Consider the following 221,650-nt stretch of genomic DNA (forward strand, 5'->3'; position numbering starts at 1 on the left):
AGAACTCTTCTAAAAAGTGCACAATTCGGCCATATTTTCAGCCTTATAGCCTACACTATAAAGGTACTAAAAAGCTTTGATAATGTGGCAGTTGAGTCCAATAAGTCCAGGGATATTCAAAGATAATCCGTCACAGTTTTATTGTAAAGCAATTATTGAATTTATCTGTATTGGAAAATAAACAGTGTCGATTGTATTGAGGTCAACTGCCACATTATCAAAGTTTATTAGTAGAAAAATGCTATACAAAGTAGAGAAAACGTAGACACTGTAACTAAAAAAATAAAACCGGATTTTTTAACATTTAGACTCCAAATATAAATAGCTGCTAAGTGCATCAGATAATATAAACACAATATTAAAATGTTGTGTGTTATTTTTTAAAAGATATTTACACCAAAAAATTTAGTCGCATAACATTTTTGGAAATAGGATAGACAACTCCTGAATGACTATCCCATCAAATTTGCTGATATAAAAATAAACTTAGGTATTTTCCCGGGATACCCTCATTAAAGTCTGTTTCTTCATTTCAATCAGACATGGAATGTAAACAAATCCAGGAACTACTTAACAGTACAAGGACTTCAAACAACTTTTTTATTGTCCTGCAGGACAGGTACACATGTTAGGTCATACTTGTAGTTAATAAACCAACATGTAAAACAATTAATGATTTTCCAACGTTTGAATGCAATGAATTAGTTGGAAAATGATTTCCCCTGATTAGTCAGTCTCTACCTGTTTTGTTAGTCATGTGACTAGTGGTCAGATAAGTGACCACGCTAGAATAATTGTCATTCAGCAGTGGGCATTACATGTGTGCTGTAGGACAGACATTATTTTTTAAACTTTGCGAATGGACGACCGTGATACTGAGAGAAGACCCGAAAATTCCGGAGACGGTCAATTACAGGGAACTGGGCGGTTAGAATCTGCTATACAACAGGTTTTGGATAAATTGCAGACTCAGCAAAATGAACTTGTTCATTTACGGACTGAAGTGAAAGACAGTAATAATTCAGTGAAAACGGAAGTTAACGAGTTGAAAGCGAAAGAACTTTTTTTGGAAGCGTGAAGGAAATAAGGTGCAGTACAATTTTAATTTTCCGATATTGAGCAGGATTGTACACAAGTTGCATGGGCAATTTCTAACAATAAGTTAACTTATGCTGAAGAACTTATCAAAGAGTGTTGCGATAAACTGAAAAAGAGGAATAAACTGATTCGTATAGCTGACATCTCGGAAGGAGGTTGGGATACTGTTAAGTTATATGAAGCGAACCCAATCGCAAGTGACAGCGAAGATGGGTCTCGAATGAATAAAGCGGAAAATCGAGAAAGAATTTCCGAAAGAGAAAACAGGCGGCGTCAAAGAAGTAAGCTAAGGTTAAACGTTCTCCAGTTACACCTGGCGGGCCTCTTGCTATTAGCGATCAGTGCACTCCATTACAATCATGGGGAGGTTCGGCATTACCGACAGGAAACAATCAATTTTCGTGGCTTCAACGCTGTCACGTTAAGTAACATGAATATTTAACGATGCGCCATTCTTGGCGTCACGTCAACGTAACGCGCTCTTTTGTTGTATGTTATGACGTCCTGGACGTCACTTGTTGTTCTTCCGGTCTATGAAGTAAACAGTCAACGCAAAACAGACAACACTTTTGTCTTCATTTAATGTCTCCACGACATTTTGGTGCCGTGACAAAAAACATTAGCAATGGCAACTAAACTACGATCAATCCAGAAGGGGCACAAGGGTGCAGTTACACGACTTTTGTCAAAATTCGAGATGATTCAGCAAGAAGCAGCAGGTTTGGAAGAGTTGCAGACGATAGAAGATTCTCTGAGACAGAAACAGCAGACGATCACCGAGATCCATGAGAAAATAATAGATGTCATTCCAGAAGATGACGGGGAACAAATCGAGACGGAGATACTGGACCATAATGAGTACATCTATAATTTACAGACAAAGATACAGAAAGTAGCAAGTTTCAAAAAGGTAACATTTTCTAATTTGAATGTTAATTCTCAGGCTTTCCGTGTGTCTGTTTACGGCGAATAATCACAAACTAACCATGAGAATGCTATCCACGATAATTCTTCCCTAAGAGAACCTAACTTTAACCACACCCACAGCTCTGTATACCATAGACTACCGAAGCTAGATTTACCGCGGTTCGATGGCAACATTCTTGACTGGCAGTCATTCTGGGACTCGTACGAGTCGGCTATTCACACGAACCCTTCACTTAATGGTGTACAGAAATTCAACTATCTGAAGTCGTCTCTGAGAGAGGAGAAGCTGGACAAACAATTGCAGATTTTGCGTTAACTAATGCTAACTATGACAAGGCAGTGTTGTTATTACACGAAAGGTATGGACAGAAAGACAGAATCATACAGACCTATATGAAAGCTTTGCTTGAAGTTCCCGCTCCCGTGAATACCGTTACCAGTCTGAGAAAGTTCTACGATACTACAGAAACATACATACGGGGACTTGATTCACTTAACCAGTGTGAGAGCAAATATGGATCTCTTCTCACTCCCATCATCCTTCAGAAATTACCACCGGAAGTCAGAACAAACATTACACGTGCGCACGGAACATTATCTTGGTGTTTGAATGAATTAATGAAGTGTCTCATAAATGAAATTAATATTATGGACGCCGGAAGTGCATTGAATACCGGGCAAGAATTCATTCTTACAGCAATCTTCCTGACGAAATCGGACACGCGAAAGACGGAGAGAAGAAATATTCATAGACCAACCAGACCAAGTGTGAAACCTAAAAGCGTTCAAGTACCAACCTGTGTGTATTGTAAGGGAGAGCACTCAAGTACAAACTGTGTGAAAATTAAAGATCGTGAACAGAGACTCAATATTGTAAAAGAAAAGCAGTTATGTTTTAACTGTCTACGCACTCACAAGGTTAGCGAGTGTAGATCTAAATTCAATTGCATGATATGTTCGCGCCGACACCATACTAGCATATGTGAGGAAGAATCAAGAAAAAGATCTACAGATGAACCCCCTAAAACACATGACGCGAAGGAAACCCAGTCATCCGTGCTTCACTTAGCCCATAATTTCGCACTAGGACCCGTTTTACTGAAGACAGCCGTTTCCATGGTTACATCATCTTGCACATCCACAACCGCGAACATCCTGTTTGATGAAGGTTCCCAGAGTTCGTGTCTAGCACAGAAACTGCAGCTACAGCCAACCGGCAGTGAAACGCTATGCTTATCAGGGTTTGGAGACACAGAGAGACGCATACGACACCTAGATACAGCCACCGTCTATTTACAAACTCCAGAATTTAACATCCCAATCAAAGTGCTGATAGTACCTGAAATTTCCGTGCCGCTAAAAACTTACCAGAAACACGCTGGTCATCTTCCGTACCTGAAAGGACTCAAACTTGCTCATCCCATGTCAGAAGAAGATAACTTCGAGATCGAGATATTAGTGGGCGCTGACCATTACTGGGACATAGTGCAAGATACTGTCGTTAGAGGAGACGGGCCTACAGCTATACAATCGGGAATCGGCTATCTTCTGTCCGGGCCTTTGAGTACCGAAAATCAGATACAGCCATCCCCATTCCCCCTGTCTATGTTGAACGTTATGACTATGCACGTGCAGGAAGAAGTCAATCTAGAGAGATTTTGGGAAGTAGAATCATTAGGTGTAGAACAGAAGTCGGTACACCAAGGCTACGAAGAATATATCAAACAGTACCAGAACACAGGCATTTCGTATGAGAATGGAAAGTACATTGCAAAATTACCCTGGAAAGAAAATCATCCAATATTGCCCAGTAATGAGCTGATAAGCCGACGAAGAACTGTTAGTGTAGTAAACCGCCTTAGAAAAGAACCAGAACTATTTCAGAAGTATAGAGAGATTTTAAGTGAACAGGTGAAGAGAGGCTTCATAGAAAATATAACAGATGTTAAATCAAGCGAGAATACCAAACTTCATTATATTCCCCACCATCCCGTAAAGAAAGACTCGGCGACCACACCCATACGTATTGTATACGACTGCAGCTGCAAGTCAACACGAGATTCCCCACCTTAAATGAGTGCTTGATGAATACCCCACCCATCCTTAACGACCTAACAGCTATATTACTACGCTTCCGATACCACGAATTTGCTGTATCCACAGATATCGAGAAGGCGTTTTTGAACATTGGTCTACATCCAGACGACCGTGACGTCACTAGGTAATTTTGGTTATCAGATCCGAACAACCCAGACAGTCCACTACAGATATATCGCTTCAAGTCAGTGCTCTTTGGAGCTACGTGCTCGCCGTTTATATTAAACGCTACCATAACAGAACACCTTGCCTTACACAGATGCGACGATACAGAACGTATTCAACAAGGATTATACGTCGATAACATACTTACCAGCGTACCAGACGAGTCTACACTGCTAGATTTCTATACCAACAGCAGACAACTGTTCCAGAAAGCATCCTTTAATTTGAGATCATGGAGCTCAAACAACCCAGCTCTGCGTGAGAAAATCAAATCCGATGGTGTGAGCGATAAGGACAGAAATACAAAGGTACTGGGCATGCGCTGGGATTCTTCAACAGACGAACTATCATTTCCACAAAGACTGAAGGCAGCGTCGAATATCTCTCTTCTGACGAAACGTGTGATCCATCAAGAATCCATTTATGATCCACTTGGATTACTTAGCCCGATCACCGTGACAGGCAAGATGTTGATACAGTTGCTATTGAAACGTAAATTTGAGTGGGACGAACCGTTGCCAGATGACATCATTACAGAGTGGTGTAAGAGCAGAGAAGATGTTGCGAAAGCTACCGAAACCAAGTTTAGCAGACAATACTTCCAAGACACAACATTATTATTTTTAGATGATGGATTTGGATGTAATAATACATATGAAACATGTTACAATAATGCTGTTTCAGTCAAGAATGATTTAATTTTGTTGGTTTTGTACCGAAAGCTGAAAAACACAGTGGAATCCTGTTCAAAATCTTGAATTTTTAGGAGCAAATTTAAATTCTAGGGATTTTTGTATATCAATACTTTATAAGAGAATAGAAAAGGCATTTTATACTCTTTCAGATATTGAGAAAGACTTAAGGATACACAGGAGAGTGTTGGTTAAGAAAGTAGCCAGTTTTGTAGGACAGATTATTTTTGTACGCCCGTTTGAAAAACGGGACGTATTATGGGAACGCCCCTGGCGGGCGGATTGGCTGGCGGGCGGGCGGCGTCCACAGACCTTGTCCGGAGCATATCTTCTACATGCATGGAGGGATTTTGATGAAACTTGGCACAGTTGTTCACCATCATGAGACGGAGTGTCATGCGCAAGAACCAGGTCCCTAGGTCTAAGGTCAAGGTCACACTTAGAGGTCAAATGTCAAATTCAAGAATGACTTTGTCCGGAGCATATCTTCTTCATGCATGGAGGGATTTTGATGAAAGTTGGCACAATTGTTCATCATCATAAGACAGAGTGTCTTGTGGAAAAACCAGGTCCCTAGGTTTAAGGTCAAGGTCACACTTAGAGGCCAAAGGATACAAGAATGAATAATTCAAGAATGACTTTGTCCGGAGCATATCTTCTTCATGCAGGTAAGGATTTTGATTTGGCACAGTTGTTCACCATAATGAGAGGGAGTGTCATGCGCAAGAACCAGGTCCCTAGGTCTAAGGTCAAGGTCACACTTAGAGGTCAAAGGATACAAGAATGAAAACTTTGTCCGGAGCATATCTTCTTATGCATGAAAGGACTTTGATGTAGCTTGGCACAATTGTTCACCATCATGAGACGGAGTGTCATGCGCAAGAACCAGGTCCCTAGGGGTAAGGTCAAGGTCACACTTAGAGGTCAAGGATACAAGAATGAAAACTTTGTCCGGAGCATTTCTTCTTCATGCATTGAGGGATTTTGATACAACTTGGCACAAATGTTCACAAGCATGAGACGGAATGTCATTCGCAAGAACCAGGTCCCTAGGTCTAAGGTCAAGGTCACACTTAGAGGCCAAAGGTGAGATACAAGAATGACTTTGTCCGGAGCATTTCTACTTCATGCATGGAGGGATTTTGATGTAACTTGACACAATTGTACACCATCATGACACAGAGTGTCATGCACTGGTCCCTTCTTTTGAATTACTTCCCTTTGCTGTTACTATAAATAGCTTATATTGTAACTTTTTCATTACAAGTCTTAGGGAAAAATCGAGACCACTTTTCTGTAGTACAACATGCATGTTACATCCAATTCTGAGGTGTATTTTGAGCTATCTCTACCTGGTAAGGATTTTTTGTGTGGACTTGTATTTTTTTTTTCTCTTTAAAGATTAACTTCCCTTAGTTGTTACTATAAATAACTTACATTGTAACTTTTTTATAATTGACCGTAGGGAAAAACCAAGACCACTTTTCTGTGGTACAACATTGATGTTACTTTCAAATTTTGAGCGTATTTTAAGGTATCTCTACCTGGTAAGGATTTTTTTTGTGGACTTAGAAAAATAAAAGGATTACAATAATTTCTAAAAAAACAACATTGTAAACAACTAGAAAATCAAAATTCCATTTGCAAATACAGGTGCTAGTGTAAAGAAATTTGCTGTGACGGGCGTATATTGTGACATTCTGGCACTCTTGTTATGTCTATTGTACTGGAAAGTTTGTGTCAGTTTATGACCAGATATTTAAGCATTGACATTTGCTTAGCAAATACTTGGCATTCTTATATCAAGCTGTCATCTGAAAGCATGGAACAATTATTCTTTTGGAAATCAAACTTGTCTGAAATAAATTATAGATTTTTGGGTAAAAGTCCAGTTTGTTCCAAGATTGTATATAGCTATGCTAGTAATGTAGCATATTCTGGTTATGAGATGAACACTGTTAATGGCATTGCCCATGGAATGTGGGTATACATAGAAGCCAAAAAATCCTCAACGTGGAGGGAATTAGTGGCAGTATATAGAGTTTTGTAATCCTTGAAAGATACATTAGCTTCTAATAAGGTGAAATGGTTTACAGATAATCAAGGTGTGAGTAGTATTATTGAAAAAGGGTCTATGAAAAATGATTTGCAAGATATAGCATTTAAGATTCATTCTTTTTGTGTTAAAAATTCTATCATTTTAAACATAGAATGGATTCCAAGGGAAAAGAATGAAAAGGCAGATTACTTGTCTAAGATAGTAGAAAGTGATGATTGGGGGTTGTCTCTCTTTATCATTAGTTTGATCATTGAATGATGGGGTACATTGGACGTAGATTGGTTCGCATCACCTCACAACGCAAAATTACCTGTTTTTTATAGCAGATTTTGGAATTCATTTTGCACAGGGGTAGACGCATTCAGTATAAATTGGAAAGGCAAATTTGGGTTATTTGTTCTGCCAGTAAATTTTATTTCTAGGGTTTTCTGTAAAATGTCACATGATAAATCAAGTGGAATTTTAGTAGTACCATTATGGAAATCAGCACCTTACTGGCCTCTTATTTGGACAGGTTGTTTTTTTTGTTAGTAATATTGTTGACTGGATGTATTTACCAAGTCAGAAAGAATATTATGTTTTAGGTATAAACAGTTCATGAATATTTGGCCAGGAAGATTTGCATTTTAAAATGCTGGCTTTGAAAGTTGTTTAGAAGTTGTATTTGTATTAGACTAATGTCAGATTTACTGATAGTAAATGAAAGATTAAACTTTGTTATGTATATAGTCTAGATATAGCGTGGCTGTCGTTATAATTGCTGACGAATGTTGCATGATGCTCGTCATGGCTGACAAGCCATTAGAATATGTGAGATTTAGAGAAATTGCTTAATAATAATTAATAATAACTGTGCTATAACATAAAAAGTCTTGATATGGCATGGCTGCCATTAAAATTGCTGACAAAGATTGCATGATGCTTGTCTTGGCTGATAAGTCAATATAATATATAAGATTAGAGATTGGTTTAAAAATCATGCTTTTTATTTCATTGATTGTTATATTAATTAGTTTTTTTTTTACATATGTTTTTTCAATGCTTCTCAGATGAGATTGATGAACTGCCTCAAGTGTTGTCCGAGAAGGTGCCCTTGATCCCGGAACTACTGGCTTCAGCCCGAGCGAACTCTACCACAAAATCTTAAATAAACGATTTTCAGAGATGGAGACTTTGGGCGTCAAGTAATTCCGTAGGAGAATAGGACATCTTGCCGGCAAAAACTTTTGTGTTTTCATTATATTTGTGTTCTATTGTGCAAAGTCCAGTTTTAAAAGCATTTTATAGTGCTAAATATATACATGAATTGTATGGTTTAAAGTCACCAACAGATTAAACTTTGGTGAAAAATGTGCTAGAAGCAGCAAAGAGGAAATTGCCCAATTCTACTGTGAACAAGGCGGTCTGAAAGACAGCTAAATCCCCCGCCAATGCTACGGATAGTGAAAGGGTAAACCTTTGACCTTTATCTGTGACCTTGACCTTGAACTGACATGGCTGACTCATGAATTCTGCACAACGTCTTGATGAGGTGATCATTTGACCCAAGTTTCATGAAAAGGGGTTTAGGAGATACAGAACTCAAACCTTTGACCTTGAGTTGTGACCTTGACCTTGAGTTGACATGGCTGACTCATGAGTTCTTGATGCGGTGATCATTTGACCAAAGTTTGATGAAAATCCTTCAAGGGGTTTAGAAGATACAGAGTGTACACAAAATGGAAGGCTCAAACCTTTGACCTTCAGTTGTGAACTTGACCTTGAGCTAGTATGGCTGACTCATAAGTTCTGCACATTGCCTTGATGAGGTGATCTTTTGACCCAAGTTTGATGAAAATCCTTCAAGGGGTTTAGGAGATATAGAGCGGACACAAAATGGAAGGCTCAAACCTTTCACCCCAAGTTGTGACCTTGACCTTGAGCCAGCATGACTGACTCATGGGTTCTGCACATCTTCTTGATGAGGTGATCATTTGACCCAAGTTTTATACAATTCCTTCAAGAAGTTTAGGAGATATAGAGCGGACACAAAATGGAAGGCTCAAACCTTTGACCTTGAATTGTGACCTTGACCTTGAGCTGACAAGGCTGACTCATGGGTTTTGCACATCGTCTTGATGAGGTGATCATTTGACCCAAGTTTCATAAAAATCCTTCAAGGGGTTTAGAAGATGGAGCGGACACGAAAGTGTTACGGACAGACGGATGGAAGGACTGAATGACGGACGGAAGGACGGACGGAGACCATTCCTATAACCCCCCACCACTTGTGGCGGGGGATTAAAAAAGAACCAGTAACTATTAAGATGCTGCATGATATGTATAAACGTTTATTTCAGTTTGGTAATCTTAAGAATCAGAGACCTATTATAGCATGTCTAATAGCATATGCAGGATTTTTTAAGAAGTTCAGAGTTATTAAGTATTAAAAAGTCTGACAATGTGATTGACAGTTCACATCTAAGTATTTTCATAGAATCTAGCAAAACTGATCATTATAGAGATGGGGCTTGGGTTGTAATAGCCAGGACAGGTACTGAATTATGTCCAGTTGTTAATTTAGAAAAATATTTGTCATGGATTAACATTCCTGGAGATACTGACCATTTTATTTTTTGCAGAGTTGTATTTAAGGACAATTTTTATCATTTAAGAAACTTTGATTCACATATATCTTATACAACATTGAGGGAATTGTTTATGGAAGCCTTTTCACCACATGTTGAGGATATTTCAAAGAATGGTCCTCACTCCTTACGTTCTACCGCCAATAATGGAGTTAAAGATAGAAAGACATGGTAGATGGAGAAGTGAAAATGCCAAAGATGGTTACATTAAGGACTCTATTAATGAAAGGCTTCTTGTATCAAAATCCTTGGGTCTTTAATTTATTTTAGTATGACAGACATTTTGATGTCCAGTGGTCTGGTTTAAATGTACAAATTCCGAGATTATCCCGTTCTTTATATTCAGCAGTGTCCAAACGCTTGCTCGCAATTTATTAATTAATAAATGATATTAAGTGAATATGGTTTTAATATTTACTAGTAGAGATGGGTAGGTTAGGGGAAATGAATTTTCCAACGATTGAATGCAATGAATTAGTTGGAAAATAATTTCCCCTGATTGGTCAGTCTCTACTTGTTTTGTTAGTCATGTGACTAGTGGTCAGATAGGTGACCACGCTAGAATAATTGTCATTCAGCGGTGGGCATTACATGTGTGCTGTAGGACAGACATTATTTTTTAATTTGTTCATTTTTACCAGATCATTTAGGATAGTTATCATTATTATGAGCATTAATACTTGTGATTGAGTACACAATATTATATTTCAATGTAGAAGTAAAATGTTTGTTCGGATAGTATTGAATGAAATATTTTGTCAGGATGTTTGATGAGGATATCGATGATATGTATGATATGATATGTAATAATTGTGCACACTGCAGTGTCCAAACGCTTGCTCGCAATTTATTAATTAATAAATGATATTAAGTGAATATGGTTTTAGTATTTACTAGTAGAGATGGGTAGGTTAGGGGAAATTAGCTCATCCAAGAAATGAAGACTATTAACTTCACAATATATTACATCTCTTCATTATATCTTATCATCTACATTCTACATAGTTTTGTATGGAATTACCTCCCTTTATCTCATATAAGCTTTCTTATATTGAAATTTAATCAGTCAGTATTTTTACAATACTTTTCAGAAAAATAAATATATATTTTTTTAATCCGTGGTAATATGAAAAGCATATATTATATTACAGAATACCATAAAATTTTTATCACACATGAATGCAAGGTATACACAAAAAATAATGTTGAGCCTTGTTGCCAATGACAATGTTGAAAAATATTAAAGCTCAGATGGCATAACAGTGAGATAAAAGCTATTTCAAGTTAATAATTCCCTTATTAACTTATGACTACAATAATTTAAAGTATGTTGTTATTCCCATTTCAGTCCAACATATCTAAAGAAGTAAATACTACAACTGGCCACAAAATTGTGGGACACAATTCCCTCCAACCAAAACGTAAACAATGTAGGGAAAATGTTCACATAAATGGCAAAAATGAATTATAGCCTCGTTTCGGAGCATTCTTCCGAAAAAAACGAAGATACACGACGAGTTCGAAAGCAGCCGGAAAAACATACTTTCGGTTTGAAATAGGCAAAAAGTTTTTGTTTATTTGTTGGTTATTCTTGAACATATCCACGACTATTTGGTCAGATCCAATACAGTGGGTCATATTTTCAGTATATATGAAGTCTCAGATACAAACTCTGGTTTTCATATAATACTCGTTCAGGCTTTAGTAGTGGACCTTTAAATAAGATTATTGGCTAAGATTGATGGAAAAATAAAATGTGCAAAGAGATTTATAGATCTGCTATTTACTAAAAGACAAATTGAACGTTCATTACTAGTTATTACACCAGGAAGGTAATCAACTTTTTAAATACGTTTTGACTAACAGAGGAAATTTCTAATGCGCCATACATTTAACATATAAAATAATATTTTATCATACATTCGTTGATTTTGATACTAATATTTCTTACCACAAGAATGTGAAAAGCCTAGTTCATTTTCTGAATCTGGTGACAAAAGTCAGCATAATCAGCAGCTGCTAATCGTATTTCATATCACCTATTTTAAGCATAGGCCCCCTCTTTTTACCATTCATTCCATTCTGTATAAGATGTAAATCTCAATTCCGAGTCAGTTTAGCCAGCGGTAAAACTAATGTACCCCAAGTTTTAAATATACAACAGAATAACACTCGGTTACAGTTGAAAATCGACTTGAAGTAAAAGACAGGTTTCAGACTCCGACCAAATGAAATCACCCGCGCATGATTATTCTACTATAGATAACACAAAAAGAACAACTTGATTATCATGCCGTTTGATTGAAAAAAAATGCATTACATTTCTTACCTGCTCTGTAATATAATCTACTTTTAAAATTCACTTATTTCTTTTTTCATTTCAATAACACAGTTAAGATTTAGTTAATTTCCTCTCCAAAATGAAATGCGCAGTTTATATGAAACACTTAAAGAGTTATTTTGTCGAACAGAACATTGGATATGATACGGGACGAGAGCATTGATAAAGCCCAGATAGCACAAGTTTATGCACAAGTGTAGCGTGAATAGACAAGTCGCTATCTACATGTATCTGGCTCATTCAAATAGTACCTCTAGTAATTATACATGTTGTTCACATGATAAATGGATATACTGATGGACAAACTACGAACAAAGAAGTGGAAACTCTATAGGTCGCCCAAAGAAGAGGCACAGAACATATCCAAACAATAAAATAGAGAGGAGACTGTTCACGAAAGGTCATGAATGACTCGTGGAATACACCTCACTTCCTTTGCACCGACTTAAGCGGAATTGTATCATAGGTAAAATGAATGTATCCTACTACATGATCCTGGATTCCGTACCAGTACAAACCTGTTCTCCGCAAGTAACTGGTCAACTTCCCCTCATGAATTAGAAGTGGAGGACGAATGATTTCAGACGCAATGATTTTTTTTATCAAATCACGGAAAACATGCGCCTCACCCGGGGATCAAACGACCCCGCAATCCGTAGATCTGCGCTCTCCCTTCTGAGCTAAGCGGGTGGGCTTAAACAACATTGAGTCAAAGCTAAATGAGACTTTTACAGCCACCAACCGACATCTAAAACCTGCTGTTGTGATAGTTAATAAAATCTATAAGAGGATTCTTTGGAAGCATAGAACACGACCAATTAAAATGATAGAAGACTCGGGTTTACTAAGTCTGCTCATGAGAGGTAATGAAATGTGCAATACAACACATGCCTCTAGCACCGGTTTAAGCGGCATTCTGTTAGTAAAAATGAATGTTTTCCAGCTTGATTGAACTTGAGTTATTATTATTATAAATGACGTTGACTTAAACGAGTCCCCATATATGATTCTGAGTTGTTTGCATAGTTCTGATATAGTTACAATATATGCCTACATATAATCATGCGCACATTTCGTTATCTACAAAAATGAGAAGTCCCCTATTATAACCTAGATCACACCCGAGTCCTTTATCACGTTTTCTAGGCATTTACATAGAGCATTTTATTTCAAGGGAAATAATTGTGGTCTGACTGTATTATTTTGAAAATCACATTTGAGATTTTTTTATGTGCGCACCGGTAAAGTTTTTGCGGAGGGCGAAAGTTGCTGGAATTTCGTCTTCTTCTAAAAACAAGGTAAGTTGACAGTCTTTGTTGAAATATATATCTGATAGCTGACACATAGGAAATGTTTTGGTTTATATTCATCGTACAGAATTTTTGAAAATGAAGAGAAACAGGGGGAATTATGTAAATTTCTTCTTATATGCAAATGAGCTGAAAATGTATTGAAATGACTGATCAGAAATGTATGCCTTTCCAGTAAGTTTTTTCCCTACCGTTGACGATAGTTATTAAAAAGTATAGATATCAACCTCTTTGCTGATATAAGTACCTAAAAGTTTGCAGATTGCATTTAATTAGCTCCCTTTAACATGAAAAATTCTTTAGTGTAATGATTATTTGTATATTTTACTTTCAGTGTCTGATACATGTAGTTGCAGCTTGTCTTTGGAAGCTGTTGAAATAACAAGAAAGAGGCTACATTGACATAGTGGTATATTTTGTTATAATATATGAAGTTTATGATGGCATTCATGATATCATTAAAGTGTACCATACCTTGATTTTTCTGACAGTCATGTGTTATTACATTTGAACTGGGACTATTTTTTAATCAGGTTCATGATACTGTTTTTAATATATACAATAGTTGCAGGTTTTGTTTTTTTAAATATATACAATAATTGCAGCTTTATAAATTAGAACACTTCAGGTTCATGTTTATAAATAATTATAATTTTAAACATAAAATGAGTTATGATATATTTTATGAATTTTATTATATTTAGATTAATAAATGTAAAATGTCTATATTAAATGTACAGGTCATCTTTTGTACAAAAATTAAGGAAAAATAATCTTTATATAATTTTCATTTTCAGTTTTGGTAGAGAGAAGTTTGAGTATGTACGGTCGTTTGACCGGCCTTACCATGTGGTAGTCCCAGAAAATGTTACCATTATGAATAAATGCAGGGGTGGGGGGGGGTGTATTATGCTTTTGTAATTATTAAACAAAGGTCTCAAAGCAATTATATTCTGTATGACTACATACTTGCTTCTGAAATAATTGTACAAGTCAGCTTTAAGACTAACATTCCTGACAAGATGTGAACCTTCTGGACTTTGTCAGCCTGGCATAAACATTTCTTTCCTGTAGCTTTGTGTATCCCTCAATTTACTAAAAGACATTTGCGAATTAATCCGATGCCGAATCCGAATCTGACTTCGGGTATACTTTAGGGACTTTCTCAAAACATTTAGTGGTTCAAATGATAAAAATGGTTGTTGGCTAACATTTTAACGTTGAACTGTTTTTATCGATTGACTACATACTTTTATGCTCCCCGAAGGGCGAGCATATAGTTGTCGCTTTGTCCGTCCTTCCGTCTGTTCGTCACACTTTTGTCCGGTGTATAACTTGAAAAGTATCAATGGTATTTGATTGAAACTTCACATAATCATAGAGGTCATTGCGAAAAAGTGCAGTGCAGTGTCAAAGTATCATAACTTTACCTTACCTAGTTTTTGAATTATCTCCCTTTATTATACAAAATGGTGCATTCTGGGCGACCTTAGATACTTTTTTGGTACTGAAAAAAAGACAGCTTTTGTGAAAAAAATCAACCAAAATAACAATTATAGTCCATGTGTTATGACTTGTCAAACTTATTCTTGGTAAGTATCCCGGAATGGAATTTCTAAGCCCGATTTCTGAGGATTTTTATAGGGAGGGGTTAACAAGGGCTATTAGCGTAGAAATGGTAAAGAGCGTTATAGGAGCTCATAGAAACATTGTCAGATTTTTATTGTGCAAGCGTAGCAAGCGAGAAAAAAATGCAAAGGGGAAACCGGGGTAAGTCGGAACACGGGGTAAGTAGGAACAAGGGCGATAACTTTAATATGTTAATAATGTACACGATATTTGATGAGGTATAAGACTGGCGTAACCAATACCTGCTATCTCCAAAAGTTTCAATGGCGGGAGGTCAAAACAAAAGGCGGAGTGAGAAAAGTTTAATTTTCGACTCCGTAAGTAAATTTTCGCATTTTGTACATGTTTTGTTTCACACATCATGAGTATAGTCTAAACATTGTTTATCGTTATGCATGATTTAAAAGTCCCTTTTCTGGGCTAACATCTGAAACACTACAATTTGAACCATTGTCATCGGCGCGTTTTCACAAGACAATGACAGAAGGTAACAGGTGGTTGGAGTAAATTGGAACAGCGTGGTCGGGGCAAGTTGGAACACTGTTCCGACTAACCTCATCCAGGCCTATTGGTCATTTGGGTGTCTAAAGAAAGCGTTATTTCTCTTTTCTGTCTGCAAAAATAATTTGAATGCAAATGCAAATTAGTCTACGATAATGCCAGCATTCAGTGTAAAATTAATTGCATTGACTTACGTTGGTATACTGCTGTAGGCGAAACATCAGATTGTATCTATACGCTATTTTAGCTCACCAGAACACGAAGTGCTCAAGATGAGCTATTGTGACCGGTCATTGTCTGGCGTCCGTCGGCGTCCGTCGTCCGTCAATATTTGCCTTGTGAACACTCTAGAGGCCACAGTTGTGACTCAATATTTATGAAACTTGGTTAGAATATTTGTCTTGATGATCTCTAGGTCAACTTTGAAACTGGGTCATATGGGGTCAAAAACTAGGTCAGTAGGCAAGATCAACGGAAAATCTTGTTAACAATCTAGAGTCCACGGTTTAAGTTTGAAACTCATGAGAACTGGTCAGAATGTTTGTCTTGATGATCTCTAGGTCAAGTTCGAATCTAGGTCATGTGGGATCAAAACCTAGGTCACCCGTTCAATTTGTTCCAATTTACTCCTGTCCGTGTTCCAACTTGCCCCAACGACGGGGCAAGTTGGAACATCATACCTTGTTACTTTGGACTAGTCTATTTTGATAAATACTCATTCAATATACAAAGTGAGTAAATATTCTTGAAGAAATTGCAGTGCATTGCTAAAATATTTATAACTGATTTGCCGAATGTGTTAGAAATACACAGAACGGTTCGATGAGTATTTTTGTCCCGACTTGCCCCGGTCTCCCCTATTATATTTTTTTTTACCCAAAGCAAAAGATAAATTACGTATGCGAGCGTAGCGAGCGAGGAAAATGCATATTTTATATTTTCAACACAGAACAAAAGATAAATTACATATGCGCGCGTAGCGAGAGATAAAAATGCATATTCTATATCTTTCACCCAGAACAAAATATAATTACATATGCGATCGTAGCATGCGAGAAAAAATGCATATATATTATTTTTTCACCCAGAACAAGAGACAAATTACGTATGCGAGCGTAGCGAGAGAGAAAAAATGCATATTTTGCGCTTTTTTCACCCGAAACAAAGTCGAATTACCTATGCTCCGGCGATTTTAGGGTGGGAGTGTGTGTGTGTGTGTGGTGACGATTAACTTAAAGAAACTAAAACGTGTAAAGTTCGACGTATTTCGACGACTTCTTAGAAACATGGTGGACAAAATTCAGAAAAACATGGTAGCAATCTGTTTAATGTCTTCAGTATGACCTGCAGACAGTAAAAGTTTGCATTTATTCGGACGACAACTTGGTAAGTATGGTAGTCAGTTTAGCACAAGGAATCGGTAAAACCGAATGATGCTACCCGATGCATGTGCTTAAGGGAGATAATTCAAAAAGTAGGTAAGGTAGAGTTATGGTTATTTGACACTGCCCTTCTTGTCAATGGCCGCTATCATTTTGTGGAGTTTCAATAAAATACCATTAACAATTTTTAAGTAATGCTCCGGACAAGCCTTGTTTTTTTTAAATAAAGGGAGATAATTCAAAAACTAGGTGTAGTAGAGTTATGGTTCTTTGACACTCCACTTTCCGTCAATAGCCTCTATCATTTCGTGAAGGTTCAATGAAATGCCATTAATACATTTCAAGTAAGGCTCTGGACAAGCCTTATTTTGTATAATAAAGGGAGATAATTCAAAAACGAGGTAAGATAGAGTTATGATTCTTTGACACTACACTTGGCCTCAATGGCCTCTATGATTATGTGAAGTTTCAATCAAATGCCGTTGATACTTTTCAAGTTATACACCGGACAAAAGTGTGACGGACAGACGGAAGGACGGACAAAACGACAACTATATGCTCGCCCTTCGGGGAGCATAAAAGTATGTAGTCAATCGATAAAAACAGTTCAACGTTAAAATGTTAGCCAACAACCATTTTTATCATTTGAACCACTAAATGTTTTGAGAAAGTCCCTAAAGTATACCCGAAGTCAGATTCGGATTCGGCATCAGATTAATTCGCAAATGTCTAAATACATATTTCCATTAACGATAATATATATAGATATGTTTTAGTAATAAAAGTTTGATAGCTTTATAATGTAAACACTGTAAAAATAGAATGAAAATGTACTTTGATAACAAACATTGAAATATAAATTTATCAGTATATTGTATCAGTCAGTAAAAAACATGAAGTATATTAATTTTGTATCTTTCTATTAAGAAAATGAAAACAATTATATTCAAATGCTTTGACACTGATTTTATGTTGATTACCTAGAAAGTGTGTGAATTAATGTTTTACAATATTTCAGAACTTGAAGACAATGGTGAGTGCAGAAGTGACATAATGATAAATGTAAACATATATTAATAAGGTAAACTATTGTGATATAAAGACATGGCCAGTGCTGCACATCACAAAGGCAACATTTAAAGTTAAATTTGCCACTTATGAGTTCTGTAAAGCTGATTTTTCAATATATATGAAATGATTAGGATTAATATTTTTACTGTGACCTTTTCCCACATGATTTTGTCAAGACTGACAATTTGTTCATTGGAATAAAATGGTTAAAGGCGGCATTATATCACATAACATATGGCTGCATAGTTGCCAGTTGCCTAACATTAAATGTCAAATTGTAAACAAGGAAATTCTAAATTTGGAGAATCTTTTGTTGTTTTTCTTCATTTAGCTCAGTTGAAAGAGATGAAGTTTGAAGCAATTTATACAGTACAACCTCTCCAGAGTAGCTCTCTCTGAAGCAAAAACCTCTCTATAACAACAGCTTCAGAATTTCCCTAAGCTGAAATATAACAATAAAATTTACCTCTTCAGAACAACAACCTCAACATAACTAAAATATTTGTATATCCCACAGAGTGTTGCTCTACAGAGATTGCACTGTACTTATTATATCTATTGTTTTCAAATGCTTTAATAAAAACAACACTTACAACAAGGGGAAAAGTGAACATCTATTATTCATAAGGTGAAGTTTTGGCAGTTCTCAATTATTACATCACATACTAATCAGAGGTGGTAGATTGTTGTTGGGGCTTTTAGGTGAGATCATAGGTGAACATCATCAGATTTATCTGTTTATTGTTTTTCACTATTTTACTGAATATGTACATTGAATATTATAAAATTTGGCAGTTTATCATTATTACATCACATACTAATCAGAGGTGGTAGATTGTTGTTGGGGCTTTTAGGTGAGATCATAGGTGAACATCATCAGATTTATCTGTTTATTGTTTTTCACTATTTTACTGAATATGTACATTGAATATTATAAAATATGCAATCTTTTCAGACAGTCCTACTATATATAACTTGTCTTCTAATGAATCTAAGTATATGTAAAATTTAAATAAAGCAACAAGCCAAGTAGCAACACAATCTTGCTGCTTAAGACAGGTGATTCCTTAGACAAGTTGAAATTAGACAAAATGTCAATTTGTAGAGTTACCTGACTTGCTGTTTGATAATATATTTCTAAGAATATCTGCAAATGTTAAAAATGATGTTATAATTATTTTACAAACTGCTATGTTTTATTCTCTTTATGTAATAAAGTTTTACCTTTGTATTTACAGAAGTGCTACAAGTGTGTTGTCCTGTGAAATGGACCACCCCAACTGTGCTGCATGATGTATATTTCCTACATTAGAAGTAAATATCTAAAGATAAAATACTTTAGTGAAAGATGACCATTGCATATCTTTAAGTATCCAAAATATACTGACTGGAGCACAGATCTTGCAATTTTGACACCAGCCGTCCCTGAGCGGTGCCCCGCTGTGTTCCCATTTTTTTCTTTTTGTCCTACTTGTCTGATTTTGTTTTTGTATGTCATGTGCGTACGTGCATGTGCGCGCGTGTGTGTGTCTGTGTGTGTTTTTCTTCCTTTTAGGTGTTCACCCTTGCTTTTGTCTACTTCCCTCTACACCCCTTTTATAACTAAAATGTACTTGTTGATGTATTTTAGAAGCAAACCATCTGCTACATTTTCCAGTACAGTTTCCACTTTGCAATATATAGCTGTAGTTGTGTTTTCAGTGATATGTGCTTCCAGGAAATCTACCATTTTAATTAACGTGCAAAGAGTACCCTTGGCGTTCCCTGAAACAACTGACCACCTGTTTGGTAATAATAATAATAATAACTTTATTTTCTGAAGGTTACATACTAAGTGTACACATACAAATATTATACAACCTATTTCCAGTATGGCCTTCAATTAAATTTCATATACATTCACACATTTACACAACCATACAGTCAATTTATAATTATACATTTATACAAAAATACACATATCAGAATAACTTAAATTTTCCTCGACAAACACGTCTCAAATAATAGGTATTAAATATACATAATTTAACAATAACTATGTTTTAAAAGAATTACCATGCGTCACAAAGCTTAATTCACGATAATTAAGATGTGCAGAAAGGAAAGTCTGTCCCATAAAATAATATACATGTTTAAGATTTGGATAATAAGATAATACAATTATTATTATTATTATTATTATTATTATTATTATTATCGGAAACAAATACAGTAACATTAACTGAACAAACAATCTTGTTATTACAAGTAATAAATTACTAAAAACTATTGTAACAAGAGAATTTTTTTAAAGCACGCTTGGTAGTCATATTATTATGAAGTTTTATGTGGAAGTGAATTCCATATGTGTGCATCTTTGTAGCTAAAAGTTGTCTTTAGGTAGTTCGTTTTAACAATAGAATGATCCACGCAGACTGTAACAATAGAATGATCCACGCAGACTGTAATGATCATTATGAACAAAATGTAGTAAATCTGAAATGTATATAGGACAATCTGTTTTACATTTGTACACTAGTAATGAAATATGGTATTTGCACCTGTTCTCAAAAGATAGAAGTTTTGAATTTCTTAATACATCATCATAGTCGATAGACTTTGATTTTGCAATTATTTTTATAGCACGTCTTCGCGAATTCTATCAGTGTCCGATTTATGACAAAGTCCCCAGACATTGCAACAATATTCCATGGTTGACATAATGTATGCATTGTAAAACTATAGTTTCATCTCGTCTGTTAAGAAAAATGCAATTCCTCTAAGTAGAGCAATTTTTAAGTTTAGTTTATTGGCCACGGTACTAACATGGGATTGCCAAGACAGAGTTTCATCGATGTATACACCTAGAACTTTCTGACACTTAACGTTTTCAATGACGGAACCATTTAAATTTAACTCGAGGTTTTTAGTATGTTTTATTTTGACTCTAGTGTTTAATACCATACATTTTGTTTTCGAAGGATGAAGTGACATGTTATTTATTTTACACCAATTATGGACACTATTGAGGCTATACTGAAGTTCAGACTGAATTTTTGTAAAACTATGGGCGGATTTATGCAAGGTGAAGTCATCGGCATATAGATCAATATTGGTAGTATTTGAAATCAACGCCATGTCACCGTTATATATCAGAAAAAAGAGGTCCTAGTATGGATCCTTGTGGGACACCGGATTGTACTGTCATTCTTTTGGAAGTATGGAAATAGGTCTATAGTTTCCTGGGTCTTGTTTGTTACCTGACTTATATTTAGGAATAACGCTTGCTCCTTTTAATTTCTCAGGGAAAGTACCACTGTATATACTATTATTAATGATAGATGCAATTGCAGAAGTAATATGATCTCCACAATATCTCAACAATCTTAGTCCGATGCCGTCAAGACCAGTCAATTTCGTTAAGTCAAGTTTGTCAATGATATTTTTTTACATCTAATGGAGTAATGTATTCAATATCAAAATGTACATGGCGCAATTTCGCATCTAAATATTTTTGAAGTTTTGTGAAATTTGTATCAACTAAAGAATTTTTTTTAATTATATGGGATACATTTACGAAATGGTAGTTGAGGGCATTTAATATTTCCAACTCACCAGTTACGACATTATCGCCAATTATGAGTTTATTTGGAATATTAAGTTGTTGATTTTCCTTGTCATTATTGGTAATGTTCTTTAAATTTTTCCACAGATGTTTCGTGGATTTATTATCATTTACAGCGTTGTTATAAAAAGATTTCTTACTTTTCCGTATCATAGAAGATAGCTTATTTTTAGTTTTCTTTAAATTTTCAAAGTCTTTATGCTTAAAATAGTAGTCTCTCAGATAAATTGTTTGTCAATATCGTCTGTAAACCAAGATGGTTGACTAACCTGTTTAATTCTTTTCTGTTTGACCTATGTATGTTTAGTTAGAACAGTGTTGACAATATTATTAAACATATCTAGCGCCAGATTTGGGTTAGGTACAGTTTCGATACCACTAAGATGTGTATCTCAAAAGGTCTACATAAAAGGTTTTTTTCATGACTATTCAAATTGTTTTTAATTATTTTCCTTTTAGTAGATCTTGTAAAAGAGACAGGTAAATTATTGCTTATAGCGTAGTCATATACAGCGATATCAGATACGAGATCGCTTCTTGAGGTGTATATGTGATCTATAATAGAAGTACCTGTTTTATGTATTCTTGTAGGTGTTTCAATTATTTCTGAAAGACCGTATTTTCAAGGAATATCTCCCATCGTTTGTTTTTGAATTTATCACTTTTTACATGTGGGAAATAATTTATATTTAAATCACCCAGAACATGTATTTTATATTTAAACAATTTAATATCAATCGGAAATGTAACGTAGGACACCTATATCAATCAGTGACAGTTTTCTTTTCGCTTACAAATCGTTTTCCTTAAAGTACTTTAGTCATGCTGATTTTTTATATTTTATTTACATTGTATAAATATAGAGATACGCTTAAACTGGAAAGAAATTATTAACCATGTACTACTAAAGGTGTCTTTTTTATAATGTTTTGCACAAAATATTCACACATTAAGTTTTGCAAATTCTGTCAGATAAACATTCTACAACACTTAAAAAAATTCGACTTGTACATTAAACGAGATATTCCAACCTTTCATATAAACACAATTAATAACAAAATAGATAATCAAACCTTGCATTTATCTGTACACCATTTGTTTGACGAATCTTAAAAGGAATACGAAATAACTGTAGGGTAAACTACGGTGTTTCTTTTAAACGGGCGTATAAAAACAGACGGATATATTTCCTATCCTATCTATGTTTAAGTAATTGTGTGGTAGGATCTTGGGTCATTTAAAGAAAGCGTGAAGGGTACTCGTTACATATTAATGTCCATCTAATTTGAACAAACTGGACAAACCGCGAAATTCCGATCTTTCTAAATTATATTTATTTATTTATTATGCCCCCCTTCGAAGAAGGAGGGGTATATTGTTTTGCAGATGTCGGTCGGTCGGAATGTAGACCAATCCGTTTCCGGATGATAACTCAAGAACGCTTGGGCCTAGGATCATGAAAGTTGATAGGTAGGTTGGTCAACACCAGCAAATGACCCTATTGATTTTTAGGTCTGTATGTCAAAGGTCAAGGTCACAGTGACCCTGAATAGTAAAACGGTTTCCGGATTATAACTCAAGAACACTTGGATCTAGGATCATGAAAGTTGGTAGGTAGGTTGCTCATGACCAGCAGATGACCCCTATTAATTTTGAGGTCAGTATGTTAAAGGTCAAGGTCACAGTGACCCAGAACAGTGAAACGGTTTCCGGATGATAACTCAAAAACGCTTAGGCCTAGGGTCATGAAAGTTGATATGAAGGTTGGACATGACCAGCAAATGATCCCTATTGATTTTGAGGTCAGTTTGTCAAAGGTCAAGGTCACAGTGACCAGGAACAGTAAAATGGTTTCCAGGCAATAACTCAAGAACGCTTGAGCCTAGTGTCAGGAAAATTAATAGTTAGGTTGGCAATGACCAGCAGATGACTCTTCTTGATTTTGAAGTCATTAGGTCAAAGGTCAAGGTCACATTGGCCAGGAACAGTTAAACAGTTTCTGATCTTCTTGTCCAAAACCATAGGGCCTAGGGCTTTGATATATGGTATGTAGCAAAATCTAGTGGTCCTCTACCAAAATTGTTCAGATTATTTCCCTGGGGTCAAATGTGGCCCCACCCCGGGGTTCACATGGTTTATATAGACTTATATAGGAAAAAACTTTGAAAAACCTCTCGTCAAAAACCACAGGGCCTAGGGCTTTGATATTTTGTATATGACATCATCTAGTGGTCCTCTACTAAGATTGTTCAAATTATTCCCCTAGGTTTAAAAATGGCTCCGCCCTGGGGGTCACATTGTTTACATAGACTTATGAAAAACTTCAAAAATCTACTTGTCCAAACCACAAAGACTATGGCTTTGATATTTTGTAATGTAGCACCATTTAGTGGTTCTCTACCAAGTTTGTTCAAATTATCCCTCTAGGGTCAAATATGGCCCCGCCCCAGGGGTCATATGGTTCATATAGAATAACATAGGGAAAAACTTAGAATCTTCATGTCCATAACTTACATCATTCAAATTTGGACCACATGTATAGTTTTGAGTGGCAAGATGAACCTTGACATGAGTTGACCTTGATCTTGACCTAGTGACCTACTTTCACATTTCTGTAGCTACAGCCTTCAAATTTGGACCACATGCAAAGGTTTGTGTACCGAAAAAAAACTTTGACCTTGTTATTGACCTAGTGACCTACTTTCACATTTTTGAAGGTACAGGCTTCAAATTTAGACAACATGCAGTTTTTTGTTCCGAAATAAAAATTGACCTTGATTTTGACCTAGTTACCTTCTTTCACATTTCTGAAGGTACAGGCTTCATATTTGAACCACAAGCAAGCATAGTTAAGTGTACTGAAATGAACTTTGATCTTGAGATTGACCTAGTGACCTACTTTCACATTTCTGAAGGTACAGGCTTCAAATTTGGACAACTTGCATAGTTTTGTGTTCCGAAATCAAATTTGACCTTGATTTTGACCTAGTGACCTACTTTCACATTTCTCAAGCTACAGCCTTCAAATTTGAACCACATGCATTGTTTTGTGTACCGAAATGAACTTTGATCTTGAGATTGACCTAGTGACCTACTTTCACATTTCTAAAGCTACAGGCTTCAAATGTGGACCCCGTGCATATTTTTATGTTCTGAATTGAAATTTGACATTGAATTTTATCTATTACCTACTTTCACATTTCTCAAGCTGCAGCCTCCAAATTTGAAGCACATGCATAGTTTTGTCTACCGAAATGAACTTTGACCTTGAAATTGATCTAGTGGCCTGTTTCACATTTCTCAAGCCACAGCTTTCAAATTTGGACCACATACACATTGTTTTGTACCGAAATGAAATTTGACCTTGATTTTGACCTTGAGCTAATCTTGAAATTTGGAACATTTAAAAATGACTCAGATGATGGCGCCAAGATCACACTGTAATCTCTTGTTAGGTTAAATGGTTTTTGATGGAAGAGGAAGATCATAGGTGCACCACCATGCATTATTTCATTACAAGCGGGTACCTGGGTCGAACCACCGACCTTTCGTAAGCCAGCTGGATGGAGTCCTTATGTGAAGAATTCAGCGCACCGAATGAGGCTCAAACCAACATCGATGAGGGGCAAGTGAGTCAAGACAGCGACCGGTACCACTCGGCCATGGAGACCCCTTGCTAAATTGAATTAAATTATCTATGCAGGCAGTATATATTCTTTAAAATCCATTCAGTTAAGTAAAGCAGTATATATGCAAATGGACATTTGTATTATCCTTTCTACACGATAGAATCACAACACTGTATCTAATATAGGAGATGCAAACATGTTGTTTTTTTTCTTCCAGCACCTTTGTATATGTATTAATATGAAATATATAATTAACTTAAATTGTTTGGAAAGTACAAGCAAAGAGATTTATAATTTTCAAAAGCTGATCGTCAGCTGCAAATTGTATTTAATGTCACTGATAATATACCTTAAGAATAGACGCTTTCCTCCGTTCCGTTTATGTAAATCTCAATACTGAGACATAACAGCCAGCGATGTATCCCACTTTTGAATTAAATAGAATTAAGTTCTTTGTGTTATCCCGCGATTATAATTGAAGAATTATATGAAACATAAGACTGTTTTCAAACTCTGATCATATCTATTAGTAATCTCGCGCGCACGATTATCATACCTATGGAAACCCGAGAGAAATAGAAAATAGCTGGAATTTGCCAAAAGAAACACAATCATTTGCACCATAGCCACAATATAACAATTTAAGATTTTCATCCTCTGTAACAAACGAGAGAATCTATTTTTAAATGTATGCTAGAATTATGTCTTTCAAAATATTTTAGAATTATTTTAATCCAGTTAAAAAGGTCGTAAGCGTTATGCGTACAGCTAACAATCATTACTTTGGTTCTAAACTGGCCGTTCAGAATTGTATTCAGATGTTCTATACACCATTAAGTCCTGATTCACCGAGTAATTGTTTTACATACTATAAGGGGTTATAAAAGGAAAACGTCTTTGAAACGGATGCACAGATTTTAGTTATATATACAGTCTAAACTCGGTATCTTGAAATTCTAGGGACCATGCATTCTATTTCGAGATGACCGATATTCGAGTTATGAGGAGGGACGACGTATACACGATACACGTATAAGTCCCATTATCAAAAGCGCGAATCTTTCTTGTATTGGACTTTTAAGTTCTTTATAACACCTTATGGTTGCGTGACGCAAGTTGAATTCGGAGCAAGAAACACTAGCTTTATTGATTTCAATCCATTAATCTTTGGATACACGGGACAGTTGTCCACAACTAACAAGATTTATCGCAAGCTTCGACACAATACGAAATTTCAAAAGATTTAATAAAAATGAAACCTGTTTCCTTTATGCCATGTACTAGTATACTCTATGTATACAATTCCGCACAGTTTCTGTTTTTCAAAGTAATCAATTTTTCGAAGAATAAAAATGATACTAACCTCAAATGTTAATGAGTCAAGTTTCCTATTTGTACCACATTTCTCACCTGGTGGTTTGACAGCATTTCGATCTGACAGTTTGAACGAATGATGCTTTCCACAAGACGTTATTTTTTTACTGAATAGTTTCATCGCGATTACGTTTAATTAAAGCCCTGCTCCCGTCCTACCTTTGAACCTTGAATTGTCACTGAAAAAGCATGAAAATCCTGACTATGAACAGTGACGCATGTCAAAATAGAGTTTATTTTATATAAAATTCTATATGAAATACTTGTGGTTTTGCGTGCTGAAGTGTGGCACGTGGCCGTTAACTATTACCTTTTGTAATAATGGGTTGCATACACACCAAAGAATTTGAATAGCAGCGGAGCAGGTCTTTAATCCTTATTAGAGGTCCACTAATAATACCCGAACGGGTGTTATATGAAAACCAGAGATTGTAGCTTAGACTTCATGAACAGGCTCAATCAAACCGAGACTGCAATATTTCGTTTTTGTCGTGTTGATCGACCTGTGAAGTTTCCACTTTTCTCTATTTCATATTTACCGAAATTATGACCCACTGCAACGGATCTGACCAAATAGTCATGAAAAAAAATAAGAATAACCAACAAATTAAAAAAACCCAAACTTTTGCCTATTGCAAACCCAAAGAATGTTTTCCGACTGCATACGAACCTTTCGCGCATCTTCGGATTTTTTCGTAAAAGTGCTCCGAAACGAGGCTATAATTTATAAATAGATGCAAAAAATATATTATATACTATACCCCCTTCCCGAATAAATGTTTTTCACAACTTCACCTGCCAACTTTTTCAGTCAATCTCTTTTCAGCATAGTTTTAAGAATATGGAGGAATAACTATCTTACATTGTAGAAACAAAATGTGATAGTCTGCCAATATATCAGAAAAATAGGCCTAGAAATTGCCTCTGATGGCATTTTTTGTTAATGCCCGACAGCCATGTTATTTATAAACTTTATGAAAAATAGAAAAACTTCAGGGGGGCTGTCGCCCTCTAAAGTTCGTAGTAAGGTCACAGCACAAGGTCAAAGGTTAATAAGTGCATTTTTGTTATTAACGTCAGATTTTCGCCATTTGTGCTTCCTTTTAAAGGCGTACGCTAGAATTCCCTGTATATGAGATGGGCGAAAATTTTCCCAATAACAGAATTTCTTTAAACTTTGGATATTGAAGGACAATCATTTAAGAAACAAAAAAATGCAATAAAAGTCATAGGTCACCGGATTCGAAAAAGAGTTATCTGCCCTTGAAAACGTCATTTTTGGGGGGAAATGCCGTTTTCAAGGGCAGATAACTCTTTTTCGATACCGGTGACCTCTGATTTTTATTGCATTTTTTTGTTTCTTAGATGATTGTCCTTCAATATCCAAAGTTTAAAGAAATTCTGTTATTGGGAAAATTTTCGCACCAAATTCTAGCATACGTCCTTAATGTAAACTTGTACTTTTTTGGTGATAATTATGAATTTGAGAAGTAAAACAAATCGCGTCGTGTAGATTTATTAAATCTGAGACTGGCAAAATTAAAAAAAAACTGAAGTTATTTCTATAGAATGAGCTAAATTTTTCGTACGCTCTGATATTTTGTTCATTTACGGAAGCTATCTTTCTCATGTTTCTAGAACTACCGATTTCAGGCAAACAATTACAGAAAGGCTGGTTGTTGTCTTTATGAACAGTACCGGGAGAAAAATATATGGCGTGTATTTTATAAAGACTTATACTGTCAAACTTCATCTGCTTGAACTCGGATTATTCGCTCACTAATCTTGACTCGAACTCATCGTCAGGCATAATATCTATATAATGTATAATTATTTTATGTTGACTCGTACTACTTATATCTCGAACAAAGTGTGTTTGTCCCGTCGTGTTCTAGCGAATATAGGCTGTCAATAAAATCTCTATTCCAGTGGTTTACGCATGTGCTGTAGTAATTTCAGGAATATTTGGGCATTTGGAAATACATGTACTATCTATGTACAAAAAATCAAGCGACATCAAAATTTAAATGTAGATATTAGAAAACTGCAAATGTTATGTGTTTTTTGTTGTTGTTTTTTTTTTCAATCCATTAGCATTGAAAATGATACTCTTCATATCATAGAATCAGCTAATTTAAAAACAGTTTCTTTGCGCATTAACATTAGGCTATTATAAGAACCGGTATAACATTAGGCTATTTAAAGAAATGATAACCGCTCTTCAAGTGTTTTCAACATATACAATTTTGTAACTAATTCAGTAATTGTTTATGATGGTTCTATGGCTGTCATAACTTCAAAAAGGCTAAATAGCTGTGAATTGTATAGTATATCGAATTTTATTAGCATGATCTTTAAGACTGTGAATATAGAAGTAACGCATATTTGTTTTCCTGTTACAACACCTTCAGCATCTGAGTGATTGGCTGGTGACAAAACCGGGTAGAACGAACGTGTAAAAATATGTACAGTGTCAATGAAAGTCAGTGCGGAATGCCAAAATAAACTAAAAGACTTCTTACCCATATACAAAAAATGAATAAACCCCATTATAGTCCAACTTCACAAGCTATAGACGTTTTAGCCTGAAATATTCAATCGGAAGTATTTGTTAATTTTAAATTCATCGTTTTGAAATTCAAATCAATCTATTATTCATGCTCTCCTCGTCCTGCAGGAAGTTAGTTAACCACCATATTTTATCATTTTCGTATTCCAGACATGTAACGGTGGTCAGTTAACCTAATCAGTGTATCTGGATTCTCCAAAAGTACTAGCCTTTTCCCCGCAAGTAACTACCATTTTCTCCATTTGATTCAAAAGTGGAGGATGAAATTAATCCTGACAATATCTAGTCTCTAATCATGATGGAGAACAAACACCTCTCCCGGGATCAAACTCACGACCTCGCAATCCTTTGATCTGTGCTCTTCTTATTGAGCTAAAAGTCTTGGTTTTATACATGACAGTAAAGTGACTTTAACTGTTGATATGAGAATTTTTATATAATAATTGCATGTAATACATTTTCCTTCGTAGTGTTCTTCCTCAAAGCATACAATATTTTCCCTTTTGCACACATTCTCATAAAGTGTACAATATATTAAAGTATTATTTTTATACTCAGTGCAAAGCTTAAGTTCAAAATTTATTGCTGCCTAAAAAAATGCACTTGCAGTGTTATCTAATAATCCTATAATGAACAACTTTTTAAACTCCAAACCTGGTTTTTGTTTTTTTCACATTTTGACAGATTTCAATGAAAATTGGACACATTGTTTAATGACAAGTTCTATTAAATAAACATTACATTGACAATTTGGTGCTGATCTCTATGCGGCAAGTACTGCCATCTACCGTATTAAACAATTTTGCGGTCAATATTTCAATCTCCAATAAATTATGAATATCATCTCGTCCTTAGATAGGATACTATTCTGCAAGTGTGCATTAAAAGAATATCAAATTTGTATTGAGAAATATGTGCGAGGTATGCTGTTGAGACTTTGCGCTACATATGCGGTGCAATATTATTCCGCGAAAACACGAGGGCATATTTCACGGCGTCGGCGTGAGCTTTCTTGATTAAAGTTTTTAGAAAACCCGTGTTTTTCTTTGTTTTTATTGCTTATATCTTATTATATCCCATTATACCCAAGGTCAATGTCACCAAGGTGTTATACTTAGTATACTAAGATTTTTCGGCAACCTTTGTTTTTCTGTCATATCTTTGTTACTATTTCTTATGTCTTACTGTAAGTTCACACAAACATTGTCCGATATACAAACAAAGTATGTGCAGAGGCCAGGCTCATTATACCCAAGGTCAAAGACACCAAGTTGTCATACTAATTATTTTCAGATTAAACTTCCTCGTTTTCTTCGTTTAAAGACATATCTTTGGTACTTTATAAGATAATGACTTGAAATTAAAAATATAATCATCATCTGCATATTTGATTACAATTCGCATAATTCTAATTGTATTTTGATAGAATTATGCCCCTTTCATGTTTTTTTATGTTTGTTTGTTGTTTTTTTTTTGTGTGTGTATGTTTTTTTTCTTTTGCAATCTTGGATATAACTTTAATACAATATAAGATAATGACTCGGTGTATCTTCCTTTTAAAGTAGAGGTCACTTATTGAGATATAAAGTCATTTTACTGGCAAGGCGCCGAATAGTGGAGCGCGCTGTCTTACGGACAGCTCTTGTTGCTTATAAAATCATAAATATTTTGCTTGTTTGGCTGAGAAAATTTGATAATTATTGAGTTAAATGTACTTCTTGATTCCACGTCAACCATTAATGTGGTGTCAATAATGACGTCAAAAACCTGATATGAAATTAACATGTTCATATTTAAATATTGACGGATGTTTCATTTCAGTTAAACACATTTGTACATTCAGTATACATTGTATAATAATTTGAATTTTATCAAATTCATATGATCAAAGTGCACAGCTGTAAATTGGATTTACTAATTATGTGACTTTTAATTTAAGGGTTACCTTATTGTCACCCTTACGATTAAATTAATTTAATTCAGGCTATGGCTGTTGTTATGTTTCATTATAATAAAATAATCGTTAAACATTTTGAAAAATTTCATTCAAATCTGTCAAAATTTGACAGAGATAAAAGGAAAAAACATGTGTGGAGTTAGAAAAGGTGGTGAACATGTTATTAATATACTGAGTATATTATTAATATACGCACCATTTTGCTATCTTTAATACGGTAGAAGTACGTTCCCTAAAGTTCAGATTTGACCTTTGATATGTCTGTGACCTTGAAATGACATTAAAATAAACCTTCGATACGAGAGTACCAAATATATTTCTGCAGTTGATACATATATAAAGATTAGAAAACATGTCAAGTATACGCATGTCACTTTTTCCAGATATATATTATTCTATATAATATAATATACTATAACATATATTATATATAATTTTCTATATTATTTTCAGTTTTATTAATAAAATACTCAAGGGCGTTGAGACACAATATTTAAACCAATTTAGGTGGTTATATGGAATAAAACAAGTACACAGCGGCATTTGCGGCATAATTTATTTGTAAATGCACTCATTTGACCTTTGACCCCATTATTCTGTAACGAGGAACCCTAGAAGGCAACAGCCCCTTTTGAATTTCATGTTTGGTTCTAAGGACCAGTTATATACTTATATCCGAGCATTAACAAAAAATGCCATCAGAAGTCACATTTTCCTAAGATATTGGCAGACTATGATTGAAATTTACCTAGTAAATACACTGATTTGTGTACATATTGCCACATTAATTCAGTAAAATTTTAGACATACAACACATTGGCTTAGCCTAATATAATTATGTCACTGTCAATGTGAAACTAAAATCTTGTATATCTCATATTTTTCATGCCAATCATGTATAATTACCATTATGAAAATACAGAGAATACAGTTATTTTGTGGCGCATCTTTAAAGACCCACCATTACCTAGTGATCTACTTTTTTCACTCACAGAAACTTCACGAAAATCATTCTTGAAATACAGGTAATATACAGTTATACTACAAGTTTTCAGGTTGACAATTTAGGCCATTCCTGAATAAATGTGTTTTGACAACTTCATCTGCAAACTTATTCAGGAATCTCTTGTCAGCATAGTTTCAAAAACATAGATGAATAACTATCTTTCACTGTAGAAACAAAATGTGATTGAAATTTCACTAAATACACTGATTTCTGTACATATTGCTACAGTTATTCAATAAAATGTTAAATCATTACACACATTTTCTTGGCCTAATATATGTCACTGTCAGTTTGACCCTAGATACTTGTTATTTCTCATTTTCTTCATGCAAAGCATGTATAATTACCATCATTGAAACACAAAAGAATACAGTTATTTCGTGGTAACTCTTTAAACGGATATTCGTTTGAATCAATTTTAAAATTGTGTGATCCAAAAAAATTTCCGACCGATAACGGAATTTAAGTGATAAACACAAAAGTAGGACAAAATGACCACCTGTGTCAAAAATCATTCGTTTGTCAGCACATATGTTGACTTAAGTGAATACTGTACAGTTATCGTAATGATTAGTAGTATTTTTCAAAATGTATAGTCTTTTTAAGATTTATGATTTATTTTTGTCTTTATTTGGTACCTTTAAAAATCCCAACTGTTCAAACTAATTAAGTCATTAGTTTAAATTAAAGTCAATTTTCTGAACGTCTCAAAAACAAAAGACCGCTGACTAAAGAAATCTAATTTAATAAATCTGTATTTATGCAAGCTCCGTAGCATTAGCTCCATATAACCAAAGTATATATCTTACACTCACTTTATGAGCTCTGTTTGATGGCTAGTACATTAAAAACCAACACATATCTTTGAATGAAATATGTCATTTAATATCTAAATGACGAAATTGAAAACACAGTAAACAATAAATCGGTTCTGTTACAGCATCATAATTATGTAATATGTGACAGGCGACTAGTTTTATCAAGAGAAGACAAACAGTTAATATGCATCATCAAAGGTTGGGATCTAACCTTTATGCAATATACTGCAAATACATAATAAATGGATTTCATTTATTAAGTTATGGGGTTAATGATAGTAACTTAAAAAATGAAATCCATTTTTGTTCAAAATAGAGATATCTGACAAAATAATTGATGGTAGAGTGTGTTTACCGTCAATGTAAGGTAGCTATAAAATTTCAATGATATGGTTATGTACTGTTTAGAAAATACAAAATAGAGTATCTAGTTTATGACCATGGCTGAATAAGGTAACATGGAAATATACTAAATATATTGCACTGCATGCCCTTGAAATTGTGTACTGTTTCATCCCAGTCAGTATTGCCACTTAAATCATGTGAAATGCATGTATAAATACCAGGGGCCGTATTCATAAAGCATCTTAAGTATAAGTTTTGACTTTTTTTTACTTAAGTGTGTGGTGATTTCAACTTAAGTCTAAGTAAAAAATTAAGTTCTAGTCATAAAACAGCTAAAACTTAAGATACGTAAAAAATGACTTAAGTCAGAAAATAAAATAGCGTGGTGAGTACGATTAAAGTGTTGTTTTTAGATAAAAGCACTTTAAACATAATTGTGCATGTTGTATCTGTCTGAAATTAATGTGTTTTTTTTAATGTTTTCGTCCACAATATAAAACAAGAATTACTTATTAAGTTATTTTATGAATAACAAATACACTTAAGTAAAATACATTTCTAACCTAAGTAATACTTAAGTAAATAATCAATTTCTTATACTTATACTTAAGATGCTTTATGAATTCGGCCCCTGGTGCCCTAGTTTTTGACCTCACACAACCCAGATTCGAACTTTTCCTAGAGGTCAGAAATGCAAAGATTCTGACCAATTTTCATGAGTTTTAAACTTTAAAATGGTCTCTCGAGTGTTAACAAGATTTTCGATTGATCTTGCTTAGTGACTTAGTTTATGACCCCAAATTAACCAAGTTTTAAAACTGGTCTAAATATCATCCATTTGAACATTCCGGTCGAGTCTCATGAAGATGGGTTTATAAATGTGGCCTCTAGCGTAAAAACAAGTTTTTCCCTTGTTTCATGAAGAAAGGGTCAAAGATGTGGTCTCAAGAATGTAAACATTATTCTCCTTTGATTTGACCCGGTGACCTAGTTTTAGACCCAAAATGACCCAGCTTCGCTCTTACCTCGGAATCATCAAGATAAACATTCTGATATCTTTCATGAAGATATGATCATAAATGTAGCTTGTAGAGTGTTAACAAGCTTTTCCTTTGATGTAATCGGTTGACCTAATTCTTAACCCCACATAACCCAGAATCTAAACTGACTTACAGGTCATCAAAACATAGATTCTGACCAATTCTCACGGGCTTCAAACATAAAATGTGGTATCTAAGAGTATTAACATGCTTTTCGTTTGATCTGGCCTTGCGACCTAGTTTTTAATTCCACGTGACCAAGCTTCAAGTGTTTCCTAAAGGTCATCAAGGCAAACACTCTGACTAATTCTCATGAGTTTTAAACTTAAACTGTACACTCTAGTTGTTAAGAAATTGTCTGATGACCTTGCCTACTAGTTTTTAATCCTACATGACCCATTTTCAAACTTATCCTAGAGATCATCAAGACAAATATTCTAGCAAAGTTTCATGAAGATTGAGTTACAAATTTAGAGTGTTAATAAGGCAACTGTTGACGGTTGACGCATGACGGACGACGCCGGATGTCTGACAATGACCGACCACAGTAGCTCAACTTGAGCACATAGAGCTCAGGTGAGCTCAAAAAAAAAAATACATATCTAGTTTATAAAATGCCGTATTGTTGTGTCTTTACCGACACTGATAATTCAGAAACGAGGTAAACGTTATGCACATGTAGGTGGAACAGACTTTAGAAGAACTTTAACACTATTATATTTAGGCTGCATTGTCTACAGAAATGCATAAAACATGTATACGAAATCTAGCTAAGATCTGAAACTGGGGCATCTAGGTGTAAGAATTAGGTACCTTGAGAACACTCAAGAGGTTAGAGACCATCAATTGTTTTCCCATAGACTAACATTATAGCATTATGGCGTTAACGGCCTTCCATAAATCGAAATATGTATATCTAATTACACATTTTTCAAGAATTATCTTAGTTCTACCAGAATATCTGACGAAAGAACATATGGATAGTGATACTTCATTTTAGTAATTTACGCGTGAATGAGATGATCCCCTGTTTACATCGTTGGCATGGTGGGAGAAATTCGTTTGATAAACCTTTATTTAAATACACATAAAATGTAGTAAACTTAAATTAAATACTATAAATGCAGTAAAAATGTCTTTTCTTTTTAACACTCACTTCTTGGGTTTATTTATATGACTGAACGAACAAAACGCCCATACGTACCCTATTCCTAGGTATACACTTACCTCTTTTTTTTGAATTGGTGGTCCCTGATCACGAGACCTTGTTTCTTTTAACTAATCGCATGAAACCTTTGCAGAATATTTGTTGTGTAATTAGCTAAGTCAAATAAAGGTTTGTGGTCAAATACGAGGGGCGTTCAAGATGTATTTTACTCCGTATGTAGTTCCGTAACCGCTTATAATTTTAGATGCGGTTTTCGACACATTATAGAGCAATTTATTGGCGACACAAAGCTATATAAAAATCGGTAGATTCAAAGTAAAACTTAAAAAAATCTTTTTAATTCACCAAATTTTCTCAGTAGTCTGTATATTCTGATATTTTGAAAAATCGGGTTTTAATCAAATTCTAAATTATAGAACAAGAAATGACTCGAATAGGCAGAATTACCTTAAGGTCAAATGTGCCCGTCCACATCATACTGTAATGACACTTTGGCGGAATAATATTGCTAAGTATTTCAGGTTTGTTGTGACATGATTAGAAGCCGTATAAAATTATGTTCAAACTTGTCTTGTTTTCACCAGGACGCAAAATGATCTATTTCGTATTGTTTGAGGCGCAATTAATACTTTAACCTTATTATGGAAAAGGTTGATCAAACAAAGGGCTTAGGATCCAATAGCGCTCTTATAACTCTCATAAAAGTGCTACATAAAACACTTTGATAATTATAAAAACTTCAATTCATTTATGGAGACACTGTATGGCAATTTGAATTTCTTTCTTTTTTCAATAGTTAGTACACTTAGCGTAATTACAATATAAATGCTATATTCCTATATTAACCCAGGAGGTTAATTTTTCTTTCTTTATCAATAAAATGAGTCAAAGTAAATTGAATTTGTTAAAAAATTGTATTTTGTTAAAACATAAAACTGATGAGATTATCTGATGTACAATTTTCCCCTGGCTATCTAGCCTTAATGATTCGTGTACCAATAACTTTAAAATAATTTAGATTATCAGGGACCTGGTTAATCACTTGTCAATACGTGTCAATAAACTTTTAACACACAAGTTATTTATGATGATCAGCTTAATCTTCTATAGGCTCGAACAACTACATTTTTTTTGTATACCTGACTGGCCTTTTTTGTTAAAGTTTCTGGCTCATGATGACATGGTTGTCCTATCTTAGGGATGTAAAGCCTATGTGTTCCTAATTAAAGTTACAACTCATAAACTAGTATTTGCCCTGACTACATGAACAATGATATCAACAATATATCGACATTGCTCAGGTTTTTGAGGCTCATTCAGAGATACTTTTTGTCAGCATCATTCAAAATGGGTTAAAAGACTTATTTATCGTCAATGTAAAATGAATACAAAACAGTGATATTATAACCTAATTGTGCTCCCAGCTTTGATGGTGGAGGAAAACCTATGGTGCCCCTCCGTGCATTATTTCATTACGAGCGGGTACTTAGAACCAACGACCTTCCGTAAGGCAGCTGGATGGCTACCTAACTTGAAGAATTCCATATCCCGAGTGAGGCTCGAGCCCAGTTGAGGTGCATGCGAATTGAAGTCAGCGACCTTAACTACTGGGCCACGCCCCAATCCCCTCATTTCGTACCCAGGTTGAAAAAAATTAACTGTTACTACATATAGGTTTCGTTTAACAGTAAATGAGTACCCACTGTATACACGTTGGCTTTACATTGTATAAATGCGTAAAGCTACTAAAATTGGGATTTTTTTAAATACTGACTTTTACTGCATGATGTTTAATAATGAATGTAACTCTACACACACAATTCACAGAGGGAATATCACATGATCAAAATTATCTCTAAACCAAAGTTACATTTTGAAGAACATGAATAAATTTCCTGTCATGATAAGATATGAAATTTAAACATAGCCTATCTTATGACTAATGAAAATTGTTAAATTATCATGTAGTTGGCAATAATGATAGATACTATGTAATTACAAACACTAAGGAAAATAATAGGTATCAGTTTCTTGAAGTGTTCCAGATAATCAAAAGATTATTGTGATTGAAATCTATGTAGTTTTAGGATACAAGTAAGTTAGAATATGATGGGCTATATTTTAAATTTAAAGCAAAAAATTCTTCAATAGTATCCCATATTATTCATATTTTTATTTCGGTTTAGAGATTATTTTGTTCATGTGATTCCCCGCAGTGAATTAATCTATGGTAATGTTAAATAAATTTCATGATAAGTTTCTACATAGTAGATATCTAACGTTAAAATATTTTTGTCAACGAGGCTTTTGAATACCTTAAACTACCGTATACTGTTTAGATATTTAAAACACATATCAAGTTTGTGACAATCGCTGAATTCGGCGACATGGAAATGTTCCAAAATACGTTGCATGTTAAAACTGTCCTGCATGACATTCATATTGTACGCTGGTTATATCCCAATCAGTCATGTGAAAAACATGATATTTACTACAGGTACAATTTTAAACTGGATAGATACTGTTAAAGCGAAACCACTGAGCACGTAATAGTTTACATATGTATAAATAAAATCTGTAAAAAGATCCTTAGGGCAAAGAATGCAACCAAAGAGAATAATAGCAGACTCGTGCAACACCTCTCACGCCCCCCTATCACCGGCTTAAGCGGAACTCTATTACACATATATTGAATGGACTTCATGACCCCAAAGGACCAGAAAATATAACAACACTGAAAAGAATTATCACTTTCATGAAAATCGGTCAATCAGTTTACTAAAGGTTACAAAAGGCTATACATTAGGGCAAACGTGATAAAGGTTACTTCTCATTTTGTAGATAACGAATTGTGAGCATAATTATATGTAGGCATATACTGAAACTATGAAACAACTCAAAATCTGGGGACTCGTTTAACTAAAAGCCGTCAATAAACCTTATTAATAACAACTCAACTTCCATCAAGATGGCGAACATTCATTTTTACAATAACAGAATGCCGCTAAAACCGGTGCTGGGGGCTTAATGAGTTTTGCATATTTTATTACCTCTCATGAGCAGACTTAGTAAAACCGAATTTTCTATCATTTTGCTTGGTTGTGTTCTGTGCTTTCAAAGAATATTCTTTTATATTTTATTAACTATCGCAGTCTTTAAATGCCGGTTGGCGGCTGTAAAAGTCTCTTCATTCTTGGACTCAATGTTGTTTAAGCCCGCCCGCTTAGCTCGGTAGGAAAAGTGCAGATCTACGGATCGCGATGTTTGGAGTTTGATTCCCGGGTGAGGCGCATGTTTTCCTTGATAAAAGACATTGTGTCTGAAACCATTCGTCCTCCACCTTTGGTTCATGCGGGGAATTTGGCCAGTTACTTGCGGAGAACAGGTTGGTACAGAATCCAGGAACACTGGTTATGTTAACTGCCTGCCGGTAAATACCTATAATACTGTTGAAAAACGGCGTTAAACCAAAAACAGTGTTGCTCCTTTTGGACCATGGAGTAGGCAACATTCATTTTACCTATGATAGAATTCCGCTTAAGTCGGTGCAAAGGAAGTGAGGTGTATTCCACGAGTCATTCATTACCTTTCATGAACAGTCTCCCCTCTATTCTTTTGTTTGAATATGTTCTGTGCCTCTTCTTAGAGTTTCTACTTTTTTGTTCGTAGTTTGTCCATCAGTATATCCACTTATCACGTGAACAGCATGTATAATTACTAAAGGTACTACTAGTATTTGGATGAGCCAGATAGATAGCGACCTGTCTATTCACCCTACACTTGTGCATAAACTTTGTACCATGCTATCTAGGTTTTATCAATGCTCCCTTCCCGTATCATATCCAATGTCCTGTTCGACAAAAGAACTCTTAAAGTGTTTCATATCCTTTCCGCAGCCTTAACGTACTAAAACGTATTAGCGTCTGATGGCCCTTTCACGGCTCCGTAGAAACAACATTTATTACACGAAACTTATTTTGAAAATATTTCTTAAATGTCTAGGTCTGCAGCTCTCAAATACGGTTATATCTTACATCTGAGGCATATACTGACACCCTCAGACAACATCAAAAATGACATTTTGAGCGATTTGATGAAGTTCCAAAATTATCAATGTACCCTTGGTCCGTTACGGACCCCTGTGGGATTTGTGTTTATCCGGAGCTCAAATACTTTTTCATAGATTAAAAGCTGACATGCTGTACTAAAGCCCAGGTAATTTCAATTCGTAATAAAGTGCTGAAAATTGGCTCCCCAATAGCAAAAAAAAAAAAAAAAAGTCCACGCGTATACATTCAGACGGGGTGACCCCTGCGCGTGACTATCTACGAATCAAAATGCGGCTTTCGTTTTCAAGATTAGCATTTCTGCTTTCATTTTATTTACTTCCGGAAACAGCTGAAGGTCGAGTGACGTCATTTTCTGTGTTGTCAAAAACATTCATATTCCTGGCGAGGTTGCATAAATATGTGCTAGCCGTCCTAAGGATATAAACTGCGCATTTCATTTTGGAGAGGAAATTAACTAAATCTTAACTGTGTTATTGAAGAGAAAAAGAAAAAAAGTGAATGTTAAACATATATTATATTACAGAGCAGGTAAGAAATTTAATGCAATTTTTCAAACAATTGGCAAATTAGTTTTGTTAATCAGTAGGGTCATATTTTATGCTGATAATCCATTTATTCTCTATGGTAGGATAATCAAGCGCGGGCGATTTGATTTGATCGGAGTCTGAAACATGTCTTTTACTTCAAGTCGATTTTCAATTGTAACTGAGTGTTTTTCTATTGAATTTTTAAAACTTGGGGTACACTTGTTTTACCGCTGGCTAAATTGACTCGGAATTGAGATTTACATTTTATACAGTATGGAATGAATGGTAAAAAAGAGGGGGCCTATGCTTGAAATAGGTGATATGAAATGCGATTGGCAGCTGCTGATTATGCTGACTTTTGTCACCAGGTTCAGAAAATGAACTAGGCTTTTCACATTCTTGTGGAAAGAAATATTAGTATCAAAATCAACGAATGTATGATAAAATATTATTTTATATGTTAAATGTGTGGCGCATTAGAAATTTCTTCTGTTAGTCAAAACGTATTTAAAAAGGTGACTGCATTCCTGGTGTAATAACTAGCAATGAACGTTTAATTTGTCTTTTAGTAAATAGCAGATCTATAAATCTTTTTGCACGTTTTAGTTTTCCATTAATCTTAGCCAATAATCTTATTTAAAGGTCCACTACTAAAGCCTGAACGAGTATTATATGAAAGTCAGAGTTTGTAGCTGAGACTTCATATTTATTGAAAATATGACCCACTGTATTGGATCTGACCAAATAGTCGAGGATATGTTCAAGAATTTCTTTCGAATAACCAACAAACAAAACCTTTTTGCCTATTTCAAACCGAAAGTATGTTTTCCGGCTGCTTACGAACCCGTCGCGCATCTTCGGTTTTTTTCCGGAAGAATGCTCCGAAACGAGGCTACAATTTATAATATATCCAACGATAACGTGATGTTTACAAACATAGCATAGGGAATTCAACATTTAAAGCCCTGGGGTGGCTAACTCGAAACTTACGATATCGTTGAATTTACGAGGTTATTTACGACATTGTTAAGGTAACACTAAGGTAATTTCAATAACTCAAAGCATATCTTTAATATCAACCTCGTATGTTGAGCCTGACTTACGATACCGTTTATGTAAAAAAGTGCATAAAAATGAAACGGGAATCTTTCACAGTTGTAATTGTTCTATCTTTAAGGAAAATTATATAACAACTTGCAATTATTTCCTGTATTTTTGTGTTGATTTAGTTTAACTGAAGCAATTAGAAAATAGGCTACTTATTAAATCTTGATGGTTTGAAATGAATGACGTCTGTAAGTAAATATCTAATTGTTGTGACACTAGCATAACATCATATCCTTAGGACGGCCGGTGTAATGAAGTATTTCGACCCCCATAGAATAACGACCCCCGGTCATTATTCTATTGAAAATGTGACTCCTTTCCTGTAAAATATTGACTCCCCTTATAAAAAACTGACTCCCTTTGAAAACTCTATAGAATAACGACCCCCCGGTCATTATTCTATAGAAAAAACTGACCCCTCCAAGTAAAATACTGACTCCCTAAAGATGACTCCCTTCGAATCTCATAGAACAACGACCCCGGTTATTATTCTATAAAAAAGTGACTCCTTCCATGTAAAATACTCACTCCCGAAATTACTACATTCGAACTCTCGTACAATATCGATTCCCGGACATTATTCTATTTAAAAAAGTTACTCTTTCCGTGTAAAACACCGGCTCCTAAAAAGACTTTCGACGATAATATCTATTAAAAAGTGATCCCCACCAAACCTAACGGACAATTTTACTAGATCTACAACTCTAATACCCTCCATTGCCAATAGTTAACATTTTGATTGTACTACTACTACTGGTGCTGCTATTTCTATTGCTATTACTACATGTACTTCTTCTTCTTCTACTACTACTACTACTACTACTACTACTACAACTGCTACTATAGATACTACTATACCTGCTTTCACTATTACGTCTTGTACATCTACCTCTTCTTCTCCTGCTGCTGTTTTTGCTGTCACTTATTCCTCTGCTGCTGCTGCTGCTGCAACTGCCACTACCACTGCCACTACTACTACTACTACTAATACTTCTACTTTCTATTGTTGCCGCTACCGTACTTTACTGCCACTGCTAAGTATTGCAACTTCTACTTAAACCGAAGTTTGCAGGTATTATTGACACTTGTGTTTTGTGAACGTATTGTGAATTGTTATTTTCCTGAAAAAAAATGTATACACCAGGATACAGCGTCTAGAAATAGAATCCCTTTTCCCGTTGCGGAATGCTCTGATTTCTGTGTCAAGTGATGGTATCTGGGGCTAATGGTCAAACGGAAGGACGGACGGACGGACGGACAAGGGCAAATCTATATGCCCCCACCCCCGAGTGGGGGCATAAAATGCAGCAATTAGGCCTTAGATACATGGGTTATCACTAAATTTGACCAAATGACCGGGGGTCGTTTTTTTATGGGAGTCAATATTCTTCGTGAGGTTCAGTTGACTTCACGTTGGGGAGTCATAGTACTATGATCTGGAGGTCATAATACTATGACCGGGGGGTCACTTTTTCTATAGAAAAAAAATACTTCATTACACCGGCACATTTTTTTAACAATTTCGCCAGGCATACGTACAGAAAATGACGTCAGATGACCTTTAGTTTTTTTCCGGAAGTAAATAAAATGAAAGTACACAGGCTAAAATCACATTTGCATTGGTTTATAATCAGGGTTCACGCGCAAGCGTTACCCCGTCTAAATGTATGCACGTGGATTTTTGTTTTGCTAATGGGAAGTAAATTTTCAGCAGGTTTTTGACGATTTGATAATACCTGGGCTTTAGCACGACATGTCAGCTTATCATCTACGAAAAAAACATTTGCACTCAAACAAAAATCCCACAGGGGTCCGTAACGGATCAAGGGTATATGGAGATTTGGTACTTTGTGAAATCGATCAAAAGGTCATTTTTGCTGTTGCTAAAAGTGTCAGTATATATCTATACGCAAAGGATGTCAGATATTTCCGTAGCTGCAAACTAGACATTTCAGAAATATTTTTAAAATGAATTTCGTGTACAATAAATGTTGATTCTACGGATGCGTGAAAGGGACATCAGACGCTAATACGTTTTATTACGTTACGGCCGCGGAAAGGATATAATTATAGTTGATATAATTATTTATCGCCTTTTTCAGACATCTCAAAAACATGCGCGTAGCGTAGCATGCTCGGTTACTCAGCTGAGTATCATTTAAGATCCAAAAATAAAAAGGGTAAAAACTCCATAGAAACAATAAAATACTGAACAGGAGTGGGTATGGAGGTAGGGACAATGTCATAGCATATGAGTATGCTGTTGTCTTGGTCCTTGACTTTGTTATAATTCTTTGTGACGACAGACTGCTATTGCTCTTTTATCAAAATTTCTATCAAAATTCTAAATTTTGATTTTTCTTGCTCCACTTGCACTTGTTATTGTAAATACTTATTTAAATCTAAATATATTTAAAATTCTAAATACACATATGATTTCAGATGAATATATAGCTGCTATTGACATAAGAACAATTTGCTGAATGGCAATTGTCCAGCACTAGTAAAATTTAGAAAGATAAACAACAACTATGAATTCCCAAGTATTCTAACATGGCTCGATTTGATTTCCAGTCAACCGAAGAAGGAAATGTTGTGATTTATTGTCTAATTTACCACGGTTCAGATGCTTAAGTATTTAACCGCTCGGGCTAACGCATTCGTGGTTCAATTCCTACGCATCTGAACACCGTGGTAAATTAGAGATAAACCACTCGAAGGCCTTGATTATTTGTTAATTATTTCCTATTTCGCTACGCTCAAACAAAAAGAAATTATCTATTCCATAATCAAAGAGAATTAACGGGAGCAAAAAGAACAAATTCATAAATTAACATTTAGGCGTTGTTATCCGCATTGCCATAGTATAACACTCGACATCAGTCATGCCAATTTAGTACCAATTCATTAATTTCTACCTTATTAATATACTTTCTGGGTTATTATGCTAAGAGGCACCTACTCATCCCTACTTTACCCAGTCGTGGGAAAAGGGGAGTATAGAGAAACAAAGTTTCAACTTAAGTCACCTTCTTCTTATGCCCTGACACCCATTTCCCAAAATTTATTGCCGGAAAAATACATCAATCAAAATTATTAAACGCATGAAATAATTATATATCCTACACCTAAATACCTTTGAAATTAGGTAATACCACGATTTCTTAAACCTAGGATACAGATATGTAATAAATGCTCATAATCAGCATTTACGGTAAATTCTCTTTTAAATATTGCAGTTAAAGAATAATGTTGTAAGCATTACATTGATTTCTAGACCAAGGTTATTTTAGCCATCTGTTGCATGTTTACAAGTTGCATGTTGCATTTTGATATAACAATCGTCCTTGCAATGAACATTGATTTTCAAAAAAAACATATCTCTACGTCCTGGGAAATCAAGTAATTAATAATACAGAGACAAAAGTCTTGTGACAGATGTTTAGGCTGAAATATCAAATCGAAGTTCACGAAACGATAATAAAGGAAATGTGTAGACGACATTAGTAATTAAATATTTGTACTTGAAGAATGAAATAAGAATCTATTGAAATAGCTTCATCATTTTTTTCCCTCTTTTGAAATTGTGCATAAGTCAAAGCTTGTCCTAAGCAGTCTAATCAGTTCCTAGGCAGTTTATATGCAAGGTGATTTGCATATATTCCGTTGTAACACGTATGCATACATGTGCACTTCATTTAAGAATTAAATGCTATTTTCTGGGACGTCTTGAATATTCATGAATCGCCCTAGCAATTCTATTGATTGATTGGCAATAAGCCTTCCAGTGTTGTCCACGCCCATATAAACGCACAAAAATACCATTTAATTTTACGACAGCTTGCTACAGAAATAACTAATTTGCTTTCCAGGAGTATCAGAAAATAAACTGTCAAGATATCGAGCTTTTAGTCACAGTAAAAAAGACGCGCCCAAGTTCAACTGTAATTCGCCTTCCGACAAAAATACAGTTCCTGGTTTTTATTTAAAATATGTTTAACTCCAGTGATAATTTATACAGTCGTATCATTCAGTTGTGATCTTGACGTCAGAAAAATTAGTTAAAGCTATAATTAAATGTTCTTTTTGAATGTTTTGGCGTCAAATTTTTAGAGAATGTTTGGGACGAGACCATTTTGTTCATGTTTATGATAAAGGACGTCAGATTACGCGTGCAATCTTGTGGAAAGGGCCGTCATTGATATTATTACTGCAATGTTTAACGCTTTTGTCTTTCCATAGTAAAATGTATAGTGAATGCAAATTTTGTATAAAACAAATAAGTTTGGAAAAAGAGCTCATGTTGCTTAATTTGTGAATAACAAATTTCGTTCTGAATAAATAAACAGCCTAGTTCAAGTCCTTCCAAATTGCCAGCCCCATCCCTCTCACCGACCCCGATTTGTAACGTTCATCAACTTATATAGACCTTTCTTTACATTCCGAGCCGTTTGTGAATATTTTGTTCAGAACTGAGGAAGCATAGTTTAAAGTCAACAGAAGCCACCCTGTTTTCTCTAGGTTTGCTCTAAAGTTTCCACGGTGGGGGGAGGGGGGGGGGGGCTCCCCGGACCCAGCCGGAAGAGGGGATTCCTTTCCCCCACGCTTCCCTTGAGTAACATCTAAACTGATCGCGCTACGCCCCTGAAGCATCCGGACCAGTGGGCCTATAAGCCAACAGTGAATGAAATTCGTATGAAATTAATGGCTGACAATAGGCACCCTTATGTGTTTTCTAGTAAAAGAAGTTAAGTGCCACATTTTTGATCAGGAAAAGTTAATTGGTTCTTACGTAATTGTACTAAAACAGTTTGTAACTTATCAATAATACATTGAATATACACAATAGCGACAAAATTATGCACAATATGTATATATTCATGGCCGTAGCGAGAGACTAAATTTTACCGGGGCAATTGAGTATGCGCGTTTGTTCGTGGTTGTTAGGTTTTGAATGGTAAAGGCAAAGCCCCGACAGGTGTTAGTTAAGGAGGTTGTGTCCCACCCTCCCCCTGTGGAGGGTTTGTGTGGGGGGGGGGGGGATCCCCCAAGAAAAAATGGGATATATGAAATGAAAAACACACTGGTGCGCTGTTTTTATTTAAAAGAGAAAAATTACCATTTCCACTCCCTGATCTACCCCGGGTACTAATATTAATTTATGGTTCGTTTGTAACGTGTCTCTCTTGCGGTGCAACAAAGGACTTACTTTTTGAGAGGTGTATGTATAATATTTTTCTTGATGGAGCTCCTGGTTTATCTAATAAAAGTAAAATTAAATGTAAAAATGTTCAAACTTTTTTTCCTACAATCAAAGTTCCGTCTAATGTTGCTGTCATGCTGAAATGGACATTTAATTTAGTTTTCTATGAAAACAGTTAATGACAAGGATGTTGCTAAAAAGACTGGATATCAGTATAACTCCGACCACACAGATAAGAGCATAATGCGTTTTAATTCATTGTTTGCGACGTACTTCATTAGGTTGAAAAGAACATTCAATTACATATTAGTTTAATGAATGATTACAGCATAACTGAAGTTTCATCAATTGATCATGACGCGGCACCTATTTTTTTTTGTCTACATATGACGCTTCAGCAGCAACTTCGCGCTTAATATTCTTCAAAATAAGTGAAAAAACACACTGTTGTCCATCAATGATATTTTGATAAAAATGAAATACATATAATCTATAATGATAAATCATTAAGTTGCAAATGATTTTGTTTTTGGCACCAACAAATTCATCGGTTTATTTTGAATCTTAACCATACTTTGAAATCAGATTAGACTTGGAAAAAATTTGGAATTTATATTGAAGATAAAATAATCAGAAAACGTTGACATGTAATTTTTTTCTGATGAAGGAACCTCGCAATTCCAAGGTTCCATAAATTATTGCTCCGGTTATAAGTGGCAAAGTACGAATTGACGATGGAAGTGGTGCGAATTTCAGTTATTTTGCGGCGCGTCTTAAACGGACATTCGTTTGAATTTATTACAAAATCACGTGATCCAGAAGAATTTCCGATCTGTTACGGAAAAATGATAAACACGAAAGTAGGACAAAATGACCACCCATGTCAATTTAAGGAAATACAAAAAAAATCATCCATTTCTCTGCAACAGGTTTTGACTTGAATGGAATATTGCACGGCTATCGTAATTTTTAGATATATATTTCAAAATTTGTAGTCTTTATTTAAGATTTATGCTTTTTTATTTGTCTTTATTTGGTACCTTTAAGTTATATTTTATCCATGCTTATGCATAAACAAAGGAAGAAAAAAACAACAACAGCATTTATAAATCTTCTATCTCCTATCTCAATTCCATCAAGTAGAAAGGATAAAAAATGTAATCATGTACATTTATTGCTCTACTATAATTCAAATACTTTAAAGATATAAATATGTACTTCCTGCATAGATAAATAGCTTTTATTTAGTGAGATCGAAATTGTCACTGTTTGTCAAAATTTTGCCAAACCAGGTTGCAGGCCTCAAACGCGTTTAAACCCTAAGTTTCTTTTTTTGAAGTTACTGACTGTTTCAAGTTTGGTATTATCTATGTATATTGTCTGGTATGATGGTTGTGTTACTTTTCTTATTTCCCACCCCCTCTCCATTTTACTGCAAGCGGGTTAAAGGTATATTGGTTGAAAAATGTGAACAATTCCTCCACAAAGTTAATTTTTAACAAAAAAATAGTAAGTTATGTAAATGAAGAATACTATGCATTAGGTTAAAAATAGTACGCATTGTATATACACGTATGTATAAACACTGCATAAAAGTGCACTATCATTAAAAAAACCTGTCTGAATATTTTAACATTCAACTGTTACTACATGTCATTTGATTATGAATGTAAATCTAGTTATATATTCAAACTTATTATGTATATTAAGCAAAGTTTGAGGATTTCCTACATTAGAAGTAAATATCGAAAGATAAAATACTTTAGTGAAAGATGACCATTGCATATCTTTAAGTATCCAAAATATACTAACTGGAGCTCCTAATTTGCAATTTTGACGCCAGCCGTCCCTGAGCGGTGCCCCGTTGTGTTCCCTTTTTTCTTTTTGTCCTACTTGTCTGATTTTGTTTTTGTATGTCATGTGCGTGCGTGCATATTAGCGCGTGTGTGTCTGTGTGTTTTTCTTCCTTTCAGGTGTTCACCCTTGCTTTTGTCTACTTCCCTCTACACCCCTTTTATAACTAAAATGTACTTGTTGATGTATTTTAGAAGCAAACCATCTGCTACATTTTCCAGTACAGTTTCCATATTGCAATATATAGCTGTAGTTGTGTTTTCAGTGATATGTGCTTCCAGGAAATCTACCTTTTTAATTAACGTGCAAAGAGTACCCTTGGCATTCCCTGAAACAACTGACCACCTGTCCAAATAAACAATTTAATATCAATCGGAAATGTAACGTAGGACATCTGTATCAATCGATGACAGTTTTTTTCGCTTACAAATCGCTTTTCTTAAAGTGCTTTAGTCATGCTGATTTTTTTTATATTTATTTACATTGTATGAATATAGAGATACGCTGAAGCCGGAAAGAAATTAACCATGTATTACTAAAGGTGTCTTTTTATGATATTTTGCACAAAATATTCGCACATTAAGTTTTGCAAATTTTGTCAGACAAACATTCTACTACACTTAAAAAATTCGACTTGTATATTAAAACGAGGAAGATATTCAAATCTTTCGTATGAACACAATTGATAACAAAATAGATAATCAAACCTTGCATTTATCTGTACACCATTTGTTTGACGAATCTTAAAAGGAATACGGAATAACTGTAGGGTAAACTACGGTGGCACAGAGGTGACATATGTGTTTTTTCATTCTTTATAGACCTTAGACCTAGGGACCTGGTTTTTGTGCATGACACTCCGTTTCATGATGATAAACATTGAACCAAGTTACATAAAAATTCCTTCATGCTTGAAGAAGATATTCTCCAGACAAAGTTTGTGGACGCCCCCCGCCTGCCGGGGACCTTCCCATAATACGTGCTGTTTTTTGTGTTGTTTTTTTTCAAACGGGCGTATAAAATCAGACGGATATATTTCCTATCCTATCTATGTTTAAGTAATTGTGTGGGAGGATCTCGGGTCATTTAAAGAAAGCGTGAAGGGTATTCGTTACATATTAATGTCCACCTAATTTGAACAAACTGGACAAACCGCGAAATTCCGATCTTTCTAAATTATATTTATTTATTTATTTTGTTAGGTTTAACGTCGAACCGACACAATCATAGGTCATCAGCTTTTGATGGAAGAGGAAGATCCTAGGTGCACCTCCATGCATTATTTCATTAACAAGCGGGCTCCTGGGTAGAACCACCGACCTTTCGTAAGCCAGCTGGATGGATTCCTTATGTGAAGAATTCAGCGCACCGAATGAGGCTCGAACCAATATCGATGAGGGGTAAGTTAGTGAAGACAGCGAACACTACCACTCGGCCATGGAGACCCCCTTGCTAAAGTAGTATATATGCAAATGGACATTTGTATTATCCTTTCTACACGATAGAATCACAATTCTGTATTTAATATAGGAGATGCAAACATGTTTTTTTTTTCTTCCAGCACCTTTGTATATGTATTAATATGAAATAAATATGAACTAACTGAAATTGTTTGAAAAGTACATGCAAAGAGATTTATAATTTTCAAAAGCTGATCGTCAGCTGCAAATTTATTTAATGTCACTCATATTATACTTTAAAAATAGACGCTTTGCTCCGTTCCGTATATGTAAATCTCAATACTGAGACATAACAGCCATCGATGTGTCCCACTTTTGAATTAATAATAGAATTAAGGTCTTTGTGTTATCCCGCAATTATAATTGAAAAATTACATGAAATATAAGACTGTTTTCAAACTCTGATCAAATCTATTAGTAATCTCGCGCGCACGATTATCATACCTATGGAACCCCGAGAGAAATAGAAAATAGATGGAATTTGCCAAAAGAAACACAATTATTTGCACCATAGCCACAATATAACAATTTAAGATTTTCATCCTCTGTAACAAATGGGAGAATTTATTTTTAAATTTGTGCTAGAATTATGTCTTTCAAAATATTTTAGAATTATTTTGATCCAGTTAAAAAGGTCGTAAGCGTTATGCATACAGCTCACAATTATAACCTTGGTTCAAAACTGGCCGTCAGAATTGTATTCAGATGTTCTATACACCAAGTTGTTCGGGTAAAATCCTGATTCACCGAGTAATTGTTTTACATACTATAAGGGGTTATAAAAGGAAAACTTCTTTGAAATATATATACAGTCGAAACTTGGTATCTCGAAATTCTCGGAACCATGCACTCTATTTCGATATGACCGATATTCGAGTTATGAGGAGGGACTTACACGACATTGATACACGTATTAGTCCCATTATCAAAAGCGCGAATCTTTCTTGTAATGGACTTTTAAGTTCCTTATAACACCTTATGGTTGCGTGACGCAAGTTGAATTCGGAGGAAGAAACACTAGCTTTATTGATTTCAATCCATTAATCTTTGGATACACGGGACAGTTGTCCACAACTAACAATATTGAACTCTAGCTTCGACACAGTACGAAATAAAAGATTTAATAAGAATAAAACCTGTTTCCTTTATGCCGTGTACTAGTATACTCTGCGCTGCCGCCGCTTTATGCGTATACAATTCCGTACAGTTTGTGTTTATCAAAGTAATCAGTTTTTCGAAGAATAAAAATGATACTAACCTCAAATGTTTTTGAGTCAAGTTTCCTTTCTGTACCCCGTTCCTCTCCCGGTGGTTTGACAGCATTTCGACAGTTTGAACGAATGATGCTTTCCACAAGAAGTTATTTTTTACTGAACAGTCTCATCGCGATTACGTTTAATTAATCCTTATGAGAGGTCCACTAATAACGCCCGAACGAGTATTATATGAAAACCAGAGATTGTCGTATAGACTTCATGAACAGGCTCAATCAAGCCGAGCCTGCAACATTTTCGTTTTTGTCGTGTTGAGCGACCTGTGAAGTTTCCACTTTTCTCTATTTCATATTTACCGAAATTATGACCCACTGCATCGGATCTGACCAAATAGTCATGAAAATGTTCAAGAATAACCAACAAATTAAAAAAAATAATCTTATGCCTATTGCAAACCGAAAGAATGTTTTCCGACTGCATACGAACCCTTCGCGCATCTTCGGGATTTTTCGTAAAAATGCTCCGAAACGAGGCTATAATTTATCAATAAATGCAAAATATATTATATACCCACTTCCCGAATAAATGTTTTTCACAACTTCACCTGCTAACTTATTCAGTCAATCTCTTTTCAGCATAGTTTTAAGAATATAGAGGAATAACTATTTTACATTGTAGAAACAAAATGTGATTGAAATTTACCTAAATACACTGATTTATGTACATATTGCCACATTGATTCAGTAAAATTGCAAGGCATACATTGGCTTGACCTAATATAATTATGTCACTGTCAGTGTGAAACTAAAATCTTGTATATCTCATATCTTTCATGCAAATCATGTATAATTATCATCATGAAAACACAAAGAATACAGTTTTTTTTGTGGCGCATCTTTAAACGGATATTCGTTTTAATCAATTTTAAAATTGTGTGATTCCGAAAAATTTCCGACCGATAACGGAATTTAAGTGATAAACACAAAAGTAGGACAAATGACCACCCATGTCAAAAATCATTCGTTTGTCGGCACATGTGTTGACTTCAAGTGAATACTACAGCTAACGTAATGATTAGTAGTATATTTCAAAATGTATGGTCTTTTTTGAGATTTATGATTTATTTTTGTCTTTATTTGGTACCTTTAAAAATCCCAACTGTTCAAACTAATTAAGTCATTAGTTTAAATTAAAGGCAATTTTGTGAACGTCTCAAAAACAAATTATGCTGATTAAAAAAATCTAATGTTTACAGCAACGAAGTTCTTGATAATTTGCGCGTAATATTTTATAACGTCCTGTACTTACATAAATATATTCACTTTCCAATAAATCTGTATTTAAGCAAGCTCCGTAGCATTAGCTCCATATAACCAAAGTATATTATCTTATACTCACTTTATGAGCTCTGTTTGGTGGTGTAGTACATTAAAAACCAACATATATCTTTGTTTGAAATCTGTCATTTAATATCTAAATGACGAATTTGAAAACACAATAACCAGTAAATCGGTTCTGTTACAGCATAATAATTATGTAATATGTAATAGGCGACTAGTTGTATCAAGAGAAGACAAACATTAACAGTTAATATGCATCATCAAAGGTTGTGATCTAACCTTTATGCAATATACTGCAAATACATAATAAATGGATTTCATTTACTAAGTTATGGGGTTATTGCTAGTAACTTAATAAATGAAATCCATTTTAGTTCAAAATAGAGATACCTGACAAAATAATTGATGGTAGAGTGTGTTTACCGTCCATGTAAGGTAGCTATAAAATTTCAATGATATGGTTATGTACTGTTTAGACAACACAAAATATAGAGTATTTAGTTTATGACCATGGCTGAATGAGGTAACATGGAAATATACTAAATATTGCACTGCATGCCCTTGAAATTGTGCACTGGTTTTATCCCAGTCAGTATTGCCACTTAAATCATGTGAAATGCATGTATAAATACCAGGGGTATTATTTGAATGTGCTGGATAGATCCGCATTCATAGATAGCCATGTATTGCGAACGTGATAGTTTAAACGTACATGTGTAAAACTTTATCAGTTTAATGAAAATCGGTCGATAGTTGATAAAAAAATACTCGTGTGCTGTTAACGTGAGGACTCTCCACTTTGTAGTTAGAATGAAAAGTGCGTATGCAAATATGTAGTCATATATTGTAATATGTAGTCATATGTTGTAAAGTACGGAAAAATATCAAAATCGTATCTGGGGATTCATTTAAGTCAAAGTTATCTATAGATCGGATTAAATAAATCTTTTCAATATGTTTCAGCATCATGTCATGCGGCAATATATCTTAGACAAAGTTTTAAACTGTTAATACTGCAGGTGGCAAATCCTTTTTTAGATCTACATAGAGATAAATGTTTCCATAAATGGGAGATTAAAAGATTATGTTTACCTTCGATGTCAGATAATGATATGCTTATATTCTGTTTTGATAACAAAAGAATTATTGTGACCATTGCTGTTTAATACAGAAACATGGCATGACAACAAAAATACTTTGAATGTAAAACCTAGCGAGCACGTCTTCTTTGGGCGACCTTTGAGTTTTCCACATTTTAATACGCCCGTCTCTGAAAGAGCGGGGCGTATTATGTGAACACCCATTGCGGGGGGCGGTCGGCTTCCAAAAGCATGTCCGCTCTCTAAATCAAACAGTTTTCATCCGATCTTCACCAAACTTGGTGACAATGTTTGTGGGCATAATATCTCGGCCAAGTTCGATAACCATCAAAGTCGCCTCAGGTCCTCTTGGGTTATGACCCTTGAATTACTCGAAATCTGCCAATTTAGCCTTGTCCGCCCTCATAGTCAAACAGTTTGACATCTGATCTTCACCAAACCTGGTGACAATGTTTGTGGGCCAAGTTTGATATTCGGCCAAAATCGTCCCAGGCACTCTTGGATTATATCCTTGGAATTACTCGAAAAACTGCGAATTTAGCCTTTTTCGCTCTCTAAGTTGAACAGTTTTCACCCAACCTTCAGCAAACTGGCTGACAATGTTTAAGGACACAATATCCGGCCAATTTCGATAACCAGTCAAATCACCCAAGGTACTTTTGGATTATGGCCTTTAAATTAGGTCAATTAAATTAGGTTCTATGAAGGGCGTATTTTCTGACAGTCAGCCACTCTTGTTACAATTTTGCTCTGGTTTCATCTCGTGTCAATAAAGTTACTCACTTGTATCATAGATAGCTTTGTGCGGCCAGTCTTTTCGCCAACACTCAAAAATAGACTTTGTACCATGCTATCTAGGTTTTTATCAATGTTCAGGTCTTATCACATATTCAATAATACACATAGCAGGTGAAAACTTGCTCGACATTAACAATTTTCAGGTGTGTCATATAAATGCGCATTTCTTTGAATAGGAAATGAAACAAATCTTAGGTGTGTTAGTGAGACTAGAAAAAGAAATAGTGAATGTTAAATGCGGATTATGTTATAAGGTAGGTAAGAAATCTTATGCAAGTTTTCAAACAAACGGTAAATTAATTTTGTTAATCAGTAGGACCATAAATTTATAATTATCAAACGTTACGATAAAGTCAAATAGCCCCTTTTTTCAATTGATAATCCAGCTATTTCTCTTTTGGGGTTCCCTATATAGAAGAATAATCGTGCGCACTGGATTTAATTTGATCGAGGTTATATTCAACTGTAACAGACTGTTATTCTATTCTATAAGCCCGCTTGCGGTGAGCTCGACTTAGTCTTCACTTTAAACGGATCAGTGTATGTGCTTGCATCAATGCGTCCGTGCGTCCGTTCGATTTTGTCCGGACCATAACTTTGACATGCAAGAACCAACTTTTTTTATATTTGACATGAATGTCTACCTCAATGAGAAGGAGTGTTATGCGTAAATCCATTGTTCCTATCTCAAAGGTCAAGGTCACAGTTCGAGGTCAAAGGTCACATTGAAGCTTTTCCGGAATCTTTCTTCTTCATGCATGGTGAGATTTTTGATGCAACTTGGCATGAATGTTCTCCTTTATAAGACGGAGTGCCATGCGCAAGTACCAGGTCCCTAGGTCTAACAGCTAACACTTGAAGGTTGGCGGGATCCACACTCTGCTCGTGGGCATACTTATTTAAACATTGTTATGCACAATAAAGTGATTTATATTGGCCAATAATACACCTGATTGTTCAAAACAGCATTAACTAATCTTTTAAATATTCTGCTTTTTGGAAATAGGAAAGCAATGCAGACGTACATGATTTCATCTTTAAGTCAGCGTCATTTGTCCAAAATCATGACACTAAGAAAATATCTAGCCCGCCAAAAGGCGCTAATGTATTTTTTTTAAACATTTTTCCAAAAGCTCAAGGCAGTGATCCACGATACTTTGCATATTGCACAATTCTTTCAGGTTCGTTTCCTTGGGTCAAACACATATTTCAGTACTTTGAATTATAGAGATATGTTGAGTACAAACTTAAAACCACATCTTTAACGTTCACCTGTTATGTTTGAAGCTCAATATCATAACCTGAGGCCATAACTGGCTGTTCCGAATGGTATTCAGATGTTCTAAACCAGGTTTGTTTAAACAAAGTCCTGGGTTACTGCATAGGGTATTGTTTTACGTAGGAGTTATATAAAAATAGAAAACTTCTTCTTTAAAACAGATGCACTGTTAACATTTATGATAATTTACAACTCGTAACTTGTATTTTTTTCTCTTTCATAAAGTAAATAGACGTTGATATATACAATTTCTTTGGATGTGATGAGACAGATAGGGTTCTTTGGCTACGATTTAATGACATTTACTGAGTTAAAGCCTTTGTAGTTTCTACGTTTTCCATATATCTATCAATTTGCCGAGAGATGTGAAAATATTTGTAATGATGATTCAGGTCCGTAGCAAGAGCTTTAAAATAGAGAGATTCGTCTCTTGAAGCGATTGATTTTTATGTTTCCCTACACTGTATTGTTTTTGCCCTGTCCGCCCTGTCCGTCCGTACGTACGTCACACTTAATTTCCGATCAATAACTGGAGAACCATTTGACATAGAACCTTCAAACTTCATAGGGTGGCAGGGCTTATGGGGTAGACGACCTCTATTGTTTTTGGGATTACTCAGATAAAGGTAAAGGTCGAAGGGGTCTAAATATGGAAAACAATTTCCGATCGATAACTTGAGAGCGACTTTACCAAGAATGTTGAAAATTCATAAGATGATTGGTCATGCAAAGTAGATGATTTTTGGGTCACTCTGATAAAGGTCAAGGTCACAAGGGTCTTAACAAGAAATACCATTTCTGATCAATTACTTGAGAACCACTTGACCTAGAATATTGAATGTTTATAGTATGATTGATTATGCAGAGTAGATGAACCCTAATGGAAAACAATATTCGATCAATAACTTGAGAACCACTTGACCCAGAATGTTGAAACCTCATAGGATGATTGGACATGCATAGAAATCCATTTCCGGTCGGTAACTTGAGAACAACTTGAATTAGAATGTTGAAACTTCAAAGGGCGATAGGACTTACGAAGTGGATCAATCCTTTTTTTCATTTATTTATTTTTTTTTTGTTGGGGGGTGGGGGTGGGGGGCACTATATCAAAGGTCAAGGTCGCAGAGGACAGAAAATAAAATTCCATTTCCAGTTAATAACTTGAGAATCATTTAACTAGAACCTTCAAATTTCTTCGGGTGATAGGACTTACGAGTAGATGACTCCTATTGTTTTTGGGGTTACTCTATTAAAGGTCAAGGTCACAGAGGCTGAAAATACTTTCCAATCAATAACTTGAACATCTCTTGACCAAGAATAGTGAAACTTAATAGAATGATTGGATATGCAGAGCAGATGACCCCTACTGATTTTGGGTTTGGCGTCACTTGATCAAACTTTAAGATCACAGGGGCCTGAAAATGGAAAGCTGTTTCCAATTCATAACTTGAGAACTACTAGGCCCTAAATTGAAACCTAGTGGAATGATTGGACATGCAAAGTTGATGGTCCCTATTGCAGCCAACCATCAGGGTCTCTTTGACTTTTGCTTCTGTCCACTATTAACGTTTTGCCAAAACGACTATGCATGGGGGAGACATGCGCTTTTCTACAAAAGCATCTTCTAGATAAAATTTTCTTTTTTTAGGTAGTGGGGTGGGATGGGTGGAGAATTCCTCCATACACTTTCCTGCATTTCAGTGAAATTATTGTGCAAATTTGAAGAGAAATTTATGTGATCATTACTTAATTGATTTAAGTCATAAAATTTTGGTATAGAAATTCGATGATCTTGAAGTCTACATTAATGCTCAAACAGGGCAATCACTTTACCGTTAATTATTTATAATGCATTGCAAATATCAGCCATTTAAGATACTACATTTTGCAATTGAAATTTAAAATTAACATCTTGTAGTCTTTTTGAATTAAAGAAGAAGCACTGAAAATATATTGAATCGATTTTCCTTTCTGGTCGTAAAATGATAACAGATCTATTCAGTATTAAATGAGTTCATATTTTCTATAGAATATAGACTTTTAGAATAACAGTATTTTCCATTCTTACAAAATGGGAAATCAAAAGTAGTAATTATATATTTAGCTGGACAATTTAATAAAAATAAACGGAATTATAATTAGATTCAGCGTCCATACATTCAAGTGATGTTAAATTTGTTTAATCATTTTATAGGTATAACGCCAGCTTGGGTGATTTTTCAACTTCAGTGGTGAACAGGTGTGCGTTCCACGGTGCATCATTTCATCATGGGCGAGCACCTGGGTTAAAATTAGTTTTTACTAATTTATTTTAGCTCTATTGTGATGAAAGCTAAAAGCTTATTGGAACCACTCTCGAGACGGCTTTCTAAAAACGAAAAGAAAAACAGTACTGCTGTCATATAAGAAGTGATTGTAGTGATCCCAGTTTGGCTCGAACCCACGACCCCATAATTGAGCGGTCGATACCTTATCAGCTTTATATAGCTTATCAGCTAGACCACTGCTCCCCTAGCACCAGGGTTGAACCACTGACCTTCCATCCGTAAGTCAGCTTGATATCTTCCAAATGTGAAAATTCTACGTCCTAAAGGAGACTTGAACTAACCTTGGTGAGGAGCATGTAATCCTTAGGCAAAAACGGCATGAATTTCTTTACTTTCTTTCAAACCTCACCACCGAATATAGGATTTAATTTTCAAAATATCAAAATTTTCCAACCATAAACCCTCCTCACCCTACTGAAATTTCTGCCAGTGCGCATCCTTTTCTGGCCGGCCAAGTTCGTTATAGCTTATTAATGTATAGGTTTATACATGGTTGGACAGCTTTTCAATCATTTTGCTTACTGTTTATGAATGTGGTCAAAATGAGAAGGTATTATTTTGTTAAACTGCCTTTTATCTAAAGTTAAATTACTTCACTGTGCTTTTTAAAAAAACAAACATGTATACTGAAAATAGATGTTTTGTTAACTCTGTAGGTCTTACTATAGTAAAGGAACCAGCGCTGGAGCCATCTGGTCTAGTTGTGTAATGGCGGACTGATTTTTGAACAGTATTTTTTCACTTGGCACGGCCTCAAAGGTCTAAATTAAAACTAGTTTCTGTTTATATTTCATCGTTGATGTAGTTTTGACATTATTTGTAGAGGAGGTTGCATTTGGTGAAGTGAAACTTCAGTTTTAGTATGAGCAGTACTTCTAGGTCACAATAGTTTGATTTTGATGTGATTTTACAGTTAGCAAATTTGACAAGAGAAATCTCTCTTAGAAGAAACATAACCGGTACTTTTCTCTTCATTTCATATCATTCTTATAATACTTTAAAATGAGGTAAGGATTTGTTTGAAATAAGTCTAGCTAGTTAGAATGTCGGTTGTATATAGAATATATAGGGAATAATATCTACTGGAAATTCTGACTCCAAGATAAATCCAAGCGTCCCTCCAAATCCTCCAGTCGGCCCCTTAAAAAACTATGGACCTGCGATTTATATTAGGAGTCAATAATTAAATCTACCTATAATTTGATATAGTGCCTAAAAAGAAAGTACTATATTCGTAAGATGAAATTGCAAATATTCTATTGAAACAAAGAAATGCTGCAAATGATCAAGGACTTCGGACACTATCATATGCTTCTAGCCTACATTTTGAAGGCAAAATTCCCATTATGTATTTAAACAATACGCAAATCGTTTCGAGTCAATGATAAACCAATGTGTTGGTTAACTTATTACAGCAGAAACTGGTTTGTATCTGTTCCTATCAAGAAGTTGTTCTTATTTTATCTAGGCCAGGGTGTATTTTCTTGAAAAAATAAAATGTTTAATTTCCGTAAAAGTGTAATGTCATCACTTTACGGAAGTTTTAAATATATGAATTCCAGTCAAATAAAGTGACAAAATCATTTTCTTTAAGGAAAAAATAACATTTTAAGATTAAAATCCTATAAATAAATAAAAAAATGGAACGATATTTTTGCAAACAACCTTTACTTGATTTATCTATACACTGTTCGTAATGTAAAGTTATTGATGCATTACATGTGTGAATAGGTATACATGTATAAGTGACCGGTCAGTTTTATTATAGTGGTTCGGGTAGTTATTTAAGTACATGTACATGTTTGTATAGTTCTGTTATAAGTGATGGCAGATAGTTGTGTGCTGCATAACATTAATGCTAAGAAAAGGAAGTCATCTTATCAAAGCCGTAGGGTTGGTTCTTGTTTGGGATAAGTACCACAGATAACGTTTGAGCCGCACCATGAGAAAACCAATAGATGGCATATATAAATACGGCTAGACGCGAAAACGAACTAAAAGGTCCAACCGAGTTTCAGGTGGAATTTTTATGGAGCGACCTGGATACATTTTATTACATGTTTAAGCCAAATGAGCCGTGCCATGAGAAAACCAACATAGTGCAATTGCGACCAGCACGGATCCAGACCAGCCTACCCATCTGCGCAGACTAGTAAGGATCCATGCTGTTCGCTAACGGTTGGTCTAATTCCGATAGGCTTTGAAAGCGAACAGCATGGATCCTGACCAGACTGCGCAGATGCGCAGGCTAGTCTGGAACCATGCTGGTCGCAAAGCCACTATGTTGGTTTTCTCATGGCACGGCTCATTTGACTTAAACATGTAATAAAAATGTATCCAGGTCGCTGCATAAAAAACCCACCTGAAACTCGGTTGGACCTTTCAGTTCGTTTTCGCGTCTATCCGTATTTATATATGCCATCTGCGTGGAAAGCGACATGACACATCACTTTCGTGGCGTCACGCAGAAGATTACCTGCTGTGTTGCAAGTATGTTAAAGCACATATTTGTCAATCTACTGAAACAAACAACCAGGATAAGCCAATGAAAATTAAACCCAAAGAATAATAATGAATTCACAGTATTTGCTTCTTTCACTACTTTACACGTATACCATGCCAATGTGTACCCTTTCAAACATTTGTATAGTATATGAGTTACAAACAGATGTAGAAATATGTGACTATCAATTTATTAAAAATGAATATAAAAAGTATTGGTAACTTTACATTTGGGAACACCCTGTAGTTATATTTTTTGTTTAAATGTAAAGTTCCACCCCTTGCATCAACACAATAGTCACAGAAAATGTGTATAACTAATATCTACATATGCTGGCCAAATATGGTTTTGATGCACGGGTGGGATCAATGTTGTATAAAGCAAAACACTTTTTATATCTATATAACAGGGTACGTAATTCTATTTAGAACAAAAATCATTGTTCTATGAAACAAATATTGAAAAATTGACTTTAAGAAATAATCTCAAATATGTATTTTGATGGCATATGTAATTAAATACTTATTTTTCACTCTTGGAGTAGGCAAATTCATATAGAAAGTGTCCGAAGTCCTTTCGAGTTGTTTTCATAATTAAATCCCTTGTATGACTTTTTTCAGGTATTAAAAGTGTCGTGTGTGTGATACGTACAATATAAAGAGTAACTTGTTGATTTCCATGGAAACTAACCGGCTTACTCTGGTGAACAATGTCGAACCCCAATAAGATAAAAAGTAAGCCGTACAGGAACTGGGTGAGAGGTACCCTTGGTTTGTTCTATCTACAAGAAGGCCTCTGTCCGTTCACTGACCGTGTTGTTAAAGCGGAACATGCGAGAATTGTTCAAAATCTTACGCCATGCACGAATTGTGTTATAGAAGACATTCTCCCAGCACATGCCAGTGGTAATTTTTGTATTCAAAAGAATAAAGCAAGGTGTAACTGTAGAAAAAGAACAAACAGGAACTGTCCAACATGCAGCAAAATCTATGACCAAATAGTACAACAACACCGTTTTAAGGAGCCGCACTGGGTGACTGATTGTTCTACATGGTATAGTGATCATTGGCAGTTTGCAAAATGTTTCTTGACAACCTCAACAAAAGGATCAAACAATAATGCTGCCGAAACGGATGCTTCTGGATTACTCAGCATTATCATAAATGGCGAGTTCTTCCAGTCAGAACTTCAATGCATTATTGATCCGCAAAATGATATTTTTAGTCAGGTAGGAACACATTATATATTATCAAATATTTCACGTCAGTTGCATAATCAAACACACTTAAAATTGATTAATTTTCTTTTTCCACTTTTCAATGAAAGTTGTTTTTTTAAACGAAAAACCGCAGTATTTTGTCGTCGTAGTGTAGGGGGAACAATAAGTTATTATTTGAGAACAGTATTGTTGCAACTGTCAAAAGTGGTTAACAAATCCATCAAATGCTTTCCTTTCGTATGACCCAGTAGACATGTATAACATAATGATACTATATTTTTCTTAATAATCATTTTAAAAGACACTTAAAGAAAGTTTTATGAAGTAAATAAGATACTACTTTCTCAACATAATTTATCAATACCAAAAGGCATTTTCATTATGTATTGACAAAAGTATCAGTCAATACATTTAATCCCAGTTATTTTGACAGGTTCTCTTTCAATGAAAAAGATTAAATTTAGTACTTACACCTTTCAGTGAATCATACTTCCATTACAAGATTCAATTCAGAACACCTTTAAATGAATCATACATACATGTAAAGGACATTACACGAGTGTCTTTTCATGTTCCCTGTTTGATATTTCTCTTTGTTTTTAGTAAAGGAGTTGAATAAAATAATAAATTGCGAGGTTCTGCCAATTCTATTCTACGAGTCTGATTAATTCAATGTAGATAATCACAATTGTAATATGTTTTCATCAAATGATAGCTTTTCATGTCGAAAACTAAATAAAAGCTTTATTACACTAGACCTAAGTGTATTATCACTTTTATATAATGGCTTTATTCTACCCCAGCGAAGTCAAACATGTGATAATAAACATTTCATTAAAGACTGACTGAACTACAGCTTGTAACTGGCTGATGAATTTTCGGTGCAATTATCATACTAAGACTGACTTTAGTTACTTTCTCAGCCGTATTCAAACTACATATCTAACATTTTTATGCCCCTTTCGAAGAAGGAGGTGTATATTGTTTTGCAGATGTCGGTCGGTCGGTCGGTCTTTTGGTCGGTCGGTCTGTATGTAGACCAATCCCTTACCTGATGATAACACAAGAGCGCTTTGGCCTAGGATCATGAAAGTTTATAGGAAGCTTGGTCATCACCAGCAGATGACCCCTATTGGCATTGAGATCAGTCTGTCAAAGGTCAAGGTCACAGTGACCCGGAACAGTTAAACATTTTCCGAATGATAATTCAAGAACGCTTTGGTCTATGATCATGAAAGTTGATAGGGAGGTTGATCATGACCATGATTGTGAGGCCAGTAGATATAAGATCAAAGTCACAGTGACCTGGAACAGTTAAACCGTTTCTGGATTATAACTCAAGAATGTTTTGGCTTAGGATCATGAAAGTTCATAGGGAGGCTGGTGATGACCCGCGAATAATCCATATTGATTAAAAGATCAGTAAGTCAAAGGTCAAGTTAACAGTGACTAGGCACAGTAAAACGGTTTCCGGACGATAACTCAAGAACGCTTGGGCATAGGATCAGGAAAGTTGATAAACAGGTTGTTCATGATAAGCAGATGACTCCTATTGATTTTGAGGTCAGTAGGTCAAAGTTCAAGGACACATTGGCCTGGAATATATAAACGGTTTCCGGACAATAACTCAAGAACGCTTGGGCCAAGGATCATGAAAGTTGATAGAGAGCTAAACTTGACCAGCAGATGACCCATATTGATTCTGAGGTCAAAGGTCAAGGTTACAGTGACCCGGAACACTTAAACGGTTTCCAGAAGTTTACTTGAGAACACTTGGACCTGGGATCACGAAACTTCATAGGGAAATTGGCCAAGGACACATTGAACTAGAACAGTAGAACTTTTGTTTACAGTGAGAAAATAATTTCTGTTTCTTGTGCAATTACTGAATGCACCAAGGGGGCATTTCGTGTTCAAACAGCTCTTGTTTTCAGTGACTGTCAGTTAGATATTCTACAATAAATAACAGTTGTGGCACAGAGAACGTGCTGACGTCAGATAGCCACATGACGTCCGCATATCTTGTGATAAAAAACAGGACATTTACTATCCTTTTACAGGTACGAAATATGCGAAACGAATTTTTTCACAACTCTACACTAGACTTGAAAGATCATGAAGTGACACGCTATCTACAGTCTATGATAGCAGTATTAGAAGACAAGAAAACACTAAGCAGTGATCTAGCAGCTCAAGCAGCAGTAAAAAAGTTAAAAGAGGTTCGTTGAAAAAATTCAAAGTGCATTTTTAAATACATCTAACAAACATTCTGTCAAGCTAACGTTGTTATCGTTTATTTATTTTTATTGAAAAACAAAACAAAATAAAACAAAACAAAACAAATTCATCCCGAATATTTCAAACATCTTTTAATTCTTGTTTGTGTTTAATTACTAAAACCAGTGAATAGTTCACTCAAAACCATTAGGTAGAGTCATATTTGTCAATCGTAAACTACTAAGATATGATATCATCGCACCTCGCTTAATGTTTGAAAATAATCATATTTCATAAACAAGATTTAGCTTAGCAAAAGGTTCTAGCCCATACGCAACATTCTGTCTTTAAGAATGTTTGTTTTAGCCTCATGTTACACAATCATGTTTAAGGATAACATGGTGTAATAGGCCTCAATTTCCCCAAACAACTTGATAATGTAAGCTTTAAAAATGTCAAACGGTAGAAGTAATGTGCATATTGACAAGTTATGTAGTGACAGAAGTTTTCAAAAATTTCCTTTAGATTACCTCCCCTGATAATTTTTTTTTTCATGAGTTATCTCCCCTGAAAACTAGAAAAAATGATTTTCTCCTTTTCCCTACGGGGAATTTTAGATTTCTTTTTGATATTTGTATCAGAATCATATAATGCAGCTTTCTACCGCAAAATTTTCTCGAAACTCAAGTTCAGATTCTTATAATCAAAGAAATTATATATTTCCCATAGGCATCAATGTTGACTTCAATACCGATTACCTCCCCAAAAAATGATAAAATTCGAAAAATCTCTCGGTGAAAATTTTTTAATTTTGAATGTCTTTAAAGTGACCAAATTTCATTTAAATATTATCATCCAGTTACAAGATATGAAATATGGCTATTACACCATGTTATCCTTAATATGGTAGTGATAAAAAATTTGTTTGGTTACTTTATGTGCATTCTTAATAAGTTTGAAAAGTATATTGACGGTGCCTACAAATTGATACAGCGCCCTTCGCAAATGAACCTGATTTCTTACAAATTGGACTTCTACTATCGACCGCAAAATTGCACCTTTACTTAAGACCTTTGTTATTCCCATCCTGGATGTTGTCGTCACGTGATTAACAAATGAGCATTTACGAAACGCATGAAAATATCTAGACAAATTGCAAATAGTGTGTGTGAGTGTGTGTGTGTGTGCGTGCGCGCGTGTGTGTGTACGTGGAGGTGTGGGGGGGGGGGGCGGGCGGGGTGTTTTAGGACTGAGTCTGTCGGTCGGTCTCTCGGTCCGTTGGTTTTCATGGTTTCCGGACAATAACTCATGACAGGCTTGAGAGATTCAATTACATTTTGGTACACAGGTGTGATATAAGATAAGATAAGATAAGATAAGATAAGATAAGTTTTATTTTAAGTCGGCAAGACAGAGAAACAATACAACATAAGCGACAGGCGCTTTTTAACCGACTATATATAACAAAGATAAGCAGTTAAAACATATAGTAAGCAAGCTGTAAAATAAGAGATAGGATTATACAAAATAACATATAGCAGTACAACATGAAGATTAAACCTGTGAGAGACCTGCTGCTCTTGACCAAAAGCCTAAGAACTACCTAAGATAAACAAGAAGTAAAAAACTGAGAGGCAAAACTGGCGCAAAAAGCTGAAAAAAAAAATATGCTAAACGAGAATATCACCTCAGATCAGATCTGAAATGAACTGAGCAGCAGCTCCTTCACAGTAGCACATAAAACATAGCATGAAAATAAGATGTAATAGTAACAATAGCACATAGAGAACATAAAAAGCATGCACATTATTACATAAAAATAATATAAAGACAGGTGTGCAATTAAAGCAACCAACAAAGAAACTAGCTAAAGCAGCTAAACATGGAGAACAAGGCATAGATATAAGTCGACTACACAAGGAAACAAGGTATACAAAAAGTAGCTAAAGCATGCAAAGCAAGACAAGTATTGACAACACAATGCAAAAAGCACAGCAAGTAACTAAAGCAACTAAGCACGGATAAGAAAGCATAAAACTATGTCAACTACACAAAAGAAGCAAAGTACACATACTACATTGTAGCAAACTATGAGGGACAAGGCATACAACAAAAACAGCTAAACAAAACAAAAACTATCTGGTTGGGTATAATGAAAAGAGATGCCGTCCGGTCCTGCGGAACAAACTACTAAGTATGTTTACACATTGAACATTTGCAGTCTTGACCATTCCAGTGTGAAATTAAGCTTTTAAATTGATTAAAACTAGATGTTTTCCTAAAATTTTCTGGGAGCGAGTTCCACAGAACCGGAGCGGCATATCTGAAGCTTTGTTTACCATACCTAGTTGTTGTTACCCGGGGAACTTCTAGTAGGTTGGAATACCTAAAATTGTAACCAGCATCATGAGCATGAATTAAATCATTTAGAACAGATGGAGCGATGTTGTTGAGAATTTTAAATGTTTCTATGGCCGTTGATCTAGTTCTTCTGATATATAAGCTAGGAAGGTTTGCTTTACTAAGTAGCTGTTCATATGTACTTAAATAATCTTCATAAACAAAACGAAGAGCTCTTTCTTGTATTTTTTCAATCTTATTTGTACTTTTACTGGAACAAAAATGCCATGTCAGAGGACAGAAGCTGAAGTTAGATAAAATAAAGGAATGAAAAATAGTTAACCTACTTAGTTTACATAGATTTCTGCCTATTCTTTTCAAAATGTTTAGTTGTTGTGCTGCCTTACTGCAAATAGTACTAATATGATTTTCGAAATTGAGAGAAAAATCTAAGTTTACTCCTAATAGTTTGACTACATCATCACATTCAATATTGGCATTTTTAATACTGAGCTTAGGCTTCCTAGAGTGTGTTTTATTTCCAATAGCTATAGCTTGAAACTTATCGGGGTTAGCCTGCATACAATTAATAGAGAACCAGTTTATAAGAACATTGCTTTCATTTTGAAGGACTGTAATTAAAGAGTCGAAATTTGATGAACTAAAAGAAAGGGTGTTGTCATCTGCATAATTATATAAAGATCCTTGTTCAATAAAATAAAATATATCATTTAAAAAGATATTAAAAAGTAGAGGTCCAAGGATCGAGCCCTGAGGCACCCCTTTAACTATCTCAGCCCAGCCACTAGTAGTATTTCCTATTTTGATCTGTTGTTTTCTATTTGAGAGGTAAGATGTTAATAAGTTAACAGAGTTTTCAGACAAGCCATATGATTTAAGTTTACATAGTAAAATATTATGGGGGAGACAGTCAAAGGCCTTAGAGAGGTCCATAAGAACAGCAGCTACAAACTTATTAGAATCTAATGCAGATTTCCAGTCTTCAACTAGTTTTAGAAGGGTGGTCTGACAGCCATGGCCTTTTCTAAAAGCACACAAAAATTTGTTAAATATTGGTTCAAAATACTCTGATAATTGCTCAGCCAAAACTTTTTCGAATATTTTTGAAGGTGCAGGTAAAATGCTGACAGGCCTGTAGTTGGATTTTAGAAGGGGATCATTTTTCTTAAAGATTGGAGTAACTTGAGCTTGCTTTAGTCGGTCTGGGAAAACACCACTGTCAATAGAGCTATTTATAAAATTTGTATAAAATGGAACCAGTGATTGTGAGCCTAGTTTTAGTAATTTTATTGAAATTTTGTCAACACCTGTGGCTTTCTTTGCATTAAAATTTCGTATAATTTTAGAGACTGTAGACTGACTTACATAATTAAAATTGAAAGAGTTTGATGTAATATTTTGACCCAAAATTTTGATTATACTTGGATGACTAGCCTCATCGAAGCTGACATCTTTACCAATATCTTTGGCAACATTTGCATAAAAATTGTTAAAAATTTCTGAAACATCTGTATTGTCTGATACTATTTTGTCATCTTCATTTAATATTATTTTGGTCTGGTTACTTTTGTTTTTATTTGACATATAGGGTTTGATCGTTGTCCAAAAATCTTTATTCTTGCAGCCACCTATGCATCTTTCCTGAAAAAAATTATTAATTGAAATACGTTTAAGTTTATTTACGTAATTTCTTCTCTTCCTATATTCCTCCCATGTTTTAGCATTTTTATTTTTCAAAAACTTTGTGTGAAACATTTTCTTATTGTAAATTGCTTTTCTTAATTTTCTGTTCATATAAGGCAGTTGTACAGGCTTTTTGTAGACTTGTTTAAGAGGTGCATGTTTATCAATAATATTTATTACATCTTTCTCAAAGTCATTATAAGCAGTATCTATGTCAGTTTCATCCATGTTCCTACGGTCAGTAATCATACTTAATTCATTATTAAAAAATTCCATATCAAAATTTTTAAAACTTCTAAAATTGACTTTTTGTTTCTCATTTCCTGGTACACTACTATTTATCACAGTACTGATCATATTGTGACAGTCACTAATACCGGTTGAAAAATTCAAAGTTCTGAAACAAAGGTTCTTATGGTTGGTTAAAAATACATCTAAAAGAGAGGGGGTACAATCTTTTTTAAAACAGGTCGGGGTTTTAATAATATTTGATAAATTAAAAATTTCCATAATGTCCAGGAGTGGTCTACTTTTGGATTCAGACAAAAGGTCATAGTTCAGATCCCCTAGCACAGCATAATAATCATAAAGACTAACACATCTATCAAAAGTTTTACAAAAATTTTCATCAAATAAATTATTTTGCATACAAGGAGGTCTGTAAACACAGAAAAAACACCATTTACATTTGTTCAAATTTACCTCATATATAATGTTTTCAAGATGTTCAGATTCAATATCTTTCCGTCTGCGTGATGGAATGTCAGTACGTATAAAAGACACTAACCCTCCTCCATGAATGTTCCTGTCTCTTCTGTCTAATTTAAATCCTGGTACGTCAAAAATGGCATCACGGTAAGTACTGTCCAATTTTGTTTCTGAGATAAATAAAAGATCAACAAGTTTATCAATCAGAATTTCGTAAATTTCATCAAATTTGGATTTAAGACTGTTAATGTTCAGATGGGCCACTATAAATTTTTTGGGGTGCATCTTACGAAGTTCAACAAGTTCCTTGAAAGCAGAGCCACATGCAGAGTCAGATGATGTGTTGATATCGACTTCCGTCATATCGTCACTGAAGAAAGAGTCTGTAAAGTGAAAGTTTTCACACTGGCTGCAGGTCCAGGGATCAGAACTGTTACCGAGATTAATATATTCCATTGGTGTAACATTTGCACATTTGATGTGAATCCATTTGTAACACGCCTCGCACTCTAGAGCTCTGTGACTGCTAGCTACTGGTCTGTTACATACACCACATGGGTATTTTGTGGGTCCAGGGTTTAGTGCGATATCTCCAGCAATGACTAGTAGATACAATTTATAGCACTGGCTAAGTTTAATAGGCAGAGATGGTACACGTCGAGTATGTTTTAGGTGGTAAAATATTATGCTGTGTAAGTTTATAATGCTCGAGATTGGAGCTATTTTGAAATACGCTACATCATTCAGGCTGGTATCATGAAGAACTGCACTTCCTGAACAGTTACACTTATGACTGTTAACATTTAATTGAACTTTATGAATTAAGTTTGTGCAGCAGTTTAGACAACTGCAAAATATAAGTATTAACACGACAAAGTTTATGGGCGCTGCCATGTTTGTTTACACTCCAAATAGCTGAGGCGCTGTAGATGGATGAACAAGCGCCTACTGACACTGACTCAGGTGTCGTAGAGAAAGATTCCTGTAAATTCCTGTAAATATCGAGTCCAGGATCACTCCGTGGATGGATAAAGTTTATAAAAGCGTTGTTAAGATACTCTGATATAAAAACGAGAGTTTAAAATCATTTAAAAGCCAACAATTTCAAATTTTCTGGTGCGCTTTTCAAAGTTGATGTTTTTCCTAGCGCATTTGAACAAATAATAATAAAGTACAGGTCACGTTCGACTTTGAATACACTTTCCAACTTTAAATTTGCTAATTTCATGGGAACGGACAATAACTCATACAAGATTCAACATTTTTGTTTTTTATACACGGGTGAAACATCATTAAATACAGGTCAAGTTATGCTATGACATTGGCTACAAATCACCAGTTTTTTTGTGCCCCCTATCCAACTAAAAGTTTGCCAAACGCATGGTTTCCGGACAATAACTCATGAAAGACTTGGCAGATTTTAATAATTTTGATACACACGCGTAACATCATAAAATACAGGTCAAGTTCGACTTTGCCTTTAAACCATCATCTTTTTTACCCTATTCCAGCTTAAAATTTGCAAAACACATGATTTCCAGTATCATGGAAGGGTTGACAGATTTAAATAATTTAACACAGGTGCAATCTTCAAATAAATTCAATGTTCATGTTCTACAAATTCTTCTACGACAAGGTTGAGACCTAAACCTTAAACAATATTCCCTTTTTCAATTTTACAGATTCTCAACGACGAGTTAGTCATAACCACAACTGAAGAAGCCAAAGCAATTCAGACTGCATTAGATGCTATCAGAGTGGCTGAAGAACAGGCTGAAGAGAGTATAAGAAAACAAGAAGAAGAGAGTCGTATATCTTTACAGCAGCAAACATTGGAATCTACTACAGAAATAAATGCTGCAAAGGAAGGGGCACTTGAACAGATGGCATCTACAGTTTCCAGAGACTTCAAGCAAAGCTATGAACCGGAAATGAAAAAAGTTAAACTAAGAGTCGAAGACCATGAAAGTGTATGTGTTAACGTTTTATGATGACCTACTATAAAATATGAATTTTTATCATCTGTATAATTAATCTTAACATTTAATTGTCCATAAGTTATTTGGTATGATGTACCAATATTCTTCGAACAAGTTTAATCCTCATTATTTGTCAGAAAAGGTATCGCATACATATAAACAGTAAAGGAAGTGTTTGAATTAGTTAAAATTAATATAATAAAAATTATAATTTTCAGAGATTAAGAGCAGTTGAAGCAGGACCAGAAAATTTACAAAGAAAAAAACTTGAACTGGAACAACTAAAATTTGCTGAAGTAAAGCACCAGACGAGGATTGAATACCTGAAACAAAGACAAGGTAGCTTTACATTGTAATAAACAAAATCGTGTGTAACATATTTTGTGTTCATGTTGTTGAAATGGGGATGTATTGCCTATTTTAGGGGCAACTAAAAGAATCAACATTTGAACGACCACTTGATGGGTCTTCAACAAACTTGGTCTGAGGCATCATTAGCTCAAGGGTGAGCTTTTATGGTCAGTAATTGTCCGGTTTCCGTCGTCCGTCTTTCGTCAACACCTCCCAGCCTAAATCACCGGTCCAATTTTGATGAAACTTTACAGGAATGTTCCTTTCATTATCTTCAATGAAGCTTAGTCAAAGAAATGAATTCCATACAAAAGTCTGGTTGCCATGGCAACCGAAAGGAAAAACTTTTAAAATCTTCTTGTCCAAAACCACAGTAGCTAGGGTCAAATATGGCCCCGCACTGGGGCATGTCACATGGTCAACATAGATTAATCAGGGAACAACTTTGAAAATCGTCTTGCCTAACAACACAGGGTCAAGGGCTTTGATATTTGATATGTAACATCATCTAGTAGTCCTCTGCCAAGATTGTTCAAGTTAACCCCTAGGGTGAAATATGGCCCCGCCCCGGGGATCACATGGTTTATATTGACTTTTATAGGGAAAAAAATGAAAATCTTCTTGTCAAAAACCACAGGGCATAGGGCTTAGATATTAGGTATGTGACATCATCTAGTGGTCCACTACCAAGATTGTTCAAATTATGCTTCCAGGGTAAAAAGAGGTCCAGCCCCGACATGTACAAACAACAAAATTTTAAAGACCCACCACGACTTGAACTTACTATAGTAACCTACTTTTTCACCAAAAAAAAACTTCATGAAAATCATTCTTAAAATACAGGTAATATACAGCTATACCTCAAGTATTCGGGTTGACAATCTAGGCCTTTCCTGATTAAATGTGTGTTTGACAACTTCATCTGCCAAGTTATTCAATCTCTTTCAACATAGTTTCAAAAATTTAGGTGAATAGCTATCTTACACTGTGGAAAGAAAATGTGATTGAAATTTAACTAAATACACTGATTTCTGTACATATTGCTACAGTGATTCAATAAAATGTTAAGACATTACGCACATATTCTTGGCATAATATATGTCAATGTCAGTTTGAAACTAGATACTTGTGATTTCTCTTTTTCTCCATGCAAAGCATGTATAATTACTATCATGGAAATACAAAAGAATACAGTTATTTTGTGTTGCCTCTTTAAAATTCTTCTTGTCTAAAACCACTAGACATAGGCCTTTGATATTTTGGTGGTCCTCTACTAAGTTTGTTCAAACTATGCCCCTGAGATGAAGAGAGGCCTCGCCTAGGGGTACCAAGTTTTACATAGACTTATACAGGAAAGAACTTTAATAAAATATTCTGATACTCCTATTCCAAGATTGTTCAAATTATTACCCTAGGGTAAAGCCCCGAGGGTCCCAATTTTATATGCACATATATATAAAAAAAACTTTAAAAATCTTCTTTTCTCAAACCACATAATCTGGGCCTTTGATTTTTGGCATGAAGCATTGCCTTGTGGTTCTCTACCAAAATTTATCATATTAAATTCCTGGTGTGAAAAGAGGTCCCACCCCGAGGGAGCAAACTTTTACTTAGACTTATATGGGAAAATTTTAAAAATATTTTCTTGTTTGAAACCACAAGACCTAGACCTTTGACATTTGGTATGTAGCATTGCTTTGTGGTCCTTTATTAAGGTTGTTTAAATTATGTCCCGGGGTGGAAAAGAGGCCTCGCCCCGGGGGTACTAAGTTTCACATAGACTTATATAGGAAAAAACTTGAAAAAATCTTTTATTCTGTAACTCCAAGGCCTAGGATTTTGATATTTGGTATGTTGCATTGCCTAGTGATCCTTTACAAAATTTATTCAAATTATGCCCCTGAGGTGAAAAGAGATCCTTACCCGGAGGCCCCAAGTTTTACATAGACTAGACTAGAAAAAATCTAAGAATCTTCTTGTCTGAAAGTTTAAGGCTTCTGACTTTGATATTTGGAATGAAGCATTGCCTTGTGATTCTCTACATCATAAGTTATTCAGATTAAGCCCCTAGGGTGAAAAGATACCGCGCCCAAGGGGGTCACTTGTTTATGAGTAATATAGAAAAAATGATATAATTTTCTGATTATAAATTCCTAGATAGTTTAATTATAATTACCAGATGACCCCAAGCAATTAGGGATCTTTTGACTGTGACCTTGACCTACTGATCTATTTTCTTGTTTTTACAGTCTTGAAATTTGAATGACATGTACAGTTTTGCACACCGATCAAGGTCACTGACTTTCGGTGACCTTGAATATGACCTACTCACCTACTTTCTTGTTTTTTAAGATACAACCTTGAAATTTGGATGACATGTAAAGTTTAGTACACCAAATTTAAAATTGACTTTCAGTTCCCATGAATGTGACCTACAGATCTACATTCTTGCTTTTTAAGATACAACCTTAAAATTTGGATGACATGTACAGTTTTGCAGATTGATCTTTAAACTGAATTTCAGTGACCATGTATCTGATCTTCTGACCTGCTTTCTTTTAATTCTAAATACAGCCTTGAAATTTTAATGACATGTACAGTTTTGCAGGCTGATTTTAAAACTAAATTCCAGTGACCGTGAATTCGACCGTATGGCCTTCTTTCCTGGTTTTAAAGTGACAGCGTTGAAATTTGGATGTCATGTACAGTTTTACGTAACTAACGATTTTAAAACTGACTTTCAGTAACCATAAATGTAACCTACTGATCTACTTTCTTAATATTTAGCATCAGTTTGACCTTTGAAACATATAGCTCATATTACTTAGGTGAAAGATCTAGGGTCATCATAATCCTTTTGTTATAACTTGTCCTCTTGTCGAGCTTTAAATAGAAAAAAGTCAGTCTTGGTCGTCTGTAGCATCATTATAAAGATCCCACCCATGTTTATTCGAACGTAAATCTTGGTCTCTTTAAGGGGCCGCTAGATTTAAAAATAGAAAAAAAACTTTAAACAACTTCTTATCACGAACTGCACAATTGATCGTTATAAAACTTTGCCTGTAGTACCGTGGTAAGGTTCTCTCATATTGTTGTGCACCAGAAAGCCCCTATCCACCCCCACCCACCCCCACCCCCCTCCCAACGAAATTTTTTGGTGGTACTAAGAACTGTCCTTATTTGTGCCTCTGTCCTTCCGTCGACTCATTACAATTTGTGTCGTTCATATTTCAAAAATTATTTGACCAGAGTCATCAAACCCCGCAGGATTTGTTATTCAGCATGGAAATCAGTGAAACATGTGTTTTGATTTGGATTTACACAGTCAGACCAGAAATATGTCCATTTTCATTTTCAAAGATACGAATATGAAGGGCCTAACATTGAGTCATAAAACCATGTACAGTGACCGGAGTTGGGAACACTTGTGTCCTATGGACACACATCTAGTTTCAAATTAGATACTTGGTCTCTTCCAGGGGTCATAAGATCTAGAAATAGAAAAAACAAACTTTTAAGCGACTTCTTGTCATGAACCGCTTAATGTATCTCCTCACACGTGGTCTGTGACGTCATTATAATGTCCTCTCCCTCAACTTTGTGCGAATAGGTGCGAAAGGACCACTAGAGTTTCAGGTAGAAAAGACAATATTTAAATGATTTCTTCTCATGAAGTGCCAAATAGATCTTCTTCAGCTTTGGTCTGTTGCATCAATATAAGGTTCTCTCCAAAATTTATTCATATGGTATCACATGACCCGTTTACGGCTCACAAAAGCAAAATTTGTACAGAAGGACTTCCTCCCATGCACTGCTTGACGGATCTTAAACAAACTCGGTATGTAGCATGATTATAAGATCCTCTCCAAGTTGTTTAAACAGGGGATTGTCTCCTTTAGGGCCAATAAAGCTTAAAAAACATTTAAATGACTTCTCATGAACCGCTTGATGGATCTTGGTTTGTAGTTTATTGTAAGGTGTTCTTTAAAATTTGTTCCAATGTGGATCTTGATCCCTTTTTAAGGGCAGCTTGAGCTAAACATAGGCAAAAGCTTAAAATACCGTCTTCTCATAAACCGCTTGATGGATCAAACTTGGACTGTAGTGCCGCTATAAGGGCCTTTCGATGTTCAAATAGTAACACATGGGCCCTGTTTATGTAAAATAAAGTCGTAAGCATTAATGATTAAGTGTCAGTGTGTCATACATATGTTCATGGTCAAGCAGTCATGGTTAGGTGAGCGACTTAGGGCCACTGTTACCTTTTTTTTCTATTTATTTTCTATTAATTTTGATTTGCAGTACTGTTTTTCTTTCTCAAATGCAATACACCCTCAAATACAATTTTTCAGAAAACGCTCCTGTTAAATTAACTCTTTTGTTGCGAGCTTCGTTTTCTGCTGAAAATTCTTTATGCCCCCACGTTTGTGTAGGATGGAGGGATATAACGTTGCTGTTGCCCATATGTCCGTACGTACGTCCTGCGTTCATGTACGCCCAATTCCCCCATACTATTAGTCTGATTTGCTTCATAGATTTCAATTTAAATTATTTAAATGACAATAAACGAAGGAACATTTTTCTGTGGCTATTTTTACCACGGAAGTGGCCCTTTGATAATTTTGCTATATGGAAAATCTTGGGTGTTCAGCTTTTCAAATACTTTGATAGGATATGCTTCAATTTTCACAGACAAACAAGCTTGATGTGAACATGAATATCTGTAATGTTTTATTTCCTGTGGTTTTTGTTTTCGAATATGACCCTTTCTTACTTTAACAAAAAAAGCCATAGCGAAGAAATTTGGCGTGTTCAACTTTTTTCAAAAGTTGCTCAGATGCGCAACTTTTTAACCGGATATCGTTCAAGTGAAGATGGTCTGTACTGAAAACTTTGCCAGAGGATGGCGCAGTTTGCGGGACATCCGTGCTCTATTGACACAATTTTTCTTTTGAAAGTGTACGCTGTTGATTTGTATAAATAATGTATTATAGAACGACCTCCACGTGCGCACGTGGCAATGGTCATGCTCCAAATATCATTTCAAGTACCACAAATCAATATCCGACTTGAAAAAAAATCAAAATATTTGAACACAAGTTGCAGGAATGAAATTATTGCCATAGATAAGTGTTTTGTATGCACTGATAAAATTCAACAGATGAAAAAGAAATGATCGCTCGTTGCTTTAGTTGGCTAGAAACTGTTGGAATAAGCAGACCTTGAAACATTATTTTACTGCGACTTTCTCCGAGAGCACTTGAGCATGAAAACAATATTTGGTGTAAATTTAGATAAAAGTTTTCAAGCTCTCAATTAAGATATTTTCTATAAATACATAGGATCACGCTACATTTCGATTTTGTAGATATAAACTTTTATGTAGAATTGAACAATTTTATTAATAAACATTAATATCATTATATTTGATACTGTTTTTATTGATTTATGAGTTGACGCAAAGAATACAATTTTAATGGTACCCGCACGCTTAGCTCAATAGGGAGAGTGCAGATCTACGGATCTCGAAATCGTGAGTTCTAGCTCTGGGCGAGGCGTGTTCTCCGTGACGGTGTGATAAAAGACATTGCGTCTGAAATCACCTCTGATTCATGTTTGGAATTAGCATGTACTTGCGGAGAACAGGTTTGTACTAGTACTGAATACTGGAATATTGGTTAGGTTAGCTGTATGCTGTTACATAACTAAAATACTGTTGAAAACGGCGTTAAACCCAAAACAAACAAAACAAACCATTTTGTTGTCCGTAAGTATTGACCTGGCACTCATGAATATTCCGTATATTTCCGTAAATTAATTTTCGGTGTCCGAACATAAATAGCGATATCACTAAATATTACATATATCGTTCTTAATTGATAAACTGTGACATGTGCAGGTAGTTGCACGGACAAAGCGTTTACCTGTCAATACCACAAAATCAGGATTGTGGGTTCGAGTCCTACGCCTTTTCTTAAAGAAACGTGGGAGATAGGCGGGTGGTGATGAGGCGATGTTCAGACTACGAAAATGTACATTACAACCCCACCCTCTACCCCAACCCTAAAAAAATTCATTTAATTTATTGCCCTTGTAGTATCCTGTCACCACCTCCAAACAAAAACGCGCACGGTCATGCACATGCGCGTGGACACTGCTTCCCCTCTTACCTCACACCAAAACTTTCTTTAAGTATCGCTTTTTCTTTAAATTTTCTGTTATAACGCTTTGGGCATATATGGGACCGCTTGATTATTTTCGCAGTTTCTATAGAACTTGATAACACCTTTCATTTTGATGATGTTAAAATGTAAAGCAGTCGTAAACAGTCGCAGGCCAAGACCAAGTGCTTGATCATGGGTAATGTATTCTGACATAGGGTGTTTGTTTAATGTAGGTGGGAAAGTATAGGAACTCTTTCATCTACACTGCCGCCATTCACTGTCTGTTTTGTTTCCTATATAGATTCTACAAGTGTCATATTTGAGGAATTAGTACAAGTCATCTGTGCAAAACCTTAATTTTAACATTGTTTTGTTGGTGACTCATTTATTCTGTACGCATTGGTTTTGAACACTCATTTCTGACCAACATTTGTTAATACACCAGTAAAATATGTAGTATATGAATATGTATAAAACCTTCAAACGCAAGTTTGGTACTAACCTTTGATTCAGAATTGAAAAATACAACATTTTCAGGTCTGCAAAAACACCTGATGGATGAATATCAACAACATTATGTAAAGACATGGATTTCTCCACTGATGACGCAACAAAATGACGTCAATATTAGCGACGTATATGTATCGCCTAGAATGGTGATCGAAGAAATAGAGGATCGTAACGTCGGAAACCTCACAGAAGCTGGAATAGACAGAGGAACAAAAAACAAGCATATAGAAAGATATCGCGACTTATTTTACACAGATGATAAAAACAATAGGAAAATTTTTATCGTAGGAGACGTAGGCACGGGAAAAAGCTCCTTTTGTAAAATGATGTTGCAAAACTGGTGCCGCTCCATTGCAAAAAGAGGAAACACTAGCAAATCTGACGTCATGGACAACGGCGGCGTGATGCAAGTAGAAGAATATAATACGTGCGATATGAATCAATTTGATTTCTTATTTTATATACCTTTACGTGAAATGCAGGAGGATTTTTATGACACTGTCGATATGATAAAAGCCCGATGGAACGAATATAGGACACTGGTTGACGACATATTTACAGACGAATCGGATCGTATTCTCATTCTGTTAGACGGTTTAGACGAGTGGACACCACCTAGATCAAACAGGCAGTCGCTACACGGGATACCGACATCTCGTTTTGCACGTGATTCAACAATACTTACAACATCTCGGCCATCATCTCGCGGTATCTTAAATCTGAAATCATCAGAATACAATTTGAAAGTAACTCTCTTAGGTTTAAAAGAAAGCTCTGTCAAACGTATGATAAAAAATTTCATGAAGTTGTTGAATAAAACGTCAGCTGTCGCAACCTTTTATGAAACACTTTCGAATTTACCATTCAGATATATACACAATGCTCCGATGTTGCTGCAACAGATAATCTGGCTGTATTGCAGTAATTATGAAATAGGTAAATCTAGAACTTCTGTTTACTTACACATTGTTAATGCTGTGCTTGGATGGGAACGTGAAAGACATGAGGATAACCCTAAGCTGCAAAGTGACAATTTCGGAAAACTTCCACTACCAAAATCGTTTGATGATTTTGCCAGACTTCAAGATAATCGAGAGCTGCTTCTTCTTATAGGTAAAATTGCTTATCACACGTATATACAAAAAGCGGAAAGTGTCTCATCACTTGTGTTTGGTCGGAACAAGCTTAAACAGTTGGGTGTATCAGCTGATGAAATTTCTGCAATTTTGCGGACTGGTATTCTAACTGAAGTCAACTGTTCCGACCCAACATTTGAGAAGTCACAACTTTCGTTTACTCACACTTCTAACGTGGAGTTTTTTGCTACTTTATTTACTTGTTGCTGTTACCTATCCGAAATTTCAGTTGCCCATTCTTCGGTTACTCCCCTTACTATACTCGAAGGTATCATAGCAGTCACACCAAAAACGTCTATTGCCGAAATATTGCGATTAGAAAATGTACTTATCATGATGTGTGGACTAGTTCCTGGTCTTACAGAACATGTTTGTGAATGCATTTATAAGTTGACACCAAGCGGCGAGAATATGGATAAGAAAAATTTCCTTCATGTAGTAAAGCAGATACAGGGTTTGGCTTTTGCTTGTTTATCAGAACATAATTCCGTTGATCAAGAAACCATCGTTAAGTTTAAACTGCGTCACTTTGATATGTGCTCTGACATTGATGAGATATGGTTAAAAATGTGTTTTAGTTGTTTAGAAACTGCTAGTATCGAAACGTGTAGTGTTCGTTATCTTAAATTATTACACGAACAAAGTTCATTGTTATCATCATTCTTGTCAAAAGCAATATCGTTACAAACTCTTAAAATACATGAAACGGAATGTACTAAAGAGGAATGCGATGGTCATATCATTGATTTGACGAATCAGAGAAATTTACAGAGAATAGAATTATGGAACACTGAAATGTCAGTTTCAGGTATAAATCTTAGTTCGCTTCAGTCCTGTGAAATGTTCGAGTGTGTGTTGTCACATGAGCAGTTTTCGTTGTTATCCTCATGCCTGTCACATGCTGTATCACTACGGACACTTGATATAGCGTTCATCGATTGTAATATAGAAGAATGTGAGGGTCATGCTATAGATCTTAAAAATCATAGAGAACTGGAAAAACTAGCTTTACCCCACAGTAAAATACTGGTTTCTGATATAAATCATTCTTGCCTCCAAGTCTGTGAAATCTCAGACTGTAAGTTGTCACACGAGAAATCATCGTTGCTATCATCATGTCTGTCAAAAGCAGTATCATTACAGACTCTTGAAATAGGTTTCATCGAATGTACTAAAGATGATTGTGAGGGTCATATCATTGATTTGACTAATCTTCAAGAACTACAGAAGTTAATGTTATTAGATATTAAGATATATGTTTTGAGTATAAATCCTACTATGTTGAAGTCATGTATCATTTGTCACGCTTCTTATAATGTATCACATGAGCACTGCGCATCATTGTGCTCATCCCTTACACACGCAAATTCTTTATATCATCTTAGATTACAGGGCATCAAATGTATTGAAAATGCATGTAGCGGTCATTATATTGATCTCACGAATCACTCACGGCTAGAGCAATTATCTCTTTTAGACTGTAACACGATCTTTATCACCGGTTTTAATTCTACCTGTTTCAAGTCGTGTGAAATCCGTTACTTTAATCTATCACACGAGCACTGCGCGTTATTATGCACATCACTTTCACACGCTGAATCTTTACATAATCTTGAATTAGACGAGATCAAATGCATTGAGGGTGCTTGCGAAGGTCATTGTCTTGATCTTATGAGTCACAAACGGCTTTGGAATTTATCTATATCAGACTGTAAGACGATATCTATTATCGGTATAAATCCTACCCGTCTCGAGCAGTGTAACATCAGTAACTGTAATCTGTCATACAAGCAATGTGCGTCATTATGCACATCCCTGTCACACGCAAAATCTTTATATTGTCTTGAATTAAAAGCATTCAGAAGCACTGAAGATACATGTGAAGGTCATTATCTTGATCTTACTAATCACAAAAAGCTGAACCACTTGTCTATGTCATACTGTAATACGATATCTATCACAAGTATAAACCCTGCATGTCTCAGGACGTGTGACATCAGTAACTGTAATCTGTCACACGAACAATGCGCGTCATTATGCTCATCACTATCACTGGCAGAATCTTTAGATGATCTCAAATTAGATACGATCAGATGCATTGAGAAAGCTTGTGACGGTCATTATCTTGATCTTACGGATAACAAAAGGCTAAAGCAATTATCTGTAATACACTGTAACACGATATCTGTCACAGGTATTAATCCTACTTGTCTAGAGTCGTGTCACATCAGTAACTGTAATCTGTCACACGAGCAATGCGCGTCATTATGCTCATCACTATCACAAGCAGAATCTTTGTGTGATATAATATTAAGTGAGGTCCAATGCATTGAGGATAGATGTACGGGTCATGATATTAATCTTACAAATCACAAACTGCTAAAAGATTTATCTGTATCAAACTGTAACACGATATCTATCACAAGTATAAACCCTGCTTGTCTCGAGTCGTGTGACATCAGTAACTGTAATCTGTCACACGAGCAATACGCGTCATTATGCTCATCCCTATCAGAAGCAAAGTCTTTAGATGATCTCAAATTAGATACGATCAGATGCATTGAGAAAGCTTGTGACGGTCATTATCTTGATCTTACGGATAACAAAAGGCTAAAGCAATTATCTGTAATAAACTGTAACACGATATCTGACACAGGTATTAATCCTACTTGTCTAGAGTCGTGTCACATCAGTAACTGTAATCTATCACACGAGCAATGCGCATCATTATGCTCATCCCTATCACAGGCAGAATCTTTATGTGAAGTAATATTAAGTGAGGTCCAATGCATTGAGGATAGATGTCCGGGTCATGATATTGATCTTGCAAATCACAAACAGCTAAAAGATATATCTATATCAAACTGTAACACGATATTTATCAACAATCCTACCTAGTGCGGGTGGTATTACATCAGTAAATGTTACCTATTGCAGTAATTGTGCGCGCCATTATGCCCATCACTAGAACAAGCAGAGTCTTTACCAGATAATACATTTAGTCAAAAGCATTGAAGATAGATGTGCAGGTCAACTCATATTATTTACTAGTCTGAATTTTGAAAATTCTACGCGGTATTGTTGTCACGTGATGTTTTTTTTCTTGTTTTGTTTTGTTTTGTTTATGTCCACCTTTTCTCAAAAGTTATAAGAGCTAGAGCTTTGAAGCTTTGCACAAATGTTGATCATCATAAGGCTAAGTAGTAGGCCAAGAACCTTAGCTCTGATATGCATTTTGTCAAAATTATGGCCCTTTTGTGCTTAAAAAATTTGAATTCAGTGTTTAACTAAGAAGTTTATGTTCGTCTTTTTCTCAAAATCTAGAAGAGCTACAGCTTTATAACTTTGAATAAATGTTATATCGAATCATCTAGAATGAAGATGTTACTTATGTCCGGGATCGTGTTTACTACGTGATTACATTATAATTACATCGCGCTATTGTTATTTACGTGATTACATTCTGATTACATTGCGCTATTGTTATTTACGTGATTACATTCTGATTACATCGAGCTATTGTTATTTACCTGATTACATTCTGATTACATTGCGCTATTGTTATTTACGTGATTACATTCTGATTACATTGCGCTATTGTTATTTACGTGATTACATTCTGATTACGTCGCGCTATTGTTATTTACGTGATTATATTCTGATTACATCGCGCTATTGTTATTTACGTAATTACATTCTGATTACAACGCGCTATTGTTATTGTCAATATACTAAAACTTACAAATAAGATTTTTGTAATAATTCAGTTGCGATTTTAAATGGTTCATTTAAATTGCTATATTGTGATTGCCATTCTAAGGCCAGTACATGTTCACAAAATTATTTATCCCTTTTTTCACGAAATAAACACTTTTTATAACTTATTTATAAAGAATGATAATAATTATCTAGTAAAATAAATTTAGAGAAATAAAAGCAGAATGTTACTCTTACTGCGTTTGCCCATACCATGCAACGCCTTAACAATCCCAATTTATTTTTTGGGGGTTTACCGTTGCACCGACATACTCATAGATGGTGACATCTTAGCTTTGTTGGTGGAGGAAGACCCTAGGTGCCTCTCCGTGTATTATTTCATCACGAGTGGGCACCTGAGTAGAACCATCAACCTTCCGTAAGCCAGCTTGATGGCTTCCTCACATGAAGAATTCAATGTCCCGAATGAGTTTCGAACCCACAAGGATGTGGAGCAAATGATTTGACGTCATCGACCTTAACAACTCGGCCACAGAGGTCCCATCAACATTTCCAAATAAAAAATTTCATTATAAATACTGAAAAATATTGATAGTCATATAATTCATGTTTTCGTTGCATTTATTTTTTATTGCAGTAAAACAATTTTTTTATATTTTCACTGTAATGATTTTTTTTTCTATATTTTCTTTAGTATTCTTTGGCAGTGACTTTGGTAGATTTACCAGTTGAAGTGAAAAGAAAGTACAGTATACGGATAGTGAAGCAAATTATTTCAAGTCAAAATATAGAATTTACAGTGAACGCAGCCCGACTATGGTATGTTCTAACCGGTATTTGTACGGGTACATGACGTTAACCTTCCGCGAAGGGACCTTACTCGAACCAACAAAATGTCGAAATTTTCGGGAACTGCGTCCTGTACGCAACTCGTACAACTACGCTTTTTTGTTTAATGTCTTTGCCGATGCTGTTAAGGTAACGTTTTCCGTTTATTTCTAAAATAAGACTAAATTTCGGCTGTACGGAAAATGTAATATAATAAACAGAAAATTCAAGTTTTTGCATAAATAGAGTATGCTTTTATTTTCATACCACTCGATGAAAATAAAATCGATATTTATGCAAACAACTTGAATATCCTCGATTTATTTATCAATCATCCATTTTAAGGTATAATGTAAAACTATCCTATTCGACACGGAGTCCTTGGTTAAATATAGTTTTGATGCTCTTTCTTTTACCTCTGTTATTGTTAGACGAATGTGCTTCAATCTTAGGATATTTTTTCCTCATTATCAATCACATCATATAGCACAACGGTATTAACTCTCGCACAAATATTTCATGAATTATCGCGCTTTTTACTTAGACGTAATTTTTTCTCCTTTTTTTCTTTCACTTCTCTCAATCTCAAAATTAAGGTATTGAACCCCTAATAGTAATGTTTAAAAAATGGCATTTACTTGGTATATTCTTAAAGTTGACCATGTGTTGCAAATTTTAAACAACTTTTACCGTTTCGTTTTTTGTAAATTTTGTATAATTTATGGTATTACCTCGAGCTCAAGTAGAGGCGAAATTCAATGTGATGGCCACTATCAAAAACGTTTGCAAGAATTTATTACAGCATTAATTTTGATAAAAGAAACATCAAACTATTGTTAAAAAATTATAAAACACAAAATAAAACTGTAAATATCATTTTTTTACTAGGGTGCCTCAAGTAAACAGATTTAATGAGACAGAATTCTATTCCCAACATTAAAAAATTAAGGTCGAATCCTGCGGGTCTGTTTTGAATTTTGCCCACTTCATTAAAAAATAGCCTTGGGGCAGAAGTAAAACCTACCTGCATTTCTTCCACAATATGTAATCTAAAGAATAAAGGCAAAATAGAGAACATTTACCGCATATAACTCAGTATTTTTAAAGATGTCTAACACTACCCCTCCTGATTCAGAGGTAAATTCACTTTGAACAGCAAGAAATCGCTTATAAAATGAAAATTTTCCACTTATGTACAAAACATCCATAATAAGTCTTCAAAGATGTAAAAACTTTCTAGAAAAAAGGAAAATACTGAAAAAACAAATTTGGTCCCAGTGGGGCTTGAACCTACGCCCCCCTGAAAATTGCTGTCAAGTAGGTTTATGGTAGGAATTGAATATTCTTCAAAAAGGAGGTATTCTATTTCGGGTCCAATACCTTAAATTATCTTGTATTTTTGTGTGTCATTACGTAGTTATACATTTTCTACACTGTAATAGATCTACCATACAGTATTAATTGTATGACAATGCAAGTATTTGAACAGATATATATGTGAAATTGTGACGTTTTTGGGAGGGCTGTTGCTCAAACTTGAAGCCCGACCCGTTTGCACTATATATATGTATTGTTACCATTCATGTTATTGTAATAGTTGCAATAAATATATTATTAAACTTTACTTAGACGTTTTTGTAAAAATAAAACTGGTGCACTTCCACTCTGTCTCAGTTATTACTCTATGGATTTGATTTAGAATTTAAATAGTTGGTCCACATCATTTCCACATTATCATTCACATCACATGACAAGACGCCATATGACCTATACTTGTGTAGACTCGACGTTAAGCCCAACAAAAGAAAAGAAAAAGAAAACAAACAAAAAATCATATGACACAAGGTCCATACGTCTTGCACCATTTTTTCACGAACCATCTCCGTTTTTTATATAAAATTTTAGGTCTAAGTATTGGTGCACTTTCAATCCATCTCTGTTATAAGCAAATGGATTTATTTTTAAACTTAAAATATGTTTTCCACATCATCAACTACATCATATGACGCATATTTGATAATATAAAGTCAAATGAGATGCTGTATATTAAACATGGCCTTTAAATTGAGGCCTTGTGGATATACAGTACCTAATTTGTGCATCCAAAAGCTTTCTTTCAGCAGCCTGTTCATTTTATCATCACACTGCCAATAGGCATAAAACTAAAATCAGAAATTCTATGGCCAACACTATAGAAATGAAACGCTAAAAGCGTTTATGTCAAATCTATGGCTATTCATACGGCGAGAAGCTTGCTGGGTAGTTTCACCAATATACTGTACATGACAATTTCTACATACTACATGCAACATTATGAGTGGTATACACACATGTACAGGGTGAATAAGGTATCTGTTTGTAAAGTTAGGTACATGTAAACACAAGTATACATGAGGAGAAGGGTACAGCTCAAAACACGAGTCAGGTATATGATTGTACGTGGAAATCAATGTTAGCAGGGCACATGTGTGAGTGAGTAGTGTATACATATGCGATAGGTAGTTGAGTATATGTAAATACACTATTAGTCAGGTATACGTTTTGTCACGATAAGCATGGTACATGAATGTACATGGTGAGTAGAATCCACTTATACACATGATGAATAGGGTACATGGTGAGTAGGATACATATTTGTACATGGTGAGTAGTGTACAAGAATGTACATTGTGACTAAGGTAGACGCGTGTACATGGTGAGTACAATACACGTGTGTTCATGGTGATTAGGGAACATACTGTGTACATGGTGAACGGTACACGTGTGTACGTGGTGATTACGATGCACAGGTGTTCGTGGTGGGTAGGGAACACGTATTTTCATGTTGAGTAGGGAACACGTGCCTACATGGTGAGCACGGTGAACGCATCTACATAGTAAATACGGTACACGTGTGTACATGGTGAGTACGGTTCACGTGTGTACATGATGTGTAGGGAATATAAGTGTACATTGGTGAGGTACTGTGACACTTCCCTACCTAGTTTGTCTATAACCACAACACTGCCGTCTGTATCCGTAACTAACAGTCTTGTTTTGTCTTGACTGGAGGTCATATGTAGCGGGTTAGTAAACATTTTATTGCCTTCTTCATCAGTTTCAATGATGGATAGAAGGTTGCCAGACATGTCGTATTTCCTGATGTGCCCTGACATTTCATCGTCTTCTCCTCCTCCTCATAAAATAAAAAGGTCAAGGTCAAAGCAGGATATGTAATTGCACGGTGCGCCAACTAAAAACCTTTTTGCCATTGCCATGGTTTTGTCCATATAATGTACAAACTGAACTGTCTCTATCCTGCGTAATGTAACAGCTAACCTACCATTTTTGATCTGGCATATCCCTACTGGGTCTACATCTAGATTTATACTATCTTTTTTACAAATCGGTTTCAAATTCTATATCAATAACCTTATCTGGAACTGCGTGTTAAGGTATTTTAACCCTAGCCAGTCCATCCATGTTATCCAGAGGTGTTTCAATAAGTTTTTCAATAGAAGTACTAAGACCTTCAATTCTGAATTCTTCTTTTGATTCCAGCTGCACTGCGAAAATAACACACTTTTTTTTTTCGAGCGCATATTCAATGTCTCACTTTCTCCATCAGTTACTCTCAAATCCTCGTTTATATCGTTTAAGTGTTTATCCAGCTCATTAACAGTGTCATTCATCTTCACAATTATATTCCTGCATGTTTCGTTCACTTCTTCTATTGACTGATTTTCTAGTTAATCTAATTTCACTTCTAATCGTCTTTGTATTGTTTTATTTCTGTCATCACATCCTTTTCAACATCGAATGTCTTCTTGATTTCTCTTTGGATGAACTCTCTTGTGCCTAAATATTTTTCTTTCTTCCTCGAACAAAGTCATTGGGTTTCTTGTTATGTCTAATACATTTTTTTTCATATTTAAAAAATATAGTCAATGTCATTGCAGCCTCTGCAAAAGACAAAGTAGATGATTCATCTGGCTTATGGAAAGTGATCGCTTGTGCCAAACCAATGTGGACTTTCTTTCAGTGTAATTATCAAAAGCTTGAAACACGGCATTTGATCAATTTTGCATCGATGTGTAAAACCAAATATATTTATTACATAAATGTATAACTGGTATCATGTATTCTTATGTTTCTAACCCCATATACCTAGAAACTTTAAATTATCATTTTTTTCTGCCTGGTATTTTATGGTATGTAGATGGAAGCTGCTAACAATCGTGATGATAAACTCCAATGCTTGAGTACATCAGACAATTCTAACATTAACATTTCTGTTTCGATATCTATTATATAAGTAGAAATGGTAGGGTGCCATCATATAGGCAAACTGTCCATAATGAGATTGCTAGATTTTTTCAAAGGGCTAAATTTCCGAAATTAATTTTCTTAAACAGGAGCACTTTCAGTTTGAAGGTATACACTCTCTTTACCCTCTCTTCCGGCTATTTTAATTGGGTAATACACACGTTCGGATGCACTAAGGTGCAGAAAGGAGCCACATATAATTACCTATGCAAATTAACAAAGAAACAGTTACCGGGGACAAAATAAAGGTTGATTTAAAAAGAATCAACCTGTGATCCTCATCGGTGCAAAGTTTGCAACACATGATGTCATGTTTATTGCAATACATGGTATAGTTTTCTTTGGGATATTTCTCGCAAACTTCCATCGGTAAATATCAATACGTCTAACGAAGCTGTGAATGTCCACATTACACATATAATCGAATAATGTTTGCAGTACTTTCATTAAAAATATTTAAGCAATTCCTGAAGATTTAGAATAAACCTTTTTTCATTGCACACAGCAGTTATTAATATTGTCATCTATCAGTATGTCAACTGATAAAATAAGGAATGTATTTTCCACTCAAAGCAAATGCATGCGTGACATATCCAAGTACAGTGTATTTATTCAATGATAACATTTGATATAGGATTCGAAACTAAGGGTTAACTTATAATAATTTATTACGTCTGCTGCAGACAGCAATTTCTCCCAATAAAACTATTCTATCACAAATACATTTGTATAAAGATACGTCAGTTTCGCACGAAGAAAAGTTCTTTTCTTATCGACATGTTCAGACTAAAGAAGTGTTAACAGGTATTGAGAGGAACAAAACAAGTATAAACATAAATCTAAACTGGGTTCAGACACTTCAATGCAAAATATATCTGTCGTTTATATCGAGTCAAGTAATCATTCATGCTGGTCAAATATATAGTAGAGTGAATTTGACGTACTAAATAAGGTTTCGAATACACAAACCGTTTTATTTCCAGAGTATGCAATGCGGGTTGGGACATGCTTATTTCCATTTGTTGAATGTTATCTGCCACTTGCTAATTGCCAATAACCAAATACTAATACATGTATTTGCCTATTGATACGTATACGGATGTTTTTCAATGTTTTAGATTGTGAGCTTAGTAATCTCAGGAATCAGGGAATCACTCAAAATTTGAAACTATCAACACACAAATAATTAATTATGTTGAGCTAAATCTCCTTTACACTGGAACTACTATACTTGACTGGCCATTAGAAGGACTTTGTATCGTATGACTGTATTACATATGTCTTTAAGACTTTAAGCTTGTTTTTTCCAAAGCTGACTTATATACATGTATTACAGATAGATTCACCTTCCTTCGATGTTACCTCGTCCGTCACTTGATAGCGAATCATTAATCTAATGTTTGAATGAATCACCTGCTTATTTGTTTATAAGTTCATTTATACTTGCCACTAGTAACCCATATGCCATTGGGCGACTACTCCAGAAGACTTTTAGTAATGCTAATTAAAACATAGTGCAAAATACAGAAGATGTTCCAACTTAAAACGCTTTTTAGTGTAAAGCACCCGTATAAGGGACTCATCCCAATGTTAATACCTTCAGTTGGAGGAACTGGGGTTTGAACACACGGCCCCTGGTTTCGTTGTCAGAAAATGTTACCATTGGATCACTCTAATGTATCAACTGCCGAATGTCTATTTAGGGGCAGCCAGAGCAAAAAGTAGAAAAAGACAATTTAAACAACCATTTCTCGTAAATCGATTGAAGTATCTTGTCATAATATGACTATATCATCATTGGATTGACCTCCATGTTCTTCAGACGATTTCCTTCGTGATGGTAAGGGATTCAACTTCGGTACAAGTGTACTTAAAACTTAAGAGGCCATGTACTTTTCAGGCGACTTCCTTCTCGATGGTAGAGGATTCTGTCCGCGTATAAACGTAACCTTTAGATTGAGGAAATTGGCAACGTGTACTCTATTCAGCATGTATCGAGAAACATTGTATTATGTAAGTATACAGCCCTGTAAATAGAAAATGCGACAAATTGTTGCAATATTTGAAATGTATATAAAAGTGTGTACCTATGTGCTTGTGACAGGAACATCTTTTTAATTAAACAATATTTGTTTCTTTGCATTTGTATAAAATTTTAGAGCGAAAGGAAGTCATTTTTGTAAATGGCAGTTACTACGCAAAAACATTTAATAGATGTTTAGGAGAGTTACTGCCCTTTGGTTGTTCGCATGTATGACATATTTTTTTGTGCTTTGTGAAATAAGTATGCCTATAATTGTGTTCATTTCCTGGATGGTTTATCACACGGACTTTTGTGGAGAATTTGCATAAGCATTTTAAAAGTATACAAGTATTTACGAAGCAATATTATTGCTCGACTCATTTCTGTAAAAATTTTAAAAAAGTGTTATGATTGTGTTTTTTATACATTTATTATTACTATTAAAATGGAGGCTCGGGCCGGCCTCGAAATTACCAGAGTTTTTTTCCGAATGTAAGGGGAACATCAAAGCAGACGACTCAGTTACATATATATCATTATATCATCAGAATTCGGCTCTGTCATAGGAACTAGTCTTACAAGAGGTGTTAAATACAAATATCGAAAATGGATCAGAATATTTAAAAATCACCGACTGTGTCCCATTATTGCCCTTTGGCCAAAGGTTTGGCCGCTTTACAGTCAGAGTATTACGGACAATATTAGAATTATGGTGCAATGAAACGGCATATCTCTATGCTAAATGCACGTCAAAATAAGGTAACAGTAGAACGGGAAATACGACAAAAGCAGTAAACTGTGGATATTGTGGGAGTAGTGGTCTGTACACATATCTGTCATGCGTCGATTAAGAACATGACTATATCTTACGCTTAATCATACTATTGAGCGTCTATCGTATTCGGAATTATCCCATGCTGACGACATGTGGTCTTCTTGATTTGATCTCTCTAGCCTTAAACTACAACGACGATCTGTATAATTATCCGGAGTTAACTAAAAATAAACGAAACAGACCGAAGCTTTCTAATCCTGCGGATACCTTTTACCTAGCTTTCTGTGAGAGCAACTGCAAACTCGTTAGCAGGCTGAGAGCCAGATTTTGCAATATATCATAGATTCTTGGCCAGGCAGAAAAATATAACCAAATCCGGTTTGATTTAATCTGATCATAAAAGGCAATGAAATGTGCAACACACCACAATCATTTTACTTTGGCTTAAGCGGAATTCTTTTATCAACAAACATTGAATGGATCCATGATCCCATTTAACATTACCGAGTCCAAGTATATGCAGACACACTGCACTTGAAGAGTGCTTTTGTGATAGTTAACCAAAATAACAATATAACATTATCAGAAAGTGACTCCTTTTGGGACAGTGTTAAATATGGTGTCTTCAAAATATTCAAAATTGCAATGTCAAAGGCATCAGTTTTAGCATTCTACATCCCAGTTGCAAAGAAATGATCAAATTACAGATAGATGCAAGTTCTCGTGGCATGAGTTACACGTGTTTGCAAGACGGTAAGCCCATTACCTTTGCATCCCATACCTAAACCACCAAAGAAAGATACTGTGCTCAAAGTAGCCATACTTCTGGGCCTAAGGCGCTTTAAGCTATACTGTAAAGCAAGACATACAAAGGCTCATTTAAGTCTGTAAACCAAGTACATGTATCTCTGTGTCAGATACAATGTCCCGTAACTTTGGTAGAGACACATACCCGAAATTATAAGACGGCCCATACATACATGTTTATAGGTTGTCAACAGTTATCTTGCCTCCTACAAGATCCTTGCATTTCTATTGGTCAACAGACGTCACGTGGAGACAGGATATATTCCATATCCTGCTAGTATATTTCAGATATGAATTTTTATTAAAAACAAAATGGCTGCCGCATCGCTAGCGTAATTAAATCAAGTCAGATTATAAGCTCCAGCTATAGATATCGTTTCCAAGATAAAAAAATTAAGTTATATCATCGTAAAGCAAAGGAATTAACACATTTGTAAGACAATAGTTTGCTGTAGGATCATTTAATCCACCTGCAAGATAAATAATTAACAGGAAACGGGACGAAAGCCGAAGTTTAAAGACATTTCTGACATCGTGTAATCTGATGATTTTTCGAAAGGATGGAACATAAATGTTTTTCAAAACCAGTTCACAACCTGTATAAATAAGCCTCTATGTTTTGTGATTCCGTCAAAATACAGTTCATTTTACATTTCATGGCTGGTGTTAATCAGCTCATTCAACTATAATCAAAGCATGATGGCCTGAGAATTAAGATTGCAGGATTCCAGTCTGCACTGTAACTGTAAGTAGCTTTATTAATATAAAGATTATGTCAATTACAGCGAGGATGTAAAAGGTAGTATGGATTTCCTCTACAGCGTATATAACGTATCCTGTCAACAACAAGCGGTGTAACTAATATTAACCGGTGAATGAAGAAATAATATTATATATTACCCGAGGTCAGGCTAGCTACACAGTGATACAGTCATGTTAAAGTGCTGACACAAACTATTACTGAGACATGCCTGAATCATGACAAGAGCGTCCAAGTTTAATTGCAGAGTTCTGGAACTCTCAACAGCAAATGGCATTATATCCTGTGGCCAAACATTGGTGCGTACTGAAATGACCAACGCCATTCCTGTAGGTCATATTGGCGTAACTAAAACGCTGAACAGAGCCAGATATATGTTCTGGTCAGGCATAGTCAAACATGTCAATGACATGTTAGCATTACCTCTATGTCTATGTCTATGTCACATAGAGCATCGAATGTAAAGGAACCAATGCATCCCCACATCTTACTCAAAATACCTTGGAAGCATATTGCCGCTTACCTATTCATGCTTGACGGTTGTGAATATCTTATTACAGCTTAAATGGCGCAGTTAACTCCACAACCACCGTTACCTTAACAGAACATGTGAAAAAAATCCATTCGGCGCCATTAGACTTCCGCCCAGTATTCTCCATCAAGAACCTTCCGATGGTATTGTTAAAATCTTCATATTAGATCTCAAGAAGCAAGTACCTAATCAAATAATGTTTCAAGGCTTTTTCTTTATAATTTTTGAAAAAAGGAAGATGTAGCATTATCACACATGATGAACCCTTACTGACCTCTTTATATAAAGATTTACCGCTTCATGTTAGGGTTTTGCACAATAAATTTGCATCTCGTTCTGAACTATTGTTGTGTTTTTATCATCTTTAAAGTTTACAGAAATCTACCAAGAACACAATATAGCAGGGAGTGTTGATACTGTACAGCATTTCATGATCTTATTGCACTTATTAACAGAATAAAACATCTGCCCGAACAATATTAGAATTCTATCGGTAAGCACTATTAAAAACACTAGATTACTTGTATAAGCCAGAGTACCTTCTATTATATTATGTTGCTATAAAAAAAAAACAACATTCCGACATAGGTTTGAACTTGTCCTGATCCGTAACTGTAGTTGACTGAAAAAAGAAATGATAATGACAATTACGTCACGAGTTGGACTAGGTCTTAGTAATTGGCTGTTTTGCACAACATTTTCGGAAATTTATAATTACATAAAGTATAGGGGTGACCATTACGTTTTAAATCATTTTAAAAAAGCAGTATTTCTTTTATGAAAGAGGTTTGGGTTAAAAAAAACGATTTTAGTGATGTAGAATAAAAGTCACCAACTAAACAATTTTTTTTCAACAAAGCGGAAGAGAATTACAAATTGTATCCCCAAATTCTAATAAAAATAAAAATAAAATTATCACATGTGAAAAAAATCGTCGAGGAACGTCACAAGATATTTTTAATGTGAAACTGTTCAACTCGAATGTGACATTGCATACATTATAAGCAATTTCTCTAAAACTTTTCGAAATGATTATAAATGACAGGAGTTTTTTTTTCTCTGTTTGTCAATAATATCACTATCCAGATTGTACATGCAAAATTAATACATTTATTTTTGAAACAAACTTATATATGCAGATATTTTTAAATGAAACAAAATTTTCAGCAAGAAAGCCCTCAATTAAAAGACAGCGTCAATTCTTAAAGCGATACTCAAATGACATTTTTAAAACTAAGCACAACGATAACATTAATAACCGAGTATGCATTATTCATGCTCACTTTCTTTAAAGTTCAACAAGTAAATTCCATGAATTTATATCCCCCGCCGAATAAATTGTTTCGTGAAAGAAGGGTCTGTATTTTGAAATATATTTATTTTCCAGATACTCACAAGTTATGTACAGAAGCACCATGCTAAGGTTTGCTGGTTCCATCAATAGATTACTTTGTTCTGAGGATTTTTTTTATTTTAGAACAAAGTGCAATATCTGAAAGATACGCATGCACCATCGCCATTTGTGTAAAGTTCCGCGAAGATCCATCAATAGGTTACTTAGGTACATCAAAAATCCCTTTTATTGATCAAATCAAAGAAAAACTCTGCTTTTACTTGGGCAAGAATGATGATACTACATGTGACCAAAGGCCGTGGGCTAATTAGTCATTATGTGAGGTTTAGTGTTTCTAACTAAAATCCCTTTTTGATTTATTAGCATTTTTACTTTTTTTTTATAAAATCAAGGGGAAAACTCTGCTTTACTTGGTTAAAGGAAATAATGAAATATGTGAGCAATGGTTATGTGCTTATCAATAAGTATGTGAGTTGGTATTGTTGAAATACTTCTTGAATTACATGTATAAGCATTTTCATTTTTTTTCCCAAACAAATCAAACCGGCAAAACGCTGCTTTTACTCCCGAGCGGACAGCGTCAAAACAATATCTCTCCGCCTTCGACGGGAGATGAAAGGTATTTCATGTATTTTTCGATAAACACAAGATTAGATTAAAATGTGATTTTTTTTTGTAAGACTATGCATTTTCACGGATTCAAAATCTATCTTTTATTATATGTATTTCAGTGAACAATATATTAGAGTACAATATCCCTGGAATTTTCAGTTAAAATGCCTAATATATTTTTCACTGGTAAGAAACTAAAAAATGTTAAAACTTAGCCAAAAAAAAAATGAAATAAAATATATAATTGTTTACACGTAAGTTCCAAACATCATTCACTCGTGAACACCATATCTTTCACTTGCCACTTGTGAAACTACTGCATCTAGTGTTTACTCGTGAAAGATGTTTCAATCTTACGCTGATGCAAACAAATATCCCTATATCTTTTTTAGTTTTCGTGTTTTTTTTTGTTGTTGTTTTTTTTCTTTCTCTCTCTCTTTTTTTTTCGTATGAGAGGGTTCACCGTTATCCTGTGGTTATATGAAATGGTTTGTTTAAATAAAAATAAAACACTATAAATGAGTCTATAAATTCAATAAGATTATCCTTTGGAAGCAAACAATGCAACCAAGCAAAATATTAGTAGACTCGGTTTGACTGGGTCTGTTTGTGAGAGGTACTGAAATATGCAACTGTTACACCTCACACGCCCCATAGCACCGGTTTAAGCGGACTTCTATTACTGTTATTATAAAGTCATTGATCATAAAACATCATGAAATCTGATATCTACATCGCTTTGTTATCACGTAATTTTATACAAGTATATGAAAATGATTACGATAATGATATTGATAATATAGTTCCTGTTTTGATGATTTTGTAGCAAGAATGAATTCTACAACTAACATTCGTAGCCCGCTAGTATTACTTGTGATAAAGTTATCTTTGGAATCAATATTTTTCAAAATCATGATATGATAAAACTTTAAAAAGTGCTCGAAGTGTCTGAAGTGTTTCCTGAAGCGCAAACACATCTTCCGTGTCTACACTGCTAAATTTCTATAATGAGCTTTTGGACAATATTATCAATTGTTTAAAGGGGTGTTTGTTAAAAAGATACTGACTGAATATCGAACATTGCAGATGTACACTGGTCTCAAAGGCTGAATCAATTGTGTCCAGCATGACACGGTTTAATATTTTGCTCCGTCTATTTAGTAAACCACGTTCTGTTTAATCATATGTTGGAGGATAGAACCTCGTTTTGACGCGTTGATCTATCTTAGAACATTGATCTTTTTTTCAAGCTATCGCAAATTGAATTAATCAAATTTACGTTATAGTAGAACTATGGCAAACACATTTTCCTTGTATATTTCATTCTCCTGTCACGTTTTACGTCCATATTTAGAAAACAAATAAAATGAACTAATTTTAAAAGTGAACACATAAACATTTGACACCCTGTCAATATTGTATTAACGCGCCTCGCGACATTTTGGCCATGATTGCTATCAAACAATTTAACTTCCTTATGCGATCCTTCACAAAAAGTGCATAAAGAGGTTAAGATGAAAATACTTGCCAGTAATTGCAAAAGATGAGAAAAATTTCTCGTTTTTCAGTCAAGTAAACGAAAACAACAATAAAATAGTGTGACTGTGAATCACACAAGATATTGTTACACTGTTTTTTCTTTGACAACCGGGGCTTTCATTGATAAAAAGAAATGTATGTCGTCACTTCAAAGGAGACGGCATTGTCATAGCTTGCGTAAGACGTAAGACGTAAAAACAAGCGTACCGCGGATATGATGAGTATCAAACCGGAAAAATACGTTACACACAAGATGTATATATATATATATACAGAAATATAAGATAGTACGGATATAGAATGTTATTTGAGAATGATATTGAATTGTAGAATTGTCACGTGTTGGTATTATATTACCAACTGCAGTACTCAGCTTGGTAAAAAAATCAACAGGAACATTCTACTGAACTACACATTTGTTTAGTTATCCTAAATAAATTCTAGCATAAAATTGCTGTTATTGTCACTTTTCGGGGGTGTTTTATTAGGAAAGAAAACGTGTGTTAACAGAGAGAATCTCGCGCTCACGGGCTGTTATAACACCTTTTAAAATAAGCGCAATTATGCGGCAAATTACGGCCCTAAAACGGATAATTCAAAAGGAAATGACGTTAACGTGAAAAAAATCAACGTATATATCATGGAATTTAATGACGATCGGGGATAATATACTCATTCACCTCGTTAGCGCACGCTCTTTTCGTGTTATAACGCTATTCAGGAATCGTTGGCTCGAGTACCAACCAATCCCGAGAGATTCTGAAGATGTTATAACACGAAAAAAAACTGCGCTATCCCTACATAATAACACGATTAGAAAGAGATAAATTCATTTTTCACTTGAAAGCACACAATACTTAGCAGACAATATTTAAATTATAAACAAACTAGGATGTGGTAATAACACTGTCTCTCATGACTAATTGACTTCCTACTAAGAAACTAACCTAGATTTATGCGGTCTGTTCGTTTCATCGGCAATTGTTATAAAACCGGATATTGTGAAGAAAAAGGTATATTTACAAATTGCATCAGAGTGTCTTAAAAGGAAGAGCTCTATTTATTTTCAAAATAACATAATTTAACCCTCGGACAATAATGTTTATAAAACATTGATATTAACACACTTATATATAAGGAACAAATACAGAAACACAGTGAGGCACCGCCTTGGAACGGTCAGTGGTAAAACTACCACTGGGGAGTTTAAAGCGGTTTATGCTGCACCTAACCTCACTCTTACCCCACCATGTTCCAAGGTCACCAGACAGTGTAAATAAAAGTTATCCCCACCAGGTTAAACCCTTACATACGCACAGGCAACAGAAGGCATGTAATGTAAAACACAAAAATGCTCTTATATATATAAATGGGTCGTTCCATGAGAAAACCTGTATTAGTGACAAAAATTTCAAAATTGAGATAACAAAGAATTCATGAAGAACATTCTTTTATCTTTTAAATCTGAAAATTTGAAGTGATTATCTTCACTATCTTAAGAGCTACAATGTTTTTAAGTTAGTCACCGATCGAGGGTATTTTGAGACGTGACGTTAAGAACGTCATGAAAACAGTATGACGCCGTTGTGCATGGCATGTATTTTTCAAGTTATTAATGAAACAAATTATGCGTAACACTTACTTAACATCATACATTTGAATATTTAGGAACAGTTTAAAGCGATTTTTACTGAAAAATAACTTAACCGTATATTTTTGGTTTCATAGCGGGTCTTTTATCTATACACCTCTATATTTTCATGACGCATGGGTGCTTTGAAATTTCCGTTGCCATGACAACAGAAACAACATTTATATTAAAAATATGGTAGAATTTGATTTGTCTTAGGTGACAGAATTACAATATATTAGTTTCTAGTTTCTGGAGCAACATAAGAAAAAAACAGCGATTTTCCAGTATTTTAAACTACTAATTATGCAATAATTATATTATGTCACTAATACAGGTTTTCTCATGGAACGGTCCATATATAGTTTCAAAAAATAAATTGAGGAGGATCTAACGAGGTCATGAACCCTGAAGAAATAGAGAATGTAAACAATATCCACGTGGTTAATTTTTTATCAACAAACCTGATAAGCAGAAGGTTTCATATATCAATCGAATTAACACCTAGAGCGTATTGTTAACCTTGCAAAAATTTAATTTTTAAACTGTATAGAATATCATAATCATTTCTGCAGTTATATTTTTATGTTATTTTTGAAATAAAGTTTTAAGTCAAGATGTAGAGCACTAAATTGCATATATACAGTGATAAATTAGCTTATCTATAGCTTATCATTTTCAAGATCTAATATCACGTCAGCACTAACTTGCTAATTTGTGTGCATTGTTCTACATCCAATAAAATCTAGAAAGTAGATCCATCGGAAGCACCGAGAACAAGGCAAACAATGAAAATTGCAGACTCGGTTTAATTGAGTCTGTTGATGAGCAGTAATGGAAAATGCAACACGGTTCACGCCCCCTAACACAGGCTTAAGCAATATTCAATCTACCAATCTAAATGAGTTGAAATCAATGATCCCGAAGGACCAGAAAATATAACAACACTGAGACGAAGTCGGGGGGACTTTTACGGCCGCCACACAGCACTTAACACCCGCTGTGGTGAAGTAAATAAAATCTGGAAAGTAGATCCCTCGGAGGCACCGAGAACAAGACAAGCAGTGAAAATAGCAAACTCGGTTTGATTGAGTCTGGTCATGAGCAGCAACTGAAAATGCAACACTGTCCACGCCCCCTAGCACCGGCTTCTTAAAATCTAAATGAGTTTAAATCAATGATCCCGAAGGACCAGGAAATATAACAACACTGAAACGAAGTTTGGTCTACTTTTAACGGCCGCGCAAGTAAGCATGCACAGTATCTATGAATTTAAATGATTATCTTTGTAATATATGTAGTACAAATATGACAAACAAAATATATCAATGCTGAAATATAGTAAGAGAACGCATCTCTTGCAGCACATTTTTCAACATTTTCAAAGGGAGGCCCAAAAAACCCAATCCGCTGGGACATGGGAACCCCCTCCCTCATCTATCCCACATTCCCTGACCCCACACGGTCCTGACCGCAATTTAGCTAAATATAATAATAATATCATGATAAGAATCTACCGTTTTATTAATGATGTTGTTGTATTTGGCAGACATAACGATATTATATTTTGTCAGCGGTTCGCGCATTTTTGCCGATTTTCTTCCTTCTTCCGTGCCAGTTCTGAAGAGTTACCGAAATTGTAACTTTTATCAATCTAGGACATGTTTATTTACCTTTGCAGTGTAAATTGGTCAACTGGATGAGTGTGTATATGGGTTCATGAAGTGAAAATATAATTTATTGAATAATATGCTATTATTTACCTTTACAACGTAAGTAATTAACATATCTATCAACATTTTCAACAGTAAACACTTTTTTTCCGACTGTAAACTGTCTTTTATACCCCAGTCACACGCGCGAAAAGCTACGTTTAGCCACGGATAGAAACGTAGTAATCCGTATCGATCCGTACCTGTGCCGTACCTTAAAGTAGTAATCCGTATCAATCCGTCTTAACACTTGGTCGAAACGTATTCAAGCCGTACTCTAAACTTGCACGTTTCTCCAACTTTTGAAAGTTTGAGCGATCCGTGGCCATTTGAGCGTGACTTAGTCCAACTTGGTCGAAACTTATTTATCCGTAGTTCAACGTATTAAGCGTAGTTATCCGTACTGATACGTACCTTGTCGTAGTTTGACATGATGTAAAAGATAATCGTAATGAAAACGCTGGCTACACGTGTCCTATTTATATGAAACTTAGCGACCCGTTACTAAACCTTAATGCGAACGTAGTCATGCGTATTGAAATCTTCAAACGACATCTCCTCATTAATTGCCGGGTCGAATTTGAAATTATTTTACATAAATGATCCTTAGATATATACAATCCTCTTTCACGATTGTTAAAATTATCCCTATTTGTCAACAAACATGGCCGCCAGGGGGCGTGCTCACTTTTCCCTATATGTATATATATACTAGCCTATGTGTATATATTGAAAACTTTCAAAAAATCTTCTTGAATGAAACTGCTGTCCCAATTCTAAAATAATTTTATACAAATTGACCTTATATGACCCTCTACTTATATTCTTGCATAAAAACTACTTTTTTTACTGGATCCGCCCATGTATTAACGGGAGAAAAATCGTGTGCAAACAAGGCAATTCACGTGCTGTTAAAACCCGATTTTTATTTTTGAAATGCTTTCCCAGGGACGTATATGTAATTCTGCGCAGATTGACATCTGGTATCTGCGTCTTTTTTCTTTCATAAAAACCTCTTCTTGAAGCATTAAAGATGCAATCTAAACCATAGAATGTTTTACTGTATCAGTAACTAACGCCAAATGCGCTGCTCCCAACATTATTCGTACTCGTTTCTTCCCTTGTTTACACCCCTTTTAGAATTCTGCGTCAATTTAGATTTTGTAAACAACCGTGAATGTTAAAGAATCGCGTGTTTACCTGTGCGATTCTTTGTTTTTAGGTATCATATTTATGATTTTGGTGGGTATCTGTCAGGATGTTTTAATGTAATTTCTCGAAGAATTTATATACTGGTACTGATGATAAACCCGGACAGATGATAAAGCCGAACACCTTGGAAATATTCGTATGCAATCGGTTATTTATAAAATTGAACACACCATCTAATAGTTTCCACTTACAACACCAACTGGTGTAAACAAAACAAAATTGGTAAATATTCTGTATAAATAAATGACTTAAATAAATTTGTATAAAAAAAATTTATTCAAAATTACTGGGGAAGGGGGTATTTTTTTGCGCATGCTCACTGTCGAAACATGAAGGCCTGACATTTGTTAACTTTTCATTACATGATCAGGAATGACTGTTGCAGCTTTTTGGGGAAAGTTTCAATATAATAATACCAAGAAAATTTTGTAAATGACAAAGGGTTCGAATTTATCATCAGTCAACGTTCATAAAGTCCCCTTTTTACATACCCCTTTCAGGCCCTCACTTCGTGTGAGTTTGCTTATTAAATATAAATTTGAATTATATAAAGTTTTCAGCAAAGGTTAAGCTTTATTTTGATACCGACCATTGATTTCAATTTGCAGAAATAAAAAAGTTACAGGTAAAAAACCTCATTTTCTGTTCGGGTTTATCATCAGCACCAGTAAACAGCTTGGAAACTTGACACTACGTTCGTACTCATCCGTACTCCAACTGCGTGTCCGTACTCAATATAACTCGAATGTAAAGTTATTATTCTTGAAATTGTGATCGAGTCCATCAAATTGTGAAATGATATGAACAATTATTGGTACTTTTATGTTTGTAATAATGAGAGATAAAAAAATCGCTTAAAAACCTTCAGGATGTGCTTTTGATAGTGTTGTTTATTTCCGGGCCCTGGATACGGATATTTAAAACATGTTTACCGTTTCCAAGAACAACTGGAATGGTAAATAAAAAATGTACTGGAATCGTCAAGTCATCACATATGAAAACAATACATAAATCGTCGTGAAATATATTTTTATGCAAGAATAGCGACAATACACGTTTGTTTTGTGTATTAACGTATGCAGAAGCCCTTGGGATATGTTTGTGACCTCGACCTTCGGTCTCGGTCACAAACAATCCCGCGGGCTTCTGCAGACGTTAATACACAAAAAACCGTGTATTATCCCTACATTGTTCACAAGTAATTATTCAGATTCATCAAAAACCATGACCACCAAAGGGCGGGATCGTCGACCCTTTACGAAGCTACATTTATTTCAAAATAATTTCTCAGATATTTTTAAGTACTTCTGTGACGTTTTAACTAAAATGGATTGAGTCGTAAAATGAGTAAATTTATACGGTGACAAATTATAGGCCCTATTTGTCGAAATTTTGAAATTTTACCAACATGTTTTTTTTTCCGATCGTATGCTAAATTTCAGAAAAGTACTTTCAGTAATTTGAGACACATACAAACTAAAAATTTGCGGTTCAGCTGTTTTTGTTCATAAATATAATAGAATTTAGGTTCAGGGATAACCCTGTAAAAAAAACTCTTGTCCATCTCTGACCTCGATTTTGTTCAAAAACCTTGATCTGATAGATGCCGCTGCATAAGATAGGCTACTCAATCATGTAGTAATGTTCAGTCAATGCTCTAGTATTATTGATAATAATTTTGTCGAGAAAATCGCAAATCTATGTAGATCTTGATCTGAATTCTAAATAAATTTTCTGAACCCTTTTCTGTTTTCATTTTCTTTTTTAACAGACGGACAATAAAAATATCGTCAGTAACTATAATCACTCGAAGAATGAATGTTAACATTTACCACATGCCGTTACATTCTATTGTTTTCTTTCCATGGCGGCGGTACCGTTCGAGAGTGCTAAGACGCTGATCAAAGGTCCCGTGTTCAATTATTGACTAGATCTACTCCCCTTTCGGTGTGTCGCTGCCTGAGCAAGGTGTTTTATTGTGGTTGCCTTAGTTAAAAATGGGTACCAGCAAGTTGCTTAGGGTAAGGTATTATTAGTTTCAACCACTGGCACCAGACCAGGAAGAAAACGCCACTGTTCATAGTCACACTATCCCTATTGATATATACTATAACAACCACAATGCTGTTCAATGGGCAATTTACGGAAGTCAACGACAACTTACGGAAATTACCGATATGTCGTCTAGATAGTGTCACTGCGCATGCGGAAGAGACTTAAATGTCGTCACAACTGTGACGTCATGGTTGCACGATAATGTCATGACGACCTCCATGACGACAGTGTTTACACCAATCCGACATTGCACAAAACTGCCTAGACGAAAAAAAAAATCAGAATGTCAATGTTTGTTTGCGCACTGAGAGCAGCACTCCGTAACTATTGTGTAAATGTAAGTAGAAATCTAGTTTTGTATTCTTGGAGCATTTGCTGGATTAAAATGTTTGTTATGTTGCCACTAAAGGAAAGTAAACAAAGGGAGAAATGAGTACGAACATTGTTGGGGGCAGTGCATAAACTTGGAGTTGGTACTGTAACTGTCAACTGATATAACAAAACATTCTATGGATTAGATTGCATCTTTTATGATTCAAAAAGAGGTTAATCTGCGGAAAAATACATAGGCCTACTGTACTGTACAAAATTAAAAATCAAGTGAATTGTCAATTGCTTTGCACATGATTTTTCTCCCGTTAACGTTAATACATGAGCGAATCTAGTTCTGGCTACCATAACTTAACTGACGCTATTTTTATTTTCTGATGGTCGCGTCCATAACAGCATATAAACATCTCTGAGTTGAATATTTTTGGCTAGAGCGAATCCAGTCATACAACTTAAAAGTAGTTTTATGTAAGAATATAGATATATTTGCTTTTCAAATATAGTATAGTCACCTGAATCAGTGGGGCACCAGAATCGGTGTATTTTGTAGTCATGCTCCTTGTTTGAACAGGGAGTCGTATGACATAAGCCATTTTCACAATAAAGTGCACAAGCATGTTGCACTCAAGGAGTAAAAATAAACTTTTGAAAATGACCATAATTGTTTTTTTTTTACAGTTTAGCATAATGACCACTGTAACAGAATTTAAAATGTTTTGTTGTAGATCTACCTCTTCAACTTTTTAAGATATGGCACTGTTTATAACATAGGGTTTGCTGAAAAAAGTAGCACTATTCTGCTATGTTATATGTAAAAAAAAATTATTCCTATTGATATTTAAGCAACTTCTTGTCAAAATTGCATAGGACTGGTTGAAATGAAAAAGAAATAACACCAGTTATAGTTGTTTATAAATACAGTTTTACTAAAATATTAACAAAAACTTTAAAAATTAGAAAGAACTGTTAAATTACACACTAATATTTAGAAACTTTTCCCCATTAAAGTGGAAAAGCTTTAAGTACTAAACTTTTATTTTCCTTTACCTGAATGACTTACACAACAAAAACTCAAACCCTTTGCATTTTTAGAGAAAAATATGGTCTCCAATACCGTGACAAAGAAATAACATCATTTATATATGTCATGGACACTACACATTTTTAATTAGACATGATTGCATTGTGGTCACTATCTCTATGAAATTATGTTTATGATTGAATCCAAAACCCTTAATTGTGTACCACAGAGATGTTGCTTTCATGCAAAAAGACATATTCTATCAAATTTGTTTATAAACAAAATAAAATACTTTTCAATAAAACATAACACTAAATTTAAATGTTTGTGTCAGAATGGCACTAAAATGCCTGAAATTGATCCATTATTTACTTAGAATACAGAGTAATGCTTAACAAGTAATAAAGTTGGACTTTATATGTTTTTAAATTACATGTAACCTTGATGGTGGTTACAGTGCCTTTGTTACTGATGTCACGAACACTACAAGTTTTTTTGTACACAATGTCTTCTAATGTATTTTGGGGCATTTCTTTCTAAAATAATAATAATTAATAATAAAATTACATTAATTCTGTCATAGAAAAATATCTAATCAAAATGCAATGACATAACTTTTCTATTAAATCTAGGACAGAATTTGAAAAATCATACAACATCTCTGTCAACAACTTAATCTGGAAGAAACTGTTTTTTTTTTTGTTTTGTTTTTTGTCAGATGAAGACTTAATCTACCCTTGTGATGGAACTTTGTTATGTGAAAGTGTAACAGTTTAAAAAGTGTAGGACATTTTTTAATTTCCGAATTGATATGATATACATTCTACTATCAAGGAGCTACTACAGGGTAAATCTTGTGATGGATATCACAAAATTGATCCATTTTACCATATTTAGCTATTTTTTCATATACAATATATTAAGTTGGTGTTTGTATAATGCAATGATTATGTAGAGTGCAATTCTGTTCAAAGTATACCTTAGTTTAAAATCTGAGTTACTTTTTTTAGAGTTTGTGGTTGAATCCATTGTAAAGTACATTTATTTTTCTCAGTATCATTGGGTTTAGAACTGATGTGTATCATAGACTAATGTACGAACATGACTGCTTAGGAAATATAGAAAGTGGCTTTGCACAAAATATGCCCTTCAGTCAAGCTAACAAAGTCAAATAAAAAATGTAAAGTAATTATATATTCAAGGCAGTTACGTGGTATTTCATGAAACAAATATATTGATATATTTCAAATATTTGAGTCAGGAACAATTGTCAGTATGATTTTAAAAATGATCCTATATTATATTTACATTTATCCTTCGTAATTTAAAGAAATTCACAACTGATGTTTGATTTGTATCACAGCTGATACCTGGGTGTGAGTCCTGGTCTGGTTTCAAATTTTTTTCTTACAAAGAAGCACTGACTTTATATATACTCAAAGTAATGTCTTGCAATGTTGTTTCTCTTGCTGTAAGGGAATTCAAAGACAAAAAATTAAGATTCTAAAAAGACTAAAATGCTGTTTCACACCTGAAGAGTGAATATTATGTACAAATGTATTTCTTTTGGTGACTTAGTCTGTCAAGCATAAGAATAGTACATTTGTATTCAGAGACTCCAGACTTGAATCTCAGTCTAGCCGGGTATTTTCTTGACATCTGTTGCCAATGTTTGGTTGTAGCAATTATAATTGCTCCCAGAGAAGTCACCTGATATTTTTCATACCCTAAGAAGTTTGAGGATTAAGTTCGCTTTAGTAGGGTAAAATATTAAGTGGTAAAGCTCTTGATCATCAAACATAATACTTGCATATCTTTACAGAATTCAAAGTTCATACACAAAGGCAAAAGCATAGCCAGTGCTAAATCTATGTACATGTCAGCTCTGTTACCTACTTACATGTAACTAAGATAGGTTTTCCTAAAACAAATCTGAAGTGTCAAAGGGTAAAAATGTGCAGCCGGATTGGAGCTTGAATCAAAGACATTATGATATTATTACGATGAGCCACAGACTAATAAACCAGTCAGACTGTCCACTTACACAAACTGTAAAATATTCATCTGCTATATTTAAGGTTGTCCTACCAACTGGAAAAAGACCAAAATTAAAATCTAAAAGCACAATAAACAACCATCGCCAGTATTCGGTGTGAAATGGCATTTGTTGAGCAAAACAAAATTCTAGCAAAAACAAAACTTCCAGGTCACCTAAACAACATCTAAAGTATTTATAACATACTTCCAATTACTGCAATACCAGCAATCTCAATCTTATATAGGGAGCTAGAGGTTCAGTTACTGACTTAATGTGGTGCACCATCTTCGTACTTCAAAATGACCAATTTGTAGTGTCCGTGACACTAGCAATATTTCTTCCTGAGATAAAATGAAAGCAATTCCCATTTCTCAAAGAAATTTCAGGTGAAAATCATTATATTTGGAGCTTAGCATTTGAACATTAATGCCTTTTCACCATATTTTTAATTTCAGGTGGATCTTTACAGTGTGATTATTTTTCAGTAAGATGTTTGTTATATGCTCAAAGCATTAATAGATCTTTATAATAGTGTATGAAGTGAAAAGTCACTGCCAGATTAAAACAATGATGAATAAGGTAAAACAACATTTAGAAAAGAATATTATAAAACCAGACCAACGACCTGAAAAATATAACAAAATAATTTTACTTTGTCACGGACACTACAGCGTCACGGAAACTACATTTTGCATTTGATCCAGCTTTACAAACAATTAAGCGGTTAAGATTAAAGCGATACTATTCTGACTGTATGTCTGGGACAAATTACTCTACTGAGTTACAAAAGCAGCTTATTATGAAACTCCACATTCTTAAGTTATGGGTATGCCAAAATCGTGTCACGGACACTACAGCTTTTCGGTGGTCTTGTATAACCAAGTAGAAAATTTAGAAAATTAAAAAAGACCTGGGTTTTTTATGGGTTTTTTTCTTTCATTTAGAATATATTTCAATGAATTTAAAAACTATAATCAAGGATGGATAATTCTATGCAGATACTTTCTATTTAATGCGCATGCGTGAAAATGGTGGTCAGAAAAATTTGAATTGTGAAAAAAAAAGAGAAAAAATGGATTAAGTGTTATTATTATGGACTTTAAAAGTGAAATTTAATGAAATTTGGATTATACAATTAATGGGCTTTAAATGGGCAAGAAGTCTGAGAAAAAGGGTGCAGGACGCTCAAGATCTAAAAAGAGAACTGTTTCACAGATATCACCAAATCAAGTGAGCGAAACTCACGAGGTAAAAAGATTTGCTATGTGTGACGTTTCACCTAATACAAAAATGTCCCAGCAGTCGTATGTACAGCAAATTATGAACGCAAATAATCCTTTGAATACACAAAACCCACCAATTATGAACAGTAGTCCCCAAAACATGAACAATGGATATACAATGAATAACAGCCCAGGAATGAACAATAATTTACAAAACCCAAATCAGTGTTACCAGGAGCCTTCGCATTATACGTTTCCTATATCTGCACAACAACCAATACACAATGTCCCTTTACCCCCAAGCTATAATCAAATGATCATGGATAAGCTTGAATCAATGGATCAACGGTTAAGAAAATTGGACAATATTGAAACTAGAGTTACTAGAATTGACGAAAAGGTCGGGTCTTTGGATAGACGAATATCAAGCTTGGAGTCGGATTTAAATGAACAGCGACGTAAGTTGAATGACATTGAAGCAAGTCGCAATTACGATACAAACTTTTGCGAGGATCTTAAACAGAAACAAAACCAAATTGAAAAAACAATTAGGGAAAGTAAGTTACAAAATGATCGTGTGTGCAAAAACTATGAAACCCTAAAAAATGAAAATCAGCGTTTGAATGAGGAAGTTGTTGATCTGCAAGCCCGGTCTATGAGAGACAATATGCTCTTTTTTGGATTTCCTGAGGAAAATGACAATGAAGCACGGAAAGCAGAAAACTGTACAAGTAAATTAATGGATTTTTTCAAAACCAACCTAGAAATAGACATGGCACATGAAAGAATAAAGATCGATCGTGCGCATCGTCTCGGAAAACACACCTCGGGCAAAAACAGACCAATAGTGGCTAAGTTCAACTTTTACCAAGACAAATTACTTGTAAAACAATTAGTGTATGACAAAATGAAAAACACAAGCTTTAGGGTCAGTGATCAATTTCCCAAGGCCATTCAGGAGCGACGCCGACAGCTGGTTCCCGAATTAATCCAGGCGAGACGTGACGGCTTGGACGCGTTCATTTCGTATGATCGTATTGTTATTAAAGGTAGGCGATCAACAACGGGCGCGAGTGGTGGAAATGACGCAGGGAACTCCGAAAGCTAGGAACAGAGCGAACATTCGATATCATTTCTCCAGTGGAATGTGCAGGGCCTGTGTAATAAATTAAACGATGAAGAGTTCATAAATTATTTATCGAAATATGACATCATAATTCTCACTGAAACTTGGAACTCCAATATTACTAATATAAATATAAATGGATATACTACCTTTAACTGTCCGAGGCCGAAAACCAATAAAAAAGCTAAACGCTTTAGCGGTGGAGTTGTTATCTATGTAAAGGAGTCATTAAACTGTAACATTGACCTAGTGAAAATTAATCGTAACGGTATCGTATGGGTCAGATTAAAGTGCATCCAAGCAAACGAAGAGAAAAATATCTATATTTGCGCGTGCTACATTCCGCCCGAGGATTCACCTGTTTATAGAAATAATCAGTCTTGTTTATTTGAATACGACTTTTTCGAAAATTTGAGTGATGATATTTTACGGTACAGTGCGTTGGGAGAAGTGTATTTGTGCGGCGATTTAAACAGTCGTACGGGAGAAGCATTAGATTTTATAGAAGACATTAATCTTGGCAGATATGTAGATGTACCAAGTTTTTATTCTCCCCCAAAACAGCGAAAATCTAAAGATAAAGTTATAAACTCTTTTGGTCATAAGCTAATCAACTTGTGCAAAGAGCATGATTTAATAATTACTAACGGGCGGCTAGAAAAGGGGGACTATACATACCACTGTGTTAATAGAAATAGGAACGGAGCAAGTGTTGTGGACTATTTAATTACGAAATACGATAATTTTGAATACGTATCGGACATGTCGGTTTTAAGCTTAACGGAGTATTCTGATCATTGCCCTATTACCTTCAATATTGTTTGTCAAAATGATGTATATAAGTCATTGAATCATAGTTCAATGACATACAATAAACTGTTATGGGATTCAAATAGATCACATGATTTGTTAAATGTGCTCGAATCTAAACGACAGATATTTATTGACATAACTAATGACATAGTTAGTAATCAAGGAGATTTAGATTCGAAAATATCAACATTTTCAGAAGTCATGTATGAATGTTCATTTGCTGTATTTGGTAAAACTGTGACAGCTAGACAAAGTATAAAAAAGCGCAAAAGCCCATGGTTTAATGAGGCGTGTAGAAATGCAAAAGCTAAATTTTTCACTGAAAAACGAAAATTTAATCTGAATCCAAGTATAGAGAATAAAATGAGTTTTCTACAGAGCAGGAAACATTTTTGCAATGTCAAACGTAAAGTTAAATATAAATATTTTGATAAAGAAAAACAGAATTTTTCTGAATTAAGCCGTAAAGCACCTAAACAGTTTTGGAAAAAAGTTAACAAGTATAGAAACGCTAAAAGTTCAAACAGTATTCCTGTTAATGAAACGCAGTTTTCGGCATATTTTGCTGATATTTTAAATAAGCCAGCGCAAAATGGTACAATACTGAATGACTTTACTCATAATGATGTTGAGCATATTACAGTAGATAGTTTAGATAAGCCTTTTGATGCAGCTGAAATTGATAAGTGCATTTCCTCGCTGTCTAGAAATAAGGCACCAGGCATTGATTTGGTTGTCTCGGATTTTTTCATTGATGCCAAACCTTTTATCACACCATTTCTAGTTCAAATTTTCAATAAAATATATAGTGATGGGGTGTATCCTTTAAGCTGGACAAAGGGAATCATTGTCCCCATTCACAAAAAGGGGGAAAAGAACGATCCTAATAATTACAGAGGAATCTCACTTATCAATACCATAGCTAAGCTATTTTCTTTATGTTTGCGTAATAGATTAGATACATGGTGTGAAAATATGACAGTTTTTAACGATATGCAATTTGGATTTCGTACTAATAGAAGTACGGTTGACTGTGTGTTTATATTGCATAGTTTAATTCAAAAAATGTTGTCAGAGAATAAATCTCTTTATTGTGCCTTTATCGACTATGAAAAGGCTTTCGATACAATAGTTCGAGATGCATTGTGGTATAAATTATTTGATACTGGTGTTAGTAGCAAAATGGTGAATATGTTAAAAGCCATATATGAAAGAGTTTCAGCTTGTGTTAAGATACATGCAAAATTGTCTGATTTTTTCGATGTCTCACTTGGTTTAAAACAAGGGGAACCACTCTCGCCCATACTTTTTATATTGTTCGTAAATGATGTTACTACCAATCTCGATTTTAATTCACTGACAGAAACTGACTTAAATTATTTAAATATCTATATGTTATTATTTGCGGACGACATGGTCGTGTTTACCACTAGTGCGCAAAGCCTCCAGGCACAGTTAGATAGCTTATATATGTATTCCATTAAATGGGGATTAAAGATAAATGTTAATAAAACAAAAATTTGTGTTTTTAGAAAAAGAAAAACAGCCATTGATCATAACTGGTACATTGATAACGAGAAATTAGAAATTGTTGAAACATTTTGTTACCTTGGAGTTAATTTTAAATACAATGGGTCAATGCTAGAGGCAATGAAATCCTTAGCAGAACAGGCATTAAAGGCGGTAAATAGCTTATATTCTATTTTCTCCAGAATAAAATTTGACGTTAAAACTAAACTTTTACTTTTTGACAGAATGGTTGAGCCGATTTTATTATACTGTGCAGAAATTTTTGGCATTTATAACACAGATGTTCTAGATAGAATTCAAGTGAAGTTCTGTAAAAAGATTCTTGGAGTTAAAGCATCTACCCCAAATATGGCCGTTTTAGGAGAACTTGGAAGATACCCTATATCTGTTTTATGTAAAGAGAGAGTATTAAATTATTGGATGAAAATAAGGAATGATACAGGATCGCTTATGTATAAGATTTTTCAACTTCAGTACGAAGAATTATATAATGAAAGATGTACTTTTTGGGCAAAAAATGTTAAATTTCTTATTGATGGTCTCGGATACGGCTACTTGTGGCATAACTTTCAAGAGAACATCACTTTTGATATATTGAAATGCAGACTAAGAGATCAGTTTAAACAAGAGTGGAGTGGTATTGTTCATAGTATGACAAAACTAGATTATTATGTAAAATTTAAAACTGAATTTAAATATGAAAAGTATCTTGATTTTATTGATAATGATTATTTGAGAAAACTATTCACTTGTTTCAGATTATCAGCTCATTCTCTAGCTATAGAAACTGGGAGATACGTAGGAACCGATAGAATAAATAGGGTGTGTCGAAATTGCAATTACAATGTTGTTGAGTCGGAATATCACTTCTTAATGACTTGTCAAAAATATTCTAATATCCGTACCAAATTTTTGCCACGCATTTCGTGGCCAAATGTCAATGTATTTAACTGTCTGATGGGTTCAAATAAAAAGAAAACTATTTTGAATATTTGTAAATACCTTAAAGAAGCATATAGTATCAGAAATGCAGAGGTGTAATTATGTACTTAAGAATTATGATAACTGTTTATAGGTAATATTACCTGTTTCTGTTCATGCTGCCGCTATATGTACATGCTATTATATACTTACTATCAACATATTCATAACATGTCATGTATGATTACATATCTACTGTATCAGTATTTTCTTTTTTCTGTTCATTAGCCAAAGGCAAGTTCTTGTCGATGTTTGCTAATAAAATGTTGTTGTTGTTGTTATTAAATGTATAACTTATGTACATGGTAAAAGTGGAAAACGCATAATGAACCACATGCTTCACTACACATGTTGCTGTTCCAACAATTGTCATCTGATTTTCATAAAACAAGTGGCAAAATAATTTTAAATGAATTATTATTTAAAGTATACTATGCAAAGCTTTCAGCAGCTCCTTACTTACTCAAAATACAATGTTGAAAACATATAAATTTTCAAGTGCAACAACATAACGAGTCGATGAATATACTCTATTTTTGGATCCATTATTTGGTCGTGTAAAATTATAACTGATATCTAGGCATGTAATATACCGTTCTATTTGCAAGAACGTGTAACATCATTGTATTATCAAAAAGCATAATTTCTTGATATATTTCATATAATATTATAATTGATTATAACATGCAAAAACTAAAAATGTAATTACGTGCACTTTATTGTGAAAATGGCGACAATAAGTTTTTGCATTGGTTGTGTAAACTTATTAACTACATCACAGCTGTCAAACTTTGCAAAATGTGATTTTAAATAAATTTAAAGTAATAAGGATTTAAAATACCCATGAGTACATTTTCATGAATTTCTTATTACTTTTTACCACTGTGACAAAATCTCCTCCACTTTCCAAACTTTTTAACAAATTGAAACAATGTTTTGTAGGATATATTTTTAAGATCTGCCGATATTATAAATATATAGTAAAATAATATGCGTTACCCAGAATTAGGGTTGTCATCGATAAAAAGGATATCGATTTATCAACGATATCTTTTGGTCGATCAATTATCGATTCCCATTTTTAAAAATCGGTATTTTACAGAAAAAAAATCTGTCCAGATAAACACTCTAAAATAACTTTTCTGCCTGCAAAGATGTGGCCTAAGTAACAGAAGTTGTCATGTCTAAACTTGTACTGTTACAGTAACAGTCTTTATTAATTTTTATTTATTTCATTTATTTCATACGTACAAAATACAACACAATCAAACAGTAAATATGAAAATATTTGGGGTGGTACACAAACTTTAACATTTATTCTAAGTCGAAAAGGGGCCATAATTCAGTCAAAATGCTTGATAGAGTTGCCTCCTCCTTTTTACAGACTGGGGTCATGATGGTAAACAAGTATGCAAAATATGAAAGCAATATCTCAATGAATTTGAAAATATTTGTGGTGGTACACAAACTTTAACATTTATTCTAAGTCGAAAAGGGGCCATAATTCAGTCAAAATGCTTGATAGAGTTGCCTCCTCCTTTTCCAGACTGGGGTCGTGATGGTAAACAAGTATGCAAAATATGAAAGCAATATCTCAATGGACTTTGAAAATACTTGGGGTGGTACGCAAACTTTAACATTTAGTCTAAGTCGAAAAGGGGCCATAATTCTGTCAAAATGCTTGACAGAGTTGCCTCCTCCTTTTTACAGACTGGGGTCATGATGGTAAATAAGTATGCAAAATATGAAAGCAATATCTCAATGGACTTTGAAAATATTTGGGGTGGTATGCAAACCTTAACATTTGTGCGACGCTCACGCCGGGGCAAGTAGAATAGCTCCCCTATTCTTCAAATAGTCGAGCTAATAACATTAACTTATAACAAAAAGGTATACAGCATGCACATGAACAAACAGGTTGTTCTTACTTATAGAAACAAAGTGAATTTCGACAGCTTTATGCATAGAAATAAAATTCCTGTCCCCTAGCCTATGCACGTAATTTGGCTACAGAACCGGTTCCAGATGAATAAGTTCGCTGTCTAGGGAACCAATTCCGGTACTCTAGCCACTGCCTTTAACATTTTAATTGGTAATTAAGCGTTATTACATTTTGAAATTGCTCAATTATCTATAGATTAAAGCTTAATTATAATAATGACGGCATTCTTAATTCAGGCATATCATTGAATGGGGTCGAAATGTCCAAGGAGTTGGGGTTGAAACGTCTTGGGGTCGAATTAATGTCTTGGGGTCGAAATGTCTTGCTAGCATTGCCGTAGATACCTTGTATAATGCGCAGTTTTCTTACCCCCGGGACCACCCACGAATCGTGGGTGCGCAGATTATTCACAGGTATAGACGATTTTCCACTTCAAAACAAGTTTAGGTAGCAGGGTACACTTTCGAATTTTGGCCCCCGTCAATATTTGTTATAAAGAGAACATCGTGATTTTGGATGTCTGTAAATTAAGGTGAGAGATAATGATTATTAATTCTTTAGAAAATTTATACAGCCGATACATGTAAAATTCTGATGTCAGTCGGAAAACTAACTGCTGGTAGCTTTGTATGATCAATGAGACTCCATTTCGCGGAAAAATTCAATTCACGGAAGGGTTCTGTGCTTGTTGATTGATACTCAGGAACATTTTCGTTATTTTCCGAAAAAACGAGCTGGATGGGCCCCCATTCCGTTTATGTCCTGACGTTCAGTAAGGACTATTAAATTAAGAAATGCAATAAAATTGGACAGTGTTCTTGCAGCGGGATCATTGTAGACTGTTCAAAAGGTGCAAAATTGATGATTCTGGTACGCTATTTTTCATGGATGATGTAAACCTTTCGCTTTGATAACTTTCTTTATCCTTGTATGAGAATCCTGATCTTGCCATTAATTAAAAGCACAAAACATACACGCAATTTATAAAATAGCCACCCAAATTTTGCTCATAGGGGAAGTGCAATATTGCGACTCGCTACATGTAAGACCGTCCGTGCCCAAAATTTTCGCATTTAAGTGTACCTTGCTACCTTAAGGAAAATCTGCCAAAATTAAATTTTGAAAGAACTCTTAAATTTGTGCGGTTTCAAATAGTTTAGAACCTCTTCTTCGATATTTTAAACTTTCTGGGCACTTAAAACGCTACCTGACGGCACAGCAGCTCAAAAATGTTACGGTGAGGACACATAAAAGCATAAAAGTCAATATACACGCATACGATTTTTTTGGATTCTAGCTCCAGTAACAAGGTTCTGGTACAGTAAAAACATCATTTTTATCGTTATTAACCCACACAGCGCATATCTGGCCCACCAGCTATGCAGTTCGTCAATCAGGGGGATGGTCGAACGGTGGGGACCCCATGAAGTAAGAAAATAAGGGGTGGAGACATTTTATTTTCGCAAAATGGTGCAGAATTGCCCTTATATCATTCCTAATGACAAAATACGTTAAATCATGTCAGAAAATCGTAAAAACGGATTTATTGTACGTTCTTTGTCTCGTAGCGACGATTTGTAAATTTTGGCTAAATTTGTGCATTAGGGGTGGGCAAGTTTAGAGTCTCTCATACAGACTTCTTTTCATGCTATTGAAAACATTTTTATTTGGTTGGGTTGGCGAAAGACATATAAAAGTTCAGAACAAGTAAAACCCTCTTTTGTTCATTAACTGAAAAATCTTAAGGAAAATCTGCCAAAATTAAATTTTGAAAGAACTCTTAAATTTGTGCGGTTTCAAATAGTTTAGAACCTCTTCTTCGATATTCTAAACTTTCTGGGCACTTAAAACGCTACCTGACGGCACAGCAGCTCAAAAATGTTACGGTGAGGACACATAAAAGCATAAAAGTCAATATACACGCATACGATTTTTTTGGATTCTATCTCCAGTAACAAGGTTCTGGTACAGTAAAAACATCATTTTTATCGTTATTAACCCACAAAGCGCATATCTGGCCCACCAGCTATGCAGTTCGTCAATCAGGGGGATGGTCGGACGGTGGGGACCCCATGAAGTAAGAAAATAAGGGGTGGAGACATTTTATTTTCGCAAAATGGTGCAGAATTGCCCTTATATCATTCCTAATGACAAAATACGTTAAATCATGTCAGAAAATCGTAAAAACGGATTTATTGTACGTTCTTTGTCTCGTAGCGACGATTTGTAAATTTTGGCTAAATTTGTGCATTAGGGGTGGGCAAGTTTAGAGTCTCTCATACAGACTTCTTTTCATGCTATTGAAAACATGTTTATTTGGTTGAATTGGCGAAAGACATATAAAAGTTCAGAACAAGTAAAACCCTCTTTTGTTCATTAACTGAAAAATCTTAAGGTAGCAGGGTACACTTTCGAATTTTGGCCCCCGTCAATATTTGTTATAAAGAGAACATCGTGATTTTGGATGTCTGTAAATTAAGGTGAGAGATAATGATTATTAATTCTTTAGAAAATTTATACAGCCGATACATGTAAAATTCTGATGTCAGTCGGAAAACTAACTGCTGGTAGCTTTGTATGATCAATGAGACTCCATTTCGCGGAAAAATTCAATTCACGGAAGGGTTCTGTGCTTGTTGATTGATACTCAGGAACATTTTCGTTATTTTCCGAAAAAACGAGCTGGATGGGCCCCCATTCCGTTTATGTCCTGACGTTCAGTAAGGACTATTAAATTAAGAAATGCAATAAAATTGGACAGTGTTCTTGCAGCGGGATCAATGTAGACTGTTCAAAAGGTGCAAAATTGATGATTCTGGTACGCTATTTTTCATGGATGATGTAAACCTTTCGCTTTGATAACTTTCTTTATTCTTGTATGAGAATCCTGATCTTGCCATTAATTAAAAGCACAAAACATGCGCGCAATTTATATAATAGCCACCCAAATTTTGCTCATAGGGGAAGTGCAATATTGCGACTCGCTACATGTAAGACCGTCCGTGCCCAAAATTTTCGCATCTAAGTGTACCTTGCTACCTTTATTTCCGATGGTGGCCATTTTGGTAAAGGGAAACTACTCTCCGCGCTAACTGTCACCGCTAAAATCTAAGATTGCCGTTACATTCCGTAAAAGACCGAACGGTTTAATTTTCTTTCAAGCAAAATTTATTTCATATAAATTTAAAAGTATTTTGATTAAAGAAATATTAATAAATCACAAAATTTATGATACTAATTAAAGATCGAGTATTATCTTTAACCGAGATCAAACTGTGAACAACAAAATTGACAGAGGTGACACGCTAATTGCCGGTAATTACTGGCTATTTGATCGTAACAAAAAGACTATCACACCTTTTGTTATCGGTTTGAATTGAGAAGCTCATGTCATTTTGAAAGATACCATTCCGAAATATTGAATCAAGATTTCAAGATTTATTCATATACACTCAGTACATTTTACATGTAACACATGAGGTACAAACAAATATACATACATTGCGAGGCACATACAATCAGCTACTAGTTATTTCTTCAAAATAGTTAATTTAAAAAAGATAAAACAACAATTCTAACATGCTTGCCTCCGTTTCCTAAAGAAAAATGTATCCAAGTCATGTGATTTTGTCTCAGAATAGACCGACCTTAAAAGTGATAAATCAATACTAGTAATAAAGTTCATATTGCATTACTATAATGGTATTGTACTCTGTTATTATTCCGTTAGAAAATAGCATATGATATATCGAATATCGATCATTTTGTACCGATACAAATATCGTATCGATCATTTTGACCGATACGCACCCCTAAATTATCAGTATCGTCGATATGCCTTAGACCCAATCTATGACAGCTTAACCCAGAATTAGCATACAGTATTCCCAAAATTTCATCTACTTACATATTTTTGTTGTAAAAAGTACTGTTTTACCTCCATTTGTTTTACATCTGAATGTAAATAAATCTTGTTTTTCGGCCAGAAATGGAAAGATTGCAGTTAGATTGTTGTATAGATCTCATTTGTATTCACTCAATTTGGAGAATGTAACCATAAAGGATGTTACCATCATCCACCTCTTAAATGGCGGCTATAGACTGCATGGTGGTTTTCACTGCCAGTTCTATGGTTAACCTTACTTGTTACAAATATTACAAATACCAGTAAATATATTTATTTTCATGATAAGACGTATTGCTTTAATGATAACTTTAACATACTTCTTCATTTTAACGGCATTTAGACATACTGCTTATAGGGGTCATGCTCTGATTTGAAATTGAAAGCTGGTTTAAAATGACTTGGATCTCTTTAGGGTGCATAAGTAAATAATGTATCAAAATAAGTTCATTTTGATATATTTAATCCAAGTTTAGACAAATGCATAGGATATGAAACCTGATCCCCACCAATACTGACTGATAACTCTAGGATAGTAGTAGATCTACTTAAATTTTTAAGTTTGTAATCATGAATAGAATACGTTAATTACATACACAGTACCTAAGATATATAAGACTGGCATTCACAGCATTTTAAATATCAAAATTTATACTGTCGATGAAATAGAAGTCTAACTATGAGTTTGAAAGAAGCAAATGCCTGTCTTTTTTAGACTCGATAATTAATGCATACATGTCTTGGGCGTTAGATTTATAGACGGTAATATTTATTATTATTTATTTTTTTTGTTGTTCAGATCTGTAGAGCTATGTCACCATTGGTTAAAGTTTTTGATAAAGTCAAATATCACTGTTAGGCCTACTATCAAAACTTTTGACTTGAATCTTAAAATTATAATTATTTACTATCAAAGTCTACACCAGGAGAAACCATCCCCGTAACTGATTGAATTTTGACAGAGTTATGCCCTTTTTTTAACTTAGAATTTTTTGGTTTAAGTTTTTTTAAAGTTTTTACTGGCAAAGCTCTAATTTAGAGTCAATCACTGAAAAAAAAGTCGACGTGCTGTGTTACGGACAGCTCTTGTGCACATGACAATCTCTTTCTAAGATTTCGATGCCTTTGGAATGGTGTGTATATTAAAATTTTTATTACGAGTTAGAGATCTAAAAAAAGAAATAAACCGTTAAACGTGTTAATATAAAATAGAGCTGAACCAGTTAATAGTGGACTTATCGCTCTTGTATTTGGCCAGTGCTGATGTTATATATATAATTAGAATATAATCTTGTAATTCTTATTAGAATGACCACATAAAATATTAGATTGAATCTCTGTGAATATGTACATATTATGTAAATGTGGATGAGACTCCAGTAAACTAATAAACCAATATACAGTGCTTTAGGGTATAGCGGATATAGCTAACTAATTTTTCCTGTAATCCAATTTAAAGAAATGATTTTTTTTTCTGTACATCGGACAGAAAACAGCTATATTTTTCAAAACATTCAGCTTTTAACAGAAATTCATGTGTTTTTTTTTCTCTCCATTGTTTACTTATGCGCTGATTTAGGGTGTATAGGATAACTCTGGTCATTTTTCCCATTATTAGTTTAAAATACACATCTAAACAAACTTCCAAATATGTTTTTACTATATATCAGAATAATAATGTATTTCCTTTTCAGAAACATTCAGCTTTTTAAATTTCTATCAAATACTTACTGATTTAGTCAGTAGAGGATAGCTTCAATTTTCATTTGGTGACCAATGAAAAATAACACAAAAAGCAAACATTTAAAATGTATGCCAGAATGTCTGTCTGCATGTCAGTAAAAGAATAATATGAAAATTTATACAATAATTCAAGTCTAAATATAAAATTAATCAACTTATCCTCTATACCCTAAAATCCGCTATAGCCTATACCCTAAAGTTCTGTACCTTCTTTAAATAATACTTGACAATTTTACGGACATTTGTCTAGATTTGTCAACAACACTTTTTTTTCCAGCCACCTAAAGGTGACCCATTTATTCTCCCCGTGAATAGGTGAAGTAGGGGTCGGGGAATCATCCCCTACAGCACCTTACAATTATATATACATATAATACAGTTATATATGCTCATTATGCAAATAATATGTATATTTTAATCATTGATCATATATTCTAATCATTGGTCGTTGTATGGTTCACGGATATGAAAGTTTGAAAGATAATCCCATATCATATGCATGGAGAGAATTAAAATTCCATTAATTGTAGTAATGTAGTTTGGTGGCTGAAGTAATGAAGAATAGAAGCCAAAAAAAAAAAAGAAAGAAAGAGAAGAAGCAATCTGTGTCTGTGTGGTCACCTGTTTACACTGATGATTAATAGTAAAATTTTGTAATGTCTTATGATAATTGTCATGGTCTGGTTATGTTTGAGGCAAGTTATCCTGTATATAACCACATGCCTGCAAGATTGGCTTCAAATATTTCTCAAAGGTGTCTAGTCTGATAGTTTTTTTGGCAATATGATCATATGCAGTAAATGACTATCTTATCCTATTTTTAAATGCTTTAATAGACAGAGGTATGCCTAATCTTTTTGAAGAGAAGATATAATATTTTGTTTCTAGAATTAGGATTAAAGTTCCAATATTTTATCGTTTACCAATATTAAATATATATAATTCTTCCGAAAGGTTCAACTGGATATCTTTAGAGTGGAGCATTGATTTTATTTGTTCAAGGAATTTTTTTTTTTTAAATATAAAATTAATCAACTTATCCTCTATACCCTAAAATCCGCTATAGCCTATACCCTAAAGTACTGTACCTTCTTTAAATAATACTTGACAATTTTACGGACATTTGTTTAGATTTGTCAACAACACTTTTGACTGTGTTTACGCTACAATAAATTACTTTTCAGAGAATTTATCCAAACGACGTCGACGACGACGACGACGTTATCGGACTCGAAAGTTTAGATGAGGGCGGCGTTATGAAGATAGGTATGACAATATTACTCATATACTAGTACAGTTTTTTCTCGCAGCATTTTAAGAACAAGATATAACTTAAGTTGCTGCCTCGTATTTATATTAAGTGTCATAACTGCATTTTACATGACCAATGTAGCTTGTCATTAAATATGGCCAATCTGATTTTGGTCCTCGTATTTATATTAAGTGTCATAACTGCATTTTACATGACCAACGTAGCTTGTCATTAAATATAGCCAATCTGATTTTGGTCCTCGTATTTATATTAAGTGTCATAACTGCATTTTACATGACCAGCGTAGCTTGTCATTAAATATAGCCAATCTGATTTCGGTCCTCGTATTTATATTAAGTGTCATAACTGCATTTTACATGACCCACGTAGCTTTTCATTAAATATGACCAATCTGATTTTGGTCCTCTGATCACATTAACACTTATGTTCACTAATGAGTTTTGGAAACATACTAATATTTACTTGTTAATGCAAATCCTTGATAAATTTAATATAATAGTGCTTATATTTATACTTTTGATAAATAAAATTCTACTTTGTGTAGGCAAAGAGGATAGGAAAATCAAATTTAAAAATACTTCAAGCGAATATCTTACATGTATTAAAACTCAGTGAACACATATTTGAGCCGTACCATGGGAAAATCAACATAGTGGGTTTGCGACCAGCATGGATCCTGACCAGACTGCGCGGATACGCAGGCTGGGCTGGATCCATGCTGGTCGCAAAACCACTATGCTGGTTTTCTCATGGTACGGCTCATTTTTATATTAAGTGTAAATGATTAGTTCTTTAAGTTTTGAACAAATCAATTAGCTAACAAAAACCTGATTAACACCTTAAAAAGACTTTTCTATTCAGGATACCTGCATAGACTTATTATGCTTGCCTAAAGAATGATTATGAATATATAAATATATGATGGAAAATATGCAAATTGCATTTGTCAAATAGTTTCATAGATACTTATACATTTAACTGAAATGAGAAATTAATAAAATCTATAAAACTGCAAGTTTGTAAACTGATTATTACTAGAGAGCAATGCTTTGAATCAGTTTTAAGGCCGCAAGTTCGATCCCCAGGTGAGATGAATTTTCTCAGTGACGATTTGACAGAAGGTTATTTGTCTGAAGTTTGTTCGAAATTGTCTGTCCTGGCATTATTTGTTCACCTCTGGACCATGTGGGAAAGTTGCCATTTACTTGCGAAGAACATAACTGAAGAAACGACAAAACCGTAAATTCTTCCCTCTTTAACTTTATTGTTTGAAACTCGTTGCTTATCTTTTAATTTCATTCTTATAGGTTTGACACGACCTGTATGCCTTAAAGTTTAAACACCAACTGGTTGTCTTTTTACAATTCTGTTTTCTGTTCTACCTGAAGGCTTTTGGTACACTATTTCTTTTCTGTCTCTATAACACTTTTCGCTCTAATTTTCTGCTATTCTTTCTTTCTATCTGCAACTCTTCTCTGTTTTTCCTCTTTCTGTCTGTGAAGGCCGTCTAACCTACACGTATGGCTGTACATCACAAGCTTTCTTACCCGGACGTTACTCGGGAGCGCAGTGCACCACCATGGCTCTTGCTTCAGTAATACTGAACGAGTCAACTTCGAGATTCACGCCGACGTCTGTCAATAAAATTCTACTTGAAGGAAACCGTCTTCATGCTAAGCTTAGGTAGGGACGAAAAATGGAACTTTTTTGTCATGGTCAATATATAAAAGCTTTAAAGCGTCGTTACATGGTTATTGAACTTATGCAGTTACCGGAAATGGACCATTTTCTTTGAAAAAGAAACTCTCTTTTCATATTAAATTGAATATAGAGATACAATTTTCATTTCTCTCTAACTGTACGTGGGCCTACCTTTCTATCTACCTGTCCTGTCCGCTGGTCTCGTATGTTTGTCTGTCTGTCTGCTTTCCTGTCTGACTATTTGTCTGTCTGTTTGTATTTTTATATACAAGAAGTATTACATTATTTCATATTTCCCTGTCACTATACACATGCTAATATTTATTTCAGAGATGATCTTAAACTAAGCCACGAGAAAGACAGAAGGATAGCTATAGAAGATATCCCCTACAAATACTTTATTTACCTTGGCGAGGTATTTGAGACCCTAACCACCATCAGACTACTAGAGCAAAGCCAGTATGTTTTCACCACGAAGAAAGAAGGCTTCGAGGAGTTTTCCACGATCAAGGTTGGTTAATAACTTGATATGCATGTAACTCAAAAAACGATAACGAGATTTTCACTGAAAGTTTGACTCTTGGTGGTGTTATAAGCTACTGAAAAAAAACAACGTTATTAAAGTGAACGTGGAGCTATTTGTCTTGAATACAAAGTAACATTGTTATAGAACTGTTATTGTTTTGCAACCCCAGTGACTTTATGTGTAGAGCTGTTCTTGTGTCGTGATCTCGGTGGCTAGTTTAGGTAGAACTATTTCTCCTCAGTGATTTGTCTAGGTAAAACATTTTTATGTCGCGGCCCCGATGACGTGTCTGGCTAGAACTGTTCTTGTGTTGGGACATGTCTGGGTAGAACTATTCTTGTGTCTCGGCCGCGGTGACTTGTCTGGATAGAAAATCTCTTGTGCCGCGACCCCGGCGACTTGTCCGGGTTGAACTGTTACTGTGTCGCGACTCCCGTGACTTGTCAGGGTAAAAAGGTTATTATGTCGCGGCCTCGATGACCTGTCCTGAAGAGAAGTCGTTTTATCATGATCCCGGTGACTTGTCTTGTGTTGAGGCCGTGGTACTTTGTCTTAAGTGTGTCGCGGCCCCGCTGTTGTTATCCCAAATTTCAGCCATAACTAAAATATTTCATTGACTGATTAATCTTTTCTATCTATCTATGTCTCTTTTATCAAATCATTACCAATGGTATTATACACACATTCTAAAAAAAAAAATGTCTGAAGGTAGTAATAAAATAATTTGATTAATTTTGAATTTATCGTCAAAAACGATTGTGGCTGGGTAATTTTCTTTCGTAATTTTTGGCCATTTCTGACAACATTTTAGTCACTTTGACCTTTTCTTTTTTTAAAAAAGAATTCAGGATATCTTTGTTAGCATGAAATCAATATTACATACAAAGATTTTGTCAAATTTCTAAAAACCTTTTCGATTTTGTAATTTTGCCTTAATTTTTATGGAAGGGAATCTCCGCCAGGACATACATGCTGCTAAATGACATTGCTATGTTATTTACTTACATATGCGTTCTGCAACATTGCAACTGCATTTTAGGGAATTTCCGCCAGAACATGCATGCTGCTAAATGACAAATGCATGTTGCCTTGTGTTATTCGTTTTAAACTAAATGCAACATCCATGCATCTTCGTGTTACCTTCCATCCGTTAGTGGCACATACCTTGCATCTTTCGTCACTGCATATAAAACGCATATTCTTGTGTGTAAATGGCAAATGCATCCATTGTGTGGCATATTAAAATGTTTATGTGAACAAGTTCTAAGTGTTTTGTACGTTTTACTTTCTGAAATTGATTAAATCGTTCCTCCATTATATAAAACTAACACATGCATGTTAACATTTAGTTGTTGCCCGTTGTTTTTTGTTTTTGATATATAGGTCCCTGCTGTAGACCTTTTCTATGTAGGTCCCTACTTTAAATTCATGGATTCTTAATATTGCAATGATTGAAATTTATGCAAGGCGAAAACAGTGCTAAGTAAGCACTAAGCAGCACGAAGTTAATCAAATGCGACTTTAACATTTGTAATATGAAATTCGTAGAAAGCTGGGAACCAGAATTTCCGGCAGTTTCCGTAAAATCAGTAAACCATGAACGGTGTTTTAGTAAAAAAGTACTCATAATTTCCAGCTGTCCAGGCCTAACTAAACTAAAGGAACCAGCGTGGGAGCCATCTGGTCTAGTCGCGTAATGGCTGCCAGGTATTTGAACACTAATTTTTCACTTGGCATGGCGACAGAGGTCTAAATTGAGGCTAGTTTTTGTTTAAATTTCATTGTGGATGTATTTTTGACATTTTGGTAGGAAAAATGGGAGAGCAGGTTGTATTTGGTGAAGTCAAGCTCAATTTTAGTATGAGTAGTACTTCCAGGTCACAGCAGTGTGATTTTGATGTCAGTTTACAGTAAGTAAATGTGACCAGAGAAATCTCTCTTAGAAGATACATGACCCCTACTTTTCTCTTCATTTTGTATCAGTTTTATCATAACTCTTTAAAATGAGGTAAGGATTTGTTCTCTGAAATGGGTCTAGCTATGTTTGGTAGCTCTTTGAAAAAGGTCAGTTTTATATAGAATATATAAGGAAAACTATTTAGGCTATTGTGACCTCCAGGGACGTAATTTCTACCGAAAACAACACAAGTATACACGGGTAAGTTTAGACTCTCTCACCGTTTAAACCCACGGAAACTACCGAACACGTGAATTTGCTGTCGAGAGTGGTCTCCCGTGTATACTAATTTGCGCTAAAATTTTTGCTTTTTGTTGGTTCCCTGTAATGTTGTAATGCACTACCGTGCTTAAATTTTTGTTATACTGCAAGTTTAAATATTTATTAAAGCCATGTGTTTTAGTATATTATTTTTGCCGGGAAACTGTAACATAAACAAGAACCAAGTGGTTGCAAACATCACTAATGTTAAATCCAAAAAGCAGTAACAATCAAGTTATGAAAATTTCGGAATATTCACAAGTCACAATTAACGTTGTTAATAGCTCGTTACATTCAGTTGCAACAACTTCAAATACGCGTAAGAAAACATAGAATACAGTTGTTAGTAATAGCACGAGTATACTAGTACATTTCAATATTGCAGTAAGCAAACAAAAAGGTTGAACGCACTTGTCAATTACATGCAAGAATAACCGATATTCATGAAAGGACTGTTTTCTTAGCATTAAGAAGCATTAAAGATGAATTTCTTGTAAGGCAAATGTAAGAAACTAAAATGCAGTTGCAATGTTGCAGAACGCATATGTAAGTAAATAACATAGCAATGTCATTTAGCAGCATGCATGTCCTGGCGGAGATTCCCTTCCATAAATTTCTAATGGCAAAATTACACGTTAGTCATCAAATTGACATTCATATTAAAGATATTTAGAAAAATAATGTACTATGTATCTGAAATTTACAGATTAATTCCGCAATTGGCGAAAAAACAACTGTTACGGACTAAGTGGATCAATTTAAAGAAATCACACTTACGTACATGAACCCTATATTTTGTAGGAATACTTGAGGCGATGGCAACGGAGCAAATCTACAAGAACAGGCTTTCTCATAACCTTGGGGGATTTCTCATATTCAGTCATTCTAAAAATGAACGGCCGCGTTGCTCTGTTCGACTCCCACGGCCACTTGACCCTGAACGGAGAGCTAATAGAACAGAAAGCTGGAGTGTTACAATTCCCATCCCTGGAGTACCTGGAGCAGTTTCTGGTAGGCATGTATGGGTTCGAGACCCCCGCTGTAATAGCACCAGTATATGTATATCTCATTAAGCTGACCAGACGAGAGAAGCCGGCCAGAAATGTGAAGCAGCCCGAACCTAAACCATACCAGCCATATTTCCCGACCGAGTCAGACGAAAAAGTATTCAGTTCACACACTAAAAAGGACGATGAAATTACCGACGACTGTTCGCCATATATTGGCATGATGGGTGGAATGTTTTGAACGGTAACTTACTTTCAAAATTACATTTTCAGTTACAGATTTCATTTTTCTCTTTTTATCTAATGGAGTTGGAAATGATGACTTTAAAGTTCGTTTTTGGCACGTCAAAAAAGTACGTTTTATTTGCTCGTGGCCATTTCGTACATTTTAGGTCAAAATTTTGTTAGACATGCCACAATTTCATAACATCATACATTATCAGATAACGGGTTTTAACAATCGAAAAAAAAAAACAATAACACATTTTCTATTCAAGCAATATTCTTTATGTGTTTTGAAATGAACGAGACTGAAAATAGAGTTTTCATCACTTCTTTTTTAGTTTCACAGACCGTCGATGATGCAGTCCGTGGCCGGGCATGACAAGGAGAATAAGTGGCCACGTGATACCGTTTGGGTAGGACAGAGACATGCCCATTTGCTGTCCAGCTGGTCGAAGTACAATGATGCTGCTCTGCGGCGCCATAGGTTCGAGATCAAAAAAGAAGTTTAAGACCTGAGTGTATATAGTGCTTTGAAAGAAGCACAAATGGCGCCAGATGGATAAGACGAATACTTGTAAACGCAGAATTTCTCAGACTGTGACGTCTGATTAATATCGTCTGCTGTTCAGGGGAGCTGGACTCGGGAATACACACGCTGGGAGCTATGATCCTACAGCGACTGTAGCATGGACTGACACCGGGAAGACGTCTACATGTTCTCGACTCACATTGCTAAAATCTTTTTTATTTTGTGAATATGGTAAAAATAAACAGTAATTTTTTTGCAAAAAATCTGCGACACATTACCCGATTTTGACGTCATGCAACTGGACATTATATTGGAGGTCATACATGACATCAGATGCCAGTAGCACACAAACATAATGTACCTAGTCTGAACTTTAAATTTATCTGGGTTCGACTTTTTACGTGTTTGTATATATACATTTTGAAATCGGAAATTAAATTTGCTGTTGAAAATCACAGAACAGGAGCTGGACTCGGGAATACACACTCTTGAAGCTATGATCCTACAGCGACTGTAGCATGGACTGACACCGGGAAGACGTCTACATGTTCTCGACTCACATTGCTAAAATCTTTTTTATTTTGTGAATATGGTAAAAATAAACAGTAATTTTTTTGCAAAAAATCTGCGACACATTACCCGATTTTGACGTCATGCAACTGGACATTATATTGGAGGTCATAAACCGACATCAGATACCAGTAGCACACAAACACATAATGTACCTAGTCTGAACTTTAAATTTATCTGGGTTCGACTTTTTACGTGCTTGTATATATACATTTTGAAATCGGAAATTAAATTTGCTGTTGAAAATCACAGAACATGTTTTACATATCTTTATGTATCCGACATACATTTCTTGTTTCATTATCTACTCGTTCGAACTTGGAATAGTTCACCATTTCGACTATTTTTAGCCCAAAGACCGTGATATATACCCATACTATAGATGGGCTTACATGCATACCCTGGCCATAATTTGAGATCTACAGTCTAGGACAGATCATGGACTTTTAACTAAGAATATATAGAACACTATTTCGGCCATGTCTTGATGTTTTCCGACTTAATTCGAGTACCTGTAACTTAGGTATAAACGACCACTATATAAACACCCGTCCGTTAGTCCGTGCGTGCATCTGTTCGTTTGAAATCGAATGTTCTTACAATTAAAAAAATATAATTTAGCTGGAATCAAGATTGGGACACACATTATCAAAACCAGCCGACTGAAATAGAAAAGTAGGGGACTAGGTAGGGGGTCCGGGGACATGCTCCCCCGGAAAATTTTTAAGTTCAGCGCTCATTTCCTGCATTTTGGGAGCATTTAAGAACACTTTTACTACTGCAATTTTATATACAATATACCCCATGTTTTGACATTTTCAAATGAATACAGTATAATGAGTGTAGTATAAAACCCCTCACCTTTTTCTCGGGCTTGGGTCCGACAAAGAAACGCCTTTCCTAAGGCTTTTTTAAAAATCATTTTTGCATGTCTTCTGTTTTGATTTGACACTAATAAGTTTAACAATACAATTATACAACTGCATGTCTGATGACAAGTCACAGCTAAAATGGACTCGCTGTCAAAAAATAATTAATTGCTAAGATAATTACCACAATCGGTCAAATTATTGCGGGCCGCCCACCCATCGCCGCCCCCACCCCTGTTGCTACGGCCCTGTATAGTATTATTCATCAAGAAGGAGCAGCTAGAGTTTTCCCCTTGATTTGGTATAAAAAAAAGATTTTGACAGCATCAGAGTAAGCTTTAAGTATTTGCACAATTGCAGATAACTATAGGGCGGTCACCAGTGCACATGCATTACTCCAGTAACTTCAGATTTATTGTCCTTTACTAAGTAGACATATATACAGGTCATGGCGCTAAAATCGAAAATGAATAAATACATTTACTAGTTCTTGTAATTAAAAAGGAAAACTTATAAAGTTAGTTAACTTTGATCAAAGCACCAAATAATATCGATTGTTCAAACTACCACATTAACTACAACATCGACTTAAATAGGTTACAGCTATGGGAAAGTAAGTGGGACATGGAGTTCAACCCCTCAAAATGCACTGTTATGAACATAACAAGGTCAAAAAACTCTTTGAAATCAAAGTACACACTCCATGGCCAAGTCTTGGAAACAGTTCCTGATGCAAAGTACCTTGGGGTCACTATATCCTCAGATCTTAATTGGAATAAACACATCAATTTAGTCACGTCCAAAGCTACCCGAACACTAAACTTCATCAAGCGAAATATCCCATGCAAGAACCCAAAAGTTCGAGAAGTAGCTTATAATGCCCTAGTCAGGCCACAGCTAGAATATGCTAGCTGTTTCTGGAACCCTTACACCCAACAAAACATCCACCAGATCGAAATGATTCAGTGGAGGGCAGCGCGATGGGTTAATCATGACTACTCCCCTTACAGCAGTGTCACAAACATGCTATGTCAGCTGAGATGGCGTACCCTTGAAGATAGGAGATCTGATTCACGCCTCCTTATGTTCTACAAGATAGTGAATGGTTTGGTTGCTGTGCCACTCCCCCTTATGTCCGCCCCCCCCCCCCCCCCCCCCATCCCGTCTAACAAAACATAATTATGCATCCCCACTCCTATACTCAGATCCTTACTCCCTGTAATTACTTTAAGTAGCCTACTCCTTCTTTCCAGCCACCATAGTGCTTTGGTATTCCCTTCCAGTACAACTTGTGCAAGCCCCCACCCTGAATCAGTTTAAGCAGGGTGTGACCAAACTTGTACACAATGCTTAACATGATAGACCTGTTTTTTAAACTGCTTTCATCTGTAAATCATTCTTGTTTTTAACACTATCAACTGTATTCATACTTGCAATACACACCACGTATTACTTTTATCCTTCTATCCAATCTACTTTTAACTTCTTGTACAGGCGCGCAGCTGCACAAAATACTCGCAGAGAGGAGTGTTGCAGTATAAATAGATAGATAGACTTTAAAACTTGTTTTGAAATTTTAACTTCGCCGAGGTTAAAATTTGGTGTAGGCCTAAATTCTAAACCATTTTTGATATATATTCTAGCATATAACTGCTGTTATTGTCACTTTTCGGGGGTGTTTTAACAGGAGAGAAAACGTGTGTTAACAGAGAGATTCTCGCGCTCACGTGCTGTTATAACACCTTTTTACATATGCGCGTTCCGTGGCAAAGCGTAAACGTCATTCGGCCCCAAAACGGATAATTTAAAACAAAATGACGTCAACGTAAAAAACAACTCAGACATTCCCGCGCATTTCATGGAAATTTAATGACGTTGAGGTAGGATGCATTCATTTATTAGTATTTTTTCCGCGTTTTATGCTAGAATAGCGTTAGCGCATGTTCATTTCGTGTTATAACATCTGCAGAATCCCTCGGGATACGTTGGTACCCTCGCCCTACGGGCTCGGGCACCAACCAATCCCTCGGGATTCTGCAGACGTTATAACACGAAAAAACATGCGTTATCCCTACATTCTAGCATAAAACTGCTGTTATTGTCACATTTCGGGGGTGTTTTAACAGGAGAGAAAATGTGTGTTAACAGAGAGATTCTCGCGCTCACGTGCTGTTATAACATCTTTTTATATATGCGAGTTCCGTGGCAAAGCGTAAACGTCACTCGGCCTCAAAACGGATAATTCAAAACAAAATGACGTCAACGTAAAAATAACTCAGACATTCCCGCGCATTTCATGGAAATTTTATGACGTTGAGGTAGGATGTATTCATTTATTAGTATTTTTTCCGCGTTTTATGCTAGAATAGCGTTAGCGCATGTTCATTTCATGTAATAACATCTGCAGAATCCCTCGGGATACGTTGGTACCCTCGCCCTATGGGCTCAGGCACCAACCAATCCCTCGGGATTCTGCAGACGTTATAACACGAAAAAACATGCGTTATCCCTACAATCATTCCTTCTCTAAAAACTAATGGTATTTTCCAGAAGACGGAAAGTAAAAAAATAACTGCATAGAAAAAAGTGCTAACCAACAGCCTAGGTCGCTTTTTGTACGTTTTCAAGCGTTGGGTTGAACAGTTTCGCGCGTGGAAACAGTTGTTTTTCTTTGGGTTAGGTATCATCTGGATCGCTCGGAAGAGCGGACAATCGTTTCATGATTTGGAGGAAAAAACTACGAAATTCGTTTTCTTTTTAATTTTAAATCGTTTTGTAGCCAGCTTGAAATAGGTAAGATAGCATCAGTAAAAACAAGGCGTTGTGGTCCGGTAGCCGGACCTTTAGACTTACACCTAACGTCTAGACAACGCGTATATGGTTCGCACAGTCTGCATCATTGCCTTACTGAAGTTTTGGCTTATCGGCATGACTTTTTTATGATCTGATATTTATAGCTATCATCCCTCTAAGCTTTACATGTATCCGCATCTGTATCCGCAAAATCCAAAAAAGTCAGAAAATACTGGTCAAACTTACTTGCTCTAGTAAATTAAAGTGTCTAGGGGTATGGATCCGTACTTCTAGAATCTGATTCTAGAGGTACAGATTCTAGAGGTACGGATCTGTACCTACCTCTAGACAAGACTGTTTGAGGTTTTCTAGGGGTACTGTCCTCCGTTTTTCTAGAGATTAAGGATCATTTACATTTCAAATTTTCATACATGTCAAGTTCTGTGGACAATTTTCCAGGATATTTCAGTTGAAAATCCAGGATATTTGATGAAAATCCAGGAGATTTTTTCAACGTACGTTTCTTAGGAAATTTTTGGTCGATTATAATACTATGTAACAGTTTAGGTCCGATTTCGGCAATGTTTTTACGTGCTTAACTTGCTTTATAAAGCATTTTAACCTTTATTATGTTGAATACGATTGATTCTGCCTTTGCAACCAGTGTAAATTGTCCATGCAGTCTGATCATGATCTGCACTGTTTGCCATTTATCAGTCAGTATCTTTTTTGTAAGCCCCCATTTTAACAGTTACCAGTACTGCCTAAAATGAAAATTTTAGAAATTCTGCAATGTATTTACAAAACAAAAAAAAAACAACATAATTAACATATAGGCTTATAATAACTTTATTTAGTTATTACAGTATTCTTTGAGCAGAGGAATAGGAATTTGGATGAAATTTTAAATTTTATACTGGCGAGTTTCGTTAATGTGAATAATCTGCAGGTTTTTTTTTTTTTTACACTCTTAGATTTTTTTGCAAATGAGCAGAAGCTAACATAGATTGGAAATAAATCCATTTTACCATTTTTAATCTGCACTTAAAACTGCTTTTTACTCATCAAAATGAAATACAAAATCATAGCAGTGCATACATGTGATAAGTTCAGAATCCCAAAACTGGAGGTTTGCCATTTTTCAGCTGGAGTTGGTGTCTCAAAACTGGAGGTTTTTTATCGACATAAATTAAGCGCGCTGACACGTAACTTAGAGGCAAAATCCACCATTTTTGGCCACACAATAATGTATATAAGTCTACACCAGAAGAAACAATCCTCATAGCTCTTGATTTGAATTTTGACAGAGTTATGCCACATTTTAACTTCATTTTTTTTGTTAAAGTTTTATATAATGTCTAATATCTCTGTTACATTCAAAGCTATTGACTTTTATCCCCTTTTACTGGCAAAGCTTTAATTGCCCCTTTTACTGGCAAAGCTTTAATTCAGAGTCAATCACTGAGAAAAGTCGAGCATGCTATCTTACAGAAGCTCCCCCTTGTTCTAACTGTAAACTTTCTTAACAGATTAAATTTGTAGAAACAAAGTCTCGATTTAGCCTCATTTATGTCTGAAATGAAGGTGAACATGCATTAACATTAGTCTACTTGAGGACTTAAAAAACGAAGCTCTAAATAGGTCTGAACACAACTCATAAATTATGTAAATTCCTTACCCCACCCACTTTCGTATAAAAATGATTTTGACATGAAAAATAGAAAACAGAAATGCATCAACATGTATTTACCCTTACCAAAATAATGTAGATTAATGTTATCAAATAAATGAGTGTGCGTTTTCATCCAATTTTCAATGAAATATGTCCGATTTAGTAGCAAATTAATTTGGTAAACATTGGAAGAAAATGGCGTAACTCCACAAGGGGAAATAACACTCCTGTTCTAAAAATAGTAATGGGTTGGTTTTTCCAACATTTATGTGATTTTATTACCGAGCAAATTTTTTCTTTGAATAATCAAAATTCATTTCAGTTGGGAATTATTTCTTATGACTGGGAGTTTTTTGCTTCAAATTGGTAAAAAATGGAGCTTAATTGGCATTGAGAATGGGCAGATATTCGGCCCCATGAGACAGGTGGAAAAGGCCCTGCTTGTCTAATCCCTTATCAAAACAAACAATTAATAATTCACCAGGGGCGTCGGAAGGTGTTTGATATTGGGGCCGCGAGCGGGGGGGGGAGGGGGGGGGTAGGTACGGGAGGGGGCATCCCCCTCCCGTAAGGGGGGTAAGGGGGAGCTCCCCCTGAATTTTTTTTAAAACAGGATCATAAATGGCGAGTTCTGGTGCATTTTAAGGGTACTGAATCGCATCTCAAGTCTCCAGTATTTTCTTACTATTTACATGACTATAAGCAAAATAAAGTTTAATAAACTCTTATCAGAATTAATAATGTATAACGCAATACAAAGAATGCATGTATGTTTTTTTTTTGTATTTAATGTATTGAACAATAATCATTCATGCTTACATTCATTTCTTATTTTGGTTTGAAATACCATTTTTTGAGTAAAAACAATTCATGTAATTCATTCCTTACATCTTAGCGGTGTGATAAATCTTAACACTTACCTCTTTCATTAAATAAAAACATGATAATTATTTTTCTGAATTTTATATGTTAATACCTTAGATCTTTGCGGCTGGGTATAGCTTAAACGTTCCATTGACTAAAGACATGCCAATTAAAAACATGCTGATTTGTTCATGTGTAATTAAGTCCAGTCACGGACACGTGTGTATGACTCCAATTAACACCCCCGATCGTGTCACAGTCACCACGGTAACACACTAATCTGGACAGCGTGTATTGTTTAACGCGAAGCCAAATTTAATATACTATACAAAATATTGGGTTCGCGGACCTGTGACTCCAACTTATGAATTTACAAAAAATCGTTTTTGGGAAAATTATTGGGGCCGCGGTCGCGGCCCCTGCGGCCCCACTTCCGACGCCCCTGTTCACCTGTGAAAAACAACTCTTTCCTCCAGCTACATGTGTGTCAAACATGTATAATACACAACAGTCGGTGACACTTTGATTTACTGTGTAAACATGTTTGGCACTCCTCGGTAATTATCAACCCGGTCATATGATAGATCTACTGATTTTTTTTTTTTTTTTTTTTTTTTTTTTTTTTTTTTTTTGAAAAGCGGGAGAAATGTGGTTTTGGTCGGGAGACGGGAGGCAGGGTGAAAAAATCGGGATTTTGACCCTCCCGCGCGGGAGATCACATGTATGGCAGTGTTAAAAGAATGTTAAAAACTATCTCAATTATGCCAGCAGTGGTAATGATTGCCATCACTGCAATATAGGTTGGCGCTTTATCTATTCAAATGTATCCCTAATATATCTCTTCACACTGAAACTTCGATAAACAAGTCCCTGTCTTATCATCGTATTATGTCAGTATCACCACTCGCCAATTAACACAATCTAAAAATAGCACAGTACACACCTGTTTGCAGAATGTCATCAGTGCGTGACCTTGTTAAACTTTTATCAGTATACCAGTAGAGTGATAAATTACGTCAGGCACAGTGTGTAGTTAGGGATTTAGTTTGATACAGGAAAGCATTAGCTTGGAATTTTGGATTTCCGGGTGAAATGATTGATTTCCGTATGTCCGGGAAATGGACAAAAAATCCATGAGACTCCCGGACAATCCGGGAAACTTGACATGTATGAATTTTATTGAAAATGAAATAACAAATAAGACTTCATCAGTATTCACCTTAATCTTGGATCTAAATGCTTTTCATCCAATTTGTTACAGTTTCCTTCGAAACTCTTTAATATCTCATTATGCTTATCAGGTCATGCTCAGACTAAAAGAGAATTTGATTAACCTCAGTTTGCTGCTAATTTCACTTTAAAGGTCACTTTGTGAGAACAGCAAAAAGACTTTTTTTGAATAACTTACCTAAGTCAACTATATTTTATTACTAATACAGGTTATAAAATGCTTGAAAAAGTATAACTGAAATAGGTTACATAACTTAAAACAGTTACACCCCTGACTGTCAATTGTGTGTTTTTTTTGGAATTGAAGGATTAATTAAAATGATAAACTAGCTTTTGCTCTTCTTTGATTAAATTAGTATTTTCTATTTGGATTAATTTTGTGCTCATAAATTGCTGAATTTGTTTTACATATTCAAGGTATATGTTTTCAACCTGAGTGGGCCTAATGGACCTAAAACAAATTAGTACGGGTATATAAAATATAATATTTACACTATGATAGATCTTACTTTTATTGAAGCATAATGGATGAGCTACAGAAGCTTGAGCATCTCTCCCTCGTGTCTAAAGTGTGTACAGAGCTTGACAACCATCTGGGAATGAATGATAAAGATCTAGGTAAGTTTTTTTTTCCTTTTAGATTTTAAAAGCCAAAAGAAAAAATTCAGAAGATTATGTAATTTCGTTGGAGGCAGAATTATGTTTAAGAATTATTATATTTCATCCAGTGATTTGTTGACCCCACTCATTGAAAAAATTCATTGGAGTTCAGATGCGGTGGAATTATATCATGAGGGCACAGCCTGAGTGATATAATAGTTTTTACAAATCTGAACAATGAACAATGATTTTATTCAAGAGCAGATCACTAAATAAGATATATTATTTTGATTCTAACACGTTACCAAGTATTTTTAGATACATCCTTGACGACGTTCGTCAAATATTTGCCTGTTTTTTAGTTGGTTTCTTTTTCAACTTGCCGCTATGCTGTTTGACGCTATGACATAATAATTGTAACATCATAACAGTGAATTTCTTTGAAGCTGTTCATTTAGTAGGTATAATCCATTGGAATAAAGTTCTTTTTACACTACTAAAATATATTTTACCATGACAGTTTCGACAACGGTCTGTGATCTTCCTCGGAAGTATCATACATCGGGCAGCCATGAACAGGGATGAGGGGGCATACAGGCTGTCCCACGTCTGCAACCCTTTGTTCATTGTTTCCACAAAACCGGAAACTGACAGACAAAGCCAAAGATAGCTGATCGTCGCAGTATGATACTTCTGAGGAAGACCACAGACCGTTGTCGAAACTGTCATGGTAAAATATATTTTAGTAGTGTAGAAAGAACTTTATTCCAAAAGAACAGTGAGTTGTTGTAAAATATCTACAACTTTCAAAATGGTTTACTTTCACACAGGATGTGGATATAATGTTCACAAGCTAGACTTAGCTACTGCAAATTGGTTAATATTTGCAGTGGCTTTTATTTCCACTTCTTTTCATGCACAGCACCACACTCAAATTTAGAACATTTATGAATATAATATTAATCTTTTTCATGTCTGAAAGGCACTGACCTACAGATTTTGACTAAAATGATCTTACATGTACTTTAAAATTGAAGTTGAAACTTATTTTCTTATTTTTAGCTGAGTTCATTATATCGCTGGCTGAGAAGAATGACACATTTGAAAGTTTCAAGAAGGTTCTATTAGAAAATGGTGCTGAATTTGGGGTAAGATCTTACCACTATTTAACCCTGTGCTGTATTTGTATAAATTCTGTATTTCTTGCCGTAATACACTAACGAAAGCTTCTCTTTGAAATTGTTATTATAAAGAAAGATTGTACAATCATATTTGAAAAACTTTTTGTCTCAGACAGCATAGATTCATTTCAAGATACAAGACTAACTGGACTGGTTCACAGTTTATTTCTTTGAATTTAAGATTCTTAATAACAAACCAGTCTGTGTAATTAAAAACAGGTCTGTTGATCGAAAACCAGTCTGTTTAATAAAGAAGTTTAGTATTGACAAAGTGTAGGTAGGCTGGAGTAATGAACTGACTTGATTTTGTCTTGTCCAAATGATAATATTATTCCAATGAAACACAATAATATTATTGTTATTGCAGGATTCATTAATCGCTAACTTGTTAAGACTGATACAGAAGATGAAACCAAAACCTAAACCAGTTGAGAAAGAGGTCAAGGTCGCAAAGGATATGTCTGACATTGAGATAAAAAAGAAACTTTTTCCAGGTCTAGCCTTACCAAATGAAGTGAGGAGTGTGTCACCAGTAAGTATATTAAGGCGTAAAAAAAATTGTTTGTTTCCGGTATCCCAACCGACCCTAAATTTTTGGCCGACCCTAAATGTTTTTATGGCCTTGAAGAATATTTTTTTCAACTTTTTAACAAAAAGTTGCAAAATTGCACTTTTTATGCTTCAGACATGGCCAGTGATGTTAGAAATCAACTTACTGATGCCCTAAAGGCATAACCCCCTTATTTGTATTCATTTTTTGACACAAAAATAATTTCTGGAAAGTCTCCCTTAATAAAAAAAAAATAATTTTTCCGACCTGCCTACCCAAATTTTTTTGAGCATGTTACCAGAAACAAATTTTTTTTTTTTTAGGTCTAAGTACAATGTTTCATGTATGTATAGGTTATTGTTGGCAATACTACAATATATATAAACTGTACTGTCAAACGATAAATATAGCAGGTCAGAAGGAAAGGGGTTCTTTTATCCATCCATGCAACATACCACTAAGTTAAATAAAACACATACACAGAGGAAAAGATATATTTGACTGTGTAAAAGCTATCTTCATTCTGAGCCGGTTATAGCTACAGTTAAGGTAGTTCTGCACGTTTGATAAACCGGAAGTGATGGCGTAACGTCATTTATCCGGAAAACGTAGAATAAAGCATGGGATTCGGCGCGCTGAAATGAATATCATTTTATGAAATAATCAAAACCTGTGAGTAAAATTATTACAGTGGCATTGTTGCTATATTTCTAAAGTCAAAATATGATATTAAAACATATGACACGTTAAAAAAAATCAAAATAACGTCTTGAAATTAGCGTGAAATGTCTGGTTCACTTTAATCTAGGTCAAATATCTCAAAAATAAGCACATGGACCTATACATTTTATTTTACCAAATTAATGGCCATGTGTGTATTAACAACTGTGAGAAGTTTCATCAAAATCTACATTGTAGAAAAATTTCTATTCGCGAACATGTTATGAATGTTATGATTTTCCCATAGACTCCCATTATGAAATATTGCGTGAGATACAAATTTTTCAAATCAGTCTAGCAAGAAAACAGGCACACTACACTATCTTTTTTATTTGCTGAATTTTCTAAGTATATTCTGAAAGTTTGAAAAATCAGAGTTTAATCAAATTCTACATTGTAGAAAAAAATTCGATCCAAACGTGCAGAACTACCTTAATAGAAGGCTATATTTTACAAATCTTGATATGAGCCGTGCCATGGGAAAACCAACATAGTGGGTATGCGACCAGCATGGATCCAGACCAGCCTGCGCATCCGCGCAGTCTGGTCAGGCTCCATGCTGTTCGCTTTTAAAGCCTATTGGAATTGGAGAAACTGTTAGCGAACAGCATGGATCCTGACCAGACTGCGCGGATGCGCAGGCTGGTCTGGATCCATGCTGGTCGCAAAGCCACTATGTTGGTTTTCCCATGGCACGGCTCATATTATTTTCTTCTAAGAATACTTGGTATATGAATCTGCAAGCTATAATTAGCTGAGGACTTTATGCCTTGAGAAGAACTGCAGGAGTCCTTCCAGCACTTGCAGTTTTCTGTTAACAGACTCAGAGTTACAGAATTGCAATAAATAACTTCTACGGATGTCTCTAGGCCAGATGTAACAGAGAGCTCCCTTTTGTTCTCCAAATAAATGGTCGAAGCACACAAATATTGTGTCATCATTGGAAGAACTGCAATAGAGATTTGCTCTCTTTGCATCATATGTTATATCTATGGCATCTTGTATGTATAAAATGTTATGCTGATGCTGTCATATGTAAAGGTAATACTGTGAAATCATTTTTATTCGCGTAGGATGAATTTTCGCATATTTCGCGCTAGGATTGATGCGCGAAATTAATACCGCACTATTATTATTTTTTAATTATATTTTTCATCACTAAAATTGAAAATGCGCGAATTAAAGCCCGCGCGAAACAGTCCTTTTTCACATTTGCGCAAAATTTCATGTCAGCGAATTTAAATGATTTCACAGTAGCTTTTAAATGATTTTTATCCAGGTAAAAGCATTGTGTTTCAGTCCAAATATTCAATTTTCTTCCTTACGCATCATATGTTTTTCAGGAGAAAGATGAAAAGATTGACAAGACAGACTTGGATGTTGCTGACAACATGATGGGTGAATTAGAAGCTTTGATGTCCTCTGCAAAATCTATGTAATTTATAGTTTCACCACATGCATGTTTTCATTCAGAAACATTCTAGATTATTATTTGACTGATGATTAATTCTTACTGGTTTTCGTTTCAGTAGTTGTCTTCGACTAAAGAAACATTTTATTTTCCCTCATGAGCATCTTGTTTCCAGTTGAATTCAATTTCTTTGGAAAATAAATTATTGCTTATTTAATCTCTTCTCATGAAACATTTGTCTTGTTCTGTTGGAACCAATGTTCAAATTTTTACAAAAATGTTTTGCAGGAATAAAAAAGAATCGGACAAAGATTACAAGCGTAAAGACAAAGAAAAGAAAAAGTAAGTGAAAAACACATACATGTATTGCTTGCATTTTAATTATTTGTTACTGATTTCTAGTAAAATAGTTATGATTTCACATAAATCTTATACATTCATTAAAGTTTACCGGTAAACTTATTCTTTTAGCTCGATCATGATGAAAGCTTCAAGCTTATTGGAACCACTCTCGAGTCCGCTTCCTGGAAAAATTAGTACTGGTGTCATATGAGAAGTCATGGTGGTGACCCCAGTGGGGCTAGAACCCACGACCCCTGAATTGAGTGGCCGACACCTTATCCGCTGGACCACCTTCTCCTACATTCATTTAATTCTGTTCTAGGCAAGAAAGGCTTTTCGTTCTTTTTTGGATGGAATTTTATGACATGATTTAATTTACAATATTCTTTTGCATAATTAGGAAGCGACGTTCAAGAAGTCGGAGTCGTTCCAGAGATCGTTATCGATCAAGGTCACGGTCGAGAGATAGAAAGAAGAAGAAAAGAAGAGATAGAGAAAGGTCATACAGTAGGAGCAGAAGTAGGAGCAGGGAAAGAGAGAAGGACAAATATAGAGACAGACATAGAGACAGAGACAGAGATAGAGATAGGGACAGGGGGGACAGGAAGAACAGAGATAGGGGTCATGAGATGCCTGTTGAAGTGGAAGTTGGCAAGGTATATATTACCTTATTATCCTCCACTCAAGGTGGAGGGATATTGTTTAGGTGTTGTCCATCTGGCTTTTCGTCCATCTGTGTGTGCATCCTCCCTTCTGAAATTGAAATGCTTTAATCTCTAAAAATATTTTAGCTAGAATTAAATAACCGTATATAATTATTGATTAGTACATGACCCCTGCTCACATATAGTATCATCCCCCTTGATCCAGAAAAAGCAGTTTTTCCTCTTGATTTGGTAAAAAAGGTGAAAATGCTTATAATTCAGAAAGTTTTTGAGCTAAAATCAGTAAACTTCACATAATTATCAAATAGCACATGACCTTTGCTCACATTTGGTATTATGCACCTTGACGCAGTAAAACAGAGTTTTCCCCTTGATTTGGTAAAAAATATAATTTATGGCACAGCCCTGTTATACATAACTTTTGTATATCTGAAAATAAAGACCTTTCAAAGTATAGTCCCCAAATTCATGTAAAAAACTTACTTTTTTTTTTATTTAACTCTTGTTATGTACGCAGTTACAAAATAGATCTTTTTCCTTGATAGATATACTCAGGAAAGGTTACCAGTATAATGCAGTTTGGTTGTTTTGTATCTGTGGAAGGTGTCAGAAAGAGAAGTGAAGGACTTGTACACATTTCACAGGTATTATATTAATTTCACTTTGAATTTATGTTAAGAAAGACTTCAGTCCATACATACATACATATTTACATTTGTATCCTTCTTGCAAAAATTATACCAAGTTCAAAGTACAGTGAAAGTTTGATCACTAGGAATCGCAAGAAGAGCATAATTCTCAAGTTGTCAACGGTTTTGAGAGATTCAAATACAAAATGGCTAGGGACCACATTAATTGCTTAAGTGATTCCGGGAGCTTTATCTATCAGTGCTTGAGCAAGCATTTTGTCACTGTAATTCTCTACCATATCATCTTGAAGCAGTTGTCACATATGAAGATTGTGCAAATATTCGCAATCAAAATGACACGCAAATATGAATATTAAGAAACGTTGTCTCCCAAAGTATTAACAACTATGCAGCGTGAATTCTTAACAATGCAAGTAAGTCTCATCTCAAATTATGCAATAAAAGTGACACAAAAAAATAGTAAATCTACATTTATATGGAAAGATGTACTGGTAAAGAATAGTCATTTTTTTTAGACTTTTGTTTATGTTTTATGCTGTTTACAGTTACGCAGAGAAGGGCGTGTTTCAAATGTGTCGGATGTTGTGCAAAAAGGTCAGGGTGTAAAGATCAAAATACTCTCTTATACTGGAAACAAAATGAGTCTTTCAATGAAGGTAAGATCATATTGTGTGATACCATAAGATGAATTTTTTAGCTCGCCTGAATCAGAGTGAGCTATTAGTAGAGGTGGATAGTGTGTTATCTGGCGTCATGCATAAACATTTAAAGTTGAACATTTTCTTCTCAGAAACCGGTGCTCAGAATTACACTTAACATGGCATGTAGTAAGTTTGTTTAGTAAGTTCTGCTTGACCCATTTCAATTGCTACTAGAGTTAAAAATAGAAACCTTAAGCCTGTTATTCTGCCTTTGCGACCAGTGCAGGCCAAGATCAGCCTGCACATCCATTTTTTCAAGGTTGTTAATATATTTAAGATTTTTTACGATTAATGCTTAATTTGTTTTTGCTGAATTTGGTCAGAAGCAGCATTGAAAGGTACTGGTTTAGTGAGTGACATAGGGCCCCATTGCCTTCTTCTTTTTATATGCTTTGTTAACCTGTATTTTGAATTATTTTCTGTATGTAGTTGCCTCTCATTTTGAAAATAGATACATTGACTGTTTGGAGCACATACAATGAAGTGTAACAGGGCAAAACATGCATTAACATCTAATCTTGATATCTAGCCAAAGTCAGCAGAATGTTTTGAGGTTTTTACGTTTTATATCCACTGGTTTGATACAATATATTTTCAGATGATATGTAAATGATATGTTTATTTAATGCAGGATGTTGATCAAGAAACTGGTCGAGACTTGAACCCAAAGCAAACAGATGCTATAACTGGTGGGGAACGAGACACCGTCAATGAGTTACGTAATCCTGATAGACCGTCAACCATGCCTCTAGTCAGTGTACCGGAACAGAATGATGTGACTGAACGTAAAAGAGCCCTGAGAATGTCGTCACCAGAAAAATGGGAATGGAAGCAGATGGCGGCAGCAAATGTGGTAGATGTCACAGAGTTACCTGACTTTGATGAAGAAACAGGGGTACTACCAAAGGAAGATGACTCTGGTTTGTTGATTTTGTCTTTTGTTAATATTGGCATGATTTTAGCTAAGTCTGTACTTACTTGTCAATTTTTAGCTCGACTATTCGAAGAATAGTCTAGCTATTCTACTCACCCTGGCGTTGGTGTCGGCGTCGGCGTCACACCTTGGTTAAGTTTTTGCATGCAAGTACATACAGCTATCATTTAAAGGCATATAGCTTTGAAACTTATTTTTTCTTTTTCTAGGTCAATAACCAACCTCACTGGGTCAAGTTCAATAACTCTGACATGTATTTTGAGCAAATCATGCCCCCTTTTGGACTTAGAAAATTCTGGTTAAAGTTTTACATGCAAGTTACTATCTCCAAAACTAATGCAGAGATTGAATTGAAACTTCACATGTGTCTTCGGGGTTATAAAACTAGTTGATAGCAGTAAGTCCCATAACTCTGACCTGCATTTTGGCCAAATTATGCCCCCTTTTGGACTAAGAAAATTCTGGTTAAAGTTTTTGCGTGCAAGTACATATAGCTATTACTAAAATGCATATAGACTTGAAACTTATTTTTTCTTTTTCTAGGTCAATTATCAACCTCACTGGGTCAAGTCCCATAACTCTGACACGTATTTTGGGTAAATTATGCCCCCTTTTGGACTTAGAAAATTCTGGTTAAGGTTTTACATGCAAGTTACTATCTCCAAAACTAATGCAGATAATGAATTGAAACTTCACATGTGTTTTTGGGGTTATAAAACTAGTTGATAGAAGCAAGTCCCATAACTCTGATTTACATTTTGGTCAAATTATGTCCCCTTTTGAACTTAAAGCTCTTTTGATATTTAACATTTTGGGTAATACTTTCCTGCTTCTTGGACAATATTTCAAATAGTCGAGCTTGGCTGTCTTACGGACAGCTCTTGTTTATATTCTGTTTAATTTTTAAACCTGAAAGTTCCTCATATCTGAATTGTAATTTTGTATCGAAAAACTCAATGAAACACAAAAAAAAGTGAATTTATCGAATACAAGATTCTGTGATTTCTCGTTCCCTTTAATTAAAAACGTAATTTTTACATTTGTTTGAATTAATTTTGCAGATGAGGATATAGAGATAGAGATGGTTGAAGAAGAAGCACCTTTTCTCACTGGTCACGGTAAACAAGGGTTAGATCTCAGCCCTGTCAAAATTGTTAAGGTAAGGTTTTGAATCTCATATCAGTTCGAGTGCACGATGTTGTTATAACAAGGTTCAGAGTTAGAAGGTTGAATTAGGGGACCAGTCTAGATATTCCAGCCATTGATTGGATGATCTTGAGCTCAGTTTGAAATTGACCAATAGCAAGGCTGCATTCAGAGACTGGTCTCCAGTTGCAGTTCTGTAATGAGTCCAGCATATTGATTGGCTGAATTGCAGTACAATTTTGAAATTTAGTTTGCATTTATAGCTTGGACTCCAAACGTTGTTTTATTATCTTGGACCTTGGATTCAGTCAGTCCTTTGGTTTGAACTTTTTGCATATGAGAAATACAGTAAAAAAGCAACATTACTAGAATACCTGTGACATCAGGTATGCATTCGATAAGGTCAGGATTTTGAGATAAGGCTTAAATTGTTGCTTATCTGTTACTCTTAATACATGAATTTAGAGCAAGAAAGTAGTTATATTGGTGGACATCATGTCATTAAATTTTATGCTTCATTTTTTTCCATGAGTAGATTCTATAGAAAGTGTTGGTATATGACAAGTTTTGCTGATTATATTTATTGACATTTTGAGAATTTAAATGCAATGTAAGGTAGAAAATATATCAAAATGTCTTATATGTTTCACAGAACAATAATATGTATAAAATGAGAAGAGGGTCAGTGATGTAGAATACTTACATTACAGAATCCAGATGGTTCTCTGTCTCAAGCAGCTATGATGCAGAGTGCGCTACAGAAGGAGAGGCGAGAAATAAAACAGGCACAGCGAGAAGCTGAGATGAACTCATTACCAACTAGTGGAGGCAGTGAATGGCAGGACCCAATGGCAGATGGTATCATATCATATCATATCATATCTAGTCATTATGTCTCCCACCACACAGTGGTGTGGGAGACATTTACTCCAGTTTGTGTGTCAGTATGTCTGTCACAAAGCTTGTCCTCACTCTAAGTCGAACATTTCTCATCCGATCTTTTTAGGAGAACTAAAACAAAATGTGTTTGACCATAAGACCTTGGCCAAGTTCGATAACTAGCCAAATTCGCCTAGGCACTTTTGAATTATGGCCCTTGAATTACTGATTGGATCCACTCATCCAGACCATCTAATTGGATCCATTCATCTAAACCATCCAGGGAAACTAGACATTTTTGATAGGGGCAGTTGTGGGAGACATGCACTTTTCTCAAAAGCATCTCTAGTTTAACTTGCATTACATTGTTAATACAATATTAGCTGTAAACTGATCCAGAATTCATATGGAATAAACAAAATTTGTGGCACAATTTTACAAGTGTTCACAGAATCCTGGTTTTTCAACCTTCAGAGAAAGCTTTTTAGCTCACCTGTCACGAAGTGACAAGGTGAGCTTTTGTGATCGCGCGTCGTCCGTGTGTGCGTGCGTAAACTTTTCCTTGTGACATCTCTAGAGGTCACATTTTTCATGGGATCTTTATGAAAGTTGGTGAGAATGTTCATCTTGATGATATCTAGGTCAAGTTCGAAACTGGGTCACGTGCCATAAAAAACTAGGTCAGTAGGTCTAAAAAGAGAAGAACCTTGTGACCTCTCTAGAGGCAATATATTTCACAAGATCTTCATTAAAATTGGTCAGAATGTTCACCTTAATGATATTAAGGTCAAGTTCGAAACTGGGTCACGTGCTGTCAAAAACTAGGTCAGTAGGTCTAAAAATAGAAAAACCTTGTGACCTCTCTAGAGGCCATATATTTCACAAGATCTTCATGAAAATTGGTCAGAATGTTCACCTTGATGATATCTAGGTCAGTTTCGAAACTGGGTCACGTGCCATCAAAAACTAGATCAGTAGGTCTTAAACAGCATGCCCACTCATTTTTAAAGTTGAGGGTACATGTACCCCCTGCTTTTGCAGAATAGGGGTACACTTCAAAATTTGGGGGTACACTACATCGCAGATCTGAAAATTTTCTATTTAACTACTGAAATTTGTATAGTACGTTGTTTTTTTTTTGTTTTTTTTATATATATATATATACAGAACTCTCGTCGGTGGGGTATAACAGATGAGATAATTTTAGAAAATGTAAAATGTTTTTCCAAAGTTAAGATAGGAAATTCTGAATCAAAAGACCCCTCCCTATATTATACTAAATATAAATATGTTTTCAGCAAGATTCGTGTATTCCCAATTTCGTGAACGGAACACGATTCGTCCGAAATAACATACAGTCAACTGAAGACTGGTAAAATTCGTCCATCAATAATAAATGCCCAAACTATTACAGATATGCAATGTGTATCAAAATTGCAGTTAAATATCGAAAAAATAAAATACTGTTAACCTTTTGCTGAGTTTCTTAAAGCTAAAATGCCTTTTTGCGTTTCGTATCCATTCTTTTTTTGCACACGACCCGTGTGACGTCCGACTAAAACATTTACCAAACCCCTCCATACAGCTGACAATTACGCCGAGAATTCGGTGATGGAAACGAAATTATAACGTTCGTGGACCGGATCTGCGTTTTAGACCATACCAAACAATTGGCAAGTGTGCGATGAAATAAACAGCGATTTGGCAGCTGAACTGGAGTTCCGAATCTCTGCGTGCATGTACCCCCAGCAAGTGATTTTTATGCGTGCATTTGATATTTTGTACGTGATTCACGTACTGCAGTGCGTGAATGGGCATGCTGCTTAAAATAGAAAAACCTTGTGACCTCTCTAGAGGCCATATATTTAACAAATCTTCATGAAATTTGGTCAGAACGTTCACCTTGATGATATCTAGGTCAAGTTCGAAACTTGGTCATGTGCCATCAAAAACTAGGTCAGTAGGTCAAATAATAGAAAAACCTTGTGACCTCTCTAGAGGCCATATTTTTCATAGGATCTGTATGAAAGTTGGTCTGAATGTTCATCTTGATGATATCTATGTCAAGTTCGTAACTGGGTCACGTGCGGTCAAAAACTAGGCCAGTAGGTCTAAAAATAGAAAAAACCTTGTGACCTCTCTAGAGGCCATATATTTCATGAGATCTTCATGAAAATTGGTCAGAACGTTCACCTTGATGATATCTAGGTCAAGTTCGAAACAGGGTCATGTGCAGTCAAAAACTAGGTCAGTAGGTCTAAAAATAGAAAAACCTTGTGACCTCTCTAGAGGCCATATTTTTCATGGGATCTGTATGAAAGTTGTTCTGAATGTTCATCTTGATGATATCTAGGTCAAGTTTGAAAGTGGGTCACGTGCCCTCAAAAACTGGGTCAGTAGGTCAAATAATAGAAAAACCTTGTGACCTCTCTAAAGGCCATATTTTTCATGGGATCTGTATGAAAATTGGTCTGAATGTTCATCTTGATGATATCTAGGTCAAGTTCGAAACAGGGTCATGTGCAGTCAAAAACTAGGTCAGTAGGTCTAAAAATAGAAAAACCTTGTGACCTCTCTAGAGGCCATACTTGTGTATGGAGCGCCATAAAAATTGGTCAGAATGTTCACCTTGATGATATCGAGGTCAAGTTTGAAACTGGGTCACGTGCCGTAAAAAACTAGGTCAGTAGGTCAGATAATAAAAAAACCTTGTGACCTCTCTAGAGGCCATACTTTTCATGGGATCTGTATGAAAGTTGATCTGAATGTTCATCTTGATGATATCTAGGTCAAGTTTGAAACTGGGTCAACTGCGATCAAAAACTAGGTCAGTAGGTCTAAAATTATTTAAATCTTTGACCTCTCTAGAGGCCATTTTTAGCTCATCTGATTTTTTGAAAAAAAAAATGATGAGTTATTGTCATCACTTGAGTGGTTGTCGGCGTCGGCGTCGGCGTTGCCTGGTTAAGTTTTATGTTTAGGTCAGCTTTTCTCCTAAACTATCAAAGCTATTGCTTTGAAACTTGGAATACTTGTTCACCATCATAAGCTGACCCTGTATAGCAAGAAACATAACTCCATCTTGCTTTTTGCAAGATTTATGGCCCCTTTTGTACTTAGAAAATATCAGATTTCTTGTTTAAGTTTTATGTTTAGGTCAACTTTTCTCCTAAACTATCAAAGCTATTGCTTTGAAACTTGGAATACTTGTTCAGCATCATAAGCAAACCCTGTACATCAAGAAACATAACTCCATCTTGCTTTTTGCAAGATTTATTGCCCCTTTTGGACTTAGAAAATTATTTTCTTGGTTAAGTTTTATGTTTAGGTCAGCTTTTATCCTAAACTATCAAAGCTATTACTTTAAAACTTGCAACACTTGTTCACCATCATAAGTTGACCCTGTACAGCAAGAAACATAACTCCATCCTGCTTTTTGCAAGATTTATGGCCCCTTTTAGACTTAGAAAACATCAGATTTCTTGGTTAAGTTTTATGTTTAGGTCAACTTTTTCTCTTAAACTATCAAAGCTATTGCTTTGAAACTTGCAACACTTGTTGACCATCATAAGCTGACCCTGTACAGCAAGCAACATAACTCCATCCTGCTTTTTGCAATAATTATTGCCCCTTTTGGACTTAGAAAATCATTTTCTTGGTTGAGTATTATGTTTAAGTCAACTTTTCTCATAAACTTTTAAAGCTATTGCTTTTAAACTTGCAACAGTTTTTCACCATCATAAGTGGACACTGAACATCAAGAAACATAACTCTATCCTGCTTTTTGCAAGAATGATGGCCCTTTTTAGACTAAGAAAATCATGGGTAGGACAATAATTCTATTACACAAAAAAAATCAGATGAGTGTCAGCACCCGCAAGGCGGTGCTCTTGTTTTCAATGGATCTTCATGAAAATTGATCAGAATGTTCACCTTGATGATATCTAGGTCAGTTTCGAAACTGGGTCACATGCGGTCAAAATCTAGGCCAGTAGGTATAAAAATAGAAAAGCTCTCTAGAGGCCATATTTTTCATGAGATCTTCATGAAAATTAGTGAGAATGTTCACCTTGATGATATCTAGGTCAAGTTCAAATCAGGGTCACGTACCTTCGAAAACTAGGTCAATAGGTCAAATAATAGAAAAACCTTGTGACCTCTCTAGAGACCATATTTTTCAATGGATCTTCATGAAAATTGGTCAGAATTTTTATCTTGATTATATCTAGGTCAAGTTCAAAACTGGGTCACATGAGCTCAAAAACTAGGTCACTGTGTCAAATAATAGAAAAAACAACGTCATACTCAAAACTGGGTCATGTGGGAAGAGGTGAGCGATTCAGGACCATCATGGTCCTCTTGTTTGGGAATGTGATGAGTGTTACTTTACTGTATAGGCATATGTTAAACTTATCCTTTCATATACTAATCAGTGTTTGCTGTTTTAAGAAAATCGCTATAATTATGTTTAATAAAATTTACAGTTACTTTGATTATAATAAATTATTTAATATAGTCAACATTTTGTCATCGTTTTCATTCAGTTTTTAGCTCATCTGATTTTTTGAAAAAAAATGATGAGTTATTGTCATCACTTGAGCGGTTGTCGGCGTCGGCGTTGCCTGGTTAAGTTTTATGTTTAGGTCAGCTTTTCTCCTAAACTATCAAAGCTATTGCTTTGAAACTTGGAATACTTGTTTACTATCATAAGCTGACCCTGTATAGCAAGAAACATAACTCTATCTTGCTTTTTGCAAGATTTATGGCCCCTTTTGTACTTAGAAAATATCAGATTTCTTGGTTAAGTTTTATGTTTAGGTCAACTTTTCTCCTAAACTATCAAAGCTATTGCTTTGAAACTTGGAATACTTGTTCACCATCATAAGCAGACCCTGTACATCAAGACACATAACTCCATCTTGCTTTTTGCAAGATTTATTGCCCCTTTTGGACTTAGAAAATCAGTTTTCTTGGTTAAGTTTTATGTTTAGATCAGCTTTTATCCTAAACTATCAAAGCTATTGCTTTAACACGGTGGCGATACCCTGGGTATGCAGGGGTGCAAAATGGCGGCGGAATCTCTCGATTCAGGTAACATTTTTCATTATTACTGTCTTAATACTTAACCAATTTTAACGAAATAAGGACGAGTGCCCGCTCATAAGAATACTACACCCTCGGCTATAAAGCTTGGGCTCCTGAGTTTCGTAGTTTTTGTGAAAAGTGCAACGGCGTATTCTGACGGAAAAAATGCAACTGCTATGTAGGGGGGCATTTTTATGAAAATGATTAAACCAACTATCCCTGTGTGTTTCGAAAAACGGCTTGTAGGGCGGAACCGGGCTTGACATGTTCCAAAGCTGTTGTAGAACTTTAGCAAGTGAAATCGACAGTTTTCAACAATTCCGGGCGATTGAAAGGAAATGCTATGTGGGGGAGGTGTTTTCATTATGTTATGTGGGGGTGCTTTTGACATGTGGGGGTGACTTAACTGGTTGCTAGGCTGCTAGAGGCACGCAGTGATATGATCATTTGATATATAAAGTATATATAATATGGCTAGAAATTATCTCAGTGGAAAAAACCTTTTCAAGAATGTTTCATTTTGAAGGTGGATGTGACGTACACATATAAATGCCTTCTACAGACACATTTGGGTACATATCTCTGGAACAGACTGTCAGCTCCGTCAATTCAGATTCGTACTTGTATTTTGATAATATTCCCTGTGTTTTTATCGCCATATCCGTGAAATCGGGGGCAGTATCTTTGTTGCTCTCTCTCTCTCTCTCTCTCTCTCTCTCTCTCTCTCCAAACATATCAAATAAATAATTTGTTTCTTAATTGATGTCTTTGAAACTCACATACTTTACTCTTTGTCATATTACCTTTACATTGATATATAGACATGCTACCATGACCTTCAAGATAACCTTTTCACGGCAAGACACTTGGCAATTTTCCTATTTATCAAATTAATGCTAATGAATGATTCATTTCTTTATATATATATATATATATATTCAAAATTTTACTGCTTTTTCCGTTTCACATACGTTAGAACTTTTTGATAAACTTATTGTTCCAATTCTGAACTATGGATGTGAAGTCTGGGGCTTCAATGAGTCAAAGAAACTAGAAAATATGCACATACATTTTTGCAAAAACGTTCTAGGCGTAAGGTTACAAACACAGAATTCTTTTATCTATGGCGAACTAGGAAGAGTGCCACTAATAAATCAAAGAATATTCCAGATAATTAAATTTTGGTTCAAAATACTACGGTCAAACAATACTAAACACATTAGAAATATTTATGATATGATGATACATGATATGGAGCTTAGACCGTATAAAAATTGTTGGGCGAAATCAGTTCAGACAGTATTAGAAAGATTAGGTTTTTACCATGTTTGGCTCAATCAAGGTGTAGGGAACGAAGATATATTTTTATCACATCTAAGACAACGATTAAAAGACAATTTTATGCAGCTTTGGAATGAATCTTTGGACAGCTCGACAAGAGCATCAACTTATAAACTTTTTTCGGATTTCGAATTTAAAATCTATCTTGATAAAATAAAAACTACTAAATTCAGAATTGCATTAACAAGACTTCGTCTATCAGCACATCGATTATCTATAGAAACAGGAAGATGGCATAAACCAAACAAAATACCAAGAAATGAAAGAAAGTGTATTATATGCAATGTTATTGAAGATGAGTTCCACTTCTTGTTAGAATGTCAGATATATAAAGATCTTAGACAAAATCATATTAAGAAATATTATTGGAAACGCCCAAACATACCAAAATTTATAGAGTTGTTAACATCTGAAAACTACCAAATCCAGAAAAATCTGTCAATATTTGTATACAAGGCATTTGAACTCCGTAGACCTATATATTATAACTAACACTTTTCTCCTCAAGACATAGAGCATTATGCTACATATTGATTTTTACATTAAAAACTATCACAAATTGGCATTTATATATTCATACATGCACATTTCTGTTAACTGTTTACCTTAATAACCTTTCATAAATTATAGAAAGTTTTAGGTCAAGTCAGCGTAATATGTTACACTGTACTTGAAAATTATGAAAAGACATATTCTTGCTTTCTTTACAGTTGATTTCTACTTTAATTATTCACTACAGAAATCACGGTCTACCAAAATAGAGATGAACATGTCATATTATATGTGAAATTTATACACATTCTTATTAATCTTATACTAGAAAGTATAATTTGCTTTAAATTATATATCGTGACATATTTTGTTTAGGCACATTTAGGCTATATCTTGCTTTGCCTCATCATGTACACTGTTAATGAAATTTTATAGTTATTATCAACTTATGTAATTTCAATATGTTTTATATGATTGTACCACCACTGAACATAATATACTATGCACTGTTTATATACAATGTGGACTCACGGGTCTATGACCTTTTGTTCAATAAAATATCTATCTATCTATCTTCATAAATAATTAACCATTATATATATATATTTGAAACTCATACATGCTTCTATGAACTCGGCATTCAAGATAACTTTTTCGAGGCCAAACACTTAGCAAATTTCTTAAGTTTTACCATTACTTTTTCATTTCTTTATGAAATCCCTCCATATTCACACATCCCATTCATTGTACATGCCCATTACATTGGTAAATAAACATTTGACCTTGGTCTTCGTTCTGACATATTTACACGTCAAGCACATAGCTCTTTTTCCAGCTTCATATTTCAACGGGGGCATTGTGCTTCAAAAACACATCTTGTTTTTCTTAGTTTTCTCATATACTTATAGCCAGTTAGCGTACTCCATGCCCCACCAAATATTTTATTTTGTTTTCGGTGCTCACGAGTGCCGTGGCAGTAATGTTTCCTTATCTAACTTTCTGATTAACTGTTTTAACTTTGAAAAAAAATGAAGAAGAATGTGTTAGTAGAAATATATAGTGAAAGTCAAAATCGTATCATGATATTTCAAACTGAATTGTTGTATATTTGGAATTTAGCCTATGTATGTGAAAGAGTTTGACCCTTTAAAATATTGTTCGAACGGCCAATTATTTCCCTATGTACTAGCAGTAAATGTATTCGGGCCAACGCGGTTCTTGCAATTTAAAAAAAAAGAACTGAAAGGTTCTATACAATAATTTTATGCTTTACGCGCAGTTTCTTTTTAAAATAAGGATAGTGATATCGAAAATGTTTAAAATCGTTATTTAGACAACTGCTTTACCACTTTGAACCATAGAATATTTTAAGTTTCAACTGTCATGACTATATTTCGGTACAATACAACTTCTAATGCCACCTTTAATATTTTTTTTTCCAATTTCTTTAAAAGAGTTTTTATGAAAGTTACCATCGCTGTTCCTGGTTGTGGAGATGCAGCTGATCAACTGATAAAAACCCCAGTCGCAAAATTCGCAAAAAAAATCCAACAGCGGCAACGGAGATATAATGTGTTTTAGTAATATACGTCGGGGTTAGTCTTACTGAAACAGCATTTGTATTTCAAATTAAATTGTACTATTCGCACATGACATTTGCACCGGTGGTAAACGAGCTCGTGAAACTTTTTCTTCATTAAATAAAGACAATCTTTGTCGCATAATAGCTATACTGAAACAGAATTGCATTCATTTGAAAATGTGAAGTGATTACAACTTTTTAATATTAAAGTATTGAGTATGTAACATTACAATAAATGACTTACTATTGGTAATTTTGTAGTTGTATTGACCTGCCTAAAAGTAATATGTGTTTTCGTCCGCTGCCACTATGTGTTTAAAGGAATACTACAATAAATCACTAGAATTTGTCAAATGATACTATCGCGTATCTATACGCCGCCTTTTTGTTGCAAAATGACTATGTTCCGACTTTTAAAAGTAAAGGTGAAAAGTCAAATAAAAGTAAAGGTCAAATATTAAAGAATATAATTGAACATCTTGTCAACAAAGTTGTTATTTGATTATAAGCCAAATTGGTCAAGTACTAATTTAGAACAAGTTATGGCCAAATTTAATATAATAGATCCAGGCCCCTTATGACACCTATAGCTTTATATCTAGGTGTCGTATGAAAATGCACTCTCCAAAGGCCATAGCAGTATCGTGATCAAGTTTGAAGTTTCTAGTGCTAACGACGTATGAGAACAAACATGCAAAGACGAACGGACGGACATAACTTGAGTCACCCCCACATGTCAAAAGCACCCCCACATAACATAATGAAAACACCTCCCCCACATAGCATTTCCTTTCAATCACCCGGAATTGCCGAAAACTGGCGATTTCACTTGCTAAAGTTCTACAACAGCTTTGGAACATGTCAAGCCCAGTTCAGCCCTACAAGCCGTTTTTCGAAACACACGGGGGTAGTTGGTTTAGTCATTTTCATAAAAATGCCCCCCTACATAGCAGTTGCATTTTTTCCGTCAGAATACGCCGTTGCAGTTTTCACAAAAACTACGAAATTCAGAAGCCCAAGCTTTATAGCCGAGGGTGTAATATTCTTATGAGCGGGCACTCGTCCTTATTTCGTTAAAATTGGTTAAGTATTAAGACAGTTATAATGAAAAATGTTACCTGAATCGAGAGATTCCGCCGCCATTTTGCACCCCTGCATACCCAGGGTATTGCCACCGTGTTTAAAACTTGCAACACTTGTTCACCATCATAAGTTGACCCTGTACAGCAAGAAACATAACTCCATCCTGCTTTTTGCAAGATTTATGGCCCCTTTTGGACTAAGAAAATATAAGATTTCTTGGTTAAGTTTTATGTTTAGGTCAACTTTTTCTCTTAAACTATCAAAGCTATTGCTTTGAAACTTGCAACACTTGTTGACCATCATAAGCTGACCCTGTACAGCAAGCAACATAACTCCATCCTGCTTTTTGCAATAATTATTGCCCCTTCTTGACTTAGAAAATCATTTTCTTGGTTGAGTATTATGTTTAAGTCAACTTTTCTCATAAACTATCAAACCTATTGCTTTAAAACATGCAACAGTTTTTCACCATCATAAGTGGACACTGAACATCAAGAAACATAACTCTATCCTGCTTTTTGCAAGAATGATGGCCCTTTTTAGACTTAGAAAATCATGGGTAGGACAATATTTCTATTACACAAAAAAATCAGATGAGCGTCAGCACCCACAAGGCGGTGCTCTTGTTACATGATATACTAAATACAGAAGTTGGTACGTCATAAATGTGACTTTTGTTTCTGTGTTACATCCGTTCATATTATATATGAAAACACTGGAATTTTGGTTGGCTCGAACTACCAATGGCTCAGACAAAATGTCCACGGGCTCTTTAAGGTTAGAGCAAAGCTAATGAAATTTGAGTATGTATTAATAAAATACATGTATAATGAATTGCAAGAATATTTTGAAGTACATGTATCATGGAAATTTTAACTTCTTCTGTCTATTTTAGGTGATAAAAAGTTGGCAAGTATGAGAGGTGTGGGATCAGCTCCTGCTGACCTTCCAGAGTGGAAGAAACATATCACTGGGGGACAGAAAGCCTCGTACGGCAAGAAAGAGAAAAAATCATTGCTGGAACAAAGACAGAGTTTACCCATCTATAAACTTAAAGATGAACTTATAAAGGTATGTAATGTATATTATGGTGCAGTTGTGCCTTGCTTTTATATATTCCCACTATTTAAGTGCACACTATATTCAGACCTTAGATATTACTGCAGATGTCATCTTGTGTATTACAGTTAGTGATACGTAATTAGCCATTCAGAGTACTTTCATTGTTATATGTTTTTGTGGAGAGCAGAAATTGTTTATTTCAAAAAAAGTTCATTAATATCTCTTATTAGTCTGTTTTCCCAAGGCCATGCTGTTCATTGTTTATTTGTTTTAGTTTAATGCAAATTGCAAGTTTAAACTCAATTATTTCATTAGTACATATAATTTTATGCCCCTGGCATCTACTGATGTGGGAGGCATATAGTGATCGTCCTGTCCGTCTGTTTGTTTGTTCGTACATCCGTACAAGGTTAACCAAATGGGACGTTTTGTCTAGCATCAATACCCCTTACTAGAATGACTTGATACTAATGCAGATGTAACCTGTGACCATTCCTCATCTTCAGACATCACCTGACCTCAGTTTTACCTTGACCTCATTTTTGACTTAGGTTGCTTTATATGGGCCATCTCTTGGTTAACCAAATGGAACCATTTTGTCTAGCATCAATACCGCTTACAAGAATGGATTGATACTAATACAGATATGACCTGTGACCATTCCTCATCTTCAAACATCACCATTTGTGGTGAGACAAATTAACTTAAAAGATTGACTGCTCACAGTTATATGCTAGAAAATTAGTTACTGTATTTGTAAAAAGAACAGTGTTGTAGGTCCTTGATTGAGCAAAAAAGTACTTTAATTTACTTGAAAAGAAAAAAGAAGATTGAATAAAAATTGTTTATAACCAAACAGGCTGTGAATGACAACCAGGTGTTGATTGTTATTGGAGAGACGGGTTCAGGGAAGACAACTCAGATAACACAGTATCTCGCCGAGGCAGGTTACACTACACGCGGGAAGATTGGTTGTACACAACCACGTCGTGTAGCTGCTATGTCTGTGGCTAAAAGAGTATCTGAAGAATTTGGTTGCAGACTTGGTCAGGAGGTATGTTGGAATTTGCCGATAATCAAATTTAATATGTAATTGAATTTTAATTTGGTTTTACAGTGCAACCACACACTACATGTTATATGGCGCCAAACAGGATTAGAAATTTTGGTTTCACATCTTGTTTAGGTCAAAACAAAAATGTGAGGTATAGAATCGAAACTTGTATACATGCTGGAATGATAGAGATACAAGTGTTCTGATTCTATCTGGGGGTTAAAATAAACTTCATACTCTTAACCACCATATTAGTTTCATGTTGGGAGTTTTCCAACTCCTTGTGTAGAAATTTGTAGTGGGCTGAAAATAAAAAAAAGCAAGTAGTTGGGCTATACTATTTTGAAAATGACAGGGAGTCAGCGGCGCAGTGGTTAGCTGGTTGGACTACAACGCCAGCAGTCTGTGTTTGATTCCGAGTCGCAGCTGATATCCCAACTAGTGTTAAGTGCTGGGTAAATTGGTACTGTTTCCAGCAGTATTGACCTAGACTGGATACTGGGTGGGGGGTAACTATATCACCTGCCTCGGGCTCGGCTGCATCCATTCTAGGTGAAGACTTTCGTCTACTACCCACGTTAAAGAAGAAACTTTACCTTTTACCTTTATTTATACAAGCATAAACATAAAATTATTATGTTAGTTGTTCTTATGTTAGGAAATATTCCATAGGCTTATGATCTTTGAATATATAGTCATTTAACTAAAATGGATGAAAATATGTTTTACTAATGTGTTGATATCACTTTTAGCTCATCTAAACCAGGGTGAGCTATTAGTATAGATAGTATAGATGGATGATCTGTGGTTTACAAGTTTACTGTTAACACAAAAAGAGGTTACAATTTTGACCCAGTTTTTATGAAACTTGGTCAGAATGGTTGCCTCAACAAAATCTCAGATGGTTTTGGTATTTGGTCATTTTGGGTCAAAAGTAGACCATCAGGCCAAAATATAGAAAGACCTGGTTACCTTTTCCACCCGACCTGTATGAACCTTGCCACAATGTATGTCGTTGAGAAACCTTGGTCAGTTGTGAAACTGTGTCAACCTGGGTCACAAAACTTAGTCACAAGGTTAGGTTGTAAAAAGACTCTTTTCTACCAGACCTTTATCAAATGTCAGAATGTTTGTCTTTGTTGAAACCAAGGACATTTAGGGTCAAAAACTGGGTCACTTGGTTAGGTCATAGAAAAGCATTGCACACACACTTTCAGGCTGCACATTTTACTTGATATACAAGAAACTTGGTAGGAATGTTTATCTTGATGAATTCTAGGTCATGTTTGGAATTGAGTCATCTTTGACTAGGCCAAAAGGTCAAATCAAAGAAAAAAATGTGTTTACACTTCAGTGGCCACATTTTCTACACAGTCTTTATGAAAATGGTCAGAGTGTTTATCTCTATAGAGTCTATGGCCATTTTGAAACTATGTTTCAAGGCCAGATCATAGAAATCATTATTAGCACTCAAAAAGTTACATTTATGACTAGATCTATTTGAAATTTTTCTTGTCAGTGTACTCAAAGGTGAGTGAATTTGGGCCATCATGGCCTTCATGTATTTCATTGTTAGGTTGGTTACACGATTCGTTTTGAAGACTGTACAAGCCAGGAGACCAAGATCAAATACATGACAGAGGGTATGTTACTGAGAGAGTGTCTAATAGACAGAGATCTGACACAGTATCAGATTATGATGTTGGATGAGGCCCATGAGAGGACAGTCAGTACTGATGTTCTGTTTGGTTTACTTAAGGAGGTATTTACTTGTTATAATTTGGTTAATGTTATATTTTGGTTTATATATTCATTGTTCAGTCATTATTATATTAGGATTTAACCAGATTTAATAATCTTTGTTTCTCACGTATTCATAGACATGTTTGAATAGTTTGTTTAAATACAATTTTAAGGTTTAGCAGTATATCACAAAACCAAAAAAATTTTTAGAAGACAAACAACACCTTTAAAAACTATCTGTCTAATACATTTTACCGTTCTGTCCTGTAGAATTGGATACTTAAAATACTCTAAAAGAGTTGTCCCCCTTTTAAAAAAGAATGCCATTTGTAAAGAAATAAAAGTAAACAAATGTCAGAAATGATGTTTAACCTAATTATGTAAAGTTTAAGCACTGGTACGTTGTTGCAAATGCATCAAAACAAAGACATGTAACAGCATTTTAAAAATGGTGAGTTTTTAAAGGCGTTGAACTGTCCAGAAGTGTGGCCACTTCATGCAGTCCCTTTCCGGAATTCAATACATATACGAGTAAATTGACAATGGTTTTGTAGAATAATATAAATGCTTTATATGCTGTTCAATTTTCATGTAAAACAATTCTTTCTTTCTGTGATATTGTGATGTTCGAACTTTTTTATCCGAAACATGGACCTAACTCTTAACACATACATAGACAAACAAATGTAAATAAAAACCATGTAAAACTTCATTTTGTAATTCCACAGGCAGTAAAGAAAAGGAAAGATCTGAAATTGATTGTGACGTCTGCCACACTAGATGCAGTCAAGTTTTCACAGTATTTCTTTGAATCTGTAAGTACCTTCATTAGTTTGATTCTGTAAATATTTTCTTTATTTTGATTACATTGTCACCTTTTTTACTTGACTCTGTAAGCATTTTCTTGACTTTGAATCTGTAATTACTTCCTTTCAGTTGTAGTAATATTTTTCACAGCTGATATCCAGTTTCCTTGTTGCCTGCTTTCACTGTGTCAGGTGTTGATTTTCGAAAAAGTTGCAACAGTTAGTCATATTCAGGGGTAAATGGTAAAAAAAGGATTAAATTTTATTAAAAGTAAAAATTATTTCTGCTGTTTAGTGACTTTCTTAAAGTAACTGTTGCAGATATCAGTACATACTTATCTGATTTAATTTCAGCCTATTTTCACTATTCCTGGTCGCACATATCCTGTTGAAATTTTGTACACAAAAGAAGCCGAGACAGACTACCTGGATGCTTCAATGATAACAGTAATGCAGGTATGTACATCTTGACGATCACTGATAAGCCTTATGGTGTATTATCAGTTTGTATAGAATTGCCATAAAAAGCAAAATTTAATGGATATCAGTTTTTGTGTAAGAGCTGTTTAATTTAATTGACATAGATAATTTATAAACATAAATGTTAAACTTGGTACATGGTACAACACCACATCATTGAGATTATCAGACAAATGGATCATTGAAATAGACTTGGTATGATGTTTATTTATGAAATACTATGTACATTATTTGGATGTTTATTTTGTATAGATACATTTAATGGAGCCACCGGGAGACATTTTGTTGTTTTTGACGGGTCAGGAGGAGATTGACACAGCATGTGAGATATTGTACGAGCGTATGAAGGCGCTTGGTCCTGAGGTACCGGAACTTATCATCTTACCTGTCTATAGTGCTCTTCCCAGTGAAATGCAGACAAGAATCTTTGATCCAGCCCCTCCTGGTTCTAGAAAGGTAAGTTATAATCAGCTAATGGCAAAAATTAGTCTAATGTCATGTTCATTAAAACACTTTATTTCAAAAAAACAGTTTAATGAAGTCATACCCTTGGTGGTGTTTGCAACCCTGGAGCAATGACATAAAATTTCTTCAAATTTTTTTTAACTGATAACTGTTATCTGTTTGTTTTTATATTTCTTGCCAAAGAAAAACCAACCACAGTGTAAATGATAACTCATTTCAGATCTATAAAGTTCAGATTATGCTGGAACAATGACTCATTTAATTTGGTTTTGCTTTTGAATTACTATGCACTGATTGTTACTTTTGCCACCAATTTACGTTACAGGCTGAACTCTATGAATCCTTGTACAATTCTGTGATCTAGTTTTGATTTTTACAAGTGTCTTTTAAATAATTGCAGTTTTCCAGTTGTTCACTTTCAAAAAGTTAACAAATTTAAATATTTTGTTGTCGGTAGTTGAAGAAGGGTTAAGTTTTCTGTTTGATAGTAAAAGAACTGACTTCAGTTTTACCGAAAACTTTTAATGAAGTATTTAAATCTACTGTCATGAAATAGTATACATTTATTGACTAATGACCAGTAAGCCATTTAATAAGAGTTTTATCAAATGACATCAGGTTTTTCTTATTTTTGACTTAAGCCCAGTAGAACTATTGACTGGTCACTAGCATAAACAATAGACTGGTAAATCATATAATGACTCATGTAATCATAATGTACATTGCTAGTTAACATTCTGTTACAGGTTGTCATAGCTACCAATATTGCTGAGACATCACTGACTATAGATGGTATATATTATGTTGTGGATCCCGGATTTGTCAAACAGAATGTGTACAATGCAAAAACTGGAATGGATCAACTTATTGTCACACCTATTTCACAGGTAGGTTTGAACTGTTGTTTGTTTATATTGTTGTGGACTCACTAGGTTTGACCAGTTTGACAGAAAATCATTTATCAAAAGACATTTACCAACAACCTCTGATGCATTTTGCAAACTTGTCTTTTTGTGGGGAAACAAGTTAAGAATCAGCAAACACTGGATAGGTTAACTGCAACTGAATAAATGAATAACTTAAAAAAAACCTCATATATATGAAAAAGATGGTTCTGATCTAACAAAGAGTTTATAGTTGAGAAGCCTCAAACAATGTCTCAGATTTTATAACTTTTTCAGTTTTACTGTTTCGTTTTATTTTGGATATTTTATCTGAAGTTACAATTGATGTTAAAGTCTTCTTGTATATACATGTAATCTCTGAAGTTTGAAAGTAAGCTACCAACAGTCTGCTTTAATACTGTTAAGATATTATTTGCATGAACAAGCAAGCAGGCTTAGAACAATAAGTTTAAGGGGTTGATGGTCTTGTGAACACATTTTGCTTATTAATTCAAATGTCACCAGCCAGAATCCCTCTTTGGTTGCAATTATATCCCATCTTACACCATAAAGAGTGTGGTATAAAGTAGATTTTTGTGTGAAATAAATTCCAAACTGTCTACACAATCAAACTAAAATAACTTAAATGCTAAATCAGCTTCAATAATATTATGCGGACACTGAAGAAATCATTTCTTGTAATTTTGTTTGTGTAAACTGTAATTCCTTTCAACCTAAGAAACATTTCCTCAATTATATATGTTTTTATCTCAAATACAGGCCCAAGCAAAGCAGCGTGCAGGTCGCGCTGGCCGTACAGGACCGGGTAAATGCTACAGACTATACACGGAACGAGCGTACAGAGATGAAATGTTACCAACAAATGTGCCTGAAATTCAGAGAACTAACTTAGCAAGTGTTGTGCTATCTTTAAAAGCTATGGGAATAAATGATTTATTAACATTTGATTTTATGGATGCTCCGCCTATGCAAACATTGGTTGCGGCTATGGAACAGCTTCATGCACTCAGTGCGTTAGATGACGAGGGGCTGTTAACAAGGCTTGGCAGACGGGTAAGTTACAGTAGTTGTTATATCTAAGTGTAAATCTCTTTTAGAATTTTAGATCAACAGTATATTAAGTACTTCATCTCAATAAATGATATATTATTGCTTCACAGAAACTGTGCCACTGGGGAGGAATCAGATTATTATGATGATAGATAGATAGAATTTTGAGTCTAATGGTTACATTTATAAGCAGATTATAATCTTTTTCAAGCGTGAAACCTTTATCTAGTTCTTTGATCTGTTATTTTGCATGTTTATGAATATGAACAGATTTTTGATCGTTTAAAACAAGACTGTTGATTTTAACTATAAAATATGATAATTATTTTAGATGGCTGAGTTTCCACTAGAGCCCATGTTATCAAAGATGTTGATTATGTCTGTACACCTTGGCTGCTCCGATGAAATTCTCACTATTGTGTCAATGTTATCTGTACAAAATGTCTTCTACAGACCCAAGGTAAGTCTCATTGATGTAAAAGAAATGATATATTTTAAGCAATAAAATTTTGCTTTGAGAGCCATTATACAGAAATGTGATAAGAGAAAAAACAATATGATTAAAATTATTTGTCAAAACTAAACATCTCTGTTGTATAGGAATGAACATTTTTTGTAGCAACTCTCTTGTACTAACATTACCTGACCAACTTAAATGAAGCAAGAAAAAAGGGGAAAAAGATACAGGTGGCACAGTAGCCAAATAAGAAATATATATATTTCACTTGCGTACCAAAAAAGGATGAAAACTTACCAAGAAATTCCTTTACAGTCATATATAATAATAGGTATTTCTTGCCTACCAAGCATGAAAAGTATCAATTTGTCTTACAAAAGCAGACATGTAAGATCCTAATATTCTGAATAAACTTTTGAGTAATTTAAAGCTTATGCATTTCTTTTGCTTTCAGGATAAACAGGAGTTAGCTGACCAGCGTAAAGCCAAGTTCCATCAGATAGAAGGGGATCATGTAACATTGTTGGCAGTTTACAATGCTTGGAAAAATAATAAATTCTCCAGTCCATGGTGCTTTGAGAACTTTGTGCAGGTGCGAACACTTAAACGAGCACAGGATGTAAGGAAACAGATGTTGGGCATTATGGATAGGTAGGTGCACTATACAAGACATATAAAATAGTGATAAATTCTATATTTTGCCAAGAATGTTAGTTGTAATGAGTCCTTCTTTTGTCCTTTGTTTACATTTTTTTTAGCTCACCTGAGCAAGAAGTGCTCAAGGTGAGCTTTTGTGATTGCCCTGTGTCCGTCTTCCGTCCGTCGTCAACAATTTGAGTGTTAACACTCTAGAGGTCACAATTTTGACCTAATCTTAATGAAACTTGGTCAGAATGTTTCCCTCAATAAAATCTTGGATGAGTTCGATATTTGGTCATCTGGGGTCAAAAACTAGGTCACCAGGTCAAATCAAAGGAAAAGCTTGTTAACACTCTAGAGGTCACAATTTTGGCCCAATCTTAATGAAACTTGGTCAGAATGTTACCCGCAATAAAATCTTGGAAGAGTTTGATATTGGGTCATCTAGGGTCAAAAACTAGGTCACCGGGTCAGATCAAAGGAAAAGCTTGTTAACACTCTGGAGGTCACAGTTTTGGCCCAATCCAAAAATGAAACTTGGTCAGAATGTTACCCTGAGTAAAATCTTGGAAGAGTTCGATACTGGCTCATCTGGGTTCAAAAACTAGGTCACCAGGACAAATCAAAGGAAAAGCTTGTTAACACTACAGGCTACATTTATGACTATATCCTCATGAAACTTGGTCAGATTGTTAATCTTGATGATCTCAAGGTCCAGGTTGAATCTGGGTCATGTAGGGTTAAAAACTAGGCCACCAGGTCAAATCAAAGGAAAAGCTAATTAACATTCTAGAGGCCACATTTATGACAATATCTTAGTGAAACCTGGTCAGAATGTTAATCTTGATGATCCATAGGCAAAGTTCAAATCTGGGTCAGGTGGGGTCAAAAACTAGGTCACCAGGTTAAATCATAGGAAAAGCTTGTTAACACTCTAGAGGTCACAATTTTAGACCAATTTTTATGAAACTTGGTCAGAATGTTACCCTCAATAAAATCTTGGATAGGTTCGATATTGGGTCATCTGGGGTTAAAAACTAGGTCACCAGGCCAGATCAAAGGAAAAGCTTGTTAACACTGTAATGGCCATATTTATGACCATATCTTAATGAAACTTGGTCAGAATGTTAATCTTGATGATCTATAGGTCAAGTTCAAATCTGGGTCATGTGGGGTCAAAAGCTAGGTCACTAGGTCAAATAAAAGGAAAAGCTTGTTAACACTCCAGAGGCCACATTTATGACTGTATCTTCATGGAACTTAATCAGAATGTTAATCTTGATGATCTTTAGGTCAAGTTTGAATCTGGGTCATGTAGAGACAAAAACTAGGTCACCGGGTCAAATCAAAGGAAAAGCTGATTAACACTTTAGAGGCAACATTTATGACCATATCTTAATGAAACTTGGTCAGAATGTTGATCTTGATGATCTTTAGGTCAGTAGGTCAGGTGAGCGATACAGGGCCATGAATAACTTGTTTATTAATAATATGTCATCAATATTTTTCTCTTTCAGTTATTTTAAAAGTAAAATCTGCCTATAGTTTTCTTAGAAATTATCTTGTATCTTTGTTTTATTGCCAGTGTCTATTTTTATAAGGGAAGGCCCTGTTAGATTTGTTGCTAAATGAAAAATGTATGATCTTGGACTCTGTGTCAACTCACTGAAGAACCATTACTTTTCATGCTCTAGGACAGAGAAATTAAAAAAAAGTATACAGGCAAAGGCATAATCACAAAAACATACCTGTAACATTAGAGATATAGGGCTCAAATACAATAGATTTTATAGGAGTTGCATCTCTTGCAGAAATAGGAGATACAGACTGTGTTATATGTATGTAATATCTCTGTATAATTATTTTTTATCACCAGACACAAGCTCGATGTGGTGTCAAGTGGTAAGAACACATCGAAGGTACAGAAGGCAATATGTAGTGGTTTCTTCAGGAACGCTGCCAAGAAAGATCCACAGGAAGGATATAGAACACTTGTGGACAGCCAGGTTGTCTATATACACCCCTCTAGTGCTTTATTCAACAGGCAGCCAGAATGGTGAGTACTATAATGCATAGAAAATATAAAAAAAAATCTTAGGCTTTTAAAAATCATATCTTGTGAAACTAAACTGTATTTAGTTCATTAGAATATAAATTGTTATGAATCATCCCATTTATTCCAAATCTGTTCTTCACAAGGCTGTGATATACTCTTAGTGAATGGAAGGTTTTTATAAAAGGAACATGTAATAGAAGGATAAATTAATAAATAGTTATGTACAGGGTACTAACTTATTATTCATGTAAATACAGGCTACTAATTTATTATTCTGTGTATTGACTTATTATTGAATTATGAACAGGATAATGACTTACTATTCAGTGCATATACAGGGTACTAACATACTCTTCAATGTATTTAAAAGGGTCTGACTTATTATTCAATGTATTTAAAAGGGTCGTACTTATTATTCAAAGTATTTAAAAGGGTTTCACTTATTATTCACTTATTATTCAATGTATTTAAAAGGACCTGACTTATTATTTGTATTTAAAAGGGTCTGACTTATAATTCAATGTATTTAAAAGGGTCTGACTTATTATTATTCAGTGTATTTAAAAGGGTCTGACTTATTATACAATGTATTTAAAAGGGTCAGACTTATTATGCAGTGTATTTAAAAGGGTCTGATTTATTATTCAATGTATATACAAGGTACTAACATTATTCAATGTATTGACAGGCTACTGACTTATAATTCTGTATAACATATACAAGGGAAAAAGTTAAAACTTATTAATGTATTAATTAGATACTAATTTATTATTCAGTGTATAATGCAGGGTAATTACTTATTTTACAATGTATTTACAGGGTAATATATCATGAACTTGTATTGACAACAAAGGAATACATGAGAGAAGTAACAGCGATGGACCCTAAATGGTTGGTCGAGTTTGCTCCAAAATTCTTCAAGTTCTCTGACCCAACAAGACTGAGTAAACAAAAGAAACAACAAAAGATTGAGCCATTATATAATAAGTATGACGATCCAAACTCATGGAGAATATCCAGGGCTTTCAGAAAGTTCCATACAAAAGTTACATTCTGAATGGATTACACCATTGTGTATGTTACTAGGCATTCTTAGTGGATTGCACCTGTGTATAGGATACTGTACATTCTGTGTGGCTGACACCATTGTATAAGTTACTGTAAAATCTGAGTGGATTACACCAGTGTATAAGTTACTGTGCCTCCGTGGTTTCTGTGTGAAAGTGTACATCAAACAGTGACATTCTGAAGGAAGAATTGACATACAGCTATCACTGCTCAGTGGCTCAAGCACCCAGGCTTACTTCAGTAATTCATTTGGTCCTCGACAGTTTTACTTGTATATTCTAAGTTTGGATTACTTGCAACCTTGGATAACTCGAACATTTAGCTTATCCCTGTGCAGCCTTTAGTATTGGTTGCACTTGATGTCTACACAACCTACATGACAGGGTGTTATTTATGTAATCGGTAACTTACAGATATTACATAATGAGGAGGTTTTCACAGTTATTTTTAAACAGTAAAGTCCTGTTCGAAATACTCTACAATCTCTTCAGCCATTTTGTTCCTTTTTGGTACATGACCTTTCAGCTAAATGTATACAATTGATGTTACACACAGTAGCTAGTGTAATGGATATTTGATTCTCCTTAAACATGGTTCTGTTATGTCAGAGAATTTAATGAAAATGTCACTGGAAAGTTTTGAAAGAAGATTTCAAATGAAAGAGATACATGGAAGGAAAGAAAAATCTTGCAATATTTTAGTTTTACAGATACTAAGAAGTCTTTTAATTTTGTTGTCTGTAGATTGGGTAATGTTTTCATTGATTTTTTAGCTCACCTGAGCAATGCGTTCTTCTGATCACTCGATGTCCGGCGTCTGTCTATCGTCTGTCTGTCTGTCCGTCAACATTTCGCTTGTGTATGCGATAGAGGCTGTATTTTTCAACTGATCTTCATGAAGTTTGGTCAGAATGATTAACTTGATGAAATCTAGGCAGAGTTCCAAAATGGGTCATCTGGGGTCAAAAACTAGGTCACTAGGTCAAATCAAAGAAAAACCTTGTGTATGCGATAGAGGCTGTATTTTTCAATTAATCTTCATGAATTTTGTCAGAATGATTACCCTGATGAAATCTAGGCAGAGTTCGAAAATGGGTCATCTTGGGTCAAAAACTAGGTCACTAGGTCAAATCAAAGAAAAACTTTGTGTATGCGATAGATGCTGTATTTTTCAAGTAATCTTCATGAATTATGGTCAGAATGATAACCTTGATGAAATCTAGGCCGAGTTCGAAAATGGGTCATCTGGGGTCAAAAACTAGGTCACTAGGTCAAATTAAAGAAAAACCTTGTGTATGCAATAGAGGCTGTATTTTTCAATTGATCTTTATGAAATTTGGTCAGAATTATTGCCTTGATAAAATCTAGGTCAACTTCGAATATGGGTCATCTGGGGTCAAAAAGTAGGTCATTAGGTCAAATCAAAGAAAAACCTTGTGTATGCGATAGAGGCTATTTTTTTCAGTTGATCTTCATGAAATTCAGTCAGAATGATTGCCTTAATAAAATCTTGGTCAAGTTTGAATATGGGTCATCTTGGATCAAAATTAAGTCACTAGGTCAAATCAAAGAAAAACCTTGTGTATGCAATAGAGGCTGTATTTTTCAATTAATCTTCATGAATTTTGGTCAGAATGATTACCCTGATGAAATCTAGGCAGAGTTCGAAAATGGGTCATCTTGGGTCAAAAACTAGGTCACTAGGTCAAATCAAAGAAAAACTTTGTGTATGCCATAGAGGCTGTATTTTTCAAGTAATCTTCATGAATTTTGGTCAGAATGATAACCTTGATGAAATCTAGGCCGAGTTCGAAAATGGGTCATCTGGGGTCAAAAACTAGGTCAGAATTATTGCCTTGATAAAATCTAGGTAGAGTTTGGTTATTGGTCATCTGTGGTCAAAAACTAGGTCACTAGGTCAAATCAAAGAAAAACCTTGTGTATGCAATAGAGTCTGTATTTTTCAATTGATCTTTATGAAATTTGGTCAGAGTGATTTCCTTGATGAAATCTAGGTCAAGTTTGAATATGGGTCATCGGGGGTCAAAAACAAGGTCACTAGGTCAAATAAAAGAAATACTTGTGTTTGCTCCAATTTTAATGATACTTGGTCAGAATATTTTTTCCATGCAATCACTAGGTCTATGTTTATACTGTTATGGTGTATTATGGTGTGTTTCTCAGGTGAGCGACCTAGGGCCATCTTGGCCCTCTTGTTTATGATATTCACTAATAACACCACTCACAAATTTGAAATATTCCTGAATATTAAAGGCTCATAATGCCTTTGTTTATTATGTGGCTGCCACATCTTTCGTTATCAATGTCAAATATATTAATTTCATGGTATATCCTATTTTCAATAATTATTTTCTCTAATATTTGACCAAGGTTTGAATATTGATTAACATAATGCAAAAGTTTTAGTTAGTCTATTGTTTTTGATTACCTCCCTTGATGGCTGTAACTGTAAAAGTTCATGTGCAGTATTAAAAGTGGTGATTTTCTAACCATGTAATTATGCATAACCACACACATTTCATCTGTTTTTAACTTAAAATTGAAAGCCTTATGGAATTGTAATCTGCGTCATGTCCTAGAACACAAACACTCGTGTTTTGCAAATTCTTAGTAGTGCGAAGGAAGCTATTAACTTTGAAATCGCTGAATCAAGTCTATGTATAAATTACCCAATTTATAGTGTTTCATTGGGACATAAAAGATAAGATAAATCATAACTGTACATTAATTGTTGAGGTTTTGCTTGTTGGATTAACTTAGCTACAGAATTAACTTAGCTACAGAATCCGCAAGATTTCCAAGGAGTATTACCAATTTTGACTGTATAACTATTTACAGCTTGTATTAAGTTTATGACTTGTACATACTAGTAAATTTATGTATTTTCATTTGTGTTAAATACATGTTTACAACTGTGATGAACTTTTAAATCTTTTATCAATTTATGAGTAAAAAAACAACTTGAAGTAAATAAATGTGAAAATTGTAGTTGATTTTGATATTTTCCTCGGAGAAATGGAATGTATAAAAAGGAAATTGTTATGTTGGTGTAGAGAAAATTCAGAAATTCCCTTATCTCAGACTTCATATACATTCTACCTACATCCATTAGGTGTTTGGTTATGAGACTTTGCCTCCAGGATCATTTCGGTTGCCACGATTGGCATTGACGATCATTCGTTAGGGGACAACACTGCAAATCTTGTCACTTTGGTATACCCAAACTACGTTCCTGATCAATTTGGTGACCTTGTTCATTCACTTTATACCTGATCAATTTGAATTCATCAGTGTGAATCCAAGATCAATTTGGTGACCGCACTGTGCACACGGCCTTAATATGCGCCATGATTAATTTAGTGACGTCACTGTCTACCCATAAATTGGTGGCCTCACTTTGCTCTCGTGATCAATTTAGTGACCTCGCTGTGCGCTCGTGATTTATTTGTTGACCTCGCTATGCGCCGGTGATTAATATGGTGACCTCACCGCGTCCATGATAAATTTTGTGACCTTTGATCGATTCGGTTAATCCTTACCGTGCATCTTTAGCTCACATTGCAGATATCAATTTGGTGTTCTCGATGCGCTGCCTTGATCAACGTATGAAAACATTAGTGTTCAAAAAGTACTTTCTAAATCAATGTGGTTAATCATTTGCATACATGATCATTTGCTTACCTCATATTTTTATTTCGATGTAAATGAGGTGTAGAACCAATATTTTATTCTTGTTTAGGTAGTAAAACTTGCACTGTGTTGGTGTGCCGTTAAGCCCAAATAAAAAAAAACGAAATCAATACCTTACTGTGCATACGCATAAATTCAGTAAAGCCACATCCATAATATGGTGACCTGTTTATGTACCAATGGTCAGTCTAGATACACAGCAATGCATTTAGTTATATGGTACTCGGGCGGGCATAATTTGAGCGTGTATAAAGTTTGCACGATAAAAAAGCTGCTCTGCAGAAAATCTTGAATTCTTAACATACAAAAAATGTGTGAATGTGCAACTTTAAAAAAGATATGTAGAGAAAGGGCTGCTGTGGTGTAGCCATTCGTATATAATAAATTTTCTAGCACTCTGATATGAAACATCTGCCGTGCGGACATAGGACAGAAACTGCGCGCTCTAGAATTATCTAAATATTTTGAGGTGGACGGGGAAGGGAAATTTGTTAAAAAAATGAAGTTCTAAAAAATCGCCAAATGTTACCGTAACGCAAGTCTTAATTACAAAGCTGAACGAACTTCTTACAATGAAATTCTGATGTTAGCTTGATGTTTATAATGATCATGACCATGGTAATAATAATAACAATGATAAAAATAATAATGACAACAACAATAATGTTATTTTGCTAGGGTTTTAAATTACTTCAAACAGCACTCGATCCATTTACGTCTAAATGCGTCTTTGATTCATTTACTTCTCGGTACGTTCTCAGTCCAGCATTAGTGATATATGAGCTGCGCCATGAGAAAACCAGCATAGTGCGTTTGCATCCGCGCAGTCTGGTCAGGATCCACGCTGGTCGCTTTCAAAGCCTATTGTAATTAGAGAAACCGTTAGCTGATGCGCAGGCTGGTCTGGATCCATGCTAGTCGCAAACGCACTATGTTGGTTTTCTCATGGCGCGGCTCATATTATCGTTATCCATTTACTCTCCGCTATGTAATTGATTCATTTGCTCCCCAGTGTGTTCATGATCAGTTTCTTCTATACTGCACCCGTGATCCATATTCTGTCCGTGACTTCGTGATCAATTTACCTCTATGTGCGTCCGTGAACCATTTACTCCTCAGTACGTCTATGAGCCATATCTCAGTGTGTCCGTGATCCATACTTATCAATGCATCCATGCTCCATTTACTCTACACCAGTCCCTGAGTTTTATCCATTTAGACATGTGTGTGCGTTATCCGTTTCATGACTCCTTTTTGTGGGTTTGCGTATAACAGTACAAGCTGCATTAATGGAAGAGCGAAAAGTGGTATTTTACACGACTGGTCTCTTAATGTTACGTAGTTTGTACACTTTAATAAGGTAAAACTTAACTGAAAAAAGTGGTCTCTTAATGAAAATGACCTCTTAACGGACGTGGTTTCTGTAGCAAGTCTGACTCTAAAACAATTGATAAAAAGTTTTTAAAAGAAGATGCGTTACTTTTTATGCAGATCTTGTTGTTCTTACCGAGTGCAGGAGTACTGTGTGTTACAGTTACGTTAAGGGTTCGAAGACTGGGCTGATTCGGCTAACTTCCAGTTAAGTCAAGTGATCTTAAAAATAACCAATGCTTTTACACGTAAAATACGTCAGTCAGTCAATGTCCACAAAGTACTGGTAAGATTATTACGATCATTCCGGGTTACCGCATTAGTACAATTAACAACCTAACTGGATTACTGAAAGGATTTTGTAACATTAAATATCGTATAGCATTGACCTCGATTGTTAAGCTTTACCTGATAAATAAATAAGTAAATGATTAAAGAGGACCGCGGTGGTTTAAAAAGTAAGAAACATGTGCCACATTTAGCCCACGAAGCTAACAGGAGACGGTCTCAGATAATACTAAAACAGGATAATTTACACTGTATTTGTACGTTAATTTCATGATCACACCTGTCCTTCATGACATGTCTCTACTAAATGTACGTCAGGGATTGAAGAAATGAAAGCTGGCATTTTTAGGCTGCGGGATAATGAAGGTACATGTACGCCTGCACTTGAAACCCTGTTCACAACCAGTCCATATTGAATGTCTAGAGCCATAAGGGAAAAGCCGAAAACTAAAGCATTATGCGTAAATTACAATTTTCAAAAAAGTTGCTTTTTTTTGGGGGGGGGGGGGGGGGGGGGGGGGGCGATATTATCACTGTCTAAATACATGTAAATAAAGATAATATTTGCTTGTAATCAGTTTATTAAAATTCTTTGACAACCATTTACCAAAACGCATTTTATTTTTTATCAAAGATGCCACACAACCCGAAATGTTTGCATTATCGAATTCCTTCTGTTGTGGGTGACAGAGGGAATCCGATCATATGACATGTACTGATTGTTATCGATTATGACCCTTTTCAATCAATCTTTGTCAATCTTTTCACCATTTCACAGACTGTTGTATTAAACTGGTTCACTCGTTCATTCCCCTGCCACAATAAATACATTAGACTTCAATTCATTATGTGTTATCGTTAATTAAACATGTTCCGATAACTCCAAATAATAATTGAATGGAGTATGTTATCAAATACACTCATTTGAATTCCAGTTCATTTGAAATACTTATCGTCGATTTGGCCCTACTGCCACTACTGCCAGGGTTTCTGGTACCATGTCTTCCTGTTGTAAAATGAATATCTTTTCATTTTATAGACATTAAACTTTTGTATGTAAATTATGGTATTTCAGCATGTGAACTAAAATAAAGTAATATAATTTATTTATGAACAATAAAATCATGTTGGAATTTGGCATTTCGTGGAAAAGGAGTGGTTATATTTTGCTGATTGGTTTGTATTAGTTTTGTTTCTGCGATTGTTCATTAATTTTTATCTTTGATTACGTACACTTTTTTGTAAGAATATGATTTCAGCTTTTTGTTCAAAAAGAAAACACTGCTTACGGTGGGATATAAAATAGCTCCAGTCAAAAAAAGAATTAACTGAGTTACAGTACTTAATAAGCACAACTTTTGTATCGTTAAGTTTTTAATCATAAAGGAAACTATAGTGGTACGATTAAGTTGATATTTTTCGCTAATTAAGTTTTATTCTGCAAGCAAAAAAATGTGACGTCGATTCTCTTCTGTGAACTTTACTCCTGCATTCATCTTTTACAGGTATTTTCGAAATACTTTCACAGCTAACTGCTGCAGACTCAAGTTCGAACTTTACATGGTCTCACCTTCATTCATCAACAGTTTCTAATTCTACACCAGTTTCTAAGACATCGTCGTCTGACTCTAGTGGTGTATTTACTACATTACTGAACGCTATTTCGCCAACACCTAGTTTTATAGATACCAGCTCAACAATTGCGCCGAACCGATCTGGATCTATTATTAATACAGACAGATATGCGAACAGACAAATAACCAGTTCTGACGTAAAAATGTCGGAATCTTCTCGTTTTAATACAGACGTTACTGTTTTAACTTCTTCAGGGTCAAATTCATCCGCTAATGTAAATTTCAAATCTAATTCACAAATGAACGCAACTTTTTCATCAAGTGCAATGCTACTTTCCACAAACATTCCTGTTTCCATATCACGAGAATCGAGCATAATATCAAAGTCTGCGACTAATAAATCAGTTTATGCAAGTGTTTATTCCAGTATGTCAACACAGAACGTATTTAATAATATAGTTACAACTACAACTTTGACAATGTCGTCTTCGTTCGCACCACACATACCTAGTCCTGCGACCAATTTCGCGACAGACCATTTACATGAATCCACTTCTCAAACGCTGTATTTTTCAAAAAGCTCTGGTACTCTTTCGACGTCTACTTTGAAATCTTCTTACTTCGTTACTTCGGGTTCATTGCCTCAAAATGCAGTTACACTACCAGCTACAGTTTCCTCAATGACGAGTAAACCAAATACAATTTCCTCAACGGCGAGTATATCAAATATAACTAAATCAGTAGCGGCAAGTATACCAAGTACAGTTTTACCAATGGCGAATATACAAAGTACAGTTTCACCAACGGCGAGTATATCATCGATGACTCCAAACGTATCACTGGTGATCAAGCCTCCGCCTTTACGGCCCATCACACCGCCAACTATAACTACATCATTAAAAATTTGCAGAACCGGAAGTTGTTGTACTTACGGTCTCAGCCAGCTTCCGTCTCGTCTCAGCTTTAAGGAATCAGAAACAAGAGGTATGATTTCAGATACATTTATATCATTAACAAATCACCGACGGCATTCAATTGATGTGTGGGTAAAGAAGAGGTTTGGATAGGGAGGGAATACATGATATATGGAATGGGTTTTGCATGGAAGCTATGGTGGCTGATTTCTGCCATTTCATCTGCTTCTGCTTCGATACGGTGAAGGGCCTTTTACAGCGTAGCACAACGTTTTTTTTTTTTGGCGTATTGGCGCTCTGCAAACGCGCCAGAACGAAATGGCAGAAATCAGCCACCAAAGGAAGTGGATTTTGTAACTATGCTTGAATTTCATTTAGATTTATACTGTAATAAGTTGATCTGAAGTTAAAATGTATCGCAGAATGGAAAAAAATAACTTAAAAGTGTCTATTTCATGGGCGTAGGAGCGAGTTTAACTTTGAGGGGGGGGGGCAAACCTTTTCGACCGACGGCGATGGTGGTGGTTGGGTGGGTGGGGGGGGGGGCGTGGAGGGCGGGTGAGTGCGGCAAGGTATCCCCGGTGCATTATTCATGACAAAACCTCAAAGTGTTGTACAGATTTCAGTACTGACACTACGGAAAGAGAAAAGTCAGAATACAAGGGAAGGCCAAATGCAAATAAGAAATCAGGTTGAAAAGAATTATATGATGCTAAGTAAATGTTATATTAGACTGCATGTTATATCTCTTTTCCAAAACATTGGGGGGGCAATCTATAGTTTGCCCCCCCCCCCCCCCCCTCTCCTAGCTTTGGGGGGGCCTGGCCCCCGCCCCCCCCCCCCCCCCCCCCCCCTGCTCCTACGCCTATGTATTTATCTGACATAGACGACACATAGGAAATTATCTTGAACTTCAAACTTCATTTTACAATTTCAAAGTAGAATCTACATGCATATGTTTCCATTTAGGATTTGTGATTGCGGAAGTACGTGATATCGCCAACGTCAATTTTTCCGTGAAGGTAATACGACCTTTAGAACTGACCAACATCCTTAAAGACAGCTTCAATATTACGACTACCAAAAATGGGTACATGTTGGTTCTCAACCGAGAAATTGACCTGGAAGAGTTGTACGATAAAACCGTAAGTAAAGCATATATGTATTCCTTTTTACTATAAATTTATAAAAAATAAACAGTGTTTAATGAATAAAGATCATCGCAAACCTGTCCATATTTAAATAATGGTATATTCGTAAAGGTCAGTCAGCATAATTTACTCAAATCATTCTTTGTAACGTACAAAAGCCTGTGAAAAAAAGCTCGAAGTATTCAACAAGATCGACCATCCAGTTTATGGGTATGACACAGGTATGCCTTATGTTTAAAGTGTTCGTATTTGAACGTCTTTCACCGCTTGGTTTATAACATTGTTACAAGGCAATGTATTCTCCAATTTTAGGATGGAAAAGTTGATGTTCACAACTTGCAGATGCAGATCAGTTGTACCGAAAACTCTAGCATTATAGTAAGAACTTTTTTTGTATACATTTTAGCGCAGTTTAAATTTCTAGTTTCCTTAGAAAAAGTAAAATATCACCAAAATATTTTTAGGGTTTCCCCACGATTATTACATGATACTATGCAAGTTTCTAGCTCCTGTTCACCGTAGAATGTTCTTATAGATACATCGATAATGTTGAATACTTGCAAAGGTTCCAAGCTATTCTATAATTCTTAGCTTGCGCCATAAAAATTCACTGTCATTCAGATTATAATCTATAATCTTCCTATGCCAAAAACCGAATGTCAGTGTATATTTGTTTCTGTGTACTATCGCAGATACTGAATTTCACTGCATAAAATTTTATGTTTCCATTAGAATACTGAATGCCATTGTATAAATTTCTTTGTTTTACCTGCCAGAAGGTGACCTCCTCTATCTGTATGGAGGAACAGAAGATTTTCACCTCGATCTAAGGCCTCGCCCCCCCCCCCCCCCCCCCCCCCATCCCCATTATCATATTGACCTACTATGCTACTGTATAATACGTTAGGTTCCGCCGCGCATGCTTAACATCACTGTGGATGATGTGGATGACAATATGCCAGTCTTCAAACAACCCGGTACAGACTCGGACGGATGTGTAGTACCAGTCTATAAGGCGGACACAAGCGAGGATTATATGGTATTTATTTGTTTAATTAAGTCTCATGTTATTAATGGTATGTAATATAACGATTGATTCGTACCGATACCTCGAATAAATTTTGTCGGTCCTGACGAGTTCGAGTTAATAACGAGGTTCGAAATTGTATTTTATAGCACGTAACGTTATCAGTTTCTAAGAACAGTTCATTTCTATGCTAATTCTGTTGTTTTGTGACTCAGCTATTTTATAAATCGAGTTTCAACTTAGATTTTGATAATCGTCATACGTGTACTGACTTCAATTACTGTATAACTTTCTTTTTTTCTGATTATTAAATTTATACATTGTAGGGAGAGCTTGCTCTGAGTCCTGGGAAAATCCAAGCTGTAGACGGAGATGTCTCATCGAGACATAACATCTCGTACAGAGTTCTGCACTGTAAGTATACTCTTCATACAACATAGTCTAGACAATTGTCATAACGACTTGAACAGCGTACTGACTCTAGACAGGGTTGAAAGGTGCATCAGATTATGCTGCACACCGAACATGCTGTACAGGGTTCCATACTGTGTGTGTATAGATGATACACGAGTAAGTGTAGGAAAATATACAAACATTCGAATTAGGTAGCGACATTTTTTCTAAGCGGAATAAATAACGACATACTAGTATATAATATTTAGCAACTATACATTTATGTTTGTATGTTTTGGGTTTATCGCCAATTTTCAACAGTAATTCAATTATGTAGCGGCGGGCAGTTAATCTAACCAGTGTTCCAGGGTTCTGTACAGTACTAACCTGTTCTCCGCAAGTAACCGCCCGTTTCTTCAAGAATCAGAGGTAGAGGGCGAATCATTTCAGACACAAAGTCTTTCATCAAATCGTCACAGAGAACATAAGCCTCACCCATGGAAAGGGCCCGGGGAATCGAACTCCGTATGTCTACGCTCTCACTATTGAACTAAGTTTGCAGGCTAACATTTATGTAGCCTAGTATAAACATGTATTGACTAAAGAATATAAGTATGGGCATGTATGAAACCAAGAAATAGTTTATGTACCAATTGTATAGTCACTTTGAATAATACAATGTTCTTCTAGGCTGAAACTCTATCTTACCAACAAACTATCATGGACCAATGGTGAGGTTTTCATGAATTGTACTTCAATCGTATTAGGAAAACTGTGTTTACCAGCAAACTGACAAGCGTGAATAGAACCAAGCCAATTCTGTCCAGAGCATAGCTAACATCATGCCATGTTACCTCTCGTGTATCGTTTCGGCTTTCTAACGGACGCTCCTTCTTTTCGTCTGCTGCAAAGGCGACCTTGACCTTAGCCACGGTATTTCTACCTTTACATCGACAAGATGTGAAGTGTATTTTCCTCGCGAGACTTCCATCGCGTTGCGTGACTTCGCCCGATCTGTGGTAAATATCCAGGTTGAATATAGTGACCACTGTGATCATGGTACTAATTAGCAATGTTCCCAGTAGGTAATAACTCAGAATCGACATTGGTTCGGAGCTTTTCGGCAGATTTTCACCAACAAGGGTCATGTATACCGCTAACGCGAGAAGAACCGTCACAGAATATGAAAGACGTTCACCGGATTCCGCCGGTAATATAAATACCAAAATGTTGATGGCAGCTATAAAAATAATTGGAAGCATTATATTTAAAACAAGAAATAACGATTTTCTTTGGACTTTAAATGTATACATTAATTTGTCCACGCGCTGAGAACCACCCGGTATTCGGCTTACACGTGCAGTTTCTAAATTCCATTGCTCACTTCCGACAGAGTCCGACACTTCAACGTTGTTCGAAGGTGTAAGTCTCAATTCGTCCCCTGTGTAACTCAGCACAGAAAATACCATTAAACACTCCTGTGAAAAGAATTAAAAAAAAAAATTATTCGAAAATAAAATAGATTCAACCAAATAAATATACAAGTTTTTTCAACAACTTTGGAAAAGTAACTTTTATGTATTCAATTTATTCTTAGCGGAATAGTTTTTAATGATTAACTTAGATTTGAAACTGGCATTAAAATTTGTTTGCGCGGATATCTGTTTTATTGTAACGTAATTGCAACACTCTAAAAACTCGTACCTGCGTGTCGTACGGATAATACGTGACATCCACATCACATGTAGATTCAAAAATTGAGATAGGTTGAAAAATCGTATCTCCTTCATATGTAACAGACAGCATCATCCAGTCCTGTCCAAGGTCTATCATCTTATAGTAGGGATTCATCAGCACAAGTTTTGGATACCATATATCGGATAATTTTAAATCAATCTTTAACGCCCCGTCATAATTTCTAGGTGTCCAGTTAACGATCTCATCTCGCCATGTGGTAGTTACAACCCCGACAATCGAAAATTTTCCCGCCACTTCGTCAAGTTCCCGGATGGACGCTACGAAGAAAGACACAGAGACGTTCAACGTATCTGACTGTTCCAGAACTGGGCGTTGCCGAGTGTTGTATCCCGAGAGTACATCTGTCATCAGATCCACAGATTTATTGTACAACAAACACTGTGAAACATTTATAAATCCAAATAAAATAAGACCAGTCGACAAAAACATGACTACGGAAGGAGTCTGGCGCCCAGCGATCACGACTAAAACTAAATAATTCCGCGTTTAGGAAACAAGCCCGAAGGCGCAGAAAGAAGTTCAGAGATAACTCTTGAAAATAGGATTTTGCAGCGAAGAATCCACACGTCAAAAGACTTAAACTAGACAATCATCTCTTCATATATATAATTTCGATGTTTTTGTGTGATAAATTATAGGAGTATGTTTGTAAAATTTAATAAAATTATCTACAGATTATATGTGGCATGTGTACTATTCGTAAGCTGTTTTAATCCTATATAATTTTACACACTAATCCTTCCTCTTATTATTTAAATGAGATTACCTATTATAATGGTAGGAAAAAGAACCTATATTTGGACAGGGTCAGAAGACAGGATTTCTAATAAAAAATAAAGGCGTATTTACTGGTTACTGTCAGCTTACGAATTCCTTAACATTTTAACATCATTTTATTTGATGATATTCATATTATGGCAAGAGAATGAAGTTTCAATCAATTTTCTACAAATTTATAAATTAAAGCTGTCTCCTTTGCGCTGTATGAAATATGTATCAATTAATTGTCTTACCGATCATTTGTTTAAATGATCTCTTATTAAGAATTTGTTAATTACTTTTTATTTACCTATATTACTAATTTTGAGACGGAAATACAATATATTACACACGTCACTATCATGGATAAAAATACTTACTTAGTTAATTACTTAGTTATTTACTTACAAAACTTTATTCATGCTGATAGTTTTGCAAAGTTTACCGAATATCGGCACGAGATAGTGGTTTGATGTGGCAGAATGTGGGACAAAAATTATAAAAGGTTACTGGTTTGACGAAAATTGGTCCATTTTAACTTATTATCACTGTATTTCGCCGTCTGTGTTTCAGCGGAACCTGCGGATTATCACGTGTATTTCAGTTTAGATACTGACAACGGAACAGTCAATAAAACAAAGACCATGAACTCTAGCGACCCGAACAAATACGTCATCTTTGTACAGGTAACGTTGTTATAATAGAACGATAAAACATTTGAAAGTACATTTCAAACCGAGGTATAAACGAGCCGACCAGCTTAACTTTACACGATCAACTAAATGCTCGAGTTGGCTACAGTCGCAACTTAAGTGACAACTGATTTGTGGCCAGCCAATCACATATTTACCCTACATTTAACTGGTGGATAAGGCACTAAGTCTGACATTGGTAGCAGAATCCATGATGGGCGTATTTTTCGTTGTAAATTAAAAAAAAAAGTTCTGACATTATTTGTGAATGGATTTGTTATAAACATTTTAGTTAGCATAAACGCACTATTTTCATTAAAACAACTTGAAAAAATATATATCGTTTTGTTGCATTCAGATTATCCGTTGCAACGGTTTATATAAATAGTAGTTTTTAACTCAGTAAACGAAAAACAATCCAGATAAAAGAAAGGAAGAGAACTTGCTGTAAATTTGTTGTTTTCGGTTCACAGGCTGTGGAAGACTCCCCGCAACAAAAGTCCAGAGTAGCAGTTCTTTCAATCGCCGTCGTCGCCCCTAGCGATCCTTTTACAAACCCAAACCAAGTGAACCCGACGGCGAGGCTGGCTTTGCAGATTGCCTGTGCGTTCATATTGATGGCGTTCATCTGTGGAGTGGTCGTTATCGTGCACCATAGATATACGCGCTCACGAGGAAAGGTAGGTCAAAGTAGCTTAGTTACTTGGGTTCAGGACCCTTTACCACCTTTCCACCCCTCCAAACTAGCAACAAATATCTTACAGTATTTAGATCAGATAAATGCTAAATGATACCGATTGCGAGCTGGCAAAGGCGTATATTAGGTTGGCCCGGAATCCTGACCCCAAAATGTATGTACTAAATACTTAAAGCTACATTCGGTCATAGATCAGTTGGTATTTGTCCTATATGAATGCAGGATAAATGGACGGTTTAGGTTTACATGCATTTTTTTTTGACGGCTAGGCAGACGTATGTCTTTTGCAAAAGAATAGCCGTGTGTCGCGACTATCGTCAGAACACTGGCTTTATAATACATGGAAACTTCACTCTGATATTTTTTGACAGAAGTTTGGAAACATTAAACAGAAAGAGCGGGATTCGATAGATTATCCCAAAATGAAATGGGCAAATTCTCGTAGTAGCTTGTCAAGTTACTGTACTTTATTATAAAATGTGACTGTCCATTCCATTTCAGGTGGAATCTACGGACAAAGATGAAGAGCGCGATATGAAACTGCCCAAACTTGCAGTTTATCAGAGCTCAAGTTCGAGTCTTAACTCAGCAATGCCGGAAATTCCGACAATTTGTAGTCCATCCCAAATAGCTATGGCCAGTGAGCACACATTAAAACCAGAAACACCCCGAGAATCCGAATCCCAGAGGAAACGGCGAATAATTGTGAAGAAACCGATCGACACGAAATCACGACCAAGCTGGAACGCTCCGGCGCCTCGGCCACAGAGGACTCGCTACAATCCGTTCATGGTTTACAAAACACAACATTCTAAATCATAGTAAATGAACGCATCCTTTATGTCAGCGACGCCATATTGCCACTACAAAAATAGCTTTGGCAACCGTTCGTTACATCAGAGTAGGTAATCGGGCAGTTGACCAGATAGACTGACCTTCTTAGGACCTTTCCTTTGAAAGGATATTATGCCAAAATTATAGTCAATCTACATTCGACAAATGAAAACAAACGGCATATATAAAACAATTTAATGTAAATAAATAAAATTTAAGCCGGAGCGCAACCACAAGATATTCTTTATTACAGACATGCCGTGTTCATTTTCTGCAGACGCTGCTGGTGGCGTTTTACACTGACTACCGTGCAGGAATATGCCTACATTATGTGACCTTCAACTCGGCATCTGTAGATGCACTGTAGAAATGAAATAACTTATAACTATTGTCGATTATTGCAAAGAGAATCTATAACAATAAACAGCGGAAATTGTGATATCAAAGATTTTATTACTTGACAGATTCTGATTATTATATTTTTTCATGTATAAAATTATTTACTTTGATAAAATGTATGTGGACTAGTTTAAAGGAGAAGTTAGAGGCCCATGCAGCTCCTCTGTTTGTCTGATAAAAGTGGTACAGTATATATACAGGACATACACTTCACATCACACATTTTAAAAATATATGTTAGCACCTTTTGCAGGCAACACGCGAATTATATGTAGCAGACGTTTGATGTAAGCGATTCTCACATTAGTGTTGGCAATATTATAAGCCAGCGCTTTAGCGACTGGCTATTATATAACTCTAAATCAACTACCAAGTCTTCCTTCTATTTCTATGTAACCGCATCACACATTTTCTGGACGTGTAAAAAATAGTTCCATGTTCATTTTTATATTCTTGGTATTGTGCGAGTGTGTGAGCAACTAAGGACTACTGTTTTAAACAACAAATATAAGCAGCAACGGATTCTAGAATAATTATGAACTTTATATTCACATTCGAAATCACTCCGCACAGCTTAGATATTTGGCATGTAGCATTGTCTGGTTGACATCTACCAATATTGTTCAAATCATGATCGATCTATGCACAATGAAATGTTGATTCTTCAGGTGTATCGGTCAATAAGCACTGGCTATCAGTCCTTTTAAGGCTTAGATTTAAATATGTTGGCACCCTATGCAGGCAACACACGAATTATATGTAGCAGACGTTTATATTAGCGATTTTCACATTAGTGTTGGCAATATTTCTCCTGATTCAATCACATTGAATGCATCGAAAAATAATATGGAATACAATTAACAATGTGAAAAAGGGGGAAGGCATTTAGATTTGCCTTTGTACGTCCAGCATCGTTTATGCCGCGCATATTTCAAAAAACTTCGAAATCCAGTCAAATATAGGAGTTATTCGGTATATGGAATTGCACATCCTGGATTTTGTTTGGGAGTTGGTAAAAGATACACAGTAAAGTCCTAAACTTCGTGTTGCACGTATCTTAGATAGTGTCTGACTTGGTCATAAAACTTTACAGGAATGTTATAATTTAGCATGTGAAATTATGCACCTGCGGTTTTGTTCGGGAGTTGTAAGACTAGAATTACGATTCTTAACTTAGTCAAAATATGCATATACGGCCTAAAAGTTTGCGTTTCACGAATCCCCCCCCCCCCAAAAAAAAACCAAAAAAAAAAAAAAAAATGAACTGGGGTCTTAAAAACAGAAAGATGTGCACTTGAGTTTTGACCGCCTCATCCCCACCTGCCACTCAAAGTTAAAGAAAAGTTAATATTTTACATAATTACTTGCTTACAGTTTGTTATCTAGAGTTTCTTTATAATATATAATATATTGTTATGTAGTATCAGAGCACATCATTGCTACTTTTGGTTTATTATTTTTTTGTTGGCTTTAACGTCGCACCGACACATGATAGGTCATATGGCGACTTTCCAGCTTTAATGGTGGAGGAAGACCCCAGGTGCCCCTCCGTGCATTATTTCATCACGAGCGGGCACCTGGGTAGAACCACCGACCGTCCGTAAGCTAGCTGGATGGCTTCCTCACATGAAGAATTCAACGCCCCGAGTGAGGCTCGAACCCACATCGATGTGGTTTATCAACGAAGATATGAATTGATTGAAAGTTTGCTTAGTCTTGCACTGTCAAGTATAATGACCGTATGGTAATATTAGATGTTGGCAAGGACACACATCCAATTTCAGTTCGAGTTGCCTAGCAACGCCTTCATTCGGATTTTCATCAAGTTCGTGCTGCACGTGTTTGTTCTGCTGCTAGGGAATATGCAAATATATAAGCACTGAATTTAAGAAGATACATTCAATTAAAGTGACCTCGGTAGGATGTTACGACAGAATTTTTATTTCGTTTAAGATCATCGACAATTATAGGTCATATACCAAATTTCAGATTTTGACCGAGGAAGAACCCAGATATTTTCTGGCATCAACGGGCACCTGGGTAGAGCCATAAATCTTCTGTAAGCCAGCTGGATTGCTTCCTCATATGAAAAAGGGGCATTGTGATACAGTCATCGACCGTTATTATGTAGGTTCTGAGGCCACACTGGAAAATTAAAGTTAAATGGCACCGATTTATTCGGAAATTGAAATTTTCTTAAAATATATACTGTGAAATATAAATAAACTGATGCAGACCTAAGATATTTGGAAAATATGAACGCCCATCTTACGTATCAATGTTCTAAAATAACATAAACAAGAGCTGTCACAGGAGACAGCGCGCTCGACTATTTCGATGCTGGATAGTGAAACTGAGTACATCTGAGGAAACTAGAGCCGTCACTGGAGTGTTTAATGACTCCAATTGTGGATGAAGATATTGCACAATAGCCTGAGTCTATGTCAAAAATATCAACTTAAAGTAATAAGAGAGGTAAAGATAAAATGTATCAAAACACTATATAAGTATATCCTAAGCAAAACGGAACATAATTCATTAAATATTGGTGCCAGAGTTATGCACCTTGTGTCATATGGTGTGGGTGATGATGTTGAACAACTATTTTAAGTTTGAATCAAATCCATGATTTAGTAATAACAGAGACAGAGTGAAAGTGCATCAAAACTTTAACCTAAAATTCTAAGTAAAAAGGGGGAATAATTAATGAAAAATTGGTGCCAGAGTTATGCACCTTGCGTCATATGGTGTGGGTGATGATGTTGAACAACTATTTTAAGTTTGAATCAAATCCATTCAGTAATAACAGAGACAGAGTGAAAGAGCATCAAAACTTTAACCTAAAATTCTAAGTAAAAAGCTTATGTCAGATGATGTGGATGATGATGAGGAATAAGTATTTCAAGTTTGAATCAAAACCATCAAGTAATTACAGAGATAAGTTGAAAAAGAGAAAGTGTAAAAAAACTTTAACCAAGGTGGGGATGCAGAAAGACGCCGAAGCCGGGTCGAGTAGGATACATCTCCTTATACTTCGTATAGTCGAGCTAAAAACCAGTGTAAGTGACAAATGCAATTTTTTTGTCATTGACAATTACATGTATATCTTTGTTTAGTTGCCTAGCAAATGAACACTTTGTTTTATAGATTTGGACTGTCTGATTTTGCAAGATAAAAACAAAATTCATCCTCATATCTGGTATATTCTTGAATTTGTTGGTACTATTTGGTTAGGTGGGCCTAAAGCACAACACTATAATACTTTCAATTTATTTGTAACTAAATACAAGAATAAGTATTATGTAACAAGATTCAAGTTTATTATGAAATAGAACAATGCATAGAAATCCTTTAAATGTCATTTCACACAGGAAACCAGGTAGCTAAAATTACTGAACAACTTCTCTGCCTCTGTGGGAACCAGTGTCTGAAAAAGAAGAATTCAACATATATGCTGTGTCTACATCATTTTTTTTACTTGGAGACTCATGTTTTGGGTAAACAGTGGTCAATGATGCATTTTAAAAAATCACTTTAACTTGTGAATTATATGTGCAAGCAAAACATTTTCTGCACTCCATTTGAACCATGAATTCTTTGATGAACTTAAGCATGGAATGTTCCCAATGGATAAAAATTTTCATATTCGTGAGCATACGTATTTGTTTCCACAGTATTACTTAAAATCTAAATTATGAAATTTCAGACAGCCTGATTACTTCCTAATCAATACATGTCCTGCGATAAGTACCAGTACATTCACATAAACTAAAATTGTGCTCTTAAGGTTTCGATGGAGGCCTTGAGAAACAAAAATCAAACAACACCAAATCATAGAAAGAAAGAGTTGTTTGACATGAAAATTGAACAGCATGTAAAACATGTATATTACTTTACGAAACAAGTGTCAGTATACTGATATAAACATTGAATTCCGGAAAAGGGCTGCCTAAAGGGGCTCCACTTCCGGACAGTTAAACGCCTTTAAAAACTCACCATTTTCAAAGAACAGTTACACATGTTCATTTTGATGCATTTGTAATAGCGTGCGAGTGGTGAAATTTCGCATAACAAGGTGGAACACAGTTTTCAGCAATTGTTTATCTTTATTTCTTTACAAATGGCATTCATTTACAAAGGGAGACAACTGTTCCCGATTATTTTAAGTACAAATGGCATTCATTTTCAAAGGGAAACAACTTTTTCCGATTATTTTAAGTAATCTTTGAGAAAAAGTTGTCTCCCTTTGAAAATGAATGCCATTTGTAAAGCAAAAATGATAAACAATTGCTGAAAACTATGTTCCACCTTGTTACGTGAAATTTGACCACTCGCACGCTATTGCAAATGCATCAAAATGAACATGTGTAACTGTTCTTTGAAAATGGTGAGTTTTTAAAGGCGTTTAACTGTCCGGAAGTGGAGCCCCTTTAGGCAGCCCTTTTCCGGAATTCAATGTTTATATCAGTATACTGACACTTGTTTCGTAAAGTAATATACATGTTTTACATGCTGTACAATTTTCATGTCAAACAACTCTTTCTTTCTATGATTTGGTGTTGTTTGATTTTTGTTTCTCAAGGCCTCCATCGAAACCTTAAAAACCCTTGTGTTCATTTTCATTTCCTAATCAAATGTTCAATATTTGCATTTTAGAATTTGACAAGTGGTATTTGAATAGCTGTTATGTAAATCATTCCTTCGTCACATAAATACCATTTTGTATACACAAAATCCTGAATAGAAAGGGTGATTGACTGCAACAGAGATGCTATTGAAAGCCAGTGTTTAAATTATTGTTATTTGAATGAGAGCTTAAATGTAATCAACTGGACTAAAAAATACAGTAAAAACACCACTTGACTCAGCATCTAAGTCTAAAGCACGTTCCTGAGCTCACTTGAGTAATTGATGTGATCCTTTACCAGTTTCTTTATACAGCTGAACTTCATTCCCTCGAACTCAAACTGGACCAGCAAAATTTGTGCAAGTTATCCGTAATTCGAGTCATTGAAAAAAGAACATTTTTTAAGGATTTTGCCAGGACCGGACAATGAGTTCAAGCGAAAGGTGCTATTCAAATTATCCGAGTTTGAGCGAACAAAGTTTGCCTGTATTTGCAATGTTTAAATCTCTTGAAACCATTGATAACATGAGCATTTTGTTCATCATGTGACCTCAAGCAACCTCAAGCCATTGGTGTATTAACATATACAGCCCTATGCAAAAAACGAACTCCATCTGACAATGCAAAACATTGTATTTTGATGTTACTAAAAGGACGGCTCTTTTGAGGTTATATCGCTTTTACCATCAGATTTCCTTTGGTCATGAGTGAGTCATTATCAGCAAACCATTATCAACTGAGAATACACAATTATACTAGTTGTGTTTGTATTACCTTATGCTGTGTCAGATAGGTCTGCAGTGAGGTGTGGATATCTAATAATGTCTGCACACATTCTGGTCTGCTTCTCATACATTGTTGCCGACCCTCAGTAAGAAATAACATCACAGTTTTCATGATCAAAATCACCATGTCCATAGATATATCTGAAATATAGTTATTGGTAGATTTAAAGGCCGAGATTGGTAGCCCTGGAGAACTTTCTTTTGAGTGACATCTACCATTAACTCCTGTTAGGCTCAGGTCATAAATTCTCGATCTTGCAGCATTTCAATCATTATAATTGCTCTGTAGTGCTGGGCATTGAATAATTACAATTGTATAAATTCTTGTGGTCATTCACAGATTTTTCTCTTTGGAAACCGGTCTACTATCTAGTAACCTACATTGTAACTGAGTAATCATGCATTTAGTATGATTTACTGTATAGAACTGAATACATATGATTAAAATATTAATAATCCTAGTGCACTGAGTGACTGCTACATTGGATACATTATTACATAATGTTATATGTAATTAATGTATATTGTCTACATGTCTGCATCTTTGACTCAGTGTTTTGTCTCAAACATTTCAATCCAAGACTAGCTCCTGGACCATAATATATTTCCCTTCTAATACTTGACTAGTCTATATTTTGAGTACACTATAACCTCTGCACCATTTCTTTGAGATGAAAACCGAAATAGACTGACATTTGTCTATAGTGAAATTAAGTCCTTTTTTAAACAATATTTATTATCCATTTAGTAGCAAGTCTACATCTTACCCATCTGTCACATATTTGAAGTCCATGTAAACTGTACATAATTATGCCAATTATAAAAGAAGAAGAACAAATTGTCATGGATCGTTCACCCAAGGGATGGGGGAAAGGGGACAATATATGTCATTTCAGGAGCCATAATTCTGGGGGCCATGGTCCGATATAACTGCTTCAAGGACCTAAACAGATCTTGGTCAAAATCAAATAACAAATAGTTGCGCTATGGCGCACACAAGACTATTTTGGACACACAACAGGCAATGTAAAAATGACAGACTATAAGCTGCACCTTTGGTCTGGTGAGCTATAATCATCTTGCAACCACTGACAACATAGTGGTTCCAAACTGTACTATTAATCTCTTGGATTGACCTGCATAATATATATATGCATCACCTTAATATCCATTATAATATCAACACTGCAAATTATGTGTGAAATGTAAATGCATCTACCCATGTACATGACTGTATAAAGCATTCTGAAATTTGTTTATTTTGTACTTTTAGTCCAGTTAAAATTCTCTGTACCTGGAAACACAGATTCAAGAAAAATCTTTGAGGTAATAAAACTATTAATTCTCTGAGAAACTGTTTTACAGCATGAAGTTATGCTGTGGTCAGTTGAGGTCAGCGGGTAATTTCTATACAATTAATGTCAATCACAGAAAAGTTCTGCAGGGCTACCAATCATGGCCTTTAAACAGAATTTTAAGCTGCTTTCAGATCTACACACAAGACAAGCATTACACGATTTAGCATGTGCTGCTTTATATGCTTTCTGTATAAGTCTTCAATTTTTTATCTTTCCAGATTCCCCTTCCATTGCTCTTATCAATATACTGAGGCCTGAAATTTCCAAAGACACACTTAACAAACAGACTGACTTGTGCAAACTACAAGGCATTAGTATAGATACAACTAACACACATCCATCTTCTTCAAAGAAGTACATGTATATGTAAACTTTTGGGAGTGAATGTATTCTGAGAAAGCTGAAGCTGAAGTACAAACAAAGATATTGACCAGAATATTTTCCAGTGAATTACAGCTTTATTAAAATCGTTTTTGATTGCATAGTCAAAACAAACTAAAATCTGTTGAAAATTGAAAAAATCCTGGTACCACCGTTAGAATTCCTTAAAATAATGTATAAACTGAACAGTACAGACAAATTCAAGGAAAAATCTTCCATTAAAATAAAAGGTGTGACTGATTAACTGGCTGTTAGATTGTCATCTCTGGAAATAACAATAAACATACAAAATAGGATTACCTTTGCTAAATCTGTCCTTTGCCTCTGTAAACAAGTTTTCTACACCACCTGGTGTTTTCAACAGTAAATTACAGCCCAGTTCAAGCATCACTTTTATTGCATTCTGATTATTGGAATGTTGCCAGGTGACCAGATGACTGACCAATGAGACGCAAAGAGTACTGATAAGGAAGACAACAGTTGATGGCATACAGGCAAGTGACTCAGCAAATTTACATATTCCAAAAGCCAGTTGTAGTGGAACACCAGATGCATTCTGAAATAAAAAAAAACACTTTCAGAACTTTGCTCACCTTTATAAATTAATATTGCAAAGCGAATTTTCATTAATCATTTTCTAATACCAAGCTAAACTATGACTGAACATTTTTGATTAAAAAAAAGTTAACATTAGATTCTAGAAATCCTTCAGTAAACAAGACATGTCGCAGCACTGCTACGCTCAACTATTTAACCCTTAGCCTGCTAAATTTTTAAAATGGACTGGTCCATCATTCAACTTGGTCTGCACTGGCCGCAAAGGCAGAATCACTTGCAGCCAGCAGGCTAAAGGTTAACTGCCTTGTCACTTAAAAAAATGAACACAAAGTTAAACAAGAGGACCATGATGGTCCTGAATCGCTCACCTGTCCCCACATGACCCAGTTTTGAACTGAGTATGACGTTTTTTTCTATTATTTGACACAGTGACCTAGTTTTTGAGCTCATGTGACCCAGTTTTGAACTTGACCTAGATATCATCAAGGTGAAAATTCTGACCAATTTTCATGAAGATCCATTGAAAAATATGGCCTCTAGAGAGGTCACAAGGTTTTTTATTATTTGACCTACTGACCTAGTTATTGACGACACGTGACCCAGTTTCGAACTAGGCCTAGATATCATCAAGGTGAACATTCTGACCAATTTTCATGAAAATCTATTCAAAAGTATGGCCTCTAGAGAGGTCACAAGGTTTTTCTATTTTTAGACCTACTGACCTAGTTTTTGATCGCAGTTAACCCAGATTCAAACTTGACCTTGATATTATCAAGATGAACATTCAGACCAACTTTCATACAGATCCCATGAAAAATATGGCCTCTAGAGAGGTCACAAGGTTCTTTTATTATTTGATCTACTGACCTAGTTATTGAAGGCACATGACCCAGTTTCAAACTTGACCTAGATATCATCCAGGTCAACATTCTGACTAATTTTCATGAAGATCCATTCAAAAGTTTGACCTCTAGAGAGGTCACAAGGTTTTTCTATTTTTAGACCTACTGACCTAGTTTTTTGACCACAGTTGACCCAGTTTCGAACTTGACCTAGATATCATCAAGATGAACATTCAAACCAACTTTCATACAGATCCCATTAAAAATATGGCCTCTAGTGAGGTCACATGGTTTTTGTATTATCTGACCTACTGACCTAGTTATTGATGGCACGTGACCCAGTTTTAAACTTCACCTAGATATCATCAAGATGAACATTCTGACCAATTTTCATGAAGATCCATTCACAAGTATGGCTTCTAAAGAGGTCACAAGGTTTTTCTATTTTTAGACCTACTGACCTAGTTTTTGACTGCAGTTGACCCAGTTTCGAACTTGACTTAGAGATCATGAAGATGAACATTCAGACCAATATTCATACAGATCCCATGAAAAATATGGCCTCTAGAGAGGTCACAAGGTTTTTCTATTATTTGACCTACTGACCTAGTTTTTGATGGCACATGACCCAGTTTCGAACTTGACCTAGATATCATCAAGGTGAACATTCTGACCAACTCTCATGAAGATCCATTGAAAAGTATGGCCTCTAGAGAGGTCACAAGGTTTTTCTATTTTTAGACCTACTGACCTAGTTTTGGACCGCACGTGACCCAGTTTTGAACCTGACCTAGATATCATCAAGATAAATATTCTGACCAACTTTCATAAAGATCCCATGAAAAATGTGACCTCTAGAGTGGTCACAAGCAAAAGTTTACGCACGGACGGACGCACGGACGGACGACGGACGCTGCGCGATCACAAAAGCTCACCTTGTCACAAAGTGACATGTGAGCTAAAAAGGGCCATAACTTTAAAAAGTTTTAAAAGTAGTGGTATGGAACCTGTAAAGTGCATTACTTAGTAAAAATGCAAAACTTAGTTATGTAACCTGTCCTCTGCAAGTCCGATTATAACAGTGAACAAGAGCATTTAGTTTCATTCAGTTCCCATTTGTGAATATTAAGATATCAGTTTACACATTAAACTTAAACCAAATCGGGACACCAGCGTATGTGTAAGCAGCTCTACCTATTCTTTGAACAGTTGAGCTAAAAATTAGATTCCCCCCACCCCCGTTTCATACTTGTGACATTTTTAGTTTTACCTCAAGTGTTTTCTCAATGAATCCAAACATTACTTCCACAACCTGATCAGTGTTGTAGAACTGCTGGACAGATGTACAAACAACCTGAAAATAAATCACGTAGTGGTAAAAAGCTGTTGCTAACTTAAGGCAGAGCACCCGTTATCGACAATCTACAATATGAACTCGTTTTTTCATAACAACTGTAGAATGGTGAAATAATGTACAGAGAATATGTATCTGAATGGAAGATACCATCTGTACACAACAGACCCGCTACCATATAACTGATTTGGTAACTTAATATGGTTGACTATGTGTAATCATATACAACTAAAAACTTACACTTATAAAGTTTGGTAATTCATAATTAGGGCTGAATATACCTTAATAAGTAAACAGATCTATATGATACCCATGACACAAGAAACAGCAGTTAGCAGGACAAACAATCTAACTGCTATCAAAGACGTAAATTGCTAAAAACTCAGTACCTCAACAATAAAACTCTGTCTCTCAAAATCTGCTATATTTTCACTGTCTATCACAGAGTTCTTGACAATGTTATATCCACCCATCGTTGGACACTGGGCACTATTGTCCACCTCAGCTATACTGTCTATTTCTGACCTTGATACTCCTGTAAAATGATACATTGAAAGAATGAACTATTTGTACAGATTATCGTAAATAAATTTCTCTGGTAGTTTCAAATAACAAAACAGAAGTGTAAATTCTGGTAGTAAACTTTCATTTGAAAGCAAGAAAATTATGAAATTTTGCCACTGAAGAAAACTTAGGCTCTTCAAAAGGGATGTTATAACTCACCTAGTAGAAGATTTGTCAGAAATCCTATGTGGACAGTTGCTTCTTCAGGTCTCATGTCACTTCTTAAAAATCTGAAACAATTATTAATAATAATATGGATAGTGTTGTAGCCTAGCCAATAATCCTCGATTCTGTACTACAACTGGACTTGCCATAAACAGTCACCTGTAACAAACCACCACTTGGATTAAACAGTCAATATGCTTACTTTCCGAATTGCGTTTTTCTTCTGATATCAACTTTTCTTAAGCAGCCACCAGCCGAAAACAACCAGACTGTGTCGCTCCCACGACTGGCTGCTTAATACTTGTTCAAGAAAATAAAACGGGATCACAATTTCTGAAGAATTTGCACAGAAATGTTTTATATCATTAGAAATTTTATTGCACTGCAATATCCGTGAAACATGCATTGCATTATATGTAATACAGCATCTAAGACATAATCTATTTTGTATTTCAAGAAGACGAGAGATTTATTTATTTCGTAGTTTCCAAAAGTAAGACTGTTTACATTGGATTTAACATCACATTGACACAATTTTATGTCATATGGTGACTTTCCAGCTTTTCATGGTGGAGAGAAACCTCGGTTACTTGGCAATGATCACTCTGGTTTTTGTACGAGCATTTGAGCAGACAAGGTATGTTACAACAAATCAAGTGCCATAACTCCACTGAAAATTACTGAAAGCAGAAAATGCCGACAATATGCACTATGAGGCTTAATGCTGATCACTCCTGTTAGGTCAGATGAAGATCCGTCCAATTATATGAGAAGTAGCCAATTTATGATATAATTTGACAAATAAAGGGCCAAAACTCATTGACGATATGCACAACTAGGCTTGGCATTGATTACTTCTGGGAAGTTTGGTGGATGTCTGCCTAGTGGTGTCAAAGGAGTTGCATAGATAAAAGTCTGTGACATCCAGAAAGACAGACAGACAGAAAAACAGCACTAAATCAATATGACTCCCCCCACAACAGGAGTCTCCCCATCTCAAAAGTAAAACATAACTCTATTTTGTAGTTACAGAATACAAGAAATATACCTGTTTTGTAGTACTTGTATCATAAATGAAACCAGGTTTGCACTGATGTCGGGACATCTTGCCAGAGAGACCAAGATCTTTGTGAGTTCAATCCCAATGTCTGGCACATAGTACAGCAAACATATCAGGCTTCTCTGGTCTTCACTTGTCAGTCTGGTTATAACATCTTGTTGAGGGTCTGCAGAAACAGACAGAAATGTGAACAAGTCCTAACAAACAGCTTTATATCTCTAGCTAGGAATAATTCAATTTTTGTTTTAATGAGAGAGCAGATGTATATGTTTTATGATCTCAATCAAAAATGAAAATCTTGTATGTTTAAGATCAAAGAATCAATAAATACAAAGAATTAAAATAAGCCTAACTTGTGATTAAGCCAGTGACAACTGACAAAGATAACTTCTGACAAGGAGTAATTTGGTGCTTATAAAACCAAGCAGGATAACAGTGAACAAACAAGGATGGGTATATATTCTAAAGAAGTTTAAGAATACATAATCTTGTGTTTTACCGATTGTTAAAACTGTTTAATGGACATCTGAGTCAACAATAACATTTGTTTGAAAATTCTAGAAAATAAGTTTTTTAACACAAAATAGTGGAATTTGCTTTATTGAATCATTCATCTGTTATGGATCACCCATAATTTACATTTAAATTCAACCAACATTTGTCTAACTTGGTTATTTCAGTTTGTTTCATGACTAGGAAGCCTTGTGGGAAGTTTCAGTGCAATACAGGCAATGGTTACTGAGATATAAACTTGCATACCAAACTTTAGCCTAGGTGTGACTGCAACAAAGTCCGTGATGCCTGGGCGAGTACAATAGCTCTCACTGACACTATTCTTTGACTAGTTGAGCTAAAAATGCATGCCTAAGTCTTGAAATGAAATGAGCCGTGCCATGAGAAAACCAACATAGTGGGTTTGCGACCAGCATGGATCTAGACCAGCCTGCGCAACCGCGCAGTCTGGTCAGGATCCATGCTGTTAACTAATGGTTTCTCCAATTGCAATAGTCTTTAAAAGCGAACAACATGGATCCTTACCAGATTGCAGAGATGCGCAGGCTGGTCTGGATCCATGCTGGTCGCAAAGCCACTATGTTGGTTTTCCCATGGCTTGGCTCAAATACCATTCTAATGTTCTGCTGACTGAGCTCCCCTGCTGTGAACACAAGTTCTCCCCGCCCTTGTAGGACAATTTGTTACTGGACAACTATATTTCTTACCATACCACTGTTGTCCAACTCTGTTGAATAATTCTCTGTCTAGTAGACCTGAACATCTCTGGCACGCAGCTTTCTTTATAGTGTTAATTACAAGGGAGGTAATCTCACTGTTTTCTTTGGTGCACAAGGGCAGTAACTCTGGTAGACTGTGCAAAAATTTTGTTTTTAGTTGTGGACTGAAATAAAAAGCTTTTAGTTCAGATTTACATTGATTACATTCCAGTATAAGTTATTTTATATAGATGCATTTAAAAATTATAGTGCTGAAAAATTTAGCCCTTAATCTGTACCGTAAATAATAAACTTTTCAAAGCAACAGACTCAGAGGTCAAATGTTATAATGCCAGGCTAAGAATTCACTGACCATAAGAACTCAATCCACACTTCTTTAACTAAAATAATGAATAGTCTTTCAGACAAATACCGTGTACTCAGAGTCAAAAACCCGTATCTGGGTGTTTTATGCCTAGAAGCAAAAGAGTCACAGAAGACTCCAAAATTGGCTAATATTTCTATGGATAAGTCACCCTTATGGGTAACCACAAATAAACTTAGATACACACACATCACTGTAACATGCAACAGATTTGAAAAATTTCACTGTATGACTAGAGAGAAAACTTATCCATTAAGTGTTTTTACCTAATGAATTGGGTATGATCAGCCAGCATAGTGTCAGCAAAGAATTGCATATAGACTTTTTTCTCTGTTGAGGATATATTTGCTGCCTGAAACCTGTTGTATACCTCGGTAACAATACCCAACACAGGACCTGGAAAATAATGAAACTTCCTTTAGACAGCTGTTTTGAGCAGTACATGTATGCCTCAAGATTTTCAACAAAATATCAAAACAATCTTTATAAGACAGAAATGTTTTAAAAATTATTAAAAATTGCAAGAGAGCCGTTATTGTCCTATTCTGTTCAATAAAAAGTTTCAAGGCTGTAAGATTGCTATGGTATTGTTCTAAAAAGAACAAGAGCTGTCAACAATGGTGACAAATGCCCCCGCAGCACCTTGACCTTTGACCTGGTGACCTTGACCTTTGACCTGGTGACCCCAAAGTCAGTAGGGGTGGTGTACTCAATAAGTACTATCAGCATGTGAAGTTTGAAGGTCCTGGGTGCAGTGGTTCGCGAGTAAACTGCCTTCATGCAAAAAGTTAACGTTGGCTTCTGTGACCTTGACCTTTGACCTGGTGAACCCAAAGTCAGTAGGGGTGGTGTACTCAATAAGTACTATCAGCAGGTGAAGTTTGAAGGTCCTGGGTGCAGTGGTTCACGAGTAAAGTGCCTTCATGCAAAAAGTTAACACTGGCCAGCTGCCCCTGTGACCTTGACCTTTGGCCTGGTGACCCCAAAGTCAGTAGGGTGGTGTACTCAATGAGTACTATCAGCATGTGAAGTTTGAAGGTCCTGGGTGCAGTGGTTCGCGAGTAAAGTGCATTCATGCAAAAAGTTAACATTGGCCCCTGTGACCTTGACCTTTGACCTGGTGATCCCAAAGTCAATAGGGGTGGTGTACTCAATAAGTACTATCAGCAAGTGAAGTTTGAAGGTCCTGGATACAGTGGTTCGCGAGTAAAGTGCCTTCATGCAAAAAGTTAACGTTGGCCCCTGTGACCTTGACCTTTGACCTGGTGACGCCAAAGTCAGTAGGGGTGGTGTACTCAATAAGTACTATCAGCATGTGAAGTTTGAAGGTCCTGGGTGCAGTGGTTCGTGAGTAAAGTGCCTTCATGCAAAAAGTTAACGTTGTGACGACGAACTAACTAACTAACGAACGAACAGTTGAAAACTAATATGCCTCCCTTTGGGGGCATAAAAACTGTTCTCTATTTTCTAGTAAAAGAGAATATTTGTATGTTTTAGTATAAGATCAAAATATCTCCCATAAAGTGAAATTCAGATGTAAGTTTCACTGTTATATTCCAAAAATGTACAGAAAAACAAGTAGTTAAGAATAACTATTCACAGTGATAGTGTTGGTGTTAACTGTAAATGATAGCTAAATTCCTAATATTCTATCATGCTAGGGGTTAAAAATTCTACATATTTTAAACATATTGATGTGTTTTGTTCACAAATTCATCACAATGTTTCCTTTAACAAGAGGGCCATGACTGACTAATTCCCATGAGTTTCAAACTTAAATTGTGGTCTCTAAAGAGTTGAAAAGAATTTCCTTTGATCTGGCCTAGTGACCTAGTTTTTGACCCCAGATGACCCAGATTCATACTTGATCTAGAAATGATGAAGACAAACATTCTGACCCATTTTCATAAAGATTGAGTCACAAATGTGGCCTCTAAAGTGTTCACAAGCTTTTCCTTTGATTTGACCAGGTGACCTAGTTTTTGATCCCACATGACCCAGTTTCCAATTTGACCTAGATATCATAAAGACTAACATTCTGACCAAGTTTCATAAAGATTGGGTCAAAAATGTGGTCTCTAGAGTGTTCACAAGCTTTTCCTTTGATCTGACCTACTGACCTAGTTTTTGACCCCACATGACCCAGTTTCTAACCTGACCTAGAGATCATCAAGACAAACGTTCTGACCAAGTTTCATAAAGATTGGGCCAAAAATGTGGTCTCTAGAGTGTTCACAAGCTTTTCCTTTGATCTGACCTACTGACCTAGTTTTTGACTCCACATGACCCAGTTTCAAACTTGACCTAGAGATCATCTGACCAAGTTTCATAAAGATTGGGTCAAAAATGTGGTCTCTAGAGTGTTCACAAGCTTTTCCTTTGATCTGACCTACTGACCTAGTTTTTGACCCCACATGACCAAGTTTTGAACTTGACCTAGAGATCATCATGGCTAACATTCTGGCCAAGTTTTATAAAGATTGGGTCAAAAATGTGGTCTCTAGAGTGTTCACAAGGCAAATGTTGACGGACGATGGACGATGACCGGTCACAATAGCTCACCTTGAGCACTTTGTGCTCTGGTGAGCTAAAAAAACCAACTTATTCCTGTTTAATCTAATGACCAAAATACATAAATCTGGAGACATACTGACCAAGTCCATGATATAAACCAATCAAACATACCACGTACATGTCCTCTAGCTACAAGTCTTTCAAGTATATTCACCACAGTTCTTGCACTTTGCCCCACACCAGCTGTCCCATACTTCCCTCTAAGGAAGTCATTCAGGTACTTTGTTACCATTGGCAACCAAGCTGGATCATGTGACTGTCTCTGACTGGTTGATCTCTCACCAATGAAATGAGTCATGATGTTACAAATGGTCAGGTTTAAGATCTCAGCAGAAACCTAGAAAAGAATTATAGAAAGTAATGACAGGGCTGGACATGGTATATTAACTGTTTGTCAGTTAATTGTTATATAGGTTCATAATTAGGCCTTACAGGAGGTATTGCTTGTAATCTATTAATAAAAAATTTGGAAGTCTCCTTGCATCTTTACATTTTACAGATTATTTTATTTATTTGGGTTTTATGGCGCACCAACACAGTATAGGTTATATGGCGCCAAACAGGACTACAAATTTTGGTTCCACAGATTAAATTCAGAACAAGGCTAGAGAGTGACAATTAACAGCTGTGTAGTTCCTCATGTCTAACAGTCTAGGAAAATACTTCTGATTAAAATAGCTACTTCTCATTTTTTGACTTATGAGTGTTTAAAACTGACATGCCTTTTCTTTAGTATAAAACTAGTCTATTTTGTATTCTTGAAGGATAGCTTGAGACCTCATACCAGTATTACTGTGTCCCTATGTGTAAAATTTTATCATAATTATATTCCATTTCAGTAAGAACCTGAAGTGTCAAGGTTCACAACAATAAAATTTCAGTAGATTGCATAGCTCTTTGGACAGGACATATACAAAACCAACTAGCTCTATTTTGTGTAAAATGGCTTTTGAGTAAACTTTTTGCCAACTACATTTCTAGCCATATTTTATGCAATCACAACCCTGACTCCACCACAATACTTACAATAAAAAATTATCATTGTTATAAAGTCCATAAAAATATGTATGCTAAAGATATAAATGTAATCTTGCTACCTGGACATTATCAGCCTGTTGTTTCTTTCCCTTCCCCTTTGTACTAGCTCTTGTATTAACACTATAGGGGAAACTAGCCATAAAGTGCTGCTCAAACTCCTTCAGGTATTGACCATGGCCTAATGTTCCACCAGACTATAATAATCAAAACAAAGAATTAGGTTATTTCCATTATGGTAAAGCAACTGCTTCTCAACCAGAACTGTTTACCTGTTTGTTAGTTATACTGTCCCACTGCATAAACCCATATCTTGACTTAAATAGTTCAACAAAGTTCCATTGTTTTTTTAAATTTCTAGGCACCGTAATGGACGGAACATTTTACTAGAACCAGTAGCCTTTCCCAAGTCAGCTTGCTCACATGAAATAATTTTATCTTCGGCAAACTGCAAACCAGAAGCTAGGAGAATGCCATTCCAAAGTCAGCACTTTTATAAGGCTCAAATGCCTTTGTTCATAATGTGGCTACTACACATTTTGTTATAGACATGACATATGTTTATCTCTTGTTAAATCCTATTTTCCATATTAACTGTTTTCTCAAACATTTGCCAAAGGTTTGAATATCAATTAACACAGTAGAAAATATTATTGAATCTACTCTCAATGATTACCTCCCTTGACTGTATAAATTCATGTGTAATACTGAAAGTAGAGACTATCTTACCATGCAGTTACGTATAACATTTAAATGAATAGCTGCTTTGTCTGCTTTTAACATAAAGTTTAAAGCCTTAGTGAACTTTAACCACAAAATGGCAGCCAACTATAAGTGAACTATTTTTTCCTGGAACTTTTTGGTATATCTAGTTTCAGTCCACAAAATTAAATTTAAACAAACAAAAACATCCCTAAAAGTTGAAACCAAGAATTCATGTCCCAGCAAAAAAAAATCAATTCCATGCTAAAAATATAAATAGAGTTTATTGTCTTTGAGTTCCAACACCTACCAAGTACTACCTACTAACTATACCTACTTCTTCAGTTGAAAGTGCATTGATACATTCCCACAGGAGCTGTGTAACTTGTAGAATATTGTACATCATTCCTACATTGTCTCCGGACAGTAAGTTCCCTCCTGAAACACAAAGGAATAGCTCTATTTTTACAGTCTGTTTTAGCAGACACTTACTAATACTTTAACAACCTAAAATCCAAAACTCCCTTATCATATTCAGCAAAATAAAGTATAATCTTATCACAGTTGACCATAACTGCCTCATACTTACAAAGAACGTGAACTCTTTGATTGCACAATTTCATACGCAATACCATGCTTACTTCAACTTTCCAAGAACAATACGTTTCTGAAATAGCCTCCCCTTGCACATCCAGTCCAGTCTCACTTTGATTCTTTTAATCGAAAAATTAACCACAGTTACTGTAACCTTCTCGTCTATACATGTATCTCCATTTTTTTTTGTAATCTTACTGATTGTAGTTCTTTTTAATTTTGCACCTAATGAGCTTGCTCATCTTTTATAATCTGCCTAAGACAAGCGCCCCCGAGTTGTAATCAATATTGGTCAAGTTGTAGATATCCTTAAATCCCCAACTGCCATATAAAAGCCAGAAAATGGCACTTGGAATAGGTTTTTATATAAATTATGCATGTTTCACATCAGAGAGCCCTTTTTCAAAATTTTAAATAAACTACTGAATAAAAAGTTATGAAAAATTGCACAAATACACACTGAAACATTCTTATCAATTGGTGTTTTTATTTTTTAAAACAAAAAATTGTGAAGTATAGTTTCAAAAAATTATTTAAACCTAACTGCCAAAAATTTGAATTTGCCGGGAGGAACTAATGAGGTCATGGTCCCTAGAGAAACAGAGAATGTAAACAATTCCCACGTGGTTAATTTTATCAACAAACTTGATCAGCAGAAGGCTTGATGTATCAATAGAATTCACACCTAGAGTGCATTGTAAAACTTTTCCAGAAAAGTAATTTTGAATTTTTAAACTGAATAGAATATCATAATCATTCTGCAGTATATTTTATGTGTTATTTAAAAAAAATGTTTTAAAGATATAGGAACTAAATAACAGACATACGTGATAATTATTTCAAATACTTACCATTTTTATAGATTTTAAATCACAGCAACACTGCTAACTTGTGTGCATTGTGCTAACATCTCAACTTAAATAGTTATTATTTCTGCATTTATTGCTACATTATCTCTATTAATGGACCTGCCGGGTTAAGAATGTTTGATTTCGAGTTTCACTGTTCAATTTACATTAATAAGAAGTTTAAAAATCAGATGCTAGTCTAGCTCAACTCAATTTTCATAACAATGATACTGAATGGATGCACAAAATTGATAATATTAATTTTGTAATCATCAAACTGTAAGTTCATATTATCTTCAACTGACCATGTTTGCAATTGCTTGTGAATCATTGAAATGAGCTATTTTAGCTACAAAGCTGATATTGTTATTTGATACATGTCTGATTATGGGGTGTAAAATTGGTTTAAATTTTTCTACATTTATCAAAACAATCGTAGTCTATTATTCTGTACACAATGACCCATGTGTATGAATTGCATTCAGGTGATCATGAAGGGATTTACCTTAGCAATTAAGCAGATGAAACCATTAAAAGTTGTTTGGTATTTGATTGAAGTGTTTGTGTGTGTGTGTGTGTGTGTGTGTGTTCGGGTTTAACATCTTTTTCAACATTTTTTCAGTCACATAAATGATCGTGTCTACTTGTAGCAGTGAGCACAATGCCCAACTTTAAAGTGCTGCCTCACTGGAATATCACTCCGCAGACACGTGACATGGGGAGGGGGAGTCCTACCCAATATACAAAATATAAGTATATATGTACCTGAGGTTTTATTTGTATCTTTAGAGGGAGCAGACTCAACCCAACACTCCAGCATCAGTGGCATCAAGGTGGCAGCAAATTCTGGGAACTTTCCATTTAATATATCTGCTTTACCATCTGCATCTTTTGAAATGCTAGAACTACAAATATAATTAAAGAGGAATAAAAAAAGACCAGTTGAATATTATGTCAAAACAGTTATTTCATAGCTAAGATCATAAATCCATACTAAAACAAACTAAAACTCCTCACAACGATTATCTCTCCTACACTGTTCACTGCCATATGACCATGAAAATTATGTGAAAGATGCAAACAAACAAATACATTTTTGTAATATTTTCTTATTTTTGATTTTATTTTATTTTTTTATGATATCACCCACATTTGCCTTAAATCACTGGAAATATCTGAAACAATTTCAATTTAATCTAATATCAAATGAGAAAATTTTTTATCATAATTCTAATAAAAATGTTAGTGTTGGCACAAGTCTTTGTACTGTAAAGGAAGACCACTGCATAGTAGTATGTAATGGACATTATATAAATATCATATGGTAGCGTGTGTGACATTGATATTGTCAACCCGAGGGCAGAATGTCACCCGAGGCGAAAGCTGAGTGGTGACATTCTGTTTCGATGGTTGACAATATCAATGTCACACACGCTGTCATATGATATTTATTTTATTATACTGAACAAAATTAAGCACATAAAAAAGTTTTTAAAATGTTTTTAATTCATTTTATTCCACAATTTCATCTTAAGCGTGGTAATCACCTGTGTACACATTGAATAGTGACGTCATTACAATATGACATTGTGTACAAGGGAGGCAAACATTTGGCTAAAAAATTGAAGCAGTTATCTGCCCTTATATGACATTCAAAATATCAGCATGGTCACATAACCTGACAGTCACTTTCACTTGGTCATGTGTCAAAAAGGTTGAAAATGTTTTTGATAGTCAAAATATCTCTTTTTCGGGTAATGGAATTTTACCATTGTCAGTCAGGGGTGTAACTGTTTTAAGTTATGTAACCTATCTCAGTTACTTTTTCAAGCATTTTATAACCTATATTAGTTATAAAATATAGTTAACTCAGGTAAGTTATTCAAAAAAAGTCTTTTTGCTGTTCTCACGAAGTGACCTTTAAAGTGAAATAAGTAGCAATCTTCTCTTTTAGTCTGCTCATGACCTGATAAGAATAATGGAATGTTAAGAGTTTTATAGCTTTAAAACTTTGACATAAAACTTTATCAGCCTTGCGTAAAAAACTTTACTGCATAGCTGGAAAGATAAAAGGTCAAGGATTCAGGAAATAATTGCATTAGTCTCATTCAAAATGAGGAATTGGCACAGGAGGGCTTTGTAATATTTTATGATAACTGAAACAAGTTATGAATGTATAAGCAATAACTCAAATTGGTTATAAACTGCGATAACTTTAAACAGTTACACCCCTGACTGGTTGTAGGCAAAAGTGAGGTATAATAAATCTGTATGTCTGATATGGGTGTAACACCCTTTTTCTACACTAGTTACATGGTTATAAACAGCTCTTCCTGGATTCTGCACCAGTACTATATTGTTCTCTGAAAAATTTTCCACATGAATCAATGGTGGAGGACAAATGAAGAATTGAAGAATTGTCTCCAGTTCAACTATCATGAAGAACACTGTTTTGCCTGTAAATCAAACTCACATCCTCTTAGTATGTAGTCTTTTGTTGTAGCTACAGAGCTAACTCGGCTGACTGCGATAATGCAGGATACTGACAGCTTTGTGACAAAAGGTCAAAATCCAACACCTGCCTATTATCTTTCTTATATATTGCTTATATAAATATACCCAATAAAACGTTGCTCAGTTGGTTAGGCCGCCTGACCAAATAGATGAATTTTAAAAAAATAAATCTGCAGCAAGATCTTGCTACTTGTGACAATATGACACCAATAACTTCCCTACAAATTTGTTTCATGTTTGGAAAATGTCATTTATATACTGCATGGCAGAAAACAAGAGCTGTCGGATGACAGTGCACTCAACTATTCGAAGAATTGATGGAAGAATGGGGTCAAAATATTACCACAGATTTTCAGACAAAAAAAATAGATTAGACAAACAATGTTCCTGTATTTGTGGATGCGGATACGTCTTGCACTAAATAACAATGTGTGACCATGATGGTAATGAAGTGTTCAAAGTTTCAAAGTCATATATCAAACAGTTTAGACAAAATATTGAATGGTATGAGAAACAACTTATTTCGAAGTCAAAAAAAGGGCTAAACTGAGTAAAAGTCCTTGGCCTAGTTATGAAACCTTGCCTACATAATGTAGAATGTGATGGTAAACAAGTGGTCAAAGTTTCAAAGCCATATGACCAGCAGGTTAGGCAAAATATGGACTGGTATGAAAAAATTTAATGATTTCCAGGTCCAAAAAGAGCCATAATTCAGCCAAAATAGTTGACAGCGTAATGTACTCTTGCCTACAGATGGAAATCATGTTGATAAACAAGTGTTCAAAGTTTCAAAGCCACATGTCAAATAGTTTTGACAAAACGCTGAGTTGTACAAAAAAGTGAACCAATTTCAAAGTCCAAATAGGGCCATAATTCAGCCAAAATAGTTGTCAGATTTATGTACTCTTGCCTACAGTTGGAAATCATGATGATAAGCAAATGTTCAAAGTTTAAAAGCCATACATATGTCAAATAGTTTTGACAAAACGTAGATTTGTACGAAAACAGAACCAATTTCCAAGTCCAAAAAGGGCCATAAGTCAGCCAAAATAGTTGATAGAGTTACATGTATGTACTCTTGCCTACAGATAGAGACTATTATACTGAACAAGTGATAAAAGTTTCAAAGCCATATGTCCAACACTTTACACAAAATATGAACTATTTATTTATTTATTTATTTGGGTTTTACGGCGCATCAACACAGTATAGGTTATATGGCGCCAAACAGGACTACAAATTTTGGTTCCACATCTCATTTACATCAAAATAAATACATGAGGTATGGAATCAAAATATGAACTGGTACGAAAAACTTAACCAAGATTTCTAAGTCAAAAGGGGCCATAATTCAGCCAAAATCCTTGATGGAGTTATAAACTCTTGCCTACAACTGGACATTGTGATGGTAAACAAGTGTTGAAAGTTTCAAAGCTTTATCTCAAAAGACTTTGTCAAAATGTGGACTGGTACGAAAAACTTAACCAGGGTGTGACACCGACGCCGACGTGAGTAGGATAGCTCTACTTTTCTTTGAAGAGTCGAGCTAAAAACTAATATACCTATTTAAGCATATGCACATGTACATAATTGTGTAAATATATATTCATGTATTTATACCTTACGACAAATCCTGGCATCACCCACTGGTTTCTTATGTATGCAGGAAAGGTTTGCACTGACATGACCTCATCAGGGGTAAAGGTCACATCATTAGAGGTTGCAGACATTTCAAGATCATCAGATACACATGTACCCTCTGTAGATGCTCCTTGAAATTTCAAAATGGCAGATAGAAATTTTTGTAGTCTGTTTAAAACAGAACTTCTCCATTTAACTGAAGACGTTGCACTGTTGGGATTTGTACTAAGTGACCTCTTAGACTGACCTTGACCTTGCTGTCTAGAAATCTGCTCAATGAAATTTGACAAAACTTGACTTGATTTATAAATCATCAATCTTGGGTAATTTTCTAACAATAAATCAAGCACAGCCAAAGAGCCAACTTGAATATCATCATAAATATGGGTCATTGCACAGCAGAGATGGGCACACAGAAGAGAAAAGAATGGTGATATATGTTTTTCCGAGACCAGCGGAAGCATGAATTTGAAGACACGTATGGCTCCTTGCCTCACAATAGAGTCCTTGTCAGTGAGAAGTTCAGCAACTCTTTCTAAAATATCTGACAGATGTGAATGCACTAATTCTGGATTTGTTGTAATGAGTTCTTTAAGACCATTCACAGCTTCTACCCTTACTGATGTACTGTAGTGACGACACTGACTAAACAAGTCCTGAAAAATATGTAACAATGCACAAGATTAATACCTGGGAAATGCTAAGAGAATTCTTTTATTTTCAGTAAATTACACATTTTATGTAGAAATGAATTTTTCAAATGTAAAACTGGATAGGAAAATGCTGATCTTTTAATGTACTCATTACTTTTAACACTTCAGAAAAGAAGTTTGAGACCAAAATGACTGCATTCTTAGCATGTCAAGTGTGTATAGTAGGTTTCTGACAGTGTTTTGGCAGTGTGTTCATGAAGAGAGTTTCCAAGCTAGACCTAGTCTGCCTTTTTTATAGTAAAAAAAAAATTGGAAAAAGGCATCTTTTCAGCCAAAAGACAATACTGTGCCAATAGTTAAGCAATAGCAAGCAAAAACAATTATTTCAAAACATGTCCAAACTAAAAAACCCTTGCCAAAAGAAATATTTAAATATTTCTGCTTCAATATAATAGTACCAGTACTCATGGTACTCACATGTGCATTTACCAATGACTTCAAATTTTGTATTTTGCTTTCAGAGGAAAGAGTAAAACTTACAGTAATATTTTGTTTTTTCTTAGTACTTGGCTGTGATGCATCTCCAGTCTTCAACTGCTGGCTAATCTGTATTCCTCGGGTTCTGAAACTGGCGTTAGTCACATTGTCAGCTTTTTTCAACTTTTTGCCAACCTTCAGTTTCACTTTTTGAAAATCTTGCTGCCTTTTCTTTTTACTCTTAGCCATCTTTATGTTCTATGACCTACAAATGACAGTCAGAGCTTAAGAATGATATACAAACGATATCCTCGGAACTTATGGCGACTTCTAAATCTAATCAATGCAGTGACAGCCCTAATCTCAGTTATTAATTTGACAACTTTGAACAGAACTTGAGAAGGTTTGTACAGATTTACATTAGAAAATCAAAGAAATTATATAAAAATTACTTTCTGCAGATCTCATTTGACCATATACATTTACAGGTGTTTTCTGCGGCCCATTAAATCTGAACAAGAAGTCTATTAAAGCCTAAGTGGCACATGTAAAGATGACCGTAACCATCTGACCTTGTTCCTGATCCAGTTTGTTACTGAATGCAAGTGTCTGGAGGTACAGATCTTTACCTCAGGAACCTGATTACTCGGGTACATATCTATACCTTTAGATAAGGCTATGGGGGACTGTCTTGGGAGTACGGACCATCATTTCCAGAAATTGAGGGTTATTTACATCTTTAATTAATTCCATTGCAAATGAAATATCAGGTAAGATCTGAGTGATTGTTTTCCACTGTGATCATTAAGAGATACAAAGGAATTATCCCTTTACCCGATCATGTTGGTTAACTGATGAAAAACAAATTGTTCATCGTTAAATAATAGTATATGCCAGATGTTATCTGTACTATATGGAAGGAAAGGAAAGAGTACATATACCTTTTCATGTCATTGTTTTAAATATATCAATTGATTTGAACTTTTTTCTTTTTACTGTAATTCATTAAAAGGTTTGATAGGCCCTATAGTCTTTAATCAACAGAAATAAATTGGCATGGAACAGCATCTAATTCGGAGATCCTTGGCTATTTATTGGTACATTTCAAAAGAAATTGTAAAAGAAGGGCTCTTTTGCACAAATTTGGAACGTGCCTCTGCCTGTCCATCTTGGGAAAATTTGGTGAGGGGGGATAATGGAAGAAATAATACGCTATTTCCAGATTTTGGGAAAATGATGAGGGGTAATGAAAAGGTAACTTGAGCAAACCTTAATGAAACAGAAAACAAATCACTGAAACACTTTTCTAAAGCTTTGGTAGCTATAATAACTTGTCACCTTAGTCTCAGCTATGACATTTCCCTGTCTTCTGAATCTTTTAATATTTCGATGTCATAACCTTCGTGCATCCAGTCACTAGGCCGAGTCTCAATCTCATTAAAGCATCAAGACCGATAGTTTAAATTCAGTTATATTATAGTATTTGCTTTTTTAACTAATGCTGCCGAAATTCACTTTGTTTCTTTTGGAAGTATCATGCATGTTATTATCTTAATTTTACCATTTCAGCAAGCAATGCCCTTTCATTTATCTGTGTTTACTGTGTCTCCAAAAGTGTACTCGCCGCACACTGTCCACCATATTGGAATAATAAAATAAACTAGTACAAATGAATGCGAAAATTGTCGGCATTGGAGCAAGCCGATATAAACTTGAAATTTAAACTTGAAGTAATTTCTGTTAATTAGTACTGATCACATATCTTTTCAATTTGCTAGTCACTTGCAAACTTTAATAAAAATCAAATAAAAAAACTGCTGCACATGAAATGCCGAGGTGTTACAAACCAGAATTTTTAAAGTGATCAAAGAATCTGCATAAAGCTTTAATGGCAATTAAATTGTTTTGTACATCCGTAAACATGTAATGACGCAAATACAAACCAATATTATTTTTTATTTAAATAATTTAAACATAGTACATGTTTAAAGCAAATAACATTTAAAAATTTCACGCAGGCATTCATACTAGTTTATATCATTCCAATATGGCGGACATGGTATGCGGCGAGTACACTTTTGGAGACAGAAAACGCAGATAAATGCAAGAGCATGGTAAAATTAATTAAGATAATAATATCAATAATACTTACCAAGAAACAAAGTGAATTTCAGCAGCATTATGCATAGAAATAAATTCCAGTTCCCTAGCCTATGCATGGTATTTTGGTTAGAGAACCGGTTCGGGACGAGTAAGTTTGCTGTCTAGGGAACCGATTCCGGTTCTCAAAGAGCTATAAAAAATAAATAGATTGGCAACTTGAAAGGCATATTGAGCAAATCTCGCCAAAAAAAAACATGACAACTGAATGAGATCTCGTTTACCGGAAGTGACGCGTTCTCCATGCGCCATTTTGTATGCGAAAGCAATTATTCATCGGTAAATTAATTATGATGGCAAGAAACATGTACTTTGTGTCTTAAGACTATTTCACATTAAACTAATGTTGTTTTAGAAGTTAACATGTATTTTAAATGTAGTTTTAAAGGTACAGATTGTAACTCCATGCTCACCGATGTTTGTTTTTACTAAGATAACGCCGATTCACGCTCAGACACGAGATCACGCGAAATTACAGCCAGTTGCCATTCTGTGTATTTTATACTTATTTGCCTGTACACGGAAGAAGAAGAAGAAGAATTTAAGGTTAAAAGGTAGGGCTGGAGCAGGTCTTTAAGTGAAATAAATAACTTTAAAACATCATTTATGCATGGCCTAACATACATTTGATGCCTCTTAAATACTTCCGTAATCCTAGCCTATCCTCAAAGGGTTGTCTAGGAATATGGAACTTCCGTAATCCTAGAATCGGAAGCTTGGATTACGGTACCGTAATCGTAGCCATTGCCTATTAAATACATTATTGTTATTTATGCCGGTCAATAGCTATACATAGCTAGTGTTGTCTGTATATTAGCATTACGGTTAGACGTATGAACAAGAAAACAAATAGAGAGATCTAACTGTGTATACTATCGAGTTGAAAATTCGTGGTACTTTTTGGAATCGGTGTTGTTCGGATTTTTTCATGTGCACTATGCACATAGTAATTAATCAGTAAAGACGTCAGTAGACGCTTACTGTTTACGGTTGACAAAAGCGTCTCGCTTACTGCTTTGAATATTGAATAAAAATGTAAATGCGCATTTGATAATAAAAAATTAGTGCTAAATACATTTTCTACGAAGAAAAAAGAAATAAAATACAATATTTTCATGTTGAAACGACTTTCGTCATGCTGCCATTACCGGACTTTATTATATATACTTATGTTTGTCATAATGATGTCATAACTCTACAGTGGTGTAGTGGTTAGCGAGTTTGCGTTGTAAACCAGAGGTCGTGAGTTCGAACCTCACCTGGACCAGATTTTTTTTTTTATTCCTTTTTTATTTCAATTTTTTTTTGGTATTATTATGAGTTTTGAAAATATTGTATAACTAAAGTCATTGTGAAATTCAACAAGTGTTTACTTTTGATGTCAGGTTCCAATGTAGTGCCTGTGCAGTAGTCAGTAGACATAACTTTTAAAAAAAAAAAGCTTTAGGATCAAAATATACAGGCATTAAAATGTGAAAAGCAAATAATGCTCTTTTCCCCGTTCGCATATATTTCATCCGTTAGCTTTAAAATCACTGACCAGAGTTGATAAAAAAAAACTAAAATTATTGGCGCTCAATCGAGAATTTCGGCAAACACTGTTTTTCTGTAGGTAAAATTCTGATCATTAATTTTTAAAAATTGCTAGTCTTTTGGGTTTAAAACAAGCTTTGTATAGTCATGTAAATGATTGCAATTTTCCCATACCAGGCGTCTATCATAGCAGTGTTTTTGACTGAAAGCTGGACACAATCATACTTCCTTTCAGAAAGAACCAAAATTTGACAATAATGACATTTAAAAGAATTACAATAGTCATTTCCAGGATTACGTAAATTCTAATTTCTATTAACTTTGGAATTGAAACATTAACTTTTTACATTAAGTCCTCATTGCCAAACATTCACACGCAAAGAGACAGAATTCCTTCGGCTATTGTCCTAATGAGATTCTGTTAGGTTTGAAGCTTTTCAATTTGAAGGAGTTATTATTGGTGACTGGTTTCCAGTATGATAATAATTTATGTAAAATTGTTGATGCAGTACGTTTTAAAACAGAAATTATTCAAATACGTTTTTTTTCTTTTGGTGCAGATGTTAATCTATATCGAACTTTCTTTTAATTATATACAGAATATCTTTCGAGTATTTCACCTGTCAAGAATTAAATTTGATGCAGTCTTAAACATACATTCAGAAATCATGAATTATCATTAATCAATACTTATAATTTTAATAGATCTAATTTAAATAGAACATAAACTTCCTAAACGAATCCATAATTCCAGACAATTCCAACACCACTCCTTTAATTTTTAAGGGGCACTTGTGATTTTTCAAGGGAGCTCTGCCTTTAGGTAGCACCTAATTTCATATTAAGACCGACTTTAAATAAAATTTGTATCTTGTATCATCATCATCTGTAGTGCATCTAGGTCCGTAACAGGCCTGTACAAAGGTGACAGACCAGTACCTAAAGAATTAGATTCTACAGGTACGGATCCGTAACGCTAGACTTTTTGAAAGGGTCATTTCTGTAAATTAGCCAATGGAAAAATCAGTACCAGCGCTCGGCCTAAAACTAGGCCGAATTATTTATTATATTTCTGTCGCGAAAAGTAATGACTTTCTTGAATAACAAACAAACCGAAAGAGTAATACATATATTTCTCTCTCATACTTAAATTTCTATTTTGGTACTATCTTTATACTTATATATTACCATAAAACACCACATAACAAGCCTTACTTTAGTTATTTTAGATGCAACAATTCACCACATGGGCGCAGCCATATTGGGAGAAAGTAATATAGCCCGTCCTTCGCCGTACCAGGAGTGTAAACCTGTTATAACCGAGAATAGACAATATACAGCACATTCTACAAAATGTTGTCTTAAACTGCTTAAATTATCATTTATCTCAAGTGAAGTTTTATGTACAAAGTCGTTGCAAATGTAACAAGTAACATAAGCTCTACTGAGCTTTTGAAATCATCTTAATCAGATTTATTTATCTTCCGTATACTGTCTAACAATTAACAGGGACGTAGAAACTTTCATGTGTGTCAAGCCACAAAGATTGTTAGTAGAAAATAAAAGAAAAAAGGGAAAGGAAAATTTGTAAGTGATTTAAAAGATAAAAACAGGGGTGAAGACCAAGGTTATGGTGAAGTGTGTTCAATGTTGCTAACAGCAGCACTGAACTGCTCAAGGGTTGGAAGAGAGGGAATGTCTGGTGGAAGATTATTCATTAGGACTTTAGTCATAGGGGAAAAGGAGTATTTGTAGAAGTCAGTGGTTGCAGAGATTAAGGATGACTACCCGTAATAGGCCTAAATTTCATCAAAAACGTACATACAACTTGATAATGTAAGCTTTGAAAATGTCAAACGATAGAAATAAGGTGCATATTGACAAGTTATGTAGTGACAGAAGTTTTCAAAAAATTCCTTTAGATTACCTCCCCTGATAATTTTGGTTTTTCATGAGTTATGTCCCCTGAAAGCTAGAAAAAAAAAATTTTCTCTCAAGTTCAGATTCTTATAATCAAAGAAATTATATATTTCCCATAGGCATCAATGTTAACTTCAATACCGATTATCTCCCCCAAAAATGATAAAATTTGAAAAATCTCTCGGTGAAACGTATTTAATTTTGAATGTCTTTAAAGTGACCAAATTTCATTTAAATATTACCATCCAGTCACAAGATATGAAATATGGCTATTACACCATGTTATCCTTAACCTATAACACAGCGGATAATGATGGCGTGATTGTCTAGTTAGGGGGATGAGATAATCTTCCATGGGGATTGCAACCAGCTGATTTGAGATTTTATACATAAGACTGAGTCGGGAGTCAATGCGTCGGAGATCTAGCCTGTGCCATTTTAGACTGTATAGCATGTCGCTTACTCGATCATGGTAGATCTAGACAGATTTCATTCAACAAAATCAAATATTTTTACTTTTTCTTTTCAGTAAAATCTATAAGAAGCATGGAATCATTCAATAAAGATAATAGTTCGGTTTAACCGAGTTTGTTCACGAGAGGTAATGAAATGTCAAATATCCCTCACGACCCTTAGCATCGTCTTAAGTGTAATTCTATTATAACACAATTGAATGGACTCTATTATCCCACGACAACACCGAGTCCAAGCACGGGAGTCTATTTACAGCCGACAATAATATCAAGCCAAAATTATTGTTATACGGCGACTTTCCAGTTTTAATGATAGAAGGGCCTGGGTTGTCCAAACGGGCAACATTTCAGGTATGGGCGGGCAACTGGGTACGTAGAACCACCGGCCTCCCGAATGGCAGCTGAGTGACTTTCTCATATGACGACATAGACAGCGCTTGGTACCCACAGAGGTTAGGAGCAAATGATTCGAAGCCAGCGTCCATAACCACCCAGATACGTAGGCCCTATATCAACGAACTAAGACAAAACATTAAATGTTATCGACTACTGTATAGTGGTGGCGATGTTTTCTATCACATGCAAAATTCTAAAAGTTTGCTTGAAGACCGTAACCATACTTTTTTTGTTTATTTTTATTGCATCAAGCAAGAACACTAGAAAATACACTTTGAAACTAATGTCACAAATGTCAGCCTATATTGCAGACGTTTAAATAAAATTTATCATTTGAATATTATTCACGGAACAATTGATAAAAAACGAATATAAACAAAATTATTCCCTCGTTGTAGTTGATACAGAAATATTTCAATGCTGACCGTGACAAAGACGTTTAATGCATATAACCAATTCGTGGAAGAAATGAATAGCGGATCTGATTTACAGACACATCTATCTACTGTTTGTGCTGAGTTGATGATACGAGTTTTATACTATAAATAACTACATGTATTTCAGTTAGAAGTCTATCCGGCAAAGACATTAGTAACTGGAAGCAAAAACACAACGATTTCATGTTTAAAATGACGATAGTCGCAGTATAACCAAACCATGAAGTTAATTTCATTTGTATTAATAAAATCATTGTGAGTACTTAAAGTATGTGTTAAAAATTCGAACGATATTGAAGTTAATGCAATTCTGAAAATTTAATCAGTTTCATTGTTTTACAATATTTTCTGTAATAATTTCTCCAAAGCAGTAAGTCCGTAATATTTTGCTTCAATCTTCAACTCTTTGATCAACTTCTCTTCTTTAGGCAAGGCTTCTACAGAGTCAGTTCCATCTCTCAGGTAGTTCAGGATATACCTGAAGTTCACACCATCTCTGTCTATGAAATAAGTCCCATCTGGCTCCCTCTTCACAGCGTGACGACCACCAAACATCATTGCCAAGAGTGAGCCTTCCTCTTTAGTTAATGTTTCTACCGACGTGGTATACAGAATCCCGCCTATGTTTAATGTCACTCTTGAATCAGCTATTTTGTTCTGTGCTTCCATTCTTTCGACTTCATCAGCAAATTTCTTTTTCTGTTTCTGAAAATCTTCCAGTCCACGTTTAAATTTCGACAGCCTGTCTGCAATATCTGCTTCCTTCTCATTATTTTCATTTTCCTTTGCTCTTACTGCATTTTCCCTTTCCTCCAACATCGAAAATCTTTTCTCAAAATCCTCTCGAATCTCGCTTATCTCATTCATTTTTTCACCAACAACAGATTTTGCAGAGTTAACAAGCTTTTCCTTGAGCGCTTCAATGTTGCCCGACATATCCTCAGTATACTTTTCTACAAATGTTGTAAGAACATCCTCCCATTCGTTTTGAATAGAAGTAATCATAACTATGCTTTCTAACTGATCGTCATCAAAATTTTCTGTGTTCGTCATTCCTTCAGAGTCAGGAGTCTTTATGTTCAACCCTATTCTTTCTATACCAATTGCAATACAAGCAGAATTTGCTTGGAGTAACTCTGAAAAGTCTTCCCATAGTGGTTTCCTCTTCTCACTTTTCTCCTCCTTTCCTTTCACGATGTATTTCGGATTGATCTGATTACTGCGTTGCTTCATTAAGTCTTTTATAATTGGTACCAGTTCCATCAACTTGCAGAGTAACGTTTGCTTGTCGTGCACTATCGGTTCAATTATCATTTCTCGTCTTTGATCTTTTGGCAATATGCACAGCCACAACCGCACTTGCACTTTTCTTTTTATATGTAACACTGTTTTAGCTTGTTTCCCTATATACGCTAAGCTGTCCCACGCAAATACAGAAATTTGCTTTTGGATCGGATTTCCGGTTGCAATGTCATTAATATCGGCAACTAAAATTGGAAGGCAATCAAGCTCTTTGTCTGCAATCACGTGATCACCATACAGATTTCTATCGGAATCTAAGCTGGAGTATAGGCTGTAAATAGGTCGTCTACGAAGCTCGTGGTCAGAAGCTATTCCGAACAGTGTCAGGTAAATTTGCCATTGACTTTCAGGTATATAAACATTTTCTGCATCGTCTCTTGACATTGAGACTGGTTTCGAGATACCCTTATCTTCGAAGCCATTGTCGTGTTCTAAAGACAGGCTATGAGATATACAGCTATCCCAGGATTCTAGCCACGACATTGACACAGCATACTCCCAGTAATCGGATGTCTTGAGCCGCCGGGACGACAAGTTTTTCATTATTGCCCTCTGCGCTGAAAAGGACATGCCCGGCATTTTGAGAACTGAAAAGAAATCAAAATATCCTATAACTTGACAATATTTGTATGTTCATGAGTGCAGTTGCAAAAAAAAAAAATGAATGAACCACGATTTTATAAATACATTCAGTTATGTATATATATATTAAAGATATCCAATAGCCACCGTTCGCTAAATATCTTTATCTTTAAGTATTTACTTATTAAGTGTAGAAAATCCTCATCAGATATATTTAACTTTACTAGATTTGTAAATCAATTATGTGTCTTAAGTCACATTCATAATAATATGTCATGCAATAACATTCGATTTTTAAAAGTTTTAGCAGCTACATATGTATACACATTTATATTGTGTTTATCTATACATGTATACAGTGTGTACTATTTTAAACCTAATGCATAGTACTGCTTATACACATAAACCTGTTAGTTTATATTTTCATAAACTATATGTAGTAACTATTCATGTTTTAGAAACGAGATTTAGGTCTAATATACATTAAAGAATGCTAAGTAGATTGAAAACAAATTTTGTACAAAATCTCTTTTAACTGTCTGAATTACTTCCCTTGTGCCTTTATTACCAGATCAGTGATCATAATAGTATCAATAACAATGTATCTTACCGTTTATTAAAACTTGTATTTTGACCACATTTGGACATTAATGATATAGATAACATAATATATATATATTCATCTAAAACAATGCATGCTGATTACTTACCAATCGTGTTAAAAATATTCTGTACACTTTTGTAGTAATGTACTTCCGGATTGTAATCTTACACTCTGACCGCGCTGGTTGTAGTGTTCACATGACTGCAAACGTAATCATCTAGCATACTTAAGTAAACATGTAAATGCACTTGTGTAAACGGTGGGTGTTTTTTTTTTTTCGTGCAGTTAATCGCTTTTTACAACGTTAGGGAAATTCAAGAAAAACAAAATAGAACACAACTTTGTATATCTAAAAGTTAAAACACTGAAATAGAATATGTGGCAATATACACATGTAAGGGATTTAGGCCTTGAATTTAGGGACCTCCAGTTGCAAGAGCTAGTTGGAATATCTTTATCATGATTTTGATTATCTCCCGGTAGAACTTGTCTCGAAAAAATTGCATCAGGATCAGAAATATAAGCCCCATTAACCTTAACCATACTAAATTCCTAAAATGGACTGGCCCGGCATTCAATTTTGGCAGTACCGTATATTTTTCGAAGGGGTGCTCAATGAAAAATTACTGACTGAATAGCAAATAATGTACAGCATGATGTGCAGGCTGATCTTGCAGTGAACAGGCCAAAGGTTAATAACTTGTATGTACATACGGTACACGTCCTCCACGGACATGTTGATCGTCGACATCTCTGGTATTGCTTTTGTACTGAGTTGTTTTATGCTTAGAGATGGGACATCTTAAAGCATTTATATTGTTCGCAAGATAGTACTTGCAATACTTATTGGCGAATTCAGTTTATTCCAAATGGATTTTGTTTTGCAATGAAAACTGGAAATAAATCCGTTTTGTTTATAGATTCAAAGTGTAAATTGAATAGCCACTGAATAAACAAAATTCCTGTAGTGTGTTTAAATGTGCAACAGAAATGCATATATTGCTTGTTAAATATACGATATTTTACCAGTTGATTACTGTTTTTTTTTTTATATATAAGATATGCAATTTTGTGCATGTCATTTATTGACTAATGAACACAAAATTCACATTAACTTTTTTATGAAATGATAATTTAAGTATTATTTCTTTTCAAGTAATGTCTGTTTAACATGCGTTTTGTAACTGTTTTACAACCTCTCAAATTATAATTTAAAAGCAGTTGTTATAGGAGAGATCGTGTTTGTACACAAATCTGTTGTATTTTCTATTTTTAGAACTGATAAGACAAAGACGCCGAGCGTCCAAGTTTTTTGTAAACAGTGATGTTTTTTCTAACGGCTTAAACTTTCTTAAAACACAAATGATATCAATAATTTTTGGATCAATGCTAAGGATATAAAACAAGCAATTTATTGATTAGTTTTAATTATTATTTTGAAATAAAATGGATTAATTATGAACGCTTAACTTACAGTTTTTTTTCTAAAACTTTGGAGCATCGTAACGCCGCTATTAAAATCATATGTCATTTAAAATGGTTTTTCATTTTAAAAAGATATTTAAATAAGAAAATATGAAAATCGTAAGCATTTCAAAACTTTTTGGACTTTTAAGATCCATAAATTAGCGAAAAAGTTATTAAAAATTAAAAATTGCGATCCCATACACAGACGATGTAAAAACATTTGTTTAGCCCACCACCAGATAAGCAGGTGTTAGTGCGTGACGTCACGGCGATCTTTCCTATATATCTATTACTATATCAATTTCCATTCTTAATTGTTAAATTAGACTCTCAGATCATAATCTATTACTATGTCAGATATCAATTTCCATTCTTAATTGTTAAATTAGACTCTCAGATCATAATCTATTACTATGTCAGATATCAATTTCCATTCTTAATTGTTAAATTAGACTCTCAGATCATAATCTATTACTATATCAGATATCAATTTCCATTCTTAATTGTTAAATTAGACTCTCAGATCATAATCTATTACTATATCAGATATCAATTTCCATTCTTAATTGTTAAATTAGACTCCAAAATCACAATGAAGGGATAACGCATGTTACTTGCGTCTGATGACATCTTGCAGAATCCCGAGGAATAGCCTTTGATCCCGTTATGGCGAGGGAACAAACATGCCACAACACGGATGAACATAATTATGTTAATGATGTACTAGTATAAAACCTGTAAAAGGCGAAAAACAATAAGCTTCATTAAAGTTTCACCAAATGTGCGGGACTGACGTTGACATCAGTTTCTTTTAATTTTTCATGATTTTTTACTTGAATTATGCGTTCTAATGCCAGTACTGGTTACATCGTCCACTGAACGAGATGTACGATGGTATTACCAGCACGTGGGTGCGGTCGAGAATGTCTTTGTTTACATACATTTGCTTTCCTGTTAAAATACCCCAGAACGTGATAACTACAACATTCAATGCTAGCATACCTTCTTTTTTTAAGATATATGATAACTGCAAAGTATAAATAACGTGTAACATTTGTATTTTTAATCAATATTCTTTGTACCATAGTAAAAGGCTAATATTAATATGACAGTCCAGTTTTCGTTTATGTCTTGTTGAGGGAAAATTGCAATGAACTCCTGCAAAATTATTACTGTCTTGTGGAGTCCTTCAAGATTGTTGACGGTTATTGTCTTGAGAGAAATTTGCTGAGAGAAATGGGGTGTACTTCTGCAAGATTGTTGTTCATTGCTGCTATTTGGTGAGAGAAGTGAGGTGTACTTCTGCAAGATTGTTGTTCATTGCTGCCATTTGGTGAGAGAAGTGAGGTGTACTTCTGCATTATTGTTGTTCATTGCTGTTATTTGGTGAGAGAAGTGAGGTGTACTTCTGCAAGATTGTTGTTCATTGCTGTTATTTGGTGAGAGAAGTGAGGTGTACTTCTGCAATATTGTTGTTCATTGCTGTTATTTGGTGAGAGAAGTGAGGTGTTCTTCTGCAAGATTGTTGTTTATTGCTGCTATTTGGTGAGAGAAGTGAGGTGTTCTTCTGCAAGATTGTTGTTCATTGCTGCCATTTGGTGAGAGAAGTGAGGTGTTCTTCTGCAAGATTGTTGTTCATTGCTGCCATTTGGTGAGAGAAGTGAGGTGTACTTCTGCAAGATTGTTGTTTATTGCTGCTATTTGGTGAGAGAAGTGAGGTGTTCTTCTGCAAGATTGTTGTTTATTGCTGCCATTTGGTGAGAGAAGTGAAGTGCTCTTCTGCCATTTGGTGAGAGAAATGAGGTGTTCTTCTGCAAGATTGTTGTTCATTGCTGCCATTTGGTGAGAGAAGTGAGGTGTGCTTCTGCAAGATTGTTGTTCATTGCTGCTATTTGGTGAGAGAAGTGAGGTGTGCTTCTGCAAGATTGTTGTTTATTGCTGCTATTTGGTGAGAGAAGTGAGGTGTACTTCTGCAATATTGTTGTTCATTGCTGTTATTTGGTGAGAGAAGTGAGGTGTACTTCTGCAAGATTGTTGTTCATTGCTGTTATTTGGTGAGAGAAGTGAGGTGTACTTCTGCAAGATTGTTGTTCATTGCTGTTATTTGGTGAGAGAAGTGAGGTGTACTTCTGCAAGATTGTTGTTCATTGCTGCTATTTGGTGAGAGAAGTGAGGTGTACTTCTGCAAGATTGTTGTTCATTGCTGCTATTTGGTGAGAGAGGTGAGCTGGTGAGAGAAGTGAGGTGTACTTCTGCAAGATTGTTGTTCATTGCTGCCATTTGGTGAGAGAGTGAGTGTGAGAGAAGTGGGTGTACTTCTGCAAGATTGTTGTTCATTGCTGCATTTGGTGAGAGAAGTGAGGTGTTTTCTGCAAGATTGTTGTTCATTGCTGCAATTTGGTGAGAGAAGTGAGTGTTACTTCTGCAAGATTGTTGTTCATTGCTGTTATTTGGTGAGAGAAGTGAGGTGTACTTCTGCAAGATTGTTGTTCATTGCTGTTATTTGGTGAGAGAAGTGAGGTGTACTTCTGCAAGATTGTTGTTCATTGCTGCTATTTGGTGAGAGAAGTGAGGTGTACTTCTGCAAGATTGTTGTTCATTGCTGCCATTTAGTGAGAGAAGTGAGGTGTTCTTCTGCAAGATTGTTGTTCATGGCTGCCATTTGGTGAGAGAAGTGAGGTGTTCTTCTGCAAGATTGTTGTTCATGGCTGCCATTTGGTGAGAGAAGTGAGGTGTTCTTCTGCAAGATTGTTGTTCATTGCTGCCATTTGGTGAGAGAAGTGAGGTGTGCTTCTGCAAGATTGTTGTTCATTGCTGCTATTTGGTGAGAGAAGGGAGGTGTTCTTCTGCAAGATTGTTGTTCATTGCTGCTATTTGGTGAGAGAAGTGAGGTGTTCTTCTGCAAGATTGTTGTTCATTGCTGCTATTTGGTGAGAGAAGTGAGGTGTTCTTCTGCAAGATTGTTGTTCATTGCTGCTATTTGTGAGAGAAGTGAGGTGTTCTTCTGCAAGATGTTGTTCATTGCGATTGTGAGAGAGTGAGGTGTTTCGAGATGTTGTTCATGCGCATTTGTGAGAGAGTGAGGTGTTCTTCTGCAAGATTGTTGTTCATTGCTGCCATTTCGTGAGAGAAGTGAGGTGTGCTTCTGCAAGATTGTTGTTCATTGCTGCCATTTGGTGAGAGAGTGAGGTGTGCTTCTGCAAGATTGTTGTTCATTGCTGTTATTTGCTGAGAGAAGTGAGATGTACTTCTGCAAGATTGTTGTTCATTGCTGCCATTTGCTGAGAGAAGTGAGGTGTACTTCTGCAAGATTATTGTTCATTGCTGCCATTTGCTGAGAGAAATGGGGTGTACTTCTGCAAGATTGTTGTTCATTGCTGCCATTTGGTGAGAGAGTGAGGTTTACTTCTGCAAAATTGTTGTTCATTGCTGCCATTTGGTGAGAGAAGTGAGGTGTACTTCTGCAAGATTGTTGTTCATTGCTGCCATTTGGTGAGAAAAGTGAGGTGTGCTTCTACAAAATTGTTGTTCATTGCTGCCATTTGGTGAGAGAAGTGAGGTGTGCTTCTACAAGATTGTTGTTCATTGCTGCCATTTGGTTAGAGAAGTGAGTTATGCTTCAGCAGGATTGTTGATCTTTGCTGCTATTTGGTGAGAGAAGTGAGGTGTGCGTCTACAAGATTGTTGTTCATTGCTGCCATTTGGTGAGAGAAGTCAGGTGTACTTCTGCAAGATTGTTGTTCATTGCTGCCATTTGGTGAGAGAAGTGAGGTGTGCTTCTACAAGATTGTTGTTCATTGCTGCCATATGGTGAGAGAGTGAGGTGTACTCCTGCAAGATTGTTCTTCATTCCTGCCATCTGGTGAGAGAAATGAGGTGTGCTTCTACAAAATTGTTGTTCATTGCTGCCATTTGGTTAGAGAAGTGAGGTGTGCTTCAGCAAGAGTGTTGATCATTGCTGCCATTTGGTGAGAGAGTGATGTGTGCTTCTGCAAGATTGTTGTTCATTGCTGCCATTTGGTGAGAGAAGTGAGGTGTGCTTCTACAAGATTGTTGTTCATTGCTGCCATTTGGTGAGAGAGTGAGGTGTACTCCTGCAAGATTGTTCTTCATTGCTGCCATCTGGTGAGAGAAATGAGGTGTGCTTCTACAAAATTGTTGTTCATTGCTGCCATTTGGTTAGAGAAGTGAGGTGTGCTTCAGCAAGATTGTTGTTCATTGCTGCCATTTGGTGAGAGAGTGATGTGTGCTTCTGCAAGATTGTTGTTCACTGCTGCCATTTGATTAGAGAAGTGAGGTGTACTTCTGCAAGATTGTTGTTCATTGCTGCCATTTCGTGAGAGAAGTTAGGTTTACACCTGTAGATTTTTGATCATTATTGTCGTCAGAAGAGAAAAGTGCGATGTTCACCTGCAAGTTAGTGTTCATTATTGTCTTTTTAGGAGAAACGTGCGGTGTTCTGTAATTTATTGATCATTATTGTCGTTTAGGGAGAAACGTGAGGTATACTCCTGCGAAAGACTGTTAATTATTATTATCTTATGGAGCATACTCACGCAAGATTGTTGATTATTAATACATTGAAGCTTGTGAAGAGAGAAATGCGGGTCGATAGATTAACCATGCAAGATTGATAGAATATACTAACCGTGCACATTATTTTAAAGAATCAGACTATTTGCAAAGAGCTAGGATTAGCTAGCCGGATATGTCTTTACCCAAATGACTTCTCTCTTCTCTGCTCCTGGGGATTTCTCTCGCTCTGTCCCTCTAGTCAGATCGCTGTGTGTGTCTGTATTGGTAGTAGATGAATTTGGCGCCCTGAGTGGTTGTCTTTGTATATAAAGCGTCTTTGGAAATGGGCGCTTTATAAATCTGGTATAATATATATGTATAAAGGATGTTGATCTGAAATCAAAGAGTGCCAACCTGCAAATTCCGAGATATAGAACAAACATTGTAAAGGAAAAGTACGCAGTTTACTTTTCAGACATGACTTTTTATGTCGGAAGTAAGAAAAACAATGACTTGCTTTTATTTCGTTATTACGAAAGAATTAATTTTGTCGAAAGTTTATGAAAATTTGTTGTTAGGTTTAATAAATGCACAAGTTTTAAGGTGAAAGTATTAAGAATATAATCATGACATTTAGTAAATAATTAACTCAGTTAAGGAGAAATATATCAGAATTAATAATAATAATTAAAATCAGGCTTACAACTG

At 35.2% G+C, this 221,650-nt stretch overlaps 9 protein-coding genes across 13 annotated transcripts; 5 read left to right on the forward strand and 4 right to left on the reverse strand.

Annotated features, from left to right (window-relative positions):
- The first annotated feature begins 1,723 nt into the window (after nt 1-1,723).
- LOC123529978 (uncharacterized) lies at nt 1,724-4,098 on the forward strand. The gene is made up of 2 exons (XM_053518178.1): nt 1,724-2,048; nt 2,291-4,098. The coding sequence occupies exons 1-2, from the start codon at nt 1,724-1,726 to the stop codon at nt 4,096-4,098; spliced, it is 2,133 nt and encodes a 710-aa protein (XP_053374153.1).
- A 35,768-nt stretch (nt 4,099-39,866) lies between these two features.
- Nucleotides 39,867-84,619, forward strand: LOC123554110 (uncharacterized). 2 transcript variants are annotated; one of them, XM_053517662.1, is made up of 6 exons: nt 39,867-40,007; nt 60,815-61,422; nt 63,474-63,632; nt 70,065-70,352; nt 70,580-70,700; nt 77,414-84,619. In XM_053517662.1, the coding sequence occupies exons 2-6, from the start codon at nt 60,904-60,906 to the stop codon at nt 81,418-81,420; spliced, it is 5,094 nt and encodes a 1,697-aa protein (XP_053373637.1). In that variant the 5' UTR covers nt 39,867-40,007; nt 60,815-60,903; the 3' UTR covers nt 81,421-84,619. The 2 variants fall into 2 exon arrangements, with proteins under 2 accessions (XP_053373637.1, XP_053373638.1); XM_053517663.1 differs by lacking the exon at nt 39,867-40,007 and adding an exon at nt 54,205-54,336.
- A 17,960-nt stretch (nt 84,620-102,579) lies between these two features.
- On the forward strand, nt 102,580-127,339 carry LOC123532500 (uncharacterized). Its single transcript, XM_045313958.2, has 6 exons — nt 102,580-102,720; nt 120,219-120,300; nt 121,810-121,990; nt 122,339-122,519; nt 125,554-126,003; nt 126,323-127,339. The coding sequence occupies exons 1-5, from the start codon at nt 102,667-102,669 to the stop codon at nt 125,998-126,000; spliced, it is 945 nt and encodes a 314-aa protein (XP_045169893.2). The 5' UTR covers nt 102,580-102,666; the 3' UTR covers nt 126,001-126,003; nt 126,323-127,339.
- A 3,279-nt stretch (nt 127,340-130,618) lies between these two features.
- LOC123531358 (ATP-dependent RNA helicase DHX8-like) lies at nt 130,619-168,666 on the forward strand. 3 transcript variants are annotated; one of them, XR_008366124.1, is made up of 25 exons: nt 130,619-130,745; nt 135,032-135,129; nt 136,174-136,259; nt 136,660-136,824; nt 138,906-138,997; nt 139,262-139,315; nt 139,716-139,971; nt 140,526-140,624; nt 141,176-141,286; nt 141,963-142,251; nt 143,327-143,424; nt 144,122-144,269; nt 154,769-154,944; nt 155,795-155,989; nt 157,566-157,751; nt 158,461-158,547; nt 158,893-158,994; nt 159,271-159,474; nt 160,230-160,370; nt 161,148-161,441; nt 161,770-161,898; nt 162,350-162,546; nt 164,411-164,590; nt 165,410-166,996; nt 167,499-168,666. XR_008366124.1 is itself a non-coding variant. In XM_045312219.2 (24 exons), the coding sequence occupies exons 2-24, from the start codon at nt 135,036-135,038 to the stop codon at nt 165,645-165,647; spliced, it is 3,621 nt and encodes a 1,206-aa protein (XP_045168154.2). In that variant the 5' UTR covers nt 130,619-130,745; nt 135,032-135,035; the 3' UTR covers nt 165,648-168,666. The 3 variants fall into 3 exon arrangements, 2 of the variants coding, with proteins under 2 accessions (XP_045168154.2, XP_045168155.2); XM_045312219.2 differs by having other exon boundaries at nt 165,410-168,666; XM_045312220.2 differs by lacking the exon at nt 130,619-130,745 and adding an exon at nt 134,049-134,448 and having other exon boundaries at nt 165,410-168,666.
- A 3,338-nt stretch (nt 168,667-172,004) lies between these two features.
- LOC123532161 (uncharacterized) lies at nt 172,005-181,426 on the forward strand. The gene is made up of 9 exons (XM_045313524.2): nt 172,005-172,203; nt 172,533-173,585; nt 174,485-174,660; nt 174,979-175,044; nt 175,574-175,705; nt 176,020-176,107; nt 179,177-179,289; nt 179,769-179,975; nt 180,494-181,426. The coding sequence occupies exons 1-9, from the start codon at nt 172,137-172,139 to the stop codon at nt 180,812-180,814; spliced, it is 2,223 nt and encodes a 740-aa protein (XP_045169459.2). The 5' UTR covers nt 172,005-172,136; the 3' UTR covers nt 180,815-181,426.
- On the reverse strand, nt 176,603-177,713 carry LOC128546917 (neuronal acetylcholine receptor subunit alpha-7-like). The gene has a single exon (XM_053518320.1). The coding sequence runs from the start codon at nt 177,553-177,555 to the stop codon at nt 176,827-176,829; it is 729 nt and encodes a 242-aa protein (XP_053374295.1). The 5' UTR covers nt 177,556-177,713; the 3' UTR covers nt 176,603-176,826.
- LOC128546918 (acetylcholine receptor subunit alpha-1-B-like) lies at nt 177,592-178,742 on the reverse strand. The gene has a single exon (XM_053518321.1). The coding sequence runs from the start codon at nt 178,271-178,273 to the stop codon at nt 177,725-177,727; it is 549 nt and encodes a 182-aa protein (XP_053374296.1). The 5' UTR covers nt 178,274-178,742; the 3' UTR covers nt 177,592-177,724.
- A 3,072-nt stretch (nt 181,427-184,498) lies between the features above and the next one.
- On the reverse strand, nt 184,499-210,505 carry LOC123531548 (testis-expressed protein 10 homolog). Of its 2 annotated transcripts, XM_053517665.1 has the most exons (16): nt 210,462-210,505; nt 205,617-205,818; nt 204,403-205,079; nt 201,034-201,173; nt 199,164-199,264; nt 198,187-198,321; nt 197,201-197,426; nt 194,782-194,911; nt 194,140-194,315; nt 192,908-193,085; nt 191,854-191,924; nt 191,520-191,665; nt 191,047-191,130; nt 188,677-188,932; nt 186,627-186,778; nt 184,499-184,652 (listed from the first exon to the last, which is right to left on the reverse strand). In XM_053517665.1, exons 2-16 carry the CDS (start codon nt 205,800-205,802, stop codon nt 184,584-184,586), a joined length of 2,727 nt encoding a protein of 908 aa, XP_053373640.1. In that variant the 5' UTR covers nt 205,803-205,818; nt 210,462-210,505; the 3' UTR covers nt 184,499-184,583. The 2 variants fall into 2 exon arrangements, with proteins under 2 accessions (XP_053373640.1, XP_053373639.1); XM_053517664.1 differs by lacking the exon at nt 210,462-210,505 and having other exon boundaries at nt 205,617-205,820.
- Nucleotides 210,506-212,252: 1,747 nt separating this feature from the next.
- On the reverse strand, nt 212,253-215,170 carry LOC123531853 (uncharacterized). Its single transcript, XM_045313137.2, has 2 exons — nt 215,067-215,170; nt 212,253-214,361 (listed from the first exon to the last, which is right to left on the reverse strand). Exon 2 carries the CDS (start codon nt 214,351-214,353, stop codon nt 212,809-212,811), a length of 1,545 nt encoding a protein of 514 aa, XP_045169072.2. The 5' UTR covers nt 214,354-214,361; nt 215,067-215,170; the 3' UTR covers nt 212,253-212,808.
- Nucleotides 215,171-221,650: the final 6,480 nt, after the last annotated feature.

This window comes from Mercenaria mercenaria, chromosome 11 (assembly GCF_021730395.1).
Source record: "Mercenaria mercenaria strain notata chromosome 11, MADL_Memer_1, whole genome shotgun sequence".
Lineage (NCBI taxonomy): Eukaryota > Metazoa > Mollusca > Bivalvia > Venerida > Veneridae > Mercenaria > Mercenaria mercenaria.

Coding starts and splice junctions, on each gene's coding strand:
- LOC123532500 (XM_045313958.2), top strand. CDS start 102,667: ATGTCAATGTTTGTTTGCGCACTGAGAGCAGCACTCCGTAACTATTGT. Junction 102,721..120,218: donor TCCGTAACTATTGTGTAAAT/GTAAGTAGAAAT, acceptor ATTACTTTTCAG/AGAATTTATCCAAACGACGT. Junction 121,991..122,338: donor CGTCTTCATGCTAAGCTTAG/GTAGGGACGAAA, acceptor TATTTATTTCAG/AGATGATCTTAAACTAAGCC.
- LOC128546918 (XM_053518321.1), bottom strand. CDS start 178,273: ATGTTTTTGTCGACTGGTCTTATTTTATTTGGATTTATAAATGTTTCA.
- LOC123532161 (XM_045313524.2), top strand. CDS start 172,137: ATGAACAATAAAATCATGTTGGAATTTGGCATTTCGTGGAAAAGGAGT. Junction 173,586..174,484: donor TAAGGAATCAGAAACAAGAG/GTATGATTTCAG, acceptor GTTTCCATTTAG/GATTTGTGATTGCGGAAGTA. Junction 179,976..180,493: donor ATACGCGCTCACGAGGAAAG/GTAGGTCAAAGT, acceptor ATTCCATTTCAG/GTGGAATCTACGGACAAAGA.
- LOC123554110 (XM_053517662.1), top strand. CDS start 60,904: ATGTCGAACCCCAATAAGATAAAAAGTAAGCCGTACAGGAACTGGGTG. Junction 61,423..63,473: donor AAAATGATATTTTTAGTCAG/GTAGGAACACAT, acceptor ATCCTTTTACAG/GTACGAAATATGCGAAACGA. Junction 70,701..77,413: donor ATACCTGAAACAAAGACAAG/GTAGCTTTACAT, acceptor CAACATTTTCAG/GTCTGCAAAAACACCTGATG.
- LOC128546917 (XM_053518320.1), bottom strand. CDS start 177,555: ATGGTATTTTCTGTGCTGAGTTACACAGGGGACGAATTGAGACTTACA.
- LOC123529978 (XM_053518178.1), top strand. CDS start 1,724: ATGGCAACTAAACTACGATCAATCCAGAAGGGGCACAAGGGTGCAGTT. Junction 2,049..2,290: donor TGTTAATTCTCAGGCTTTCC/GTGTGTCTGTTT, acceptor AACTATCTGAAG/TCGTCTCTGAGAGAGGAGAA.
- LOC123531853 (XM_045313137.2), bottom strand. CDS start 214,353: ATGCCGGGCATGTCCTTTTCAGCGCAGAGGGCAATAATGAAAAACTTG.
- LOC123531548 (XM_053517665.1), bottom strand. CDS start 205,802: ATGGCTAAGAGTAAAAAGAAAAGGCAGCAAGATTTTCAAAAAGTGAAA. Junction 193,086..194,139: donor AGTTGGACAACAGTGGTATG/GTAAGAAATATA, acceptor CTGTTTCTGCAG/ACCCTCAACAAGATGTTATA. Junction 188,933..191,046: donor TCATTGAGAAAACACTTGAG/GTAAAACTAAAA, acceptor TTTTTATTTCAG/AATGCATCTGGTGTTCCACT.
- LOC123531358 (XM_045312219.2), top strand. CDS start 135,036: ATGGATGAGCTACAGAAGCTTGAGCATCTCTCCCTCGTGTCTAAAGTG. Junction 143,425..144,121: donor GCCCTGTCAAAATTGTTAAG/GTAAGGTTTTGA, acceptor CTTACATTACAG/AATCCAGATGGTTCTCTGTC. Junction 161,899..162,349: donor ATGTCTTCTACAGACCCAAG/GTAAGTCTCATT, acceptor TTTTGCTTTCAG/GATAAACAGGAGTTAGCTGA.